A 288,358-nucleotide genomic window follows, 5' to 3' on the forward strand; every position below is an offset into this window, starting at 1 on the left:
AAAATCACAAACATCATAGGAAAGTAGAAGCGTCAGACTACAGGCCGTGGGCACTGCTGCAGGGTGGGACGGCCCCTCCGCTCCTCTGTGGCCCTCTGTCTGTTTGCTCATGAGCAGAGGTGATGAAGAGCACAGTGGGGGAGATGAGTCCAGCGAGGAATAGCTTGCTGATAGGGACCACGCAAGAGTCCAGCTTCTCCATGAAGCCCCCCTGGCTTCTCACACACTAGCCCCACTTACCCGCCCTCTTTCTTCTGCTGCTGGGGGGCTGGCTGCATCCAGACCCAGGCTCACCGTCACCATACCACTCACCTCCTCCTGCTGTCCAGTCCTTCTTGCTGTCCCTACTCCTGGGACATGACCTCCAGAGCACTCCCTGATAAAACTCCTGCATGCTCGATTCCACTCTAGATCTGCTTCCTGCGGGAGCTGCCCTGCAGTCCCCACGTGTCTCTCTGAGATGCTGGATCCTCCTTATGCCCACTGACTGTCGCCCCCTCTGTCCTGCAGCCCCTGGCTGTGGCTCCCCTTCCTTGGGTGGTCCTGTACTCTTCTGACAGCCTCGTTAGCAAGCAGTTACGATTTATCAGAAGCCCTGCTAGTTTCAGTAAAAAAAAAAAGCACAGATGTTGTTCTTGTCACCGTGAAGCTTTCAGATCAGCACAGGAAACAAACATTAATCAAGTACTCACACGTAAAATATCTTAGTTTGAATCATACGCCAATATCAGGTCCACACTTTCATTTTGTTCAAGCTAAAAATCATAAATTATAATAAAGCCCCAATATTGACTTCCCCAGCATAAGCAAAAACCAATACCGAGACTTCACCCCATTCATTATGAACACAGGTGCCCAATGCTCAATCCCAAGTCCTACCCTGTTTTGCTGTTGTTGTTGTTTCACTTTTACCCTTGCCACTTTTTAAAAAATAAAGTCACCTGTCCCCATGAAACCTGAATGGAACATTGACTCTCCCTTTGCCTACCCACATCCCATATATCGCAACCAACACTGAAATTAAAATTTTGAAAAGACAACTTGGAAGTTCAAACCAGAGCTGAGCAAAAGAGGAAATAAATAAATCCCAAACGGTGCCCGGTGGCTCCTGCTGGTGGGACTTTCTCCTGACACTAACAACTAGCTTTTGATGGCTTTCTCTCGGCCTGCCCCCACCCTGCTCCACCGTCAACCAGCTTAAGGATGATGCAGGGAAACCCTTGCTGACACAAGCAGGTGGGACTCTGTGGGGGCCAGTCCAGGGCCAAAGTAGCTTTCTAACCAAGACAAGCGATTGCAAAGTTCTCAGGGGACTACCCATGGCAAGCTTGGGTGGGGAGACATGGGCATTCTCAGGATTTGTACCAAAACAGGCTGAATGAGTGGACTAGATGGCCGCCGATTGGCTGTGGAATTCTTGGGAGAACAGCTTCTTCTCTTCCAGGATGGGCTTGTGCATCCTTGTCTGTGAACACTTTCCAAGTGTTTGCTAAAATTCTGGTACCCTCCAAGACAGAGAGGCCTCAGAATCCAAGGAATTGAGCTCATCTGGGGCCTCAGAGGAGCTGATGATGTGTCCTAGACCTTAAGTTCCTGTGGCACGGGGCAGGTCCTAACATAGATGGAGACAGGGAACACAAGCTGGGCCTCTGCTGTGGTCTTTCCCCATAGCAGACCTGAGAGAGGGCTTCCCTCTTCATGATTCCCCTTGAATGTGACTAAAACATTCATCATGCCTCTGGTGAGATGGATGCCATGGAGCAAGAAGGAGCAAGGAGACTGAATCCCCAATCCTGCCTGTGACCAGAGTGACTGTCACCACACCCCAAGAGAGACCTGCCAGGAGCTATGGAAGCCACAGTTACTTTTACTTTCTTTCTTAAATACATGCATCATGGCTAACTCACCCAATGAAGATTAAAAGATGGTACAGAAGAGACAACAATGGTAGGATAGTGAAACAGGAAAACTCAGGTGAGTCTCAGGAACAAATTGTTGAGCCAAAGAAGCCAGTGAATGAAGGATACATCTAGGATGGTCACATTTATGTAAAGCTTTTAAAAGGCAAAATCAGGCCGTATATTGTTGGGAGATGTATGAACAAGTTATAGAAAGTACAGAGTGAAGGAAGGAGGTGTTTCTTGTAGGCATGTGTGCATATTCACACACTCAGGATCAAAGCCTCCTCTGGGCAGAAGGCATGTGGTGTGAACTGGACAGGCAGGCAAGAGCTTGGTAGCCAGGATCACTCCATCATGAGTCTGGGAAGGAGGAGGAGAATGAGCCACTCAAAACCACCACAAAACTCCTAGTTCCCTTCTGTTCTTCCTAAGCATGTCAGGACTTTCTGGAGCAAAACACACTGATCTTCCTTGGGATTAACTGGGAGTCCTCCTCCCTCTTCCTGTGGCAGTCCGACTTCTAAGATGGCCAAAGTGCCTGCTTCTGTACACACCCTGTGGTTCTCCTGGTACCAAGCAAAGCCGGGCTATTTCCAGTTTGTGACACGCTGTGCAATTGTGGGTATGATTGTCCTGGACTGCTCGTGTTGGCTTTGAAATGCTGTTCACAGGTTGGCATTAACCTGCTGGCCATCATATTTTTAACTTTTTAAAGTAAAACAAGGCCTTTGTGAAGGTCTGACTTAAGTAACTACAGAAATGTCAGAACTCGGTGAGTGCTTGGGCCTGGTAAGTGACGTTATGCACATGCTCAGTCGTGTTTGTCCAGCACCTACCACTTGCTAGACACCATCAGGGGCATGGGGAAATCTCAGTAAACCCAAAAGACAAGGTTCTGCTCCTCTAAGAGCCAACGGGCAATGGGAGAGAGAGAAGTACCTCCAGAGGGAATGCAGGACATTAATACCAGAGAAGGACCAACACAAGGGACCTCAAGGCTTGAAATAGCTGCAGTGGTGTGAAGGGAAAGTTTACAGAGAACTGGGGAAGGCTGTGAGGAACGGCATTTAGAGGGGGCTTAGCTTTGGCAAAGGCCAAGAGGTGCAAAGATTTCAGTGTTCAGGGAACTACATGTATGCAGGTTGGTAGGCCTGAAACTCAAGGTAGAAGATACCAATGAGACCAGCTCAGGAAGAAGAGTCACCTATGAAATGCACTGTGGCTAAGTTAACTATGACTCCTAGAATAAGGGTCAGCAAAATTTTTTCTGTAAAATAGTACACTAGTCCCCTCTTATCCACAGGGGATAACAAAGGCCTGAAACTGCAGTTAGTCCTGAACCCTACATCCACAGCCATGCTCTACATAGCCATGTTTTTGTTCAGCAATGGACCACACACACAATCGTGGTCCTTTAAGATTAGGTCCCCTGAGGAAGTTGTAGCCGTCTTGGTTTATGTCATGTGTCCATGATGTTTTCACAAGGACAGAATCACCTAATAACACTTCTCAGAACATATCCCTGTCATTAAGCAATGTGTGGCTATACTACGTTTTTTCTTATATGTACACACCTATGAAATTATACATTAGCCACAATAAGATATTAGCAATAGCTAGTGATAAAATAGAACAATTACAATGGTATATGTAATAAAATTGCCAGCATCACCTCTCTTAAACTGAGATGTTCACTAAGTGATTACTGGGCAGATAGCAAATACAGAGTGGATGTACTGGAGAAAGGGATGAGCCACATCCTGGGTGGGAGGGAATGGGATAGCAGAAGATTTCATCATGTTACTCAGAAAGGTGCACAATTCAGCACTTAAGAATTTTTTATTTCTGGAATTTTCCAGTTAGTATTTTCAAACTGCTGTTACCACATGTAACTGAAACTGTGAAAGCAAAACTGGATAAAGGTGGATGACTGTAATATTTCAAGATAGTAAGTATTTTAGGTTTTGCAGCCTCCAGGGACTTGGTCTCAGCTACTGAGCTGGCAACAGGAAGGCAGATACTGACAGTAGGGGGACAAACAGCTGTGGCTGTGGGGCCCACACACTCCATCGGGCACAATGTGGACCAGCTCAAGGCAGGCCATTGTTTGCTGACCTCTATTCTAGAAGAGTCAAATTGTTTGAGGGCTATGTATTCTCTAAGTGCCCCCAATTTGTGGCAATAAGAGGCCATTTACCTGAACATTCTGCAAGCAGTTCGAGATTTTACGGTGATTTTCAATTGTGATGACTGCAGTTACCCCAGGGCAACTCCACCTTGCTCGGCTGGCCTTTCGTTGTCACAGGGACGATGGAGTCTCACTGGACAGAGCAGTACAGGCACCGTCCAGTCTCACCTATTTTAAAGATGAGGAAATGGGGATCTACATAGGTGAAAGGACATCCCTTAGGTGAAAGAACCGGCATGGCCCACACAAGGGTGCCATCCAAGCTTGTGCTAGTAGAATGCCCACCTGGTGCCAGGGCCTGGGGTAGGCACTGTAGAAACAGCATTTCAACCCAAATCCAAGGCTTGGCCTCTCACTGAGGCCTTAGAGAGGGGACCTCAAGGGCACTCGGGGTTCTGAGACTGTATTGGTCATGTCATTGATCATCCTAGTTCTGACATTTCCTGGGTGTGTGACCCTCTGTAAGGCACTGAACCTCTTTCAGCCTGATGCCCTTCCTCTGTGACCTGGGGATAATGGTATCTGTCATGCACTCTTGCTCTGATAGTTAAAGAAGGTCATTGCACAGGTCTCTCCTGCTGGGCAAGACACCCTGGAATCAGTCACCCAGAGATGGAGCCTGGCCATGGCCTGGCTGGCTTTCCAGCACCATGATAGTCACAGCACCTTCCATGCAGGATGGATCAACAACTGGAGATCATAGGAATCGTCCACTGTTGATCGAGGCCTTCAGGAGCTCAAAGTCCATCTTAGTCAAGTGATTTAAGAAGACTCTGTTCACCCATGAGATTCTTCAGCACACCCGATGAATGTCAGCCTGGCTCAGGAGTCCCCACACTTGACTGTTCTGTAAGATTGCACCCACAGGGTGTGCCTGTGTGGTGTGGGCCTCGGTGCCTGTCCATTGGTATCAGCTGGAGCTGGAGCTCAGCCTGGAAGGACTTCACTCACCTCTCTTGGGCTAGCTTGGAGCAGCTCCAAGTTGCCTTCCATGTGCTGAGAGTTATCCCCCATGGTCCTCGTCATCTGATGAGGGTCCGTGTGGTGGTTGAGTTTAGATGTCAACTTGGCTGGATTAAGGGACACTTAGATAGCTGGTAAAGCCACACTTGTGAGGGTGTCTGTGCAGCTATTTCAGAGGAGATTGACTGTGAGTTAGTGGTGCCTGGGGAAGACCTGACTCCCACCAGTCAATCTGCTCAGGGCCCAGAAGGAACAAAGACAGAAGGAGGTGAATTCTCGGTCTCTTTCTTCCTAAGTGGTGACTTCTCCTCTCCTGCTGGACTTCAGAACTCCGGCCTCTCCAGAGTTTGAGCTCTGGGATTCAGACCAGTGATGCCCAGCTTCCCAGGCCTCCAGGCTTGAACTGAAGTTACGCCTCCCTGGTTCTGAGGCCTGTGGGCTTGGATGGAGCTGAGCTCCCCGTCCTTGGTTCTCATGCTCTGGATGGCCTCTCACGTGACTTCTCAGCCTCCACATCTCACTAGCAATCCCCCCAATCCCCTCTCACCCAGCTATCAGATCTATCTATAAAACCATCTTTTTCTCTCCCTCTATTCAGTCCGATCCGAGAGGCCCAGCAACTTGCCCTGTGTTATAATGAACACCACCGAGGCCGGCTTTGCAGGCAGGAAGCCGCACCCCAGACCTCTTCCCAGAGGAACTCTCAGCTGATGGGAGAAATAGAAAGCTGAGGGGCTCCTGTCATCACAATGGAGCAAACTGGAACTGAGGGGAGACCCCGCTCCACCTGTGGGTTCAAGAGACCTTCCTGGAGCAGGAGGCCCTGGGCTATACCCTGGAGAGAAAGGGGTTGGTCTGGTGCCTCATATCTGTGCTTCCATTGCCTCGTCCCTGTGATGTGCTGATAATACAACCTGCTTCAGGGGACTGTCACAATGACTAAGTGCTCTGAGACCTCAGAAGGGTCAGCACATGCTCACTGTTCCTGGAGAGTGGTGGCACAGTCAAATGAAGCAGGGCAGAGCCAGGCGCCTGAGTAGGTGGTTCATCCTGCCTGGGAAAAAGGTATGAGGTGGGTTTCCGGCAGGCACTGGAGGAAGGGAGGCCATTCCCACTCACAGGCACATCTATGGCAGTGTCCCCGAGCTCAAGTCTTTCCCCTCCACCAGGGGACCATTGCTGACCAGCATGTCATGGCCATGTTTGTGCTGAACACCACCCTGCCAGAGGCAGGTAGGTGCGTAGCTGCTGGATATGGAGTGACCCAGGGCTCCTCCCCATCACTCAGAGTCGGAATCTTCACCTTAGGCTCTAGAAAGCCTCCCTTGTACAGATGCCCCGTGCGGATGGGTCTCTGTGGTCAGCATTTTCTCACTGAGCCTCAAGAACCTCCAGACCCCACGCCGCCCCCAGCTCGGAGCTGCAGGCCTGGTCATCCTTCATCATTACGGCCTGGTTGTCCTGCCCTCGAGACCCTGCGTGGGAAGCTTCTGAACAGAGCCAGACTCCGACTCCTGGATCGATTCCACAGCCTTGCCTGTACTTTCTAATCAGAGCAACACTGCCTGACACCAAGTCCAACTCTCTTAAAACACCTGGGGCTTTCTGAAAGGTGTGCAGATGATGATGAATCGGGGCTTGGGCCCAGCCTAATCAAGCCCATGCGTCTTCATAACCTAGGAACGGAGCAGTGGCTGCAGAGCGATCGGGGCAGGAGCATGGCTGTTCTGAGAGGCAGGTCCATCTGTTCTGCTCTGTGCTGAGCTCACAGCTTGGACTTTGGTGAGGAGTTTCCTGCACAGGCCCCAGTACATAACCAGCCAGGAGGGCAGGACCGCTGGAGTGTTGCGGGGAGGGGACCTGAGTGTGACTCTGGGCTCCCCTTTGCCAACTTTGAGACCACGGCTATCTTTCACATGAAAAGGGTGATAGAGATTGTGCTTAACCCATAAAAAAATCAGGATCGAATGAGGTAATCAAGGACAGCCCTTAGCTCAGCACCTGGCTGGCAGTCAGGACTGAACTAGTTTAATCTGAGAAAGAAAACACAAGTGTAGTGCCCACACAGCCCTGTGGCACATGCCATCTTGATTCCCATGTCCCCTGTTCAGGTGTCCATTTGAAAATAAACAACAGTAAAAATTGATGGCTGTGGTTATCATAGATCATGTGTTTCCAACAAAATAATTATGATTGCCATGTTACATGTACACAAATGCTCATTGGTAAAGTCAACCTGAAGCCCTGACATGGTTCCTGGGGCACATGTGGGCACCGCCTGCATCTGGGAGCCTCATTCACCTGCCACTGTGTGTGGGAAGAATGTCTGTGAGTTCCACTCCCAAGTTCATGCCAAGTGTCCAGCTGAGCTGCTGTGGAGGGCCCTGGGGTATGTGGCCTTGTTGCACTTCTGTTTGGGGGAGGCTAGAAGCCACTTTGTCACATAAGTACCAGCAGTTTGTCTCAGTGCCAAGCACTGCTGACCTTGTCCACTTCTGAGCTGGTGCCCAGCCCCACCACTCTGCTGCTATTTTGGAGAGGGGGCAGCTCTCCATGGGAACATGCAGAACTTATCTGCAGAAAAACCTGCAGGAATTGTCCGTTATTGGCCAAATTCTCATTTTTCTCTCCTCTCTAAGCTCCTTTTAAAAAATCCCAGGAGCCGACTTCAGTGTGAGGGTGGGAAAGGGAGCTGCCGTGGGTGTCAGTATACTGCTGAGGCAGGTTTTGAGCCCTTTCCTCTTGCAAATGGTCATCCAGTCAGAGCTGGCAGAGCCCTGAGCCTTATTTGAAGTCCAGCCTTACTTTACAGGTAAGGAAACTGAGGCTTGGAAGTGAGGGAACTTCACCAACATCACACTTCTATTTAGCACCTGATATACCAGGCTGCTCCGCCCTTCTTTCTCTCTCCCTATTTTCTCTCCCCTCTGCTTGTGCTTAGTGGGCACAAAGGTAACCCACTGTTTGCCAGTATCCATACCCATCTTCCAATGCTTTCAGAATCTTGATGCTGGATCTGCGGCCTCAGCATCCCCTGGGGTTTATCAGGCATGCGGATGCTCAGCTCCTCCCCTGACCCACTAAATCTGAAGCTCTGGATGGCCCAGAAATCCCTGATACCAAGCTCAGATAATGCTGCCTCAGGGAGGGCTTGAGAACCACTCCTGACAAGGGTTCTTGGGTTTCCACTGCAGCTGTGCCAGATGTGTCCCGGGACCTTCTCGGCATGTCTGCCTGGGGTGTGTTCAAAGTCCGCAGTGTGGAGGGGCCTAGGCTCCTGCAGCCAGGGGTACAGGAGCCCACTGCACACGCCCTCTCCGTGGTGGGGTGCCATCTGCCAGGTTCATAGCAGCAGCTCAGGGACATGTCTGCACTGTTCTTTTTCTGTCCACAACTATTGGGCGGCAGACATGTGATGGCCGACGGTGCTGTGGACTTGTTCTAACCATGGGAATGGGAGCCATCTGCTGAAGTGCCAAGGGCTGCAGAGCAGAAAGGAGAAGATGCTGAGGTCCCTCAAGTGTGGTGGGGCTGCCGCACCACCGAGCACCTTCTGGACACTGGAAACCCACTTCGCCTTGGCTCTGCTGTGAAATGCTGGGAGTTCCCTGAACTCCATGGCTCCATCTCCTCGTCTGCACCCTGGAGCTGTGAGCAGCTCCTTCCTAGACAGTTGTTCTGAGGTTTAAAAGCAGTGATTAGACCTGGGATGCTTCGCCCAGGCTGGGCTTAATTGGTGCCTGCAAGGGCTTGTCATTGAGACTGGCATGCCATCTCGGGACGAGAGACCCCCCAGGTCCAGAACTAGGAGACAATAGAAGACTAGCTTGTCTAACTCGATTGCTCAGGGTTCTGCAAGGCTAAAAGGCACAACATGTGTCCCCAGCTCTTAAAGGATCCTATTCCAACTGTGAAAGGACGAGGGCAGCTCCTTCGAGCGCCTTCTGAGCTGCAGGTTTTGAGGTTACTGTTGTGTGTTCATCTTCCAGGAGGCGGGGCCCTGAGCTGCCTGTTAAACTGGAGCTGACCTGGCCTTCTGAGATTGCAAGGCAGAGTGCAGTCAGCAGGGCAGGCTCCTTGTGGGCAGAAGCATGTCCAGGGGCACAGTGGCCATCCTGCAACTGAGGGGCTGCAGAGAGATGGACGAGACACTAGCCTCACGAGAAGGACTGTGGGATGAGAGCTCCAAGGAGACAGGTTCAGGTTTTCTGCGGGTGACACTCAAAAGGCCTAGTCTAAAATATCGGGGGTGTGGGCAGAGATCTGGGCCCTGTAGAGGAACTGGCACGGGCTGCCAATCTCTGGGCACCAGCAGTGGGGAAGGTGAGGCCAGTCCAGCCTGCGGAGGCTAGTGAGGGGGTCTGCAGACCTGGGAGGGAGCTGCAGCCATGTAGGAGGAGGTGAGCCAGGTAGGAGCAGGTGAAGGTAGAGGACAGTGGCCAGGAGGGAGAGGGGACCTGCATGCCCAGAGGGCCTCCCAATCAATGGACTCAACCAGGAGGCCTAGAGGTCAGCTTTCCAGGGAGCATGCTGAGCCGAGGAGGGTGGGGAGTATCTCCAGGGCAGGAGGAGCATAGCTAACATGCAGGATCAGTGGGCAAGACCCTCAGGGATGGATGGTTCTGTGGTTTGAGAAAAGCAAGTTCCCTGCCACTGGGGGTCTTGGTGCAGACTGGAGGGGCACACCAAAGGGTGCCACTGGGGGATTCCCAGCCCAGTAGGATGGATTCTCAAGTTAATGGAATCATTTGAAGATTCCAGATGGCTGGGCCTTAGCCCAGACCTACTGAATCGGAGCCTTCCAGGCAGAACCCAGGTCTGTGCCAGCTCCTGGGGTGACGGGATGGAACACTGGGCCAGAGACTGGGGTGAGGGCTTTGGTTGAAGCACAAGCCCTGGCCAGGGCCAGGAAGGTGGAGTTCCCAGTCTGCCATGCTGGGGAAAGGTCGTAGGCTTAGACCCCCACCCCTCTCCTTCAGAAAGAGGGTTCCCCACTCACCCCAAGCCGTCAAGTGTGGAAGGAGCCAGCCGAGTGTCTGGCACCAGGAGCAACACCTGCCCACCACTTCCCTAACCCGGCCTCTGGGCTCAAACCGTCTCTGACCCTTACTCGCTGTGGCCAATGTGCTGCCCAGCCTCTCTGCCTCATTTTCTCATCCATTGCTTGGCGGTGTGTAAGGTCACCCAGCCTGCATGCTGGAGCTCCCACGATGTCATTCTGTAGAACGTCAGACCAACACAGGGAGGGGTGTCGGCTAGTGCTGCTGCTGCTGTCCCCACAGCCCCCTGGGCAGAAGGAGCAGAACTCCACACACCAGGACAATCAAGGGCCTGCAGATATCAAAGCTGGAACATATTTTGAGGGTCAGAGGGAGATTGTTGCCTTCAAATCCTGGGATGATTGTCGGGTGGAAGGGATGAGCAAAGGTCAGGGGTCAGAGCAACAGGAAAGCAATTTGGGGGGGCAAAATGAGATGTACTCATTTTCCTCCACCCCTGCTTCTCCTTGTCCCCGCCTTGCTTCCAGCCACACACGTGAGGTGCAGGCCAACACCTGGCCAAATGCACACCCCACACTCCACCTGCCACAGCCCAGCAGAGGAAGGCAGAACCCAGAGATCCCTTGCCCAGGCAGCCTCCGTCTTGACCACTGTTGTTCAACTGTCCTGCCCGAGCTGCACAAGAGGGACCGAGCACCTCGGGGAGATGGTCATCTCCCCATCCACAGACTAGAGAAGGCCTCTGTGGTGCTGGTTTAGAGAGGGAACATGATGGCCACTCTGAGGGAGAGGCTGTGGCTGGAGACGGACAGCGATCCCTGCACCTTTCGGGTCCTCATCCTGTGATGGCAAGCAGCCCTGTGCCACAGGTCCAGAGAGCCCCACTTATTCCTGGCCTTGGGGCCCTTCATCCCATCTTCATGGCTTTCTAGGGTCTATATCTTCCCTTGGCCACAGGCCCAAGACCCACTGAAGGGCCATTGCTCAGGGGGCTTCTCATCACCACTCCCCACCCTTCCTCCCCCATATAACCAGACACCCATGCCCTCCCTCCTGGGCTCAGGATTAAAGCCTACACTTGGGAACAGCTCTCCAGTGGCCAGCAAGCCCAGGGGTGCTGGGAGGAGGAGCATCCACCACCCTCCACTCCCCACGTGGCTCCACCAAACAAAGAGCCACTGGGACAAAAGAGCCATCTGCTCTTGCTCAGAGCCCTGTGGGTGACACTCCTGACACCATTCTCCATCACGGTGACAAGGTCAATCAATCTGCAAACTTCGATATGAAAACTGCTGACAGTCACACACTCTCTGGGACATGTGCTCCCCACAGCCCTTTGTGGCAACAGCTGGGGACCGCTGGACCGAACATTTCCCACGTTCTTCGCGAGCCCACCTTAAGCTGCAGACGAGGACACCCTGCAGAGTGGAGAAGGAGGCGCCAGAGCCTGGGTCCCACCTGTCAGCTGCAGCCCAGGCGCCTGACTGCCTTCCCCTCCGGCTTCAGCTCCAGGCACCTCGCAGCTCAACGAGCAGCTCAGAGGCAGGAACAGCTTCAGACCAAGTGCTGGGTGCATAGATATTTTTTCAGCTTTAAAGTGATTTTTATTTTGTGCAGGTTTTTTCCTGCTTCTTTTATATGTGTTTTAATATTGCAAGATTTCTCAAAGCCTTTCTAAGGGTAGACAGACTATAAATGATAAATGAATAAACACATAAATAAATAAGGATGATGTAAACATCTTTTCCAAAGAGATTTTTCATTCCTTCATGGTGTCAGGCCCTCAAGGCAAATGTTATGCTCATCTTCTGGCCCCAACCATGCCTCCCTCCCAGGTCATTGCTCACCCAGTGTGCAATAAGCACCTACTATGTGCTGGTATGCCAGGCCCTGGGACACACTGGTACCCAGAGACAGCAGGAGACAGGGGAGAGAGATGGGAGGGAGACTCTGCGTCTGTGATGGCCATCAGTGACCCCTGGAGTCAGGCTTTAATGATGTCCCATTTGGCAATAGTGACTTTCCAAGTTCAAAGCAAAGCCTATAGCATCTCCTAATTTCAAGCAGGCAAAGAACCTTCCAGAACAAATCTTCCAGAAAGTTGGTAGAATTGTATCTGAGAGAACATCAGAGAAGGGAGACCCTGTGGTCACAAGCCTGATGTGACCCACAAGCAGGAAGAGACCACAAGTGGGCTTGTCTAGTACTTGGCCGACTGCTCTTTGCAGCCAGGAAGCCCAGCCTTCCCCAGAGTGGCCTGGTTTCACCAGTTTTTCACATTGGTCAGATTTTCTTAGGAGAAAGTGTTAGAAAACTGCTGGCCTTGCACAGCTAGCACGAGAGGCAGGAATCCCTGCCCTGCCAGAGGGCACGTCTGGCTCCTGCTTAACTCTCAGGTGGTCAGGAATTGGTACAAAACCCTCAGCTTACCCCATCCAAGCTCAGAGCTGATGGAGGACTCAGAAGCCAGTTGCATGGAGACCCAGATGGCTCCTTCTTTCACTTGCCTTCCTCCCAATAAAATACTATTTCATGCAGATTACTCCACTGAAAGATTACGTTGTCCAGCCTCCCTTGCAGCCAGGAGTGGTTGTTAAGTATTGGCCAAGAAGATCTAAATGAAAATATTATGCCAGACTTCTAAGGGGGTTGCAAGAGGAGCTGATTTTGCTGGGTGGGTACCACATTTGACCTTCACAATGCCAGCAAGCCATGTGGAAGCAACTTTAGCAGCCATCTGGGCCTGTGAGGGGACTTTGAAGACGAAATCCTGCATTTTAAGTGATACAGGGCGGCTCGGTGACTGAGGCCCTGTGGACTCGTGACACCAGTCCTATGGTATCTGGCATATTTGTGGACATCCTTTATGAGAGAAACAAACTTCTATCAGTTTAGATCATAATTACTTGGGATTTTCTGCCACATGCAACTAAGTCTGTCCTCGTTGGTAGGCATGCTTAAAAGAACACGTGACTTTCTTAGGTATGTGGTTAAAAGAACTTGTTAACACTCTTGCCTTCCCCATGACCCACGTTCAGAGCTTGAGACAGCCACTCCTTGCAAGGACCGCTTGCTCTTCCAGATCTCAGCTTCCCTTGCATCCTGACTAGAAAGGGAAGAAAAGACGGAGGGCTCCAGCTGAGAGTGCAGAAGGGACCCTTCTCCTGGGGTTCCAGGAGGACACTGTGTTCCACTGTGACTTGGGTCTGTCCCTGGTGAGGGACTGACTCATTCAGACCCTGGACAACCCTGACTGCAGTCAGGCTGTTCCTCATCCTGAGCTGGAGAATCTCGGTCCAGGGGGTGATGCCCAGGAGCTCCACCCAGATCTGCACAGAACCGTGCTCTCTCCCGTTAGAGGGTCTGAGGAGGCTTCAGAACCAAGGGAGAGCCTAGATCAAAGGACTGTCCAGTTACACATAGTGCATCCTACTAAATCTGAGTTTTAGATTAAACCGTGAATAATGTTTTTATACAATATGTCCCAAATATTGCAAAGGACATATTTATACTCAAAGACTTATTTGCTGCCTAGCTGAAATTCAAATTAAGCTGGGCATCCTATATTTTTATTTGCTAAATCTGGCAATCCTAGCCTGGAGGCCCTGGATTTCCACTCCCAGATGAGCTGTGCTCATTGTTGAGAAAGAGTGTGAGGCCAAGTGAGGGCAGAAGTGGCTCATCTGGGGCCTCCACCTGGGAGGCCCTCCCCTCCCTGCACTTACCCTCTGGGCTAGTTCTACCTGGGCCTTGCTCAGCAACCTGTGGCCTCCACCAAGCTTTCCCTGTGGACTCAAGCCCACAGCAGTCCCTGATGTGCCCCGTTGTTGCCTCCAGTGCATGAGTGCCCCTGACATCAGCCCTGACCCAGGGTTGGAGGGGAGAACTGGGCTGAGCTCCTCAGTCTCCACTCTCCAGCAACAGTGATTGTCTGGGAACCTGGCATGTGACCCAGAGCTGCCCAATCAGAATGGACCTCAAAGTGGGCTAGAGAAGATGTCCAGGCCGCACCCTGGAAGGACACAGCTGTCTTGAGGCCTTGGGGGGACAGCCATTTCAGGAATGGTGCCTGCCTCCAGGGACCAGATCCAAGACAAAAAGCCAGCTTTATTCTCTGCACTTTTCTGCTTACTTGAATCAATAACTCCCCTCTGGCTGCAAGCCAGCTTGTTCTGGGTTGTTCCAACACTAGCAAACAAAAGACAATTGACCGATACAAATCTAAAAAACTTGGGGCCGAAACTGAAGGAGGTAAGAAAATCTGCCCCTCCCCACCATAGGCACCATGCTGGGTTTGTTGTCAGCCCCTAAAGACTCTGGCTCCCCTGCCTGGTTCAGGGCTGGCTCCTGCCCGGGTGCCTCCACTTCAGCCTCACCGCAGCTCTCACTGGTCCCACAGACCAGGAAACAACAGTGAGCGCACTGCCCAGCCCCAGCCTGTGTGCCAGGACTGAGGCTGAGCATCTGCTGCTTGTGGTCCCCCTTGATCCTCACTCTGACTCTGCATGTGCTGCTGTTCCATCTGCTCTACAGATGAGGACATGGAGGTCCCCAGTCATGACAGCACCGTCCAAGCACCCTGGCTAGCCCGGAGCTGAAGTGGGACTGGAGCCTGAGCAGTCCAGCTCTAGGGCCTGTGCTCATCCCCAGAAGGGGTCCGTGTTCGGGTGCCAGGGCTGGCTAGGACAGTGGCAGAGGCTGTTGGCTGGAAGAGGCAAAGAGAACTCACTAGAAGCTGGGTCAGACCCTGGCCCCGACCCACACTTGCCTGGGAAGGAAGAGGCAGCTCACCCACCTCTCCTCATCCCAGTGTGCTCCTGACCACCGGCTTTCCCTGGGCCAGCAGCACGCTGTATGCGGAAGAGGCCGAGGGCTGTCATGATGCTGCCCATGCTCAGGAGAAGGGAAGGTGGGCAGTGAGTGGGCAGTACTACAGCCAGCCAGCAGTTTGACTGTCCTATAGCAGTGCCTATGGCAGTCCTTCCCAGGGATGAGGAGGCTGTGGTTTCTGGGTCTGGGGTCTCTTCCTGGGCTTTCTGAACTGACTATTGCTGGAAAAAGGGTCCCTCCATATCGTGGGGAACACGCATCTACTGCCTGGGGCTGGGGCTCTGGCAACCAAGGGAGTCGGATAAAATGATAAAAATCCACCAACTTCTACAGGGTTCAGGAGAACCTGAAGCCTCCCTGGCTTCTGTCCTCCAGCTCGCCCAGCAGACAACTTCCACGTGGCCTGGGACAGCGGGACGGCCCTGAGCCGCAGGTTCTGATGAATGCGTCTCTGGCAGGCCTGCGCTAAGGGCCTTCCTGGAGTGCCTCTGAGACCTGGGTCCCGTGCCGTCATGGCCCAGACTGAACCCCAAGGGCCCTTGGCTCCCAGCAGGGTTCAGCTCTAACTCCTGGCAAGGTGGTGAGGTGCTCCTGGACTTCCTCCCGGGGACTCCCCTTACCTTCTTACAACTGTGAGTCTCTGCCTGTGCACACTGCCCCCCATCTCCCTTTCTCCACCTGACATGGCTCCTGCTGTGCCCCTAGCCTCCCTCTTCCTTGCTCACTCTCCTTAGAGAAGCTCAAGCTCAGAACTTGCTTCCAGGAAGCCTCCTAGGCCCTACGCTCCTGCCCTGCCCCAGGCCGGTGGGTCCTCCTGTGGGCTCTTCTCTGCACTTGGAAGGATATAACTTGGGAAGACCAAGCCTTACTGTCAGTCCTTTGTGCCTTGGCTGCTAGAATGCTCCAGGGCCCATTTCAGTGAGGCAAAGCACAAAAAGAAGAAAATTAAAAATGATAAAAATCCACCATCTTCTATGAATTCAATTAAGTAACTAACAGGAACGCTACATTTCTCTGGAGAGGGCCAGAGATGGTGTGTTTTCTTCACTCACAATGTAAAATGTTGTTAGTATTTAAGGGAAATGAAAAATAAATCACTCTGGCTTCTTCCTACCACTCACCTCCTGTTGAATCTTCTCTTAAGCAACTTTAGGAATCACTGTGAAATGCAAGATAGGAAATCAACAGAGAGGCTGTGTAATGAACATCTGCCTTCCAGCTAGTTGGCAAAGCCAGGAAGTTTAAAGCAGGACAGACTAACTCCTGAACTTGAACTCTCCCTCTCACACCAAAGGTCTGCCTATGTGGTCTCAGATGGGTGTATTATCTTCCTATTGCTGCTATAACAAATCACCACATGCCTAGTGACTTAAAGAAAGTGATTGTGTCTTAAAGTTCTGCAGGCTAGACATTCACACGGGTCTCATTATCTAGGATCATGGTGTTGGTGGGTTCCACTGCTTCCTGAGGCTCTGGGGAGGTTCGTTTCCTAGCCTTTGCCAGCTTCCAGAGGCTGTCGCATTTTCTGGCTGTGGGCCCTTCCTTCATCACAGCACACCACTGCTGCCCCGGATCTGCTCTTATGTCTCTGCTCTGCATTGGACTCCATTGCCTTCCTCTTATGGCGACCCCTGTTTATAACCCTGGCTCACAAAGATAATCCCAAATGACTTCTCCATGGAAAAATCCTGAATTCATCTATATCTGCAAAATCCCTTTTGCTGTGAAAGCAAAATATTGCAGCTTCTAGAGATTATGACATGGACAACTTTAGGGGGCATTATTCTGTCTACGATGGCTTGTGTTCACCTGAAAGCAGATCCTAAGACAAGGACTGGGAAACACACAGTCGATGTGGGAGGTGTTGTCTAGATGTCTGGCCAGAGAAGCTGGGGGTGCACGAGGCAGGATCGACGCAGAGACAAGGTGTGTTCACTAGCCGTGTCTGCTGGCGGCGCCTGGGCTCAGCTCTCTGGGGCCTTCTGAGAAACTGGGTAATCGTGCTTCTGAATTTTTGCAGCAAAAGGCAAGGGACATGATGAACTCTCCTAGCAGCTGCCATCCCTAGGAGATGGCTGAGAACTTCTCCTGGGGTATCCACCGAGGGCCTTCTGCTGAGCCTCCAAGCTCATGGTGTAAAGGGGTCATCTAAGGGATCTTCTGGGGACCTCAAGTGACTGGGGGATGTTCTGGTGGGGTCCTTGAAGTGCCTGTTAGGTCGGTGCTGGGGTGACTGAGCCTGAAGAGGTCCAGCGAGTGCTGGGAAAGGTGAGGGAGGGGAGCTGAAACTGCAGAGATGACTTGGAGAGGGGAACGAGCCCTGCCTGTTTCCCTGCCCCCCGCCCCCTCCACGCCCTTCTGCTGAGTGGTCCTGAGACTCCCAGAGTCCACAGGCCATCAATTTGGATGGGTTCACAGCAATCCCTCCAGTTTCCACAAGACGACGGGACTCAGGGTGGACCTGGCTCACCCAGGCCTTTCGTAGAAGCTGTTCAGTGTCCTTAACCACAGACCATGGAGGGTGGGCGCACTGATGAGCCCAGGTGCCGGAAAAGATAAACCAGGCAAGAAATCCTCATGAAGTCCTTTTCGCTCACACTGGTTGAAGTGGGTTGGTGGACATCCTGGCTCCCCCAGGCATGTGGCTTTGTCCTCCTGGCCTCTGCCCACTGGCAGAGGGGAAAGAGAGCTAAGATGGCACGTCTTCCTGAAGTGCCTTGTCATAGGCACCTGTCACTTCCCCTCACTGGCCATGGTGACAAGTTCCAGGGACAGGACACATAATACAGCCCATCAAGAATAAGAGGGTCCAAGGAGGTGAAGCAGCACCCATCCCAGCCTGGGACCACACAGTGGGGCCTCCAGTCTCCATTCCCTCTCCCAGGGATCTTGGACTGGCCATTAACATCTCAGAGGGTTGGGTCTCTCAGGAATCAAACATGACCACATTCAGGCCACTAGGGTTACCGTGGGTCACATCTAAGGCCTATGCCGTGTGTGCAGCAGGTGGCCAGCTCAGCACCTGCCCTCGGCAGGTGTCCAAGGAGACTAGGTCCCTTTCTGCTCCTCATGGATCTGTCCTGGTCTCTGTGTATCCTGCTGGGATGGAAGTGACCAGTTTCTTTCCTCTTTTATGGCTACATTTACTGCAATTTTGACAAAACTTGGCAAATAGCTTTTGTGCAGAGACGTTTTCAAAATGGCCATAGGAAAGGAGACAGACCGGGGCTGCCACCCCACAACACGCCTCCATTAGCTGATTTTCTCCAACTCCACACTCAAGGCCAAGTGCTCCAGAGGCAGGAGGCTGAGGCCTTGCTATCTCCTCTGCCCCGCCTCTCCTCTGGTCCCCCAGGATGGCTCCATCTATTTCTGTGAAGCGTCTATTTACAAAGCAGGTCACAAACAGAGCGCTGCCATCTAAAGATAGAAAGTCATTTCAGAGCAAATGTCCGTCCGCACTTGCCCTGCGGCTGCGAGGCTGCCGTCCCCCCTCCCTTCCTGCTTCTTCTGCCTCCACTGCCTGCAGCTTGAGGGGACCCAGGGCCACTTTTCAGAGACAGGTCTGGACCACAGGTAGTGCCTCCTGCCCTGGCCTGCGCACCTGAGGGCCCGCGCTTGCCCTGCCCAGGTTCCTTTCCTTCCTTCCACACACCCTGCTAGGTCACTGCTAATATTCCAACTTTTCAGTTGAGAAGACTGAGGCTAGAGGGCCATGGGGCTGGCCCCAAATCACAGAGGCAGGATGTTAGAGCCAGTGGGGTGGCAGTGGCAGGCTTAATGCATGATGGCACTCTGTGTCACATCCACCAGAGCATCTCCTCCTGCCGTGTCCTGTACTGCCAGTCCTGAGGTGCTGCCCAATGGTTCCTGTACTGAGATGTGACACCCACGTACTAGCACCTGCAGGGCCCTGCTCTTAGCAGAAGCAGGTCTGAATGCCTCGGAGATGGAAGACAGGCCATCTCGAATGCATGCATGCCACCACACTGTGGCTCCAGGCCTCATCTTGCCTCTCTCTTCACAGTTTCCCGCCCAGTCTCTTCCCCACCAATAACATCTGAGCACCATCTGAGTTCCGGAGTGCCCCACTGCAGGCCCAGCTATTCCCAGGTTCATGGTGAATCCTGGACCCAGGTGGAGGCAGTGCTCTGCGAGTGGTTCAAAGAACCATCCTGCTGTGGTAGTCAAAAGACTCTGGGGTGTGACTTCTTGCGAGTTGTCCCTCCACCTTCGTGCTGCAAGACAGAAAGCCTAGAGCAAGGCCTCACTGCTTGGGCCCAAGCAAATGGAAATACAAATGTGGCCCAAAAGCTCCCAGGAAATTAGTGAAGTAGATTGGGTGGAGGGTAATAAAAAACAGCAGGGCACCTGCAAGATGCCACCAGCAGACCAGCTCATGCAGAAAGCAGCTCGCCGGTGCAAATTATCTGCTTTATCAGGAGAAGACATAAATCCAGTTGTTTGTGTGGGGTTTTGGACAATCAGTGAAAATAAGCTAAAGCACACCGTGGGCCAAAGGAAACAAGTCTTTCACACGTGGAAGGAGAAAAATAGGCACCTTGTTTAATACTGTTTAATGAAAAAGGAAACTTCTTTCTAAAGTAGCCACAATTTGACCTCAATTGTTCGGTATAATAGATTGGTAGGAAAAGGCTCTGAGGGAAACAACTGTCCTGTAATGTGGCTGCACCCCTTGGTTCAGATGGAGGCACTCAGGATGCAAGGAAACAGCTTGTTTCAACCAAGCCTGCGTGGTCCAAGGGGTGAGGCCTGCAGCACGTTTTCCAATTTGAAATAGCTGGTGGTGCCCATTGGGAATGCTGGACCCTCACAATCTAGAGTGTCCCAGTGCAGCGCCCTGCCCAGGTTCAAAGTGGCTTTGCCCTGACCTTCACAGCCAGCACTGCATCCCCAGCATCCCCTGGCCGTGCTGCCCTGCCCCCCTCTCTTTTGAAGGCGTGTGCTCTGTGACTGTCTTTCCATAGCACACACAGGGGTGGCTCCTGTCCAAACAGGGGGTCAGGGGCAGCCCCTTGTCTGCACACTGTTCAGGTACAAAAATGAGTTGACCCTGGGCTTGGACACTGGTCTCCCCTGACCCTGTGGGATGCTTCCTGGTTTTAGAAGTTGGGGTGGAAAGTTAATTAGCAGGTCAGTGTTCGGTTTGAGATGGTCCCGGGTTTTGTTCGGCTGAAACATCCTTTTAGAGTGGAAATCTAAATGCTCTTTCTCTGATTTCTGGTTTTGGGAAAGAGTGTGTGTGTGTGATTTTTCTGCTCCAGCTTCTCCCCTGCTGAGTCTGCCCAGCTCAGAGCAGGTGCTCCAGGAGTAGTTGGTGAACAGAGAAGCACAGTGGTGCCATCCCGTCTGTCCACACTGGCCATCTGAGAGTCTCTCCAGTGTTCTAGAGTCATTAGCCAGGCACGCCCCTTTTATAGATGAAAAAAATGAGCTCAGAGATGGAACTTCCGCATTGCTTAGCTGATGCAGAATGAAAGTTGAAAACAACCTGGCTCTGCAGAACCAGGGGATAGAACACCAGGGGCCAAGACATACTCGGTGTTGGAATCTAAGGCAGAAGAGCTCTTGGGGTGGCCAATGGCTCCTGTTGATTAGAGGAGCCTGGCAAACAGCAGAAGAGGAGGTAGGTATCCTGGGAAAAAGAAAGGCAGAAAGAGGGCCAGGCCCGGGGAGTCAGGGCTCACAGCCAGCAGGAGGAAAGATGGAGAGCAGAAGGACTCCTAGCCAAAGCCCAGCAGAACGTGAGCCTCGGGGAAAGCTGGGAGTCCCATGGTGTGCAGTGGCCAAGGCTGCCCCAGCCATACCAACGAAGGCAGGTGGCCATGGGGCAGACTCTGGGCTACATCTGCTGGAGGGGGGAAAGGCTGCTGAGCAGCCTGATCACAGAGGGAGGGCGGGTTCTGGGGACAGCGTTCAACCCAGGAAGTCACCTTGCTGTGGAGGAGGCAGTACAGGGCGGGGGTGTGTGTGGGGCCTATGGGCTACTTCCATAGGAGAGGAGCATGGGATACGGAAAGCCACCTCTGGGGGATACGGGGGTTTTTCCAAAAGGACAAGAGTCCTGGGCAAGCCAAAGGGATCCATGCACACAGTAGGGTGAGGAGGGAGACAGCTCTTCTGCAGAATGGCAGCCAGAGGCCCTCTGCCCACCCTGCCTCCTGGACAGACAGTGGCTTCCACAGCAGCCACCACAGCGCCAGCGAGCAGAGCTCCCCTTGCAGCCCTGTGTGTTTGTGGGTCTACAAAAACCCTGACCACAAAGACGGAGCTACTAAAATGTACATGGCTCTTAGAAGTGGCTTTGGAGAAACCCCTGGCAGTGTGGCATACAGATGCCCAACGTGTTTTTATCTTATGTATGTACCTATTTTATTTCTCCACTCCTATTTGTCTATTATCCCCATAGAATCCAAACACAAATAATGCCTCCAAACAGATCAGACTTCCACTTCCTATGTCCAACAGCAGATGTCTGGGCTTGGCTGGCAAGCTCACTATTTTGTCCTGGCATCCTAAGCAGCCCCCGTGTTGGCCGTGGGTATGTGGGAGCTTGAAAGGGATTCAGAGCAGTCCAAGCATCACCCATCCCCAAAGCTTCAACGTTTTCTGTTCTAAAATGATCTGAATGATCCAGGGAACATAGGAATCATTTCTGTTATCAAAATAGCTGCTTCTATTAAAAGAGTACTTCTTTGTGCTCTAAAAATGCATCTAGTCTGCATGGCTGTTGACACCCCAAAAGAGTGCACGGTGCTCCTCCTGGTCCCGGCTCCACCTCACCTCCGCAGCCAGCCCCGGGGCCTTTGGGGAGGGAGCTTCGCCTGAGTCTGTTTTGCCTTCTTCAAGTTCAGGCCTACCCAGTGTGGTTCTAGGGAGATGCTCCTGCTTCAGTGGGGTTTGGAGGGAGCTTATCAATACAAATCCTTTCTGCTTACACACCCTGCAGCCAGCTCTCCCTACCTGGGCCAGGGGAGGGACCTGCCGAACAGATGCCAAGGCTCCTATGGGGCATACAGCCGACTCCACATGCTTGGCTGGGGCAGGGTGGACAAGCAAGGCAAGCACCTCAGGGCAGAGGAACAGCCCTCTAGATGGTGGGGAGCAGGGAGGAAGGCGCACCTCTAAGGGTCCAAGGAACTCGGACCGAAGTGGACCGAGCATGTGTTGTGACAGGAGCAGGCTGTTTGCACAGGCGGGTCCAGCAGGACTGGAATGCAGGTGCCCAGGGGAGCAGCAGCAGAAGAGGGAGATGATCCAGAGGGAAGGGCCTGCAGGGCTGACTAGGGGGCTCGAACAGAACCCTGGAGGCAACTAGACAGCAGCAAGGGGGTGCGAGTGGTGAAGGATCTCTCCTCAGGGAGTTCACTCCATCGCAGGGTGAAGGAAAGTGCAGCCTGGTTGAGAGGGGCTGGGAACCGAGGAGCCTCAGCAAGGCTGCTTCTGCCGCAGCCACCCGCAGAAAGGTCTGACCTCCCCCTGAAACACGAGGGGGAGGAGGACATGATGGGAAGACCCAGGGTCAGTGGAGCGGGGGACTGCGCAGGGGTGGAGTGGCTGCACTGAAGATGGGTGGGAGAAGAGGTGCCTCGAGGGTGGCAGAGCAAGAGCACTGAGGTCGCCACATCGGGCCCCATCCGAAGGCCTGGCGTGTGATCCGGGACATTGCAACGTCCCTAGGATGTGGCTCCGCCCCCCACATTTGCAGGTGAGGGCTCTAAGGCACAGAGGCATGGAGGACCCACCTGCCCTCCAGGAAGAGCCCCCAGGGCTGTGCTTCTCCTGCTCCTGGCAGAAGTGAGGGAAGGCACTTCCGCAGCCAGGATGTGAAAGTCTGTGCCTTCTGCCTTGTGTCCCCCACTCGCGGACTCGCTCTTACACCAGTGGCTCTAGGGAGGCCACTGTCCTGCTGTGAGGACAGTCAGGTGGGTTGGATTTGGAGAAGCCCTCGAGGCAAGGTGTGGAGAGCTGTGGCAGCTGCCATGGGGGTGAGCTGTGTCGATGCACCCCGCCCTGGGCCAGCCAGTGACGGCAGCCCCACTGACAGCCCGACTCCGCCCGAGACTGACCAGGCCCAGTCCTTAAGGAAGTGGACGCCGTAACAAACCTTCATTCTCTTAACTGTGGAGGTCTGCCATCACAGTCACATGGCATTGGTGGCTCACACACCAGGCACGAGCCTTCGTGGGACCAGTGACGCCAGAGCTGCCCTGGGAAACACTGTCTCTGTGACCTCCAGGAGCTAAAGTGAGGAGCACATTTTGAGGATGAGCATTTGGGGGCCAGGGAGGACAGTGAGAGTGAGTGGCCGGGGGCTGCAGGGGCACTGACAATACACATTTGTTTAGGTGCTGTCTGTGGGCAGGTGGGCGGGGACAGGTGGGCCTTCAGGGAAGCGCTCAGAAGCCCCAGTGCGGGCTGCCAGAACACTTGCACTGCAATTCACATGGAGCAAGAGCACAGGTTAGGAGCTGCGGGGCCTGCAAAGCACCGCTCTGCCAGAGCCCCTGCGTACTCAGAGCAGCCTGGCCACTCTGCAGAAGACTGGTCACGCTGAGGCCAGAATCCTTAGGTTGCAGTAAGGAGAAGACCTCTTGGTGTGGTAGCAACAATAATTCCACAACTTCACAAAGGCGTCACCTTGAACGTGGCTGTAGAGTCTGATATAGTTAAATAGACACTGAAAAAAGTCTTCAGCTACTATTTTAAAAACTATTTGAGTCTCTCAGATCCTTTAAATCCAAATACTGGAGTGGTTATTTTCAGCCTGTGGAGACTGAAAACTGTTAATAAGAAGGAGAGAGGATGTCAAGGAGGAACCCTGGTGCTCTTGGACCGACCGAAATCAACTAAGCCAGGAAGCCGGGCTGCGACGCGACTCAGAGGCTCTTTCCATAGTTTTCTTCTGGCTGAACAACTCCTCACCCACCTTCAGCTGCAGGTGGTGGACTGTGTGTTCCTGCAGCTATTCAAAGAGCACTTGCCAGGGTGGAGGCCCTGAGCTGAGAGCTGGGGATGCAGTTGCCTAAGGCAGTTTGTCTTGAAGGCTGCTGTGGCCCGGATGTCGATATCCCTTCAAAACTCATTTCCTGGAGCCCAGTACTCAGGGAGACAGCAGCAAGAGGAGGACCCCCTTGGTAGTGGGGTTCCTGTTATAATGAGATGCTAGAGGAGGTTCCCCTTCACCATGTGAGGACACAGAAGGGCTGTTTAGGAAGCACAGAGCCCCCAGACACCAAACCTCAGTTCTCTTATTCTGGACTTCAGTCTCCTGGAAGGTGAACAATGATAAATAAGTTACCAGTTGATGATGATTCTGTTATCTTAGAACCAGAGGACGCACACAGACTGTGAAGGTCAGTGGTGGGACAGAGGAGAAAAACAAGAAAACCAGTGATCAGCAGTGTGTATGACGGTGTGGGCCTGAGGCAGGCACAGGTAAGTGTGTGACTCCAACGCACGGATGTCCTCATGGGCTGGGTGTGGGTCAGAGCTTCTGGGGGTGTCATAAGGGATGGCATGAATTCCCTGGAAATTTGGAGTGTTCCAAGATAGTTATGGGGCTTTGGGTGGGTCACAGATACACAGAGGCTGATTCCTCCAGCTTTGGGTGCATCCCTGTAGGGCTGGAGAGCCTTGGCCCCCTCCATGTAACCGAGCAAGTTGTGAGTGTATCTTCATTCCGTGTGTGGCTTGTCCTGACTGGCTAAAAGGATGCATGTAAGAGGTACCTAGGAAGATTCAGTCTATGTGAAGAGCTATGCAGAGCTCCTGGGCCCTAAGGAATGTTCTGGCTAAGTGGAGAGGCAGGACTTTTATATCCACTTGGTGGCAATGACACCCACTGTGGTGGCAGTGAAGCTAGTGGGGAGCTGGGATGCAGGTGCTCCACTGCTCCCCTCTGGGGCTGGCTCAGGGAGGCTGAGTGGAGACAGGATTTTGATCTACCACTGCTCAGCTATACGCAGGCTACTAGGCCTTCACTGTGCCTGTGGAGTCAGGGCAGTATCAGCAGAGGCTCCTGAAGCCAGAGCGGCCCTGCTCAGCAGTATCGAGGGACCTCCTCACCAGCGACAGTGTCAAAAGAGCCCAGGGTGGAACCAGAACCAGCTTCCCCCTAATCCACACCCCAAATAGCAACAGGCCACACCTCCTTTCCCTTGCTGAAGCAGTGCCTAAGGAGACTAGCTAAAACAGGTTTCCCTTAAGGGCAAGGAGACCTGCTGGTACAGAACATGCCCATCTGCTGGCCTCTGTCCCATGCACCCACCTCTTGCACCTCCCCTTGCTGTGTGGGCCCCACACTCAGTTCTGCAGCCCCCTCTAAAACTTTGCAGAGCAGGACCTTGGGAGAGCTTGCTGAACAGCTCTTCTCAACCCCTTCTCCACTCTGCTCCAATCCTTCACTCTAGAGGTCAGTCAAGGCCACCAGCCATCTCAGTCCTTGCTCACTCGACCCACCTACGGCAGAGGATTACGTCTTCCCCCTAGACACCCTTCTCTCAGGAGCCTCCTCCCAGGGCACTCCCCTTGGTCTTGTCCTCCCCCTGTGGCAGCTCCTACTTGGTGTCCTGTTTCGCTTCCCCTTCATCTCTCTGGCTTGGGAGTGCTGTAACATCCCAGGGGTGTGTTCTCTGATCTCTACACTCACAGTATAACTTCAAAGGACATCAACATTCTAATGGCTCTCGGACTTCTATCTCCCACTGAGAAATAACCCTCCAGATGTGTATCTCCCACTTGACGTATCACCGGCTCCCCATCATCTTTTCTGCTCAGGAAGAGGCAAGTCTATATTTTAAGTGGCTCTGGAATAAAACCTCTGCATCACCCTGGATTCCTACCCCTCTGGGCCTCTTAACAGGTCTCTCCCCCTTGCTCCACTTCAGCCTCTTCTCATGCCACTGCCAGTGATCCTGGGTCATGTTGCTCTTCAGTCTAGCTCCTCCATCCCTCAGCAGCAGCCACAAAAGCTCACAGAACCCCCAGAGCACTGGGCTGCAGCCAGCATGCCCACTCCCTTTTACTCTTCTCGGTCCCTGCTCGTCCACCCCTCCTGCACCGGCTGCTTTGCTGTTTCTCAAGCTCCTGAGCACGCTGCTACCTTAGGACCTCAGCACTTGCCAGGGTCTGGACTCAGCTCACTTCTCCACTCTTTAAGGTTCCTGCTAAAAATGTCACCTTACACCACCTCCGTTAGGTTTGTCCTGATGCTCTCCATGCCTTCGAGGCTATGACCTTTCCTACCACAGGCATGTACGTGTCCCCAGGAGGGACTCCCTCTGGGTGCTCAGTTTCCCTCTCCTATGCAAGACAGCCCCCAACAGAAGAGAGGTTCTTGAAAAATGTGTGTTTCATGAATGAAGTCATGTGGGCAGTAAAATAAGGGGCCAAATCCAGGTATGAAGAGTGAGATGGAGGGGACAGACAGTTGGTGCACTGGCCCTTCAAGTCCAGGGGCTTTCTCATAGGCTGATACCATTTCAGTGACTGGGCAGGTGAAAAGGTGTCATTCACAACAGTCCACCCCTAAAGTTCCTTTTCATTAAAAGTTAATCCAAGCAAAAGGCGCACTGTGTGCTCTCACAGCCCTCCTGAGCCAGCCCTCTCCGTCTGCTCACTGCAGGCAGCGACAGTGTCCCTTCCAACAGGCAGCCTTCCCACGAGAAGAACTGCACCTCCAGCAAATCTCAGGGTGCAGACTGCAGGGGCAGTGAGCTGCTTTCTGGATGCATCATGAGACAATAAGAGAAAGACCATTCCAAGTGGCCCTGTGGTTAACCAACGGTAGCATCGTGGTTCACTGTAAAAGGGAAAGCTTTGAGGAGGCAGGTCTTTGAGGCAAGAAAAGTGACAATGTACCAATGCGCAAGTCTGTTCTCAAAATTCCAAGATCAGGCAGCATGCTGAGTGAGCCTCCAGCAAGAGAACTCAAGCTGATTCTCTGGGGTGCAGTGAATTAAAATCACAACCCACCAGTGAATGCCCAAAGCACGTACAGAGTGACTCCATCCACAGGGAATGCAACCTGTGTGTCCCTAACAAACCACTGAGGCTTGGAAACCAGGCTCCTCTCTGTCCCTGCCACTCTGCTTCCCACAGCAACCTCTGTAATGAACCTTTCACGTGACAGGAGATTTTTGCCAAATGCTTTCATATTTATTGGCTCATAACTGAGATGGACAAATGGTTTTCAAGTCTGGAGTCTGTGTGGCCTCCCGCCTCGGGCAGTGGGTGGCGGCTATTCACAGCTCTCCCGAGCAAGCGCGAGGCTGCACTGTGTTGGAAGGACAAGACGGCTTTCTGCGTTTACATGAAAGCAGGAGAGACTTCCAAGGGCAGCCTTTATTAACTACTATACAAATCATTCTTTTCTTTTGGTTCTGAGGAGACCACAAGATAGGATTTCCTTTCCTTTTTTTTTTAAAAAAACACCCCTTACAAATTAAAAAGCTTACTATTTCATTAAAAACATCTAATAGGACACATATTTGTGCAAAAATCATAATAAATCAGGACGATTTTCAAGTTTCCAAGTGGATTCATTTACTGAGTAGGCACGGTGGTGAGTTGACTATTCTTAAACAGTCCAGAAATAGAAGGAAAGCTCCTGAAAGAGAGAAAACAAAATGTATTTGTATACATCAAAAAACTACTAATAATTATGTGCTGTCTAGAAACTGCAGAATTTGGGCAGAGCAATTAGGTAAGGAGAAATTTAACATTATTTCTGCTAAATTTAGGAAACAGTGCAAAACATTGGAATTAAGGACCCAGAACACGTGTTCACAGTGAGTACCAGTGGGTGACCCACAGCACGGTGATGAGCACACCACTCTCCATGTGACGCATGGGGCCTGACTTGGGACAGCAATGCCTGTCACATGGAAACTCAGATATTAAAGTATGAAATAAATTCTCCCGAGTCCACCTTGCCCTCCTGTCACTGTTATCTGTTAAGAGGCTAAACTTTCAGACATGTATAAAAATCTTTCATTAACTGACACTGGAAGACTTATTTTTATGTACCATACAAAGCAAAATTCCATTATTTTGCAAACCAGGTGGCAATCAGAAGATCAATCCCCCCACATGGAGAAGTGTCCCTGCTAGGCTTGCTTCCAGCCTGTTCCCAGACACGACACTGGGGGCTCACAGAAAGCTCGGCCTGCAGCCACCTGTCGCAGGGTTCACGGCTCCCAGAACCAGCCCCTTCCTGTCTCTCCAGATGCACATCCCTCCCTCAATCTCCTGAACTTGTAGTCCAGCAACTGTTTCCAGGTGCCAAGCACTGCCATTCCATGTCCTGGTCACCACCCCATAGCTCCACAGCCCGTCTGTCATGTCTAGTGTTTTTCTCTTCCCTGGCTGCTGGAAAGATGGTAACTTCCACAACACCATTCCGGTTTCATCTTGCCCTTCCTCCGACCAGGCCCATCCCCTTCCCCTGCACCATCTCTTCTGCATCTAGCCTTCTATTTCTGTAAAGATACCATGAACATCTTGGGTCCACATGCAGAAAGCAGCAGTACTGCTAGAAGAATCAGATGTGAACTGATACTTTAAAGACTAAAATCTTAAAAAGTCAAACCCCTAGTATAGTAAATCTATTGATCCTTAATTAATCAATGGATATTTCTTGAATGGCTTGTGGCTCTGTTCTTTAAGGTTTATAAAATGTAACCGACTCCTCTGTGACCTTACTGAGGGAGGAAGGACAACTCACAGCTAGCAGCTCAAAATCAGGCAGTACCCAATTGAGTGCTATCAGTCAGTAAATGCAGGCAGAGATAGGAGGCTATTTTGACTGAGGAGAGAGGGCAGACCTTTGAGAACTAGCAGGATTTAGATAAGCAGAAATGAAGAAAAGGTGACAAAGATACTGTGGAGGGCAGTGCCAGTGGGGGTCTCCTCCGTCTCCTTCACCTGGTGCATCCAGAGCTCAGCAGGAAGCCGGCCACTACAGAGGCCAGCCTTTCCAACACCCCTGCTGACCCCTGTGTGCTCACCCCTGGTGAACAGGCCCAGGAGAGGCGTGGGCCAGGAAGAGTGGGGGCTTGAGCTCTTCCTGTGAGACACACAGAACAGGGCCTGTGCTGCACCTCACACCCTGCCTCTCCTGCTCAGTCACACAGGCACTGGGCCCGCCCCATGCCAGATGCAGTGGACCCAGTTTTGAGCAGAGGAATTTTCTGATGGCCATAAGTACGGAGCACTGTAACAGACATACATGCTTTGCCTACCCATAGACCATTTCTGAAAAGGAAGGAAAAAAAAAAAAAGACATGAACAGCCAGCTGTGGGTGTCTGGAGGTGAGCGGGGATTAAAAGCAATTTTTCTTGGTTTAAAACCTCTTCTGGAGGTTTTGAATTTCAAACACATGTATTACCTTAAAAAAAGGGCATATTTTGGTTTTCTCCTTTTTCTATTGAGAAAGTCAATGGTTACAGAAGTAAATATGTCATTTCCACTAAGAAAGGAAACTAATCCCAAGAAGTACCCACTATTAGTGTTTTAGGAATTTCAGGTCCACTTTTTCACTCCTTCCCTCCTCCAGGAGCACTTGGTCAGCACTGTGTGTGTGTGTGTGTGTGTGTGTGTGATACAACGATTTGAAGGTCAAATTAAACGAGATGTGGTTGCTTCCTGTAGGAATAAGATAATCAAGTAGAGCGGAGGTCTAGTCCAGCACAATGCTGCCCTGTGTACCTCACAAGGCTCATCTCTCCATCTCCCTGTTTTGAGTGTCAGACACCAGAACTAGTAGGTAGCAGACACACAGATCCTGCCAGTAGTGGTCAAATGTCACATGCATAATAGAACTTAATAACCTGTGACACAGTAAGGCCAAAGACGTCCCAGTCCATTTCTTTGCACCACAGGACACTGTGTCACCTCACAGAGTGACCTTCTTCACCACTTTGATTGCTGTTTCACTCTCTACTTACAGTCACATGACAAGGTATGTTTATATTATATTATATTATATAAAAGTTCTGATGAGGGGAGGAGAGGGAATGGAGCCGGTGACAGAACCCTTGGGGTTGAAGTCATACAGCTCTCTAAGGGTCCTTGATTTGGGACTCCATGTGGAGACAAGGGGCCAGGGAAGGGCTTCTGGGTGAGGGATGTTTCAAGTTTCAATTGCAAGTGTGGATGGGCCAAATGACTAGCCAGACCCAGAGAGGACAGGCAAGGCCCAGGATGCCGGGCACGGAGTGCTGTGCCGAGCCTTCATTGGGGCAGGCCTGGGTCACAGGGAGGAGTCCTGAGAGGCAGGCAGCAAGCGCACACAGGGCCTCCACCCAGAGCCCAGGTCTGTGAGCCACGTCCGGAACACCACTGAGGCTCATCACAGGAAGACCCAATAAAGTGCATGCCAATCACCAAAACGGACAGCTGAGGTTCTCGACACAGGAGCTGGTTCAGAATCAACCTCAACTGGATAGGGGTTGGCATTAGATGAGGGAGGGTGAAATTCAGACTGGAAAATGACCACAGCCTTTTCCAGTCAAAGATAGAAACAGTGAAGAAGGAGACATGTTAATTTACGTAAAATGATAGATTTATTCCTTTTTATTCCCCAAACACTGATCAGCTATATAAACAGTATATAGTATTTGCCTAGAAAGAAAGTAACATTTTATTATTTATATTCATCACATATATTCTATAAAATGGCTTAGAGTGTGGTTAACTTTTAATTCTATGATTTTTCTTTAAATCATCAGTTCTATATGGGACCTGTCTCCATACAGTGACCAGCACATCTAACTTTGAGGTGAAATGAGGGAGCGAGACTTCTGAACTGTAACAATGGCCACAGGCTGCGTCAGTCAACTGCATGCTGCCATCAGGAATCGCACTGGTCACGTGACCACGTCTTCTCCCCGGGAGGGTGGAAGAGTTAGGGCCCCTGCCTGTGTCTCTCAAGTCCCTCACTGACAGGTGGGCTGTAGGTCCACTAACCAAAGTAACTGATGGTTTGCACTCAGTCTAAGGGGGCACTGCCTCTGCCTGCAGGAATAGAGCAGGGCAAGCTTCAAGGCACAGTGAACATTACACAAGGCCACGGCCGCATGTTATTTAAGCTTCTTAGCAGGACCTGTGAGACCCTTCACTATGTGTCCCTTGTCGACCCAGTTCCACCATCTTACTGTCTCTATCTAGTATAACTGAAGTTCCCTAGATGACCATGTTTTAATTCCAAAAATATTTATGGAGAGCAACAAATTAAAGCGAACACCTTTATTTGTGCTGTCAGGCATGCTTCTGATTTTCACAGCAATGCTGAAGTAGGTGCCACCACTGTGCCCATTCTATGGCTGGGAAAATTGCAGTTCAGGGAGGTGGAGTCACCCAGGCTACAACGCTAATGACTGGCAGCTGGAATGTGAATGCTCCATGTGGGCATCTTCTCTCCATGGATTCTAATACTCTGCTTGGCACCTTCCGGACCTCTAACCGCCCTGCCTGGGGTATGCTTCCCTTTTCCATGCACCTACAGAGCACCAAATATGTACCCGTCACAGCTCTCCGACATGTTTCATGGCAGACTGTGGCACCTTCAAGGACAGGAACCAGGACTCACTAACTGCACTCCTCCTACCTGCAGCAGGGCAGAGACTCAGCAAATGTCCTCAATGAGTGCCGACACCCTGCTCTGACTCAGAACTCCTTGGGCACAAACCAAACCTAAGTTAAACCAAGGCTCTCCGTGAAGGGACCTGGGCAGCTGCAGGGCAGGGGCAGAGAGGGGCGGTTGTCAGTCACGATGTCAGCTGATGCAACGTGTGAGGGACTCCCAGGGATGCCAGCTATCTGGAATGAAAACACCTTCTCTTAAGAAGCTTTGACCCCACAGTGGAGTTGGGGGACTCTGGGTCAAGGCAGACAAATCTCAGCTCCCCTAGTCACCAGGTATGAGGGCTGTAAGAGAGATTTCACCTTTGAAGCTTACACCTGGGAAGAGAGGGCACCAGGCTGAGGATCCCTTCAGGTCAGGGTAGTTTCTATGAGCAAAGGAATAGGGTTTGTTAGTCCATCACCTCCAGGAGGTCATGAATAGAGGGTCCCATTTCTTGTATATCCATGTATTCCCAATGCCTCCTTTGCATCTGGTATTGAATTCATATCTAATTTAATAATTGCTGTCATATGATAAAAATGGATTTGGGGTGGGAAGCAATGGCAAGGAGAAGGAGACTTGGGAGGATTGCTATGTTCCCCTAGGGACCCGAGAGGACTGGCTCCCACAGAGGGTCTTCCTGTGGCAGAAATCAGGCAAGGCAAAGTCTTTCCTAAATCAGAGCAGACTGTCACAGGAGAGCAGGAGGGAGGGCTCCTACTCCACAGTGCTTGGGACCTTCCTGGGCTGATGACAGGCTGAGGAAGCTGGGAAGTCTTCTAAAAACCGAGAATAAGCACAGAGATGTATGATAACTCCCCGAATTAGCTCTGAAGACCATCTGGGCACTGGCCCTCTGCCTATCTCTAATTCCTGATTTACGAAACCGACATTTATGGAACAACAGAGTTGGCAATAAGAGAGGATCAGATCAGTCCTGGCTGGCTCAATGGGTGGAGGAAGGGCTCATGAGCCAAGGACTGAAGGTGGCCTCCAGAAGCTAGCACCGGCTGGAGCCTCCAGAGGTAAGAACAGGGCACTGATGCTATTTTGATTGCAGTCAGGATTATATTTCTGACCCACAGATCTCTAAGATGTATTTTCACTGTACAAAACACCCCAAAAGATGCCTCCATTTATTATTTGATAAAAGTCGATTCCTAAAGCAACATGAAGAACAATAAAAACTACCTATCCCGTGCTCAGGAGATGTGGCACAGGCTGCGTTCCCTTTCTGTGCAAGGAGAGAAGTCCAAACCCAACAAGGACAATGACTGACTTCTTGTGGTCTAAGAGAATGATGAAGAGGATTACTTTCATTTGAAAGTCGATCTAATTGTTTCAGTTAAATTTGGCAGATATATTTCTCATTTATATCAAACATGTGAATCCCATCTGGCAAGTGAACTTGAGCTGCATCATTTCAAGTCACACAGCTCTCACATTATCACCTCACTTAGACTTATAAGGATGATGGGAGATGCAAGCACCCTTCCTACTGCGCTGATGCAGAATCTAGCAAGATTTGCCTAGAGTCACGCAGGAATCACAGAGCTCAAAAAGCAACACTTAGAAAGCAAAACTGTCAACAAGATCAGGGGCTGCACAGTGTTTTTGATGGTTCAGAACCAAGCAAGAATATCTGACAAAACCAAATTAATAATCCCTTTCCTTTATCAACCATTCCTTTACTATATCTGGATTCTGATAAAGAATTTTGAAATAATTTTATGAAGCACCTTTTATAACACTCATTCTATGAAAGTGATACATTTTTTTTGCAAAATTCAGAAGCATAAAAAAATCATACTTTCATGAGACTAGGATAATTATTGACCAAAACTTCCTGCAGATCTGATTTTTTTGCATGTGCGTATATATGTACAAAAATAAAATTGGGATCATATTATACACTAGGTTAGAAAAATAGCTTCTGTACAACTTAATAATATGGAAAACCTTTTCATGTTATTGGCCAGTCTGCTATGTTTACTGAAGAAACTGATCTGAATATCTAAATACTGTGAGGGCCTGAGCCTCCAATCTCCTTAGCCTATAACACAGCTTCCTGGGCCTGACTGGTTTAGATGCGGGCAGCTTCTTTTCTGGCCTGCAGAGTCAGTCTGCTAGGTCCCTGGTGTGGGAGTGGGAACCAGCATGGGGAAGACCGCCCTTCCCTGCAGCTCGGGATCACGCTGCAAAGGACTCTTACCTCGGTTTGCTCCAGGCCATGACCGGTTCCTCTGATATTCCAAGGCAGCTGATATTTCCTAACAAAAGAAAAGATCTTTTTACTCAAAATAAAAAGAAAACCTCTTGAAAATAAAAATTAACATTTTATATAATCTACAAACAAAAACTTAAGCCAAATGATTTAAAGAATAACTTTATAAATCTGTCAGTTTTAAGAATGCCCTCGACTACTAATCAAATAATGTATTACAATAACTAGTTATGAGGTTTTACATTTATTTAATAGGGAATAATTGGCCCCAATTAAACTGACTAAACTAAGGCTTTTTAGATTACTAAAACAAATTAAACTTTTTAAAATGAGAATTTAGGTGATCTTAAAGCCTTTCTAAAATGGATACTGAAACTTGCTAAGTTGTATTCTCTCTGGTTTTATTAGTTATATTAAGATAAATTAAGTGAGATTAAAATCTTATTTGATTTATTTACCTTTGAAAATGAAGACCGTTTAAGGGTTACACATCCTCAGCCTTGGCGAGTGGACCTCAATTAGTCCAGTCAGAATGTCTTTAAAAGCTTTGTGCTTATTGCTTCCAGCATGGAGCGAGGTGTTCATTAAGGAACCAAAAGTTTCATAAAAAATCCAAAGTTGCACTAGTGAAAAAACGCTCAACAAGATGAAAACTGATCACATCTTTTCCAGAAAATCCAGTAGTTATTTTAAAACCAGTTTTTAAACAAGATTTGGTTTTGCGTAGTTTTAACGTGCCACTCAAGCAGCTTGATACCATTTGGACTCTTTAAACAGCATTTAGATCTACGGTGAGCATATAATGGTACATTTAATTTTATACCATTTTTAAAGTAAGTTGTACAATATTTAGTGTGACCCTTTTATGACAAGCATTGTTAAAGGAATTCTTTCCCTGTTTACAACTATTTATGAAGGCCTTTTTAAATAAGAAAAACATGAAATTGTTAGCTCACACACACGAAATTTCTTTCAAAAGTTTATTTAGTATCAAGCAAGAGGAGACTTTGCTTAACACTACAGAACATTTCAAGACTTGAGTTACAAAAGAATACCACATTATTTGCACTTATAATTGGCTTCCCTTTTTACGCATGTTGGCAAGAGAAAAAAAAAACTAGCATATGGCTAAAAGATAAAATAACTAAATTCTATGGAAACCTTTAAAATGAAAGGTGAGGCTTATGTTAAAAGAATGGATTAACATATTTAGTAAACCTATTTGTTTTAACACTAGTTAATCAAAGTTATTTTTTTTTCCTTTTGATGACCTATTTTTTCATATACAGACTGGAAATAACAAAATTTTACATGTCTTTTTTTCCTGCCCAAGTTGATGTTTCAACAAAGTAGTTTTAAGTTCCATCCATTCATATTTTAAGCATTTGATTTATTTAAAAAGGGATTGTTCATAGAAAAAAATTACTTTGAACAGTATACAGGACGGGTGGAGATTGGCTATTTCACAACATCAGACAGTACAATCAGTATCTGCCATATGGCTGGTCTCTGTAGATGCCCTTCGCTGTCCTCGATGAAGGTGCCTTGTGTCTTGAGTTAGTCCACTCCTCTTGCCCTGTAATCGGGAAGATGAGTCACAATTAGTCACTGCCATGGACCTAGTGGCCTCATCTGTCAGAATGTGACTTCACCCTAAACCAGTGGCAGATGTCACAATCAAGAGACACACTTCTGAGGCACCCATAGAAGCAGCGCCAGGGTCTCGCCTTAGGAAAACCACACACACTGGAAAACAACCATCTCACTGGAAAGCCAGCACCTGGGGGGGAAAAGGGCTTGCACCTGATCTGCCAACCGCCTCGGCAACCACAACCACAGCTCACAAACCACGCAAGACTCAACTGCCCTTGGCCGAACACGGGGACATCTATGAGCGGGAAACAGAGGGGTGAGGATCACTGGAGCTCCTTCTAACAGTGAAAATGAAGAGAGAGCTCACAGATAATGTGTGAAAACAGAGGAGAAAAACTGGAGAATGAAATGGGAGCAGGAAGATTGAGGGAGAGAAAGGGAGTCTCGCTCCTCTTTGGCCCTTTTATAGAAAGACTGAAGGAAAGCTGCCCTGGTAGGAGGTGGGCCTCCAGAGGACCCCTGGGCCCAGAACAGGCCCGACACCCACAAAACCCCACTCACTCGTGGATAACCAAACACATTCTATGATCTTTTCTCTTGGAAATAAACACCTGTTCCTCCTCGGGATTCTCAGCAAATTATCTGCAGGCCTTTGGCATCAAACAGTTAACTTCCTGCTGCAACACACAGCAATTTAAAAGCCATGTGTCCACAGAGACCAATTTAAAAAGCTGTGAAAGAAAAATGCTTAAAATGACCTCTTCTTTTGATAGGAACATGCAATCAACGTCATTCCCGCAAGCTAACTCGCATCAATTTAGGTAGACAGCAGTCAGCAAGCTAATGTATTTCTCTTAAGTGTTTGTTACAAATAAGAAGGAAAAAAAGGAAAAGAAAGAAAAAGAAAAAAAAAAAGAGGCCCAGATGCGGTGATCACAGCTCTGGGCAGGTGACACAACAAAACCTACTTCAAAAGGAACACTGCAAATGGCTTTTCAGCTACGTTCAGAGAAATGTCATAACATCCATTAGCCAGGATTTTGACTCACCTGCACCGGTACAGCTTCTCAGAGCCCTGCAGCCGAGAAAGCCCGGCTTCTCTGATCTCTTTGCCCTGCTGCAAAGGCGCTTCTTACTATCATTTTGTTGCTGCCACCAATTCTTTTAATTAAACCTGTCATCTTTCTGCATACTGAGTCTTAGGACAAGAATTCCCCAGCAGCTCTACTAGCTCCCACTGAATTAGAAGGACTTGAGTAGTTTCCCTACAAGCTTGATAACTCTCATCTCTCCTTCCTGGACCAGTGCTTTTGTAACCTTTAGGAACAACTCCCAGTGGGATTTTTTGAGGCCTTGAACTAGGAATGAAAGAAAACATACAGATGGGGGTGGGAGAGTTACTTTAGAGATGCAGCCTCAGCGGCTTCATTTCAAGAAGCAAAAGACACTTCCAAAAGACCCACAACACCAAATGTCCACAGTTCAGTTCACTACTCTATTAAACCGGATCAGCACGTGGCTATCGACTCTTCAGACATCTAAGCTCAGAATCTGAATTCATGCAACTTTCTGTAAGTCTTTAGTTCTCTTTAAATATTACATTTAAATGCTAAAGGAGCCTCTGAAAATAGATATGCACAGAGGAACTATGAGGAGGCCGTCGTTCCATAGTCAAGACAAGTACGGATTTATGCCCGAGTTACGATCTCCAGGGTCTTTGATAGCTACCTGCCCTATCTCTATACTGCTACTCTGGCCCTTACTCACCGTAGGAATCATAAGTCTCCTCACTGAGTCCGTGTCCATAATCATAGTAATCAGCACCACTGCACAAACAAAAGAAAACACAGTTAGCACAAAATGGTTTGGCAGCTTTAAGTCATGTCCAATGAAGTACCCTAAAAACTAATAACGACCAGGGCTGAAAAGTAAAAGAAATTCCCCCTGAGATGACAGAGGACAGAGCTTAGGATTATCAAAGGTCCCTCTCTTAATTCCCAAAGTTTAATATCCAATAAAAGTGTTTGGCATTTTAACTATAATATCTGGTCAATCAACGCAGAGTGTATGCGAAACCAGAGGTGGTACTTGCCCTGGAAGTGTTGGGGTCTGCAGCAAATAGGCTGCCTGGGTTGTGTGGACAGCTCTGGTCCCCTGTGCTAGGAGCTGTGGGGGTGGGGCAGGCAGCCAGCACCTCTTATGTCCAACAGATGAAAGCTCCAGTTTTTCTTTGACCCTTAGGTTCCTACTCTACAACTTGGTGCTGTGGGAATTGTGGGCACTTCCCTTTGTAAGATATTACAAACAAGGACCAAGATTAAATGTTTTATTTCATCAGTGCTATTATATTATCACCAGAATGGTGGACAAGAGGTGCCTGGTGTCAATGACTATGTGCAGTAGGACAGCAACATGGTCATGAATCTGCCGTCACACAGGCTGAGGATCTGTTCCAAGTACAGGAAAATCTACGTTCTGATGTATGATGTCCCTGAGCTAGCAAGAGGGAGAGCGCCTGTTACCACTGCCATTCTGTATATGCAAAAACACATACACGAAGCTGAAGTACCACAAGCATCTGGGTATCTGAGGAAGAGCTTCCAATCACATCCCCAGGCTTCACTTTTTTCTACTCAGTTTTGTAGGAAAACAATCATTTCTACCATTTCAGCTTCAAAATAACAAATAAGGAGTATTCAACATGGAAAGTAACCTGGTTGTTTCACACCTGGGACAGCTGGGTTAGGAAGATGCACTCCATGCCGACCTCCTGGGCAGCGTGGGAGCCTCCCAGCCCCAGACGACCTCCATCCATCTCACAGCTAGGATATTCCTCCACTGGAAGGCTGGGCAGCCAGCCCAGGATCTCACTGAGAACAGGACACCAAGTCTACTTGATGACAAACACCCTGACCCTGGGTTGAACCTAACCTGCTGCTGCCTCATGCTTCCTTTCTCTGGTAAATGACTGATTTCCAATTCCAACCACCATGTACGGTATGGGACTCCTACAAGCGAGTGGGGATCAGCCCTCCCACATAATGGTCTTCTGTCAGCAGGACTCTCCTCCTGTCTCCAGGCTGTCTCCTGCTTGGACTTCGGCCTACTGCTACCTGCAGAGAAGCCTCCCGGTCAGGGCTGGCCGGCGCCCATGACAGCAGGCTTTCCCTCTTTCTCAGCCCCCAAGCCTGCCACAGGCCCTTCCAGGCATGTGTGGAGGAATGGTGCACAGAGAAGGGGCTCTTCCTCGGCTCCAATGTGCCCCGGGCAGCGGCTTAGAGAAAGCAGTGCTGGGGCAAGTTCTCAAAGGCCAGGAGGGTTTAGGTGAAGAGAGGCCAAGGCGAAGGAAGGGACAGAGGCAGTGCCGCAAGGGCCGGCTAGGCAGAAGCAATAGTACGCACAGAAAGCAGAGGCTGCAAACAGGCTGAAGTATCTGTGTGTCTGAGTAGTTCTATCAAACAGAGCTAGTAAGTTGACAGAGTGCCTAGTCCTGAATAGTCCTGGTACAGTGTGCTTCCTCCAGGTGCAGAGCACAGGGCACACCTTGTTATCCTGGTTCAACTGCATCCTTACAAGTCAATTAAGTACACACAACGTAACACACTACAAAGTCCTACTTCTCCCTAACCGAAGCTGGCTGGAATGCGCCGTGTTAAGTGCCACTGGCTCTTTAATACTGCCCAGGCATGGAAGAGTCACCGCTACCACTGATTATCATACTAAGTGGCAATGTGCAATTTTTCCACAGAGCCACATGTAGCTACAGATTTTTTTTAAAAAAATGGTTTTGAATTGAGGGTAGCATTCCCAGAAAATTCAGAAGTGAGGAGGGGAGTGTGAGAGGACCTGGCCTGCACCACCACGCTCACCGCCTCTACTGGACAGGCCCTCACTCCATCTACAAGCAGGGATTGGTCTGTGTGTGGAAAAATGACAAAGGTGAACGAGGACATGAACTTGAGAGTTATTTTTGAGGTCAAACTGCCAGGACCTGCTGACCAAATAAATATTAGGATGAAAAAGACTTCAAGGCTTTTTATTGCAACAGATGATCAAATACAACGTCCTTAAGTGAGAAAAGCATGATGGGGGACTGTGGGCCCGTTGCAGAATTCATTCACTAACTTCATAAGAACATCTGTTCTCACACACTCAGCCCTGAGGCTCAGGCACACGGCTCCCAAAGCTCCGGAGGGAGGCCCTGCCTTGTGCTGGACCTGTGCCGGAGGGGCCTGCTGTTCACTGGGGCGGACAACATAGGAGATGTCCTACTGTCCTCTGCTCTGCCCTGTCACTCTTCCAGAAGTTTCTTCTTTGCTCCTCTGGGGCTCAAATGGGGCTTCTCCTCATGCTCAGGGCAGAAGTCGGAGCCCAATAGTGTCGCCTGATTACAGCAACTTGTATCAGTTCTCACTGGCCCCAAATCCCTCCTCTCCCTTTCTGTGGTCCTAATTTTCCTTAGGGATAGGAAACAAGTGAGAAAAAAGGGTCTCACTAAAAAAAGAGCAGATAAATTTTTTTCAGACATCTCTAGCTATTAGAGAAATGCAAATCAAAACTACTCTAAGATTTCACCTCACTCCCATCAGAGTGGAGACCATCAAGAATACAGGCAACAATAAAGTTGGTGAGGATGTGGGGGAAAAGGCACACTCATACATTGCTGGTGGGACTGAAAATTGGTGCAAACATTATGGAAAGCAGTATGGAGATTCCTCAGAAAACTTGGAATGGAACCACCATTTAACCCAGCTATCCCACTCCTTGGGTCTTAAAAACAGCATACTACAAGAACACAGCCACATCAATGTCTATAGCAGCTCAATCCACAATAGCTAGACTATGGAACTAATACTGGCATCCCTCAATAGATGAATGGATACAGAAAATGTAGTATATATACTCAATGGAATATTACTCGGCATTGAAGAAGAGTGAATTTATGGCATTTGTAAATGGTTAAAGTTGGAGAATATCATGCTAAGCGAAATATGCCAATCCCACAAAACCAGAGGCCAAATGTTTTCTCTAATATGCAGATGCTAATTGACAATAGGGTAGGGGGCACCAGGGAAGAATAGCATTACCTTACATTAGGTAGAAGGAAGTGATGTGAGGGGAAGGGAGGAGATGTGGGGATAGGAAAGAGTAGAATGAAACAGACAATATTATTGTATGTATATATGTGACTGCATGACCAACGTGATTCTGCAACATGTACATTCAGAAACATGAGAAATTATATCCCTTCTATGTATGACATATCAAAGTGCATAAATGATTCTACCGTTATGTATAACAAAAAATAAATAAAAAAGATAATCCAACAACAACAATATGGTTTTCCTACATAAGACACCATAGCCTTAAACATGAGGATGCTTTTATAGAGTATTTTTCTTGTCCTGAAAACAGAAATTCAGATTCTGTCCAGTCTTTTGATACAATGTTGATGGTAAACATCATTCAAGACACCCGAGTCAAAGCTCCAGCCTCTGCAGGGCCACCTGGGGAAGGTGGCTCCTGCTCACCAGGGCCTGTGTGTACACATCCAGGTGAGGAGCCATCTAGATGCCCCCACCCTCTAACAGCTCCAGCATCCTGCCTGGCTCACCCATAGCATCTGTTACTAAAGTAGTCAAATAACATCTAGTATTGTTGAAAATAAATTGGCTCATGCTTTTTAGAAACCCAATACTAAATTAAATAAAGCTTGGTTTTATTTCCAAAGGTCAGAATAACATCGTAAATAGCACCTTTGGCAAAGAAAACTGATATTCTTGAGAATTTTATCTCTGTTGCAGATTTGAGAATCAACTCTTGGTAAAGCTGAAAAGAACTTCCTTTACTAAGTTCTCAACTGTTTAACCTGGAACTACAAACGCACGTTATAGAGATCAATAATCAGCAGTGTCTAACAATAACTTGTGGACATAACTAAGCCTCCTTTAATAAATGAAGTAAGCAGTAGTGAACATCTGCATTCACTGGAAATTTGTCTGTGAAATGCTTTACCAGAGCTCAGCATAAAAAAGGGGGGGAGGTGAAGCAGGCTTTCTGATGAACAGGAAGATAAAAGGTGGTGTAATTTGGTCTAGCAATGGTTCGCTGATAAGACAATCTTAGTTTTGACAAGTGAAAACTTGAAACTGACATTTGCTATCATTTCACCCAGTTTCTGATTATTTATTGCAAGACTGTCATCAAGCCAAGAAGCTGGGAGCAGCTGAGCCCCATTCTCCCACCTGTCAGTTCCATCTGAATTGCTTTCACAGCATTTCATTTCCTGCACCTCAAATGTCTATTAACCAAAGATGTGTCCTATTTCCCAAGGATAAGCTAAAAACCCAAGCTATGACAAAGGAGAAAAAACTCTAGAAATCTCTCCATTAAAGGGTATGCTTACAATAGTATTAATAGGTAACAGAAAGTGAGGCTGAATACTCCTCAACTCTATCAAAAGGGACCGAGGGGCAGCCCCTCCCTCAGGAGGTGAAGGGTGGCCTTCTCTAAAATGTGCTATGGCCATACCCCAAGCTTTTCTTCCTCCTTCCACATATCTGACGTGATCAGGGGTCAGGGGAAGCCTGAGGGCTCGGCACGATTGCAGGCTGCAGTGGCTCTTGATTCCATCAACCTGAATTAAGAAACAGCCCTGAGCATTAGGAGATGAAGTGTCCCTCTGATCCTCTCCTGCAAGGAGTCAGGTACAAGCTGTAGCACTGGGAATAAGCCCACGTCTCCCGAGGCCTTGTCCCTCTATCCAGGGAGGAAGCAGGAAGACCACAAACTGAGCACGAATCCCCTTCTCCCAAGATCACCCCTTCAGAAAGTCAACAAGAAACTGCTGACAGTGACCTCCATCTACCCAACCTCTTTGCACCTCCCCAACTTCTACTTGAAAGCCAGCGGAACCAATCTCACCAGGCGCCTCACTCCCATTCGTGTCAGTTCAGGGGCTCCTGACCACAAGGTCACTTCCCTGCAGCATGCCTGCAGTTCTCCACATCCCCCGGCTATCCTTATCCTCTGCCCAACTCTGCAACTTCTTCCTCCATGCCTCTGAAATTTATGGCTCCTTAATGTCCAGTCCTTATATTCTGTCTCTGAAATCTTCTTGGTCAATGGAAACTTGATTTACCTCTAGTGACCACTCTTCCTGGCAGCCCTATCTAGGTTTCCACCTCCCAAACCAGAAGCACCTTGGGGCCTAGAGGAGGGTGAGCAGCCTCCTCACTAAGCCCTCCCCTCCTCCCACCCATGTACACCACCACCACTTCCAGAGCACCAAGACTCGTGCCTCCGGCAATACCTAACTGTCAATCTGCCAACAGCAGCACCATCCTGAGTCTAGAGAGTTTGGCATATGGCAGACAATCCTTCCAGCAGGCAGGCCTCTTAACCCCAGGTACTCTTCTTGTTCACTGATCTTGCTTCCTGTTTCCATCTGTTCCCATAGTATACCCTAGGATCATATCATCAACAAAAACTTGAATTTTCAATTTCATATATGTTACTTCCTGTGATTTTTCTTTTAGTTTCTAATATTATTTTGTTCTTTCAAATCCATTGCAATCATCCTTACTCCTCCCCTTAATCTTCCTATCCCTTGTCAAGGTAACCAATCCCGAGTGCTCAGGGCGCAGGACTACTTGGTAATTTTAAGACAGACAGGATGACTCCTTTTGACATGTGGCCTCCAGGACAGTCCAGCGCGCTTGGCTTCCTTTCCTTGTCACTGGCTTCCTGAATCAGTCAATCTGCTCATTCCTCTTCTCCCTGGAGTCGGAGTGTTCCAGAGTTTAGACCCTGGAGCTTTTTCCTTCGTTATTCACAAAACAAATCCCTTGGTGTTGTAACAAATCTTTTGACTTGAAATAAACCTAAACGGCACAAACTCCAAATGTATGGCTTCTGTATTAGGTATTTCTCCTGAGCTTTACATTCATGTTCTAACTGCCTACTCAATATCTCAACTTCTAAGTCTAACAAACAGCTCAAATTTAACAAGGCCAAAACTATACTGAGCCTCTGACCTTATCCCTAAGTCTGCTCCACTCAAGTCTTCTTACATTTCAGTTGACAACAAATTTATCTTGTGTGCTGAGGGCACCAAGTTTGTAGTCATTCTTATTACCAGCTGTTATCTTTGCCAGGAACACTTTAACCTGCAAATATATGCACGGCTAACTTCACCTTTATCACCTGTGTTCCAAAGATGCTATTTCAGCAAGGTCTGCTTGGATGAAACAGTCCCCTACCCTGGTGATCCTGATCCACTGCATGTGCCTCCTTCCAAACACACCATACATCCGCGTATGATGTGTAGTTCTCTAAGGGAGGGGTTTGTGTCGGTTGTTTTCACAGATACACCTCAACTCCCTCAGAACAGCCTGGAGTACAACAGACACACTCAGTAAACACTTGTTTAGTACACTGACTGGAATACAACTCAATTGCTGAAAAACTATGCACCTGTCTCAATTTAGAAAAGACAAAATATTAGTGGGCCAAGTTGAACAAGGGGCATCTCCTTCTCCTCCAATTCTCAATGGAGTAAGATGGGAGGGCTGAAAGGCAGTTACTTTTGGAATGCTGCATAGACTTAAAATAAAAAAGCATAATGAAGTCCTGAGCTAAAGTTCCATCATGTGTTCAGCAAATATTTCTGGGTTCTTACTATGTGCAAAAAAAATACTGTGTTGGAAAGTGCAGATGCAGAAACAAATATGGTGTTGATCTCTGGTATCAAGAATCCACTGAAGGTGTGCAAACACCCTTCAGTAGGACAGACGAAGGCATCAGCACAGAGGCATGCCCAGCATCCAGGTGTGCCTGGGGTCAGAGTCTGATTCTGCTGGGAGGCAGGAAGAAGGTATGAGGGAGGAAGATTTCTAACCAAGGTGACCAGAGTAGTTGAGCAAATGAAAGAGGACAGCCATTGAGAGGTAAATGGGTCAGACTGCAAAGTATCTTGTGAACTCTTAAAGAAGGCACATTACTAACTCGTCTGACACATAGAAGGCACTAGTATATTACTAACTCGGCTGACACACAGAAGGCACTAATATATAGTTCACAAATATACCTATAGTTCATAACTATAACATCTTAATAATGCAAACATTTCATATGCAAGAATTTCATTTAACCTGAGGACAATTCTATTAAGTGGATACTATTCCAGCTCCTTTACACACAAAAAAACAAAGCCCTCAGAGGTCTGAGGACTCTCCATAGATGAACTCTCCATAGATTAGACCAAGGTTATAAGGACAATCAGGCCTGTTTAACACCCAAACCAGGCTGCCTCCTCACTGGAATGTTAAGGAGTCAGGGGATTATCTTTGTTTGTTTGTTTGATCCTGGGGATTTAACCCAGGAGTCCTCTCCACTGAGCCATTCCCATCCCTTTTTGAGATGGGGTCTTGCTAAGCCTCCTGAATGGCTGGGATCACAGGGGTGTGGCACCATGTCAGGTGTGATTGCTGTGATTGCTGGGCAATCTGTTCCCAGCACTGGTCTCCTCTCACCTCCCCTGTCCTCCCCAGGATATCACTGGGTGGGAGATGCACCCACTGCAGTCCCACCTCTTTTGGCATAAACTAATGCCCTTTCAGTGTGATTGACAAACTCTCTTTCTTTAGTTTATGAATGTCTTTGTAAAAGTCCTCTCTCCTCCCTAAGTTAGCTTTGTGTTCCTGTTCTAGTAATCCAGTGGCTCCTGTCTGGGGTTCCGGCTCCACCTTCCCCATGCTCCTCTGTCCCTCCCTCCCAGCTCTCCATCCACAGCCACGTGTTGACTTCTGAATTCCCAAGTTCCCAACTGGTTGGCCTTTATAGGTGCTGTCTTCCCATCCATCTGGAGGATGGCTTCTTTTGTAGTCTGTCATTTATTTCTGCTTTTAGAATCTTCTGTGAGATCTGTTCACTCGAGGTATCAATTTTTTAAACACTCTGTAAATTCTAGATATATATCCATTCTTGCTCATGAGATTCTCATCTGCTTGTCTGTGGATGCTACCCCTTGTTCTAGATGCTTTTTCTGGTGGCTATGGTAAGGGACAGAGTACACCCCTGGGTGGGAGATGTTAGTAACATGTCTGTATTTGGGGCTCCTGGCTCCCCCTCAAGGCGGTGCCCTGTGAGGTTTGGCCTTGCTGGCCACAGCTCTCTTCTGGGCACACTCTGCCTGCACTGCCCCAGAGGCAGCTCTTCACTGGCCAGGAGCAGGATGCCCCGGGGCCATGACACTGGGGTGTGGCCACCTGTGTGAAGCTGTCTTCCCTCAACTGCACTCTGGCTGTGGCTGCGGCACCCTCCTCCTGAAGAGGCTTCATCTGATTCTGTTTGCTCATAGATCTGGTTTTACCTGCTTCCCTTTTCTCAGGAATCTTTCTCACTTTTCCCTGATACTCCACGAGATTTCAAGGAGGCTGGGTGGAGCACCTCAGCCCTTTCCTGCAGCTCCTCACCCAGGAGTTCCGGCCTGGCAGTCCGCAGAGGCGGCTGCGCTTCCCAGGCACAGGGAGCAGCCCTCTGTCAGGAGATGCACCTGGGACCTCCACAGCTGCAGCAGAGAAGTCAGTGATGGCTTCAGGGCTTCAAAGGACAGGCTGAGCTTTGCCAGGTGCTAAGGCAGTAGGTTGAAGTCAGCGCCCACCGACCATTCCCCAAACCCTGGGGCCCTGAAGATTTCTCTACACCTGCTCTGCCTGTGCTCTGTGGAACGCCACAGCCTAGATGACAGCACATCTGCTACAGCGGGGTGTACTGAGTACCTTAAGCCCATTCCTGAGACTGAGAGATTCCGTTCAAAGTAGGACTGCTCACAGACAATGCACCTGGTCATCTAGGAGCCTGGGATGGAGGGGTACAAGATTAATGGTTTCATGTCTGCTAACACTACTCCATTCTGCACCCAGGGATCAAGGAGTGATTTCAGCTTTCAAGTCTTATTGTTTAAGAAATTCATTTTATAAAGCTACCGTTCTGCCATAGAGATTCCTCTGATGAATTTGGGCAAAGTAAATTGAAAACCTGAAAAGGAGTCACCATTCTAATGCCATTAGGAACACCTGCAAGGAGGAGGTGACAATATCGACATTTTAATAGGGGCGGACGACTTTGAGGGGCTCAAGACTTCAGATGACCACTAACTACAAATGTGAAGAGAACTAGAATGAGAAGAGGGGCCTAGTGAGGCAGCTGAGTTGCTGCCCCCTCATGACAAGACTTAAGGGACCAGGAGTAGCTTCTTATGGATAAAAAAGCAAAGGGAATGGTTTCCCGAATTCAGTCCTGGTGAAGATGCTTTGAACACCGCTGAAATGGCAACAAAGGTCTTAGGATATCACATAAACTTGATTCATAGAGCAGCAGGCGAGTTCAGGAATATTAATTCCAATTTGGGAAGACATTCTACTATGGTCAGGCCATCAGACAGCATCATGTGACACAGAGCACTCTTTCAAGAGTACTTCAAGTCTCATTACTCAAGAAATCCATTTTGTAAGGCTATGGCTGCCACAGATAAGGTGCTGCCTCTTGTGGATGCAAACTGCATGCTGTCTCATTTGAAGAGACTGCCACAGCTACCCCGCCCCTCAGCAACCACCACCCTGGGCAGCCAGCAGCTTCTACCAGCTGAAAGATTCTGACTTACTGACGGTTCAAATGATCGTCAGCATTTTTTAGCAATAAAGTATTTTTAATTAAGGAATGTATGTTGCTTTTTTAGGCACGATGCTACTGCACACTGAATAGAGTACACTATAGTGTAAACATAACTTTTATATGCCCGGGAAACCAAAAGTCTGAATGATCTGCTTTATTGAAGTGTTCATGTTACTGGGATACTATGGAACTAAATCCACAGCATCTCCAAGGTACGCCTATAACTGGAATATTTAAATATTTTTCTATTTAAAAGGTTTGTATTCCAATCTGGAGATCCCTGTCTTTATTAGGCACAGGCAGGGTGGTCTGAAATTCCAGTTATAGAACTTTCAAACTGGCCCTGAGAGCCTGGCTGTAACTGTGAGGTGCCATTTGGTTAGAACACCCATGATAAAGACATCCAGGGGCAGGGTGAGAGAAGAAAACCTGTAAAATAATTATGCCATGTTTCTTAAGCTATAGAATAAGATTTGGTCAAAGGAATATATGAAAAGTAGGGTCTAAAACAATAAGGAATTATATCTACTCTCCACTCAATTAATTAGAAATTAACAGAAATTCTAGTTCACTGCGGAGCAGGACATGTTAAAGGAATTCTCTGTATTTTCCTCTTTATTTTGCTGTGAATTGAAAATTCTACAAATGCAAAGTCTTTAAAAATTATAGCTAAAAATATATCCCTCATTTTTTTCAGAAATAAAATAATTTTAAAATGACAGATGAGAAACACGTCCTTTCCTTTCTCATTTATAAATTAGTAACTGAAAAATGATAATATATTTAAATAATTAATAGCCACCTTGTTTTGTAAAACTAAGGAGTATTAAAATCTGAATTTTATTATAGCATTATTATTAGTTTTCCTGTATAAGTTTCTCTAAGGGAAGAATACTTGCCTCTTAGGTTTTATGATAAGAGAAAGTGTGCACACACAGGGGGTCCCCCCGTACCTGTGGGGTGGGTTTTGAGGCTCCCATCAGATGCTTGGACTGTGGTTAGTTCCAAACCCTGTGCTATACCCTTTCCTGCTTAACTGACCACCATTATCATGACCTGTGGCCGTCTCTCATACAGTTTGGGATGCAGCTGCAAAAGTAACAGGGATCTCTATCTCGGGACAGTTTCATGGTAGGAGGCACAGTCTTGCTGGGGTTCAGCAAGCTCAGCAGGTGCATTTTTTTCCTCATTACTTTTGAACTCTCACCTTTTCACTAAAAGGAGCTGCTTTATGTCTTCTCCAGGGCATATCCGGCCTTCTCTAGGCAAGCATCACTACTCTCACATTTCAGGGTCATTTTCGGGTACCAAAAGCGTCACTGGGACACAAGGAGAGAGGATCTGATAACAGAGACAGCCACAAAGTGACATCAGCATGGACAGTGCGGAGGCACCAGGCAAAGGTGCCGGAGGAGACAGGGCCGCATGGCTGGACCACACACAGCAGTGCACAATTTGAAATGCATAAATTGTTCTTTCATGCAATTTTTCATTCAAAATTTTTCAGACCGTAACTGATAGCAGGTAACTAAAAATGCATAAAGACAAACTGTACACACACAAGCACACACACGTACCTAGGCACACATATGATACCTCATGACTCTGAAGTAGATCTTATAATTCCCATTTCACAAATGAGAAAAGAAACTCCCTGGCAGTGTGAGCTTCCTAACACCCAGGGAAAGGGAAGCACAGTCGGCTCTGCTCCACAAGTCCTGTGGGGCTCTGGTGACAATGGCACATGCTCTGCACCAGATATGCCTCATCCTCTGCAACACAGCACCTTGAGGCTCCCCGTCTCATGGAGGCCACCTCTTAGCAGCCTGAGTCCCAAAACACATGTGCCCCTGCTGCCCAAATCAGTGTCTGCCTGCTGCTACCTGACCACAGCTGCAAGACCTCGCCATGATGCTGCCTTTCCCAGGTCTCATTCGAGACCTTTCCAAAACCTTCCCCAAAGCCGTCATCTGGGTAGGTGTGCTGCAGTGTGACATCAGAAGCCTGACCAGGGTGGGGGGGGGACAGGAGGACACAGTGCTCTATGGGGGATAGCACCTGCTCTCACAGCACTTCCAGGACCCAAGTGCAGATACTGCATGGGCTCATGTGGTCCAGGCATTCCAAAGGGCCTATTTCAGCCAGCCCTCTGCCCCTGGTACTTCAAACAGATGACTCTCCTTTCACATGCCATCTGTTTCAACTGCTATGGGAGGATCAGGTAAGACTATATAGGAATGCATTTTATGAACAGAATCGATTATGATTATAGACACCCAGTAGAGCTAATGATTAAGAGCCTGGAGTTTGGATTAAAGGTCAATTAGTTTGGAGTCCTCTTCTTTCTTTTTAAAGCAGTGTAATTTGGGGAGGCAGTTAAATCTTGAGTTCCATCTTCCAGAAGTGTCTCAGATATAAGTGGTGATCAATAAAAAAAAGTAAAAGAAGGAATAAATAAATGAAGTATGCGGCTTACAGTTACTGCTTGATGAGTAATTCCTGTAGCTATGTCTTATGAGATAGGGTGATGAGGAATGAGTGATAATTCAATGAGTTCACATACACATAACACTTTCATTGGCCTGCCTTTTAATACAAAATAAAAGACGGCTATTATTCTCAACTCTATTGTTAGTATTTTGCAAAACCCAATTTTAGATGTTAACAATCACTTTATCCATAAAGTGTTTTAAATGTGGACACAGGTTGGCCAGAGAGCTGGAGACTCATTGGCCTTTTACAATTTTTCTTTTCCTCTCTACTATAAATCGCTTCTAAATTTTACCTCATTGACAAGGTGTAGAACTTACTGGTCCTTTGCTTCATCAAAGGGAAGAAATTCATCTTGAGAGGTCATGTGGCCCATCTGCTGGCCTTCAGGCTACACTGTCTTGAGTTCAGGGTCATGTGTAACTTGGGAGATTTAATACATCACGTGACAGTTATCCATGTCTCTTATGAGTCATGTATTATGCTAAGTATTCCACACAAATTATCATTCATATTTAAAACAAATGTGCAATGTAGCTATTACATCTATTTATAAACATAGGTCGAAAAACTCCTTTCTACCACATAAGAAGAGAGAAACTCTATCTTCTTACATTATCTTTTGTGAGATGATCATGGCAGGAACTTGCCCACCCCCTCTTCATTCAATACTGTTCAACTGGTATTTGTAAAGTACCTACGAGGTGGCCTTGGGAGTGTGGTCTTTGTGATGAAACATGATGGGTCTTGTGTGCAAGTCAGCCCAGAGGAACCAGCGAATGGAATACGATGATGCTGAGGATCTGGAATTCACGGAACCCAGAAGCGGGCTGCCTGGATCAGTTTTAGGGGACAGGGAGAGGTTTCTTGGAGGAAGAGAAGTCTAAAATAACAACTAAAAGAAAAACCAAGGTGAAAGAGAAAAGCACTCAGTCTGATGTGGCAAAAAGGAACTAGCTAATAAAAGACAGAAAATGATTCTAAAGGCAGCTGTGGAGTGAGGACAAAAGCCGACTCACTCTGACTTCCTACCAGAGATTCTTTCCACCTCCTTTTCACTATCATCTAATTTAACTATCCATAGCTATAATCTCACACTAAGAAGAGAGATGTCCGGGCGCTTTTCAAAAAGCCATATAATTCAGGGAGACAAAAGGAGATCACTGGAACCAATATATCTCATAATCAGGATCTAAGGAAAAAAATAGAGAACCTTCTGAAGTTGGGAATGTTCTCCTGCTTATGTGGGTGTACACATGTGGGTGTATGTGTATGTAAAGATGCTGAACTATTTGTTTCAAAGAGGTGTGAATATCTTTCCTGTATGTACATTGTATTTTAGTAAAATAAAAAAAAAACCCAAAACAACCCTATTTTATATGTAACAGGGGAGAACAAGCAACAGCCATTTGTTGCCTATTTAATAGGCACTTTCTCCTTCTTCCTACCAACAGATCCCTGACAAGATGGGGAGGGTGCCAGTGATAACACATTAATCCAGAACACTCTGTTTCTTAGCCTGTTTTGCAGACTAGATAGTCAATGAGACATAGGAAAATTAAAGAGTGAACTTTCAGGAAATTTCCTAACAGAAGATCAGGCATGGAGGAGGTGCGGCTTTCCACTCTTCCTCTTCCCTCCAACCTGAACTCCAACTCAGCAATGAGAGCACTAGCCAGTGTGACTGAGACGAGCCTAAACAGAGAGGGGCAGGAGAAGCCGGGGCTCTAGGATCCACCCAGAGTCGTCATACTGGCCTAGAGCTGCTTATAAAGTTGCAGGAAAGAAATACAGGCTTCTGACTTGACTGATTTTAGGTTAACTCAGCATTTAACCCAGTCCTAAAAGATAAGATACTGCACTTTGAGCTAAGAGTGCTGGGTATCACTGTATTTTTCTGATGGAGACCTCTAACCATGCTTCCTTATTGGAACAAAAAATAGCTGTCCTGTTACTACTTCCCATCAAAAGGTTGCAATGGTTCTACATAATTAAAAAAAAAAACTATGCATTTTTATTAAATTCCGAGAAAACCCAGAGTAAACAGAAAGGAACGTTGTATTTACAAAAACCTCCCTAGTGCACAATGTGCCTTTCTTCTTCCTCCAGTCACATGATCACCCGTGCAAAGCAATCTTGGGGATGCTCTGCATGTGGGCTTCACAGTGCCTGTCATGATGTGGCCTGTGCTGCACACACCTGCCATGCCTGCCTCCCTCCCTCCCTCGTACACTCACCTTCGCCTAAGCAGGCTTCCCCATCTCACTGTGACCTCTGAGAAGACAGACGGGACAGAATTAGCAGTCACAGGGAGCAGACCTTGGAGCCAAGCACACCTCAGCACATATTCTGGGCTACCTTAGGCAAAGCCGAGTCCATGTTCTCGTCTGCAAAACTGTTTTAAAATAACATCTTTCTTAGGACTGCTGTCAGGCTTCAGTGAAACAGTGTGGGTGTGCTACCTCTGCATATCCAGCTTGTATTCGAGAACAGCTATTGATGATGGCATTAAGAGTAGAAGTCCCCAGCAGGCTCATTGATGCCACCCATTCCATTCTGCCAACATTCAGTATTTGCCTAAAGAGTAAGGGCTCCCATTAGTGGCACTCGCCTAGCAAAATACAGCAAGAGCTTCCTTGTGTTACACAGTACTCTGCAATTTCACAGAATCCCAGGAAGGTGGGCAACACTCTGTCTACTCCATCAATTAATCAAGGTTTCACAGGGGTAACTAGCTTCTCAAGGTCACCGAACAAATAACAGAGCTGGGATTTAAGTCCAGACCTGGCTTTTGGTTCAAGTGTCATTATTTCTTCTGTGATTGTCTGTTATTTTCAACAATAAATCAATTTCTCAGAAACCCTATCCTAAATAAGATTTCTTACATGGAAAGATATCCACTGATTATAACTGATTTTTTTTTTCTGGCAAAGGATGATTTCATTGTCATTGGACACCACAATTAAGTTTACTAAGAATTTCTTGCACAAAGTGTTGACACTGCATATTAGAATTTTCAGGTGGGACAATGAGAAGACATGATGGCACAGACGGGTCTTGTGGAAAGTCCTAAAGTTGGGAAAGGGACGGAGGAGGCTTGGATGTTGTTCTGAATGAGTTTCAGGAGAAATAAATACAACTCAAGTCCAAAAAGTATAAAAACATTTTGGGGGAGAGAAGGTCAAGCTTAACTGAGCCTGTGTACTGTCTGTCTGGTTTGTTTCCCGAGTCCAACTGAGCTGGGTGCCAAGGAACCTAAGCTGACCACGCTGGAGTCTCTGGCTCTTCCAATAGCATCAGAAATGATCTGTTGGTGTTTTATGAGCTGTTTTGCAGCATTTCATTGAATCACTCATTAATCTTGAATTTGGTTTTATAGCTAATCCTTCCATCTGCTATACTAAAGTACCTTTTGGAGATTTATGATAAATACATGCATTTGATATTTGGTTTCAAGGTCATATCTATTATTCTTTAAGAGATCATTGATTGTGATCTATAATATTTACATATGTGAAATAAGTCTGGAAGAAAGCCTCATGAATTTTTTTTTTTTAAAGGGACTGTCAGGATCCTCATTAGAAAATTTTAGGCAAGCAAATACTTTTCAATAATTCTGTGGAATCTTGAGGAAAACTAACTTGTTCCAATTTTCATATCTAATTATTCAGGCCCACTCTTCAAATACACAGAATTAAAATAATTTTAACTTGACTACCCGTAGCATTGTATTTAAATTCCTCAAGAAATCGAGACAAGAATATCTATGATATGAAGTAAAGCTCTGCCTCTCCATACTTACTCCACAAGCATCTTCTGAGCTCTCTATCTGTAGGCACTGGGCCAGGCGTGGTGAACAGATTTGAAGGAGATGGACATCTATCAAAGACTCACTTCAATATAAAAATGCAGTGGTGAAGGGAAATTGTTTGGCATTATGAAACCACGATCACATAGGAAAAATCGTGTTGGCTGCATTATGGAGAAATGATAGGGAAGAGCTCAAGTGGAAGCAGGGTGGGCAGCCAGTGGGCTCCTGGGGCTCCAAGCAGGATGGCGCGAGCTTCGACTGGCATGTGGTCCCAGGTCCGGAGAGCACACTGGTTTATAAGAAGCAGACAATTGTGTGGACCTCTTGGGCATGGTGTTTAGGCCCACCACAGAAATGGCCTCTGCTGATCCTTCTCTAGACACTGCTTGCACCATCTTCTGAAGCATGCCAGGGTGATGCCGTCTGTCACGTCAAGCCCTCCACAGGAACACTGCACACGCTGTCTGTGTTTCTGGTTTGCCTGGTAAAATGGTCACCATCATTTGATACTTTATCTATCTATATTAGAAGTACCTCAGTGTCTGCATCACTGTGTCCTGTTAACTCTGGAAAGCAGCAGAGTATTCCCATTTTGCTCTTCTTTATTAAGATTGTGTTGAATACTCTAGGTCCTCTGAATTTTCAAACATTTTAGAACCAGCTTGTCATTTTCTAATCAATAATAACAGTACCACCACCATCAAAAAGCAGGCTGAAATCTGATTGGAAATATGATTTTACAGATAATTTAGCAGGAGAACTGATGTTTTAACAATATTGAATCTTCTAATCCAAAAACATGGGCTGTCTCCACTTAGTTGCCACACTGTTCTCCATATGCAATGTCTTAACAGTTGTCCGTCCAGAGGAGTTGCACTTCTTTTGTTAAAATTATCCCTAGCAATCTTTATATTTTGTAAAACAGTATATCCACTTTGGAAAAGAGTTGGGCACTTCTTAAAAAGGGAAATTCAAGTTTACCATTTGATCCAGTAATTCAAATTCCTAGTCATCTACAGGCATGTCCACACAGAGGCGTGCACAGACATTCACAGCAGCATTATGCAGTAAGAGCTAAGAAGCAGAGACAAGCCCAGTGCCCACTGTCTGAAAGTGGTACATCCCCAACAGAGTCACGCAGCAGTGAAGGCTCCGTGCTGCCGAGGGAATGAGCCCCAAGGACCAGGCCAAATGTGACGCACCTCAAGCAAAAGACCATGTGGTGTGAGTGCACGCCTATGCCCAAAGGCGTCCAGAAGAGGAGACTTCCAGAAACAAAGGGGGCTAAGCCTTGCTTAGGGCAGTGGCTAGGAAAAGGGAGCCAACAGGAGGGATGAAATGTCCCCAAAGAAAATCATGTATGTTGCACAACTCTGTCATTCACTAAAGGTCTCTAAAGATTTAATTTAAATGAATTTTATGGTATTTTTTTAAAAAAAGCCTTAAGTATTTTATGTCTTTCAATGCTATTTACATGAACTCTTTCAAAGATTTTCTTCCAGGTATTAATTGCTAAAATATAGAAAAAAATGACTTTCATACTGACTGTGTATTAATAACTGTTAACTTGTTGCAGTAATTTTTCAGTAGATCCTTTAGGATTTTTTTTTTTTTTTTTTGAGGTGGGATCTTTTTTTGTTGTTGTTCTTTTCGGGACACATGACATTAGACTGTATTTGACATATCATACATACATGAAGTGTGAGTATTCCATTAGGATCCCATTCTTAGGGTGAATTCTCAGTTCTGGAAACATAAGCACAGGGTCTCCTAGCCCCTTCTCTGCCTGTGCCTCTGGCTTCGTCCTGCTCACCTTGCTGCACTGATTGTGTTTCTCAGAGTGATGCTTAACGTAGGTGGTACGGGCAAAGACTGCCTGCTCCCACTCCTGGCAGAAAGGCGCGTAATGCTTTAGGCAAGTACGAACAAGCTGGACGTTTTTCATAGTTTCTGTATTTTCTTGTAGCTGCCTTTTATCAAGTGGAGAAAAACTGCCCTATTAATCAGTTTGCTCAGATTTCTGATTGTTAATCTACATTGCTTTATCAAATGTTTTTCTCCTTCAAATAAGCATGTGATTACTTAATGTGGTGAACTGCATTAACTTTCTTGTAAAGTAAACCTTTCATTAATGAGGCAAACTGTACCTGATAATGATGACTTATACTTGTCACACGTCACTGCATTGGATCTGATACTTTGGTGGAGTTCTGTGTCTGTGGCTGTCAGAGACACTGCTCTGGAGGTCTATGGCTGTCTCCTGGCCACATCTGGGTCGTGACGGCCCTGTCAAGGAGTCAGGGAGTGTCTCCCTCCTCTATTTCATCAAGGACGGTGTGATGCTGCCGGCAGCCACCAACAAAGACGTCCGATCTGCAGTTTTCTTCAGCCAAAGGAGTCTTCTTTCTACTCCCACTTCATCCTGGATGTTAAATTGCGCAGGTTTTCCATTCCTTCTCATGAAGGTTTTCGTGAACAATTGAACAATGCCTTTAAAGGAACTAGCTGACATCTTCTCAGTTGACAGTTACACAGGCACAGGGATGTTCACAGCATTCTCTGTCACATCTACTTGGAAGAGGTATCTGCAGTGATGCTGATACTGATAATCTGAACGTTTTCTTTTTTGATTAGTCTTATTCAATTTATCAATTATAACTGTGTGTTAAAATGAATCATGTGTTAAAATGAATTTTGCTTTAATGAATTTCTTTCCTGTTACTTTTCTATTTCATTAACTTCTAGTCCTATCTTTATTATCTTGTTTCTGCTACTGACTGGCTTAACTTGATCTGCCATAGAACTTAAGATGGAAAGCAGACTCATGATCGTATGTCTCCCTCTTTCCCACTGAATACTGAAATTTCCCTTCTAAGCACTATGTGGCTGTATCCTACAGAGTCAGACATTCGTTCTTACACCACCACTCAGTAAGCAAAATACTTTCTAACTTTCCTTGAGATTAATTGTTTGACACATGGATCATTTCATAGTGCATTCCTTAAACATGAGACTTTCTACAAGTATCACTAGTTTCAAATTTACTCTGATGTAGTCAAAGATCATAGTCTGTACCATTACTATTATGTGAAGTCTGCTCATTTCTTTAGTTTTTATCTAATAGTTTTTCCCTGTTCTAAGATGTCCAAGGACACCACAGAGCTGATGGGAGCTCTGGAGGAAGGCTTTAGAGAAAGCAGCCTGTCGCTCAGAATACGTCAGCAGAATGTCACCAAGGGGAAGTGCCAGTGCTGAGGTAAGCCTGCCCTGGCTGAGGCTCTGCTTGTCAGCCTTCTCCCCTGTAGAGATGTTTGCTTTTTCCTCTTTAAAATACTATATTCCTTGAAAGGAGAAATGCGCCAATTCCTCAAAGTGAGAAAAATTCAAAATAGTTTCTCCAGCTGGGTGTGGGGCACAGACCTGTGATCTCAGAAAATCAGGAGGCTGAGACAGGAGTATCACAAGTTTGAGGCAAGATTCAGCAACTTAATGAGGCCCTAAGCAACTTAAAAAAAAAAAAAAAAGCTCAGTAGTAAAGTACTCCTGGGTTCAATCCCTAGGAACCCTCCAAAAAAATTTGTGCAGGATACTCCTTGAGGGAATAAGTAAATTATTTGGAATTCTTCTGCATGAGAGATTTGTCAGAACCCCTCTATTTATTTACTGAAGTGTTTATCTTTATCAGAATTTCATGGATATTTATTTTGTAAACTGCATTATAATCAATAGGCCAGAATCTCCAAAAGACAGAAACTCCAAGTGCCATAATCCCAGATGTTGAAATTCTAAAAGATTAAAATCTCTGATGTCTGAATTCTCCCAAAGTCTAAAAAGTCTTTAAGGATGAAAATCCCAAATCTACAATTATGGAAAAAAAATTGAAAGTATTCTTTAAAAGACACTTATTTGCATTTTTATAGGAGGATTTGAGAAACAAATAAAAATTGACAAACACTGGGTTTACAGGAAGACAGGTGATAAGAACACACATATTTTTTGCAACACTCAACTACATTAACACTTGCATGGGTGTAATATGCATTAGCAGGTGAACCATAACCAGAATGAAATATGTAAAAAGCAAAATGTTCGGACACATCTCTCCATGGTTAGTAACACAGTTGGTAACATAGCCTTATAACTGCAGTTACAGGTGGAGCACAATGGGCACCCTAAGTCCTTCAAAAAGATGGAATAAAATGTGTGATAGGCCATCGCTGCAAATGCAGCTGCCCGAAATTCCACAAGTACAAACTACAAAAAGGACACCTCTTCATTTTTGGAGGAGGTTTCCGTGTTTTACGTACGCCCACAGCACTTGCTCATGAAGGCAGCGCTGTGGCAGTGCACTTTCCCAGAGCATGTGTGCAAACAATGCAGAGAGTGAATGAGAACTCTCTGAAGGTCCTTGTGGGATGGAATTGACGTGAAGATGAAGCACAGAGCACAGTGAGTTGCACGATCTATTGCTGACAACTCAAAACAGTGGGAAAAAGTGAAAAACAAAACTCTGTGGAGGAGAAAAAACATATGAAACGGTATCACAGGGATGGAGTGTGGGTGCTGCAGAGTGGGCCCCAGTATGGGTTTCATGGCCAGTAAGTATTTTGGAGGTACTGCATCATGATGAGGATTATTGGTTTTTCTTTTTCTTTGAGTGCACGGCTTTCTTCAGAGAACACATTCATATTCTCTTTCTAGGTGGCATGCTCCTTTTGAAATTCTTCTAAAATTCAAACTGAACTGACACGAGCTCTTCCCATCTTTTGTGCTGAGCTTCTGGCCCAAATGCAGTCCCGTGCAGGCCTCTGCGAGTTTCTCATTCCACTGTGCACATCACTAACTTGTCCACCTAGAAACTGCAAGGGCTTCCTCAGCCAATACAGCTCCTGGACTTCAACAGTTGGAATGTCAGTGCAGACAGATAAAGATTCTCTGCTGAAAGCCCTGGGCTGAATGGACAAAACAGACTTAACTGGTAACAACTTGAAACTCATTTTTAGATTGATCACACCTAATTCTAAATCCATCATTATAGTTTGGGGATTCAATTGAAATCCATTTTTGGGGGGAAAGTCCAGTAAATCTTCAAAAAAACATATACAGGGTATTTTTTCCAGTCATTAATATATAAGTAAGAGAACAAGTTCTAGAATTTTCAGAACCAACAAGTATGCGGTTTATATAATTTGGCAGTTATGAAACTATGGTGAGTGCTGAGAGTGAAGCATGGGAAATAACAGTGAAGCACAGAAGTTTTCCTATGCTGTAGCAAATATGAAAAGTCTGTGCTCTCAGACAGCCAGCTCTCTAGCCAGGATTAGTTCACTACCTAATGAGGAACCTACCTCAGCAAGTGTCTGTTTCAGAAGGTCTCCCAGCTGGGCTGGATTCTTATTATTCTCTCATCAAGGCTGCTTTCTGAAGACAAGCTCAGTGCTACCAACACACAACTGAACCAAATGGCCACTGTCCTCCAAACAGAAAATGCTGGCCATTTCTAGCCCTCTTAGCCAGTCTTTCGGGAACGCAGTTGGTGGAATTCAGTTTCCAGGATTTTATCGTTCAGGACCGTGCTTTTGTTGAGACGGTAGCACTTGGGATCATGGACTCTGGACTGGTACTGATGATCAAGAACTGCTGCTGCTGCTGCTCCAAAGTTCTATTGTGGCCACTGGGAGCCCTTTAGGTTGGCTCGATGCGGAGGTGACATGCCGTCAGCATTTGTTTCTTTCCTTAGCACTGATCTCTGCCACCAGGAGAGGCCTCCGGCTCCCGACTCCCTGGGACCAGCCACCCTTTACTGACAGCAGGGTCAGAGGCCGCAGCCTGGGCTCCGGGTGCTTCCTTGTTATTTTGATCCTCAGATATTTGCTGAGACTCGTTTTCCTGCCGAGCTCCTTACCCACGTGATGAACACTCGACACACGCTCCTCTTTTCTTGAGTGCAGAGGTCTACTGCCATTAGGTCAAGGGACTCCTGGTGCCTTTCAACATCTCTATGCTTATGGTTTGTTATTTTCTTTTCTATGCTCACTTGTTGATCACTTCTATCAACCTCTGACAGAGAGGTCTTCAAATTATTACTGTGAATTTGTCTATAGTGCATCTTTTGCTCTTCCTCTTACTCAATTTTGTGGCTTGTTATAAGTACATACACATTTTATCAATCTGGTTTTAGTTACTAATAACACAATGCCACAGCCTGGGAGAGGGATAAATAAAGTTTATTTTGGCTCACAATTCTGTCCAAAGATGAGGGGATACCACTGGATGGCATACACCACTGCACCCAGCCAAGTATCTATCTTCTAAACAATACGTAGTTAGATGGTTCTTTCCTTTTATTCAGTTTGACAGAATTTGCTTTTCAATTTTGGTTTTTACTCCACTGATTACTGATACATTTTTATCCAAGTCTATTGTCTTAATATTAGATCTCTAATGCTCTAAACTGCTCTGTCTTGTTCTATTTCTCTTTCTGTTCTTATTTTTTTGCTGAGGGTAAGCTGAATAATTTTTTAGAATTTTATTTTTTATTTAATTTTTTTTTCAGTGCTGGGAATCAAACCCAGAGCCTCATGCACATCAAGCAAGGACTCAACAACTGAGCCACATTCCCAGCTAGTATTTTATTTTTGTCTCTTCTATTGACTTTTTTAGTTATTCTCTATTTTTTTTCAGAGTTTACTCTAAAAGTTACAATGTGTACCTTTAACTTATTCTATCTTCAATACATGTTTATTATTATTATTTTTTGCTACTGAGGATTGAAGCCAGGGGCAGTCTTTCACTGGGCTAAATCCCTAACCCTTTTCATTTTTGGTTTTGAGACAGGGTCTCACTAAGTTGCCTAGGTTGGCACTGAACTTGCGATTCCCCTGCCTCTGCCTCCAGGGTTGCCAGGAATTCAGCCATGTGCCCTGCACCCAGCTTGTCTTCAATGCATGTTTAAATGCTAAAAAACAAACACTGTGAGAATTTTCAACAGTATGCTGTCAACTACCCCATCTCTACTGCCTTACCTGGCCTTCCTCTTCTACCTTGATATCAATACTACTCTTTGAATTCCACATAAATCACTATCACTTTTACTTTCCACAGATAATAATCTGTAGAGGTTTAAATATAAAAAAATGCATATGAGCACTTCCTAAAAAGGTCTCGTGTCTTCTGTGCTTACTTCACCAGGTGTTCTTCACCTGGGACGAGCCTCCACCTTGTATCACTCCCTGGCAGAGCAGGGCAGCTGGATGTGCACTTCCTTTCAACCTTTGATTCATTTTCTTCTTTGAAAGATATTTTTTCCACATAAAATTCTAAGATGACAAGTGTTTCCTTCATCACTTTAAAGATAACATTCCAGTGTCTCCTGGCCTCAATGCTCTGAGACAGAAGCCCACTGTCCTCCTTATCACCCTGCTGCATGGAGCACCTCTGCTTCCTTAGGTGCTCTCAGGGTTCTCTTTCTAGGTGTTTGTCTTTTAAAGCAGTTGGCATATGTTGGGCCTCGGTATATATATATATATATATTTGTATTCATTCTATTTAGGAATCTGAGATTTGTGAATTTGTTTTAATTTTGGAAAATGGTCATGTATTTCTTCTATTCCAAGATTTCTCCCTTCTTACCATGGGACTTCAACGACACAAGCTATGACTATTTTATATTGTCTCAAGGTGCTCACACACAGTGTTCCCTTTTCTCTTGTTGTATCTTTTTGGATAATTTCTGTTTGTCTGGTTTTTTTCATTACTTCCTCTACTGCACACAATCTGCTAAGAAGTCCATATGCAATAATTATTCATCTCTGATATTATAATTTGTTCACCTCTAGCACTTGGCTCTTTTAAATTCATTTTTTATTAAACATTACAGTTATACATAGTAGTTGGGTTCATTTGGACAAAACCACACGTGTGGAATTTGAGTCCCATCCCCATTTCTTCTCCTTATTCTGCTTTCTCTATCCATCTTCCTTTCACTCATTTATTTTTGAATGGTAATTTCCACATATACATAAAATTCCCTGCAGTATATTCATATATGCATATTAAATGACTTCGATGAATTCATTCCATATCTCTCCAGTCTCTCTTCCTTTTTCTTGCTCTCCTCCTACTATACTGGATCTTCCCTAACTTTGTGGTATCTGATCCCCCCATTCTTTCCCTTATTTTGCTCTAGCTTCCACATATGAGAAAAAACATTCAGCCCTTGATTTTCTAAGTCTGATTTGTTTTACATAGCATTATGTTCTCCATTTCTATCCATTTACTGACAAATGCCGTAATTTCATTCTTCTTCATGGCTGAATAAAACTCCATTGTGCATACATACCACATTTTCTGAATCTTTTCACCTATTGGTGGCATTGGGGCTGATTCCAGAACTTGGTTATGGTGAATCATGCTGCCATATACTAAAGTGGCTGTATCACTATATAATGCTGATTTTCACTATTTGGATAAATACCAAGGAGCTGGGTCACATGATGGGTGGCTCCATTCCTAGCTTTGTGAGCAATGTCCATACCACTTTCCAAAGTGGTCTTACTAATTTGCAGTTCAATAAATAATGTATGGATCCACCTTGTCACCCACATCCTATTATTAGTAGTGTTCTTAATAACTGCCATTCTAACTGGAATAAAATAAAATCTCAGGGTTGCTTTGATTTGCATTCTTCTGTTGCCAGAGATGTCAACTGTTTTTTCATGAATTTGTTGGCCATTTGTGTTTCTTCTTTTGAGAAATGTCTGTTTAGTTCTTATTGATTGGATTTTCTGGTGTTTTTCGAGAGTTTTATACATTTTGGATATTAATCCCCTGCCAGAGGAGCAGGTGGCAAAGATCTCTCCCTTCTGTAGGCTCTCTTTCATGCTCTTGGTCACTTCCTCTGTGGTGTGGGTTTTAACCTGATGGCATCCACTTCTTGATGCTTGACTTTTCTTGAGCGTCTGAAGTCTTGCTGAGGGAGCTGGTGCCTGCCCCGAGATGACGATGCATTCACCCTACGTTTTCCCCTGGCAACCCCAGGTTTCTGTTCTAATTACTAAGTCTTTGGTCATTTTATGGGTCATTTGTGCAGTGTTGAGAGAGAGGGATACAATTTCTTTCTTTGACTTATGGATTCCCAGTTTTCCCAACACCATCTTTTCTCCAACATATATTTTCGACTTTTGTCACCTATTAGGTTCATTTTTTAGAATTTCCATCTCAGCAATACTCCCATTTTGTTCAGTCTGCCATTGTGTAATATCTTTGAACATATCCATTATATCAGTTTTTAAATTCTTGCTTGGAAATTCCAGTACCTAGGCTACCTCTATCTGGTTCTTTTACTCTTTTTAATTTAAAAAAAATTTTTTTTGGTACCAGGTATTGAGCCCACATCCTCAGTCCTTTTTATTTTTTATTTTGAGATGGGATCTCATTAACTTACTTAGGGCCTCATTAAGTTGCTGGCACTGTCTTTGAACTTGTGATCCTCCTGCCTCAGCCTCCCAAGCTGCAGGGATTATAAGTGGCAGCACCATGCCTAGATGTCTGGTTCTGCTGATTATTTTCTCAGTTGACTATTAAATTTTCTTATCATAATTTTTATTGACTATCAAGTATCTTATGAAAAAGAACAGAGAATTTAAGAAGACATTTACACCTGCGAAAGATGTATCACTTCTTCTGCCTGTTAGCTGTGTTATTCTCTATTTTGCGGGGAGGGGGTACTGGGGATTGAATTCAGGGGCATTCAACCACTGGGCGACATCCTCAGCCCTATTTTCTGTTTTATTTAGAAACAGGGTCTCATTGAGTTGCTTAGTGCCTTGCTTTTGCCGAGGCTGGCTATGAACCTGCGATCCTCCTGCCCCAGCCTCCTGAGCTGCTGGGGTTGCTCAGGTGAGTGCCACTGCACCCCGCTATATTTTCTAGTTTTGCTATAACAAATTATAAAGTTTAGCAATTTAACACACATTACTCATCTTCAGTTCTGTGGGTCAGAAGTCTGGCATGTGCCTTGCTGGATGACAGTGATGTTGTGGGCAGGGTCACATTCCTTTCTGGAGGCTAGAAGGAAGAACCTATTTCTCTGCCCTCCCCAGCACCTCAGCACGGTTCTGTCCAGTCTGTGGCCATTCCCTCCATCTTCAAAGCCAACAGGATTGAATTTCTGTGGGCCTGTTTTCACAGCCACTTATTTTCTGACTCTCCTCTGCTGTCACAAGCCGCCAAGCCAGAGAGCCTGCCTGGACCCCGGCCTGTCACATCTGGACACCCAGCCCCAGAAGACATAAGTAAAGGGTGCCCAAAGGAAAACTGAAGTTCATGTGGTTCATCCGACTGAGGAGAAGAAGCTGGGGTATTTCTCTTTGGGCCCTACAGAAGCAGAGGTTTCAATTCATAGAAAGAGAAGCCAGGTGAAACGTACTTGTAGATCCATTTAGCCAGGGAATGGCTTTTCCCTGACCAGGGCCCAGTTTTGTATCTTCATACTCAGTATGAGGAATTTGGGGAGTTTTTTCTTTTCACTCCCTCTCTCACTTTTATGATTACAAATGGCCTCTCATAAATTCCAGTATAATCTGCCCAATGTATGTCCTTACTTAAACACACCTGTAAAGTACCATCTACAAAGTAAGCTGACATATCCACCGATCTGGGAATCAGGGTGAGGACAACTTTGAGAGCCATTATGTGACCTACCACAATTGGTCACAGGCCTAGAGCAGGTCAGTCGTCTTCAATGCCACAACTTTAAGTTCACACACTCTTCCAATCATGCTAGTATTAATGTCAAGTAGGAAATTATTATAACATATTCTTTAAAAGTTGATTTTTTTACTAAATATTGTTACAAAATTTATTCTAAAGGGAAACAAAAATTTCTACTCAGAAGACCTGAAATGATGAGTTCAAACAGAAGGAAATTGTAAATTTAAGGATGACAGAATACTGCAGACATACTCCCATCAATGGGCTTTACAGGGACCACTGCGCCCCCAGATGTCCCCTTCAGGAAAACTCTGAAACCTTCTTCAAATATTAAATCATCCTGTCCACGAAGCTGAACATGTCCAACATAATTACAACTGTCCGAATCAGAATTAGGACAGGATCGTTTTCCTATTTGTTTATCAATACTTCTTAAGCAACTAGGATAATTTTTGGTACACAGTAGGTATTCTGTAAGTTGCCAACTGAACCAGTGAATGGAAGACACTATAGAAATGCCAATAATGTATATATTGTTTTTTGGAAAACAAATATTTAGCAACTATCTGCTAGGCTTTATATATGTTCCTTCATTTATAAAGTACTTACTAGTCAAGAGGAATGGTTCTCAACCTTCACTGCCTATCAAAATTACTGTGGAGTTTAATAAACTCTACAGATAGCTGATCAAGATACAGCTTGAAAAATAAAAAGTACAGGATGCTTTAAAGGCTGCAAAAGTTTTCATGTAGTCACAAGGAGGACACCTGCTTTTCAACCTGCCACACTTCTCCCTGTAGCTTCCTACAGAGGCTTCAAAGACAAACGTAGATCCAGAAATTATCAATTCAACTGAAACACAATTGCTTTCCTGGTCAGTTCTACACTAGGTGTTGGGGACAGAATTTAGTACAGAAGGCACCCTGTCACTGAGGGAATCTGTACTCAAAGAGGACACATTCTCAGTCATCTAGCAGGTCCTACTGGAGAGTAGCAGCAAGTTCAGAGTAAAGACAGGCTTGTGCAACATGGTGGAGGGGATGTGAGGTGAGCAGAATCAGGAGGGGTTTGGATGATGTAACCACCAACCCTAGGAACTACAGCTCTGCTGCAAGCAATCTGGCAAGGGCTGAAATACACAGGAAAGCATGTCACCTGTGCATACCACTCTGGGAAATTCTAAAAGCCATATTAACTTTTAAAATGGCAAGTAAGCCAAGTGCAATAGCACATGCCTGTCGTCCCAGTGACTTGGAAGGTTGAGGCAGGGAAGTCTCAAGTTCGAGGCTGATTTCAACAACTAAGGGAGAGCCTCAGGAACTTAGTGAACCCTGTCTCCAAATAAAAAATTTAAAAAGCATGTGGCTTAGTAGTAATGCACCCTGGGTTCAGTTTCCAAGCACTTACTAAATAAATAAATAACAAATAAAAAAGGTATGTGAGGAAAATAACAGGAGGGTCCATGAATTTTTTGTATAAGTAATATTGTTACACAGGATAACACCCCAAGACTGCATGCCATTCTCCTTGCCCCCGACCCCCGTTTTTGAAATCACCACACATGGTTTCATCCTTTTACAGTCCAATTTTCCATGATGACATTGCAAATCATCCAAGGGGCAATCACTGTCTTAGAGAAGAGGCTCAAACAGTCTCCACTGGAGTTGTATTACCGTAGATATGTGCCAACTGTCTCCACATTCTGAATCTAAGACTTTTACCTAGGGGGATTTTAGATGAAGATCTCAGAACTTGAATGACAGCTATTAATTACAGCATCTACACTATGTGAGGCCCCATACTGTAATTTTAAGGAGTTCTGTGTATGAACTCCTTAAAATGCATGACAACCTATGATGCAGTCACTATTATCACCATGCCAGTTTACAACCCAGGCGAAGTGAGTTGCCCAGTGACACTGTAGTCAGAAGGCTGACCTGTGATTCTGATCCAGGCAGACCAGCTCAGACAGGCCAAACTCTGCATTTTTATTAACTAAGCCTTGATTCAGCCATAACTCAGAGACTCTTATTTCTAATGCTATGGCTTAGTTTTTCCAATACCTAAAATGCTTTATCAGGCTATATATCTACATGTGTTCTTTGTGATTTTTACATTAAATGTCTCTAAAATTCAGCAATACCTAAGACTACATCCAATTAAAAAGATTGCAACTGGATTTGAGAAACATTCTATTTTGCAAACTTTCTAATCAACAAGGATTCATCTTTATGTTGTATAGCACCCCTTCTAAGTCGTAAGGTTTAAGGAACATGGGGACATTTTGATGACTGACTTTCCCATATATATGTCTACCCTTTGATAGAACATTAAACAAAAGCATTAGAGAAAGAAATGACCAACATAAAAGTAGAAACCATTACTGCTTTTAAATACACAGTGGAGCATGATCAGACAAGGTGGATGCATCCCGCCACCGTCACTACTGCTAAGCACCAAGCAACTGTCCAGCAGTTACAGGTGAGTGACCCAAGACACCACCGATGCTTGTGTGATGTGCCAGCCTCTGTTCTCAGCTGCTCAACTGTATTCTCTCATTTAAGCCTCACACACATCCTATGAGGTAATAGGCATGCTACTGTTCCCATAGTATAGATGGGAAACTGAGGGTTAGTGAAATGGGAAACTGAGGGTTAGTGAAATATCACAAGCACAGCTACTAACTGGAGAGGTCTGGTCTGCCTGACTCCTAAGTGTATGCATTTTCATTCTAACTCTTTATGTATAGCTGGGAGACTGAGCATCTATCCTCATTTCTAGGAGATCAACTGGGTACATTGGGTAAATAAAAACATTGGGTACATATACTTTTGGATACTAACAAGAGAATAGCAAAAAAATAAATGTACAACTTGGTTACATTAAAAAGTTGGAGGTAAAAATTTAACCATGATACTATATTGGTAACTAATGAGAAAAATGGGGATAGAATAACAGCTACTATTTGGATAGCCACTTATTAGTATCAAAAATTTCCACATCAATCATTTAATGTAATTGTTACAATTCCATAGACATCCCCCATTCAACATGCCCGAGAATTACTTTTCCCTAAATCGCATTACCCCTTTTAATTGATTACATCACAATTTACTCAAAGGTAAATAAGAAAATAGTTCCAACATCTATTTCTCTTGCCCTCAAATCTTCAAAAGCTCTTACATGTACTCACTGTAGTACTGTGAGTTCAGGCACTTCCGGTGGAAACACTGAGTCACAGGTTAGAGACAATGTTAAGGCCTCTGAGGTAAACTCACTCATCATCTTCCAAAAGAAATGTCCCTTCACAATGAAAAGTAAGAGGGGGGAAATACAATCTGTACCATGTCAGAGCTATTTCAGTTTCCACAGTTGTGAGTCCAGTACAGGAGGTATGAACAGACTAAAACCTTCAAGCACTGGTGTTCTCCATCACAGACCATCCCTCAAAAGTAACTTCAGGCTTTACATCAAATCTATGCTTCCAACACATCTCGGGACTCTAAATAACTCATAACTACTGGGGACTGGATGCAAGGGTACCTTACCCCTGGGGATGTAGCTTTTTAATTTTTAATTTTGAGATAGGGCCTTGCCAAGCTGCCCGGGCTTTGTGATCTTCCTGCCTCAGTCTCCCTAGTGGCTGGGATCACAAACTCGTGCCATTGTGCCTGGGTGACCAATTTAATCTAAATGAGCCTTTGACCACTTTTTGTTTCACAAATAAGGATCAAAATGACATGTTATAAATACATTTCTTCAGATTATTGGTTGGGATTTTTATGAACTGGAATCTTTCTCAGGAAAGACGAGTAGTTTCTAGGTGCAACAGCTGACCTCTTGCAGCAAGAGTTACTCAGAGGTAGTGTAGCAGAGTGCTGAGGATGCTCCGGGCCTCCATTTCCTCACCAGTAACATGCCATGATAATAGAATCAACCTGAAGGAGGCTGTGAAGGGCTGGGAAGAGCGTGTGCTATTATGTTCATGACATTTGCCACCTCAATCACAATTCTGCATGTCAAATATTATTGTTACCACTCTACAGATGAGGAAAGACTCAAGTGACCTGATTAAAATCATATTGTCATGTATATCTGAAAAGAACACATAAAAAATGTATAACTTGAGTTAAAAAAAATCATCAGCCAATGAACTAATGGGACAAGGCTTCAAATTCAGTTTTGCATGGGTTTATCGTCACTGTTTTCTCTGTCATGCCACCCATGTTGAAGCATCAGAAATTCTTTAAAAAGTTACAAATAAAATAATTATTTCACCAACAAAAAAATTGTTAGGAAAATTGTTTTAGAAAACAATACACATTTTAAGAAGGCTTCAAACATAGAGGAAGAAAACATGGAGAGACGTATTGAGTGAACTTTATCTTAGACCTTAAACCAGGGTTTGGTAACCAACAAATGCACTCTTCTCAGAAACCCTGTCACACAATCTGCACTTGCTAACAAGCCTCTCTTCCTGGTGCTCGCTCTGCACGGCATCTGTCACTGCTGTGAGTGGATGATCACAAGTGCCACTGTAGTCTTCTCCATGCTATTAAGCAGATGGCAGCGCTAAATCCAAGTGATGTAGTACATCCCCCGGTGGACGCTGTTTTCATACACTGCCATTACTCGACAATGCCTCAGTGATAGATCTCATGTATCCTCAGGAACATTGAGGGGTGAGCCGACAGCAGCAGCAGCTGACGTGTTGCCACTAGCCTGCCTCCGCCCGTCGGTGCTCCTGGACACGCCTGGAGATCCAACACAGAATCCGTGTGGCCAGGCCAGCACTTCTGGTGCTCCCTACATTGAGAGCATCCCAATTCTTCATGTTTTACTGCTTGCCTTCAAGTGAAGCAGAAGAACAGGGAGGACAGCTGGTCATGAAGCCCATCTCTTCTCAACTGCGGGGCTTTGGTCAAGTACAAGTTCATCGCCTTCCTTAATCATAACACTAAGGACTGACAGTCCTACCGAGGGACTGGAAATTAAATGAAAGGACAGGCATGAGAGCACCTGGTGAGTACTCACAGATATTTGATTCCATCAACATTTATTAACAAGTCTTGAAAAAAACATCCCTTTCTTTTCCACAAGCCCAATTCTAAGGGATTCCCCGATGAAGCTACAAGGTTTCTTTGATGAATTCCAGGACAATAGAGTATCAAGTGTCATGATGGGGGCACAGGGTGGTCCTCAAATTGATTTAGTAAGCTTTCAGGAGAAGCAGCAGTCCCTCATCTGGGTGTGGTGTTCGACAAACCTCAGCGTTCGTGGACCACTCTTAGGACCTCTACCATCCATGTCTGAATATTACTCTCTATTCTGACTTTCTTTAATTTTAATAAATTTACTATGATTCAGTTATAGCAATAATATTCATAAAATCACATACTTAAAAATGAAATTCACTTTTTCAATAAAAAGTCTGACATTTTAAAAGAAGTGACTGTGTACATCTAAAATCACATTGTGAGACAGCAGTGATGTGCGTACTGCTCTTTGGAACACACTGCCGTAGCAGGTTTGCCTGCAATCCCAGCAACTCAGGAGGCTGACAGGAAGATTGCAAACTCAAGGTTAGCCTCAGCAACTTAGATTCTCAACACCTTCGTGAGACTCTATCTCAAAACAAAAAATAAATGAAAAGAATTGGGGATGAAGTTCAGAGGTAAAGCATACCCGGGTGCATTCCTAGTATCCTCACCTTGCCCCACCCTGAACCCTTGCAAACGGAAGAAAAACACTAGCATAAAGGAAAGAAAGAGAAGCTTGGAGTCCATAGTGTCACTAAGTGTACAACTTGAGCAACTTGTTTACTCCGTATTTTCTCAAGAATAAAATGTGATATTAATATATACCTCTTAGGGTTAAAATTAAAAGCAGAGGAGACACTTCATTCTTAAAGTGACTGATACACTACAGGAGATGGTCAGTGCAGGGTGATAACGACTGTTAACATGGGCTTTGGGCTGCTCCTTCACTTTCCACCGTCAGTCCTCAGCATCTCCTAAGCCCATCTGCAGAGTTCCTCATAACCTCAGTAGCAGCACTCCACACCTCTGACAGTGGTTGGCTCCCTGGACCCACCCTCCCCAGGGACCGCAGGCTGGCCTGGTCTGCCCTCAATACTAGTCCTCCCGAGTCATTAGACTGGATCCTGTGCACTGTGACACTTCCATCCATGGACATCCCCAGGTTCCTGGTTGTGAATTCCCTCGTGCCCATGTTGTACTCGCACTGGAGCCAATCTGTCTCCATTGTCAGGTCCCTACATCCCTCACAAGGGTACCAACAGAGTCTTCTTGCCATGCTTTGACAGCGTTATTGGAAGCTTTCTTCCTTAAAGCAACGAAGCTTCAGGTTTTCACCACTGACCTCTATTTTTACTTTCTATAGCTTTTCTACTGAGAAGGAATTTATAGGTCTATGGTATAATTCGGTGGTATCTCTGCTTTTTGACACTAACTAGTATTGTGTTAGAAATATGTTTGTTGATAGCTTATAAGGCTCAGCTTGTGTCAAGAAGTTCCTTCAGTAGTTGTGCAGCCAGCTGCCAAAGATCCAAATGATCAGATTCTGTATAAGTACGTTTCATGGGCTGGGGATGCCCCTGTGGTACAGTGTGTGGTCAGAATGTGTGAAGCCCTGGGCTGGCTCACTAGAAGGGGGAAAAAAGTTGACTTGACAAAAATTTTACAAGGATGATTGACAAAACTTTGAATCTAGACCAAATCAATATATACTGCTTTTAAAAGTCCTAAACAGCTAATCCCTAATACAAAGAGTATTACTTTCCAAAAGACAGTTTTACTAATGTTTAAACAGTAACATCTTCAGTAACACAATAGGTCATCACTTCCAAAGTAGAAAATCCCAATTATCTTCAGACCTCCATAGGCAAGCTCTTGAGAAGACCTAATTGGATCCATGGTGCTGCAGCTGCCAACAGAAACAGCCAAAAAGGAGAGAGCGGCACGTGGTGACACTGATCTCTGTCTCATTGCTCTCCTGGACCCGTCTGAAAATACACCCAGAGTATTCTCAGCTACTGACAACTTCCATTACTCTATTCTATTTGTATAAAGGAAATTCATCCAAAAAATGGTGTTGCTTTGTCACAAAACAAGTCAATGATTTTAAAATATAAAAATTTTTCTTAAGTGGCTAATCAAAAAACACAGACTCAAGTACTTTTCTGTTGTGTACTCTTGAGAAAGCTGTTAAAACTCTCAATTCTCAGTTTTCTCATAGGAAAAAACCAGCCAGGCAGGGTCATTATGAAAATGCAGATAACACATATAAAGGACATGAGATAGCTGGGCACTAAGTTCAACAAGTTTAATAAATTCTCCTACATAATAGCTATTGTTTTTTCAGGAATTTAAAATATTTTCATGGGGCGAAGGGCTAGGGAGTGATATTGACCAAATTGTATTGTGTGCGTGTATAAATAGGTAATGAAAAATCCCATCAGTACGTACAACTGTAATGGACCAATAAAAAAATGTGGGGCAGGGGAGGAGAGAAAAAAAATAAACAACAAAAAAGCATTTTTCATGAAAACCACAGAGATTTAATTTGGAAGGACAACATCCTTAGAGATCCCCTGGAGCCCCAGAGTAGAAGTAAACCAGTCCAGAAGCTGATGAATCACACCCACATGCCCTCAGGGACGTTGGACACTTGCTTGAGAACCTTTTTTTCTACTTACTTTATGATCATTATACGAGCCAAACGCTGCTTTGGAGACTTTACAATTACTCAAAAACAGACTAAAATATTGTGAGTGTTCCTAGAAATTCAAAGAAAACATCGAATGCAAGCTAATGCCACCGAGTTTGGAATGAAATGATGCATTTATAGGCCCTTTCCAGGTGTCCGAGCCATGCTATCATGAAGGTTCAGTCAGGAAGGAAGGCCAGGGAGGGCCCTGAGGGCTGAGGACATTTATCACCTGCTCCTCCTTATCCACTGAAGCTGTGTATCCATAGGAAGTAGTCAATGACTATGTTTGAACCAGTGTGTATTAGAACAATTCCAATATTGTAAAGACCTTTATATTCCTATCCACAGTAAGTGTGTCAACGTCTTGTTACTCACTAAATGTGTGAACTCAGATAAACAATGTTTTATTTTACACAACAATATCAGCCTTATGAAGGTCATTACAAAAATCAATGGGGAAATGCAGCTGAACTATAGTAGATTTTTTATCATTCTGTTAAGACTGTCATCTGTATTCTAACACATGGCACTTGAAAATTTGGAGAAAAAATATCCAATTTGTAAAACCACCTGCAAGAAACTTTCTACAACATGCAGTGTCATAAGATGATTAGAAAGTAGGAAATTTAAAAGTGATTTCTGGCTGAACATAGTGGCACAAGCCTGTAATCCCAGCAACTCAGAAGGCTGAGGCAGGAGGATCACAAGTTTAAGAATAGACTGAGCAATTTAGTGAAATCCTGCCTCATAATAAAAAAACAAAAAGGGCTGGGGTGTAGCTCATTGGTAAAGCACCCCTGGTTCAATCTCCAGAACCAAAAAAAAAAATATGGAGATGACCACATGTGTGGGGAGCAGTCCCCTTGGTCTCACGCAGCCCTTGCGAGTCACGACATGCATGCTCTGTGTGGCTCTCTGATCTGAAATGAAAGCAGAAGCCAGAGGAGCTGTGGCAGGGGGCAAGGCTGGGTCACACAGCTTCCAGTGTGCTACTGAAATCACCTGACTCATTTAGAGAGAGGACAGCGGCAATGTACCTCCCAGATAACACGCTTTCCTAACTCTTTCAACCTCTGGGTCAACCCTCAAGTAGAAACCAGTAGTCAGGCTGGAGTGTAGCTCACTGGTTCTGTGCTTATGTAGCATGCACAAGACCCAGGTTCAATCCTCAGCACCCCAAATAGCCCCCCAAAATAAAACAAAAAACTAATAGGTAAACATTGTATAAATTGAAGCAAAAAGGTCAGATAGCTTGCCCCAAATTACAGTCAGTAAATGTTAAAGTTGGGGTCTGAAACCATGTCTGTGGAGTCTTAACCATTGTGGCTAAAAATACGTCTCCAGATGCTAATAATATACCTCTATATGGAAGAAAAATATCTTTGAACTTGTAACTGTTCATGTGCACTGCAATGGTACTGTGACACCTTGGAGTATAAAACAGCAAAATGGAAATTTGAAGAATATGAACATGAGTGGAGACTCTCCACTTCTCTGTACCCAGCAGGTCACTTGCCTACTCTGGGTGGATGTGCCCAGCCTAGGGAGCACTCTGCTATGCCGGAGGGCCAGAAGTGGGCTCATTCAACCCAGTCCTATCTAAGAGAAAATAGCAGTCATATCTGTCATTGAAAACTTTCTACTAGCCACATTTTAAAAACAGTAAAAATAAATGGGTAAAATTAATTTTAATGAATACATGTGTTTAATGATACATCTATCTTTTTCTTCACATGAAGTCTCTAGAATCTGGTGTGCTTTATACTTGCTACACATTGTATCTGGGCCATATGCTGGGTGCCCCACATTCATGCTACTGGAACCCATGCAGGGCCAACATCTGCTCAGTGCTGACCTATAGCAGACCATGTCAGGTGACTCCACAACAGCCTTGCCTCTAAAAGGTAGGACCAACTAGGAAGTCCTCAACTACACCCATAACATAGGAGGCACTTTCACATTTTGAACAAGAAGAATTATTAAAGTATGAGACCAATTTTATAGACAATGAGTGTCAAAATCAAGACTACAGATATCAAGTGTTACAGGGTATTACATGGTATTAACTACCACTTAACCCCCAGGACCGCATACTCCTTAGAGCAGGGGCAGGAAATGTTACCTGTTGAAAGGATCTAATATAAAGTGGGAAAAACAAAGCTCTTAGTTTCACTAGTTTAACTTTAACATGCAGTGTGAATGAAATTCTATGTTTGATTAAGACAGTCCACGTCTGATAAGGCCAAACTTCCAGTTTGGGTTAAAGCATAATGCCTAAAAGATTTAAAAGCATCATAAAATACTAGGTTCTTTAGTACCATATGAGGGAAATACAAGTAGGAATTAGCTGCAGCAACTGAAATCAAAACTATGGTGAGGGGGAAAGGAGGCGAAGGAAAAGAGCACTCAGGAGAACGCTGGGGCAGATTTGCACCCCTGCTCGGCCTCATGAGTTTTTATAAGCAACATGACCTCTCTTAACTTAATGACACGGAATGACAAGTTCAGACTGAAGAGAGAGACAATTTACAGAAGTCCATAAATAGTGCCAGTCACAAAGTAAACACCCCATGACTAAAGATGACAGTGGTGCTGAATTCCTTGTTAGTGCCCACTCAAAAATACTAGGGATAATTTGCGAGGCATTTACACAGGTGATGTACATTGAAATGAGGTCCTTAGGGGTGGATTCTAACCCAATTCCACTCTCTCTCTTTTTTTTTTTTTGAGATTAGAGTCTGTCTTGCCCAGGTGGGTCTTAACCCTCTTTCCTGTCTCAGTCTCAGTCTCAGTCTCTCCAGCAGTTGGGACTACAGATGTGAGCCACCACCCCCAGTTTCTGACTGGAGTCCTTGTAGGAGAACATGTGGATAATAGACATAGATGCTAGGAGTGCACACAAAGAGGAACGACAACGTGAGGACACAGGGCAAAGGCAACTGTGCGTAAGCCAAGGAGAAAATCTCCAAAGAAACATACCTACCAACACTTTGGTTTTGGACCTCTCAGCTCAAGAACCATGGGAAAATAAATCTCTGTTATTGAAGCCACCCAGACTTAGCACGGTTTGTTACAGCAACACTAGCAAGCTAATAATACTACAGGAAGCCACTTCTTCACCCAGCTCCATAATGCGGGTACTTGCCTTCAGTTATCACACAGTTGTCTGGATCAAGCCGAGAGCACTACACAGAAGAGTTGTGTGCTGTGTGCTCACGGCCCGACAGACCTACTTCAGAGCTGCTCCTTTGCTTATAAGCAAATGATTTCAAGGAGATTATGCAACTTAAAAAAAGAGCAATGTCTATTGTACACATTACTTGGATTAATGAGCGAACAGAGTGCCCCGCCAACAGTGGTCTCTGTGCTGCTCATGCATGCAATGACCACATGATTTCCTCTCCTTCAGGTAGGACAAGCTGCAGGCCTGAAAAGATCGGTCTAAAACGGCAGATGAGATATCATGCAGGAGACTTCTTCTAGTGAGTCTTTTCTGATACTTAAAGGTCTTATAATTTATAATGCACACGCTTCTTCACTGGTCTTAGCTCCTAGGCTCACATCTGCCAGTCCAAGCTCTACAATGTCAGCTAGTTAATTTATCTTAATTCAAATCTAAGCACATCATTTGCTTGCATGTAACTCTTCAGGGCCTCTTATGACAGCCTTGAGTAGGGCACACTTCCCCTCTGGCCTCCTCTCACTCTCCCCACTCCTCCTGGGCCTCACATGCTCTAGGGAACATGCCCCCTTTTCCTTCCATGCACGCACACTTTGGTCATAATGAAATGACGAGTACTTCCCACAAACGACATTTCATTCCATGTCTCTATGCTGCCTAGACTTGCTCTGTGGAACTCGCTTCTGTGTTTGTCATTTGGGAACTTCTACTTATCCTTCCACCTTCTCAGAGACATGCCCCCAAATTCCAAATCAGAATTCAGCATTGTCTTTTAATGGAAATACTAAATTTCTCCTCAGAACTTAAGTACTGATTACCATACTATATTGCATTTAAATATTTGTACTTGTTTCCTACTAGCCAGTGAGCTTTTCAAGGATAAGGTCTCTGTCTTAATCTTTACACTCCAATCATCAAACACATGCCTAACACAAAATGCACATTCAACAAATACTGACTGACTGAATGACCAAAGGAATGGGAATGGATGCTTATAATTAACCATATTACCATATTATCACAGATTAAGTGAAAAGACCACGAGCTTTATAGGTCCGGTTTCCATTTGAGATTAGTTATTTACTTCCCTGAGCCCCGGTTCCTCATGTGCATTAATTCTTGCTATTGCCATTTGGATTAAGCAAAACACTTCACATTCTATGCTTGAGAACAGGCCCCGAGTAAACATGGCTCTGTCTTGTTCTCTGTTCGCTCACTGTTAACACTGTGGCGTCTCTCCTGGACAGATCACAGCACTCAACAGGGCAAATGCTATAACCCTGGTTCTTTATGTCAAATATCAAAACACAAAAGACCACCGCGAGGAACTATACTCCTGCCCTGCACATGCACTTCATTAAATGCTGCCCCTCAGCTTTCAGCTTCTCAACCACAGCTGACCCTTGTTACTGCACAGGACAGGACTGGAGCTCATGGGGGTCAAACTGAAATCAAATAAAGCACCAACACAGCGTCTGGAATTCAACCAGGTCCTTAAACCACACATACAGTTCAACCAATGACATGCACTTGAACCTGAAAGTCAGTGCACTGAATGCTAGAGGGACATGGGGACAGGCTAATGGAGAGCCTGGCAATATGCAAGGAAGGAGGCACAATTAGGAAGGGGCTCTTGGAAGCCACAGAAAGTTAGTTACCTCTTCTCAGCTTTAGTCACAAGTCCTGGAACCCCTCTGTCATTCAGCTTCCTTGTCTACAGGTGTGAATATGCCTTACAGAACCACGGTCAGGAGTGCCATGTGCATGTGAACTAGACTGCATCCTTTATGAAATTTAACAGTACCAGAAATGCACTATGCACATAGCATAGTTATGAAGGAGAATACTTGTTTTGCCAGGATATTTAGACAAAAATTAAAATACTTGTGAATACTTATTATTAAACAAAATATTATTATTAAACAAAATCTGAGGATGACTTTACAAGAGTACAAATCTCTGAGTTAAAAGATCTGACTTAGAATTTCATCTTTGCACTCACTGTGTGATTTTTAGCAAATGACCTAATTTAGTACTCCTTTCCTCCTCTATACAATGGGAGGGGCACCCCACCCTCTACAAAGGTGTTGGATACTCAGATACAATGCTGTAGGGAGTGTTTCCTCCAGTGCACATGATGTGCCAGCCAAGGGGTTGCCAGGCCCTGGGAGGGCTGCTAACCAGCACACTGCAGGGGGCAAATGTGATGCCAGACTTGCACCAGAAAGAGCAGCTGTTGGCCAAAGCCCGACTCGAGGCTGCAGCATTATCCTAAGTTACAGAGGAAATGCTTTGTTGGGCACAAAAACAAACAAACAAAACCTATAAATATCCCTGTCTGCTTGAGCATTACAGTGAACAAGAAAGAGAACCTGGGTGTTTCCAGCTTGAGTGCCATCATGTAAGTTCAAATGGGAATTTTTCATTCATCAAAATAACCACATGGTCCATGTTATTTATATTTTGTAATAACTGTAAACCAATATTTTGTTTTATGTATGACTATCTTTGCCCTCCTCTCAGAATTGTAAATTTGAAGTAAAAGGTTTCTAGGCATTTAGGAAAATGTTCTGCACAGAATAAACATTGGTTTCGCCTACCAATGAACACCAAGGGATGTCTCCAGGAGCCGCAACTACAAAACCTATTCTAATTCTGATGATACTTATTTCTGGGTAAATACTTCTTTATAAAAGAAATCAAAACATACTCACTTGGCACAAGGGGGAATTTGAAGTTGTTAGGAAACACGAGCATTGCTGCTAAGAAATTAAAAAGTTCTATGACTAGGAAACAAAATGTTAGGCACCTTCATCTTCAGGCACAAAGACAGGACATTTCTACATTTCCCACATTATTTCAGCCTTATGGCTGAAGAGTCACATCCTTTGAGGCTGTTCCTTCTCATCAGAATACACTGAACACTCAAGTCAAATTTTTATAATAAATAAATTTTATTTCCCAAGCAAGAATGCTTTCACAGAAAAGTAAATATGGGTAGGTCAACACATGCTAGTTGGTAAAATAGACAATGATTCTCTGATTATCAGAAATAAAAATAAAACACGGCAAGTCAAACCACCCTTACCAGCTGCCTGTGACACTGGCCCAGAGTACACCCAGATGGAGGGCACGTGTCTGTGGCACTGGTAGTGAGGACTGACTTACCTTTGAGCTGGTGCACTGTAGCTGTTATCATAAGAATCATAACTCTGCTCATCATATGCAGTGCTGTATCCATCATCATAGTCCTAAAACACAACAGAAGCACAAAGACATTCAAAGAACTTTCTGGAAAAAATCATTATGCTTTTAGTTCATTTTAGTTAAATCAGCTAATGCATGTCTAGTTTTACTGTAAAGAATAATATAGGAATGACTTCAGCACAGATGGTAGAGTAAGAAGCTCCAAAGTACCAAAGCAAAGAGTTAAAAAAAAAAGTCAGGATCACCACTTTCAGGATGATGAAAATTAATAATTAGACTGTATAGATTTAGGGAGCATTTCCTTTCTTTCTTTCTTTCTTTTTCTTTTCTTTTTTTTTTTTTTTAACAAACGGCTGAATGTTGTTGACAACAGCAGTGAGCTTTATGATGCTCTAACCTGTGCCCCACTTGGAGGAGCCTTGTATACCCACAGGCCGGAGTGGGAGCAGTATGGAGGCCATTGGAGGGTAAAACATGGAGCATGGCTGGAGCTCCTCCAAAGTGACACCCATAGAACTGTCCTTATGGGACCCAACTCAGAGCTCACGCTGGGCAAAAAAGCCTACCCCCTAGGGGTATCTGAAGCAAACAGTCAGAGGCAATTGTTTTTAGATGTCGGTTGTCTATGGCAGTGAAGAAGAAGTGGAAAAGCAGGCTAATCCAAAAACTTAAAAGGAAAAGAGGGGAATGAAATATCCACACAGACTTCAAAAAGCTCTGCAATAATCCCAAGAATCTAGAAGGCCACATCCACACCCAGGGAAGACCTGACAAAACCCAGAGGTCTCTCTCCTGACTGATGCTGAGATTCAGCACGAGCAGGAAATGAAGGCTGAGCCAGAGCCAGCTGTAGACTGAGTAGGGATAACTGGGTACAAGTGCCAATGGATATCCACAGGCCCTTGGCAAAAAAACAGGAAGTTTTTATGCATTTAATGAAATCTCCCTCCACTCAGCAGTTGTGCACTAAACTTCAGAGGCAATACATGATAAATAAAGATTTTACAAAATTGGTTTGGAGAAGGCATTAATAACAAAAATAATAAGAAACCCTGTAAGAACTTAATTTTAGAATTGATAAATTATATTGAACAGTTTTAAACAACAACAAAAACGAGATGTGAAGAAACATGAAAAAATAGTTTCTACAAAAAATTCAATAAAAATTGTCCCCCAAATGCTTGGACTGAAGTTATGAGAATTTAATGTAGCTATCTTAAATTGAGAAGATTTATCACCTGCAGCTATGCTTTGAAAAAGATACTGAAGGGAGTCCTTTGAGGAAAAGGCAAGGTCAGTCAGCAGCTTGCACTGACATGAAAAAACGAAGAATACTGGAAAGGGTAAATACTTAGGTAAACAGAAAAGAGAATATGAATGAATTTTTTATTATAATTCTTCTACCTTATTTAAAATACACCTGTATGAAGATATAACTGCATGACAGTACTAAAACAATTGTTGGAGAAAATGGAAGTGTACGGAAGCAAGCTTTCATGTAGTGTTAAAAATTAAGTTGGTACAAGCCTAAAATCTCCATCATTCTGTAAGTTCAGATGTAAATTATAATCCCCAATGCATGTTTAGGAAATAATCAGAAAACAAAAATTCAGAAAAGTAACAAGGAAAGTAAAGTGATGCAGTAAAAGAACAAAACAAATAAAAAACAAAACAATAACTAGCATAAAAGAAAGCAACAGGCTACAAAAAGAAGACACAGAACACAAAGAGCAAGATACAGATATAAATCCTATCTTATTGGTAACTGCAGCAAATATATCTATATCTATGTATGTATATATATGGTGTGAGTGTGTGTGTGTATATAAATATATATATATATATATATATATATGTGATTAAATTAGCTAAAAGGCACGTGGAAAAAATTATCCAACTACACATTGCCTACAAAAGGCATGTTTTGAATTCAAAGATAAAAACCGGCTGAAAGAAGGAGAGTGGAAGAAGATATACGATGGAAATATTAACTTCCCAAAAGAGCTTGAAGCTATAATACTAATATAATACTAAACATCAGACAGAACAGATATTAGGATTAAAAATTGTCACTAAATTTTCTAAATGATAGAAAAGTTTACCCATCAAGAAGATAAAACAATTATCACACATATGTAATAACATAAGAGTATTAAAATGCATTAGGTAAAACCTAGCAATTCTGAATAACAGAAACAATTACAGCTGATAGGCACCTACAGAACACTACACTCAATAAAGGCAGAATATGCATTCATCTCAATTGTACATGGAACATTCTTAAAGACAGACTACATTTTTCCCATTTTCAAAATTTATAATAAACTAAATTTGTAAAATACAAGGTAGTATTGGTAGAAACATACAGATAAGTAGAATAAAATTCATAATTTAAAATATATAATATAAAGTATATTTAAGCGTGCATACACTTTCCAGCAAAATGCCTGACATATATGAAGAGTCTGTAAAGGAGAGCTGATTTTATTATTCATTCCAGTGCAGTGTCACCCATGCAGACCTCTCCCCTGGATTTCTCTACAGGTCACAGATGAATATCTGCACCCACTGCTGCAAGGGTATCAGCCAAAAAACTAGATTTGAGGGATTACCTTACTTAGTTTCAAAATTTGAAAAAAAAATTAGCTGAGATACAATAATTGTATAGATTTTAGGATACAATGTAAATATTCAATATATGTTTGAGGAGATAGACATGCTAATTGTCCTGATTTGAACATCACACATATTCTCTTTAAGAAGCATTTATTAAATATTATTTGCTTTAGGAAAACATAAATATCTAAACAGAAAGTTAAACTGTAATCCTTCCAATTTTATAAAACAAATACTAATGCGAAGGGGTAGTGCTATCTTTGTAGGATTAAGACATAATTTATAACTGATGCCCATATGTTAAATATATTTTATAGCAAAATGTAAACATGAATTCTGACAAATTAATAAAATTAAAGAAAGTTGGCATCTCCTAACAAAAGGAACATTACTATTAAAAAAAAAAAAATGAAGTCCTCATGTAGCACCCTCACCAGTTTCTGGCAGTCAGACCCTGGATGGAAAGCGACTACACAGTCAGTGAATTCTCTGGCATGAGATGGGGTGGGACAGAGATAACAGACAACTAAAGAGAAAACTCTAATTCAACATGTCAAAGGTAAGCACTGAGGTGGGACACACCAGCCTGGCTGGGGGAAGAGGAACACGGGAAGAAAATTCCCTAGAAATGTCAATGCTAGAGTTTAATTCAAAGTACAGAAAGCAAAAGCCGCAGGGGAAGTCATTAAAGATTAAAGTTAAGCAGAGGGAACAGCCGGTATGAAACATGGTGGTACAGAGCAAACCCTTCTCAAACATGGAGGTACACAGCTTGTCATAGGTATGTGGTGAGACGCAAGTGGACGAGAGGAGGAGGAAGAGAAACCACAGACGATGCCATGAAGGACCGCTTAAAGAAGGCAGGTCTGGATTCTCAAGGACATAATTCACTTGTGTTTTAGAAATTTCTCTCAATGGTATGTGGGCCTGGAGCAGAAAGGGCATCTAGAAGGCAAACTTCCTCATTAGGTCACTGCATCTAGCATTCAGGCTGGCAAAGTGTGTAGATGATGGCTTCTTCAGTAATTTGTTGGTAGTTTGGAAATATGCTTATTAAAAGAAATAAGACTGTAAATGACTATGATTTCAAAAATTCATTAAAATACTAAGCACTACATGATTTTAACTCTACAGTTAAATCATTTATTATCTGCTCAATGAATCTGCTATAATGCTAATAATTTGTTTAAAATTTTGATTTAAGTCACTGACTTACTAGCTTCAGTATTTTATATTGAAAGTATTTTTTAATTTATTTACTTCAGTTTATTGATTACTTGTGAATTTGCTTTTTTTGTTTGTTTTTTAGTTGTAGTTGGACAAAGTACCCTTTTATTTCATTTTTATGTGGTGCTGAGGATCGAAACCAGCATCCCGGTACGTGCTAGGTGAGTGATCTACTGCTGAGCCACAGCCCTAGTCCCTGAAAGTATTTTTTATTAAAAGATCAATCTGCAGTTTTCACCGGATTTCTTTCATCATGATTTTGCAGTTGGATTGGCCATGGGGGGTGAATATTTTGCAATCCCTTCCATTATAACAAGTATTATTTGTTCAAAGGACAACACAGGAGAAATTTAGGGAAGCATTAAGAAGACTGTGAAAGGAGAAAAGGAACAAAAGCTAGCTGACTGCAAATAAATGTAAGTGTCTAGGCAGGGGATGGAGGAAGTTTTTCTTGACTTTCTACTGTTGTTATTGCAAGGCAGGAGATAGAGTCACTGGCCGAGAACAGGGCAAGACTAAGAGAAGTGTAGGAACCTGGCATTTACCTTATAGGAGCCAGGAGAAAAAGAGCAGATAGTTTGAGCACAGAGCAACAAGTTCAGACTTCACTGTGATAGAAGAGCTGGAGGGATGTTCAGAGGGGGAAGCACCAGATGGCCCATGTGCCCGCTGGGATGCCATGATGGTCCAAGGGAGAAGCTCTCAAGGACACTAATGAGCCTGATCATCCCAAATGAACCCAATGATTCGCCTTGGGCATGAAGAGGAAGGGATGGGTGTGAGAGATTTAGGAGGTAAAAAGTAGACTTTTGGGCTGGTTGGAAGGATAGTGGGGTGGTGAGGCAGCAAGAGCTGGTTCTGTGCTTACAGAAGGGCCTCGGTTGTGCCATGGATCCTGAGCAGTGCCTTGCTCAAGGGTTCAAGACACTGTTCCAGAAGTGCAGGGGACAGGTGGTGGCAAAAAAGGACTGCCTGCATCCTGACAGCAAGGCAGCTCTGTAGGCTTCTTCCAGAGGAACCTGAGTGGGCAGCTTACCATAACTGACATGCCCAGTTTCCTGTTTCCATTACGTGAGGGATGGCTAGAGCTCTGAAGAAGCAAAGAAAAAACAAATCCTCAAGACAGAGGAGGAGGACTGGGTGGAGAGGACACCGTGAAGACAGGCATGCAGTCTCACTATGCATGATCAGACACAACACACTGCCTCCTGGGAGGTGGGCCACAAGCCAGCCAGGTGCATACAGCACGGGAAGGCAAAACGTGTGTCAGGTCCATTGCTGGCATCATGCAGGTGCCACAGCCTGTCTGGGGGCACTAAGAAGCTATGACAGAACTGAAGGTTCTCATTTGCGCTTCATCCCTAAAAATCCACTGGCCAGACAGGGCAAGTACCTCAGGAAGCAGCACGTGAACTGAAGAGGCACAGGCCACTTGGCAAAAAGAAAGCTGAGGTGTATGACAGGTAGATTGGTCACCACATCATAACCAGGAGTTCTCCAAGAGAACATATAGAAATGGGAGAAGTGACTCTAGATTTCCAGTGTAAAGAAAATCTTTTAGCATACTGGAGCAGTGTCCACAGTGAAATGAAGTCAGTTCCCATGCCAGGCTCTGGCAGGCTTCTTGAAGAATAGATTCTAAACTTAGATGAGTTTTTGAACTAAATCTTTAACATCCCCTTCTATACTGTATTTTATTATTTCACTTGGTTATATGTTAAATTATAACAATACTCTATTTTTTAAAATTCCTCCATTAGCCATGGAAGAATCTAAAGAGGAATTTTTAAAATGTTATATAAATAAGAAAAAATCATCTCTTTGTTCCTGACTACCCAGGGCCCATGTCAGCTCTGCTGCCTACATGCCAGGACACACCACTTTGCACAAGCCCTGGACAGCTCTGAGTGCCTCGACCCACCTCTTTTGCACCTCTCTGCCCTCCCTCATAATCTTATTTCAGCCAACCAGAACTCAAGGTTGAATTAGTCCCCTTCTTTGTGCCCACCTAATAACTGGCAATGTGTATTCCATGGCACCTGCAGTTATTTTATGCATCGTTTCCATCTCACTACTCCAGGTCCTTAAGGGGGTAGGGACCAGACTGCGCTCTTCTGTCTGGCACACAGGAAGCACATAGTCATGTCTCTTGAATGAATGAAGAGAAAAACTAATTAACAACCCAATGGCAGGAGATAATTCTTGGAGATGATTGTGAAGTAAGGAACTACTACATAATAGCAGCACTTATTAAAATACTGTACATTTTGGTAAGGAGATCTCTCCTATGAAACATTAAATATCAATCTTACATTCTTTTCCCCGAGGAAAAAATTTTCCCTGCAGAACTCTGTGTTCTCTTTCTGAAAATTAACAACTTATTAAAAGTAGTGAATAACCAGATGTGGTGGAGCACGCCTATAATCCCAGCAGCTCAGGAAGCTGAGGCAGGAGGATCGCAAGTTCAAAGCCAGACTAAGGTAAAAGCAAGGAGCTAAGCAACTCAATGAGACCCTGTCTTTAAATAAAATACAAAATAGGGCTGGGGATGTGGCTCAGTGATTGAGTGCTCCTGAGTTCAGTCCCTGGTAACCCCCGCCCCCCAAAAAACTGAATAGCAAGATGTAGTGGCACACACCTGTAACCCCAGTGACCCAGAAGGCCAAGGTAGGATGATCACAAGTTGCTGACCAGCCTAGGCAAATAAGCAAGACCTGATTTCAAATTAAAAAATAAAAAAAAGAAAACTTTGCTGTAAAGTGCCCTGGGTTCCATCCCTAATACTACTCCTCTATGCTGCCACACACAAAATATAGAATACTCGTGCACCAGGAATTAGTACTATGGGTTCTCGCCTGATTACAAGGACCAAGCTTAAGAGGAAGCTACACATCTAAGTTTTCAGCTTAGAAATGATACTGAACTGGCAGTGGTAACCTGGACAGAGGGTGGATGCCATGCTACAGGAAGGGCAGACATATTCTAACCCACGCAGAGTCTTCAGGTGCCATCCCTGACAGTAAAACTGAAACCAGCCCATGACCAGAGAAATCTTGGATTGAAAAGAAGAGCTCTTCTGGGATGAAGGAAACAGCGTGACCTATTTAATTCTATTTTAGTCATAAGAAAAATCAAGCACAATAACTAAACCAAGGGAAAATCATTTTCATGTATTTTAAAGTCATATATAAAAATGTGATTTCAGTGTTGAATACTTTTAAAAAGAGGTAATCATGCTATGTGATATAAAACTTCACCTTAATTAGGGTAATAAGTGGTTATTTCAAAATGTAATAAGTTTTCATATACATTACACTGTTAAAAGCTTAGTTAAGTCTTATAAGTATTACTTTGAGTTTACAAAAAGCTAAAAAAGTCTTCAAAAATTTATTTTAGCTGGGGTTCTGTGTAATATCATCTTTGTCAATGTAGTATAAATTATGAATATCATTAGTGACTATAAACATATACACTAAGCTATTTTAATAATTAAAAAATCATCCATTAATGATTGATTCTAAGTAAGAACTCTTTCCCATGTCACTGTGATTTCTTACATGCCTATAATTTTGGATTGTTTAAAACTATGCATGAAATTATTTTGAGATCCATGTAGTTGTATTTCACTAGAGTAAATTTACATGTATTTTCTGAGTATCAGATAAATCAACAATTCTAGATTACCCCTCATCCCACACAGAACAGAGAGATGGAGCAGATGAGTGGCTTCCTCTGAGAGTATAGCATTTTGGGTTCCAACCCAAAGCCTAGGGGACATCAGCCACTTATACCAAACTTGCTGGACCTTAAAGGTCATTTTTCTTTTCCACTTTCCTGAGCTCTAAATTTCTTTCAAGACTATCTTCAGCTTCTCTGCTACCTTCTTTAGGAACTGAGAGACCCATAGCCACCTTTCTCAATTAGGGTTCAAAAGAGAAACAAGCCTGATGTCCAAAGGCAGCCCTGTGTATAAAATGAGAGTATCTGGTCTACCAGAATAATTCTTTTACTTACAAAGTGATCATTTTGTCAATCTTCTTATTCAAGCATAAAATAAGTCAGAAACAGGTATGAACGTGAAGCTCATAGCTTTAGAGATTTTCACCAAGTGAGCATGGCTGGTTACCACCAGGTGTGACTAACACCAGGATCAAGAATAGACCATTGACAGTCCCCATAGCACTTCTTGCTTCTTTCCTGTTAATATCTGCTTCCAAAAGTAAGCACTATGCTGCCAATAGCACTGGTGAGTTCTACTTGCCTTTCAGTTTCATGTAAATGGAACCACAGTAACCCACTGTTCTGTGGTCAGCTCTCTCTCATTCAACCTTGTTTGTGGGATCCATACATGCTATTACCTACAGAAACAACTGCTTTTTCCTCACTGCTTTAAAACTTGCTGTCTGTGATGTTTTACATCCCTTCTACCATTGAAAGACATTTTGCCCACCCCACGCTGATACAAGTGCCCCGACACGTGTGCAGCTCTGCGAGGCCCTGGGAAAGGGTGTGCTGGCCTGTAAGAGAGGGCGGCACACACTCACTCTGCCCAAGTGCTGTGTGAACTGTTTCCTTACACAGAGTAGGGAGAGCCTCCTGGGCTTTCCCCCAGCCAAATCCTCTCTTAATACAGATTAAAATCCTCTCTCCAGTACCAGCCCTTCTGTCAGGTGGGGTGTGAATAGTCCCTGATGTCATGCTTTCCACATGCTAACATCTGAGGACCAGTCAGGATTCTCCTTGAAAGACTGAGCTCCACTGGTAAACAAAATTAGATTTCTGGTTTTACTTTTTAAATAGTTTTGTTGCATTAGGAATCGAACCCAGGGTCTCACACATGCTAGGTAAGCAGTCTACCTCTGAGCCACACCCCAGCAAGCAGAATTAGATTGCTGAGCCAATGATAACTAAAATACTCCTTCATTACTTTTATGGGTCAGATACTATTCTAAGTGTTTTCCAAATGCCAATTCATTTAACTTCATAACAACCCCATGAGATAAGCACTGATGTTCCCGTTTGTAGTCTAGAAACTGAGGCACTGAACAGTTATGCAATTTGATTGAGGTTATACAGCAATTAAAGGCAGGGCAAAGACTTGAAAAGAGTCGGTGTGGCTCTCCAATCTGCCCGTTACCACCAGGAACAGCTTGTCTACATGGAGCAGACTTCGGCCTGTGCTGCAGTGACTTCCATGTCGTGCCAAGCCATGAAGACACACTGCTGGCCAGCGGGCCTTCCTCGCTACTGCACAACACAGTTAGGCGCCTGCATCTTACTGCTTCATTTTACTTTGTTCATTTTAAACCACGATAGTCCCTAAGGATCTTTTAGGAGTCCATGTCCTTTTATGTACCTCACACTCCAATCTACCTATAAATAAATAAATGTGTAAGGATAAAGATGATAATGTCTCATCAATAATTTACAACTACCAACAGTCTCCTGGTTGGCTGCAGTGCAGCAGAGCCTTCCATGGGTGTGTACCTGTGAGTGTCCACGGGGGACATCCCACCAGCCCTTTCTGCCTCAGTGCCACAGTCCTCTCACCTGCTGGGTTCAATGGCCCATGTTCTTTGGTCCCTCTAAGTATTCTTTGCAAATAACTCAATCACATGGGTTCTGATCTTGAAGGTTCAGTGGGTTCTGCCTCTGTATTGAGACATCTAACACTTGAGTTCTTCTTATACATTGGGCCCTGCAGATAAAAAGACATACCCTATACCATCAATGACTTAAAATCCAAGGGGAAACAATGAGACGAGGAGTAACTACATTGTCCTAAGACAAGGACTCTGAAGAAGACATGTACACCTGGATCCAGAAAATGGACCACCCACCTAAAATTGACAGGGGGCTCTTCAGAGGATCCAGAGGAAGGGGGAAGACCATGGCAGGAGACCACATATGTCACCACGTTAGCATAAGAATTATTTTGAGCTGAGGGCAAATGAGAACAAAAAGATCTTCCCATCTGGAAGTTAGACATGAGTCTACACGTGTCCCTCCTCATCAGCAGGGACAAAGGTCGACCACTAAAGACAACTCAGAGCCTTCTGAGCCTGAGATGGCACCAGAGGGATTCACATCGCTCTACTCCCACTGATTTGCCTTGCCCCAAGTTGCTGCTCTCAAGACTCAAAGTCCTTCTCTTTTGTCTGGTTGCTTCTTAAAAATGCACTGTTGCTTATTGAAGTGCTATATATAGGCCACCTCTTCGACAGTCGCTCATTCCCTGGGTATTTCCTATGGAGACGAGAAGAAGACATGCTATTGAAGTCGACTGCTCTTCTTTAGTTACATAGGTCCACCCCCTGCTAAGAACGCGGGGCAGGATGCGGGGGACGATTTTTCCTTCCCTGACTCTGTTCCTCTCTAGACTCTGCTTCACTTGAGGACAGAGACTGAGTTCTATGAATACTACTTAAATACAAAAGAAAAAAGATAAAATCAGGATGCCTGGGTCCTGTAGAAAACCAAAAATTATGTCAAAAATTATGCCACTTGAGGTTCTCAAGTGCCCCTGCATGCCCAGGTCTGCTTTACCTGATGGATGTGAGCCACTGTCACATTAGCTTAAATGCACCACTGCCACCTGGCTAGATGGAAACGGGGAACCTGATCGTGAGGGCAGACAGTGTTTCCATGCTGCAGTGACAATGTCATTTTAGAGCCCTGCACTCCCTCCCTGAGACACTTTTTTATGTTGATTTTGCTTAAAATGAAAGGGGTGGAGGTGGGGAAACACCTTTATACTCACATAATTAAAATATGGAATTATTTCCTACAGTTTATTTGAATTATTCCTCAAATAAGTCAACCATTCAAGAAATTTAAGAAAAAGATTGACTCCTGAGGCTCTTGGTAGACATTTCCAGTAAACTACATCCTGCTGCTCTTCCCCTTGCTTTTGGTAAAGTGAAAGTAAAAAATTATAAAACCTTCATCTTTTTATCTAAAATAAAAAGGTGTCTCTAGGCTTTTCAATTCACATTTAAAATGCATTTTCATAAATAACCTTTTCACAATCTGCACTGTTTTAATTAAATTTCTCACTATGGAAAACAAGATAATTGAAGTAGTTTAGAGATTAGTTAACTGTCAAAAATTATGCCAGTAGTCACCGTACTGGGAAAATCAGCTGGCGGTACAGCCCTCATCTTTATAAAAATCCCTGAACTGGTCATATAATTAAAACTTCAGGTGAGCTCTGCCTTTGTAAAAAGAACAAGGAGGATTCTGAACTCACTGAGTCTACACAAAACCCACATGAAAGAATAACACACACATTTGAAAACGACACTTGGTTTTCCCTGAAGGCCACCTCCCATGTCCCTTGTCACCAACATTTCGGAGTCACAATGGAGGCAGTGATGGCCCCTGTGTTCCCACAGGCAAAGCTCCCCTGGTGACTCCTCTCACAGTACCTAGGTATCATGAAGCCAGAAGGCACAGGGAGGTACACCTGCTCCGGGTGCACAAGGCTCGGATCTCTGCTTCTGTCCCCAGTGGTCCGTCACTCTGTGAACCTAGATGAAGTCCATTCTCAGGGGTGTACTGTCCCTTTATGATGAAGCTCTGTCTGCTCCTCATACCAAGGTGTCTTTAAACTCTTTCCTGGGGCCTATCAAGAGCCTAGGAGTCCCAGTGTGGGTTTCTTCTGCCTCCCTGAACCCCTTATCATGACAATAGTCACTCTTACCTGTTTCCATCATTATTAAAATGCTCTCTTTGTTTATTCTATGTTGTTCTTCTCAATAACAAGGTTTCTATTTGATTACAATAGTTTTTAGTATCCTTAGATTCACAGTTTCAACAGAAAACACTCAATCCATTACAGAATTTTAAAGTTGGAAAGAACTTCGTCGAATATAACCTGCAGACCTACTGAGCTCAAAAAAACTAAAGCCCCCAAAGGCTAAATAATTTGTGTTAAGAATGTATGAATCTAGATAATGAACATGTCACCCTGACGAGAACCATCAGAAACCACGCACTGTGCCTCTCAGAAGGACAGCCTCTTTACTAAGTATACCGTCTCTCATTTATCAGCGCACTCTGTGAAGGTGTTTTGGCTGAGAGGCCACAGGAGGACCCAGCAGACCAGTCGCCACACCGAAGGTCTGCCTGACTGGAGAGAAGTGAGCCTCAGAAGCAGCTGAGTACCCCCAACAGGCCGGTTCCTGCAGAACGAACCCATGCCCTGATGGCTGTGAGCCTGAAAGCCTCCCCTGGCTGACCTCGTGACCACCGCAGTGACCCTGCTCTTCTGCCTGCTCTCTGCCTTTGCTCCCAGTGCTGCCTCTTGAAGCCCTCTCCTGGATTCTCTGTAGCGCACACTCCAGCGGGTAAGACACCAGTGCTCATGACTGGAATGAGATAAAAGAACTTGCAGTTGCCCTAGTCATGATGCCAAGGGAACCATTCGTATTTTTAGTGAATTAAAGTGAAGGAAAGGAATGTAGCTTGTGAATTTATTATTATTCAATAAATTCTGACAATGTGGAAAGGCACACCCAGACATGTCTAGTCTATGTTAACAGCATAGCTGGCTCACAATCATGGACAAAGTAAGAGAGGCGATTCAGAGAATTCCAAGAGCACCCGGAGAGAGACAAAGTATGGAAGTAAGTCCCGCTCCTGTGTAGTGCTGAGGGTAGGAGAGGAGGGAGAGAAAACAGGAGTTCTCCTTGTAGTCATTACTAGCATGCATGTTTGGGTTGTAAAAAACAGAAAAATAACATTGAAAATGATATCGAAATCACCTTTCAAAATGGGGTGTGTGTGTGCTAAAAAGGGCTTGTGTGAGATTCTAGATGCTGCCGGAAATGTATACTCTGGGCCCCTTTGCCTGTGACCTCAGACACCTGCAGCAACCTAATCACATATATAAGCACAGGGCACCTAGAGTTTCCACAGGTACCGAGGTCACGGGACACTTCCATTCCTCTCATGCAGTCTTTCTTGACCTTCTTTGGCATCTTGGCCTCTGCTCCTTCTCACCACACAAGCTCCCACACTTTCTGCCCTCCTGTGAATGACAACTAGAGCTATCCCGAAGATCCCACCTCTGCAGTTTGAGAGTTAACTGACTGACAAGGTTCTTCAGAGACGTGAATACAGCTATGAGGAGTGTTGGAGGGACACACATGTACTCTGATTGCACATCTGTTTTGCATGCTGACCCTATACAATGCACCAAAAACTGTTCCGCTTTAGACATCTATACATGTATCTTTCTATATAATTCCACCACTGTTTAACTCTGAAAGTACTCTTAGTGAATGCATCCTGGGCTACACTAATTTTCCAGTTATCTAATTTCCAGTTATCTAATTATCTGTATTTAAGTAATAAATCAATGTCATTTTGGGAAATGGATGCTTCTTGTTCTCAAAGAGAGATGAGTTACTGTAATTATGTCCAATTTTTCTAAGTTAAAAGTAGACCACAGGCCCCAATTTGTACTTGAATGATTAAAAAATACATCCATTGTCTATTTTCTTCTTTTGGGGGGGGGAACTAATCATGCTGAATTACTTCGTTTTCTTACTTTTAGGTGACAAGTGCTCACAAGAGGAGGATTTGGTCTTGCAATGGCTAGCCGGCTCTAGTCAAGTGAGTACTGTGGAAGCCAAACATACTCTTTGGACAAGCATCCCATGGTCAGATACACTCATCTGCCAATTGGTGTTCTTCTCCATGTCCAGCACTCAGGGCGTCTTTTGTGACAGTGACTGATAGAAAATGACTAGTTCAGATGACAATATGAAGGATCACATATCTCTACAACTCACTTTGAGAAAAATCAGTACACCTTCCAAAGGCCCACTGCCTGCGAATGGCCAGACATCTCAGCTGGGCTAAGGAAGCACTTGCTTTCAGTGGGTGTTAACTATTTGCCAAAAAGAAGAAGAACACATCCTGTCAGCTGTGTCTTTCCTGGGCCTAGGCAGGCACAAGAGGGCACTTCAGGAGGCACTTCAGGAGGGCTGATGGGAAGAGCAGGATCTTCAGCCCCGACATGTACACTTTCTCACAAAGTAGCACTTGTTCCACGAGTTCAAAGAACAGAATTCCTTCCCCACTTTTCTGTTTTAAATAAGCAACTATGAGATTTATTTTTCATCTTTTATTTTGGAAATAATGGCTTTGGACAGATGTTATATCAATGTTTAAAAGGACAGCAAATGGAGTTGTTAAATATAATTATACATGTTCTATAGAAGTAAAATTTTTACTACTATGAATGTAGTTCAAGAACCTCTTTTTTGGCAGTGCTGGAGTTAAAATCTAACTCAGAGCCAGCCACAGCTATGCAGAACTAAGCCCCCAGCCTCAAAGACATTGTTAAAATTTGCATTTCTGAGTTACAAAGAAATGACAAGCCCTTCTCAGAGATGAGGATGCGCTGAAATTTATTGGTTTTCTATGTGATCCTGGGATCCAACTCAGGGCCTTGCACATGCTATGCGAGACAAAATAAATGTAGCTCACCAACTGAGCTACATTTCAGTCCTTTTTTCTTCTTAAAAATTTTACTTCTGAGACAGAGTCTTGCTAAGCTGCTCAAGCTGGCCTTGAACTTGTGATCCTCCTGCTACAGCCTCCCAAGTAATTGGGATTATGGGCATGTACTACTGGCTGAAATTCTTAAATAGTGAAAATGTTATTTTTATTTTTGCTGATATGTGTAGTGATAATTCTTTGTTGTTGTTGTTTTTTAGTCCTAATCCCATCCCCTTCTTTCTAAAGTTCTCTCATCTATGTCCTTAATTAAGGTAGTTTAAGCAGAGAATCCTGGTGACGCTCATGAGGAAAATGTACTAAGTCTCTGTGTAAGGCTGCTCACCCTGAGAACATTACTAGTGGCCAGGAACTGCTCAGAGCTGGCGAGCTGGTTGATGAGGGACTTGAACCAACGCTCTAGAGAACGGGCAAGTGCAGTGACTCGCCACCCAGCTGGACTATATACAGAAGACACGAGAGGACAAGGGACTCGCACAGCAGGCACCTGGCCAGCTCTGCAGCAGCCGCGTTAAAGCTCAGAGCTGTGGATGCTCCATCCTTCCTTCCCTCACAAACACCCACTGAAGACCTACATGGTTCAGTGTTCTCTGTGTCCCTTGCAATTCAAGAATTCCTAGCTTAAACAATGTGCTGAACATTGTATTAGCTGCTGTAAATGAAATGGTGATGGGGGGAGAAGGCTCCACCCTAACAGAGTTTAGAATCTAATTTATGATGAGTCTGGTTCAGCGTAATACTTTCCTAAATTCTTTTATTATTGATTAAAAAAATGACAGCAGAATGCATTACAATTCTTATTACACGTATACAGCACAACTTTTCATATCTCTGGTTGTATATAAAGTACGTTGACACCAATTCGTATCTTCAGACATGTTCTTTGGATAATGATGTCCATCACATTCCACCATCCTTGCTAATCCCCTGCAGCCTTTCTCTCCTTAGCTAGAGTTCACCAATTCCTCCCGTGCTCCTCCTCCCTACCCCACTATGAGTCAGCCTCCTTATATCAGAGAAAGCATTCTGCATTTGTTTTGTTTTTTTGGATTGACTAACTTCACTTAGCATTATCTTATCCAGCGCCATCCATTTCCCTGCAAATGCCATGATTTTATTCTCTTTTATTGCCAACCACTTGGTGCAGTCACTTCTTTGTGTCACAGGATCCTTTTGTTTTCTCTTGGTACTGGGGATTGGACCCTGGGGCACTTAACCACTGGGTGCACCCCTATCCCTTTTTTATTTTATATTTTGAGACAGGGTCTCATTAAATTGCTGAGGCTGCCCTCAAATTTGTGATCCTCCTGCCTCAGCCTCCTGACTTGCTGGGATTACAGGTGTGTGCCACCATGCCTTGCTAGGTTCCTTGGCTTTCCAAATTGGTATCTTTTTACATACCCACCCTATCCACAGAAAACATAGCAACAAAATAAATACTTTTCTAAGTCTTATTCCTGCCCCTCGTCCACCTTCCCAGGTGGCAAAGCTAAGTGTGTTGTGTCGGTACCTCCAGGAGTTCAAACAGTTTAGACCAATGTCTGGAGGTATGCCAGAGACTGAGAAGCCGTCTTAGAGGGGCTGGGAGGAAGAAATCCTAACAAAGTTTGGTCAGGAGAGGAAGATGAAGCCAGCAGGGTACAGGGGACAAACGATGTTGCTGAGGGCAGGCAACTGTGAGTGGGGTGAGGGGTCTGTCTACTCCTGACACAAGTTCCTAAGATACAAGTTCCTAAGAAAGCTCTTGAAGCTTTCACAACTGTGCAAGAGGGCTGACAAAACGCTAGACTGAATGGTGAAAACCCTTCTTCTTGGATATTAATCTCAAAAAGCGTTCTCAGGAATACCAGGCACTATCCTGAGTGCATCAGAGATAATGTTCACCATCAGAACCCCCGTGGCAGAGGTTCACCCACCAGTGAGGGCTGTGATAGTGTCTGCCTTCTGTGTCCCATAATGCCACCTAAAGCACGCATGGAAAGTGAACACCATGGTTTAAAGTGCGGCAAACACTGTCAGTCGTGTGAGCTTGTGAAATTGCCCCTGCTGCAGACCAGCCAAATCAAGGTAAGGAGGGGTGACACATATGGCGGCCTATGTCAAGGACACCAAGGTGGGGCAGCAAGAATGCTGGCCCCAGGCTGAAATTGCAGTTGCACTGACAACCAGTGCCTAGAAGGGTCAGACATGAGGATTTCCTGTGCAGAGCTCTTTGTCTGCTCAGCTCAAGTCCTCTTCTCAGGGCAACTCCCTGGCAGCAGATGGGAAGGGGAGCACAGCAACTCAGGAGAATATTTTGCAATTCAATTTTTTCAAGGTCTTTCCTATTATTTATCAAAAATAAATAAATAAATGGACAAAAAAACCATCAGGCATGGTAGTGCAAGCCTGTCATCCTAACTATTCAGGAGGCTGGGGCAGGAGGATACAAGTTCACGGCCAACCTGAGCAACTCATCCAGACCTGTCTTAAAATAAAATGAAAAAACCTGGGGATGTGGCTCAGTGGTAGAGAATTTGCCTAGTATGCCCAATTCCCTGAGTGCAGTCCCTAATACTGCAAATAAAAAACCAAATATTTAAAAATCTGAGATATTTTAAATCAACAGCAAAACCAAATCTTTTGAGTTTCATTTGCTTTTCCTTTCCTGGACAATAAAACTTTGAATTTATTCATTTAATTTATTTATAAACTGAGTGCAGAGGCTAAGACAGGGAATATGAGACATCCAGGAGTCCTCACTGAGTAGGAGGGTCAGTTAATCCATGTAAAGAAGACAACGCTACTCCTTCTGCAATACGTGAAGTACGAAGCCACGTGTTCAATCAAATCGCCTCACACCAAATTCATGGCAAAATGTGGCCCAGTCTGGCTTCCAGACACTTCTACTACCTGCTACACTTCTATCTGCTACCAGGAAGTTGCCCTGTAGGAAGAAACAGCCAAGCCAAGATGACAACGGGTCTGCTTGAGGGGCTCGGAGAGCAGCAGCCCTCTATCAAAAGCACTTACTGCTTTTGGAAACTCACAATCTGGGGGAAAATGTGAAATATGATTACTGTCAGATAAGAATATTAGGAAGAACATGTTCAATTGTAGGATATAAAAAGAGAAGAGTTAGGGACCCCATTCTTCTGCAACTGAATAACAAAATGATGAAACTGTGTATTACAGACTTTGTTAAATATAAGTCACTGAGCTCTCAGTATGATATCTGTTAAGTATAAAGAAATAAAAGCTACCCACCCCTGCACTACCAGAAGTTCAGTCTAGGTATGAGAGAGACATCATGTAATAACCGTCGTAATGCCTAGTAGGCTAGCTACTACCACTTTTGAATTTCTCTAGCAACAGCTGGCCTAAGTCTAGAAGGAGAAAGAGACAGTCAGAATAGAATTTTTTTTTTTTTTTTTTTAGAGAGAGAGAAAGAGAGAGAGAAAATTTTTAAATATTTATTTTTTTAGTTTCTGGTGGACACATCTTTATTTTTTATTTTTATGTGGTGCTGGGGATCGAACCCAGCGCCCCACACATGCCAGGCGAGCGCGCTACTGCTTGAGCCACATCCCCAGTCCTAGGAGAATTTCTTCCAGGCTGAGCAGGCAGCATGAGCCAGTTCTGGAGGCCTAGGAGGACATAGCATGTTTGGGGAATTATAATACCTTCAGTGTGTGCAAGACAGATTGGTTACAGATAAAGCTCAAGAGGTTGTTGGAGGCCAGGGAATTACCAAAACTTTCTGGAAACCATGTAAAAGGTGCTAAGGACCTAGGAAGAGATCTACAAAGAGTCAAAATGGAGAATCTGCCAGATCTTGCCTGTTACTATCACGACTTGGTTCTCAGTGACCCCAGTTCTCAGCGTCTCCCTTCAATAACTTCAATTAACAATACCAGCCATCCATCTAGTTCCTGTTTTCCATGTATGTATGAGAAATTAGGATGCTACAATAAGAATCCCAAGGGGTGTATATTCTTTAAGAATTCCTATTAGGCATGGTGGCTCATGTTTGTAATCCCAGCTCCTGGGGAGGCTGAGGCAAGATTGCAAGTTAGAGGTCAGCCCAGACAACTCAACAAGACCCTGTCTCAAAATAAAAAATAAAAAGGGTGGGGACGTGGCTCCTTGGTTATGTGAACCTGAGTTTCATCTCCAGTACCAAAAAGAGTCTTTCCTGTTTCCTTGCTTTTCGTAGATATATGTTTTCATGGTTATATTTTTTTCTCTTATGTTAAGGCTATGAACTACAATAAAGAATTAACAGATAAATAAGTTAAAAAAATGATTTGCATCAATTTTAAAAATAGGGAATTTTTGTTTTCTTCATGGAAAACAACTGAGTCTCTACCTAGCAGACACCTAAGGGAGACCTGAGGGCAGGACCATTGCAGAGTCTTTGGGCAATATTCTTTCTAATGACTGACCTGTTCAGAGGCACATTCACGTGGAATAGGAAGGCCTTTTACCCTGAACTTAGGTCAGGGCTGAGGACCCCTCTGCTGGACACAAGTGCTGCAGCTCCCACACTCGGTTCCTTCCCAGGCTCAGGCTGAGGCACAGGCCAGGCTGTGTCTGTGTCTCTGGTACCAGGGGCCTACTCAGCCTCCATGCATGTTTGCTGCACTAAAGCACAGTATTCAGGAACTAAATCAGGTGAGGGTCTCCACTTAGCTATGCCATCCAGAGCTATGTCTAGACCGAGTCATCCTGACCAACAAAGTTGTCATTTAACACTGCCACTCACATACTCTCCGTAGGTCTCTTGTGTCGGGGGTGGTGGTGGAGGTCTGTACCCAGTGGGGGGCACCCCTCTTGCTCTGGGAGTGAGAAGGCCTCTTCCGCGATTCACTGGCCCCCGGGTAGACAGCACCCCTCTGGGAGCTGGAGTGCCGCGCGGCACACCAACACCAACTGGCCGGCCGGTGACTCCTCCTCTTCCCCTGCAAATGAGAGGTCAGATTAGCAGCACTTACTACATTTTCTGAGAGTCTATTCTTCACATATGTTCATGGATGAAACAAATTATCGTTCTATATTTCCATAAAAGGTAAAAAGGAAATCATAGAAAAGAACGAACCAAAAGAAATAAGAAGCAAATATCCATCCAAAGGAAATCCAGCTACTTGGGCAATCCAGCACAACATGGTCACATCAAAGAGATGGAGACACAGACTCTGGTTCAAGAAAGAGCAGGCCACTGTGACTTCTAGGGAGGCCATGACTTCAGTTTGATGTCATGCCAAGACCCAAATGTCACTCTAACACGAGGTAAGCCTCACCTTGCTTATCTCTGGACAAGGAAACAGAGATTTTCAAACTGCATGAAAACAGGTAGCAGAGCCAGGGGCCAAGATAAATGCCACAGTTACACCAGGGAGAACACAAAACCAACCAGTGGAGCATCCCTGAGGGTGCAAAATCACCTGGTGCCAATCGCCACACAAGCAGGAGAGCACAGGGCAGCACGGCCTGCGGGGGAAGCCTGTGACACTGCCCAGTGGCTGCACGGAGGGCACTCCATCCCATCTGCGTGCTGGAGCAGGGAAGGAGTCAGGAGGCACTGCCAGGCACGCAGTGGGCAAAGAAGCCTCCTGGTGGCCTATACTGAGGCAGAAGTTCAGTGCTCTTATTTGGAACTCAAGTGAGAAGGTTTCACTAGAGACTTGTGTTACCTTTCACTGTGGGATTTAATTTTCAATTGTTTACACCCTGAATCAGAAACACATCCTAAAATGAACGGTGGGCCCACTCGTGAAGACTGCATGCAGTAAAAACATTCCACCACGAAATTCCCAAGCAGCAACATCTACATGAACACTCCCACAAGGCCCATGCCCAGGCAATCGGTCATAAACAGAACAAGAACTGCACTAACGAAAGGATGTTTAAAATGGCCAACACTTGATCAGAAAGCGTACAGAAAAGTGCTACTGTATTTTCTCATTTACTAAGTGATTATCACATGCCAGGTCTGAGGGACACAGTGGCTTTTGCAGATTAACATTTTAATAAGGAATAACCCAAGTGAACAAAATGCTACAAAGTGACTGAGACAGGGTGCTGAGACGGCTACCGCTACTGCAGACCACCAAAGCCTTCCTTAACAAGGGAACATGGTGCTGAGAAGGGAGCCAGACCACTGGCAAGCAAGCCTGCCAGGGAGAAGGAAGAGAGAGCAAAGACGTGGGAAGAGTGAGCAGGGCCTGTTTACAGAACAGGAGGAGACCAGCGTGGCCGGAGCAAGGAGAGTAAAAAAGTGGAATGAGACATGGGGAGGGAGAAGAGCGGCCTGATCATTCAAGTACATACCAGAAAATGTGAAATTTCTCATAGCTGGAACATGAGGACATTTAAAATTGTCCTCAGATTTTAAGTGAGGACAAGATATAATCAAATTTAATATGAAATGGTCATTATGACTGTAAATAAAAAATAGAGAACTAGTGTAGGTTAGATTAGGAAGGTTGGCAAAGGTGATTACAGAAAAATAAAATCGAGGTTTATTTTACATGTAAAATCAAAATGACTTAATGAGGAAGTGGATATGAAGAACTTTATTGAAAATAATATTTAAAAGTCTGGTGCAGGGGTGCAAACCCATAATCCCAGCAACTTGGCAGGCTGAGACAGGAGGATTGCAAGTTCAAGATCAGCCTCAGCAACTTAGCAAGGCCCTAAGCAACTTGGCAATCCTGTCTCAAAACAAAAAATAAAAACAGCAGGGGATACAGCTCATTGGTAAACTCCAGTACTTCCCCCACCTCCAGCAATTTTAAGTCATAGAAGACTCGTTTATGAGAATCTCCAGAAGATTCTTCATACATCTCAGGATTAGAAAGTGCTAGGCTTTGATGGTGTATGTTTGTTATTTGTTTGCTTCTCTATTGTCAATGTTTTTGACATTTAGGTACCATGAAGTTTGTACCCAGCTTTGGCCACAGGAAATACAAAGTATAAACTAAAGACCAGTCCACAAATTCTACAGAATGTTACAACCCGTACTAACCCGAGGAGTCTGTGAGATTTTCTACCCTGATTTCAACATCAACTTATTTTATTTTCTTATTCTATAGGATGGCCCACATTTTTGCAAGTTACACACGTGATTTCCTCTTCATCACAGTTGGCATTAACATGTGTCATAATGAAAACATAACAACAGTGCCAGAATCAAAGCTCTACAGGAAAAGTGGTGGGAGAATGGAGGGAGGAAAAGTATTTTCCTCCAGGCGAAAAACACAAGGGAAGGATCACACCCAGGGGAGCAGGTTGGATTGTGGAACCAGAGGGCCTCGCTTAGAGGCTGTCTCTGTCAATCACAAGCTGTGTGACCTCTGGCAAACAACTGACCTCTCTGGCCTCCCTTTCCTTGTCTGGTGGTGGCAGCAAACCCATGCCACCTCAAAGATCATCAGGAGGCCTAAGGAGCTAACACCTTTGAAATGCTTAGAAAAAGGCATAACCCATAGCAGGTGCTCTGCGCTTGTAAAGGTAAGTTCCAGGTCGGGAAGAAAAGGTAAGTAGGATTTAAACACTTGAGAGGAGCAGAGGGAAGAAACACAATTGCAGACAAAAGAAATCAGGTAAACAGAGACCTGTGAGGCAGAGCTTGGAGCCCAGAGTGGGTTGGAGGCACAGGAAACAGGGCAAAATAATCAACAAAGAGTGACTTGGAGACAGATTTTGAGCAAAAAGATACACAGGGGCTTTAAATGTCCATTTTAAGAAAATAAACTTTAAAAACAGGGAATGTAAAATGTTTGGAACCAAGGAAGACCAGAATCACATGGAAATGGAAGCACAGAGTGTGTCCTGAGGGTGCCGAGCACACGAGCCACACGGTTTCAAGCAAATGTGGGGTGTCTTAAGTACACGAACCCCTTTAAGGCCAGCTCTACCCACCAGCACCCCATGAACTGAAAACCAGGGTCTGAGACGTGAAGGTGAAACGAGTCTCATCAGGAATTTTAGCAGGAATTTTAAACACAAGCAAGGTAAGGCCACCATCAAGGAAATGGTTTCCCACGTGGCCAGGTGAAAGGCCTTTCCCCAGGCTTGCATTCCAAAATGAAAAAAGCTCTTGTGGCGTCAGCTCTTGATATTTCAACTTGACAGAAAGTGACAACTAACTTAGGACCTGTCTTCAGGCACAGAGGTTGCCTGAGACTGACACACTCCACGGCAACTCTGGTGAGGAGACCACTCTGCACTTGCATTTTGAAAAAGGAATGGACAAAAACAACCCAAGTGAGACAAGTAACACTGGTTGATTTTACTGTATATGTACATAAACACAGAGAGATATAAATATTGAAACAGATTATTTTTTTTTTTTTACTTTATTGTTGGTCGTTCAAAACATTACACAGTTCTTAATACATCATCTTTCACAGTTTGATTCAAGTGGGTTATGAACTCCCAACTTTACCCCGTATACAAATTGCTGTATCACAACAGTTACCCTTCCATTGATTGACATATTGCCTTTCTAGTGTCTGATGTATTCTGCTGTCTGTCCTATTCTCTACTATCCCCCCTCCCCTCCCCTCCCCTCCCCTCCCCTTTTCTCATCCCTGTTTAATGTAAATCTTCTTCTCAAGCTCTTCGTCCTTACCCTGTCCTTGTTTACTCCCCTTATATCAAGGGGGTCATTTGGTATTTGTTTTTTAACGATTGACTAGCTTCACTTAGCATAATCTGCTCTAATGCCATCCATTTCCCTCCAAATTCTATGATTTTGTCGTTCCTTAATGCAGAGTAATACTCCATTGTGTATAAATGCCACATTTTTTTTATCCATTCATCTATTGAAGGGCATCTAGGCTGATTCCATAATCTTGCTATAGTGAATTGTGCTGCTATGAACATCGTTGTAGCAGTGTCTCTGTAACATGCTCTTATTAGGTCTTTAGGGAATAGACCGAGAAGGGGAATAGCTGGGTCGAATGGTGGTTCCATTCCCAGCTTTCCAAGAAATATCCATACTGCTTTCCAAATTGGCTGCACCAATTTGCAGTCCCACCAGCAATGAACAAGAGTGCCCTTTTCCCCGCATCCTCTCCAGCACTTATTATTGTTTGACTTCCTAATGGCTGCCAATCTTACTGGAGTGAGGTGGTATCTTAGGGTAGTTTTGATTTGCATTTCTCTAACTGCTAGCGATGGTGAGCATTTTTTCATGTACTTATTGATTGATTGTATGTCCTCCTCTGAGAACTGTCTGTTCAGGTCCTTGGCCCATTTATTGATTGGGTTATTTGTTATCTTATTGTCTAATTTTTTGAGTTCTTTGTATATTCTGGTTATTAGGGCTCTATCTGAAGTGTGTGGATTAAAGATTTGATCCCAGGATGTAGGCTCCCTGTTTATCTCTCTTATTGTTTCTTTTGCTGAGAAAAAACTTTTTAGTTTGAGTAAGTCCCATTTGTTGATTCTAGTTATTAACTCTTGCGCTATGGGTGTCCAAATTATCACTATAGGAAAAAATAGGAACAGATTATTTTTAATTTTAATTTTTTTGGTACTTGAGCTTGAACTCAGGGACAGTTTACTGCTGCTGAGCTACATCTTCAAGCCTTTTTGTTCCTTTATTTTGAGAGTCTCACCAAGTTGCTGAGGATCTCACTAAGTTGCCCAATCGCACCTCAAACCTGAGATCCTCCTGCCTTAGTCTCCCAAACTGCTGGGTAACAGCTGTGTACCACTGTGCCTGGCCACAGAACATTTTTAACATTTTTACTACTTACTTAAACAAGCTACACAGCATGAAAATGAGAGCTTCTATAGAGACCCTTAGATATAGAAACATCTACCCAACTACATACAGTCACATCACTTAATGACAGATGCATTCTGAGGAATTCATGTGTAGAGGGTTGTGTCAGTGTCTACACACTGAAGAGTGCACTCACACGAACCTAGATGGTAGGGCCTACAACAAGCCTCCGTGGTGTAGAACTGGCAATGCAATAAGGTTGTTTAGATCAGCACTGCCACAGACAGATGAGCAGTGAGTCACATTATCCTGTTACCATGGCTACTACATTGATAGCTCCAGGCTTTTTCCAGCTGCATTACAGTCTAATAGGATCACCACTGTAAATGTGGTCAGTCACGGACTGAGGAGTTCTATGCTAAGAGACTATCTCTGTACCTACCTACCTACCTGCCTACCTTCCTATGTCAATAAAAAGAAAAGAATGCTGGCATGTGTAAGTGTCAAGTCTGGAAGGCTGTCTCTCTTTGTACGCTTCTACATGTATTTTCTGTTCTCTTTTGAGAAGATTTGAATACGATGAATGATGTGAGTCTGACTACCTCACAAGGATGCAGAGACAGCTGCTTGGCAGGGCGTTATGTGTGTGCCACTCCAAAAGGGAAAGCTCCTAGCCCATGAGCACAAACCACATGCTCCGCACCTGGACAAACAAGCAAAGACAGTGGCAGAGGGAAGGCACAAGTCTTCAGACGTTGAGAATGTTTAAATATATTATTTGACACGTTATGTATTTTGGGAAAACGTGCAAGCTTCCATCATAACAAAGTTGAGACTAAGGAGTCAAACCTGTATGCTAAATAATATCAGGCAATTAACCACTATGTGATCCCAATCCTGGTGACCTGCACAGGTTACCTGAATCAGAAAAAGGGCCCTTGCAGCTGAAGAAGGATCTTGAGATGGAGGTCTCCCTGCATTATCCTGCCTGGGACTACCCTATATAACCACATGAATCCTATAAAATCAGCAGAGGGAGGTCAGGAAAGAGAAGGCAGGGTGAAGAAGTGGGAGGGGTCATTGTGATGTGGCCACAGATCCAGGCAGGCTGGGGTCACCAGAAATTGAAGGAGCAAGAAAAGAACTTGCCCTCAGAGCCTCTAGAGGGAACACAGCCCTGCCAACACCCTGCCTTTGAACAAATGATAACTGGTTTTAGCCATGTGGCTTCCATAGCTACAAGAGAATACATTTTTGTATTTTTTATTTTCAGTCAACAAATTTGTGGTAATTTGTCATAGCAGCTAGCAGTAAACTAATATAGTACATAAGTGATTTCTTATGATTTTAGGTAAATTTAATGTTGGAAGAAATAGAAATTAACGAGGCAGTTAGGGTTTGCCGAGTACCTACGTGTACCATTCCATGAAATCATCAATTAAACCTCTTTTTGACACAGAAACCCCACAGGCTCCAGGCCTATTGCTGACTTGATATCATAGCAGCACACACCTGCTCCGACATTGCTACAGCTGGCAACTCTCAATAGAGGAAGGAACTTCTTGTTCTCCCAGAGGAACTTGGAGATTTATAAGAACAATATATTTAATAGTTTTATCCAAACTTCTACCTGAAAAAAAATCTATATAGTCACATGATTAAAAGAAAACTCTATTTCTTTATTCCACTGATTTCTTTTAGAACAAAAATGGGAAAACTAAAAATAATTTCCAAATGAAACTGAGAAAGTCATATCAAATTTTTGATTCTCTTTAAAACATTTCCTCTTAGAAGTAATCATAGCCGGGCATAGTAGCATATATCTGTAATCCTAGCATCTTGGGAGTGAGGCTAGAAGATTACAAATTCAAGGCCACCCTCATCAACCTAGTGGGGCCTTAAACAACTTAACAAGACCCTGTCTCAAAATTTAAAAATAAAAAACAATTTTAAAAAGGAGTAGGGAGGCTGGGGATGTGATTGAGTGGCTAAGTGACCCTGGGTTCAATCCCTGGTACCAAAACAAACCAACAAACAAATGTAATCACAAAACAAAGACAGAAATAACAAACAAACAAGCAATCAATACATGTGTGACTGGTCCAGCCCAAGGATTTCGCACATGCTACAGCACTTGTAAAGAGCAAACTGACAACAGACCTTAGGACACCCACTGGATGCTGGACATGTCTGAGCACTGGAGGTGTGTCCAAGAACTAGGCTCCGGAAGGGGGAGGATCAGGGCAAGGCACAAGGAGCCATGGCTCCAACCTGCATATCGATGATATTACTTACACATCAAAAAACTGTCGTTTTAAAGAATGAACCTTAGAGTGAGTAATAAGGTGATAACAGTTAAGCCTAGGAATATCTCCCTCCAAGGTGAATTCCCTGCTTGTGACTTTCAAAGTCTGAACAGTGGCTTCCTACAGATATACTGATAGAGGTGTTTCTGGCTACTAAGATAAAACACATTGAAACTGTTGCCTTGGCTCGCAAACCTTAAGGAAAAGTACGCCAATTAATAAACACCTACCTGGTAATCGCTGGGGCTGGCACACCTCTTGTCCGTAGGGTGGGTTTCCCCCTAACCACTGGGACATCTGCATTTTCTGAACCACCATTCAAATATGTTAATTCCTGGAGCTGGGCTTGTCTGATTTCATCATTGTAGTCCTACACAGGAAAGAGAAGACAGCATAATCTGTCTCATGTTAAAAATTCTAAAGTGCTTAGTGCAAATAGTGAAAAATATCAAAAAAAAAAAAGATTGGGAAAATAGTTGAATTCACAAAACAAGATATGAATTTCTTAAAATTAAAACATATTAATGAATTTCTCTAAGAAGGGAAAAGAGAAAAACACAGTACTTTTCCCCAAGCTAAAATCTCCTGCAATCAACCGTCTTTCCTTTCCCTCGGTGAAACGCCCAGGATAAGGTGAAAGCACCCAAATCACTGTCTGGTGGCTCTGCTCCTTACAGCTCAACTCCGCTAGTGGTCAGTGAGCATCTGAGGCGCCTCGGGGACAGGAAAAGAAAGAGGAGTCAGCCTGTCCTACAGCCAAGGAACTCACTCCAGCAAAGGAGACAGACACACCCAACATGGCAGCTTCTCTGGTGCACATTCCTTTGTACATTTCCCCTGGGATACTGCAGGAGCTGTGAGAGTCCGCATTTTGAAAATGTGATACATAATCTTATTCCTGAAAACCTGCACTTTGATTTCACCTTACGTGACAATCAAATGCTCAATGGGAGTCAGCCTTGATCCCTCCCTCTTCCTGACCGCCCTCACTCCACACAATAGCCAACAGTAACATGTACAAATATGTCAAATTGTCTCTGTGTTTTACAATAAAGGAAGGTCAGGGCCAAAAGTTGAAAAAGAAAACTCACTGAAGGCAGCTGTTGCTAGAAGAGTGGGCTCTCTACAAGAGGTGTTATCTCAGATGAGTGAGGACTAAGCCAGAAGGGCCACAGCAGAGGACAAAATGATTAAAGGCTCAAGCAACATAAACACAGGGAATCAAGAGTGTTGTGAGTACTATTTGGATGAAATATGAAAACACTCAAGGGAAAGGGAGAGCAGACACAAAATCATATGAAGCTTTAAGTCGATTTGGAGGCAACTCGGAATGTTCAGAAGGGTACTGAGAAGTCCTTAATGATTTTAAGGAGGTAAGTTGCATATTTAGGTTTGTAAACTGTAAAGATTAATCTAGTATTAGTGAGTACAAATAACATAGGTTTGAAAACACAGGGGATAAAACACTGTACCCACAGATGAAGCATGCGCTTAAGTACAAATGGAATAGTTCCAAAAAAAGACTCTAAGCCAGGACATCTCATAGGCCTCAATAATTTTCAAAGGTCTAAAATCATTCAAAGTATATTTTCTGCTGATATGGAATAAATTAGAATCCACTGAAGAAAGAATTTTGGGGAATTCACAAATATGAAGAAATTAAAGAACGTAATTTTTAAAAAGATCCAACAGTATGTTGGCTTCAAGAGATTCATCTCACAGGAAAAGACATCCACAGACTGAAAGTGAAAGGGTGAGAAAAAATCTACCACTAACAACAAGCAAGGATTTCCATCCTTGTAAAGAACTTAATTAAAAGTAACTTAATAATCATTAGATCAAACTAGAAATGAAAAGAAAAATTAGAAAATATTCTGAGACAAATACTAATGAAAACAGAGCATATTAAGACATATAAGGGTATCTAAAGCAGTACTATGAAGGAAATTTATAGCTTTAAATGATTATGTTAAAAATACAAGATTTCAAATCAATAACCTAAGCTTTCACCTTTACTAAATATGAAATAAAAACAAACACAAAATAAGAAAAAATAATAAAAATTAGAGCAGAATAAACAAAAATGAGAGTAAAATAAAAAAACTCAAAAGTTGACTTGTATATAAGATTAATAAAATAATAAACTTTTAGCTATATTAACCAACAATAAAAGATGACTCAGGTTTCTGAAATGAGAAATAAAAATGGGGTATTACCTGAACATCAGGAGTGATAAGGGGAAGCCAGACATGGTGGCAGACACCTGTAACCCCAGCAACTGGGGAGGCTGAGGCAGGAGGATCAAAGTTCAAGGACACCTCAGCAATTCAGAGAGACTCTCAGCAATAAACAAAAACTACAAACGTTTATCAATATAGATGATAAAGTTATCAAAAAATACAAAGCCAAATCCAGTAAAAAAATTATATAAAAGAACCAAATTAATAAGTACAAAGTTCACTGAACATTTGAAAATCAGTTAATGTAAGTTCACAAAAATAAGGACAAAACCACATCATCTCAACAGATAGAGAAGACAACTGTAAGAAAAGTCCATCACTCTTTAATATTAAAAACCCTCAAAAACGAAAACCCACAGTTAAAATCATACTTAAAAGGCAAACGATGAAAAATTTCCTCATAAGGTCAGGAATAAGACCAAGAGGACTTCTCTTACCATTTTACTTGAGGTTCTGGCCAGAACAATTATACAACAAAAACAAACAGCATTCAGACTGGAAAGGAGAAACTAAAAAATACTCTGTTCAAAAATGGCTTAAATCTGTATACAGAAAATACTAAGGAATCACACACATACACACACACACACACACACACACACACACTTAACAGAGCTAGCTAATCAATGAGTTTTAGCAAGGCTACAGAATACAAGATCAATATATGAAAATAACTTCCATGTCTTTAGACCAGCAATGAATAATCAAAAAATAGAAATTAGAAAAACAATTCCATTTACAATAACATCAAAACAATAACACACTTGGGAGTAAACTAATAAAAGATGTGTACATTGAAAACTATAAAACACTATTAAAACAAACTTCAAAGATATAAATAAATGAAATGATATCCAATGCTCCTAGATAGACTCAGGGTTGTTACAATGACCATTTTTTTCTAAACTGATCTTTCCAATCAAGGAAATAATACCAGCTGACTACTTACAAAAATGAAAAAGTTGAGTAAAATTAGGAGAACAGAAATAGCAAGAACAATCTTTAAAATAAAAAGCAAAATTGTATAAATATATGTTTTCCTATTGCAAGACTTAACTACAAAGCTATAAGCAATAAAAACTGTGTGGTGGTGGTACAGACATAAGCATCAATGGAATGGAAATGCAAGTTCATACATAAGTTGCAGTGAACTAATTTTCAAGTAGTCTCTTTTACAAATGATGTTGTAGCAACTTGATATCCAAATCAAAAATACATAAATAAATAAAGTGGGACAGGACCCTTCCTTCAACATCATATGTAAAAATTAGACCAAAATGGGTCAGATACCTAAAGGTGAGGGCTAAAATTATAGAATTGTTAGATGCAAACACAAGAAGTAAGTTTTCTCAGTAGACAGCAAAAGTGTGTTAAGAAACTGAATGACAAGGAGATAATACAAAGTCACAGGAAGTGAGTATAGCATTCACATTCCCTCACTCATCCATGTGTGTAGAATTTACTAATAATAAAGCCACTAGTAACATCAGAAGTTGTAGTTCTGGGGAAAGGTGAAGTTTGAATCCATCTCAGTGGAATAAAGAGTAAGTACAAATCACAGCACAGAGAAGTTCCTCCTAAGTAGCATGGCTATAAAAAGAAGAGTAAGGTTCAGAGCTTGCAGGGAGGAAGGGAGAATTTCAAGACAGAAGAAATATAAAGATATTTGTGCATGAACATAAGGTTCAGAGGAGAGAGTTTCCTGAATTATTTATAATTTTGAATTAAAAATCTGAAAGATATTTAGTAAAATTATAACAAAAACACACTGTCTCTTCATTTCTATTCAAAAATTCAATGCAAAAAAATGTGAAACTTGTAGAAGGCATTATGAAATAAGAAAACTAATATGAGCATCAATCAAAAGGGAGGTTGAAATCTAATACTTGCAAAAACAAATGACAACTAATTCAAGTTATTTTGATTAGCATAAAGAGTTTAGGATTAGGGGCTCTATAATTTACTGTAAATAGAAACTCTTCCCCGGCCTCAGAAGTCCTCTGAATCTTTTGATTGTAATTTCAACTTCTCTATCAGAAGCCCATTAATATGTTCCTAATGATACTAAAATAGCTAAAGATTAATAAATTATTTGCAAATCACATAAATAAAATGTAGATATTTGAGCTAGGTATTTGTGCAGTTAAAAACTGTTGAGAAATTTGATACTTGGTCACATGCAGCTAAAGACAGATAGGAAAAAAGAATATTGCTGATGCCCTGTCCCAAAACACAGTAAAAAATTTAACAGTAAAAGCGAAGCAGTGCTTTAAGTAAGGGTGAGGTCACTATAATGGTGTCATTGTTATTATGATTTTCTTGGTCTTAGAAATAATGCTTTTAAATTAATAGAGAAACCAAATCATGCATGATGGCTTACAGGCTAATTTCCCCATTGAAAAACAAAACCATCAACATTTTCATCAACTGTAAAGAGCAAAGGTACCACAATTCTAATCATTACAGGCATGGACCACCACACCTTGGTCCAACTAAATTATTAAAGAAATGGAACACAAAATAGAAGCAATAACAAGCTCTGGGAAGTAAATAAATCTGAATTCAAATTTGCCACAATATGTTGTATAAAGTCCAGTTTTCAAAATAAATAAATAAATAAATAAGAGACATGGAACATGTGGCTCACTCTGTGGGACCACTAATAAGAAACCATCTTGTAGAAAGCCAGATAGTGGATGTACAAACGAAGAGAAGAAAGCCAAGTGCAGTCAGTGGCAGACTCACAGAGGAGCTCAAGGCAGATGTGAGACAGTTACACTGGTGAACCTGAAGACTGTCAATCAGAATGGTCCTGTCTAGAACACAGAGAAAACAGGGGGAAGAGAAGCCAGCCTGAGACCTAGGAGACAGCAGCAGCTGTGCCAACTGCCACGTCACAGGAAGCCCAGGTGGACAGGAGGGAGAGACTGAAAACTTTAAAGAAATAATGGCTAAAAGATTCCCTCATTTAAAGAAAGTCATGAATCAATAGATCCCAAAACCTAGCCTAAAAGTAGAATAAATGTATATATCAAAATCCAGTTACCGAAAACCAAGACCACAAAATCTTGACAGAAGCAAGAGATACCAAGAGATCATGTGCAGAAACACAATTAAATGGTTAGTGACTCTCTCATCCAAAGTAACAGAGCCAGAAGGCCACAAAGGGGCACATTCCAAGTGCTGGGGAAACTTTCAACTAGAATTACACAACCTGCTCTTGGCAAAATAGGTGGAATAAAACTGTTCTCAGAAAAACAAAACAAACATTTTTGCTAGCAGATCTAGTTTACAAGAAATGCAAAAAGAAGCCCTTCAGGTTCAAAAGAAATAGTACTATTTAAAACCAGAAATTGCAAATGTTTGGGTTAATGTAAGAATATAAAAAAAAAACATAAATAAAAGAAAAACTATTCTAAACCATGTCTTCTTCATGATTATAGATGCAAAAGTCCTTAACAAACTATTGGTCAACTATATCCAGCAACAAATGGAGAATTATACACCATGACCAAGTGAAATGCAAGTTTGGATTTACATATAAAAGTCAACAATGTAATATATAATTAGTGATATAAATGAAAGAGGGAAAAACTTGTGACCATCTCAATGGGAGGAGAAAGCATTTGGCAAAATTCAACACCCCTGTTTACACCATGATTAAAAACTCAAGAACTAGGAATATAAAAGAATTTCTTTAACATGATAAAGAGTAGCAATAAAAATCTGGCAGTTAATGTTGAAAGGCTGAATGCTATCCTTGTGATTTCAGCAATATTATCTCATAGAAGGTTCTAGTCAGTGAAAAGACGAAAGGTTCCAGTTCAGGGGATGAAAAGGGAAGGGAAGGGAACTACTAAAGGCACACATCCTGTATATGCCTTTAGAGGAGAAATAAAACCATCTTCATTATCAGATGCAGGATTCTGTATGTCAAGAAATCCTAATAATTGTGTTAATTAGGATTGCATTTAATCATGCTCATGTTTGTATTATAAAACAATGCACTTGATCTAATAAACATGTTCAGTAAGGTCATAAGATGGAAGATCAAAATGTAAAAATCAACTGCATTTCAGGGCTGTGGCTCATCAGTAGAGCACTCGCCTAGTATGTTAGAGAAGCTGGGTTTGATCCTCAGCATCACATAAAAATAAGTAAAAATAAAATAAAGGTATTGTGTCCAACTACAACTAAAAAATAAAATTAAAAAATTATTTTAAAAATCAACTGCATTTTAACATAAGTGACCATTTGAAAATCAAATCTAGGAACAATTCTACTGCCAGGCATGGTGGCATATGCCTGTAATCCCAGCCACTTGGCAGACTATAAGGCACAGTAGGATCACAAGTTCAAGGTCAGCCTTAGCAACTTATCAAAGACCTAAGCAACTAAATAAGACTCTGTCTGAAACTAAAAAATAAAAAAGAGCTCATGATTTGGCTCAGTGGTTAAGTGACCCTGGGTTCAATCCCTGGTACCCCTCGCCCCGAAAAAAAGGAGGAGGAGAACAGTTCTACTCAAGGAAGCATCAAAAAACACATACCATTTAGAAATTAACTTTACAAAATAAATGCAAGACTGGTACCCTGAAAATCAAAACATTGCTCAGATATTAAATAATACATTTATTATGGTTCAGATTCGGAATGTTATCAACAGGTTCATGTGTTGAAGGTCTGGTCCCCAACCAGCAGTGCTTAGAGTTGGGCTCTTGGGACATGATCAGGTCCCCAAGACTCTGAACAGGAGATTGATCCACTGAGGGTTTCTTAGCTGATGGCATTACTGGGAGGTGGCTGGAACTGCCATTGGGCCTACCAGGAGGAGGAAGGTGGCAGGAGCATGCCCTGGGAGAATGTTTCCCTCGCTGGCCGCTTTCTCTCCCTGGACACTGAGAGGTGAGCAGCTGGCCTCTGCTCCACACCTTCATCATGATATTCTGCCGTGCCTCAGGCACAAAGCACTGGAGGCAGCCAAGAAAGGACTGCAATCCCGAGCCAAAACAAGTCTTTCCTCCTCTGAGTTGTTTTGTCAGGTACTTGTCCCGACAAGGAAAAGCTGATTAACACAATCTTAAAAAAAATGTGGAGAAAAGTTTCATATTCATGAATCTGAAGAATTAAAGATAACTTGATCTACAGTTTGAATACAGCCTCTATTAAAATCACACTACGCCTTTTTATGGAAATTGACAAACTGATCCTAAATTATATATGGAAATACAAAGGAGCCAGAATATCCAAAACAAATTTGATACAGAAGAAAAAAGATGGAGAACAAACTGGATTCCAGATTTACTAAAAGTATAAAGTAAACTATAATGTAAGCTACTGTAGAGCTGGGAATGGTGGTGCACTCCTGTATCCCCAGTGGCTCAGGAGGATGAGGCAGGAAGACCACAAATTTGAGGTCAGCCTGGGCACCTCAGCAAGACCCTGTCTCAAACTAAAATAGGAAAGAATGGACTAGGAACGTAGCTCAGCAGTAGAGCACCTCTAGGTTAAATCCCCAGGCCTGAAAAAGAAAGAATAGGCTGCTGCAGTAAGGATGGGAGGGTAAGTCAAAGGAACAGAAGTGAGTTTCCAGAAATAAACCCTTACTTTATTTTTAGTTTATTTTCAATAATGGTACCAAGGCCATGCAGTGAAGGAAAAGGTAGTCTTTACACTGTCTGGTGCTAGGACAATTGGATATCTATATGGAAAAACACAAATTTAGATCACAACCTCCCACAATATACAAAAAAAAGGTAACTCAAAAGAGACTATAGTTTCAAATGAAACAACACTATAAACACTATAAAACATTTAGAAGAAGCCTGCAGAAAATCTTTGTGATCTTGAGTTAGACAAAGACTTACTTTGGCCAGCCCAGATTCACGGTAGGGAAATCAGACCCCATGTCTTGGTGGAAGACTGCAAGGTCATAGGATGGAAGGTTTATTGTAGACAGCTCTGCCACCTCTTTCCCAGCAAGGTCACAGTCTTTCCATAGTTGTGTTTTACAGTCATTTATATGAACACATGATTCATGCCTCTCTCTCATCACACTATAAACTATCAGGGCAGAGATCACATCATGTCTTTATCAGTTCACATGTGTCTACCACAGAGTAAGCACTGTTCATAAACTAAATGAAGAAATAAGCTGTCATATTTGCTTGTGGGAACTAGGTAGAATGATCATTTTCAGGTTCCAGGTTATTAAATAATGGAACTTCATATCATGGCCTTCTGAAAACAATCAGGACTTAAAACAGTCTTCCTCTATAAATGCAATCCTTTTCCTCACAAATGACATCATCACAATTCATACGCCTCAGTGCATAAGTCAATCTACCAGCTCAGGATCACTGAGGACCCAGTCCAACTCAGTAAACTGTTTAGCAGATGTGTCAAGCTTTTCCAAAATAAATGGTCTGGAGAGACAAAATGCCAAATGCTCTAGTTTTGTGGAGGTTTTTTCTGTTTTGTTCTGTTTTTCAATCATGAGCATGCAAATTACACAAAAGTTCTCTTCCTCACTGAAATACAAATCACATGAAAGACTTACATTAACGTTTGCAACAAAGGCAGAGATGTATTCTCTTTCAAGAATGACTTTACTAGCAATGTGAGAGTGTCTGAGGGTTAAAACAGACTACCAGTTGTTCACAGGAGAGGAAACGCCTGGCCAAAGCCAGCTACACATGTGCACAGTGTGCTTGCCATCTGCTCACTGCGGTCACATCTGTCATCATATTTGCCATGTGCTGGTATTATCTGTGGGTGTTTCTGCCTCCCCTAAAGTACATATTCCTTGAGTGCAGAGGCTACTTTTATTCATGTTTACAGGCCCAACACCAGCACAAGGCTATGTCGTGGAAGGCACCAATGGACCTGGGGAGAACAGTGCCCTTAGGAGGTGGTCTCAGGGTCATATAAAAGCTTACAGCTTGGAGTGGTTACCCCTGAACTAGTGGCTGTGCTCTTCACACTCTCCAGCCATATAAACTTAGCAGTGCTGTTCTCTCAAATGCCCTAGCCCACATATAAAGAAGAGAGAATCCCAAGTAATTCACAAAGGCACCTACTTGACATGACCAGTTTGAAGCTTTTTAATAGATACAAGAGCAATGCAAATAACAACCACTGGCAAGAATTATCAAGGACTATAATAAAGAAACAACTTTAAAGTACCAGTTAATCATCAATAAAATTTGTACTAACAGGAATGAGGAACTTTTTGATTTCTTCCAAGGCATGGCCCATCCGGGCATAGGCTTCTGCTGGTGGGGCGAAGACTTCAATGAGGACGTGGAGATCATCATTGAGGTGGAAGTACTTTGCTTCTCCACTTTTCCTCAATTCTTCTTCCTGAAGAAAGAATATCAGGTTTAAAAATGTGTCATTATAAAAGGAAAAAAAGGTGAAAACTCCCAAAGCTTATCAGCACATGGCTGTCACAGAAGATTCACTTAACAGCAAACACTGTCCCCAAGACAGAACCATTACACTGCAAATCTGATCCTGCCACCCCAGGACCCAGCCCAGGCCTTCTTTGTGTTCCTCAACCTGGCTGGACTCCCACTCCCTTCCACCCTGGCTGTGCTCTGTGCCCCACAGCATCTCAAAGCCTTAATGCTTCTTCATTCCTTTCTTCCTCCCCTCCCTAGAAGGTGATACCTATGGGACGGAAACCATGACTGATTGTCTGATAATGAATTTCTCATGTCTAGAAAAGTGTGTAGAACCGGGAGGTGTTCAACAAGTGTTTGCTGAGTGAATGGCTAAACATTAACATTCATTCTGAATTCATGTGCATATTCATCTCCATGCCAGGCACCATGAGACTAAAATAGTAAAATGTATGAAATGCAATTTTATACTAAGACAAGGTTTGAAAACTTTTAAAATTTTATACAATTATGAGAATATTTGCTTAAATTTTCGTTTACATAATGAAGTGCAAGGAATATTAAGGTGGAGGAACAGCTGTTTAAGGGACTACTGATTTGGTTCTATTACCCACCTTTTCCTAACTGTCTATTACAGTTCCTGATTCTAGAATTACACTTCCAGATTTCTAGAATCTGTGTCTTCCATTAGTCTTTCTTTAGTGTATCCTCTTTTTCAAAAAATCTATCCCATAAGAGAATCCCAGGAGTTTCTGCAATAGTTCCTTTTAATTCCACCAGGAGCTCAGGGCCAATGATGCAAGTGCTAGAGGAACATGATTTTATTCCTTGATTCTGCCCTTTAAGGTTTTAACTTTGCTTAACTAATTTAAATTATTATGAAGAAAACAAGGATTGAAAACTAGAATATGAAAAAAGACATGAGATTTAATCAGATGCTCCTGAATCTTTGCTATCCTAGTCACCAGCTAGGTGAGGTTAGACAGATTATATGTAATCCAACACCTAATTCACAAAATGAGTTTGGTGGTGGTAATACTTGTACATCAATGTAGAGCCATTGAGCACACAAGGGATACCATTATATAAATGCCTGAAGAAAGAAGATAGTATGTATACTGTCTAATACATTGCATTATATACAGTGGGCACTCATTCATTCTAGTTTCCTTCCCATTTTATGGAAAGTGAATTTGAAGTTGAAAAATTGGAGAATAAATATAAGCTACCATAATATTCAAAACACTTCCTTGGAAATCTGTCTTCAGTTTATGAAGACCCTATTCCTTTATATCAACTCTTGGTTGTTTTAATCAGAACATTCCAAACATTTGACCAGAAACTCTTCTGTTTCATAGCTGCAACTTTAAAACTTGGATTCTGTCCACTGCAGTTCATTTCTTCTAGCACAAACTTCTGGGGAAAAAAATTATCTTTTCCTAATATGATAGCAAAAAATGATTTAATTAGAGATTATAACTGTTGGTTTTATATTCTCATTTTTGTCACACACTCAAGCTGTAACAGAAAGGATGTCTTAAAACTATATTCATTCTTCAATCCCACAGTAAAGAGTTCTCACAGACCGTTCTGTGGACAGAAAGCAGGGTATTGTTTGGGGAAGAACACAGACTCTGTAAAGACCTGCATTTAAAGCCCAAATACATCATTTACTGTATGATGCTGGTCAGTCACTTTATCCTCATCTTACAGGAGTGAATTTAAATGGGTGTAAGCATAGTGTAGTATCTATCTCACGGGGTTGTTAAAATAAGGAGCAAACACACACACACACACAAAAAAAAAAAAACAAAAAAAAACAAAAAAAAAAACCTGAGAATCCTGCCTAGCAGATCAGCCTCTAGTAAGTGGACATGGAGAAGTACAGCAGGTGATGTGGGCAGAACATCCAGCAGGATGCTTGGCACAGACAGAATCCCAACAGACCCCAGCACTGCTGTGCTCTCAGGCTACACAGTCAGCTGAAGCCTGTCCATTGAGACTCATACAATTTTTATCAATGTAGCAAATAAAAGAGGGAAATAAATTAAGTTCTGCTTAGACTTTTTAAAATAGTGATCACTCTGAGAATGTAAAGGGATGAGATACTTTAGAATGAGATTTTGATAGTAATGTGATTCTCATTAGAAATAAACATATTATTAAGTGAATTTAATTTCTGCAAATGAAAATTAAACCAGTAAAAAGGATCAACTGAAATCAATATTGAAGAGTCTAAGCAGTAAATATCTCATTATAACACAGCAGACGGAATACTGGTAATATCCATTTAAGTAGTACACCGGTTACTTAAGCTATCACCTGTGGTCCTATTCAGTGAAATGCTTTCAAAGGTTGAAATAACGTGCAACCGTAGAGTGTGACAGGCCAGAGGAAAAAGTGCTGGGGTGGAGTGAAGTGGGATGCTTCTTTCTGTATTCAAGAGTTTAAAGGAGGAAATAAGAGACTTGGGCTTGCTATGATTTGGATCTTAAGTGTCCCCAAAAGCCTGTGCGTCCAAGACTTAGTGTCCAGGGAGAAGCTACTGAGAAGCAGTGGAACCTTCAGGAGGTGGGCCTGGTTGGACACCTTCAGGATACTGTGTGTATGCTTAAAGCACAGAAGAGAACACAGCCCCTACTACTCTGTTTCCCTGGCCACGAGGTGAGTGGTTTTTCTCTGCTACCACCTCTAGTCATGATGTGTGTCTGGTCACAGAGCCCAAATGAACAGGGCCAATCATGGACTGATACCTCCAAAACTGTGAGCCCAAAATAAACTTTTCCTATTTTTAAGGTGATAATTTAAAGTATTTGCAATAGTGATGGAAAACTGACTACCACAGGGCTTTATTTTATCATTCCAAGATCAGGAAAATCTTAGAAGGTCTTAGTACTCATAGCTGAAGGCTGATGGAGCCCTCACTGTAGAGTCCAATCTTGTGTAATGTGAAAGACGACACGAGGACCAGTCTCTTCTCTTCTGTGAGATTAGACCATCCAAAGCCTAAGACCCCACAGAGCTCCACCCAGCAGAAGCGTATCTGGTAAGGCTCTTCCTACACTGCCTGAACAGAGGGGACAGTCCTTGAAGGGAGAGGGCCATTCCCAAGCTTCATTCCCACTACTCCTTACTACCTCCTGGCCTGCAATAAGCTCCTACCTACCATACTCTTGCTCCATGGTTCCAGAAAAGAATAACTGAGTTAAATCCAGAGCCACTAGATGTGGTACTAGTAACTGCCACATCTCCTAGTGAGTGACACTTCTTCCTAGTCTTCCCAACAAGGGTCTGAAACTTTAGAGTAAGTATATAATGAGTATAAATAGACAGTGTGAGTATTAACAGAACTGAGTCTGACCAAATGCTGCTTCACCGAGGGCCACAGGTCAGAGTGGGGAGTGTGAAGTCAAGAGACAGATGGATTTCTGGTCCTGGTCCATTGACAGTGGGCAGAGTGGACTGTAAATCCACAATATATGCTATTCCTCTAGTTGCTGGGTGTCTTGATGGAGTTAAGAATGATCAGCTAATGGAATCCTCCTTTTGATCTGGTGACCCATGTGGTCAAAAACACAGAAATGAAGAGATTAACGAATGAGTGATAGGTGATGTGGAAAAGAGGTCCAATGTGTAAAAACAGGGTGTCCCAAGCAGATGCAGAGCTGGTCCTCAGTGACCACACACTCTAGAGGACTCACTTGGCATATGCTCAAGTGTTTCACTTTCGATCCATCTCAGTACTGTTCAGGGTATTCATAAACAAAGGGACCACAGAGACAGGGATAGTGTTTATATACTATTTCACCACCAACTGTCTTTTTAAGGATGACTGGCTACTGACATTACTGAGTGCTCTATATGCCAACAGCACAGAAGAGCCACAAGCCCTTGATATGACAACATAATTGAAAGGACCGCTAAATCCTGACAGCAAGCTGAAAATGTTTAGGGTCCCAATTGTATGGGAATAGCCAGGTACTAACTGTAAATTGGACCTACAATCTAGATAAAGATTTGCCTCCCTCAACTTCACACAAAATAGTGCTTCTGACACAGATCTCCCTCAACAACAAAAATGTGGAACAATGGACTCCCAGGTCTATGGGCTTCACTGCTCATGTTATATACTCATGACCAGACGGCCTCACTGAGAACTGAATCAGGGTACCAGCAAGTGTGGAGTGTTTTCCTATAAGACATACACATTTTCTCATAAACTGGCCAAAATATGGTTACATTTTCTCCTACTGCAACAAAAGGTGATTTAGGGGAATTGCAGTACCATCATTCAGGACAGCAAGGCCCAGTGAATAGTGAAGAAAGCTTAGGCACGCATTAGGATCATTCCAAACATTTTTTCTTTTTTTAGTTTCTACCCTAAATATGTCTGGGAATCTTTACATTTTTTTCCCCTAAAATCTTGAGAAGTTTAATGAGGTAGAAGTTTAACAATAGTGAAAACACTCTCCTTATGAATCTAAAAAAAAAAAAAAAACGTATCTACAAACTATTGGTCATTTCCTTGAACTGTTAATTTTTTTAAATTTTAATTTGTTATACATGACAACAGAATGCATTACAATTCATGTTACAGATAATGAGCACAATTTTTCATATCTTTGGCTGTACACAAAAGTAGAGTCATATCCTTGGTGTCTTCATACACGTACTTAGGGTAAGATGGCCATCACATTCCAGCATCTTTCCTATTCCTACACCTGCTCCCTTCTCCTCTCTCCCCCTTTCCCCTTTGCTCTATCTAGAGTTCATTAAACTGTTTTCCCATGGGTCTGACACATTTTCCATTACTGTGGTGGAAAAACTGGCATAATGGAGTCAGAAGAACATGGTTTTATTACCTGAGAGGCAAATAATATAATGAATGTCTCTGATTAAGCTAGATAATAACTCGAGTTCTCTTTGTTTTTTTATATGTGAAATAAGAAAAATGTTGTCTTCTTATATTTTTCCCAAAGCAAACAAAGACTGATATATATAAAATGTCTCATGCTGTGCCTGACCCTCAGTGGCTGTTCAAAAAGCACATAGTGGCTGTAGTTATTATAAAAACTATTACTTTAGATGGACTTTTTTTGTGTGTGTGAAGAGACAGGATTTCATCTAAAAACCTTTCACATCTAATTCTCTCATTGCCTGACATTTCATGGTAGGTGATCGTGGAATGTGGATTTGGTTCTTGGTAATATAAATCTTTTAATCAGAAGAAAACAAGTGACAAGAGAGATCAATGTAAGTGGCACAGATTATGGTCTGTGGAAATACCTTTCAAATTTTTAAGAAAGCGATCAATAAAAATAACTCAGTAACTTTTAGGTTGTTGAGAACAATTATGTTTTAGAATAGTAAACAATAATAGAAACATTTCAAATCAATTTTAGTAACTTCAGAAAATACATAGGATATCAATTAAAAGTCAAAAAGAAAAAAAGAAAGCTATATACACTATAGACTCAACTATACTTAACTAAACTCATGCATTACTTAACCCAGGGGTAAATTCTTAGAAATGCATGGTTAGGCTTTTTCCTTATGCAAATGCACAAAGACAATCACAATATCACTAGGGAATATAATCTCATAGGACCACTGTCACATGTTTGGTTCATCATTGACAAAACATCATTATGCAGTACGTGACTGTGAAAAAGTCCTAAAGGAACCAGTCTAAGCTGCAGTGATGGAGAGACCACAGGTAACATTTATTTCTCTTCATGGTAATTCTAGTACTATCATACTACCTTCAAGGTGACATAGTACTCTTGAATAAAAAAAAAAAAGCATTCTCATTGTTACAAATACAGGTTTAAGATTCCACCTATTTTTAGATTGGACAGAGTGACTTCACTTTCTAAAGAGCATCACAAATTACGCCACATAAAATTTTCATATAGTTCCAGCTGGGACACCTGGTTAGCTACTGCAGACCAGGTATTAACACGACGGATGATCTAAAGGCCCGTGACACCTGCCCAGGAAAGTGGCCACTGTGTATGATGCACATTACCTTTGACTTGTCTCTCATGGAGCCTTTTCCCAGGATGGACATTTTTGTCAAAGTTTCTTCTTGTAAACGCTTCAGAGAATTTCCACGAGGACCCAAAAGTTTCCCCACAAAGTTGAACTAGGAAAAACAAATCAACCAACCATATTTGTAACATTCATATCTTAAAGCAATTACCAAACTTGAACATTAGGAAACACTATATAGTATGTGACATATCACTCATTAATAACCAGTACTTACTTCCTGCTATGTGCATCATACTGTGATGTTGTCCACAAACCATATAAAGTGGTACTGAAAAATTATATCTCTTAAAACTTTACAGTTATGTCCATCGATTTAAGTGATGCCTTTATTTCATAAATTGTGAATGGACTTAATTCCCCAGAATTTCTGAATCACTATCCTGACTTTCAGAGATGAACAGTGGTAGGAATGCAGACGAAGAAAATGATATCAGATTCACTGTGATATGCACTAGCCTGGTCACTATATAAATTCAGTTATCCAACCAATGTGTGGATGCATCTAGATGAGTTCTTAGGCATTCAGTGGCAACAGAAGCTTTACAACAAAATCCATTAATCTCTTCCAAAATAGATATGAGAAGGTGGGCAATTTATTCAATGTCGTTGCCTACAGTTTACTTAACAAGCAGAGTAGAAATAAATTAAGAGGATAACCTCTGAGGTTAAAATGTTATGCCTTAAAACTGGCTTTTCCACTTACCAGCTGAGTAACCCTGGGCAAGTAACCTAAACCTGTCTGTGTCAGTTCCCTCATGGGTAATATAGGAATGACAACAAGACTGACTTATCCTCCTAGGGCTGTTCTGAGGATTAAGTGTGCCAATATGAATCAATCAATTTCCCTTAGAACAATACTAGGCAGATAAATACATGCTGAATGATAAATGAACTTACTGTTTTTATTATACCAGGGATTTAACTGAGGGGTGATTTACCACTGAGGCACAGTCCTAGCCCTTTTTATTCTATTATTATTTTTTTTAATTTTGAGGCAGGGTCTTGCTAAGTTTCTTAGGGCCTCACTAAGAGGCTGGCCATGAGCTTGCAATCCTCCTGTCTCAGCCTCTAGAGTTGCTAGGATTATAGGCATGAGTCACCACACCCAGCTTTACTCAATATACCTTGAATAAAATAATTTTTATTAGGAATTACATAAAAATTTTAAATACTTTACTATAATCAAGGTAAATCACAAATGCTTCTGGCTCCCAAATAGAAACTCAATCTGTTTATCAGGAGAAAACTGTTCCTGTTGCAAGATTCTTGATTGTAAACTCAAATACAGTTGCCACTTCTTCAATGACCTATGCCACTGTTGTGTTTTGCTGTTTTTTAAAAATATTTAAAAAATAGTTCCCCAGTTTATCTAATTATGACACTTGAAATAATTTTCTTGAAATTAATTAATACTTTAAAAAATCAAAATGCTATTTTTCCTTACCTACTTTTAGTTTTTTTTTTTATTTTCAACCAAAATTCAAATATATATATTTTAACCTTCACATAAAAAAAAATTTTGCCCCTTTCAATGCTTTATTCACTCAATTACTCAATACAATTTTACTCTATAGGTTCTTTTTATTTATTATTATTAGTTGTTCAAAACATTACATAGCTCTTGACATATATTTCATACATTTGATTAAAAGTGGGTTATGAACTCCCATTTTTACCCCGTATACAGAATGCAGAATCACATCGGTTACACATCCACTTTTTACATACTGCCATACTAGTGTCTGTTGTATCCTGCTGCCCTTCCTATCCTCTACTATCCCCCCTCCCCTTCCCTCCCCTCCCATCTTCTCTTTCTACCCCAATCTACTGTAGTTTATTTCTCTCTCTTGTTTTTTATTCCTTTCCCCTCACTTCCTCACACTTCAGATAGAGGCCTAATATCCAGAGTATACAAAGAACTCAAAAAATTAAACAATAAGAAAACGAATAACCTGGTCAACAAATGGGCCAAGGACCTGAACAGACACTTCTCAGAGGAGGACATACAATCAATCAACAAGTACATTAAAAAATGCTCATCATCTCTAGCAGTCAGAGAAATGCAAATCAAAACCACCCTAAGATACTATCTCACTCCAGTAAGATTGGCAGCCATTCTGAAGTCAAACAACAACAAGTGCTGGCGAGGATGTGGGGAAAAGGGTACACTTGTACATTACTGGTGGGACTGCAAATTGGTGCAGCCAATTTGGAAAGCAGCATGGAGATTCCAGGGAAAGCTGGGAATGGAACCACCATTTGACCCAGCTATTGCCCTTCTCGGACTATTCCCCGAAGACCTTAAAAGAGTGTACTATAGGGATACAGTGACATCGATGTTCATAGAAGCACAATTCACAATAGCTAGACTGTGGAACCAACCCAGATGCCCTTCAATAGATGAATGGATAAAAAATAAAATGTGGCATTTATACACAATGGAGTATTACTCAGCACTAAAAAATGACAAAACCATGGCATTTGCAGGGAAATGGATGGCATTAGAGCAGATTATGCTAAGTGAAGCCAGCCAATCCCTAAAAAACAAATGCCAAATGTCTTCTTTGATATAAGGGGAGTAACTAAGGACAGAGCAGGGAGGAAGAGCATGAGAACTAGATCACCATTAAACAGGGACGAGAGGGGGGAGGGAAAGGGAGAGAGAAGGGAAATTGCATGGTAATAGAAGGAGACCCTCAGGGTTATAAAAATATTTTTTATTTTTCATTATTTAAATATGCTTCTATATAAACGTTAAACTCCACAGAGTTTATAAAGTCAAGAGCTACTAGAAGGTGTGTGTCAGGAGGGCAGTGTCCTCACCCACCCACCCATCTTATTCTTGCTTCCCATCTCCTCTGCCTCACCTCTCTGGCACTTCCATTATGTGGATACTAGACCTCCCGAGTTAGATCTCTAAGTTTCTCTCTTATTTTTCCTGATTCTATTTTATTTTCTGGAAGATTTGACTCCATTTCTTATATATCTACAGATTCTCTCATTTCTGCAATCAAATGTTAAAGCAAGAGTAGGACTTTGCTGGCATTGCTTCCTTTTATGGTATTTTATTTTTATTTTGCAGGAAAAAAAAGAACTTCTTTTCTTTCTGCAGATGTTAATGTCAGGGCCCCTCTGTGCCTTGGAATTTACAGAATGTGCTTCTTCCAAAGGCTTCCTCCCCCGATTGAGAGTTGGCTCCTTGTACCTTCTGGACTGTCCTGGGATGTTGGGTGATCCTCTCCTTCCTTCTCGTGGAACACACTGAGGCTCTAAAATGCCGACTGGGATTCTGCTGTCATCCACAGGGCTGACACCTGGTAGACTACACTGTGAAGGTGAAAGCCCATTTTTTCATCAAGAGCTGCTCAAATTCAGTATCTACACTTCCCTGTCCTGGATAATGCATTTCACTGAAGGGGATCCCCCAGTCTTCTGAGAGGAGGCATTTACCTGGCTGCCAGATCCTGGGAAGCCATCCTTCCGCATGCAAGCTATTAAGGATGCCATCCCCCTGCACTCTATTGACATCTCACCTAAGCCCTCTGTCCTATTAGGGTGGAAGACTTCTCTTCCTCGACCTCTTCAGGAAACCCACTCTGCCCTTTATAGGGTGTGGAAGGGCAGGCTTCAGAGATGGGAAAATGTCCGGCAGCACTCCTTGTTCCAGTGCTGTCCTCTAAATCCACCTTACAGACTCAAATCTAAAGTTCCTGAGTCTCTGCAAGGTTCCCCCAAACAGGGAGCATGCTCTAGGGCTGCACTCCGCAAGCTGAGGGCACCCAGTTCTTTATCATTGTGAGACGTGACCATCTACCACAGATTTGCAGGTACCAAAATTTTACTGACCTTATCTTTTGCTGTCTCACTTGTCCTTTCTATCTTCACAGATTCATCTTTTTTATTCAATTATATTAATTTTAGAAGGTTCAAGAATGGAGTAAAAATAAATTTCTGTGATTATATAGTCCTATTCACATTATGTCCTAAATGGCCAAACTTTATTAACTGATAAAAATTAAGAGGCATTAGAAAACATTCAGTCTACACATCTAAGTTGATAATGAAGAAACTGGTATATACAAAACAGTATGATTTAATCCAGATAACTTGAAAAAACATAGGATTCTGGTTGAACATACAGAAATCAGTAAACACGATACACCACATCAACAGAATGAAGGATAGAGCCTTATGACCATCTCAAAGATGCAGAAAGGCATTCAATGAAATTCAACATTCTTCACGATAAAATCATTGAAGAAACGAGGTGCAGGAAGATTATCTCTCAGCGTAACAGAGGCCATGCATAAGAAGCTAACCTTACACTGGATTGAAAAAAAAGCTAAACACTTTCTCTCTAAGATCTGGAATAAGACAAGGAGGTTCACTTTTGCCACTTTCATTTAACATTGCATGGAAATCCTAGCCAGAGCTACAAGGCACGATAAAGAGTCAAACTGCCACTGTTTGTAAATGACATGATCTTATGGAGCAAATCCCAAAGAAGCCACCAAAAAACTATTAGAATGAAAAGGATTTAGCAAAGTTGTAAGACACAAAACCACTATACAAAATCAGTAGCATTGCCATAAGCCAACAGCCAATTATCTGAGATAGAAATCAAGAAAGCAATCTCATTTATAATAGGTACAATAAATAAATAAAATTCCTAAGAATGAATTTGATCAAAGAAGTAAATGATCTCTATAATGAAACTACAAAACATTGATGAAAGAAACTGTAGAAGGCACATAAAACCAAAAGTTCATCCTGTTTATGGATTGGAAGAAACCATATTGTTAAAATGTCCGTAGCACCAGAGCAATCAACAGATTCAGTGCATTCCTGTTAAAACACCAATGACATTCTACACAGAAAATGGAAAAAAAAAATCCCAAAACTTGTATGAAACTTCAAATATCCCCAAATAGCCAAACAGCCAAAGCCATCTTGAGCAAAAAGAACAAAAGCATGATGTATGACATTACTGTCTTCAAAATTTACTACAAAGCTATAATAATCCAACAGCATGGCTATGGCATAAAGGCAGAAATAGGAACAAAGTGAACAGAATAGTGAGGCTAGCAGTAAACCCACGTCTCCAGCCAGCTGGTCTTCACCAAGGTGCAAACCCCACCCAACAGAGGAAGAACATTCTTTCTAATAATCGGTGCTGGGAAAGTTGGGTATCTAGCTGCAGAAGGAAGAAACTAGACCCCTACCCTTTACAGCTACAAAACCAACTCAGATGGACTAAAGACTGGAGTGGAAGACCTGGAACTTGGACAGCATTACATGAAAACAAGGAAAAGCTTCGGGATGTTAAAATGGGCACAGGAAACAAAGCAAAATACCAAATGGATTATATCAGAAACCTTCTGCAGAGTAAGGAAAATGATGATTGATGATCAGAATGCAGAGATAAACTAAAGAATTGGAGAAAATATTTGCAAACTATACCTCTGATAAGGGTTAATACCCAGAATATATAAGGAACTCAAAAAACTCAATGGCAAAAACACCTGATTAGAAAATATTTCTTAAAAAAACACATAAAAATGGCTAATAAGAAAATGAAAAAAATTTTCAACATCACTAATCAAAGTCAAATTAACCCACTTTGGTAAGAATAACACTGCATACTGTTGGTGAAAATGCAAACTGGTACAGCCATGGGGTACTGAAGGTTCTTAAAATGCTGAAAATAAACCACATAAGATCCGCTACTGGTTCATATCCAAAGGAAATGAAATCAGTATACAGAAAAGACATGTGTGCTTCCATGTTCACTGCAGCACTGTTCACGACAACCCCAATGTGCATCAACTGTCGAGCGGATGAATGCGATGCATTTATACAAAGGAACACCAATGAGTCCTCACAAAGAAGGAAATGCCACTGTTTTGTCAACATGGATGGAAAGAAGTATATTTTGTTAGGTAAAACAAGCCAGGAACAGAAAGACAATGCTTCATGAGGTCACTACTGAGGAACAAAGGCCAAGGGATGGGAAAAGGTTCATTATTTACTGGTACTAAGTTAAGAACAAGACTATGTGATTTTTTTTTTTTGCTACCAGGGATTGAAACCAGTGGCACTTAACCACTGAGCCACATCCCCAGCCCTTTTCTATATTTTATTTAAATATAGGAACTAATTGACCTGCTTAGGGCCTTGCTAAGTTTCTGAAGCTGGCTTTGAACTCACAATCTTCCTGCTTCAGATTCCCGAGCAGCTGGGAGTATAGGTATGTGACACCAACACTGCACCTGGTGTGATGCATGTTCAGAATAAAGGATATTTTCTTTTTAACCATAAACAAACAATAAGTGTTTGAGGAGATACATTTAACCTGACTTGAACATTATACAATGTATATATGTACCAATGTATCACCTGGTACCACCCCATTAATACATACAATTGTTAGGTTTTTACTACGGACAAATAAATTAATTCTTAAAAATACCTTTCAAGAATTGATTGTCCTCCAGTTTGGGCCATTATCAAGATGTCTACAAAAGTTTTGATGAATAAAGTTATATACTGATGGAGCAGAGAGTAGGGATAACATTGGGCTAAGTATAAAATTAATGATGAGTCAACTGTATTTCATTTGTTGCTGTAATAAATTTTTTACATAATAAAAAAGCCATAGGATTCTATGTATTAAAGACATAAAATCATTTTATATGATTTTATAAACCATTAGGATTTCTTTCTTTATTTAACTACTAGCCTTTGTTTACCAAAAAAAAAAAAAAACCTAAATAAGAACTTTCACTATCAGAAACATTAATCCTTTTTTTGTTCTTATCTCTACTCAACCCTACACTGTGTGTCAGCTGGAGCTCTCTAATCAGATTAACCCTCCTAAATCTCAGATCTTCAGTCTCCAGCGCAGAGATCATGTATGTACCATGGATGTTTGTTGTATGAACTAAGTAAGAAAATATATAAAAAATACCTACAAGAATAGCCAGCAGATTATCTAAACTTAAAATGTAACAGACCAATGAATTTAACTACTGTGGACATGTGGAATTTTCTCTGAAGACACCACCTTATACTGAGCTGACTTCCCTCCATCCATAAAGCTACTTTGGGAGCCAGCACACCAACCAAAAGGACCAGGCCCAAGCCACTCAGGTGGGCCAAGGACTTGATGTCTACTTGGACGCTTGGGATTCTGAGACTCAGATTTTTTATGTAAATTTTTTTTATTAATATAAGAAAACAGAATGCATTACAATTCTTATTACACATATAGAGCACAATTTTTCATATCTCTGTATATATAGTATATTCACACTAATTTGTGTCTTCATACATGTACTCTGGATAGTAATGATCATCACTTTCCACCATCATTAATTATCCCATGCCCTCTCTTTTTCCCTCCAACCCCTCTGCCTTATCTAGAATTCATCTAATCCTCCCATGCTCCCCCTCCCTACCACACTATGAATCAGCCTCCTTATATCAAAGAAAACATTTGGCATTTGGTTTTTGGGAATTGGCCAACTACACTTAGCATTATCTTCTCTAACTCCAACCATTTACCTGCAAATGCCTTGATTTTATTCTCTTTTATTGCTGAGTAATATCCATTGTGTATACATGCCACATTTTTTAATCCATTCATCTATTGAAGGGATCTTACTGTGCCCACGTCCTCTGAGCTGGGCCACACTGATGGCAATGTACTCAACTACTCACTCATCCCTCAAGCTACAGGTTGCATCACCTCCCTTGGGCATTTGCGAATAAGTAAGTTTGTTTGGCTAACAACAACTGGGGTCGCTATTGGGATTTAGTGTACACCACGGCAAAGGCCTTGATGTCATGCACCAGAAATGATGAGCTGCCCTGCACAAGGGAGCAGGGCCCTGTATAAAATGCCAGCTGTGCCCATTGAGAAATTCTACTCCACAGAAGACTCACCAATAAGGGTCACCTCCTATTAGATTGGAAGCTCTCACTACTGTCCTCTTGGTTCATAAGTTCAGTTCCTCAGTGGATTCTATAAAATACCCTAATATAGTTAAAAAAAAAAAAAGATTAAACTTGGCTGTGAAGCAAGCCTGTAAACCCAGTGACCTAAGGGGCTAAGGCAGGAGGCTTCCAAGTTTGAAGGCAGCCTAATCCACTTAGCAAGACCCTGGAAATGGAGCTCAGTGACAGAGAGCAGCAGGGTATAATGGCCAATACTGCAAAACAAAGGAACATCTAAAACCAAAAACCAAACTAACAAGAAACCTTGAGAATAAAAACCTTTACAAAATCCCTTGAGGTAGCCACAGTCAGCATTCTCAAGAAAAGCCATAAGCAATAGTTGGACCAAGAGAATATTCTAAACTCTTCAGGTGTCATCTCCCAGCCATGGGTCCTGCAAGCCCTCCTCAGGGCCCGTTGCTCTGGACTTCTGAGCAAGTCGCTGGGATATGTTCTCCCTCTAACCAAGGAGCATATAGCAGTTCCAGGCCTCAGTTTCACCACATTTACTGGTGTGGTGGCTTGTGAAAGCCATTAGACTTCAGGTTGCTGGGGAGATGAAAACATCAGGCAGTGTGCTGAATGTCACCTGCATTCGGTCTGTACTCAGAACAGCAATGATGGTTCAGAGAGCTCTTTGTGTTCCTGGAAACAGCTTACTGCAAAAGACCTCTTCCCCAGATGATGGGACTCACAGCCATGGATTTACTTATGACAAGGTGAGACACAGACCCTGTAAATTCCTATTCTTTGTCCCACAGAAAAGTAGATACAGAAAAGGCTATATTCTGTGGCTTGACTAAACTTTAGTTTGGCTTCTCTGCCCAGTTCCCTGAACTATGATTTACCCACAACTTGAGCCAGCTGAAAAGCCCCTTGGAAAAAGGGCCAAGTTCAGGATAAAAGACTCTGTCTGCTGCCGCATCCTGCCTCAGCTATCCATTCATCCCACCTGCCCACACCTGGCAGCCTCCTTCACTTCTCCCCATAAAAGCCCTGTCTGCTTGCCTCTGAGAGGTGCCCTATAGTCTCACCCTCAGTCAGGTCTCCCACTGTATTAACCTCCTTCGCCGAGTGCAGAGATCCTCTCTATGTTCTAGCAATAATCCTTTCAAATAAAGGCTCTCCTTATTTAATTCCAGATTTATGTATTTGACAACTATATCTGCAAGATAGATTGTAACAAATTAATACATTTCAACATTCATTTTTATAAATAATTTCATGTGTCTAAGTAAATTCATCACTCCATTAGTCAATATGCATTTACTAATAATTTCATTTGTTCATCTGCATTGAAAGTGAAATGTTATCATTTCTAAGACCAATGGTTTTCTCCAGATGCCAATTACTAAACAATATAATCATACACAACAAAGCTAAAATTGTAAATAGAAAAAATTTTAAGTCATTTCAAAAACAGCAAACTAACAACTGTAAGCATATTTGAGTTTCACTACAAAATCAGACTGCCCTGTATATATAAGCCGTGATTGTGATATTTTTCATTGGCAAAGACCAAGTGCCTTTCTGAACTATTCTTAATTGAGCTAAACTCTATTTGTGGCTTGACAATGTTCCCTGGGGAACAATTAAGTTAAGCTGTCATTTCACAAACAATTCAACCCGAAGAACATGGCATGGTCTTCACTAAAAGGTTCCCCTTTCCCTTAACTGGGTGCTCATCAAAAAGCTAATAGTGGAACAAAGGGATGTTTTACTGATCTCTAACTAAACACCCAAGGCAACATGTAACCCTCTCCACCCCAGCTTCAAATCTGTTCTTCCAGAGTTCAGTGGCCAGCAAAGATGCCCTCCACACAGTAACTCATACCCAGACCAACGTCCTCTCGGAGCAATGGCCTGGCCTTCCATGTTCATGGCTCTACTCTAACACCTGGCAGGAAGGCTACTAATTCATGCTCAGTGAACTAACTGGTTTAAATCTTAACAAGTTTACCTATGAATTATCACTAAAAATTATCCATTTTTCTCTTCCCTACACCACCATCCTAGTCCAGGTCACCATCTCCTTTCACTGTAGAGTCCTCTCTGCATCATTGCTGTCTCCTTCTATCAGCAGAGCTCTTTCTGAAACACGAGGCTGACCTTACTCTTGGCTTAGACCATGTCTGTCCTGCCATCTGATGTCCTGTTCTGGCGCTGAAGCCCTCCTGAGCAAGCTTGCTCACCTTCCAGTCACCGCTCCTGCCTCTGACTTAAGCCATTCCAGACTGTTTTCAGGTTTTCAAAACCACCCTGCTCCAGGAACAGACATTCAGTTCAGACGTAAAGGGCTGGAAAGAACGTCAAGTCACTCGCACCTCAAAACAGTAAAACAAACAAACCAAAAAAGGCTGCATAGGATACAAATTAATGCTAAGTCCTAGGGCAAATACTAACCCCACATATCTCCAAAAGATATCTTGCGGGGCTAGCATGAAAGCATGAAGTCCTAAAGGCCCTGAATTAGGAGGGCTGCACCATTTTTAAGGTGTTCTCTGCAGGCCTCCCTTGAGCTGCAGATGCTCCCAGGGAAGATCAGGAAGCATACTGAAACCCCTCCCTGTGAGCTGGTGGGCCAGAGGAAAGCACCACTGCTGATGCTCCCCTGGACCCATCCATTCTGCCTCCCTCCTGAAAAAAATAAAACAAAAAGCCTTAGTCTACAAAAGCAACAACTGTTTCATTTTATTCTTTGTAATATTAACAAATTCAGCAGAACTCTCCTCAGGCCAGTGCACAGCCCTCGGCAAGTGTCATTACAGTCACAGGGGGAATATGCTCTAGGAGCTGAGTAGAAACAAGGCAAGAACTTGTTCCTAGGACCTATGTGAGCTACAGTGAGAGGAGACAGATGATAAGTAAAACGTGCTTTGCAGTAACAATGCCTGCTAACTAGAGAAGGGAAGCAACTAGAGAGTGCAGGCCCCCCCAGACTGCAGGGACAGTTAGAGAAAGCTGGCCTCTGTGAGGCGATCAGGTGTGGTGCCCATGCCAGGATCTGGAAACAGAGTTTCCCTGCAAGGTGAAGGCAAAAGCCCTCCACACAGAGGACCTTCTGAGCAACACAGTGACAAGGCTGGACAGAGTGGAGGAGGAGAACAGAGGAGCAGAGACTGGGAAGAGCAGGAGACACACACCCACGGGGCTGCGTGGCACCAGGGCCAGTCTGGATGAAAACACAGATGCAGTGCAGGTGGCTTCACTCTCTTTGTATTTGGTCACAGCTAATATGTTCCACATTGATATGAATTTTAACAATGGCGGAAATTTACATTAAAAAAAGAACAAAATCAATTGCTTAAGTTCATGTGCAGCTCCTTCCCTGCAGCGCCCTCCCCATCAGGCTGCCCTGAGACCTTCTCCAGACACCTCTGCTCACATTCTGAACCTGCACTCATGCTCCTCCAGGCAACAGCCAGGAGTGGTGCCTAGGACCCACAAGCTGGAGCACTGGGAGTTCCACAAGGCAGACCCGCTGAGGCGCGTTCCCAGTCGCAGTGATCTGGGTGGGAAAGGAAGAATGTTTTGGCACCACACACCACCCACAGACAGTCCACAACCACAGGTCCCACCCTCACAGACAGCCACCAGGCTCTCTGCCACTCTGAAGAGGACCCTGTGGAAGGAGCAAGTATAGTCAGAGTGACAGTCCGGAGTCTACATCCTGTGCTTCTGCACAGCACAGAAACAGCCAACAGACACAGCACATGCCCGACAGTATCCAGCCTCTGGCCCCTGGGCTGACTGACCTAGAACCAGCTGTTGGGAAGTCCACAACAATCAGGGCAGTTGTTGGGGTACCCAAAGGCGAAGAGTGATGGACATCTTCTAAAGGCTTTTGGAGGGACCCAAAGCTGAAGGCTCCAAATCCTGATGAAATCCAAACCGAGACTCAGTAAGAATTTTCTTCGACTTGGCATGGCTTACTCTAAATAGCTCTACTGTCAACTGTGATTATGTGTATATTACTCTCCATTTTTATTCCATAGTTGTTACCCTAGCGTTCAATACTGTGCTCTGAGCCCATTTACTTGTATTTCTTGTAATGTTTTAAAGCATGAAATGAAATCATGCTGTGTCTGTTTTCCGAGCCTGGCTTACACTAGCTCCTCTTTCCTCCTGTCTCCTCTCACATTACCCACTACTGCCTGAACCCCGCCCTCATCCATCTTCTTCATTTTACCCTGGTGTGTATTAGTTTTTCCACCTTTTCATCTCTCTTCTTTTGCCCAAAATTTCTCTTTTCCCCTTTTCAGTTCCTATTTAATGTTATGGCAATTTTTTATATCTAAACTAACTCTTCAACCTATTCCAGAACATTATTCCAAGTTTATACCTAGGCCCAAGGAACTATGGAGAACAGAATCAACAAGTTTTTGGTCTTCCCTAAGACTGAATAGTATGTGGCTTTGCTTTGAAATGATAGTAAAGAGAGTTTAGAGTCTTTTCTCTAAGGGAGACAGATAATGGGAATAGTAGAGGACACAGATTGCCTGGAAAGTATCAATACCTGGATATTCACCCAATCACGGCGCTTAAGAAGTTCAGTACCAAGTCTGCTGCATAAAGAAGAAGTGATAATCATCCCAAGAGATGGATAAACATACAAACAGTATGCAACACCAAGTGAAAAGACCAAAAACAATCCCCAACACAGCAGATATTGACCCCATTGACACCACAGTGGAGGAAGTAAATGTTGGAGAAAAAATTTAGAAAGTTCATAGTTAAAATGTTCAATGAGCTAAAAGAAAATGTCACCAATTATCATATAATATATATAAAGTGAAATACAATTTGAATAAAGAGAGATTTTTTTAAAAAGTACCAAACAGAAGTGCTGAATATGAATTACTCAATAAGTTAAATTAAAATTCAATGAAAAGCATCACCAATAGATTCAACCACTTTAAAGATAGATTCTCAGGCCCTGAAGGCAAATTATATAATCTTGAAAATAAGTTAATCATAAAGAAAAGATTGTAAGAGACTATGACCACAATGTTCAAGAAACCCAGGATAACATTAAGAGACCAAACGTACAAATCATTGGGGGAGTAGATGACTCTGAAATATACACTATGGGAATGCAAAATTTTTATCAATGAAATAATATAATATTTTCCAGATCTTGGAATTAGATGGAAATCCAAACACAAGAGGCATAATGAACACTAAATAGGTAAGATCAAAAAAGATCCTTGGGCTAGGATTGTGGCTCAGTGGTAGAGAGCTCGCCTAGCATGTGCTAGGCCCCGGGTTCGATCCTCAGCACCACATAAAAATAAATCAAATAAAGATATCGTGTCCAACTACAACTAAAAAATAAATATTTTTTTTTAAAAAAGATCCTCTCCAAGACTCACCATAATGAAAATGCCTAATATACATAAAGAGAATAGAATTTTAAAAGGTAAAAGAGAAAACTGGAAGGTCACATTTAGAAGTAAGCCAATTCAAATTTCAAACAATTTCTTAATTCAGACCTTAAAAGTCAGCACTGACAGAAAACGGGTGTCAAAACCAAGATGATGTTGATGATGATGATGGGTGATGATGATGGTGATAATGATAATGATGATAATAATAATTATACCCAGCAAAACTATCCTTCAGAATTACAATGGAAATTAAAACTTACCATGATAAACATAAACTAAGAATTCATAACAACTATGCTTGTACTACAAAACATACTCAAAGAAATATTTCATGTAAAAAAATATTTCAGATAGAAGAAATAAATAAATAAAACGAAAACCAGCACAGGGATGAAGTGAACTGGAACAACAGTGAATTAAAGGAGAATCAAGCCAGAATTAAGCATTAGAAATAAATCCAAATGTCAGAAAATAAAAATCAACTTTCTAAAACTACACTGAATGTAAATGATATAAATGTTAATCAAAAGGCATAGATTGGCATATTAGATTAAAAAACAAGACCCAACTGCATCTCGTTTACCAAAGTCTCACGTTACAGGCAAAAATATCCATAGCCTGAAGGTGAAGGAATGAGAAACAATATATCACGCAAATGGAAACCAAAAGCAAGCAGGGGTAGCTACTCTTACAGCAGAAAAGCAGACTCTGTGCTAAAATTAATCAGAAGAGACAAAAAAGATCAATCATCTAAAAACAAGCTATAATGATTATATATATTTATGCCCTAAAGAACAGTGCATTTACCTACATAAAACAATTTCTTCTCAATATAAAGAATCAAATAGATAACAATACAATAATATTTGCTGATTTCAACACACCTCTCTCATCATTACATAGGTCTTTATTTACTTTATGTCTGTATGACCTAACAGATATCTTTATAATATTTCATTCACTAACAACAGAATTCACTTTATTCTCAGTGACACATGGAACTGTCTGTAAAATAGATCATGTTTTAGAGCACAATCTTAACAAACACAAAATAGAGAGAGGAGAAAGAGAAAGGGAAAGATAATCCCTGTGTCCTATCAAATCATAATGAAATGAAAGTAGAAATTAATGACAAAAAAAGCATTATAGCACCTGGACATTATATAACACACTTTTGAATGAGGAATAGATGACAGAATTAATTAGAAGAGAAATAAAAAAATTCTTAGAAATAAAATCTCAGGGATCAGTATATAGGCATTTCTAAGAGGAAAGTTATAGCACTGAGTCTTTACACTAACAATAGAAAGATACTAAATAAATAAACCTAATGTTACAACTAAAGACCCTAGAAAATGAAGAACTAATACTGATAATTAAAAATGGACTATAATCAATGGAATTGAAAACAAAAAAAAAAGTACAAAGGACCAGTGAAACAGAGTTGGTTCTTTGAAAAAATAAAGAAGACAGATAAAGCCTTATCCAAACTATCTAAAAGAAAAACATAACTAACCTAAATCAACAAAATTAGAAATGAAAAAAGAAGATATCAACACAGCTACTTCTGAAATCCAGAGGATCATTAGAGAAACTTCTTTAAAAATTTATATTCTAATAATCTAGAAAATATTAAATTCCTAGACATATGTCCTACTTGGGATGAACCAGCACAATACAGAAAACTTAAAAAGATCAATGTCAAGTAATGAAATTGAAACAATCATTAAAAGCCTACCCACAAAAAAATCCAAGGACCAGATCAATCCTCACCCAAGTTCTAGTAGATTGTTAAAGAAGAAATAATGTCCATCCTCCTCAAATTATTCCATGATATAGAAAAGGAGGGAACACAAATTCATTTTATGAAGTCAGTCACCCAAATACCAAAACAAGACAAAGACATCAAGGAAAGAAAACTTCAGACCAGTTATCACTGATGAACACAAATGTAAAAATACTTAATAAAAAATTGGCAAATTACATTCAAAAACACATGAAGAAGATAGTACACCATGATCAAGTGGCTTTCATCTCAGAGAAGCCAGGACGATTTAACATAAAGAAATCAATAAACACAATTCATCACATAAGTAGGAAAAAAATCACATGGTCACATAAATAGATGCAGAATATGCATTTGAAAAAGTCCAGCACCCATTGAAAACACTAGAGAAACTACAGATAGAAGGAACTTATCTCCACCATGCAAAGGCAATCTATCTATATTCATGTATGTAATGACAAACCTAAGGCCAACATCATACTTAATGGAGAAAAACTGAAAGCATTTCCTCTAAAATCATGAACAAGATAAGGATGTTGACTCTCACCACTACTATTTAACAGAGTCCATGAAACTCTAGTGAGAACAATCAGGCAAGAGAAGGAAATTAAAGGGATACAAATAGGCAAAGAAGTCAAATTACCTGTTTGCTGATGATATGATCTTTTACTTAGAAGACCCTACAAACTCTACCAGAAGACTTTTAGAAGATAAACAATTTAGCAAAGTAGAAGGATGTATGATCCACATAAATAAATCTATATTTATATATAAATAAATCTTTCCCATACTACCAAAAAAGAATCTACCAAAAAAGAAATTAGGAAAACCATCCCCATCACAATAATCTCAAAAAAATTAAGTAAAATACTAGAAAATAATCTAATGAATCAGGTGAAAAACTGATACAACAAAATACTGAAGAAATAAATTGAAGAAGACTTTAAAAAATGGGAAAAGAAATCCCAAGTATTTTCACAGACAGAATTAATACCATCAAAATGGACATAATATCAAATGCAATACATAGATTCAATGAAATTCCCATTAAAGCCTCAAAGATGTTCCTGACAGAACTAGAGACAAACAAACAAACAAAAAAGTTCTAAAATTCATTTGGAAGAATCAGAGACTCAGAATAGCAAAAACATTTTGGAGCAAAAAGAGTAATGCTGAAAGCATGATGATACTGGACCTCAAATAATGCTGTGGAGCTATACTAACAAAAACAGCATGCCACTGACACCAGAACAGACAGGAAGACACAGAGACACAGCCACAGGGACACAGTCACCTGATACCTGACAAAGATGCCCAAAATAGCCTTTTTAACAAATGGTGGTGGGAAATGGATATACTGATGAGAATGAAAATTGATTCCTCTCTCTCATCCTGAACAAAGTCAAGTCAAAATGGATCAAAACCTAGGAATTATACCAGAAACTATATAACTGCTAGAAGAACATGTAGGCTCAGCAAGCCAATATATTGGCAGAAGCAATGATTTAACAAGACTCCTAATGTGAAAGAAACAAAAACAGAAATCAACAAGTAGGACACCAGCAAATTTAAAATATATACATATATGTACATCAAAGGAAACAAAAATACAGAATAAGTGATCTTTGCTACCTGGTAGTCAGACAGGGGATTAATATCCAGAATATATGAAGAACTCAAAAAGCGCAACACCAAAACCAAAATAACTCAATAAATAAATGAGCAAAAGAATGAGAGACACTTCTCAAAAGAAGAAATACATATGGCTAACAAATATATTAAAAAAACATTGAACATCTCTGGCAATTGGGATATTGCAAATCAAAAACTACATTGAGATTTCATCTCATTCCAGTCAGAATGGCAATTATCAAAAATAAGAAATAATTACAAACGCTGGAGAGGATGTGGAGAAAAGGTATACTTATTATACATTGTTGGTGGAACACTGTGCAAATTAGTATAACCCCTATGGAAAGTATGGGAACTTATCAAAACCTGAGCATGGAACCACCATATGATCCATCTATCTCACCCCTTGGTACATATTCAAAAGATTTAAAATCCTTACACCACAGTCACAGAGCTGCCTCAATGTGTACAGCAGCACAATTCACAACAGCCAAGTTATAGAACCTTCCCAGATGCCTGTCAACAGATGAAAGATTTCAGAAAATTGTGGTATATATATACACAATGGTGTTTTATTCAGCTATAAAATGAATTATGGCATTTGGTGGTAATTGGATGGAACTGGAGAATATTATGCTAAGTGAAATAAGCCAATGCAAGAAGTCAAGGTTTGAATGGTTTCTCATATACAAGGAAGCTAGACCAAATTAGGGTGTAGAGGGGAGACACAGGGGATGGGGTGAATTTCATGAAAATTAGAGATGAGTAGAGCAGAGTATATGAATCAAGGGAGAGGGTTGAGTAAAGGAAGGAATGATAGGATTGTTGGGTCAGATTTGTTCTATGTACAAATATGCATATACCAGAATGAATTTCAACTTTATGTATATCTGTACTGCATTCACAGAAAAATTAAACTAAAGTAAACAGAAGAAGAAACAATGGAGTAGAGGAAAGAGAACAGGGGGAGAGAGGAGGAAAGGGTAAATACTGGGTACTGAATTGGAGCAAATTATATTCCATGCTTGATGAACAGAATGATGAACCTCAACATTATTTATAATTAGAATGCACTAATACAAATTGAAAAAAAAAAACCTATGCAATATTTCCTGACTTAAGGATTTCAACACAGTGTTCATGAAGAGAAATGTTAAAATGCATCCTACAATTAAAAATAAATTAAAGAAATATGTGTGAAAATATGTTTAAAAAGTCATCCAAAAACAACTGTAAAATAATGGAGTAATGTATTAGATAGTATTAAATTTCTCTATAGATGGTCTGAAGTCAGTTGATAAAAACAAAAGAGAGTGTATAAATTTTTTTTTAAAAAAAATGTTTCTAGTATTGTTCATTGAACCCAGGAATGCTTTACCAATGAGCCACATCCCCCACCCTTTTATTTTGAGACAGGGTCTTGCTAAGGTGCTGAGGCTGGCCTCAAATTTGTGATCTTCCAGCCTCAGCCTCCCAAGTCCCTGGGATTACAGGCATATGCCACCATGACTGGCTAAGAATTTAAAAATATACATATTGGTTACAGTATAAAGTATATATTGCAAACTAATTTAAGAACTAAGAACTTGTGAGAAAGGAAGGAGACCAGAGGGAAGCAGGTTCATCAGTGCATTCCACAGCCAGGCCAGGAGTAAATGTCCCCTTCACTAAGTTACAACTTCAAATGTTTCTGGGCCTTACATTAGTCTTCTCACCATACTGGCCTTGCTCCTTCAGTGTGACCCTGTGTATACAAGCACATCTGTCTGTCTGTCTGTCTTCCATCTAAAATCCTATACCCCTTCAATCACAAGTTAATAGAGCACCACCTCCAAGGCAAGAGACTCCCCACTTAACAGATGGGTGTAAAGACTCAGTTCCCAGTGAGAAGAGTGTTCTCAACGTATTTATGATTACACCTAGGATTCTTTCTCTAGAAATAACTCTCCTCACTTCCCTAAATTCTGCCTGCCTACCTCTCTTACTCTAATTCAATCTTTACCTTATATAACTTAGTAACTAACTCATGGTTTCCCGGGTGAGTTGATTAATTCTCTGGAAATAAACAGATACATATGATTCATTATTTTCCCTATATAATGGTTTCTCAGTAAAAGCTTGTGGAATTAAAATCATTTCCCCCAAATAGCACTATTCAATAAAGTTTCCATTTATTTTCTTTGCTGCAGAGATTACTGTATATATTAAAACTATACATACATACTATTATTTATTAAATATATTAATTTTCCCATCACAAATCACTAAGTTTTATCAGTGGCTGAAATTAAGAGTTCCTCCCTTGAGTGTAATTTTAGCATGCTGTGTGTTTCTAAGTGGTGAAGAGGCCAAGTAATATAGACATTATCAATTTTAAAAATCAATGAAGTGGACAAGCACCTTTTTCCCAAGAGAGATTATATGGGCAAAACAGGCAGACAGACACACACTCCAAGTAATACACAATCTTCTTTGTTTTCACCTCCATTTGCTCAAGGATGGATATGCCAGTGGAGGAAGAAGGAAGACAAAAAAATTGAAATTGTTAATCCAGAAAATCCCAGATGACAACAGTCTGAGGAAGAATATGGAGAATGAATTGGATGAGTTAAAACCAAAGGCAAAAAAATTTATATGTGAAAGAGGCTCCTACAATAGACTGGGTGAGGGATCAAAGTGTTCTGGCAATGTGACAAGGGACGCACAGAGCCTGGAGTCCATGTAGGAAGCCCATGCATGTTCTCTGAAGGACAGCAGGGAGCAGCAAGGAGGCAAAACCCTGATGTCCTTGTTTCTGGACAGACACTCGAGTATACTGTGCTGCTCGTCACTTACTGAGGGAAGAAGCACAGGAAAGGATCTCGATGGGCCTAGAAGAGCAGGCGAGAAGTTCAGACACATCCACTCTGCGATGCCTGTGGGCATCCAGACAGAGGTGTCCAGTAGTAGTGTGTGCAGTGGGAAAGGAGACACACACAGTAGGTCCACAGAAGAGCTGAACACCACATTAAGTCAGGCTAGACCTAAACCAACCAGACTTCTGTCCACTCTGCCACCAAGCTGCTGGAGTGCCCTTTACAGGCTGTGGCCCTTGCTTTACATTATTATTTGTTCTGACCAAAGTTCAGTCTAGTCCATGGTATGAATTTCTCTCGTTTTCTTCCAAAAGACTGAGAGGTGTTTTGATACACTTTCTGTTGCTACACCAGCATAACCCGAGCAGGGGTGATTTATAGAGAATGCATGTTGACTGGCTCGTGGTTCTGGAGGTGGGGAAGTCCAAAGTGTAGCATCGGCGTATGTTCGGCATCTGGAGGCAGGCTTCTGCTGGCTGCAGCACGACATGGTACAGAAGTACTTGACATGCGGGACACAATCGGAGCACCCGCTCAGGTCCTGCCTCCTCTTCTCAGGAAGCCCTATGCCACCCGACCTCATCTAATCCAGACCGACTCCCCAGGCCCCAACTCCCATCACCATTAACATGGACTTGGGGGTACACATTCATACCATGACAAGAAGGATTAAGTTCTGTCCATACTTCCTATCTCCAATGCCAGCACAGATATGTAAATTTCAGTAAATCTAAACTCAGGTGGTATTTATGAGGTCAAGAGCCAAAATAAATGTACAGCAACACTTAAAGGTATTTAAGCCAGTAATGTGGGCTTAACAACATACTCTGAGGCAAATTCTCTACTCTTCCCCAACAAGTAAACAAAACATATCTACAGTTTATATACAACAATATTTACCAAAGAAGTTAGTAATTCCTAAAATTAGTTCGTTGTAATCATCTATGGAGAATTTGTGGGTTTTTGAATATAAGAAGTCTCTATGGGACATATAGGAAGATTGTATATCGGCAAATTTTGTAATTTCTCATTTAGTTCAGAAAAATTATTGCAATAATAATAATAAATCTCCAAAAGAATGTGAGTAGATTCTTTCAGGAGTGCCTTGTTAAATGGCTCTTTGGGGATTCCGCTTTACAAATCTGAGTTCTGAAGGTGATTTCTGATGGGGAAAACTCAAAAGTATAAAGTAATATTTGAAATACTACCAAAATATTTCTCAAATGAGATCCAATTTATGGAAAACAACTTTCTCATTATTATGATAGGCATCATATGTACAAGAACCTAGGAGCTGAAAGACTTCTGAGAAGGAAACAAATCAATTTCTGAAGATGCCTCCTCCCATAGCGACTGACATTACCCCCGCCCCAGTTCCTGCTACCCGCTGTAGGCTGTCAAAATAAGTGGAGAGCTAAAGTGGAAGGGGCCATGCATTTTAAAACAGCCTCCATTGTGGGCCAAGAGTGTCCCTGAATTCCTCTAACCCAGGATGGCCTTCCTACTTCACCCCAGGATGCCTAGATTTAGTGAACATGAGGAAAGACACTCCAAATGACTCCATGTGACTGACAAAAATACATTTAAGTATCTTAGGTAATTGCTTTTTGAATTGGGCTTCCCTGACACCACCAAGTTTCCAGGCCCCTAACGGCCAGCTGCTGCGGTTTGAATGTGTGCCTGGCACTGTGGTGTTGGTAAGAGGTGGGGCCCCATAGAGCAAGTGCCAGAGTGTGGTAGTGCCATTTCACAGGGCCGGAGGGAGTGAAGTCAGTGTCCCCTTCTACCTCTGCCAGGAAAATGCAACAGCAGCAGAGTCCTCCCCAGACGCCAGAAGCTGGCTCCTGGACCTTGGGCCTCCCAGCTTCTAGGACTCAAAGAAACAGATTACTGCTCTTTATATCTAAAACAATTCCACCAAAGTGCACATCTGAAGAAAGGAAACGGTGTCTGCCTGCACACACCCACTGCAGCATTGTCCACAGCAACCGAGATATGCAAACAATCAAAACGCCCCTCACCCACCAAAAAAGTTTCAAAAACGTGATATCTGTGCAGAATGAAATACTACACAGCATTAAAGAAGCAGGAAATCCAGCTGCCTGTGACAACATGAATGAGACTGGAGGATATCATTGTAATGAAACACATGGGTATGCAATGCGGACAAATTTGACTCACAACTTGAGTACCATGGTTCTTACAGAGCCTGGCTGGAGTCGGGGGGAGGTAGACAAGGAAGAGAGATGCTGACCAAAAACGGAAAAGCTTTGGTTAGACAGGGGCAATAAGCTTTTGTGATTTATTCCACAGAATGTATCACAGCTAATAATGTGTATTTCAAATTAGCTAAATGGAAGGATTTTAAATGTTCTTACCATAAATAAATGTAAATATTTGAGGTGATGCACTGTTAAGTGGCCTGATTTAATCACTCAGTGTCTGCTATGTCATGCTGTGACCCCACATGGGGGCCTGGGGTACAGCTCAGCAGTAGAGCCACTCTTGTCATGTGTCCCCACATAAACAAATTAGCAAATGAACACTTAAAATAATGATCATTTGCACACAAATCCTTGGGAAAAAAATTTATGAAATCAAGCAGTAGCTATAAAAAAGGCATTTTAACACACCTATATGTCCATGAAATATCTATTATCATAGAGACCCTTTAAGCTCATGATTTCCATGGAATAGGTTTCCACCAAGTAGCAAATTTACGGATTTTAAATTGTCTGTAACATGCTAGAAAAGAAAAAAAAATGCAAGACATCTATTTAAAAAAAAAAAAAAAAAAAGCAATCCTGACACTCCAGGAGCAAATGGGTTCCAAAAGCACTTCTCGTAATCCTTAGCCCAAAAGCCTCTGTGATGACAGCCAACACACCACATTTCAGCACTCACACCGCAGGAAAACTTGATGCAGGGAACCAGGCTAGTCAAGACAAAGCTGCTACACACAGAGGATGCCAGGATACTCAGAAGTTATAAGAACTACCACCAAATCATCAAGAAATGTAATAAACTATATCAAACCTACAACTCTTAACTCAGAATTCTACACTAAACCTTGAAAACCATAACCACACTACAACATCTCAAATTACACATTCAAATAGCTTCTGCCCCCAAAATGAAAATCTTTTTTTAATTCTAAATTTGTACTAATTAACTGTTTAGAAACTGAAGTGCAGAAACATGTAAAGTAGAAAATCCTGCATAAAATAAATCTCCAGAAGATAACTACTCTTAGAGTCTGAAAGGTTTTTCCAGAAATTTTTCTGTGTTTTATGCCTTCTGATATGGTTTAGATAATAAGTTAATGTGTTAAAGACTTAGTCTACAAAGCAGCAATTTCTATAGATGGGCTCTTGGGAAATGCGTGGGTCGGGGGCTCTAATCTCCAGTGGATTAATCTACTGAGTGGATTAATAATGTGCCTGCAATCCTGGGAGGAGGTAGAAACTGTAGTGGATGGGGCATGGCTTCAGGAAGTAGGTCACTGGGGACACTGGACTCTTTCCTCCCCTGGTTCCTTCCTCCCCTCTCCCCAGCCTGCCCCTTCCTGGCTGCCAGGAGCTGAGCAGCTTTCCTCTGCCACCTTCTTCTTGTGATGCTCTCCCTCACCTCAGGCCCACAGCAATGGAGCCAGCCTGCTATGGACTAGAACATCTGTAACCAGAAACAAACATCAATCCTTCCTCCTCCAAGTTGTTTGTGGTAGGCATTTTGGTCACAACAATGAAAGCTGACTAACACGCCTTCCTTTTTCTTTTTTTCCACTTGATAACATAAAATAATACCACCCATTTATCCTCAGTTTCTCTTGCTGAGAGTTCAGTTGCCCATAATCAATCCTGAACCAAAACAGTAACAGAAAAAGTCCAGAAATAAACAATTAGTAAGTCTTAAGTAACTTTTATCACGGTATATTGTATAATTATTCTATTCCACTAGTTATTACAATTATTCTCTGTACTTAATTTGTAAATTAAACTTTATCACAGGTATCTATGAATATGTGTACACACACACACACACACACACACACACGCGCGCGCGCACGCGCGTGGAAAAACATCTTTCTAATGGTGCGCTTTCTACGAAGTTCGGCACTACATGTATTTTTAGGCATCTCCAGAACATCCTGGAACACTTGCTCCAAGCACAAGGCGGCCACTTTGTACATGTCCTTACAGAGCATCATACACAGACACAGCCCGTGACATTTAACGTCACACCTCAGCTTCTACAATGGTCAATATGTCACTTGGGTGCCACTGCTTCTCCTGAAACGGTTCAACTACTGACCTGGAGAACCCACACATCCTCCAAGAGATGTACCACTCTCCACTCTAACCTTGCACCTCCATCGACAGACCCCCTCATACTCTCTTAACACTTTTACGTGTGGCATTTATTAAAACCTGATATTTTACTGAAACTCCTCTGTTTAGCCAAAGGAAATGGTTTTAATGTCTCCAATAGCTCTGGCACACATGCGGTGCTCCTCTGTTGTGAGGAATTCCTCAGCCTCTCCCGTCTTCCTCCTGCCATGACACCCAGCTGGCCTCTTCAGAGACGGCCTCCTCCGAGCAGCACTCTTCCAGAAGGTCAAAACCATCTTCCTCCCTGACCTTCCAGAACACTCTATAATGACTGTTCGCATCCCCCACAAAACTGCGAGTTTCTTGAGACCAAAGACTGAATCTTAATCACACTGGTTTGTCTACGATGACGCCTGGCCAAGCAAGATCCTCAACACCACCAGGTATGTGCTTGGACAGACAGACACACGGATGAATGAAGAGAAAATGAAGCACAAACAAAAACCTGACCGCAGTGCCCCTGAGTTCCTCACAGAGACCTGCACCCAAGGTTGACATGGCATCTACGGGACTCTGTTTCATCTAGGCACTGCTCAGCACAGAGATCAGGGTTTATTATCAGGAAAACTACGAGAAACAATTCCCACGGTTTAGAAACTGGAAAAAATAAAAAGACGCCAGAACAGAGTGCCGTGTGCTCACTTTTGAGTTTCACGCCTTATGTTTCAGATACATAAGAGAGCAAATGCACTCTAAGCTTTGAGCACTGAACAATCCATATGTTAACACTATCCTACGGATGGTTCCTTAAAAGAAATTGTTCCCCAGGAGTGGTGGCATATGCCTGTAATCCCAGCCAGCGGCTCCGGAGGCTGAGGCAGGAGGACTGCAAATTGAAAATCTGCCTCAACAACTTAGTGAGATCCTGTCTCAAAATTTAAAAAATAATAAAAAAAGCAGGGTCTGGGGATGTGGCTCAGTAGGTAAGTGCCCCTGAGTTCAATCCCTGGTACCAAAAAAAAAAAAAAGAGAGAGAGAGAGAGAAATTATTTAATGAATGAAAATCATTATTTAGTGGAATATTACAAGTAGCAGTTCTCTCCTCCCTGGCAGCTGAAAGCATCTGGCCAGCATGGACACCACAGCAAGCTGCATTCCATGAGCCACTGCAGAGGCCGGTGCAGCCTCCACTAGGCCAGCCTGGGAACTAACACAGCAGGAATGCTTCCCCAGGAACTGAGAGCCAGGGAGCTTTCACACAAAGCAGGCTCGAAACGTGCATGTCTTATGCTCCTTCACCAAACTGTCCTTCTTCAGTATTCTGAGAGCAGTGGCTCCGAAGCAACCTGCCCCAGATACCGCCAGTGCTCACAGGGCCTCTGAGATTCCAAACACAGACATGATGATGTGTCGTCCTCTACGACATCAAGGTCAGCACTGGAAAACTGCATTTTTTATTTCACACACTGTATTCATCTACTTTATTTCATATAGTAGCTTAAATACAACAAAGTATTAATTTCAGATTAATCATCATCTAGTAAAATAACCCAATTTAAGAGGGGCTCTATCTGAAGATGTTTCTACCTACTGCACAATGAATATACAGAACCTACTGAGCATAAAGAATCAATTTGCAAAAGTTCCCATGGGCCATACTTTGTTTAATAATGAATCTATAAAATGTTCATCACTAGTTTTCTGTTTACAAAAAAGTACATGCTCAGTTCTGTAGGGGAGAGTGATGACTCACCCTAACCTAGAAGTGTCCACCATAAACTCTTAGGCTCCAAACACAATATTAAAGCCAACAACCGGAAGCCTGGAGTGGTCAGAAATAAGGCAGATTCTGAGACTCAAGACTGAAAACAAACATCCTAGGACAAACTAATTTTTGAGCTTTTTGAAAAAGACTGAGTAGCAGGGTTCAAAGCAACCATAATGTTAAAATTTGAGGAAGAAATTCTAGAAAAGAAACAGAGTTGAGGATTCCCAAATTTGGTGCAGAAAATTTATTAAAATCTCCAGCTGACCCCAGAATTATGTATGTCAAAAATTAAATGCAAAAGTCAGACTAAGGAAAGATTTGAATTCCTACCAAAAAACGAAGTCGAAAGACAGCTTAACAAAGTTAAGTACATGTTAAAACAAAGATACCTACATCCTTCAGAGAAATAAAACAAAATCCAGGGTTCCTACAGTATACATTCATAAAATCCAGTAACGCAATCCAAAATGAGTAGAATGTGAAGAAAAAGAACGGAAAGGCTCCCTGTCAAGGCAAGAGAACGTCAATGCCTCATAAAACCAACACGGCCTGGACTTCAGAACTGAAGGGCAGATATTTAAGCACCTATTTTAACTGTACTCAGTAAAATAAAGGCAAACTTGCAATAAATGAAAAAACAAAATTTCAAACAGAAGGAAAATGTCTCCCTCACTTCTCATACCCCCCCAATAAAATATCAATACTGAAATAGAAAATTATGAAACAATAATTATGACACATGACATAAAAAACTTAACTGATAGAATTAATAACAAAATGAACATAACTTATGAAAAAAAAACAAGCTTAAGATCTAGCAGTAGGAAGTGGGCACATGCCTATAATCCCAGTCGCTTGGGGGCCTTAAGGCACAAGGATCTCAAGTTCAAGGCCCACCTAGCAAACCTAGTGAGACTCTGTCTCAATGTAAAATTTGTAACAATGCTACTGGAGGTAACAGAGCTCTCCCCCAGCGTGTGGGAGGGCCTGGGTTCACTACAGTACAGCAAAACTGAATAAATAAAAGATGAGCAGCAGAGCAGCAATAGAAATCATCCAATCTGAAGAACTAAAATATAAAAATAAAAAACAAAATCAATAAAGAAACAGAGGCACAGAAACCCAAGTGTTCTCATCAAAAGTTCAAATATGTGTATAATTAAAGTTTTCTAGACAGAAGGAGAGAAAAAGGGTCAGAAGACATATTTGAAGAAACAACAGCTGAAATCTTGTGAAGATCTGAGAGATCCATTAAAAAAATAAAATTTGCACAAAAATTGAAAGAGAAAATCTGACTAGTGTTCTATCAATCAAAAAACACTGAATACATCATCAAATTGCAGATGGCTTCACTGGTGAAATCTATCAAATGGTTTGAGGGCAAAAACAACAATATGACATACATTGTCTGAAAAAAAAAGGAAAAGAACACTTCTTCCCTCAGTTTATGTAACCAACCTAACACTAATATCACGGCTGTCACAGAAGGCCTTAGGCCCATGCCAGGCAGAACTCAGACACCAGGGATCATCACCACGTGAGGACAACATGCTGCTGCTGAGCAGTGTCCAAGGAGAGGCACAAAGGCCACCCAGAAGATCATGACCAAGACTCCCTCAGTAAAAGGAAGCTACACCTGTGTGTGTGCCTTTGACAGCGCAGAAAAACAGTCAGGAAACCTCACCATTCAGTCAGACAAAAGGCTCAGAGACGAACAGCAGGGGACTTCCACCCAATGACTGGCAGTGGAAAGCATGCAGCTGGTGTCAATCTGATGACAAAATACTAGGAGCCCCAATGAGGAAGCAAAAGGGCAAAGGGAGAAGAGGGAGGAAGGAGCAGGGAAGAGACATTTTTAAAAAAATAATACTATGAGCCCTCCTCCTCCACTGGGAATGAGGGAAGGGCTCCTTTCTCACCATGTACTCAGCGCCTCACTGGAGATACCAGCCAATACATTGCTGTCAGCAAAATAAATATAAAGGCATAAAAACTGTGATGGAAGAATTAAACTTATAAAGCAGATGATATGATTACGTACACAGAAACCATAAGAAGTCTACAAAAATCTAAAAAGACTAATGATTTCACAAAGCAGCTCATATTGACAATGTGCTAAATTTTATATTAGAAACAAACACTTGGAAAATGAAAGTTTAAAAATATTCATTATTCAATAGTGTCAAAATATAAAATAACTAGGTTAAGTTTAACATAACATGTAAGACCCACACCCTACAAGAACCCATATCCTACAAGTACCCATACTCTACAATGCTGTCAGTAGAAAATAAAGAATATCTAAATAAATAAAGACATATGCCATATTCAGGAAAATGCTCAACAGACTCATTGCAACTGCAATCATAATCCCAGTAAGTCATTTTGTTGAAATTAACAAATGAATTCTTAACTTTGTTTTGAACTATAAAGGACCTACAGTAGCTAAGCAATCATGAAAAAGGAGGACACAATTGGAGGAGCACTATATTATCTAACTTTCAGGCCTCACTATACAAAGCTACAGAAAACAAGACACAGTGGTACTTGTATAAGGGTCCATGAATAGATCAATGAATCAGAATAAAAAGCTCAGAAATACACCTCCATTTACTCAGCCATCTGATTGCCATCAAAGGTGCTAAAAAATTAGAGGCGAGACAACACCTTTCAATAAGTAGTTCTGAGAAAAATAGATGCTCACGTGGGAAAAAATGAACCTGAGCCAGAAGCAGCAGTACACACCTATAATCCCAGTGACTCCAGAGGCTGAAGCAGGAGGATTGCAAGTTCAAAGCCAGCCTCAGCAACTTAGCAAGACCCTGTCTCAAAACTAAAACTAAAATAAAAAGGGCTGAGGATGTGGCGGCTCAGTGGTTAAGCACTCATGGCGTCAATCTCTGGTACCAAAAAAAAAAAAACCTGACCTTTGTCTTAATACATTTTCTGTTGATATAATAAAATAACTGAAACTGGGTAATTCATTAAAAAAAAACAGAAGTTTTTCTTTTGGCTAATAGTTCTGGAGACTGGAAAGTCAAAGAGTATGGTATCAGCATCTGCTTGGAATTCAGTGAGGGCCTTCTTGCTGCCTCATAACATGGAGCAAGACATTTTGGATGTCACTTATTATACAGTTACTCAATGCCATCAAGGTGCCCTACCCTCATACACTAATCTAACCCTGACTACCTCCCAAAGACCTTATCTCCAAACACCATTAATTTATGAATGGAGTGATTAAATTCCCAGCCCATGAATTTTTGGAAGATGCATTCAAACCACAGCAAAACTCTATGTCATATCATATACAAAAATTCATCTGAAATGCATCACAAAACAGTAAGAGCTAAAAGATAAAAAGCTTTCAGAGAAAACACAGAATATATTCATAACTTCCCAAGAACTCTAATATTTCCATAAGGTTTGCAAAGATTTTTCAGTGCACAGAAGGCAATAACCATAAAAGAAAATACTGATGAATCTGGCCCAATCAAAATTGAGAATGTGGGCTTATCACAAAGCCATCAAAGAAACAATACACAAGCCATAGACTGAGGCAAATATGTGCAAAGAGCATATCTAACAAAAGACTTCTCTCTATGTTATGTACAAAACTCCTGCCAAACAGTGATAAAGACACACAACTCATTTACAAACAGGTAAAAGGTATAAACCTCACAAAAGAAGATATGTGAAAGGTCAATTAGTATATGAAAAATCGCACAAAATTATGAGTTGCAAGTTGACATTAAGAAAGGATACTGACATATCATAAAAATAACTAAAATAAATTTTAAAACAACAGCACCAAATATTGATAATATAGGGCAATCACAACTTGCATGCTTTATTTGTAGACATGTGACAAGTTATGGCCACTTAAGGAGGAGAAAAAAAAAGCATGTGTCTTTCAAAAATAAATACACAGAAGTGATGACACCGGTACTTTACCCAGAAGTGAGAAAATGTGTCTCAAAATTATTTATATAGAAATGCCCACAGCAATTCAACTTTTAACAATCCAAAGTGAAAACTATCTAGGCAAACAGACAAGATAAAACTGTGGTAATATTCAGCAACATCAAAAAAAAATAAATTACTGACAAGTGCAACAGCATGCACCAATCATGTATAGAAAAAGACAAAACAGAAGAAATTAAAATAACAGTAGAATACATGACATTTTGAACATATATGCACTAAGCCTTGTTCTAAGCATTTAACAGGGATGATCATTTTAAGTTCTCACTGTCCAACTTCATATTGCCAATGAGAAAACAAGTCTGACCTCACACTGCCCACGCTGACAGCAGGACTCATAGGTAATTTCCTTGGGGGCTCTACAACTCACACAAAAGTCAAACAGAAAGGAGAGAACCACTAAACCCGCTAAGTTTGCTGTTACACTACTTATTAACTTAAAAACAAGTTTCTAATTATATATACATGGGGGATGTTGAGAGAAACATCTCTAGAAAACACCCAACAGCATACAAACCAACCAGCCACTCCCCGGGTTGAGTCAATGCATCTGCAGCGTAGACCTCAGGGTCTTACCTTAGGAAACTGTTTTACAGGAATCAACACCTTCTGTCCCAGCTTCATGTTCTTATTAATCACCACGTCAATGTACTTTTCTTCATCCTTGCCTTCTCCTTTTTGAAACTTTTCTATTTCTGTAGAGGCAAAAAGATAACCATGAAGCACATGACCCAGAATGGCAGAGGACAGAATTTATGGTTCGATACTGTGACATGAAATCAAGTGCAAAAATGTAGGCTCTTAGATCCCCATGATTTTTCAAGTAATGACACATTGCCTATGTTATCAATGAATCCTCACAAATAGAAGACATTCATATACAGAGGTTCTACAAAGTCAATCCCACTGCCCGTGCTAATAGAGGGGAACAGCAGGATAGATAACAAATACAAAACGGTAAAGACACACTGGGGCCTTCTGGAATTCAGAGAGAAGCTGATCAAACAAGGAAAAGGCAGAGGTGATCTCAAGTCAGCACTACAAACTGGCTTTCCCATTTCTGAAGCATGGGCCTTCAAGGGCTGACTCTGTGATGGCACTGAAGGCCCAGCCTTACCTCCTCACAGGGCAAGCGACTGCAGGCAGTGTTCTATGGGACACTCTGAAGACTGCACCTCCATGCTCTTCCAACACTCATCTCAGTAAATCTCACTTTTTCTGAGCAAATGAGTTTTTCCTCAGTGGAGCAGCAAGAATGTAAGAGTGGCTCTTTCTTTCCCAGGTTGAGGCTCACAAAGCACATCACGTTCAACTCTACGCTGCCCTTATGTAAGAGAGAACATCATACCTCTCCCACCAGAACAGACTTCTCAGTGGGATCTTTCTTCCTTCAACAAACATCAACTACCAATGACTTTCTATGTGCAAGTTTCAGAGCCTAAAATATATCAGTACACTCGTCATTCACCTCCCGGCCTGGAGCAGGTGGTTGTGCAAGAGGCACCCATCAGATGCTCCGGCGACTGCTGAAATGAGGGTATGGACTGCCACCTCCAAGCTACAACTGCAAAACACCAGGTGCAAAGAAGGGCCATGGCCTGCTGGAGAAGAACCCAAGGGTGGCCGCCATCAACTGAACAAAGTGGTTCTTAAATTGATCCATTTTGCTTATTAAGCTAGAAGCAGTTCAAAAATCCACACATATCATCCCTGGACCAGGTACCTCAGACTCATGACATTATTCCATCCTCAGGACAAGAGGTTCAGAGAGGTGACTTGACCAAGGCAGCCAGGAGAGGTGGCACACACCTGTAATCCCAGCAGCTCAGGAGGCTGAGGCAGGAGGGTTGTGAGTTCAAAGCCAGCCTTAGCAACTTAGGGAGGCCCTAAACAACTCAATGAGACCCTGTCTCCAAAATAAAATATAAACAAAGTCTGGAGATGTGGCTCCATGGTTAAGTGCCACTGGGTGACTGAAGCAAAGGCAGAACTTACACCTCAGTTCTGTCTGACGCAGAACACAGTGTGTCACCATAGTCTCCCGCACTGCTTTTTAGTGAAACAAACATAAGATTGCCATGGGCAGCCTGGGAGAAGTGGAGGACCCGTTAAAAGCTGGAGGCTCCAGATTTGGGACTTCCATCACCACTAAGAAGCCAAAGCACCTCATAAAACCACTAGGGGAAGGTCGCTACACCCACTGTTGTACCTAGTTGTTGTCTATGATTAAAAAAAAAAAAATTGTTATGATTCAAAAGACATAAACATTTCGGGATCCCAGTCCTAGAATGATTCTATAACAGGACACCTCCTAGGACTCGGGTTCTTAACGTGTAAAACCAGAGTATCTAGGACTTGCTTCTAAAATGCTAGGATCTTTTGTGAATCGGGGAAGCTCAAAGAGACTCTCTGCTTGACAAACTGCAGCCACAGTCACCCAGCAGTCCTCCTGAGTTCTGTGGGTCCTCACAGCACACACCAACCTGAGGCAGTGGAGGGTGCCTGAGGAAGGGGAGGAGGAAAGGGTCGGAAGAAAGGGAAGCCTGCCCAGCAAGGCCACAGCCACCTAATGGGCAGCTCCTGTTTTCTTGACCCTCACTGTGCGTTCGCTGCAGAAAGCACAGCAACAACACGCGCAGAAACAGAAAAGCACACTTAACATACTGACGTTTCCTTCTATGAGAGCACATACCTGCACGTGGTAAGGATCTGAAGCACTATGACGGGAAGTGCTCCTTGTGTTTCAGCCCGTCACCCATACCCACACTCAGGGAATGTATGCACACAGTCACAGATCCAGGCACACACAGGTTGATCCACATACATGATCTCACGAGTGTCTATAAACAAATTCCCAGAGTCTGAAAACTATAGAACTAATGGTATAAATGAGCCAAATTTGTCTTTTTGTTTTTCTCAATAAAGAGCAATAAGTCACACATCAGTTGCTTTAGTAATTATGATAATTCATGACTTCAGCTTTAATTAGTAAAAGAAAGTAAATCCCATCTTTCCTTATCTACTTATTCAATCCTTGGAAATACTTTGGGCACAGCTAAAAGAGTCAATGAAATTAGGAACACCAAAACTACTTCTTCAGGGGAAAAAAAAGATTAATGTGTGTGGACTTCCATCAAAATAGTTTTAACTGCCTACTTTCTTTTCAAATGACAAAGAAATTTTAAAAAATCTAGAAGTCACAATAGATGCTCAATTTAACATTTAATTCCTTAAAATCAGAATTTAAAATACTCCTTTTATACATTAGTGACATTTAACATTTGAAGTAATAAATAGTCACACAGGCAAGTTGTAAAAATTAGAAAAATTATATATTCTACCTTACATTAATGTTTGAGCATACCTATGATTTTAAAGAGGAAAATAAAAGAATATCTAAAACAAATACCTTTTGTCTCTTTATACACACATAGTTATTTTACAAATCACTGTTTTGGCTTAAATAAGCTTTGAATTAATCTGGGGATTAATATTCATTACTTAAGATTTATTTTTTAAAAATGATTTGAGCCTGAGGGTGTGATTTACTGTTCCTAAGGCACCACAAGGCCATGAACCCACGCCCTGCACGGCAGTCAACCAGCCCTGGTCTGAATTAAGGCTGCTCTACTTTCCTCAGGCCTTGGGCCTTTCAGTTATGGAAGCCAAAACTGATCAAAGGTTATTTTAGGGCTGGGCTTGTAGCTCAGTGGCAGAGCACCTGCTTTGACTGGGTCAATCCTCAGTACCACATAAAAGTAAATAAACAAGAAAAAGACATTGTGTCCACCTATAACTAAAAAAAATTTCTTAAAGATTAAAAAAACTTGGTTTATAGATACTATTCAATCAACAATTTCACATTTCTTAAATAACTATTACATTTGTTTTCTGGTATTTTTCATATTTTTAATTGGTTCAGTATAATTGTTCACAATGATGGGATTCACTGTTACACATCTGTAAATGCATGTAATATAACAACAGAATTGGGCCAAAATCATTCCAAGCGTTTCCTCCCTCCCAGGATTCCTTTCCTCTACCCTATGGATCTCCTCTCATTTCCCTGAGATTCCCCACCACATACACATACACATACACACATACCCCTTTCTTTTCCTTTTCCTTTCCAGCTTCCATATTTAAAAGAAAACATATGACCCTTGATCTTCTCAATATGGTTTATTTCAATTAATGTTATATTCTCAAGTTCCATCCATTTTCCTGCAAATTACGGAATTTCATTCTTATTCTGGGCTGAATAAAACTCCATTGCGCACATATACCTCATCTTCTTTATCCATTCATCCAATGACAGACATATAGGCTGGTTCCATTGTGAACTGTGCTGCTTTAACAAGGAGATTCATTTATCTCTACACTAGGTTGAATTTAATTCTGTAGGATAAATACTGAGGAGTGGTATAGCTAGGTCATTTGGTGGTTTTATTCCTGGTCATTTTAAGAACCTCCAAACTGATTTCCAAAGTAGTTGTGCTAATTTACAATCCCATCAACAGGGGTGTTCCTTTTCCTCCACATCCTCTCTAGCATTTATTACTGTTGGTATTCTTGACAGATGCCATTCTGACTGGAATAAGATGAAATTTCAGTGTAGTTTTGATCTGCATTTAAATTAAACTTTTTTAAGTTTTAAAGAATTTTTTAAATACTAAAACTAAATAAAACAAAAATTTATACTAAGCTAGCCAGGCTTATATTTACACATTGTTGGGAGAAAGATCTATAAAAGTTTCACTCTCTTTGGATAATTCATTCAAGTTCTTCATCACCCTTTCATTGAAATTATGATGGAGAATTTACCTGACATTCATGTCTCACTTAAAGAACAAATATGTTTGAAAGTTAGATATAAAACATTTTGATATTTAAATACAATGGGGTTTCCCGTGATGGGGAAATGCTGGTATCTACCCCCGAAAAAAGAGTGAGTTCTGATACATGCAGGAATTATACTAGCTGCTGAAATAGAATACAGAATGTGAACCACATAAACAAATGTACAGAGTGCTGCAGAAAAGGGACTAAGAGGTCTAGAATTTAAAAATTACTTTAAAAGCTGGTAAATCTGAAATATGTGCTAAATTCCTCAAGTATAAGGAATGAAAACTGCCAGGCTTCAGGAACATAAATAGTCCTCTGCAACACTAGTTCACATTTCACTTGTCTGCACAGTTAATAACTAGAGTTTTACTAAGCTATTATAATCTACCTTTTCCCCCCTTTACTCTTGTTATCAAGACAAGATGGAAAAAAATCGGGCAGTAGTAATGATAAAATTTTCACTTACAAAGTCAGTAAATGAACAGGCTTAAACATGAATTGATTTTTTGACCCCAAGTTCCGGGCTCCTGCAGAAAGACTGGACAGACTCAAAGGAGAAGGGGGGTGATTCAGTCAGGCCAACAGGGAGAAAAACTAAGGACAAGTAAATAGAGGTCCTAGCACTGACACAGGAAGGAACCTAGGTTAAGTAAGTCAATAATTATTAAGAATGCTTTAAAATAATTGGAACAACTCCATAGCGTTTATGAAGAGCTGCTCCTCACTGCTGAAAAGTGCTCTTCTAGAAGTCATAAGTTGTTTTCCTAAAGAAACACTGAATAAAATTCATAAAAGGTCCCGAAAGGGATGGTTGACTGATGGAGTCCAGCCTGCACCATGAAGCACCAGTGTGAGGGCCCTCCTGATGCAGAGCCCCTTCACCAGGTACTTTGGCTCTTCTCAGCTTTAAGAAAAGGCAGGGCTTTTCTACAATAAAGTGAATGGTAATACCTCCATGTGGCATGTCATATCAAAATCTGCAACAGTCCAGCTGTGGATTAGAATAGATCCCAAAAGATATATAAACAGCATTCATAGCCTTTATAAATTTATTTGACAGACTCCTAAAATGCTCCTGTAGCTGCTGGTATGAAAGAGATTTTTAAACTTTCAACATGACAAATGCTTTCACTAAGAAATTGTTTCATTTAAGCAATTCAAACCTAACCCTATTACATTCAAACCAGAGACAAATACACTAAAACCTGCCCAAACTAGATTTGAATCATTAAGCTCATAATCTTGCAAACAGTGTACCTAAGCAGAAGTAAATGGCCCAGCAGAGGAGAGAGGCATATCAGTGTCTAATAAGAATAAGCTCATCATAATACAAAAACACACACACATACACAACACACATATACACACACCATCAAAGGAGAAAAAAATAATACTCTAAATATTAAGAATTCTGAAAGTAAACTATTTTCATAAACATGGGGTAGATCATTATATAAGATGCCCTTAACTATGCATACGACATATTGAAACACACATAAGTACATGGCAAATTCCTTCAAGAAAGAGGATAAGGAATAAGCAGAGGAGGATGAAATTAATTAATTAGTTGTACCCATTATGAATAATTAATAAAGATATAGCAATGGTATTTGCAGCTGGAACTTATTCAATGACTATGTTCAGGTATTAATCCCTGCATGGTGCCACCAGGCAGATGAAATCTTCATTGCTCAGGAAGTAAGTGCCCACTTAAAGACACTCAGTAACTCGGCTACATTCCCACACCACCAGGACCCAGGATTCTAACCTGTGTTTATCTGAGTCCTTAAGTCCATGGTACTTCCATTTTCTTGGTATTACTGTATAAGTGGGATCTTAATTTTGAGTGAGGAAAAGAAAAAGTGCTTTGGATTATTATAATATTTGGAAAAAAACTCACAAAGTTATTACAAATACTAAAACAAATATCTGTCAAAATGCTTTGAAAATTGTAACACATAATGAAAATATAGGTTGTTATTACTGTTTACTTATTAAAATATCTTATGTATTCTCTCAAAAAAAAAATTAACTACTCAGCCATTTGCAGAGATGCCTCCAGGGCCTTAGGAACTACAGGAAAAAGCAACCCAGACCAGAGGTCCTCACCCAGGTAGTGGGGATGACGCTCAGCTGGGAGGGACCCTTTCCTGGGTCCACAAGCATCTCTACCATGCTGCCCTCCAGCCACTCAGGATCCTGTCCTCAGGTCTGGGGCCCCATGAGTACACACCACACATTCTCTTCACACACTCATCTGTTGATGGAGGTGTGAGCCCAAATCCTAGTTGCTATTAACAGTCATGCAACAAACAGTAGCCTGCAGCCATCTCTCTCACCTGCTGACCTCACTTCCTTCAGATAAACAGCAAGCAGTGGGGAAGTACTAGGTCACATGGTAGTGCTATTTTTAATTTTCTGCTTTTCATAGTGGCTATACTAATTTCCATTCCCCCACAGAGTGCCAAGTCTTCCATTCCCCACTTCCTTGCTAACACTTAAGTCTTCTTTTTGTACCATCACCTTAATTTCTCCTAAATATATAAAGTTATTCACTGAACAACAGATACCATGGCAGAACATCAAGATATGATGTGGTCATCTGAAGCCTCAGCGAAATATGAATGTGACCCCTGAACAAGGGCAAATACTCTAAGGCCTTGAGCAATGAGCAGGTCACTAAATTCTGGAGCTGAATTCTAACCATTTTAATATAAACAAATTTTAAAAGTTTGTTGGCATTTTAAAACAAAACCAAAAACTAGAAATCAGAGATGAGATGCTCCTTAAAACTGGCAGAAGAAATCTAATAAGTAAGTACAGTATTCTAGAGGTACACTGTAGGCTCTACATATATTCAGTTCTTGTAATTTCTTAGACAGGACAAAAGTATCAGCTCCAATTTTCTTATACCTAATAAGTGACAGGACTCAAAGCTGGACTCAGGATTATCTGACTCAAAGTTTTGCTTGTTTCCAAAGTCATCAGCCATCAAAATGCTGACTCTAAGACAAAATGAAACTTTCCAACCAACAAGTAAACAAAATAGGTTAAGCATCACCTCCAATAAGTATAAGGACATCTATAGGGATGAGCCACTGCATATTCTGTTTGCTGAGAAGTGCAACAGAACCAAAGGAGGAAGTTAAAAACACTGTGAGTACAGAAAAGAGCAGGTTATATGCACATGGTGAGGAGGAGGAATGACTGAACTCAGGTTTACCTACGCTTTATGGGTCCCAGTGGTGAACACTAGCACATTCTTCTTCCATGGGCCCATTTTCACCTGGTAGTAAGAAATGTTCTGAAATTAATATTTACTGAAACACTTGGGAAGACTGGTAAAGTGTCTACTTAAATAACACAAAAGGACAAGCAGGAAGACAGACCTAGACAACAGGAATAAAAAGGACGGAACGTTTGTGTTCCTAAAGAAAACAATCCCTTGGCTATTCCAAATGACTGATGATTGTTCCTTAAAAAATCCAATGCCCTGCTCAAATTAATATCCTGCAAACCCACACATGAAATGAAGTAACCAAGGCACTAAGTTAACTCATGCTAATAAGGACTTAAGTCAGTAACTACTGGGAAGAGAGGATAAGGTAACTATTAGAGACCAAAAAACAGAAAATGCACTTTTTAATTATACCTAAGGGTTAAATCACATTTCTCACTTTTAATTGAAAACACAATTAATATAATGCAAAAGACCAGCTATCTTATACAATTATCAGGCTCCAGAGGTCACCAATTAGAGCCCTGCAAGGATTTGAATTTAAAAAGGTTTTATGATTAGGTGAAGTAATGACCCAAGAAGAGCTGAGCTCTGTTCAGGCTGCACTCATTATCAAGCCCATTTCCTCAGTGTGCCCCTCCTCCATCCCGCGGGCATCACCACACTGTGAGAATCATGGCTGCACTCAGAGTTCTACGGCAGCCAGATGACAGGAGCATTCGACTTGTTATTACTTTCATATCCAATAAGATTGTAAATGAACATTTTCTATTGGTTAGATGTACAATAATACAGTAGCACACTATTTAAAACAATATCCAAGTAGAATTGCCAAACATTTTTAGGTTGGTTTCATAATCAGTCCCTATTTATACAGCAAAGAGAAAGAGTAAATGAGTGGCGGGGGGAAGTTCGAAACACCAAGGCGTATTTCTGTGTGATTATTTAGAAGGGTCACTTAAAATAAGAAAGAAAAACAGCATGATCAAGGACTGCAAGTACATCCCAAGGAACACATCTCTGGTACTGTTTAAAAGACATCAATGCAACCACAGGTCATATGCCAGCACAATAAAAACAGCTAAAAATCTCAACCAGAAACACAGCTTAATGGTAAACATACACAAATGCCTAAAAATACCATATTTCTCTCCTACTCAGTGTTCTTCCTTGTCACCTGAAAACTGTCAAGCAGGCATAAAACATTTGTTAAAGGCAAAATGCAATTGCAGCAGGAATATACATTCTATCACTCAGATTTAATCGTGATGTAAAATTAAGACTTGGATGAAAAATAAATTCATATTTAATAGTCACAGCCTCTGAGGACATGAAATATCTCAGCGCAGACCTATATAATGAAAATTAAGCCTATCTTCCCATGTCAAAGCCAGGAGAGCTATCCTACTAGGTCACCCCAGTCATATTTTATGTCGCTTGGTTTATGCTTTAGAGGCTTGCTCTCACAGTGGACATCCCCATGGGGTGGGGAAGGGGCTCTTTAAGGGATGTTGTCAAGTTAGGTACAGATCTCCACATTCTAAACCAAGTCATACACTGAAATTATTTAGGGGTGCTATAAAAAAATCACACCAAGGCCAGTCAGTGGCACTCAATTGTTTCCACCATGTCCTTCCACAGTGGAATATTTAGTTCAGTGAGTGTACACACTAGGGGTTCCACATGACAGTAGGAGTTCCACTTCTCAGATCTACTGACAATGGACAATAAATACCTTAGGTGGACAGCTGACTGTCTTTTATGTCCTTGTCTTAAACACGGAAGGTGGGGTAACTGGATCTGTGCTCTGAATGAATGGCCAACCAAGATGACTTGATAAGATTAAAAACATGGCCAGGAATCCAGAGAACTCCATGAGATCAGTTTTAAGCATTTACTGATAATTGCAGTGACCATCATTGCCGGCTCTCCAAAAGCTACAGACACACACTGTCTGAGGTATTGCTGTTTTTTCGTAAGGGGAAGAACTAAAGGAATGACTGTGAGGGAATAAAGTCTACAAAGGCTCTGGAGAGGAGGTAATGATAGAAAAAGCTGATCAGCCCTGTCTAGCAAAGCAGCCGAAATCACTGAAAAGGATTATCTTAAAGGAGAAATGATACACACAAATATTTCTGTACATCATGTAACATGGGAATTAAATTTAGACAGTGAAAACCCAGGGCAAAATTAGGACCAAAAGGAAGAAAGCACAGAAAAAGGAGCTCCTACTCAAATTATACAGATGAAGGTTCCCATATGTAAAAGGATTTGCCAAAGCTGGACCTGGTAGAGCCCTGACCAGCACAGTCTGGCAGGAATGGCCAAATCGGAAGGTTCCTTTCAACCCTGAGCTTTACCCACATCTTCATCATCTGTCTCACTGACCTGTTCTTAGACATATAAAGCTGTTTTCATCACCGGAAGTCCAGCACCTGGTTCTGTATCCTGAACATAATATGCATTCAAAAGATACTTGTTGAGTGAATGAGTGAATAAATGGTGATATTCTTCGTGGGAGGCACCATGAGACCTGTTAAACATTTAATAGCCAGGGTTTGAATAAACAAAAATGGAAGTCACCTGTATCTTTCATGGCCACAAATCAATACCTCCACCAGTTATGAAACCACGGTCACTTAGCTCCATACCTACCCTTCTACACTGTGCTCTAGAATGCTGGCGGGATTCTGAACACCTGTTTTCCAGCCCAGTTTCCCTCACGTTCTGACAATGGAAATGCTAGGGCAGGGGAAGACTGATGGACTGGTTCCTTCCTGTTTTGTTTCCAGTTCCTGGCAGCACAGAAAAAAACCATGATTCTAACTTCCGGATTTTGCCCCATATTTCCAGACTACAATCATGGTACCTCCTCAGCAAGGCAGGACCCTTTTGCTCAGAGGTCTTAGTCCTAGCCCTTAAGGTCTCTCTTCAGGTTCCTAAGGTAACAATGCTAAGTGGGTGGTAGAGCATTTCCTGCAAAGTACTAGTTCCCCTAGTCAAGGAGGATGGTTTTCTGCAGTCCTGCGGCACTGTTTTTTTTATATATTTTAAAGACTTAGCATCCCTCAGTCACCCAGCACCTATCTAACCAATCCTTTATGTTAAATCCTCCAAGCTAGTGTGATTTCTGTTTACCTGACTGATCTTCCCTCTTAGTAAATTCCTGAGGAAATCCATAGAAGGAAGGTCTTACGTTTTGTGGCAGGCACAATGCTGCACAATGTCCACAGTCAGAACACTAGAGTGGCAGAGAGGACATAGGCATGGGAAGGGCAGACTGAGTTCAAGCAGGAGAGAACCAAGAGAAAACAGCTGGAAAAGCACTTTGCCTTGATGAGCTTAGTTTCCCCCTGCCTAAAAAGGGGAGGAAGCCCCCAAACTGTGTGACCCTTCCACCCTGCAGGACAGGAGTCAGTCACTAATCTAATAACATCAAGGCCCTTCTGATTTGTTCTTCTAGTCCAGTACTGCTTGGAACACTAAATAACAATGTTTTTAGACCTAGGATTTATTAATGGTAATAAGGCCAGACAGGTGTTCCTGGGCAGACAGCCTGTTTTTGCAGCATCTCTCTGAGCAGCTGAGAGTACTTTCCTACTGAGTCCTCAATCTCAACCACACTTTGGAGGCACAGGAGTAGAGCCAGCTGAAGTGTTGCTGCAGTGGTGCGTCTGCTTATCACCCACTCCACCCCACCATCTATCACAGTGATCACCAGCAGTCTGGGAAAATGGTGACCATGTAATGACACTAGCACAGGTGGCACGGGTGTTCTCTACACAATGGATCCATAATGAATATTCCTGGAGGCTAAATTATCTAAGCTAAATTTCTGATTTCCCCTGTGAAAAGCACAGGAAGACAATATAATCTGGGAATATGCAACTGCAGGTGATGTTTACCTTTAGAAGCTTACCTATCGGCATTCTAATTTGAGAAGCATAGAGTAAATTTCTATAAATATATAACCATTCAACACATTATTCAAAGGAAAAGTGTTTATCATCTTCAAAACATTTGCTATTCCAAGAAGCTAATTAAGTTTACAAACTGTGTTGTGAATACCAGAAGGCAGTAGATGTACAAATCATATTGTTAATTATGCCTCTGACAAAGAAACTGTACTGTAGGTATTACATACAAATGCTCCAACAGCCAAGTCCTTTAAATTCTTCCATCTCAAGCTCAGGAGCAAATGAAGCCAAAACAGAAGCATAAGATGAATGTAAAATTAAGCTGCTAGAGGAAAACGCAAAAATAGCCCTAAGTGAATGTTAAATCTTGTGTTTTGTCACCTGTTTTTGCTCGTGGCATTCCCAGAACAGCATATTAACCTACAGTCTCCAGACAAGCACAACTGTCTGGCTTCTTGACACCTGCAGTAATATAAATTAATGAAAATATGGAAAAGAAGCTTAATTTTACAAGATTTGAAGTTAATAAAAATGTGTGTTCAAATCACAGACCAGAAACTTACAGTATAATACTGAAACAAAAAGAAAAGTCAGAGAGCTCTTGGGCATCTTGACTCTCGTTCAGCATGCTGATACCTACCTCTGAAGCCATGAGGCTTAATGGAGTATACCTCAAGTGCAAAGCCCAGAAACCACACAAACTAACTCTAACTTCCTGTACCCCGTGTTTCTTCATATTAATAAGAAAAGAATATATAAAAAGGTCAATAAAAATTTAATTAAAACTTTAAACACTAGTCTAATTAGAATTGACAATAAAAATCCCAGACATAGGTTAAGGAAGAATCATAGTAAGTCCAAATTTTCTGGAACTCAGAAAACCAACCAACTATATAGTCCTATCACTGATAAGGACATCAGCACGGTAAAATTAGAAATATGTCTTGAAGATGGAAGGTTCTAGATGCTTTTGTTATAACTCACTCCTCTCAAAGGTATGTTTGGTGAGTTATTTAACTTCTGTGAATGTCAGTTTCATTAAGCGTAATATGGCAATCATCTTCTACCTCACTCTAGGTGGAGTGGAAATTAAATGAGACCATGTACAGATAATGTGGAGAACTTCAAAGAAATTCTCGAATGTCTGTGTGGCCCCAGCTCGGGTCTCAGGAAGAGAACCTGAACAACCCCAGGACATTATAGAAAGAACTGTCCTTGCAGGGAAGTTCTGCAACCACAGTCAACTAGGACACAGCGCACAGCCTTGCGCTGGCAGAGACAGCATGGCTAGGTCTCACAAGCTCAGAGCTCTCAGAGAAAGAGGCCTGCTCCCTCCACGACCAGTCAGGGTGGCAAGCTGGACAAGCAAAGCTGTGCTGAAGCAACTGAGAGAATGACATGTGCACACTGTCCACAGAAAATTGCTTCTGGAATCATCTACCAGATTGCAATCAAAGCCATTTGCACCAGCACTGTCCAGAACTATCTGTGGTGACATAAATGTACTCTACAGGGCAGTTCAAAATAGTGGTCACTAGCCACACATGGTCACTGAGCACAAGAAACATGGCTAGTGTGAGCACAGAACAGAAGTTTTAGTTTTACTTCATTATGAGCAATTTAAATTAAAATTACCTCCAATGGCTGGAAGTTTCCTCCACATATATCTAGAATGCAGTTAAAGAACAGAAAGGCATGTGAAAAAGGCATGTGACCAGCAGAAAGAGGTGCCATGAAGCACAGTGCAGACACTGATTCTTTTGTTTAACAAGAATGTACTGAGTCCCCACAACATGCTCTCAACATCAACATTCCTGATCCATACTGATTCCAGGCAGCACCTTGATGAGGTGGAAAATGGACATATAGATGCACAGGAAGGCAGCCTGGGCTCAAAAGAGCAGTTACTATATAACTACTACACTGGCCTACCTCAAAAAATGTGCAAGCAGTCAAGACCACAGGTGCAGACTCACAATGCAAAGTATAAATTGGAACATTAAGTACAAACGAAATATTACAAAACTCACAGGAGACAACAAACAGTCCTAATTCATATATATATATGGAGGCAGAAAAATGCAGGGAGGGTCTTTTCTTGACTATCAAGCTAATAAGTGAAAGAAATAGGTTACAAACCTATATCTGATTAAAGATCCATATTTTTATGGCTATTACGTTCTTGTGTGGGAATATTTAATACAAGATATATAATACATACTTCTACTCATTCCTAGTTAGTCATGTTACTCATTTTTCAAAAGCGTTCACCCCATGCTACTTTGTAGCATTTACCATAAATTATCTAGATTGTCTTACTCTGTTCTCAGGTGAGTGCCTTGAGTGTAGTAAGCATTAAATAAATATTTGAGTACAGAAAAAATATCTTGAAACCATCACAAGAGTTCCTTCTTGTTTCACCATGCACTTGACAAGCAACCTTAACTAAATCACAAGGTTTGTGGCACTTACTAGTTGATATTTACTAGGCTTCCCACCTCATCCCATGCACAGCCAGCCAGGGTGTACAGTGTGGCCAGCCAGCTGCCTTCTAAGGAAAGGGTGGGGTGGACAACTCCTCTTCCAAGTGGCCCTTGTTTCTGCCTATTTCAAACCTCCCTGCTACGATAGCCAAGTTTTATTCCTTTAGCCAAAGTGGTTTCTACTCTTTGGAAACAAAGAACTCACAACAGGAAGTGCAGTTTCTGTCACACAGGAACTGCTCCACTATTATTTCCAACCTCTTTAAAAATAAAAATAAATAAATGAATAATTATAATCAGACTACCATGTCCTGGCTTACAACACCTCATGATGACCCAAGTTTTCTCTCACTGGCTACTCTAGTAAGCATTCATCTCATTCTGAAATCCTCTTGGGGCTAAGACAGTCTGTCAGCAGTGATTTTCTGAGATCAGTAGTGTACTTTCCTCAATTCCAAAATGAGATTAGTATCAGAAAATATAGAAATGATTTTCTTTTTTAAAAACAAGAATGAATCTCGTCTTTATTTGCATGTGTGTATACATACAATATTTGTTTAAAGGCTTGAATATTACATGCTTATATACATGCGTATATACATACATAGACACATACATATCACAGATAATACACATGAAAGTGCATTACAAATACATGCATATGAATTGGGTAAAAACCTCAGAAAACAATTCCAACCAAGACATCATTCAGGAAGTGGCTGGTCTGCTCCTCATGCTCTGTTTCATGTTTTGTCTCAGTTTCCAAAGAGCAGCTGTGCTCATGCAAAACCAATTTGTAGAAGTGGAAGTGCAGAGCATCTTCCGTCTGAAAGACAGGTTATCCTTCTTGGCATTACAAACCCTACCCATGAAAAAGGTGGGAACAGGAGTTGTAAATGTGGGATGCTACCTGCCAAGGTCTGAAGAGCAAGGTGAAACATTTTTGGACGTGTCTCAGGGCTGGGAGAGTTGTGTGAGAGGAGTGCACTGGCCTAGCTGGGCTTCTCTGTGGAAGGAGCAGAACTCATTTGGATACAGTTAGAATTCACAGCATCATACCCATGAGCCATGTTCTCCTCGCTTCTCAGGAGGTTAGAGAGAGGTGCAAATAGACACCATTATAGCTCCTATCAATTGGCTGCCCAGAGCTGGCCATTAGGAGAGCATCAGATGTAAAGTGCACAAACACAGGCACAAAATTCACAGTGGAATGTGGGGTTGCTCGCCTCTCCCTCCCCCGCTTCTCCCCTTCCTTTTCCTTCTCTGCCATTCTAGGGATGGAACCCAGGACTCACATGTGCTAAGCAAGCACTCCACTGCTGAGTAGCACCCAGCCCAGTGCGGGCTTTTCTTTAGCTGGTGAAGAGTGCTCTAAAGGTTGGCAACTGCTGGCCCAGCCACCTGGACACTGACATTCCCAGGGGAAAGGCCAGGGCTCCACTGGAGTGTGGGACCCTTGGCTCCCACAGAAAAGTCTGCTTTCACTGTTCCCTTGTAGTCCTCCTGTTTCCCCTCTTTGCTCAGACTCCTAATTCCCAGTGTGTCCTCTTAACACCGCCTTTCCTCTTTCAGACGTTCTTAGATGGCCAATGCTTACCTGAAGGATTGTTCTCGTGAACAAGAGATTTTAACACAGGATTCAGGGAAATGCAAACATATTTTGCACCCAACAGGCAGAGAGAGCTTAAATGGAATCTACCCGAGACTGGACAAGAGAGAGGTCATGCCAGGTCCTCTATCCTACAGGCCTTCTTCCCATCCATCCTCTCACCCCTTTGGGATACCATTTTTACACCATTCTACAAAGGTCATAACTGAGATACTGAGGATAAGGTGAGTAGCTGACTGTGACACTTATTAAGAGGCGTATCTTGTACTCAGATTAATGCTGCTCTAACTCTCCCTGGAGAATACGATTTCCTACTTAAAAATTGTGAAGGTTTTAATTGTAGCCATTATATAATATTATCTCCATGACAGGACTGATGGTAAATGTTACCCTAAATGTAACAAAGCAAATACTTTTCTGCTTCATTTCAATTTTTTGGTAGAAGGGGTAAGAAACTCCAGCCTAAGGAGGACCACATAAAAGGAAAGTGAAATTGTTAAAAATTAATCTTTCACTGCTACTTAATACAAAGTCTCTTTGATCAAATATACATTCAGAGCAAATCTCTTCCTGACAACGTTTACAATTCAGAATGAGAAAATAAATTTGATAAATGAATATAAAATAAGCTGATGTTTCTAGAGTGAAAATTAATAAATCAAAAATTACAATATGAAGAAACTAAGAAATGAAGATAATATAACAAAAAAAAAAAACCCTGCTGGCTATATTCCATACCTAAGATTTAATATCTTCAAAAAAAAAAAAACTATATCGAGAGATCAAGTTCCAGATGAGAAAAGAGTTGCAATCTATATTTTGTATAAATAAAAGAACACAAATACATATAGCTGGGTCTGAAAGTTACTAGTTTTAATAACAATAAGATGAATCACTAGAAAGATTAAGAATAGGCAGAAGTAAATTTAAATCACCGCCCTGTTACTTAGCAGCTTCATGACTTTAACCAAACTACTCAATCTCTGAAGCTTCTTTTTCTTATTGACAAAATACAGATTATGATGTGTAACATACAGGACTGTTTCAAGGAACTAAAACAGTAGCATATATGCAATACCTGCTAGCTAGTACATATGGGTATTAACTATTAATATTGTCATTACATTTCATGTATGCACTTTGAAGTGGGGGAAAAAAGAGAGAAAGGAGGTACCGTGGAAAGGAAGAGAGAGGAAGATCCTGAAAATAAGTCCCATAAATACCATCTCCTGCATTCTTTTTTTTTTTTTAAGAGAGAGAGAATTTTTTTTTAATATTTATTTCTTAGTTTTCGGCGGACACAACATCTTTGTTTGTATGTGGTGCTGAGGATCGAACCCGGGCCGCACGCATGCCAGGCGAGCGTGTTACTGCTTGAGCCACATCCCCAGCCTCTCTCCTGCGTTCTTAACTATTGTCCACCTGTCCACCTTTCACCTGTATGATCAGATGCTTGCCCACTAGAACGAACACCAAAAGTGCCTGTGATTGTAGGGTAAGAGAAATATGGAGAGCAAATCAATTCTTAGAGTACATATAATGAGAAAAACCACTTAAAATAGACTTAACCCAAATATATAATAATAAATTTTTTTAAAAAATGTAAAAACCATACTACTCAGCTCTGTCCAGGACTGGTACACTACTAGTCCAATGCTTTGATAGCATTCACAACAAGTACTTGAGCCTCAAAAGCAGATCAATCTCTTTACTTCCATATCCTATGTGCTTTGGAGCACAAACTCAACATATTTTAGTTGACTAATCATAATTACTCTGTGTGTGTATTAAAAAAAAAATAACAGCTAACCCTTGACCAATATTTGAAAGCCATTTGCATCTGTCCATTAATCGAATTCCTTTCAATATTGTCAGTGACTGACATGGAACTAGGGTTCATCCAGAAAAAAGAAAGGCACAGTTCTGGTGATCAAGTAGAGCAGGGAGGTTGGACATCAGGGAGCAGACCAAGGGTGGAGAATGCTGACAGGAGGGTGAACTGCGTGTGAAAAGAATAAGCAGGAGGACGCAACTCAAGCACTTCAGGCCAAAACCGACGTGGCAAGGCTTCCTCCATTGGAACCAGGTGGTCAGTGGTACCAGCAAGAACACCCCAGAAGGGTGGTGCACGACTAAGGGGCGACCCCTGAGCAAGGATAACTATGGCCAAGACTCTCCTACCTGCCACCCAACAGTTCCCCACAGAAAGTGTGTCTTCTGCAAGACAGCTTCAATCCTGGGGAGCAGTGCAACACAGGTAGAAATAACTGGTTTCCCCTACTATCCATTCCTTTCATGCAGATCATGAAATATCCTTAAATGAATAATGAGCACAAGAATCAAACTACAAACCACGTTTTTCCAGGCAGTGTAAAGCCAAGGAAGTACAATGTAATCATGCCATGATGATTTGGTGCCAACAGTCAGGACTGCTTGCTGTTTATAACCACATATAAACCCCCTGATAGTGCTCTAGTTATTAGCAGAATAAGGAAACATTCTTGAGAAGTCAGACGGGAAAGTACAAAAACAATGTCCAATTTCTAGCTGTATGATCTCACAAAAGCAACTTGCACATTTGGTTCAAACTTTCCTCATCAGTAAAAGGGGAGAAAATACTATTTATTTCTCACAGTTACTGAAAAAATTAAGTTTGGTGCATAAAGAGTGGCAGTGAAGCATGGTACTGGACACAGAGCAGACACTGATCACTTCCTGCTGCTCTAGATGCATTTATATAAAAGAGAATCTTGATTTATTTTGTTATGGTACTTTATCTGTCCTGATGACCCTACAAGCTAGGCCTGTGAATCCCCTTCCTGCCAAGAAGAAAAGCTTTCAGGTATGTCACTTTCTACTAGTAACAGGCCACAAGAGAGGCTTATGTTAAAAGGTAACAGGTGAATTCATGCAGAAAGTCAACATTTACAAACCCTGGAAGGCTTGAAAATACCCATGAAGATGTAGCAATAAAAAAGAAAAAAGACATGTACAAGGCGGGTGTTGATGTAATACCTCCCTCCTCCCCAGAAATATTCTTCTAAAACTACCTATAGGACCTGTGGAGATTTCTGGTGTATCTACAGTTGACAGATCAGTTGATATTCTGAAGCCCCCAAATGGCACTCAGAGCTAAGCCTAGGAGTAAAGTATGGAATATAGAACCGGAAAACCCACTGTGCTCTAAAGGCCAGGGTGGCTTAGAAAACAGAAAAACCTCATCTGAGTTCATTACAATTCAAATTATAAAGATGGCTGTAATTTCTCTGCTGCTTCTCCCAAGATATGAGGGCTTCTGATTCACTTTCCTTTCAATCTGGTCTCACTTCAGAGCCCAGGGTAGCATAAAGAAAGGGAAGAAGTCACAATCATGTCATGTTGACTTAGTGCAAATGTGCAGGGCTGGTTCCCATTTTATCATCTCAGAATGTGATGACAGTGGCATCGTGGGACTTTCCAGACAAGGTCTTAAGAAGCACTTCATTCCCACCTAGCCTCTTCAAGTGCCCACTCCCAGGCCAATCCCTCTGGAAAGCATCTTCCTGTGGCTCTGAGAAGCCCAAGCCAAGATGAGGCTATAGGCAGGCAGCTGGCCCACAACTCCAGCTTGGCCCTAGCTGAGTTGCCAGCCACTGACAGCCAGCATCGCCTGGCAGCCACGGGCGTGAGCCAGGTGGGCCTCCAGACCCGGACTGTCGCTCATCCAAGACTCCACATGAGAACTTCTGAGTGAGTCCTGCCAGCCACAGAACTGTGCCAATCAACCACACACTGACTCCGGCACTTTGAGTTCAGGTACTTTACCACACGGCAGCAGACAAAATGTGGATTTAAGTACCAAGCCAGTCACTCGCCTGAGCATTCATTATCCATCCTCCCCAGGTTCAGGGTGGATACTTACTTTCTGATCAAACCAGGTGCTTGTTTTAAAAGATGTTTCTAAAGAGCTTTCTTTAATTTATTATCTATCTATTTGCCAGGTTCTAGGTATGTACGCACTTATTTATCTCACGGCCTGCCCATTCCTCTACAGTGTTTCTTCCTATTTCTGCCCTCTACTACCCCCTCTTGTCCATACAGTTCTCTATCTGCAGTTAAATGGGCCCCTTGCTCAAGGTTAAATGCCTTGTGTGGCCCTCAGCCCCTCTGCAAAGACTATTTTTCACTCATTTCACTTTAGCACATACTTACAGGTCACAGGGAATTTTTACTTCGTTAAACTACACTTTGCAAAATGTTAAAAAAAAATGCCACACATCTGCACTTAAAACAGAGTAATATACTTCTGCATCTCAGAGAATCATCTCCACATTCTCTCTAAGCATCTCCTTGGAGGTGGACATTAGCTTCCAAAGCTGCTCTTCTCACCCTTTAGTCATCTATTTACCTAGCTCCAGTGGCTGCACCAGGTGCCCCACCATCTTGCAGCCATGGGAACATGATCAAGACCACTCCTGTCCTTAATAAATTCAGATTTTGGTAGAACAAACAGACTTGTCAAGAAAAAGGTCATGAAATTATATGACCAATGGCATAAGAATCGCAAAAGGCCAACATATCCTACGGCAGACAAGGAGTAAACCTGCTCTTCATTGGCACGAATTCAGACCATCTCACCTGACTCATGTGGTGTGCCAAACTCAAGTCCTCCATGATGTACCTCCACTACTTTAAGTCAGCTAAAGTATTAACTTCTGGTTCTTAAAAGTTTAGTAGACTGAGATTCAACCTCTACTTAGAATCCAGAAAACAACAAGAGAGTATTGCTTGCCCCTTGGCAATAAAAAACATTAGATATCTACAAAATATTTTTTGAGCCCATCCAATTTCTGAGGTCACAAAACAAGGTGAACTGAACTCCTGAGGGCAATATATCTCCCCAAAAGACAGCAGGGATGTAGTTAATACTTCACCTTTAGCCTAGCAGAGATGTGAACAAAACAGCTAAAATTTTAACACATTCTTTGACATTGAATGTGTCCTTGACAAGCTCACCCATCAATTATTTTCCACAATCCCCCACTTGGATGATCACAGTAATATTGGGGAGGGAGCAGGAGAATAAAGAGAGCTCATTGAGGTAGTACATTAGATGCCAATGGGAGACGGAATGAACAAAAATTCTACTTGTATCCCAGACCCTCTCTTATACAAAGCAAAAACCAACTGCCATATGGGCAGAATAATCAGTCCTCACCAATGCCTTCTTCCATCTTCCCTGGTTCCAGCAGAAAGAAGGAAGCAAACTCAAAGTGGAAGGTTACTTAAGGGAGCTCTGGTGGTAGGTATGAGAACACGGCTCCCTGATCCACTGGGGAAGAAAGGAACCTCCAAGCCCATGCACATACTCCACTCACAAAAGAGGAACTCGCTCAGGATCCTTCACCAATACAAATAATGTATTAGAAAGAAGAAAGGTCTCCATACAATAATTAAAGCTTTCAGTTTAAGAAACTAGCAAAGAGCAAACTCAGCACAAGAAAAAAGAGCAGCTATCAATGGAATTATAAACATAAAAAATAGAGAAAAACCAATAAAACCAAAAGCTGGTTAAAGATTAATAAAGCCAGATTTATCAAGAAAACATAGGTCTTTATATCAGAATAAGAGGAAAGTAATACATTTATCTTATGTTCATTATAAGAATAACAGTAAAAAATAAATATTTTTTAAAAAAAGAATAGTACTGACATTTTCACACCAATAAATTAAGGAATTCAGGTGAGACATAATTTTCTTCATTAATTAAAAAAATACCAAAGGCCACAAAAGTAGAAAAAGATGGCATAAACAACCCTCTATTTTTAATTAATAACAGAATTTACAGTTTAAAAACTCTTAAAGAAAATCTTAGGGCAACATGACTTCACTGGTGACTTCCACCAATCATGGAGGGCAGAAGCACACCAGTTCCACACAGTGTCCCAGAAGAGAGAAGGTGAGCAATCCCAGCTTGTTTCGTTAGCCTAACACCAAATCAAAGAGTTTACAAGAAAACTATCCACCAACATTCCTTATGAACATGATGAAAAAGTCCTAAACAAAATTCTAGCAAACGGAATCTTGTAATATCCAAATAGGGTAATGCATGATCACCACGTGTGGATCATTTCTGTAAGCTAAGTTCATTAACATTTGAAAACAATTCAATGCAGTTCACTATATTAACAAACTAAAACAAAATAGTAAGATCATCTGAATAGATACAGAAAAGCATTTTAAAATAGTAAGTGTTCATTATATTTTAAAACTTCCAGCAAAACAGGAGAAAAGGAAACTTCCTCAGCTGATAGAGTAAGTCTATGAAAAATCTATAACAACCTCACAACTAATGGTGGAGCACTGAGTGACCTTAATGGTCAGGAACAGACAGAAACATCCTCTTCCACATCTACTCTATGCAGGTCCTGAGCAGCACTGTAAAAGGTAACAAAGAAACAAAAAAGTTATTCAGATCAGAGAAGAAAAACTGTCCTCAACCACAGATAAATGTAGAAAATCACAACTAATCTGTCACAAAGCCACCAAAAATAGCAAGAGGGGAGAAGGTGCTGGATATAATAAGGGTACTAGACAACAATCATGTAAATTTCTTCGTAGTAACAATAAGAAATTAGAAAGCGAAACTTAAAAAATAACATTTCAACAGTATCAAAAATAAAAAATGATGATAAATTTAACAAAATATGTGCAAAACCTATACACTGAAAACTGCTAAACACTGCTGGCCAAAGCTTCAAAGACCTGAGTAAACAGTGATATATAACACTGTCCATGAATCAGAAAACTCAATAATTTTAAAATAACAATTCTCCAAGAACTGATTCATAAATGTTTTGCAACCCCTAAAGGCCCAGTAGATTTTTATAGAAAGGCATAAGCTGCTTCCAAAATATATATGCATATGCAAAAGAACTTATGTGAAAAAGAACATAGCTGAGTCACACTACCAAATGTCAGGGCCTGACCATGAAGTCAGTGATCAATATGAAGTGGCACACAGGGAAACAGAACAGAAGAGTGACCAGAACTAGACTGCTTCTGGCAAAGATCCAAAGGCAATTCCAGAAGGAAAGGAGGCATTTCAACACCAGCGCCGAGCACTTGGTATGTACATGTGAACCAAGGAATCTGGTCCTTAGCATGGAACACTAGCCCAAAGTGGAAACTGATCTCTACCCTTTCTGCTTCCCATCTTCTTCAACACATCTTAACTTTTTCTCTAGACATAAAGCTCCAAAGTGGACAAATTCCACAAATACACAAGTATTTTAATTACTGTCATGAAGTAAATGTAAAATGCATTTTGCTTTAAGATACACAAAGTTCAGCAAAAAAAAAAAAAAAAAATATATATATATATATATATATATATATATATATATATGAATGAAGTGGAGCCAAGCCCTACAATGCACATTTCTAGTGCCACTAATCCTGGTGTCTGATCACCATCATTTATTACTCAAGCCACTTTCATATCCATTATCTCACAAGTACTGTATCAGAAGATTCCTTAGCTGCTGGCAAATAGTTACCAGCATTGTAGTTGATAGTTTCCTTGAGACAACTAACTATCATGGCATCCAGAATGCATGCTATATATGGACTTCCCTTTCTGCCATGGAAAAAAAATTTAAATGCACTGAAAGAGTTACATGCAATAACATCAATGATTTCAACTGTTCTATCAAGGATTTTCTTAAGTGAAACCGGCTTTGTTTTTCTCTGTTTTTGTGTTTTGGGCACCGGGAATTGAACTCAGGGGCACTCAACCACTAGGCCACATCCCCAGCCCTAATCTAATTTGTATTTTATTTAGAGACAGGATCTCACTGAGTTGCTTAGTGCCTTGTTTTTTTGCTGAGGCTGGCTTTGAACTCATGATCCTCCTGCCTCATCCTCCCCAGCTGTATTTTTTTTTTAAGCTATCAGCACCTGGGAGTGAAAAATATAATTACTTAGTGCCTTGATTTCTGCTAAGGGTCCATAAGTTTTACCTGCCATTGGCTTTTGCATCATCAATAAGAATGACACAGACAAAAATGCAAAAACAATACCTTCTTAGAAAGCATCAGGTTGGTTGTGAGGGTTCATGGCCCACATTGATCCATAGCACTAATCTACTCCTGCAACCCTGTCAGTTCTCCCTGACTTACCAACCAGGGCAACGAGTGCCCCTTATCTGATGGGGCTCTATGGACCTCAGCTTTATAAACTAAAGCAGTTTCCTTCTACCTTAAGTTCAAAATGAAATGGGAGTGGGTGGGCTCCATGCTTCTGTGATCATGTCAAGGTGTAACCTGGTGTTGTATCATAACTAAAAAGAAATAATTAAAAAAAAACTCAACTGAAGTTCTCTCTCACACATACACACACACATAATACAAATGTTTGCCTTTAACAAGTACTACTTATTTAGCCAAATGGAATAAAGCTTATCTAACAGAATGCACAATTTCAGATTATTTTCTTCATCTCTTTTCTTTTTTTGATGAGAAGAGGATGTTTGTTTTCCTTAAAATCTAAAGAGATCTACTCTTGGGCACATTAATTGTGGTCAGAGAATAGGGATCATACACACACAAATAGACATATTTAGAGATATAAAATAAAACTGCAGATATTGCCTATTAATCTTCCTCTAAATAAAGGTAACAGGAAACTAGAGAGACATAGAGATGCACACTCAAAAACCCAGAACTCCAAGAGCTCACAGACTACTGGGGAAAAGCAGCAGAGGGAATCGAAAGCCTTGGTAGTAACCCATCAATGTACCAAAATTAAATGAGCAAGAAGGTAAAATTCTCATTCTCAGCAACACAAAGATACAGACACCTAGATCTCTATTTAACACACACACACACACACACACACACACACACACACACACAAAGACTATGACATATAAGCAGGCAGAGTTGAAGAAAATAATGCCAAATAAGAATTCCTAGTTTCTAAATTAAATGTATTATAAATTTAGAAATGGAGTACCCAATGCAGACTGGAAGTTCTACCCAGAGCAGCTTCAGATCTGGCCAGAAACATTTTACAAGCATGTTGCTCCATAACACCCTATTAAAACTTCTGTCCTCTGTGCTTTGGTCATCTAACCCTTATAGTGTCCCATTAATTACCAAAAAAACCAAAAAATCAGAAACTGGTCTTATGATTCATATCACATATGGAAGCTTCAGAAACTGAAAGAAAATTGTGCTTAAAGTTCAAAGAGAAACTTTTAGTTTCTTTTTTTATAAGTCATATTATTATTCTTTTCATTTATTAGTTTTATCTAAAATAATATTTTATATTAAGTCAGAAAATAGAGCTGTTAATATCGTCCACACTATATCATCCTACTGTTTCCTACTGAATTTTAAACTTGAGGATAAAACCTGGTTCCAAGCTTTAATAGGCACAAGCAGCCTGCAAACACAAAAAAGTGGCTTTGGAACCACAGAGACCCCACTACAAGAACTTCCCTCTGCCAAACAGGGGATGGGTAAGCAGGAAGACAAAGCTAGTAATCACGTGCTGGGTTCTAAACACTGGGTTTGCTGGGCATGAACGCTCAGAGATGTTTATTAAGCGTCAGCTCTGAGCAGGAGCTCCCAGTATGCTGAGTCCACAGTAACAATCAAGACGTGTCCTTTTCCACCTACTTTATACTGATACACTGTGCAAAACGAGACTTTGAGTAGTCTCAAATTGAACATAGGCTCTTTTTGTTTCTGGCAATAGCCAGGCTTCCAATCACATAAAGAAACCCATACTATAAATATTAATTCTGCTTTTTCTTCTTGGTATACTTCTCAACTATACCTGATGTTGAAAATAGCATGACTTCAAAAGGGCACCTGCTAGGAGTCTGATAAGATTTGCTATCCTAAACTTTCATCTCTAGATGCTCAATCCAAATATAAACTTGTACAGCTAAAGGTATAAATTAAGCTTTTGTTAAAAGTGTTTTTCCTAGTCGGGCACAGTGGCGCACACCTGTAATCCCAGTGACTCAGGAGGCTAAGACAGGAGGGTCACAAGTTCAAAGCCAGCCTCAGCAACTTATTGAGGCACTAAGCAACTCGGTGAGACCCTGTCTCTAAATAAAATAGAAAATAGGGCTGGGGATGTGGCTCAGTGGTTGAGTGCCCCTGAGTTTAATTCCCCGTACCCTCCCCCCACCCACCAAAAAAAGAGTGTTTTTCCTAATAAGCTGAATTTGGAGTAGGCCTCCAAATTTCTTATCTCTGCCAGGCTACAGTATCTATCCAAAATAAAAAAGTTCTTTTAACAGCTCATTAATGGAAATAAACTGGGTCCTTCAGAAGCCTGTCATCTATAGCTGATAGAGCTATCTGTTCAATAATTGGGTAAGAACAAATTAAATGATATAAAAACTTTTTATTACCTCTTTAATTCTGTTTCTGAGACCAATATGGTACTAATCTCCCCTTCATCACAGAGCAACATCAGCATGTGAATAGGTTAAAGACAAATATATATATAAGCACATAAATGTAAATAACTTTAAAACCAAATACAAATAACCATGATATAGTCTAGAACCACATACTCAACTTCTATGTAAACATATTCATATGCCACAGAGACATGTCCCTTCTGAAGATTGACAGCCTACACATGTGCATATCTACCTATGCACACACACTAACAATTTCTGAAAACAGTATGATAAATTCAAGATAATATGTGAACACAGAGGTTTTAAAATGAGTTTTGAAGCACTACCATGTACACTAAGGTCCACTAATGTTCAAATCCTTTAACTCTAACTTTTAAAGAGTGAAAGTTGTCATAATTCTGGGATCCACCATGGTCTGACAGGCTCCATGACTTTGCAGGGCTGTGATCTTTCCTCTCTTACGTCCAATCTCACTGAAGTCTAGAACTTGATCTCCATTGTGCCACAGAGAGACCTGCAAGGCACACTTTCAAAGGCTCTTCTAGCACTCAGGCCCATTCCCACCAGGACAGTGTCACATGGATAACACTTTACTTGACTAGTGTCTTTTTCATGTCTAATTGCATCTTGAAAGTGGAGGGTATCGTCTTATTCCTCTCTCCTCTATCTATCATTATGCTTAACACGATGTGCAAGGGATAAATTTATTCCACAGACATCTGAAGCCCACTATGTGTTAGGAAATGGAGAAAGAGAAAGACAACATTGACCCTCTTCGATCTTAAATATTAATAACAAATATGTTAATGACCATTGGCAAATGATGTCAAAGTAAAAAAAGGTGGAAAGGTTCAAAATCAAAGCCCCAACTATTTGGGAGACTAAGGCAGAAAATCTGCAAATTAGAATCCAGTCGCAATACTTAGCAAAAACCTGTCTTAAAAAAAAAAACAAAAACAAAAACAAAAAAAGACTAGGGCTGTAGCCCAATGATAGAGCTCCCTTAGGTTCAGTCTCCAGTATCACAAAAAAAAAGAAAAAAAACAAAACAAAAAACCCAAAACCCAAAAAGTAGAAGAGAAACCACTTTGATTCTTCCTCATCAGAGACACTTCTGAAAATAAGTAATTGTGTTAAGTATGATTCATGTTTGGCCAGATCTGATAATGGTATTTCTGCAAGTCAATTTCTGTCACAATTAAGTACACTAATTTTAGATCAATGCATGCCACATAGATAAACACTACCATTGTTATTCAAACTGTGTTAATGCTTTGAAAGCATCTGGAAGAGGACATACAAGACCTGTATATCTAAACGTGCACAGATTTCATGGAAACAACAACTACTAATAGTCCTTTCTGATGAAGATGAAGAAGCATTCTATAGACCTGGGTTCTGAAAGCATTTCTGCCACTTACCTGCCTCTCTGAACCCTGGTCTTCTCATTTAGAAAATAAAGACAATATCTGCCTCCTAGCAAAGCTCTGATTTTTGGAGATGTCAGTAAACCTCCCTCATCTTCCCTCTATCCACAAACAGGAACTCATTAAGGGTCAAGGAAAATGGACTACTATAAATAAAATCAGACCTATTTAGTTCTTTCACACAAAAGGTTTGTTGAGTATTTGGGGCATGTCCAGCAATGTTTTGGCAGCCTGGTATCAAAAGTAAATAACACAAGGTCTGTGTCCTCATAGAGCTTCCATCTGGAGAAGGGATCGTGCCTGAAGAAAGGAAAACAAAGGTTTGCAGATGGTCCTGGAAAGGGACTTGGGCTCACAGACCGCCACTCCATTGACCTGTTTTCAATTCTGCTTCTCAGTCCTTGAGGGAGTCAGGCTGAGAGCACCCCTGCCCATGAGTACCACCCCTCTCAGAAAGCTAAGAGGGTTCAGGCCCAATACCCAGGGTGCTATTCTGTATCTTCTGGACCCAGGCCTAGCTAAGTCATAACAAAGAGGAGCCAAGGTCTTTAATGAAGTAAGTGCCCTACCTCTGAGCTATACCCTCAGTCCTAAACTATGTGTTTTCAAGGCTTAGGCAAAATGAAAAATATATAGAAACAAGAGATGCCAATCAATCCCAAATACCAAATAGTGCATTAAGAGGGTCAAGTACAATACCATGCGAGAGCACTCTGGTGGAAGCCCTATAAAGTGCCTGTAAATACCATCACCATCATCTGCATTATCTTTATCACTATTTCATCCTATTTATGCTTAAATATAGCTCCAAGCAATACCTGGTATTTTAAAAATCAACTTATACAAAAAGTTGAAGCTATTATATGAAATCTTCCATTTTTAAAAAATAAGTTTCCTGCAAAAAGCAAAGCAAGAGTCTAGATGAAATATAAGATTGATAAAAAGAGACCAAAACAAAGAGTTCCTACAAGCTCTGTGCAAATGAGCCCCCACAGGATCTTTGTGGGCAGGCACGGCCCCTCTCCTCAGGCCTGCCAGACTTGTGTCTCTCCCTCTGCTCTTCTCGCTGCAGACAGTCCAAGGTGAGCAGCCCACTCGCCCTCAGGAGCTCTCCTGTCTTGTCCAGGGAGGTCACGCTTTCTCCTCAGTGACCCAGAGCACTGTCAGCATTGCCTCACGCAGTACTTTTTAAAACACCTCTTACATGTGGGTCACTGTTTCAGTTACTGGGGACACAGCAATAAGAAAGCACTGTTTCCATAGAGTGTATGGTCTCTGGGGATTAATGGATTATATGTCAGGTGACCACAGAGTCCTTCCTGAGGAGAAGTGAGCTGAGCACAGAGGGCAGCCGAGGAGGAGGGCAGGGGTGTGGTGCACAGGGCACTTTCTACCTGCACACGCAAGTCTTGTGCACACTCCCCAGTGACTGGAGTTTCTCCAGTCAGGAACCAACCGCACGTTACCGTCTTCAGGCTCCCAGCCCAGCATCAACAAGTCCCAACCGGAGAACAGTGGTGATGGCTGACTGCACTGCCTGCTGCCTCCTGGTGTCAGGGAGTGCTTCACACACGTCAGCACACTTAACCTTCACAGCAACACTTTGAGGTGATTATTTTTACTACAGGCCACATTTTACCTCAAATGAGGAAATTAAGACAAGGAGGGCTAAAGTTATTTGCATCAGGACACACAGCTAATAAAGTGGGATGATGAGACAGTTTTAAGCCCCATTCTTAATCACCTGCAATACCATCTTCCCCAAACAGTGGACATTCAAAGTCATCTTACATCAACACAAACTGCAGTCCCACATTTATGCCCCAAAATATGTCTACAAGTGTCCAGTACAGGCCCGGAGTCAGAATCCTGGCAGCTCCGGGTATGGAGCGAGTGAGCTTGCCGTGAGGTCTTCACATGGCCACTATTCCGAGGCCTCGGGCATCTGGAAGAACATGCCCAGCTCTGGAGGCAGCATGAGGCAAGTGCAGGAGGGTGGCAGAGGCAGGGCAGGCACAGTCACATCGGAAAAGCCGAGCAGTGCCTGAACTCAGAATGTGGCTCCAACTCAGTGCTCCAGACTACTCACTTCCAAAGACTGACTAGTTTCAAAGGAACCAAAGTACAGATAATCCCTCTACCCAGCAGCCTGGACAGTGCTTTACCACTAACAGCAAGTCAACCTCAGCCAGACAGCAGCTCAGACCCACCAGGAACTGCCTTTCCCGCCACCCTGCCATCCCTCAGGTGCTGCTGGGCTTCCTGCTGCACCGCAAGCCAACCACAACAATCACTGGCTTCAGAAGGTGTTATCAGACAGGTCTGACCATTGTGCCACATACTTACCTGTAAAAGAAGAGCTGGCCCATAAAAACAACATCTTGCAGACCTGGGCCAGGGCTGAGATACTTAACTAGTAAATACAACACTGCAGTACAGAAACCCACCAAGTTTGGTCCTTCTTTTATTTGGGATGGGGGTTACAGACAGGAGGAGAGGAGAGAAGGTCTTGATGTCTAAAAATGCTACGGGAGGGGGAAAATCACCAAAACATGAACAAGCCCAAATCAGAAAATAAGAGACACCCTTCAGGGCTAAAGAACACAAGTCTTGAGGTCAAAACAGCTTGGCTTTAATTTGATCTGCTGCATTAGTAAACCCTAAAGCTTCATTCATAAAATGGGGGTATTGATATCTCTCTGAATAAACCTGTGGCACAGATTAAATAAAATATTGTACTAAAAACAGAAAAACAGATTTTGGAATTGATGTGCAATAAATAGTAGCTACCAATGTCATCACTGTATGTTTTATTTCTTATGGTGGAATATCCCAGGACAAGAGACATGAACATTAGTACACAATGTCTTCTCCTTTGTAAGTCACAGCTTACTGCCACAGCTAACACAATCATCCTCTCCTCAACTTCCACTTTACTGACCACTGGTGTAAGTCACCTGGCAAACAGTCCCTGACTTCCAACACTTGATCTACAGTCATCTTTAAATGCCATCTACCATCTTATTCTTTTTATAGCTTGTTTACCCATTTAATGTAAGAAATTATTAAAGCCACGAACCACACAGCTTTAAAGCAAAATAGATACAAACTGAAGCTCTCACCCATCTTTACACTAGGTAGCCTGAGGAAGTCTTAGCACCTCTGATGCTCAGGGTCCCGTCTACTCAGTGGAGACAGTGATATTACCTAAAGGGGCTGAGAAAGCCAAGTGCCATGCCCCAGCACCACATAGAGAGCAGGGCAGAAACGCAGAGCTGGTTTGTCAGGCAAGCTTTCAACTTGCAGTATTTCATAGATGAGATTCTCCTTGAAGTTAAGGATGCCGATTTACTCTTCATAGACAGCAGCACATTAAGAGTAGACGAGAATATTTGGGGGGGAAACAAGAGCAGTAACTAAGGATAAGCACTATAAATATTCACTAAGGCTGATATGGTCTATCAGCATCTAAAAACTAGAATGGCGGCTGGGGTCACAGCTCAGTAGTAGAGTTCTTGTCTAATATGTGTGAAGCACAGGGTTTGATTCACAGCACCACATATAAATAAATAAAGATCCACTGACAACTAAAAAAAAATTAAAAACAAAAAGGAGAATGATAAAGGGTAGAAAAAAAGGAGAAAAGCAACCCAGTTGGCTGATAAACTACCTGACACTTTAGCCCTTCAACAAATTCTCTGACAGATACTCAGAACATTATCCAGACAAAACCTCACTGTGAAATAGGAGGCATGAGAAATTACCTCTTAATCCCCTGTAATTTAACAGAAAGAATGTGGACCTGGAAATGGGACTGATGGTGTCCACATATTCGGTTACAAGCTAGCCCAGTGACATCAGGCCAGTCACACCTTCCAGGAGAGCCTGTTTTCTCACCTGTAAATGAAGTTTATGTCATTCATCTCAGAGGGCTATACTGAGGATTGGAAAAACACGGTCTATAAACCCCCTGCCACAGTGTATGATGCTCAGCACAAACTCCACAAATCATAGCTCATTATTAGTAATGATTATGTGACAGCGACAAATCATTTAATGTCTCCAAGACCCCTGATGTATAATTTGAAATAACATAGCGCAAGAAAATCTCTAAAACCAGGCTGCAGATACAGCAGACACTGGACAAACACAGGTTCTGCTCTGTGATCAGCAGAACAACGGCTCCCCTCAAAGACACGTGCGCCCTAACCTCCAGAGCCCAGGAATATCAAGTTGCAGGGCAGAAAGGAGCTAAACCTGCTGGCCAGCTGGCCCTGAGATGGAAAGATCATCCAGAATTACCCAGGTGAGCTCGGGGTACTCACAGGACCTCAAAAATGGGAGAGAAAGAGCAGACGGAATAGAGAGGTGAAGCCCAGGAAGGACGCAGCAGTCGGCTTTCAGCTCTGCAGAGAGGAAGGGCCACAGGCCCACTCCTGTGAGCAGCTTCCAGAAGCAGTAAGAGCCCAGGGAAAATGCTCCCCAGAGCCTCCAGAGAGGAACAGAGCTGGGTCTACACCTTGATGCTCCGCAGACTTCTTACGTCCCGGACTATAAGATGATAAAGCTACTAGACTTGAGACAATTTGTGATGGTGTGCAAAGAAACCAATCGCTCTCCCAGCATTTTAGTCTCTTATTTATTTATTTGTATTGGGACTAGGGATTGAACTCAGGAGTGCTCTACTTCTGAGTTTCATCTCCATCCCTTTTTATTTTTTTATTTTGAGACAGGGTCTCACTAAGTTGCCCAGGCTGGCCTCAAACTTGCCATATTCCTGTCTCAGCCTCCTGAGTCACTGGGATTACAAGTATGCACCACACACCTGACTTCAGTTCCATTTATTTTAATGGGTATCAAAGAACATCTGATTATGAAAATTTTTTTAAAAAAGAAATGTTCCCTCTAGATCGATGCTTGATCTTCTTGAGAAGATCACTTCTTACTCAACTGAAATTAAGGTGTGATTTTTTTTTCCTAACGGTGCTTGATTCCAGGTCTTTGCCATAAACAACTTAGAGGATGTAATATGATATATAAACTGAGTCATAAACATTCTGGACCAATAGTGTTAAATAATTACAGCCCAGAATTTCCTGATACTATGGGTTATCAGAAGCTACATGAGTCACCAACATGGACATCCATCAGGCAGCTTGAAGCACACTGCAAGTCAGGTTTATTGCATCGTGGGAATGTTTTTGTCTTCCAAAGGCTCAAGTTCTAGAACTTAGGCCCCAATGTGGGAGTACTGATGTTGTAGAAACCTTTTTCTTTTTTTCTTGGTAGCGGGGTAGTGGAAGATGATTGACTGCGTCATGGGCTCCACTACGAAGGGATTCACGCCACCTCTCTGGAGTGTGCTAGGTGCACTGCGATTTTATTAGTTCTCTTAAGCTAAGCGTGGTCTGTTCTAAAGCAGGGCCACTGCAAGCACTTAGCCCTCGGCCTGTAGTGGATTCCCTCTCTATTTCCCCATGTTGTGTGACATATCGTCAAGAGATCCTCAGCAGGATGCTGGCACCAGGCTGGTTAGGTTCTCCAGCTTCCAGAGTCATGAGCCATATATCTCTTTACTTCATAGGTTATTCAGTCTCAAGTATTTTGATATAGCAGCACAAAATGACCATTAAAGGACTCAAAGCAAAGTCTGAAGTTTGGAATCTATTCTGAATATCATGATTTTGATTAATCAAAAACACACTGTTTTCTTTATATGAATGTGAAAACAGTTAAGACCAGTAATTTCTGAGTAAGGACTCCAAGTCAAGGTAGGTAGAAAAGTTTATTATTGATGTTTCTCAAACAGATGGCAAAAGTAGCCTGAAAAGGCATCTTTTACAACCTTTTCAAGCAGAAACTGTCAACCTGAAACTGCATTAAATGAACTATGAGACTGTGAACTATGAACTAACAATTTACTAACTCCTATGGTCTAAAGGCAAAGGAACTAAAAACTCATCAGTAATTTGGTCAAGTCTATTAAAGACAACAAGAATCCCTGCTGTTCCCCTCCGCCCCCAAACCTAACATCACCACAAATAAGAAGGAACTAAAGACACACTCATGGACGCTTCTAGATCACCACACGCTGGGCCAGGATACTACAGAGTGGCTTCCACATCGGCGTAGACAAGAGGCTAAAAAGCTATCTTCTGAGAAGTGACCTAGAACAGGGAAGCAACCCTAGAGAGCAGCAGCATGAAGCAGACAGTGGGGTCTGCTCCCTCGCTGAGCCCTACCTGAAGGGAGCTGGGGAGTCTTCTGCTGCAATTGAACTTCAAAAGGCTTGCAGCCAAAAGACCTTCGACAATGACAAGTGTCTACCAGCCTAGAATGCTGTCCCTACACTCTATACACACTGCCAGTGTCAATCATGACATGGCCCTTGTTCCAGGACCTGGAGATATGGGGCCAACACAATCAGCTGAGATGCAACCCACCAATCAACAACATTCACAAGGAATGAATCAATTTCCCCAGGGACATGCTAGTGAGGACCAGCAGCCACAGAGCATGTGATTTTAATGTCCAGGAATGTGTGAACCCAACTCCAAGTCAGACTGGAAGGCCTGTGGTCACTGGTGAAGAGAAGCTGTCAGAAGCCGTTAAGCCTAAGAGAACTCTTCCCCATATCCTGAGCTCTTTGTATCAAAGGATGGGGAAGAAATAGAGGGTGGATGCAGTTCGGTGCAGAGTATATATGTGCATGGAAACATCACAGTGAAACCTACTAACTGCACAATTTATGTGACTGGATAATCATGATAAAAAAAGAGCATGCAGAGATCCTACTTTGCCTCAGTATAACTGGAATCATAAAATTCAAGTTTCCTACTTAAAAAGAGAAATATATCAGCAAAAGAGAAAGAAAAAAAACTTTTAAAAACAAACAATTTTTAGTGTAATTTACACTGGCAGGGTCACACACTTTTGTTCAATTGCTTTTTATTTTGCAGTACTAAGGACTGAACCCAGGGCCTTGTGCATTGCTACACAAGCACTTTACCACTGAGCCACATCCCCGCACTTCCTATTTTACTAAATTGAGACAAGGTTTTGCTAAATTGCTGAGGCTGCCTCAAACTTGCAATCCTCTTGCCTCAGTCTCCCAAGTACCTGGGAGTCCAGGTGTGTGCTACCACACACTCTTTATGAAGTCACTTAACTCACTAAAAAAATGACTAAGGATTTCTTTTCCTTTGCCCAACAAACACTTCAACATTCATATGGCTGCAAGGATCCTTTCCCTTGAACTTTTCTCTTTTGACCCCATGTGCTCCCTGGGTAAGCTCATCCTTAACCAGGGCTTCAAATACAGGATGGTGCCTTTCAGTGAAAGTAAATTCTAGAAAGACCACATATGTATCTGAACTCACACATTTTAAAACCTTTTCAACCTGATTGTTCAGCATCCCAAATGATATTTCAAAAACCCAAAGCTGACCATATCAGTCCCCTGCACTGCACTCTTCAACCATGTTTCCAGATCCTAAACTACACTCTCACTCCTTAGCCATCCACAAGGCCCTTCGCATTCTGGCTCCTGCCTACCTCTCTTGCCCATTTCTCAACCTCTTCCTGCTTTCACCTTATACTCCAAACGAAGGTGCCCTCACATACATTGCTCATTCAACACATACTGAGCATCTATCATAAGCCAGATGTAGTTCTGGGCACAGGAGATCTAGCAGCCAGTCCAAGTCCAGCTCTCAGGAACTGAGAATGTGGTTAATGTCTTGAAGCATGTTGCTAAATGCTCACCACAGGTCTGGGAGGTAGTTGGAATCATGCCTGCTTTACGAGCTAGGACGTGGGAGCTCAGAGAGGCAGCAGGGGTGACCACCCACACAGTTCGGGGCTCAGACCCACAGCCCAGCACACTTGTCTGAGAATGGCAGATCTCTCCTCAAAGTCAATAGATTGGAAACCCAAATAAAAAGCAAATATTCTTTTTCAGTTTTGCTTCACCAAACCATCCAAAGAGAATGAATTCATTGCCCTAATCCAAAGGAAGAAACTTGGATTAACTTGCTATTCCTTCCACAAACACTGGGGGAGTGCCCACTAACTCCCAGGCTGACTCTAAGTACTAAGCACTGCAGAGTGAACCAAAGATTACAAGTCAGAGTTCCAGCCTGTCGGGGGCCGCGGTTTCCATGGGAGAAGCAGCTCCCAGCAAAGCACCATGGTGGAGTGGGACAAATGCAAAGATGGAGGCCAAGAGGACGGCACTGCACCAGGCCCTGGGAATGCCGAGAGGGACAAGAGCAGCACGGGCACCACACATTCTGCCCCAGGACCCACAGTCCTGCAGTCTCAGCAATGCTGGGAGAGGGGCTCTGAGAAGGGAACCTCCTCAGATCACAGCTGTGCCCCGCTGGTGCCCAGGGTGTTTCACTGCGACGTCAGGAGTCATTCCTAAGTCCCTCTTCCTCCCCCAACCGGAACGGCGCACAGCTCTTAAGCAGGGCCATAGAACCCTGTGGGCTTGTCTTTGTGACAGCACTTAGCACTCTGCAATACAAATGTCTTTTAATTTGGCTGTTTCATGCTGAGAACACTTTAACCCAGCCCTGTGTCCCAGCACTACCCAGGATAAGCACGTGGTCCTCACCAAGAACCCAACACTGCTCCAGTCTGAGGAGCCTGGAGAAACATCCACCCTAAAGCTTTCCTCCCAGAGGCACCCCAGGAATCTGAAGTCGTAACCACAGATCATGCTCCCCTTCCACCTTAGGGCTCACTCTCGACCGCACAAAACTCCTTTCTGCCACCAGCCCTTTTATTGGGAGTAAAACTGTGCGGACAAGTGGGGAATTCATGTGCACTCTTCCAAGTGCCCCAGAACCTGAGGAGCATCCGCTCTGTGGCCAGTGCTCTGTGCTGGGCTCCAAGAGGAGGGAAGCAAGACATGTGTCCTCTGGCCTAATGCCCTGGGGAAAGGAAGTGACCAACTTTTGAGTACTGAACAGTATGTCAGGCACTTTGCACATATCCCGTGATGTGTGCAGGCAAAGGACCTGAAGCTTGCTGAGCTCATCACCCAAGTCACACACCATTTGAGGATGGGGACCCTGCCCAGGGCAGAAAAGGAAGCTCTGACAGAACCATCCAGAATCCTACAGAGCATTACCAAATTATGTAACTTCTTTCTTCTTGCCCCGTTCTTCTAAATTATTGTAGACTATATAAATACAGGGTGGGGAATTACAAGTCCCTCTTGCCTGAATTAGGGGTATACTAAGTGGTAAGCCTTGTGTTCAAAAGTGGAGAAACTCCTTTCTCCGTGTCTCTCATAGAGAGACAGATGTTGAAGAATAAGTTCCTTAGTACTTTACATAAACACAAGACCCCTGGGGTCCTTGTGTTGCTCCCTCAATCCAGCCACACTTGCTGTGACTTGTGTGGGTGGCATCCAGTGCACCAAGCCACGTGGGGCACCTGTGTGGCCTGCTTGGGTTCTGCTGAGGAAAGGCTGATGTGAAATTTATGGCACATGCCTGTGCTTTGTCTACACAAATCATTATTACCAGCAAGTTTTGTAACTTCCCTGTTTTCAAAATTAAATAGTAAAAATTGAAAAAAAAAAACAGTCAAACTTACCAAACAAGGCAAAATCTCATAAGGCACCTCAAGACCTAGAAGACAAAATCCAAGCAGAAGAAGGAGCCTGCTCTCTCTCCCCCCAGGAACGTGAATTGTCCTGCCACACAGACCTTTGAGACCACTTCTCTGGATTTTAGAGGAAGGGCCAAAGACGCATCCTGCTGTCTCCAGTATGCACCACAGCCCGTGACACACAGAAACACTGCTCACCACAAGTTTCAAACAGCCCCACATTTTTGGAATTAAAGAAAATATATATAAGTGACCATTAAAAGCCTAACTTGCTTTTGAATCACCGGAGACCCCGAGCTGGCACAGCTGCACAACTGCACCTTGACGCGGCACTGCAGCCATCTGCTGCAACGCACCAGGTCTGGTTTCTTTGTCCGTGTCCATCAGCACCTCAAGGGCTGGTAGCAGGCATCACCAAGAGGTGGCCATTCCCAGGGACACTCCTCTCTGAGAACAGGAGTACTTCCTGATGAAATCCATCTGCCACTGCTGCAAAGGAGTCCTTTTCTGAATAAGTTAGAGCAAGAAATTACATGAGAAAATCGTGAAGAAACAAATCTATCCTGTGACAATAAAAGGAGTATGATTTTGACATTTTTCACACAGTCACTTGACTGATGCTGGAGCCTGGTCGTCCAGCTGAGGCTGCAGGAAAGCGCCTGATACCTGACCCCAGGAGGGGCAGGTGCCAGTCTGCACACACAGCTCTTCCTCCAGACAGGCATTCCGAACGAGGGGCAACTTTCTATCGTGGCTACAAAAATGCCTTCGTGAGTTTATGAACTTATTTTTTTCTCATTATTACTTTGCATATTATACTTTTAAAAGACTTTCATCTTATAAATAAGGACAAGTCACAAGAAACTGACGACCAAAACACCTTTAAAAGATAAATGAATGGTCCATACTAGAAAGAGCTCATAATTACCATTATAGTCTTTTTATTATGCCCCTATTGTAGACAGCACTGATAAAACAAAATTTTACCAATTTGGTACTCAAACCTGGTTCTTAGTCTCTGAGAGCAGGGTGGGGTAGGCAGGCTCAGTCAGGGCCAAAGCCAGCATGCTGCTTGTTTAGGTTCAAATTTTGTCAGAACACACACACACTCATTCATTTACATACTCTCTACAGCTCATTTTCCACTATACAGGTAGATACTGAATACGGTGTACACCCCCAGAATATTTACTCCTTAACCTTGACCGAGAAAGCTTTTGGCTCTAGTCTAAGAGCTGAGCACAGAGACAGTGGAGACCTGCCAGTCACACCCCTGCTATCTGACGTCCGAATAAACGGCCTGGAATCAGACACACTCCAGCCGCCCAGACCTTGGTGTATAAACAATATTCCATTCTAAAATAACCTGGCGTCCACCGAGGAAGAAAGAGTTGACTCTAGAGCCTGGGCAGAGCAGAGAGCCCTGGAACAAAATGCTCTTAGAAAGTAAAACAAACTTTGAAAAATTAAAAATACAGAACTCTCTGGTATCCTTAAAAGATGGCTTCCTGAACTGCCCCAAAATACCAGACTCCGCAGATACTCGGTTCTTATATAAGATGGTGTCTATATTTACACATAACCTATGCAACCTCCCACATCCTTTAAATCATCTCTATGTTACTTATAAAACCTCATAAAATGTAAATATTACATAAATATTGTCATACTTTGTTGTTTAGAAAATAAAGTCTGTACATGCTTAATAAAGACCTATTTTTTCCCCAAGTATTTTGGATCTACTGTTGGTTGAATATACAGATGCAGAACCCATTCATCCAGAAGACTAACTGTGCTCAAGTGTGTGAGGTGATCCTGTCAAAGAACCCAGGAGCCGGGGAAAGGCCCCAGTGGACAAATCTGGGACAATCTGAGCATCAACTTATATAGTGATAATAAAGGATTATAACCCATTGAATTAAAAAGAGGATCCATGAATTCCTAATACACACAAGACGGGTGATCCATAAACAGGAGGAAGGGAAGGAAGGAGAGAGAGGAGAGAAAAGAGAAAGAGGTCTCCTGTCAGCAGAAAGCCAACCAGTAAAAATGAAGGGAGGTGAAATGAATGAGTTAGAAACTGCAATGTTTCAGGGAAGCAGCAGTAACTAAGAGCTGATAGAATTTGTGAGAGACTTTAATGAGGAACAGAGTTTTCTCTGTCTCAAGATATCTCTCCAAGAAAGTGCTAATTCATCACAAAAGAAACCAGCTACTTTGGAGTGGAGCTACTCTGGCACCACAGTGACCAACTGACCAAACTGACCACCACTAACAGGAGAAGTGACACTGACGCCATGTGCCCTGGTAGGTGTTCTGAGAAGGACCATCTCCCCTGCAGCATCCCGCCCAGAGTGCAGAACAGGAGGCATCAGACCACCCGACCCGAGAGGCATGCCACAAAACCTGGCCTGGGTTCTTCTGAAGTGCCTGTCATGGAAGGCAAAGGACAGCAGAGGACTCGTTCACGGAAACCCAAGGGGACCTGGCAACTGCACACAACACGTGGCCCTGCACTGGACCTGAAGGGGCAGGGAACAGCAGGTGACCTCAGCATGCGGACAGTACCTAACGGTGCTTTGTTGCTGCTCAACTTCTTAGTTTGATGATCACACTGTGGTTATGGAGAAAAAGGCCCTTATTTTTAGGAAAGAAACACTGTGGTATGTAAGTGCGTAGTGGGTAAAGAAACCTAACACTTGTTCCCTCCTCTCACCCAAGTCATGAGAATACACATACACACCGAGGGATGCCACGTGGCCGTGTAAACTGGCAAATCCAGACAGACGGCTGTGAGGGGTGCTGAGCACTGCTCTTCCGATTCTCCTCTAAGTTTAAAATTATAAAACTTCCAATGCCTCCAAGTGCAGTGGCACACTCCTGTAATCCCAGCAGCTAGGGAGGCTGAGGCAGGAGGATCACAAGTTCAAACCAGCCTCAGCAATTTAGTGAGGCCCTCAGAAACTCAGTGAGACCCTGTCTCAAAATAAAAAATGAAAAGGCTAGGGATGTGGCTCAGTGGTTAAGAGCCCCTTGGTTCAATCCCTGGTACCACTTCCCCCAAAAAAATTAACACCAAGAAGAAATAAAGAATAAAGGCCTTAAAAGTGGGAGGGAAGGAAGGAAACAGATGAATACCTACAATACACCACAAGAAGGAGGACCTTGAAGAGTCATGGAGACAGGAGAGACAAAGCCATTGTTCTGCAGGAGCCAGCGAGTGACCTGCTGCTGCCCAGGTTGGCCGCCTGCCCTGCAGAAGTTCTGCCTCCAGGCAACTCTCACTGAAGAAGAAAGCCATCTTGCTCCTGACACGCCCAGACCCCACTCGGAGCCCCCACTCTCCACGTCTCTTCTAGCTCGGCACTTAACATTCCTAAAACTGTCCTGCAGACATGTTTATGTCCACTGCTGGATCACGATTTTTTTTGATTAAACATGCTGAAGAAAACAGCAGCAGCAGCTCTTCACCACGTAGCTATTACATGCCAGGCATGTCACCAAACTCCCCTTCACACCACTGAATGGCATGAAAATCCAAAGGAATGCACTCTTTGTTAAAACTAACTTTTTATCACTATTTTACAGACATGAAACAGGCTGAAAAGGGTTAATGCAACCAACATCACGATGCCAAGACGTGGCAGAGCTGAAATACAAACTCATGTTTTCTATCATATAACTGTATTACTATTCTTTTTTAGCAAATAGTCTGAATCTGAGTTCAGTATCATTTTCAATTAACCATGGCTTGCACATAGTAGGCAAGCAAATGGTAAAAGGGATGTTTCTAAGTGTTAGATTTGTTTGTATTCTGAGTCACTCGAACTGAAAACAAAGTACAGAGGACAGAGGAGGCATAGATGGTAGAGAAACCAAGCCTAAAGAGAAGAGAAAAACAAAACAGATAATCTATGGCACTGGTAGATAACCATGAGCTGAAGTATGAAATTCAGATGTAAAAGAGGACATGAGGAAGAGAAATGTATGATAATCTCATATCCTCATTAGATATCAGTATCACTTCACCTCAATGGCAAGCCATGAGGTGGGCATCACTGCCATGTGCGGCGGTGGGAAAGCAGCTTAGAGAAGTCACCGATGCAGAGTAAAGTGACAGTTAAAGTTGGAAGTGTTAAATATTCAAGTTCAACAAGTAACGGTTGCATAAATGAATGAAACTTTTAAAGTCCTGTGGATTCTTGATCCAGTTATCCCTTCTTCTTCCCTGGTAAAAAATGAATGAAAACAGAATGATGGCTCTCTCCAAACTTTTTCCTGGTTTAGACACAGACAAGTCCTTTAGCCCACTAGCAATCAAGTCAGCAGACAACAGAAGGCAGGAAGCAGGGCTTTCCACACCAGCTGACAAAACTTTTGTTACTACTGTTGCATCCTTAAACAAACCAAAGATTTTGACATACAGGCCAATGCAAATTAACAGTGAGTATTATAATTTTCCCTCCAAAAATCATATTACAAAGCCGGTAGCCATAAGTTAGACTACCCTAACATCTTTGAGAATGTGTTTTCTTTAGGTAACATGACCCCTCTAAGTTAGCTCTATGACCTTGAACAAGTTATATAACCCTCTAAGCACCATTTCTTTATCAGTAGAGTGAAAACAACAAAAGTAACTTCACATGACTGTCACAAGAAACTTCACATGACTGTCACAAGAATTAAACTGCAGAAATGGGTGAAAAGGAATCTAGCAACAGTGCACAGCACACCTCAGGAACTCAAGTCAGTACTTAAACAAAATAAAAATGTCATGGCTTTCTACAACTAATATGAAAGATGAGTACAATGCATGGAAACCCAACACAAGGCAAGCTGGCTGATCAGGATCAGCTTCTATACAGGAGCAGCTCCGGCAGTGGATGGAGAGGGTCTCCTGGCTATGTGGAGCGCCATCTAGTGGAGGAAAGGCAGAGCACCGGGTGTGAACAGCATGGCAAGCAGAGGAGGAAAGCATGCCAAAGTCCCCTTCTCCTCTCCTTTGGAGGAATTTCTCAGTGGGCACTCAAGCCAACAGTGACCCCAAGTGTAAGACTTATACCAAAAATAAAGTTCAAAAGGTTGCTGTCTCATACTCACCCCCTTTATCAAATTAAGGAAAACCATCAATAATTGCCAGGTACACCTTTAAAATCCCTCAAAGAGTAGCAGAGGCTGATTGGTGAAAAATAAAGAAATATTTTTTTTAAAAAAGTATAGAAATTTACAGCTTAAAAATTCAGAGTAAGACACCCTGTGCTTGTAGAGGCTGCTAAGAGTCCTGACAGGCTTTGAGCTCTGTAGTCACACAACTGCTGATGAAATTCCACTTGCTAATTGAAGCTTCAGGTGCTGTTTCTTTAGTGGGATAATAAAAATCAATCAGAGATGCTGCTCATTTTGATATAAATGAAACAAACTTCCTAAATAAGGGATTTATTCTTCAATATTTCCAGGATAAGAAAATAAAATTACTCTAACATCATAAAATTACTCCAAGAATTACAACTAGATGATTTTGTATTATTAAAATACACTTTATGTCTGGGAAGTGGTGCCAATACTCCTAACACCTGCCTCAGGGCACTCTATAAAATAGCAAGTAATGTTCACTAAATACCTATGATGTGTTGGATGCTGTGCATATGTCAGAAAAGCAGCCTCAGAAATAGACACCAGACCCTCAATCTTACTCATGGTAAAACTAAGGCTCCAAGAAACTAACTTGCACAGACTAGAAAGTTGTCACCTCCTACAATTACGTGGCACTTCTTACAATTTATTCCTTGTTAAGCAAGGCTGTTCCCCCAAGTAAATTCCATTCCCCAGATTCTCCATATGGGCCCTGGTCAAAAAGTTTCTGTCCCTTGCCAGGCCAGGGTCTGTCCCTCTGTACAATATGCAATCTCTACTGCTCACCAGTCCATTACTAAGAAGTTAACCTGAAGAACTGTGTTATCAGAATTCCCCACAAAAACCAAACACATGAAGCCAGAAAGTTTCCACCACTACCTGGTGCTCACAGGTATATTGCATAAAGTTAAACAGGTGAGGATCTGAATCCTGGTTCACCCCTTGCTAGCTGTGTGATGTTGGGTGAATTATTTGATCTTTCTGACCTTAGTTCTCTCATCTGCAAAATTAAGATAAAATGATTTACACTTTTAAGAGTGCTGAAAGAATTAAATGAAAGACTATACATAGAGCATGCAAAGCTCTTGACAAATGGTAGCTAATATTATTAGCAATTACAAAGCAAGTTCATTTAAGCCTAATGTCCCTTCTAGAGAGCCAAAAACCATTATTTGCAGGAATTATTTGTTCTTGTATGTTGACAGTTTTTTGAGTCTATTTTCAGAGGATGGAGAATTTCTAAATATACCATAAACTGACTATAAATCTCTGATATATACTCTCAACCATTTCCGTGATAAGGTATTAAACTACAAAGGGTTCTGTGCCTCTGAGAGATTCCCTCAAGGTAAACAGACCCTTAGCAAGAATTTCACTCACAAACATTCTATACAGGATGTTTTTCTATTTTTCTCTTTGACCACTGAAATACATACATAATTAAAAAACATTACCTGGCATGCCCGCTGAAGACTGAAAAATATTGCTGGAGAGCACAGGAAAAACAGTGAGCTTGCCTTTTTGGTAAAACACATTTTCAGAAACCTTTTTTAAAGATTCATCATGAACTGTGGAAATTCCTAATGGCTTTCTACTACAATGAAACTTTTATTTAAAAACAAACAATGTTGAGTAAAGTCCTTTCATCTCTTTTGTTAAAGTATCCTATCAGAACACTCTAGAATTGATGTAAAATCTCAGCCTGACTACTTACAAGCTGTGCACCTTGACTAAGCAAGTTACCTTACATTTCTGAGCCTTAGATGCCTCGTTTGAAAAAAAAATAAAGGAGGCTGGCGGGAACTGAAGCCACCTACCTTGCAAGACAACACCTAGCACAGGAGAGGCTCTCCCTGGGAGGGCTTTTATCACAATCATTACCCCCAATGCGGAGAAAGACCCTACTTTTACTTTTACTAAAAAATGGAAGCCATTCTCTCTTTACTCAGTGGGGACTGGATAACAGGCAAAGGGGTCTTTTGATATCCAAATTGCCCTTGGCATTAAACTTCCAATTTCCATTGTTTCTCTGGCTTTGGGTTTCTGTTTAGCATCTGACATTGCAGATTAGCTCCTTCAATTCATAAAAAGTCTTACTTAGCATGTGACAAGGGCTTCCAAAATCTGGCTTTACTCTGCCAAATAAATAAATAAATAAATAAATGAAATTTCACTATGGGGTTAAAAGGGAAGAAGAGCTAATTGTACTAGAGGGCAATGGCTTAACAATGGCTTTCCTCAAGAAAGAATAAAAGTATAATTAAAACAATTTTTTAAAAAATTGTTTAAAGAATAAAAGTAAATAAACATCCGATTTAAAGCAGGTCTGACAATATCTTCTCATTATCTTATAGAAAAGGACCCCTATGGTTGTACCACAGTTAAGTGCCTTTCACTCAAATCCTTTCACTGATATATGTGCACAGCTGTTAAATACTACATTCCAGCCCCAGTTCCGGTGCTCTAAAATGTTCTGGCATAAGGCTCTTGACTGATTGCTGAATCCCATATAGACTCTAATTCCCCTATGTTTGTGACAATTAAGAACAACAGAGGAATGAAGACTGGAGTTCCCTTCACAAGACTAGGCTTTCACACAGAGATGTTAGACCAGGCGCTTCCTCCCAGTGCAGACAGAGAGATCCAAACAGTGTGTCAAGAACTGTGCCACAGGAGACTTAAGCCCTGGGTGCCAGGTGACACCAGAAAATAGGCAGTGCAACCCATTAGAGAGAAAAGGAAGTGGTCAGAAGAAAAGCAGCAATGTGAGGAGCTAAGTATAAATATGGATGCTGTATCATTTACCTTGCAATCTGGCAAGACCACGGAGCAAAGAACAAACTACTCATCATAAAGTGCCCAAGGTTTTCATTCTCCTCCTGTGGCTAACTCCATCACCAAGATCTGACTAGTAACTTCACATGTAGACCTCCCTGGGTCGGACGGCACAGGGAAATGACAACAGAGACTGCACCTGGCGCTGACGTTTTATAAGCATGCCACCTTGGGCATGTCACTCTAATGTCAGTCTTGTTTTCTACCACTGAAACGCTGGCCAAACGCCTCTCCATTCTGGGCTGTTACAAGTATTAAGATTTGAAACATGGCAGGGTTAGAAAAGTGCTCAGAAATGTCCATAAACTATCTCAGTTAAATACAAATTATCTGGCCACTAAATATTTCAGAAGGGCAACTTGATGGACATAAAAAAAATTCAACACAGAATTCAACAAGAATTCTCATATCACATATAAACAATTAAAGGATTAATAAGATGTTCCTTAGGAAAGAGAGTACCCATAAATGTGAAGCTCCTCCTCTCTCTCAGAGAGGACAACACTTTCTCAGAAGCAGAGACTGCTTTCCCTCTCTACCTCCAGGACCAGCACAAAAGCCCAGCATGGAAAGCTATCCATAAACACATAATTAATGTCCAAATGCCAAAACATTGTAACTCACAATCACTAACAATACACTATATAAAACTCAGAAATGGACTACCTAAAACTGAGTCATCATATCTATTTTCATACAAAAACATAGCAAAAAATTAAAAATATAAAACTGATAACAGAAGAAAAACAATTAACATCTAACCACATCCCCCTCTGGATGCAGCACAGAATCACACATCATAGCATGAAGGCATCCCACTCAAACACAATTTGGAGATTCTCCTTGCTTTACGAGGCTGACAACATTCAGGCAAATCAAAATGGTTTTCCAAAGGGATCTCCCAAAATAAAATGTTAAGCCACTGTGTCTTATAGCATGTGCATTCCTATGTTTATGCATTTCCCCTTTATACATCTGAATGCCTCACATATATCCTAGGTAATGCTAAGCACCCTAGCACTTGAGATGTAATGTAAAAACAAAACAAAACAAAACAAAACACTTATTTTGAAATACCAACAAAGAACTTTATGAATCTGAACAAAAACAGACCACACTTCCTCCTGTAACCAAAACTAAATGTGACTTGGCAGGGAATGAGCCACCAACCATATATTACATCAGATAATTAAAACAGTGTTATGTCATCTTATTTAATGGTTACTTGGCTTGGATTGAAAACCATCCAAACCAATACTGAAGAGTTGGATTAAATTACAATGCATAGACATTTCTTCAGATGTTTTTTAGTAAGAGTCAGCACAACTCCTACTAGCAGACAATACTCCTACGCAACAATATTCTCATCTCCAATGAACCTCCTTAGCAAGAGACACAATGTCAATTCACCCTACAGGCACCTGGGTCAGGGGTGCCCTGGGAGGCAGGCAGTGGACACAGAATACCAAAACCTATTTGCTTTGATTCCATTTTAGCATCAGGTAAACACTAATTTTTTTTTTTAGAGAAACAAATTCAATATTTAAGGGAGGTAGAAGAGAACCAGTTATCCTGAGAAATAAAAATAAAATCAGTAACTAATGCCCATCATGAAACACGAATCTGGGAAAAGTAAAAAGGTCAACCTGTACTGAATAAGAGCACATCTCTTGATGTCATCCATCATCCAGCTCAAGTCTTACATAAAGATTATTAGGAAAAAATAATTTAGCCACAAAGTTGATCGATGTTTTTGAATACTGAATATCAAAACAGGATAACTCATTTGTTATCTCATTACATCTAATTTATTATTTTCATTACCATAATTTGCTGATTTGTAAACAAAACTACTGGTAACAGGCAGGCTTTAATTTAAAAGTGCCTGTTGACCTGATATTAAAATCCTGTGCTCTAATGAACATTTGTTTTGTCAAAGAAGACAAGTACAGAAAAAAATTTTTAAAACTCAGGATAAGTTTTCCTAAAGACACACATTATTTATCTTATGTTAAGTCTACCAGGAACAATCATATTAATTTCACTGATTTCTACAGGGTTTTTAATTAGCATGTGCAAAGTGCTTCATTCTGTCTTTGGAGGAAGACACAAGGACAATGACCTCAGAGAAAGACAGTTTGAGAACAAATTGGGGGTAGTCTAAAGCCATATAGCTGTCTCCCTGGGAGACACCAATATCTTGACTAACAGAAATGTTAAGTGTGAGATGGAACTAGATGCATGTGTCAAAGTGCCTTGGAAATTTTAAAACACTAAGCGAACATAATGTCGTGTCACCATTTGGAGATGTTAACTGCAAAATATATCTATTACATGTCACAACACAGTAAAATAAAAGTTCAGAAGGCTGACCAATCATCACTTCAAGATTTTTAGTGCCAGCATAGATTTAATGCTGGGATAAGAATAACTTCTGAGAGAAAAAAAGACTTTCCTTAGGGGAAAACACATAAAAACACAGCTAAATGAGAATAAAAGTACTTTCATATAGGCAATAACAGGATGCTCATCAGATATAAAATCAAACTTTCCTAACTAACATTCAAAGTCTGTCTTCAGACACTATGCTTTAGAAAGGCACTTGTAATTTTGGAGTTATGTAACAGCATAATTAATATTTTAAATGACAGAGCTTTGCATTCTGGATAGCGGCCTAGAATTTAAAGGAAAACATTTAGTTCAAAGCCATCTAAATTAACAGCATTAACAGGAACATCTCTCCCTTCAAATGGGAGAGATGCACTTCTTACAAGAATTACACTTGTGATGAAAAGTAAGGTAATCAAGCCTAACACCCCAAAATCACTAAATGACAACATTTCCCCAATATCAGTTTAAAGTAAGTAGAAGCCATTATCACTAGTAAGAAGAGAAACCAAAAGAAGTGTGAACCATATTACCAACAAAATACTGTGGCAACATGGCACAGAAAATAATGCTGACTTTTGCAGTAAGAAAACTCATTACATTTTTAGTTAAACTGGTTCCTTAATTGAGCATACTGTAACTTTGATTCAGCTTCTTTATTAGGAAAACTGCACTTGATGCCACTGTCCAGAATATTTTTAATGCTAATGATCTCACACAATGTACAAAGAAATTTCTTTCACAGGGCTGACAGCCCAGCAGGCAACAAAAGATATATGTAAATCATAAAGAGCAAGGAGTACAAATCTAACTGCAGAACTGCTCAGAAGGGCATGGGATTAAAACTCACATTCTTTTTCTCTTAATTCAGGAACTTGTGCCCATTGCTTTTTCAAAAGCCCTTTTTATTAAAGAAATAAGAATAAACATTCAATGAAAATAAAATGGGAGAGCTCTATGAACCTACAATTTTTGTTCTACAATCCAAATATGCTTAAATTGTTGGAGACGGGCAGAGCCTCTCCATGAGCCCCACCAGTCAACAGCTCAAGCGCTACTTCTACTTCGTAGAACTGGCTTCAATAGGTACCGGAGGTCGTAGTTTCAAAATCTAGTGCCCATACACAAGAATATGTCTGCCTTGTCTTTCACTTCCAACAACAAAAAAGGCAGGGCCAACAATAGGAGCAGAAGCCACGATTTAAACAGGGAACCATAGACTGTCACAGCACAGAGTGATTCATGCATATGGTGACAGATCTGACCAGATAATATTTCTGTCATTTCCCAGAGAAAAGCAGCCCAGTGCCGCCAGCCCATCTTCATCTGAAGGGCAATGCCAGATACAGGAGCAGTGGAGTGCCCCGGGCAAGGAAGGCTAAGTTACCGTCCATCCCTGCAGAGGATTCAGGGCGCCAGAGCAGGAGCACGCCAAAGGAACCCTGTCCCGGTAGGCGTGCCCAGTAAACCCAGGATCCCGTGCTCCGGCGCTTCCCCGAGCCCGTCTCACCGCGCTGTGTGGCGGAGTGTGCGAAAGGCACAGGCGGCACAGGCTTTCTCCGCTTGAACCCCAAGACAGCCGCCAAGGAGGTCGCCCACCCGGCGCTTCCCAAAGACTGGAGGACCAGCCCAGAAAGGCTCCCGCCGCCCGCCGCCCGCTGTCGCTCCGGCGCCGAAGGCCGCCTGCGAGCCGGCTGAGCGCGCGGCCCGGGAGCGCAGCCTGCCCCGCCAGGACAGCCACCTGCGCCGGGCCACCGGAGGGCGGGCCGGGCACTGGGCTTCCCCTGGGACCCGGCCTCTTTCCTCCCCCGCGCGGGAGGTCTGACCCGAAGCCTCTTCCCAGGTCCCCAAACTTCACTAACAACCCAAGCACCTGTTCCCTTCGCTCCTCTGCATCTGATCCCCTCACGTCCTTCCATTTTCCTGAAGCTCTTTCTCCAGCTCCCAGACAAGCCGAGCGCCGGTTCCGAGTCCCCCCTCCCCTCCAATGAGATCATTCAACCTCCTCCCCACTGAGCCCCCACCCAGAAGTTTCCCCTGGGTATCCCCGAGTCCCCAAAGATTCCCCGCAAGTCCTGTCCCGACGCCCCAGCCTCCCGCGTCCTCCCCGAGCCCCAGGTGCGCCGCGGCTCTTCCCCAGGCGTCCCGCCTTCGTCCGGGCCCCGCCCAAACGCCCGGAGACCGGGTCACCGCGGCGCCCCGAGTCCTCGCACGGCAGCCCCGGCCTCTGCCCAGGCGACCCGCAGCCCAGCGGGCAGCTGACAGCCGGCGCCCTCACCTTGGTTCACCAGGCGCAGGGCGTGCGTGAAGGAAGGGTCCAGCGAGTCCTTCTCCGCCATCAGCTCCGGCAGGTACTTCTCCTCCATGCTCGCCGGCCACCCGGGCCCGGGACGCGGCCCCGCAGCCCGACCCGCGCGCGCCCCAGGGGCGCGGACCCGGCCAGACGCCGCGGCGGCGGCCGAGCCCGGCGGGCGGGCGGAGGCACGGGGCGGGCACCGGCCGCTCAGCCCGGTCCCCAGGCGCCCGAGAGCCCGCGCGGGCGGCCGCCGCCTCCGGGACGCGCCCCGCGCTGCGGGCACCGGCGCGGTCAGGCGGGCCTCGGGCCGGGCGCGCGGCGCGCGGAGACCCGGACGCAGGCAGCCCCGCTCGCCCGCCAGCGGCGCCGGCCCCGAGCTCCGCCGCGACCCGCTCCGCGCGCCGCCCCGCGCACTCTGAGCCGCCGCGCGAGCGCCCCGCGCCCGCGCCCCGCCCGCCGCGCCGCGCCTGCGCGCTGTCGCCCAACCGCCTGGCGCGCGCCGCCTCGCGGGCCGCCCGGGCTGCAAGGCGGGCTGGGCCGGCGGGGACCGCAGGCCGCTGCCCGCCCCAGGTCGTGGGCGCGCGGAGCCCCTGGACACTCTCAAGGCCTCGCCGGCTGCGCAGGCTGGGAGAGCGAGGCCCGGAGAGGTCGGGTGGCGCTCCCAAGGTTACCCAGCCAGCGATCCCGGGCGGTGGGACAAGGGCCGAGTCGGGAAGGGAGCCCTGGGTTCGCCGCAGCGGCTTTGGGGAAAGACAGCGGACACCCTGCTCTTTACAGCTCGCTGGACTTCCCCAACTTATGTCGCTTTGCTGTCCACCGATATTTGCCAGAAAATGACGCCCTGTCCTTCCCCCATGCCCGGGCTCTGAGCGCCATCCTCCTGAGACCCGTGGCGCCGAGGTCGGTTACATAAACGCGCTGCCCTTCAGTGCGCCTTTGTCATCCACGACTCGCTCCGCGTGGTCATTCTCTTCCGCCAAAACAGCTGTGCCTGGACTTGGATGGGCGAGCAGCGCCGAACTGTCCCCAAGTGGACACGCCGCACGTGGGTGGTGGAGTCCTCAGTCGCTGTCTGCTTACCCACCCAACAGCCAGCAAATGCTCCCCCAGCCCGCTGCAGTTTTTCCGAGGGGTGTGGAGTAAATGTCTACAGCCTCTCAAGGACTCCACAGTCCCTGTGCAGACTCTTCTTGCCCTTAAATCCCCACCTCAAGTCCACCCCGCCCTCAATGTCATCTCTGGACAGCATTCCAGGATTTCCCAAGTACAGCTGGTCACGTCTCTATCCCTACAGAGGTCATTCCACAGAAAGCTACAAATTCTCTACTTTCATTAAACCAAGAACATCTCAGGGGCAGAGGTAGTTTTAGGGTTTGGGGGGTTGAAGATCCCCAATGCCTGATGCTTGAGACAGGTGTGGGGGACACTAAAAATGTTTGTGGAAAGAGTAAGGTGGGGCGTGCTGCTCTAGCCGGTGGCCTGGGGCCAAACCTCATGGCACTGAGACAGCCCCTGTGCTCTGAATCTCTAAGGAGTCCAAGGTGCTCAATTCCACCACCAGCCCCAGCCAACTGTGGCGTTTCAAGTACCTGATGCCCTGCTCCATCCTTGGTCTGACCTGATTCTAGATGAGGTGCCACTTCAAGGTCCCTAATAAGAATAAGCCTCATGCATCTCTTTGGTCTGAACTTCCAGAGAAAGTCAAAGGAGAAGGTTAAATGCATGGTGGTTGGTGCTGCTCAGCTGATTCATGAGTAAGTTATGTCACCTGTGCCTCAGTTCCCTCATCTGTAAAGTGGAGAGGACAACCTATTTAACAAGAGGGACATGATGATCAAATATGTTAACTCATGATGAAATACCCCAGTATCCAACACATAATGAATGTTTAGCTGTTCTTTTCTTTTTCCTCTTAATGTCTGCTCTCGGGATCTGCACTCATCTTTCCTCCAGCTGTAACTCTCAGAAACAATGGGCAAACATCTCTTGTGGTATCCTTACTGCTGAACTGCTGGATGTGGAGCATGATCCCAGCAGACTAAGGGAGAATTAAGGACACCCGTTTCTGTCCCTGAACCTAGAGGCTGGTAAGGCAGGAAGGTGGGTGACTGCTGCCCAGCTCCACCCTGATGCTGTGCCAGCTTTGTTGATTAGCCTGAGGTCAGAGTGTTAGATGTACACCTCCAATACTCAGGTTGTGCTAGGAGTTCAGGAAGGCAGCTGGAAGATTCACAGGGAAATGTTTTCTCCTTTTACAACTGAGTGGAATGCCATACCTCTGGCTTATATTACTCTCACAGAACTTGCATTCTAGAGTGTGATTCCCTGACAGCTGCTTGGAAAGGGAGGAAGCCGGGGGGTGGAGAGTGTATGGGATGAGCCCCAGGAGAGGAAAATGGGGACCAGATGCTCAGCCTCTCCCCTGTGAACACTGGTCTGAGACTCTCTTTTCATACAGCTCTTCTCCCTCTACATCTTCCAATTAGACCTTCTGCCCCACTGACAGTCCAAACCTTGAGTAATCACTGTTTTTATGAAGCATTTACTAAGTGCCAGGCACTGGGCTAGCAGCTTTGCATACAGTTCTCTTGACATCCTGCAGGAAAGATTCTATTTATCACCCCTTACATATCAAGGAACCAAGGCTGGGAGAAGTTTAATATTTTGCTTAATATCCCACAGCTGTCAACGGGTGATCCCAGGACTGCCTGATGCTAACTCCCTCCTTCTCTCCCTTCCTAGTTCTGCCTTCCCAGGTGGCAATCAGGCACACTTGAGACTGGCTTTCCATCCCACCCCCATGCAAGCAGTTGGCAGAGTTGTCCTGCCAGCAGCTGGGGAGGAGGGCTGTATACCAGGAAGCTGACAGCAAAGGCATTGAATCTTTTGCTCCAGACCCTCCTTCTCACAGAACCTTCCAAAAGGGCAGGTGCCCAGCACTGTGAATGCCCATACTAGGTCCTCCAGGGAGGAAGGAGACGGATGTCTCTGTGAGATGATCAGGAAATTGTCTCCACCTACCAACCTGGCTGAACCATTAGATGCAGGGCACCTGCACGCCTTGCTGCACACTCTGCTGGTGTGAGATTGCCACTCTGCAGGCTCTAGCCCTGTGGTCCTCTTGAAAATGAGAAAATTGAGTCTTGGGGAAAGTGATTTTCTTGTGAGCAGCTGTTGGTAGTCAAATGCAGGTTCTTGGCTTCCAGGCCAGAGATTTGTCCAGAGTATACCAGTGCTCACTGAGCACCTACTGTGTTCAAAGTCTGCTCTGGAAACAGGGGAGGTAGCATGAACATAACAGACTTCTCCAAAGCCAGTTCAGGCCTAGGACACTGGGCCACTGCAGTTTCTGTCTATATACTTGGTATCTGCCCTGAACTCTATAGACCTTAAACTGCCATAAGGAACTCAGGCTGCCTTGTCCCCAGATCCATGTCAGCAGGAGCCTTTCAGTCCCTGCAAGAGAAGGGGCATTTCCCAAAATAAACTCACCCATCATCTCCAGGCTACCTCAGGGACCACAGCAAACCCCCAGCCCTAACCAGCCACCACCACAGCGCTGTCTTCCAGAATTCCCAGCTGCCTCTATCTCCCACACTCTTAGGGAAAGACACCAAGCACAGTAAGTCACCAACTGCAGCAACAACTAGGGGTGGTCAGAGGGTACACCAAATGCCAGGCATGTGCCTATGAGGTGGTTTTCCTCACTGTACAGGTTGCTGCTCACACCACAAGCTTCCCATTCCTCTGGTAAACCTGACTCCAGTACTTCCACACCTGCAGCACCAGGGTGGGGAAGTCCAATTCCAACTGTGCCAAGGACCCAAGAAACTCAATTCATCTTGCTTCCTGGCTGTGCGAGCTTGCATTAGCCATCACATCTCTGGGCACAGGGAGAGGACAAGAAGAGATCTTTCAGGATCACTGAGTTTGAAGCTGAAGCTGAAGCCTATTTGCCATAGGCTCTAAGTCCTTTTTAAAGCTTTTTCACTTTCCTTCCTCTTGGCTCAATAATCTCTGAAAACTTACATTCAAAATACAGAACTATATATGGAAGGAAACTCAGAGATCAGACAGCTCACAACCACCAGTTTTTCCCGCATGTGCACACACAGACACACGCACAGACATACGACTTACATATCACTCTCAATCTAAGGATGGGTGGAACCAGACCTTTGGGCCTAGTCACTCACACACCTGGAGACACCTAGCCTCCTGTCTCTCAGGTGCCCTCCTCTCCTGATTTGATGCATGGCAAGTCCAGCTCCTCTTGTGACTGACCAGAGCCGGAGCCAGCCTTCTGTTCAGCACTAAGAAACCACAGGTATTGCGCATACACCCCCTTGTGGCCAAGTTTGGAAGCGCATGTCCCGGAAAGTGTCAGCAGATAACCTCTGGGTTTGCCCTGTTTGTACTCCAAGGAAAAGGAGCCCCAGTAGGACTGTGATGCACCCTCAGGAGGAAGGATAGTGAAATGTGATCTTAAGTCAAAGAGAGTGAAAAAGGGATATGGTAAAGACAAACAGGAAAACAAAAAACTAGAAGGAAAAAAGAACAAAAGAAGTAAAAGATACAGAGGAGTAGAGAGAATAAGGAAAGCTGAGAGGAGCAGTGTTTCTTAGTGGCAAGCCTTTCTCTGTTTCAAAGATAAACACACAAAAATAATAATGAGAAGCTTCTGACATGTCCAGAGTTAGCTGGCTGCCCCAGCAGCCAGGTGGGCACAGAAGAGCCAGACAGGAGAGGGGAGAGGGACCCCAAATTTGACCCCATCACTGCCTGACCTGGTGATCTTTCCAGATCCAAACCTGTGTCTGTATTTCTGAGCTTGTAAAGGGTAGCTAACAACAGTTACTCTCTGATGAAAACAATGAAGACTTGCAGAGAAATCCTGAAAACTGCTCTGAGCTCTCAGATATAACCACCATAGAAATGTATTTTATTATTTTCCTTGATGCAGCAGCCACCCCGATCCTTTGCTTCCTAGTCTAAAAGTTGGTATGTGCTGCCGGACTGCTGAAGCACTTGCTGTATTTCAACAATGCATCAGGTTATCACCACCTCTGGTGCTGTGATTTGAAAAGCACTGTTGAAATGTAAAACATTATTGCCAGAGTAGTAAAAATACCCATGTCCATCTCCTAACCCACTATTTCTTGTCAGGAAGCACAGAGAGATACACAATACAATTCCATCCACTTTAGTAGATTTTTTTAAACGTAAAACTGCACATATCTGAGTTTGACAAAATAATCAGAAACAAAATATCTCTGGCAGTATCAAGTTACCCTCCATATTTGAACAGCTACCAAGGGGGTGATAAAGTTTTTAAAGTCCATTGCTAAAGTGAACACATCCGGGTCTCATATAAAAATGCTGGCTTGTGCTTGTGTTTTTCTTTAGTTAAAACATGAAGAGATAAACCTAATAAAAATGGTTGTGGAAAAACAACATAAAAAATTGAAGTTGTGTACTCTTGCAAGATCATTGAATTATAAAACAGTATTCCAAAACAAAAGTGAACCTATCAGTGACCATCTGTGGACTCCCTATCACTGTAGATTTCATTCACTTTGTGTTCTCTTTTTTTAATATTTTTTTTTAAACTTTTATTGTTGGTTATTCGTTCTCTAACCTGACACTAGCCTTCTCAGTAATCTCAGCCATTAACCCTACTCTCCCTGTATTTATGCCAGGGCAATATATAACCCCTCTTTTGTTGTCAGTGGGGAGAGAGGGAGGGTACTTTGCATATTTAGGCAACCTTGCCAACTGCTTCCCCTCTCAGATGGAGCAATGCAGGAATATGCAGGCTCACTTGGTAAACCTTATCCTCAGAATCAACCCCTTTAGCTCTCCCTCCCTCCCTATTCTCACTGGAAACTGCTGCCTACTAACAGCAGCAACTTTCATTTATAAAAACCACAGTGGTCTATGCAAAATTCCACATGGTAAGTTACCCCTGAATAATAAGGTAAGTTCTTCTGAACAATGGTACTCAGCAGGTGAAGAGGGAATTCATTTTGCCACCCGAAGTTGGTGAGGCAGAAAGATGGAAGGAGTCTGACATGGTAATGACATCTTGCAGCCACAAACAAGCCCTGGGCACTTACTTTTGGGATAAGACAAGAACACATTCATTCAGTTAAGCACAGACAACTTCTCTTCCCGTGAATCTCTTCATCTCAGTACAGTTCAATACAGTAGCCATCGGCTACATGTGGTTAGTGTGTTTTAAGTGGGGATAACATTAGTGAGGAACTATTTTTAATGTTATTTAATTTTAGTCAATTGAATTTAAATTTTAAAAAAGAAGCAGCATCAGATTTTTTTTTTCATTAAATAAAATATTGTAATTTTGGTCAGACCAAAACTATACTTTTTACTTTAACTATTGAAAACTTTTGCACTGGGTTAAGATGTGCTGTAGGTACAAAATACCAGTTTACAAAGACTTGTTGCAAAAAAAAAAAGTAAGTTCTTATTAATATTTTTAAGTTACTGATTCCCTGGCTCTTTTCAAAGTGTTAACTGGCTTCTTAAAAACTTAGTTTTCCAGGTGGCTCTCATTGTTTGTCTTTGGGACAGTGCCATTTTACTGACACTCTCCCTAGGCTCTGCCCATCCAGGGCTGGCCTCCCACTGTGCTGACATGGAACTCATGGAGATGGGAACGACACCATCAATGCGGAGTGGTGCTACCTTCGCTTTACAAGTGGGGAAACAGAAGCCTGAAAGTGGGGACTTGCCCCACAGCACTCAGCTGGCTAGGGGCAGGATGTGTGGCTCCAATTGGTGGCCTTAGCCCTAGGTGCTCAAAGGATCTCCACTGTGGCACCACATCTTAGCATGTAGCTGACTGTGGTCCATGGAATAGGGCAGATGGGGACAGTGGGAGGGGACTGGACTGCCTTCCCGCACAGGCTGTGGGTGCAGGGAGAAGTCAAGTTTTCTGGCAAGAACAGGGAGTGGTTCTGCCTCCCTCCCATACCTCCTATGTCTCAAGTTAGTGCTGGATGTGGGAGAACAGCCCTACCCCACGGAGGTGGGTCCCCAAACACCCAACCTCACTCTTCTACCATCAGTCCACCTTCAGGTGCCTCCCATTGGCTGAGTCCAAAGGAAGCCTGTGCCCAGGGGAAGCTGACTGATGTGTTCCATCGTGATTAACCTCCCATACCACGGGATTGGGCTGACAGGTGGAGAGAGGACTCAGAGGGGCAAGAGGACGGTGGGCACACCACTGTGCAGTGAGCCACAGAAAACCATGTCCCCTTAAATATCCAGCTCTGACTGCTGGATTGCTGATCGGGTTCTCTTTTCTCCTTTTGATGTTTGATGTCATATACACATGGCTTCTGGCTAAGTGGGCACACACCTGTATTCTCAGCAACTAGGGAGGCTGAGGCAGGAGGATTGCAAGTTTGAGGCTAGCCTGGGCAACTTAGTGAGGCCCTAAGTGATATAGCCATACCCTGTCTCAAAAATAAAAAATTTTAAAAACGCCTAAGGATATAGCTCAATGGTTAAACACCCCTGGATTCAATCCCCAGCACCAAGACAAACAAACAAAAAATCCCCCCCCCCCAAAAAAGGAAAGCATAGAGGTCCTTGAGTCGCCCAGAATTTCACACCATGCCTCTCTGGCTCACTGACCACATGACTTAGGCAAGCTCCAGGCTGCTCTGAACCTGCTCCCTAAGCCCTGTCCTGGGGGAAATGGCTGCCTTGCTGGCTGGTTGTGAACACTGAATGAAGTGGTGTGTTCCCTATGCCTTTACCACCCCCTGGAAGCTGGAGACACCAAGCAGAGACTTCAGGTTTTCCAGGGAGCAGGTATGGGTTCAGATCTCAGCGCTGACTCTTGATTTTTTATGTCTCTGCACTAGTTAATTTTTCAGTTTCTTGGTTTCTTCATCTACAAATGAAAGGAAGTGGTCCCCACCATGTAAGGCAGTTATGAGCACTGAATGAGCTGGGACATGAAGAGCACTCACCGTCCCCCACTGGGGTGAGGGCTGAGTGCACAGGTGAGCTCCGTCCATGCGGGATCTCTTCCTCCTTCCCCCTAGGGAAGGGCAGGAATGGTCAGCACCAAGCCCATGGACAGCGCCCTCCTCACCTCCCCCAAGCCTGGCTAGGGATTTCTTCTTTCCCCTTTATACATGAGAGGCAAGTACTTTGGACGTAGCAGCAGGTACAACGGATACAACAGGGCCCACCCCGGGGGCTCTGTGTCCTCAGAAGGAAATCACAGAAACCACACCCCCATGCTTTACCCAAGAAATAATGGGGCTTAGTCCAAGGATCGTGCCACTTGGTAGTTTAGATCACAGCCTAAAGAGCCTGCTTCTCGGCTGTGTGACCTTGAGCCAGTTACTCAATGTCTCCACACCTCAGTTTCCTCAATTGTACAAAGAGAATTCTGTGCAACCTCCTCACTGGGTTACTATGAGGACGATTTTTAGTTAAAATCCGAAAGTGTTTAGGACAGGATGAGGCACATAGGAAGTGCTTTATAAAGGTTTCTTAAATAAACAAAACAATCTCAATTCAGTAAACAATTTTTCCCAGTTGATTGATTTCCTTAGTGTTGGGTTCTGGTTTAAGAGCCAAGGTCAAATCAGAACTGAATTTGTCCAGGAAAGAGAAAGAGTTTAAGTCAGCAAAATCAAGAGGTCATTTATTGATACAATTCACTCAGATCCACTATTTAGCATTCCGTAGCCAAAGAAGATTTTGTTTTGTTTTGTTTTGTTTAATCTCAGACAAAACAAAGCCCTGCCAAGACTCCCTGATCATGAACAACAGCATCTGTACACTGGAAATGGAATTCTGTGTCTCTTACATGTGACGTCGTCAGGTTATTTCGCCTTTCATGAGCCCCCATTTCTCTCTATGAAGTGGGGTGATTCCTGTATTAGATATCCCTATGGCCACAGCAGCCACTCAGTAAGTGGAGTGGTTTCCTTCTGCCTTTCATCCTGAGACTCCCTGAATGACAAGGACTAGTTTGGGGACTGGTATCGTCAGTTAATGAAGCATCAATGAATGTGAAACCATGTGCCCAGCAGGTCTCTTTTTTCTAGCTAAGCAATGTGCAATGATGCTTCTTGCATGTGTAAGAAAGAAGGCTCTTGTTCTACTTTGAAAGAAGGGCTAATACCTAAGAGCCTGTATAAGCTGTATTAGACCTCTTTCTGTTGCTGGACCTAATACCTGAGGGTTTGTAAAGAAAAGAGGCTTACTCAGTTTATAGTTTGGAAATTAAAAGTCTCTGATCGGGCAGTCCCACCAGTTGAGCGTCTGGTGAGAGCCTGAGCAGATGCCGTCATGTGTGCATGCAAAAGAAATCAAAGCAGACAGAAAGTCAGAGGGTGGGGAGAGGCAGTTTTGTTCCTTCATAGCAACCATCTTGCAAGACATAACCAGGGTTCCTTAAGAACTGCCTCAGTCCCTTCCAAGGGCTGTGCCCACGATGACCTAAAGACCTCCCACTTGGCCCCACTTCCTAAGGGTTCCACCACCCCTTAATACCACTCCACCAGGGACCAAGCTTCCAACACATGGCGTGACACACTCAAGCCATATCCAAATTACAGCAGAGGCGTAGCAGAACAAGCATCGACTTTGGAGCCCAGCTTTCCAGTTCCAAGATGTGTGACAGCCTGTATCATGTGACTTCACTTTACTAAGCCTCAGTTTCCTCAACTGTAAATACTATACCACAAAAATAGGGACGTTAAGTAATATCATATTTTAAAAATCGCTTGCATGCAGTAGGTGCTTAGCACATGATAACTGCTATGGTAAGTTCATGTGCTCCTTGAGAAAAAGTAGGCTTCTCATCAAATCAAATAGCCATGCAGAGTGGGTTTAGAAAATCCATATAAATTGCTCTTGCACTGATGATTTATTTTCTAGATTTCCTGAAACATAAGGAGGAATAAAACATCATACTCCAAAGAAATAATGGCACTTCTGCTGAAGGGCTTTTAAGTTTTAATGACCTGAGGGCAATTTACTTCACGTGAAGTCCACTGCTGAACCCCAGTGCTGTGGAAATTGCTTCTAAACAGTCCTTAAAACGCACTGTGAGGCACAAGGTGAGTGGCTGTTGCTGTCATTGAATAGTTTCTCCAAGGTGTTAAATTCGCCTTTTTTTTTGTTTTTGTTTTTTGGTACCAGAGATTGCACTCAGAGGTGCTTAACCACTGAGCCACATCCTCAGCCCTTTTTCTTTTTCTTTTTTTATTTTGAGACAGAGTCTCACTATGTTGCTTAGGGCCTCACTAAGTTGCTGAGGCTGGCTTTAAACTTTCCACCCTCCTGCCTCAGCCTCCCAAGGTGCTGGGATTACAGGTGCGGGCCATCGCAGCTGTCTCACATTCGCTTTTATAACAGACCTCTCAGTTATTCTGAGTCCTTAAAACTTCCCCTGATAAAACATTCATTGTGTTATGATGAAGTCCTCGTTTCCTGGTCCCTAGCCTAGGGACTGGGGGCTTTGAGTTTGACTCCAGGATCTGGGACAGCCACATTTTTCTGCCCTGGATGAAGTGCCTCTCCAGGGCTCCAAGAGTTTCCTCATGCACATGGCTGTCCACCCTCCCACAGGGCTATGTTTTTCTGGAGCCAGAGCCCATAGGCATGCAGGAAGTGTTATCTGAATACCTAAACAAGTGACTCATCACTGTCACAGCCATGAGTCAGTGCCAGTTCTTTTCATGTCATAGGATAAAAGTGTGCCTTAAACATGAGCTATTTAAACCCTGCATGCTTTCATACCCAACATATTTATACTGGTCTTTTATTTTCTGAGCTCTGGTAGTTTTAAATACCAAGAAAAGGAAAACTAGTTGTAAGTAACTAGTTTCAGCATTTAGAAAAAGTACTTTATAGCTAATAGAGAACTTTTACGGGGGTGGATGTGGGGCAGGCTTTATGACTGGGCATTCTTTCCCTGAACTCAAGAGAAGCATCAAGTCTCGGGGCTTTAACAACTATGAGTGTGAAAACAAGTGTTGAATTACTTAGTAGTGTGTTGTATATGTCAGGTTCAGAAAGGCAATTACCTTATAAAAAACTCCACATCTATTGGAGTAACATTGAAATCCACGGGTAGTGTTTTCTATCCTCCAGCAGCTGATACTTAGGAAGTTCAGGTCGTTGTCTCTTCCTCCACTACGATTAGAATTTGTTCAGTCATTCACAAACTGTTGAGGACCACGTGCTGAGCACCGAGGAGCATGTGGGGTCACCTCCTCTCCTCCCCTGGGGAAGACGTGTTAAATGACTAAGCTCACGGGCCAGTATGGGAGTTACTAATGGTGACAAACGCCCTGAGTGAGGAACAGCAGTGACGCGCTTCCATCAGGTGGTCAGGAGAGTGAGGGGCTAGACGGAGATCACTTGGGCCTGAGTCCTCATTGCATAGGTGGGCAAGTGTGGCCGGTCTTGGAGGGAGGCCGGGAGCAGGCAGCAGGTGCAGTCGCCCCTGCCCCACTACAGGCCGCTCCTCTCACCTGCTGTGTGCGCCACGCACCTGTCCCCCTTGGCCAGCTCATCTTCACAGAGAACGGCTGAGCCAGGGTGCTGCTAAGGTCTTTCTGTCTCAGGCAGTGCATGGACTTATTTTTTAAATCTACTCAAATACATACCCCTCAAATATTTTCCTTTTTTTTTTCTTGATGCAATTATAAATCGTGGTGATTCCTTGGGGAATTACTTTTATCCTTTACATCCATCTACCCATCTGTGTATACACATGCACATACATGTTTTCTTGTAATATTTAAGAAACTCCATTCTTCTTCCACCACATGATTTATCCCTGAAATAGAACACCATGTTCACAGGTGCAGCTGCAAGACAGAACAATTGATTGAAGACCCATGGGGGTGAGATTGTGGAGAAGAAAAATACAGCCAGGTGCGCCATGCTTGTCTTAATATCTATGTAACCCGTATCTATATGCAGAAGAGCTTTCTGAAATAGTCTAAAATCATCTGTATTTCATGAGGTAGCAGGGTCAATAGAATGGTATTGTCAATGGTCTGGTCACAGAGTAAGTTCTCTGCCGTCTGCAAGTAATTAATCAAAATTACACTTGAAGGTCTGTTGGCAGGTCTCAACACCATTATTCTTCTAACATGAAGTGCCTTTCTCATCATGCATCTGATCCTTCGGTGCCCCCGCCCTGTAGTGTGCCTGCAGAGGGACCCCCACACGGTGGGCGGAGTCATTGTGCCACAGCTGTTCCCATCTCTGCCATGAGCCTCAGATCCCCCATACTGTCTTCTTGCCCTGGCTGTCTTCTGAGATGTCCCTGTGGTGGCCCCACCACCTTTCCCTCCCTCCCTCTCTTTTTCTTTCTTTCCGCCCTTCCTTCTGTTCTCCCTCCCTTCCTTCCATTCCTTCTACTTCTTTCTTTTGTTCCTTCCCTCTCTCTCTACACCCGTCCATCCTTGTCTCCTTCCAACCCCAAAGAGCAGAGCACTTCAGCATTTTAGGGGGACGCAGGAGCAGGGAAGTGTTGCCCCTTCTGTCCGTCCCTCTCCTCTCGAGCTGGCAGGGCTACAGAGCTCTGGACAGGATGACTCTCGGGCTCCACTCACCCAGACTGCAGTACCACAGAGGCTGACTCCTCTCCCCGTCGCTCCTGCACGCTGCCTGCATCAGCTCCTGGTGCCATCCAGCCACTCAGGCAACCAAGACGTAGAGCCCGATTGGAGCCAGGCTCGCTGCTGGAATTAGGACTCTGGTCTGCTCCTGCTGCTCTGTCTGGCAGCTGAGGAAATAGTCATTTTGGTGGAGATGAGTCTTCTCCTCTCTTGATGCCATGGGAAGTGTCAGGCAAACACGGCTCAAATCCTGACTTTTCATTCATAGGAACGGAGCAAAGTGGGACAAATCATTCCACGCTCATTCCTCCATGTCTTTACCTTAAAGGCGGGGTGCCAGTACCTCCTTGGGTTGCTGGGGGATGGAGGTGGGCTCACACCCTGGTCTCTCTAGGCTCTGACATGTCAGGTGTTGCCCTTTGCAATTGCTGCATGGCCTCCACCTGGAAGTGGAGGCTGTGGGTGGGACCCAGAGTCTTGCATTGCTCCTGACAGGTTCCTTCCCTGCATTTGTTAAGCACCTGCTCCACCTACAGGCTCCCTGCTCCATGGGATACAAGAACAATCTACAGCAGGGCGGGAGCCCTTAAGGAAGCAACCCTCTACTGTTTGGATAGATCATTTAATCCATCTCATTATTTGGTAACAAACTGGGCCAGCTGCAAGCTCCCCTGGATGCCGATGGAAAGAAGGGTAGAAACAGTTTAGTTCAACAACCTGCCTTCGTTTTCCTGGAACATTGGTTAAGAAATAAAAACATCTGCTGCCTCATCTTCATGGCCCATCACCATACTAGGTAAGATAAGAAGCCCTCCAACTCTTTCCCACTTTCCCACAGAAATCCAGGATCCTAGAATCTGCCATCAAAGCCACACACCCATGTGCAGAATGTTGGCTGAACAGGAATCCCAGCTTCCTGCCAATGTCCTGCTTCTGAACGCACAGAGTGAGTGACCACACAGGTGACCACTCTGGCCTTTCCTACTTCACTGTCATCACTTATTCCTACTTGCTTTGATTGACGCACTCATTCAGCTGACATTAATCAGCTTCTCCCTGGTTCTGGGTGCCATTCAAGATGCTTCGCCAAATTACTGTCAACCCAGACAGCAAACCCGTAAGACAGTTACCTTCACTCCCATAGTGCAGAGGAAGAAATGGAGTCTCAGGTGGTTAGGTGATAGGATCAGATCTACACCATTAGTGAGAAGCAGAGCCCTGCTGCAATTCCCAAGTAATACTCCTGTAAATAATAGATGGCTTCCTCAGGATAACACACCTGTCATCCTGGCTACTCAGGAGGCCCAGGCAGGAGGATCAGAAATTCAAGGCCTGTCTCAGCAATTAGTGAGACTGTCTCAAAATGAACAGTCACAAGGGCTGGGGTTGTAGGTAGCTCAGTGGCAGAGTACCCTGGGTTCGATCCTGAGTACTGCAAACACACACACACACACACAAACATTGGTTTATTTATGGTGAGATGAAGGGCTGCCCTCCAAACCTGCACACCCTGCAGTTTTTCCCATCCCAGTCCACATGAAGTTGTTTTTTTATCATACTGTCCCCGCTGTCCTTCACAAGACCATGTGGCCTTTGCCTTCTAAGTGAAGTCCAGAGTTGAGGCCTCCTCCTCACCCACCGCTGCTGACTCAGCAATCTGCCATTCCCTCACCTCCCTGCTTTGGCCTCTGCTCTGGCCTCTGCCCCCTAGAGCATGTTCTCAACTCTGCAGCCAGGGGGCACTGTGGTAAACAGACACAGGCTGTGTCCATCTCCAAAGTCCCTTACCTCCGTCAGAGTAAAGGTCAGTCCAGTCAAGGCCTGCAAGTCCTCTCTGGTCCCAGCTCCTATCATCAGGCCTGTCCTGCCCCAGCCTTCGCCTTGGCCCTTCCTTCTTTGCTAGAGCCCCCTTGGCCTCCGCCTCTCAAACCCTTGCTTCAGTGCCATTTCCAAGTGCTCTAGAGAAATTGAATGAGGCTGGCAGTTTTCATCTTCTGTACTCTCAGATGTATTCCCAGTGCCTGCTGCATAATAGGTGCTTAATAAACATGTGTTGAATAAAGGAGTAAAGCTGAGATGGGTGCTATTCAGTGTCATCAGCACGATATTGTGCCCAAGAGATGCAGGAACATCTGAATGTCAGATCATGGGCATTCTCCACAGGGGAGATGTGCACACAGGAGCTGTGGAAGGCAAGAGTTAACATGATACGTTATTACCAGCTGATATGGCTCCAAACCCCTCAGCTTGGTCATCACCTGCAAGTCAAGGAGAGGCGCCTATTACTGCTTCTGCTGCAGGCATAAGGGAAGAAAGGGAGAGAGAATTCATTCAGTAAGGAAAAGAGAAAGAAGCAGTAGGGTCAAGTTGGGTCCTGACTTTTAGAGTGCAGCGAATCAGCAACCTGGAATCTGACTGACCCAGTTAGCAGACCTCCTGAAGAGGAGTGGGGCACAGGAGATGCCCGTCCCCATTGGCTTTAGACTTCATACTGAATCTACACGATTTTATTGCTTTTTAATACTTCATTGAAATATAAGCATTATCCTGTGTCACTAAAGATTAATAAACCTCATGTGTAAGAATCACTTAACATTCCATCCTACTGGCTGCTAATACGCATGCCTCTGTTTCAACCCACAACCCTGTGGAAGAATGTAATGGTGATGGTTGGCTGTATTCTTATTCTTTTGGATCTGGTGTGTGTGTGTGTGTGTGTGTGTGTGTGTGTGTGTGTGTGTGTTAAAGGTCAGTATCATATGATCCAGTAATTCTTCTGGGAACATACCCAGAATGGTTGAAAGCAAGGACGTGAACAGATACTGTACCCCCATGCTCACAGCAGCACTATTCACAATAGCCAAAGGTGGAAGCCACCAAACGTCCATTGGCAGATGAATGGATAGACGAAATGCGGTATCTGTAATGAACTGTCCGTGTCTCCAAAAAGAAGGTGATTCTGACACTTGCTATGCCATGGAGGAGCATTGAAGACGCCAGGCTAAGGGAGCTAAGTCAGGCGCAGAAGGGCAAGCGCTGCATGATTCCACACATGAGGTCCATCCTGGAGTACTCAGGCTCACAGAGACAGAGAATAGGGTGGTGGGAAACGAGGGTCAGTGTGTAAAGGGGTCAGAGTTTCAGCTTGGAAGGACGATCGGTGTGTTAGCCAGCTCTCATTGCTGTGATCAAAAGACTGACAAGAGCAAGAGAGAGAAGGGGAAGTTCTTTTTGGCTCATGGCTTCAGAGGTTTACTCCAGGGTGCACAGAGTCCATGACCTTGGGACCAAGATGAGGCAGGACATCGTGCGGGAAGGGCATGGCAGAGGAGTACTGCTCGGCTCAGGGCAGTCAGGTCAAGAAAAGGCATGGAACCACACCTCTGGATGTGAGAGGCGACCTTCATAGACAGGGAGGGACGGGACTGAGGCACACTGCCAGAGAGAGTGCCTCTGGATGATTAAAAGAAAAGTGCAGGCTGGGCTCTGGCTCAGTGGCAGAGGGCCTCCCCGCACGTGTGAGGCACCGGGTTCAATCCTCAGCACCCCATAAAAATAAATAAATAAAATAAAGCTCTTGTGTCCATCTACAGCTAAAAAAAAAAAAAAAAAAAATTTAGTGCAAGATGTCCTTGCATAGACATCTTGAGAGGGCCATAAAGCCCAGGAAGAGGGTGATGTCAAATATTTAAATCTTTGTGTGTCGATATAACTGGGCCTCCACATTAAGGCAGTGATTCCAGGAGAGGAGTAATAGGATCAGGCTGGAGTTGGGGTCACCATGCATATCAGGAGATGGGGATTTGGGGTCCTGGGCCTCCAGTCTCCTTGCCTGGGGCTTTGCTCTCATTAGTGGCTGAAACAGTAGGGGACAGGGTCAAATGAAAACGCAGCTCTGGTGCGGGCTGCTTCTGAAGTGTTTCATCCCACAGTTCATTGAAGTAGCTTCATGCAGGGCTGAAGAATAAAGGACGTCTGTGGGCAGAAGCCTGTTAGAACACACCCCTCAAAATTAAAGAGGTTGATGGCTAGTGTGATCAGTGCGGACAAGCCAAGAGAAAGACATTTATTTCAAAGGTAATCCAGGCACCCTAGGTATCAAGTCCCTCTCGTGGCTGCTGTCCTCTGGGGGAACTCAGCATGTGCAGGGCAGAACACAGGGCATCCTCCCGGGGTGTAGATGTGTTTAATATTAGTGAATTTAGCATAACTGTGAGGCAAACACTGAGATATGCTTGTCTATGGTACAAACTGAATTATTAAGATAAACTTAACAATTCCAAAACGGTTCCCTCTGTGGTGGCTCATTTTGTCTTAAGTGCCCACCCCGGTCAGTCTGACTCCTTGGTTGATGGTTCCCTGGCTGCTACTTGCTTGCTATCCCCGCTCCACCAAGCCAGTTCAGTTCTGCTCATTTTTTGTGACTAGCTGGAGGCAGTACTGAGAGTGGGTAAGAGCACAGGCTCTGGGCTGCTTCCTTTACCAGCCAAGGGACTTTGGAGTGGCCCTACTCCTAGCTGGCTTAATTACCTTCTCTGAACCTCAGCTTCAGGTTTCATCTTTCCTAAAACTAGGGTGAATACTGGCAGCCCTTTCATAGGTTGTGATGAAGACCGAATTGTAAGTGGTTCGTATTTTTATATATAAATTAGCGCCATTATCATCTAGGAATACAGCATTTTGCTCTCATGTCTCTGAGTCTTTGAACATGCTAATTTTCTGTCTAGACTCATTTCCCTACGTTGCCACCAACCTTCCCTAAAAGCTCAATCTCCCTGTCACAACCCTGGGAAACTTGACCTAACCTCCTTCTACAAGACCTGTCTCCCTGGTGACATTGAGGTCAGGGGTTCTCTTGGCAGCCCTCTGCTCCATTCTCTCCTGGCATGTAGCCCACTGAACTCAGAGAAGTGATTGCTTCAAATGCTACACACACACACACACACACACACACACACACACACACACACACACACAATTATCTTGAGCCCTTGAGCTTTGGGAGGCAGGGGACTCAGTCTTGGAGAGTCAGTCCAGTATAAGGATGAAGAGTCTTGGGGAAAAGACCACCTGAGTTTAAATACTATGGGTGCCTTTTCTTTGAGAGCTTGGGAAAGTTACTCAACCTTTCTGTGCCTTGGTTTGCTCATCTGTGAGAAAGGAGGCCATGACAGTGACCTGTACTGACTGAACCCAGGGCAATGTGGGCTCTGTGCTGTAAAGAGCCCTGTGTGACGACAGACTAGGACAGGAAGAGGAGGGGAGGTGTTTCCTTTGAATGTGGGTCTCGGCAGCCTCTTAGGTTACTGTACTAAATGGATTCATGCTCACCATATGCTAATGACCATAAGTGTTCGCTGAATTTGTAAGTGCATGAATCAATGACGATAGCAGGAGAAAAAAATCCTCAGTGTAAAATTACAAGGGCAGTGTTGGAAGGGGAGGGTCAAGTGGGAGGCCCTTGTGCTGCGCTGGATGGGTTTTAGGGTACAGACTGATGAGGACTTGCAGGGATCAGGGCTGAATTGCTCTACGTAACAGCACAGGAGAATTGAGGGTGCCCCGGGGCAATCCTGGGGCGTGTAGTAGGGAGGAGAGAGGGCAGAAAGGAAGAGTGGTGGGGAAGTAAGAGAGCAGAGAGCCACATGTGTGGTGCCACCTCGTGCAGCCACCAAATCTCACCAGACCCATGGACGCTACCTGTGAGCAGAATGGGTGCTTATGTGTGCGTTAGTCTTGGTTCTCAGGGCAACAGAACCTGTAGTATGGATCAGAGGAGATTCAACAGAGTTGGTGCGTGCGACTTTGGAGACCCAGAAGTCTCACCTCCAGCAGCGGCAGGCTGCAGACCCAGGAGAGCTGGGGGTACGATCCTATCTGAGGCCAAAGCCTGAAAAATGTGAAGCCACTCAAATTCTATTTGAGGTTAAAGCCCAGAGACTATGGGCTTTAAGGCTGAGGGCAAGAAAAGGGTGCTTCCTCACCAGAGGCTAAGAGAGAACTTCCCCTTCTTCCTCCTGTGTGCTCTAGCGGGGCCCTCGAGGGACTGAGTGATGGCCCCCAGTGTTGGTGAGGGTGGAACTTCTGCAGTCTACTGATTCAAATGATAACCTCTTCCAACAATGCTCTCATAGACAGGTCAAAAATAATATTTTACCAGCTATTTGGGCACCCTTGAGACCAATCAATTGACCCTTAAAGAAACCACCCTCGTGCCTGCATACCTGACTGAATCTGCTCTCTGTTGCTATGGCAGAAGGCCACAGGCCGGGTAATTTATAAATAATCGAACTTTATTTGGCTCATACTTCTGGAGTCTGGAAAGTCCAAAAGCATGGTGCCAAAAGCACCTGGCGGGGGCCAGCATCCTAAGGTGGCAGAGGGCAAGTGGGCACGTGTGAAAGGGAAAAGAAAACCTCACTTGAAAGGGGGCTCTCCTGTGATAACTGCATTTGTGGGGCAGAGCTCCCATGATCCGATCACCTCCTAAAGGCTCCATGCCTAAACTGCTGCACGGGCAATTCAACTACGTTGAACTTCCACATGAGTCTTGGAGGGAACATTCAAGCCACAGCTGTACCGGTGTGCACACACGAGGTGTGAGGAACAGCTGGCTTTCATGCTGGTCAGCAGGGTGTAGAACAGGTTCCACACAAAAGTGAAGCCGAAGAGGATGAAGCAGCTCAGAAAAGGGGCACCCTGGACTTGGCCAAAGTTGCACAGGTAGGTGCCCAATTTCGAGAAAGTAGCAGGGACGAGTCTGACACCATCTCACCTGGGTCTCCCAGGTGCATGCGACCATAGCTGACACCTGGGTTTCTGGAGTAGAGAATCCAACACTGATGTTCAGGGTCAGTCTGGAGCAGAGGACATGAGAACTGGCCAGGAGCTCACTGAGCCACAATCTCAGGGCAGTGCGGACTGAAGGGACACCACCAGGGAGCCAGAAAGAACTGCTGAGGGCCCTGGGCCTGGAGCCTGGCGAGAAGTGTAGTTGAGGGTGTGCAGAGAATGAGGAGGCGCCTCCTTATTACTTGACTTCCTTGGTTATCATCCCTCGCAAAGATCTCTCTTCTCAAGACAGAGGCCAGATCACATTCATCTCTGTGCTCCTGGGGTCTCTTAGGATGCGGGCTGGCATTGAGACACTAATAAGTGTTTGTGGGATGAACAAATTAATGGAGATGCTTTTGTATATAAAACAAGATACGTTTCTTAAAAATTCGATTTGTGCTCAGGTTCACAGATGCACATCTGTTTCAATCGTTGGCTATTTTAATTACATTCAGCTTTTTCTTGCGGCATTGGTGAAGTGGATGGTGGCAGTAATATAATTAGGCTGATGAGTGTAGAAAGCTAAATAGGATCATCCACGGTAGATTGTGACCCTGAATCATATGACATGACTGTCATCCTTCAAAACACATTAAGAGGCAGTGTGGTCCAATAGGAGAACTGGGTCCTTCAGAACAAACTACCTTGGTTCAAATCCTGGTTCTTCCTTTCCTATCTTCCTGAACTTGCACAAGAATCAAATTCTCCCTTGTAAGATGAGGAAACCTCCTAGGATGTGGGGCAGAAGTGATGATGGGGGAGTATGAATGTGGGACGGTCAGCAGGAATTCTCCATTCAGGTAACTCTGGAATCCAAATCTTTAGTGGTGGTGAACTTGTGTTGGAGACAGGAAGTTGCTTTTGGAATCCGCTCCCACCTCAGATTCCAAGTACCACAAATGACAGGTTGGTGAGGGTGGAGCCTTCAGTCTGCCTGGATTTAATTCAAATCCCATGCCCCAGTGTTCATCTAGATTCAGTATGAAGTTTGATCCCAAGCACTGAAACAATATTTAACATCAGCCCTTTGTGCCATGGGTTCTGCGGTAATCTGCTTTCAGATCTGCTGAAGTTTTCTTTCTGATTTTATCAGCAATTATTTCAGATGAAATCAGCACAAGGCAATTGGATTATTGGATCATTGATGCTCATATCCTGGTAGACGGTGAAGAGTAAATGCAATTTCACAATGGTGTGTCAACTCCTCCACGTCACCTCAGGGAGACACAGCTCTGGCCTAGAGAGGGGCTGTGGGAAAGGATCTCTGGATCCCAGCTCCCGCTTCATGCATTGCTTTATGTTTATAAGACTTAAAAACCAGAGAGTTTTATAAATAAGCTCTTTATTGTTTTTGCAGTGAGTACTCATACAAACTTCCTACCACTAATGAAAATGTGTTCTTACACATGAACATCAGCCCTTTGAGCTGACATTTTATCCTCCCTGTAATTCTCCATTATCAGAAAAGTGGCGATCTGATCACCAGAGAGAACTGGACTTAATATTCACTTTAGCACACACTTACCTCATTTGTAAAGTGAAAACTACCTCCTCCCTGGCAAACTAGCAATGAAGACTAAAAGAGGCAGCCATGGACAGAGCCTGTCCCATCACTCCAACTCTTCCTCCTTGTACAATTGCAGCTCATCTATTCAATAAATAATATTCACGTCAGACATTAGCCTAGGTGACATAGATTGGATTATTCTCAATTATTTGCTTTTTTTTCCTATGGAAGGATTCTATATCATTTTTTCCCATACTGGGGATTGAACCTTGGGGTATTTTACCTCTGAGACACATCCCCAGCCCTATTTATTTATTTATTTATTTTTGAGACAGGGTCTTGCTGTGTTGCTGAGGGCTTCACTAAGTTGCTAAGGCTGACCTCAAATTTGTAATCCTCTTGCCTCGGCCCCCAGAGTTGCTGGACTTCAGGTGTATGCCACTGCACCAGGTTAAAGAATCTATATCTTGCCCTCCTCTGGACCTTTGAATATGAAAACATGTGGAAGAGACCTTAATCCAACCTGCAGCATGCCTTAACGCATTTTAACTCACTGAGGTTTGGGGTTGTTGATACCGTAGCAAATGCAGACTAACACACTTTCTGCTTCATGAAAGCTATAATCACATGAGAAACACAGATATTAGACAATTAATTATTGTTTAATTATTTCTGGTTTGTATGAGACCGAAATCTCTAGAGAAATAAAAGCAATAGGATGGGTGTTTATGCATGTGTGTATGTGAATCAAGAAATTTATTGCAAGGTATTGACTCATGCAGATATGGAGACGTGGTGAGTTCAAAATCCAAAAGGGGAGGAAAGAACTAAATTTCAAGTCTAAAGGCAACCTGCTAGTGAATCAGGAAGAGCTGATGTTGTAGTTTAAGTCAGAGTGCAGTTTGCTGGAGAAGCCCCTGTTGCCTCTCATTCAACTCAAACCTTCAAGTGACCTGATGTGGACAACCTGCTTTAGTCAAAATCCACTGACTCAAATGTGAATCTCATCCAAACACAGCCTCACAGAAACATCTAAGATACTGTTGGGCCACATATCTGGGTCCCTAGGTCCAGCCAAACCAACACACAAACCCTGACCAGTCACAGGGTTCCATGAGGGGCCAGAGAGGGCTGTGGGAGTGCACAGCAGGGGCCCTCCCCCAGCCCAGTGGGCCAGTGGCCACACATGAAGCTGCTGTCGGTCTTGACCTGTCCAACACACAGCCTGAGCTGGGATCTGTAGGGTGGGTAGAACAATGACCCTCCCAGGATGCCCACGTCCTGGTCTCTGAAGTCTGAGGCTACGACGTTATGTTACAGGCCAAGGGAATGGAGTGAGCAAGCAGTTAGCATTGTTAATCAGCTGACCTTAGAGAAATAATCCTGGATTAGCTGGGTGGGCCCCATGTGGTCACAGCATGCTTTAAAGCAAAGAGGAGGGGCCCAGGGTGACCTCAGAGTCCAGAGAGAACCCAGAAGACCCCACACTGCTGGCTTTCAAGATGAGGAAGCAGCAGGGGCCCAGGTATGTAGGAGCCCGGTGGCGAGGCTGGGAGGACAAGGAAACAGTGGCCCCCTGGAGCCTCTGGAAGGAGCCCAGCTCTGCCAACACCTTCACTTCAGCCCCGTGAGACCCTGGAGAATTTCTGACACTTCCAAGTTGTGAAATAATAAATGTTGTTGTTTCAGGCAACTTAGTCTGGGTTGCCTCCTTACAGCAGCAATAGCAAACTAATACAGTCCATCTCTATCTCCACAGCTCCTCACTCAGGTTCTTTGAGAAAATACTTCCTATTTTTGCTACAATGTGCTTTCATTTGCTCTGAGCCCTTCCAGAGTCATGACTTCATGTGAACACCAAGCCTACAGGATCAGAGGAGCCACGCCGCGTAGAACCCACCAGCCCACTGCCCAGTTATTGGTTCTGTGAGCAGCAACAGAGACTCACCCCAATGACGTCCACCAATCAGGATCACCCCAATCAGGATCACCCAGCACCTCACATCTCACAGATGGTCAAGGAGGGTTCAAATAGAGGAGGAGCTTGCCCACAGTGGCAGAGATGGGCAGCTGGGCCGGACCCCAGCTACTGGACACCAGACAGAAGTGCCTTCCTGCAAACTCCACTCGGGCCCTCAAGCAGGTCTTCCTTCCAAGCCAAGTATGGGGCACCAGGACGCTGGTCCTCTGGAGGCCACAGAGTGCTGGGGCAGGCAGCGAGGTGGGGACACTGACTCCATCTGTCTGAAGGGCTGTGCGAGTTCCCGGGGGGCCTTGGAAGCCCCAGAGGCAGCTTTTCCCCTGTAAGGGCCCCCGCAGGGCTGTGGCAGGGTGGGTGAGAGGAGGCCTGCCCAGCAACTCAAGGTCCCTTGCCCTCACCTACAGGTGGATTGGGTGCCGCAAGGTCAGCCTCCCTGATGGGTCTTTAAAGCCCAGAGTTGCCTCTTTCCCCAGACCTCACCAGCCCTCGCCTTGGTCAAACCAGCAGGACAAGCCCTCAACTTTGTGCCCTGTCACTTCAGTCTTTGAACCTTTTCCTCCTTTATTCCAGCTGCTGGGAGATATATTTGTCTCGCTTCAAAAGCCCCGAGCAGTCAGTTGCTTTGGGGTGTCGGGCGCCACACGGGGGCCAACCTCATTTGCTAGCAGCCCTCCCTGGGGTTCAGGTCGGCTCGCTGGCCCCAGCCGGAGCCCCTGTGGCTTCCGCTGTGCTGTCTCCACCCTTCCCTGTCATCACCACCTTTCTCTCCTGCAGAAGAAAGGCTCCGGTGGCCCTGGGAGCGGGGCAAATGGATGAACCCCAGCAATCATCAGACCCTGGCTCCACGGGGTCATCTCCACGCCACTGCAAAAGGCTCAGAGCAACTGGGAGACCCCCTTGATGTTCCGCAGGGCAGGGGGGCCTGGAGGATTAACCCAGAACATCCAATTAACACGAGCCTCCAGCCAAACCTCCCAGGGCCTCAGATACCACTAATGCACTTCACATGTTCTACTTATCAAGGAAAATGACAATTATGGCCACATTGTCTTGTTTTTCGACACGAGAAATTCTTTTGTAGGGTGGTGGGAAGACAGGCAGGAGTTCTCTGTTAACTCCTGGCTCCCAGAGGCCAGCGCATATTTCAGTAGAGCAGCTGCCTTGATTTGCAGCCTCCTTCAAAGACCCAGTTTGCAAAGAAGGCCACGGACCCCGGGTTTGGTTTCATGGGTCTGTTTTCTGTTTTGCATTTGGGGCCTTGCTCCATGTGTAATTTTCTTTCTTCTCTTTTTTGTCGCCTGCACAAGAGGAAAGAAGACAGAGACAGAAGGAGGACACAGCAGGGCCCTCGTTCCCTCTTGTTCCTAAACAAAGTCTCTGGTGGAGAGTCGGGTGGGGCATTTTTCACATTTGTAAATCGCAACTGAAAAAAAAAAAGAAAGGAAGAAAAATCCTGATGGGTAGGGATGTGAATATGGTTCAGAAATAAAAAGAGAAGGAAAGGAGAATTTTTTTTCTCCTAGATGTTTTGAGAAAAAATAAAAAGGAATTAACCTGGGCTTCACAGTTGTTTATGTAAGATGCAAAAATCACCTGAGACCTGCATGTTTTAAATTTTATTTAGAAATTGCTTTTTATTTTAGGACATTGTCCTTTTCAAGGTATTATTTGGACAAGGATAAGGTAAACAGCCATCTTCTCTGCCTCATCTCTCCTCCCGGGAGGAGGGTCTTCCTGTCAGTCTGCGGTGCTGTGGGCTGCGTCCTGGAGGGAGGGGGAAGGAAGCAGGGACCAGGCATTCCCTGGCTAGTGCAGCACTGGATCTCTGTGCACAAGCCCTCTCTGGTATCTAACAGAGGAGAGCGAGGCTCTGAGAGGCTAAATCTCTCACCCCAGCCCACCCTGTGAATGCATGAGCTTGGTGAACCGGACGCCAGGGTCCATCTCCTGTGTGAGCCAGCGGGCTCCCGACTCTCTATTCGCCTGGTCAACATCAATCTCAAGTTTAACTGGTTCACAAGTGACTTGATTTTCTCTCCCCAGTCATCCCGTCTCCAAACATTGAGTTATCTATCCCACTCGAGTTATCTATCCCTGCTGTTTAACAAACCATCCAAAAATTCAGTGACTTAAAATAGCCATCATTTCATTATATCATGCCATTGTGTGGCCCAGGAATCCAGGCAGAACTCAGCTGAGGGATTCTCCTCTCTATGGGGCTTCCACGGCAGTCGTGGGTGGTATTCAGTTGGACGGGCTGTCCTGGAGGGTCCCAGATGGCTGGATGGAATGGGGCGTGGGGTGCTCCTCTGTCTGGTGCTGGGCCGGGGCTAGCTGAAAGCTGGGCTCCTGCACTCCTGACTGGAGTATTAAGGCCTGCCTCTCCAGCAGGGCTCTAGGAAGCTCATCAGGCTTCTTACCTGGCCACAGCTGAGTCCTCCCAACCAGAGGCCTTAAGAGGTCTTCCCAGGCAACTGTATTCAGAGGTGGGGCCTTGGGGAGTGATCAGCCTTAAAGGCTCATCATCCTGGATGGTATTAGCACCTTGTTAAAGAGGCTTGGGAGAACCTAGGGCTCTTCTGCCATGTGAGGATGCAGCAAGGGGCACCATGTTGGAAACAGAGAACAAGCCCTCACCAGACCTGACCCTGCTGGCACCTGGATCTGCCCAACTTCCAGAGCCGTGAGAAATAGTTGTCTATGGCCTATAAATCACCCATGCCAAGGTATTTTGTTATGGCAACACAAATGGACTCAGACAATGCCCACGTGTATGGGCTGGCCTTATGCCTGGCTTCTAATAAATACGGTGAAGCTCTGTGACTTCCAGGGCTTCTTAGAAACAGGGATTCAGTTTAGACCTAATTCACTCTCCCAGAGCACAGCTGGGAGTACTGGACTGACACACACATGTTTGGTGACACTGAGGCTGTCCTGTTACAAAAAAGCCTTGAAGAACTCCATAGAATCAGAGATGCCCAAGGACCCCAGCTGCCTGAGCCCCGGATGTTTCAGTCCTCCCAGCCCAGGCATGAGCCGTGAGTAAAGATGATCAGCCCAGGTCCCAGCTGCTGAGCCATCAGGTTCGCCCAGTGGTGGTGAGGATTCTTCATTGTGTCCTTTATGAATTTCTTCGGAATTCCTAAGCGTCACACACGGCTCCTTGATACCACTGGAATTTTGTGTCATTTTCTTTGTAGCCATGACCAGCAGAACAGTGGCAAGTCAGAAATCCAAGAGTATGCTCTCCTGTGGAGAAGAGGGAGTGTTCCTAGTCTGCTATGACCTGGCCTTGGAAATCTGTCACTTCTGCTGTACTTTATCAGCGACAAGAAACAAGGGCACATGAGACAGAATCCATCTCTTTACGTGGGGGAGGTGAGAGTGTGCAGTGGTTTTAAGATCCTCACCGCCAGCACAGCAGCTCTTCAAGCCGGAAGACTCAGGGACCACCCTTGAGTCCTCCCTCTCCCTCATCCCCACATCCAATCCACCAAAATCGGCACACCTGGGTGAATTTCCTCCGTAGCTTTGGCAGATTCATCCACATTTTCCTGTTTCTTTTCTACTTCCCTGCTCAGAGCCACTGTCACCTCCTGCATGGTGTATGGTCATCGCCTCCTGACAGACCTTCGGCTCCTCTCAATCCCCAACAGTATTCACCACGCAGCACCAGAGGGATATTTTTAAAAATACTAATTGTGTCCTTCAGTGCCTTTCCACTCTAGTGAGAGGTCATCTGAGCTCACTGTGGCTGCAAGGATTTAAGTGATCACTCCTTGTTTACCTCTCTAATCCCATGCCATGTCTCTGTCTTCCTTTCATCTCCTGTCTCTCATGTTAAGCTCTTTCCCACCCCAGGCACGTTTTGCATGTTATTCTTTTTCCCTATAATTTCTCTATATTAGATGTTTTTGTGTGTATCTGGCTAGTATTTTGGCCTTAAGGTCACGGCTTAAATGTTCCCATCTCAGTAAGAACTGTCCTGACCATACTAGCTAATATCTGCTCCTTTTTTCCATTATTCTCTCCCTCAAATCTTGATCTCGCTATTGTTTATACAATGAAATTAAAATTTACACACTATATCTCAGATGTGCAAAATGATCGCTCAATTTTTTATCTGTAGATAGGACCCTCTTGCCCTTAGGACCCTCCTTGTTACAGCTGTTGGAGATCATAATGGGTAGTCAGCAGGGTGGAAAGTATACACTCAGTGTCTTCCAATGTAAAAAAAAAAAGTCCAGTCCTATTTTAGGCAAATTCTTTCCCTTTGGGGAAAATACTCCATTAATTCTAAGTCCAAACTCACCAACGGAACAATTCCTTCCCTCTTTTAGGTGTCTCCTTCCTCCGTTTATTTGGTCGTACACTGTCTAGGTACTCAAGGAAGCTTTCTTCTTCCCCAGTGTCAGGAGAAGGAACCTCTCTGGACTTCCTGCCTTGGTGCGGTCCGTTAGGCCCAGTGCTGGGTCACCAGGCTTGGCCCTTGTGTCCTCTGAGGTCTGGCTATTTCTGCCTGGACCTCACAGTGGAACTGCTCCACAAAGGTCACATTACTAAGACCAAAACGACATCTCCATCCCAGATGTGGATCCTCCAGACCTCTTTCTTGCCTCCTGCCATGGAAAGCAAGTGTCCTGCTTTCCCCATGGGCACATCCCTTGCCTGACAACATCCAGGCTCTTTATATTCTTGGTGCCTTTGGGGAACCATGAGTTCCCTGTAGATTTCCTCCCAGGGTTCCTGTGTTTAGTGTTCTGATCTTCTATAAGACAGTGGGTTTCTCTGGGTGCATGGGGTAAAGATAACTAAAGGAATTATCTTTCAGTTCATATCTGAAGTTCGATGTGAGTTTGAGTTTGTATGTGAGTGTGTGTGTAACTGTGTATGTGCATGGATATGTGTGCACTTGTATGTACTGATGTGTGGAGATGTGTAAAATTGTCCCTGCTGTATCCACTTCAAAACACTTAACATGTTTCTGTCTTGTTTGTTGCTATATTTCTATTGCTGGAGACACTACCCAACCTTTCAGTGGTTCTCAGGAAGTATTTATTTAATGAATGTGAATGAGTCTGGATCCATATGGCTGGAGATAATTTGGAGCATTTCATGTGTGTGTTTTACCCTAGTTGCATGGGTGTTATGGTTTGAATATAAAATGTCTTCCAAATGCTCCTGTTAATATTGGAACATTCAGAGGTGAAACAATTCAATTATAAGATGTGTAACCTAATTTGTGGATTAATCCCTTTGTTGGATTAATAATCTGAATGGACTAATGGTGGTAAGTGTAGGAGGTGGGAAATGGCTGGAGGAAGTATTCAGTAGTAGCATGACTTTGGGGTTTATATTTATCCCTGGTAGCTTGCTCTTTCTCTGCTTCCAGCTATCATGAGCTGAATAGCTTTCCTCTACCACACCCTTCCTCCATGATGTCCTGCCTCACCTTGGGTCCAGAGCAATAAAGCCATCCAAACATGGACTGAATCACTGAAACCATGAGCCAAAGGAAACTTTTCTTCCTCTAAATTCATATTGTCAGGTAATTTGGTCAGAGATGAAAAGCCAACCAACACAGAAATGGGTACTGAGAAGTGGGGTTGTTGCTGTGACTAACCTGACCACGTGGTCCAGAAGCCTTTGGAACTAGTTTGTGGAAGGAGTTTGGAAAAGTCTGGAGATGCAGACTGGAAAAGCCATAGAATGTTGTAAGTAGAGTGTAATGGACAAGTATGGTGGGTATTCAGAAGACTAGAATGCCAATAGGAACGCTGATAGTAAAGATTGTGTTCATGGGGTTCCAGAAGGCAATAGGGACTCTATTGAAAACTGGTCTAGAAACATCTATGCTACATTCTGGCAAAGAAGTTGTCCATATTTGGTCTATGTCCTGAGACTTTGGAAGGCTGAATTTAAAGGTGATGGACTAATCAATAAGGTGGAGGAAATTTCAAGGCAGCACAACATCCGTGTGGCATGGGTGTTGTTGGCAACTTTTAGCAAGGTTAACTGTGAAGTCAGGAACAAAAAATCAGGGAGGAATATTTGAAAAACTTGCAGTTTGGCCAAAGTGGAAGCACATGTAATAATGGGACCAAGGAATTTGTGGCTGCTGAATAGATTACCACCATCAAAGAGAAGCTAAGTACTTTGCACAGAAACAATAAGAAAGATGCCTGAGGACATCTCAGGAATCCGCCAGCCCACAGCCATCACAGGCTCAAGGGTGTAGAAGTGAAAGTCTTTAAGAGATCCTGGGGATGTCCTTCTTGCCCAAGGGTGCTTAGAAAACATTTTCCCCACAATTTTTTCACTCAACTGAGTGCTCAACTCCCCAAGCACTCAGAAACCACTGCAGCCATGATTTAAGAGGGCCTACCTACTGACCAAGCTGGCAGTGGAACTTGGCATTGTCCAAGTGGTTCTGCAGGAATGCAGGATGCTGGAGTTACGGAGTCACAGAGACTTCCATGGAGATCTGGGAAAGGCCTGGGTTAGGGTTAGGGTTAGAGTTAGGGTTAGGGTTAGCACGATTGTAGTTTTCCTTCAGACTGACTCTGAGAGGGTGATGAATAAGGCTGTGAGGATGAAGCTGAAGTCGGACTGGAGACCCCAGGGATTAAGAAATGCCAGGATTGTGGAACTTCTGCCAAGGAAAGCTGCTGACCACAGGCAGAGCCAGCCTAAGAGAAAGGCCATAATGGGGGGCTTCCCAATCCCTTTGGAAATCACATCTCACCACCATGTGCTCTAGATGCTGAACTTTGCCCAGATTAGATTCTGGTTTTGCTTGGTTCCATCCTTTCTTTCTATGCTCCTATTTCTAATGAAAATGTTTACACTGTGTTTTAGATATATCTTGCCTTTGATTTTTTACAGGGGCTCACAGCCTGGAGTTTGCCCTGAGACTCAGATGTGACTTTGGACTTGGACTACTGAGCAGTGTTGAAACTGTTAAGATTTTGGGAACTCTTGGAATTGGAGTAAACGTATTTTTTATTGTGACATATGTACAAGCTTTTGGGGGTCAGGGGCAGAATGCTATGGTTTGGATATGTGGTAATCCCCAAAAAAGCTCCTGTGGGAACAGAATATTTGAAGGAGAAATGATTACATTATGAGAGTTGTAACCTGTCAGGGGTTTGATCCATTTGATGGATTGATCATTACTAGGTGGTAATTATAAGCAGGTTTCAGCTTATGATTATGGTTGGGAGAACTGCATCCCTGGGGGTTGTCTTGGGAATCATGTTTTGCCCTTGGCTCCTCCCCTTCTTGCTCTGCTTCCTGGCAGCCATGACACACCCTTCAGCTATGCTGCTCTGCCTCACCCTGGGCCCAGAGTGATGGAGTCGGCCGACCATGCACTGATCCTCTGAAATCAAAAATGTTTGTTTTCAATTGTTCTTTTCAAATATTCTGGTCACAGCAATGAAAAGTTGACTAACACATTGGTTTTATTAACTTCTGTAGTACTCAGGTATTTAATAAATTTATGAACAAAGGAAATACAAGTGCTTATTTATTATGTCTTACACTGTGCTAAACATTTATATGAAAATCTCCTTTAACCCTTAAAACTATCCTACAAGATTTTTTTTAACACTGATTCCCATTGTACATGTAAGAAAACAGAGGCTTAGGGAAGTGAAGCGACTTATCCAAGATCCAAGGGCCCCAAAACGACAGAGCTGAACTTGAGTCCATGTTGGTCTTACACAAAGAAGGTCCTAATACATGACCTTGAGAAAAGAACGTGTTTGAGATCTTAGCAGCACCTGCCTTGTAGTGAACACATGTGGACAGAACCATCTTGGCACTTTAAAGCAGCCTTTTCCCGTCTCCCCCCGCTGTTCTCCCACGGCTTGCAGACAGAGTCGAGAAGAACCCAGTAAGAGCCTGACCTCAGGAATCACAGTTAGAACTGGAGGTGACCTGACACTTTCAGAAGCTTATTATAGACTAGAGAAGGAGGCTATTGTTCCCTGAAGTCAAGGTCACAGTCACACAGCATCTTCTTGTTCTGTAGGCAGAGCTTCAATAGCCAAGGGAGCTCAGGGCAAGGTATAGGTCAGGGCCAGGGTCAACAGTGCCTGCAAGCAGTAACTGCAACCCGGGTTTACGTGGTGCCAGAGCATGGCTGTCTTGGGAAGAGCAGGGCAAGATCTGGCTCATTCTCTACGAAAGCAACGACTCTCCTCTCTGAAGCAGCTGCCAGAGAGAAGAATCAGGGAAGAGGTAGAGATGCAGGTGGGGTTCAGAGAGGAGGCCGGTGATGTGCCGGGGGAGGGGCCTTGTCAGGCTCAGGAGCCCCAAGTGGTTCTCCCAGGGGCATCTGTGGACCTTCCTACAGGTAAAGAGAGAAGACCACACCTTCCCTCCTCCTTTTCCATATTCTAAACTGTGTCAGGGATTTAAACTTATTTATTTAGCTCCATACAGGGAATCGTCCGTATTATTATCTCCTTCTGCAAGCGGGGAAGAAAGTGGGGTCCATCTGCAGCCACAGGACTGGTCCAGAATCATTAAAATGGTCTGTTTCCAGGCCCTTCAAAGAAAAGGGTCTCATCTTTTGATGTGAGTGAAACCAGAGACAAACTGACCATCGCAGAGCGAGGGCCTCCGGAGCAGGCGGCCCCAGGCTGCCACCAGTGGGAAATGCACATCAAAGAGCCTGTGGATGTCACAGAAGAGCAGCCTTGGGAGGACCTGAGACATCTGCGCCTGAAGATCTGCAAACAAAGCTGCACATCGAGGGCATGTGGCGCTGCCTGGGGGCTGGTGGGGCCTGTTTCAACCTTGTCATTTCTACTTTTTTATTTTATTTTTTTTTAAATTGGTTGTTCAAAACATTACAAAGCTCATGACATATCATCTTTCATACATTTGATTCAAGTGGGTTCTGAACTCCCATTTTTAGACTTTTCAGTTGGATTTCTGCTCAAGAGTTTGCTTGCCAAGTGGATCGTGCCATGGCGGTGGGAAATGTGCAGACACCCTCTGCTTGGCTCTGCCTGTGTGTGAGGGAAAAGTCCTGGACAGCAAGGCGTCCCCAAGACAAGCTGTTCTGAGGTAGAAGAGAACCCAGAGCCAGAGCCTTAGGGTTCAGAAGGGAACAAGGCGGCCGAGTCCCTCCCAGCAATAACCCGGTTCTCCCTGTGGCCCCGAAGTCATTTCCTGAGTCAGGGCCGGTGGCTTGCTAGGACCTCCTGGGCTGTCTCTGCCCCCAGCCACTCCGCCTCTGATGAATGCCCTTTCTGATTTAGGGCCCTGGGGGAGGACCAGGAGGTCTCAGGAGTTGATTATCTCAGAGAGGGACTGAGGAGCATGGAAAAGCAGCTCTCCAAACATTTGCCTCAAAAGGCTCTCCAACCCGTAGGCACAGAGGTGCTCTGACTAGTCCCAGGTCTCTCTGACAGCTGAAATCAAACTCATTACTGACCCCAGGACTGATTCTTTCCTCCTTTCCCTGGTCCTGTGTATAGAGATAGTAATAATTTCCATACTAATCCAACTATTGTCCTATTTCTCAGGAAGTAATAGGGTAGCCTTAGGGGAGTGCAGCCCCTCCCACCCAGCCTCAGGTCATGAAGCACTCTGCACTGTGACAGGAGTCCAAGAACTTCAGGGAGTTCCTTCTTCTTAATCCCCCCCTCTACCCAACCGCAAGAGCAGCTGCTTCGTAAACAGACAACACTCATTTCATTCCCTGCAAACCGGAGAACTAAGAAACAAACACTTGAGACGCCAATTAAGAGGTTTAGAAGGTTTGGTAAAACTTTCATTATTAGCCATAAACAATCAGGTTTAATGAAGCCATGCATCTCCTCATAAAAATTTAAGTGATTATTAGAATTGTAGACAAAACATTCCTACTCACAGAAGGCCCAATGGTATGAAAACAGTAATTACAATGCCAAAAATATTGCTAAGTGTTAAATCTGACACCCGGAAAATGAAACACTTGGCTTAATTTTTGATAACATCACATGTGGAGACAAGACATGCCTGGCATCTCGATTGACACAAAACCTTGTTGTATTTTTTTTCCCCTCAAACACATCTTGTGCTTTCACACTCTGCTTTGCAACAGGATTTCACCAGTTTTGGCCTGGCTCCAGTTGGTCTGCAAAGCTTCACAGGCTGAAGTTATCTTCCCTTTTCCCCTGTGCATTACCTAAACTCCAGAGTTTGGTTTTGCCGTTATGCTTGTTTTCCTTTTAAATGCAAGTCTAATGCTCTGATCCGAAATACTGTTGCTTACTAGTGTCAGCTCCTTGCCCAGGAGAATCACCACGTTAAGGATAGAAGGGGGGATCTGCGACCCGCTGAGATTAGTTGAATCCTGCACCCTATACCCACGTGCATGGACACTAAGCAAAATGCAAAGTGAGAGTGATTTTATCTCTTGTCTGACATTTTTGGACAATCAAAAGATTACCTGGGAATGGTTTACCATTTCTATTTTAATACACCTCCTGTAATATATGCAGGTTTCTACAAACAAAAGGAACCCCACAAATTTCAGCCGGTCGACAGTCTGAAAGGACCATCTCCTTGGAGCGCTGAAATCAGCAGCATTTGAACAAAGCAGCCTGTCCTTTTAAGAAAAACCCCTCTCTAGAAATGCTATAATTTCCCTGTTACAAAGGAGCCTTTTTCCAGGCACGTAAAGTGCCAGTTTGTTCAGTGTGACCTCCGCTTTCATTCTATCAAGGTTGTATCTGATTACAATGTAAGACAGATGAAGGGGATGCCGTTCCAGGCAAAGAAGAAAAAAAAAGTTTCAGTCTTGGGTCACTTGCAAAAGTGGTTCATCACTTTTATTGGCAATGTTTTCAATATCATTCTGGGGTGGGTCTGCTGTGTTAGTCTCAAAAGATCTGTCTGGGGTATACTTTCAGGCACTTTGATGTGCTTATTGAAGGTTCACCTGCACAGGTGAACGCTGGGCTGTGTTGCTGGGTTCCTCCTGGAGAGCAAGGTACAGAACCAGCCAGATTCAGCAGATGTGGGTGTCGGCACTGCCTGCTCCTAGCCACAGGGTGATTGGTTCTTGAGCCTGTGCTGGTCCACAGTCCAAATCCTCCAGGAGTTGCTGTGACTTCTGTAAAAGCTCTATAACTTAATAAAGAGCAATGCACATTTTATTTGTGTTATCACTGGAGACAGAAAACTATGATGGTAAAGAGTTCAACAGAGCTGGGTTTGAAAACCTAGTTCAAATACCTAGTGATTATTGCTCTTCTGTATAATCTGTATTATGCAATGTCACTTGTAAGTGACCTTGGGCAAGTTAATTAGCTCTCTGAGTCTCCGCTTTGGCATCTAGTGCACAGGATAGATGCTAAGGGTTGTCAAAAGTTAAATAACATAATATATATGATTCCCTAGGCACAGTGTCCAGGACTTAGTAGTGTTTAGGAAATAACAGGTATGGTTATTACTTGCAGTTTTAGTAGTTTTAAGAAGGAGGGAAAGACCTGGGAGTTTCTATCTCATTGAGGGTCATGAGAAGGAATGGAGTTTCGAGTTTTGTGCAATCAAGTGGCATGGACATTAGTGTTGGGCTTGTATCCTGTTCTGTGCAGACTTTACCTAAACCCACTTGTGACATGGAGTTTCTCAAGTACCAAAGTGGAGACAATCCTTCCACTTGCCTGACCTGTAGGACGGCGTGTCTGATGAGGACAAGGACGAGGTGACACACACAGAGCCCGTGGCGGGGAGCAGGTGCTCTGCAAGGGGCTCTCGGTGTTCGGGGGCTGGATTACTTCCATCTCAGTGAGAAGCAGCACTTTGGTCAGCTCTACTGGAAAGCACACCCCAGTCCCCCATTGTGCCCTCATCCAACCCTCAGCCCCGCTGGGAGCAGCAAATTCCTCCCTGGGGTCCTGTGGCCGCTCTGAACACCACCAGCCATTCCCCACCCTGCAGTGTGGATCGCCCTAAAAATAGGTCAAATCAGGTGGCTTCCTGCTTGGACCCTCCTGTGGCTTCCTCTGTCCCAGAAAGAACTTGTGGCTCCCGACCTGGTTTGGCCCTGGCCTGTCTAGCCTGGCCCCTGCCCCCGTCCCCAGGCTCCATGGCACTCCATGTTCTTCTAACCTGTTGAGGCCTTGCTGAGCCTCTGCCTGGGCTCCTCCACCCTGCCTTACCTGCTCCCCTTTCCTCTTCATTCAGCTGTCCATTCACATGTCCTCTCAGAGAGGCTCCTAGACCATCTGCTGTCCCCTCCACTCTGTCACCTCTGACCATCACCACGTCCTGGTCTCCATGACCCGTGTCACTCCTGGATGTTCTCCTTTTTAGTTTTCAATGTGTTTCTTATCTATCCCCCTCCCCCAATTAAACCACTCTGAGATCAGGAGCTCTTGGGTACCCTTCAACCTTGTATCACTCGTGCCTACCACAGGCCCTGGCACATGGCAGGTGCTCAGTCAGTGCTAGATTAATGAATATTGATTGCTTGCTATGTGCAGGGCACTGGTTAAGGTGTCTGGGATTCAGAGATGAATGGCTGTTTTGTTCTCAGAGCAGATAAATATTGCAAGAGAGATAAGCTTTGGATATTACAGGAGAACAAAGGAGAGACAAAGACACCTAAATAAAATGGGGAGGATGCTGGGGACAGAAGAACGGCCAGTAAAGACTGGATCTTGCAGACCGCGTACCTCATCACATCGCCACCTCCTCAATCTGTTGTACCAGCTAGAAATGGGTGGTCTATGAAAGTGCTCTGGAACCAATGTCATCATTCTTGCGGTACGACATCTTTTTGTAAGGATATATACGTTTGCTCTTGCTCCTCTGAACCTCAAAGCCTGTGTCAGTCTGGTTCCTTTCTTTTCTCTACTCATGCAAAGAAAGCCCCAGGCCCTCAAACTCCAAATTCAAGCCACGGGTGGTGAGTTTAAAAGAGCAGAGAAGCCGGCTGGGGGTCCTGCTCTGGGAAACAGCTTCAGCTGCTGCAGGAAGGTGATTCCTGCAGCCAGAGCTTGCCCACCCCTCACGGAGTCATCAGGGAGCTGCTGGTGGGAAGCTCCCACAGACACAGACGAGAAGAATTGCCATTAAAAATATTGTGACAAGTTATATGGCACACCAAGGGACACTCCTGAGTTCTCAGGAGTGAGGCAATCGTCCCCACAGCCATAAAAGTGCCTTAGAAGGGAGGACAGCAAGTGTAATAAAAGGGGGCATGTTGTCTGAGCCCATAAAAGAGACGGGTGATTGTGTAGTTACAGTCCTCCATAAAACCCTTCCGCACAGCAGAGGGAGAGAGTGGGCCAGCGGGCGGGACCGCCATGGTGCTTGCTAACCCGGACAAGATCAGCTGGCTGAAAAACAACAGGACCATGTCATTATTCTAGAGAATAAAGGCTGGCCTTGGGGGAGTGACCTGTCATTTTAGATTCAGCACCAGACACAGTTCAAGAGTAGAAAACTTGCTGGACTATCGTCAAGAGACCATGGCCTGTTTTATGGGAGTTGCTGTGTGGCTTGAGATAAGCTGCTCAATGAGTTGGAGTGATTAACTAGTTGCTATAACAGATGGTTCCATAATTTTGGAATCCTAATATATTAAACATTGATTTTTCTCTCACATCCCCATTCAGCATGGGTCAACGGAGGACTCTCCCCATGGTCATCAGGAACTGGACAATGGGTGCTGCCTTCGTTGGTGCATCAAGGTCATCTTGGGTATCACCCTCCAATCTGCAGGTGGGAAAGAGGGAGAGGACATGGAGGATCACAGGGATATCTTAGGTATCCAGGACTTAGAAACTAGAATTATCAATCCTTCTTTCCTTCTGAGTACAAATGTGGAGAAGGGGCAGAAATCCCACAGTAAGATCTCTCATGACGAGAAGGAGAGAAAACCCATGCAGCAGCTGTGGATGCATGGGGACAGGGACTCTGCAGGGCTGACACTGTGGGGCTTCCTCCCCTGGAAGAGCAGAGGGTCCCCAGACTTCCTTCTCTTCAGACTGAAGTACTGCTCCCATTCTCCTCGATGGCCCAGGCTCCAACCTCTTGGGAGAGGGTTTTTCTTGATCTGCAGTCAGCACTGGGGAGAAGGTCTTCTTGGGACCTGTGCACTGTCTGGAGCCTGCCCTTTGCCCTTGGACCATAGGAAGACCCATGGTTCTTCTCAAATCTTCAAGGATCTCTCAGTCGGAGCTTATGGGTTTTGCGGGGTAATAAAATGCTCTGCAAACCTCAGGGGACTTCTGATCTTTTTTGCTTTCAGTCAGTTCCATGTACCAATAACCATAACCAAAGCTGTTTCTGGGACATGCTTTCAATCTATTATATTTCTTTCCTTCCTCACCCCACTTCCTTTGTCTCTCAACATCAGGGCACATTCAGGCTGCTGCCAGAATTAAATGAAGTGGCCACAATATTAATCTGATCTTTGTGGCAGGGTTTGCTCTGACGGCTTATTTAGATCAAAGATATTCTCGGTTTTATTTCTGCCATTTGGAGTGTCTAGAATCAGCTCTTCTGATCCTCTGAAGTCCCACATTTCTATAGTCTCTCTACTTTCTTTCATTTTTGCTCATAAAACCAGCTAATGGTCTCCTGAGTACATCTTGTTTTTGCAATGCCTCGTCAAACAGCTGGTATGAGCCAAGCACTCCCAACATTTGATTTTCTACCAAAGATGCGGCCTTTGTAATTTCCAATCTAGTCCACACAAGGTGCTCCGTTTCTTGGATCTATTTCTGAACCAAATAATAAAACAAGGGTTTCAGGAGAGGATAAATCCCTCTGGGTATTTTGAGGCAGTAAGGGACTCAATAAAAGCAATTGGGATCTTGCTCAGTCTTTGGAAGGTCAGGGAATCCGCTGTGCCCTCTGTTGAACCCTCAGAGATGGAGATGGACACATCAGCTGCTACGCATGTCCCATCAGGAGTGGTTCTGAGTACAATGAGTACACAGCTGCATAGCTTGGCATGGCCCAGGGAATGAGAATACAGGCTGCCTAGTGTCATAGCAGGAGTGCTACACAGTTCCAGGCACCTGGGTGTGGCGATGGTTGGCATCTGCAGGCCACGCTATTAGATGGTTGTCAGCACAACTTACAGATAACAACAGTGCTCTGATTGAAGGACAGCTCTGGATTCAAAGCTAGTAAGCAGAATGTCTCCTTTTCCATTACTTCCAAATGAAGCCTGGACGCCTTGTCATGGCACAGGTTCTTCATGATCTGTCGTTTACCTTTCAGCCTCTCTCATTGGATACTCCTCCCATGTTTTGCTGCTGTCAGACAAAATTAATCTGTTTTTTCAGATATGGTACACACTCTCCTTGCCTGGTTGTTGGAGGCCCACCATGCCCTTGCCTCGAGAGCTCTCCTCATCTGAACCAAATGTAAAACATGTTTTGAACTAAAATAGAAATGAAAATCCAATTTATCAAAAATGTTTTAATGCCCTGAAAGCAGTGTTATGAGAGATCTATTGGATTGTGTTCTTAAATCAATAATCTAAGTCTACACCAGAAGAAACGGGAGAAAGGAAAGCCACTTAAGCTTAAAGCAGAAGAAGAAAAGAGATAATGAAAATTAGAACAAAAATCAAGGAAATTGAAGGCAGGAAACCAATTGGAGAAAAAATATAGTTTGTTGGAAAGATCAATAAGATTAATGAATTTCTCTATTTATCCTAACCAAAGGGAAAAGAGAGGGAGTAAGATAGAGAGAGAGAGATACATAGATAAAGAGAGTCAGAGAATACACATTACCAGTATCAGACATGAGAGGTCATCACTACTGATCCGATGAATGTCAAAGGATAGAAATAAATACTGTGAATATGTTAATTTGACGATTTAGACCAAATAGACCAACTTTTAAAAAATACATAAATTACCAAAATTCACACAAAGAGAAATAGATAATCTGAATTTGAATCAATAACTAATAACCTTCAAAAGGGAAAAGAATGCACCACTGCCAGACTTTACTGGTGAATTGTACAAATGTTGAAGGAAGAATTGACACCAATTCTCCATAGTCTCCTCCAGAAAATAGAAGTAGAATAACCACTGTCTAGCTCATTCCACGAGGCAAGCATGACCCCAAACCAAAACTAGATTAAGAAGTTACAACAAATGTCCAGACCATTCACACAGGCAAAAATCCTCAACGAAAAAATTAGCAAATAGAGTTCAACAATGTAGAAGCAGAATCATCCAGAGTTATATAGCTTGAGCAAGTGAGATTTATTCTAGTTGTTAAAGGATAGTTCCACATTCGAAAAAGCATCATTATAAACTACCATGTCAACAGGTTAAAGAAGAAAAAAAAATCATACAATCTCATCAATTGATGCAAGAAAAGCTTTTGACAATACCTATTCATGATAAAACTCTCAGCAAGCCAGGAATCTAAAGAAATTTCTGGACTTCGGAAAAAACAGCTGCAAAAGAAATGCAGCCAATGTGGTACTTAATGGAGGGACAGTTGGTGCTTTTCTGCTAAGGTGAGGACGTAGGCAAGGATATTCTCTGTCAACACTATTCAGCTTCACACCGGAAGTCTGAGGTAGTGCAACAAGACACTGACAAATAATCATAATAACAAATGTTATTGTGGAAGAGAGAGAAAAGAAAGGGAATAAAAGGGGTACAGATTGAGAAAGGAGGAAAAATGTTCACAGATAAAGAATAGCCAAACAATTCCTGGAATCATAAATGATTATAGAAAGAATGCAATAGATTAATATAAAAAGTTAATTGCTTTCCTACATAGCAATAATGAACAATTGGACTTTGAAATTTAAAAATTATTGCCACTTGTAGTAGCACCCCCAAAAAGAATTATTTAGGTATAAAACTGACAAAATACCCACAGGACCACAAACAGGATACAATGGAGAATGACAAAACTTTAATGAAAGGAATAAGAATATAAATTAAATGAAGAGACTGGGTTGCTCAGCTTTTTGTTGGTGGGACCAAAATACCCAACAAGAACAGCCTATTGGAGGGAAGTTTCTTTTGGTTCATGGTTCAGAGGTGAGTCCGTCGCTGAGCGACTGCATTACTCTGAGCCCAAAGTGAAGCAGAACATCATGCTGAAGGGTATGTTGGAGCAGTACTGCTCCATTCATGGCAGCCAGGAAGCAGAGACAGGGAAAAGGCCACAAGAAATAGGCCCACATACAATGTAGCTCTCAATGACCCATCTCCTCCAGCCATTCCCCACCGGCCTACACTTACCACCCAGTCCATTCAAACTAGGGTGGACTGATTAGGTTACAGTCTCACAGTCCAATCATTTTACTTTTGAACTTACTTGTCTTAATACAATAACCTTTGGGGTTCACCTCATATCCAAACCCAAACAGAAATATTCAGTTCCCTAGTTGGAGAAATCAATATTGTTAATATGTCAGTCCTTCCCAACCTGATCTATAGATTTAATGCAACCTGATAAAAATCCCAAAAGGGCATTTTGTACCTGTCTACAAAATGACTCTGAAGTTCATATGAAAAGGCAAAAAACTAGTAAGAGTCAACATAATACTAAAGAAGAAAGATAAGAAAGTTGGAGGGCATATAGTACCCAATTTCAAGATGTACTTTCTTGTGGATAACTTTTTAGATATAATACGAAAAAATGATCCATGAAAGGAATGATGGATAAGTTGGATTTATCAAAATTAAACACTCCCACTCATGTATAATACTTCTAGGAAATTCTAAACCCATACAATGAAGGAAAATACTTACAAAACACATATTTAATTAAAAAACTTGTATCCAAGATAGGCAAAGACCTCTTTTAACTCAACAAACAAAATCAAACAACTCAACTTTTAAAAATGGGCCAATAACCCAGCAATGAACAACTCAATTAAAAATGTAAAGTATTTGAATAGATGTCTCCAAAGAAGGTATATAAGTGCCAAGAAACTCATTAAAAGATGTCTCAAATCACTAATCATCAGGGAAATAGCAATGAGATATTGCCTCTCACCCACCTGGTCATTTACTCTCACACACACACACACACACACACACACACACACACACACACGACAAGGGTTAGTGAAGGTGTGATGGAGGGAAAACTTCTTTAGTGTTTATGTGAACTTAATAGCACAAGTCACTATGGAAAACAGTATGGTGGATTCTCAAAAAGTTAAACATGGAATTACCTTAGTATCTAGCAATTCCACTCATGGGTGTATACCCAAGGCAACTGAAAACAGAGCCCGGAAGAGATCTCTATGCACCCATGCACACAGCAGTATGATTTGCAATAACCAAAATGGGAAATCAACCGGAGTGTTCCTCAGCACTGATTGGATAAACAAACTGCGGCACATGTACACAATGAAATAACATCCAGCCTTCAACATGAAGAAAATTCCGAAACCTGCCACAACACGACGAACTGGGAAGGCATCACGTTAGTGAGATAAGCCAGGCGCTCCAGGCCAAATAGCGTGTGGCTCTGCTCATGGAGTTTCCTGCATAGTCAGATTCACAGAGAAAGTAGACTGGTGCTCATCAGAAACCAGGAGCGGGAGGGAAAGGGAAGTCATTGTTAAATGTTGTTAAGGTTTGGATGTGAGGTGGCCTCCAAAGGGTCATGTGAGACAATGCAGGAAGATTTAGAGGAGAAACTATGGGTTATGAAAGCCTTCACCCAGACAGTGAATGAGTCCCCTGGTGAGATTGATTGAGTGGTAACTGAAGGTGGGTAAGGTGTCACGGAGGAGGTGGGCTTTGGGCGTGTGCCTTTGGGGTATATATGTGGTACTTGGCAAGTGGAGTCTCTCTCTCTGCTTCCTGATCATCATGTGAGCCACGTCCCTCCACCACACTCTTCCGCCATGATATTCTGCCTCATCGGGAGCCTCAGGGAATGGAGCTGGCTGTCTATGGACAGAGACCCCTGAAACTGTGAGCCCCCAAACAAAGTTTTTTTTCCTCTAAAATTGTTCTTTTCTGGACAGCAGCGAAAAATCTGACTACAACAAATGGGTACAGAGTTTTAATTTGGCAATACTAAAAACGTACTGGAGTTAGATGTTGGTTAAATGTGATGTAATCAGTGCCACTGAACATATGCTTAAAATAGTTAAAATGGTGAATTTTATGCCATGTATTTTCTTCCTATAATAACAATGGACAAACACTTCACAAAAGAAAATATCCAAATGGGAATTAATCTTATGAAAAAAATGTTCAACATCATTTGTTTTTTTTTTTGGAAATTACAAATTCAAGTAACCAATTATCATTATATATCTAGTACAGTGGTTTTTAAAAAGAACTGATAGTACCAATTGTTGCAGACCTGTGAAGCCACAGGAACTCTTCTTCATTATTAATTAGAATACAAAACAATACAGCTACTTCTGCAGTTTCTTACAAAGTGAAAGTCAGTCTTACCATATGACCTAGCAATTGTGCACATAGATAAGTAACAAAACTTATCTGAAAATGTATGTGCACATAGCAACCTACACATGGAGGTTCACAGCAGCTATATTCTTACTCACTACAAGCTGAATGCAGCCATGATGTTCTTCAGTAGGTAGATGAATAATCAAACTGGGATACAACAATGATGTGGAATATTATTTAGCAATGAACAGAAATGGAGCAGAAATGAACCATCAAGGCATGGAAAGAAATGGAGGAACCTTAAATGTATTTTGATAAGTGAAAGAAGTCAGTCTGGAAAGGCTAAATATTATGTGGCTCTGTGTAGAGAGAAGATTAAATGATCAATAGTTGCCAGGAATTTCAGGAGGCACAGAAAAGTGATGGTTTACATAAGGAAAACACAAATTTGGGGGAGCTACTCTGTGGTGTTATAATGGTGGGTACATGAAATTATGCATTTTTCAAAACTCACAGAACTTTACAGCACAAAAAGGAAACCCTAATATATGCAACTAGAAGTCATTTAGAAGGACAGCGGAAGACAGGGTGGAATGTGAAGGCAGTGTTCCCCAAAGACTGTGTGTGGAAGGCTGGTCCCCGACACAGCAGCGTTCAAAGGCGAGGCTTTGGGGAGATAAGTGGCTCAGGAGGGCTCTAACCTTATCACTGGATTAATAATTGGAATGGATTATTGAGAGGTGGAGGAAACTGCAGGAGGGGGTCCTGGTTCAGGAAGTGGGTCTCTAGGGACACACTCTAGAAGGTATTTCTTGTCCCCGGCCCCTTCCTCCTGCCCTCTTTCCCATCGGCCACGGGCTGAGCAGCTTCCTCCACCAGGCCCTTCTGCCCTGAAGCTCCCGCCTGCAGTCAGCGGATCATGGACTACAGCTCTGAAATCATGAGCCAAAATAAATCTTCCCTCCTCTAAGTTATTTTTCTCAGGTATTTGACGGAATGCCAAAAAGCCAGCCAGCACAGAAAAACTGTCTTACAAATATATGAGACACCCTCCCTGAAGGGGCAGGGGAAAAGTTGCTGACTTGGGGCTTTAGAAACACTGGAGTCTGTAAGGCTGAGGTTTAGTAGATGGCGCTGTTTTCTATGGGGACACAGGCTAAAACCCCCAATGCCACCATCATGAAGACCAGGATTTAACAATTAGGGAAGACATGGAGTTATGAACCTAGATTTAAATCTCCATGAGCTGATACTGATATAAATAAGGGATTAGGTAAACAAGGTGGGGGGGATATAACACTGTGCACTTCTGTAGATGAACTTCCCTTGAGGAAGCAGAGCATGTCCCCCTTCCGCAGGCGTGGACGGCCATAGTGACTTCCTTCCAGAGGAGATGCATGGAAGGGGAAGCGACAACATTACAATGCAGAGCCTCCTAACGCCCCCTCAGCCAGTGACCCAGGTCAGCCCCAGGTGTGGTGTCCTGTTGGTAATGCACGCTCTGGCAGGTGATGGCCTTCTGTCTCTGCAGTCTCCAAACCACAGCCCTGGTCTAATCGTGAAACAAATACCAAAGAAATTCAAGTTAAAGGAAACTCTTGTGGGGTGTGGTGGCACACCCCTGTAATCCCAGCATCTTGGGAGGCTGAGACAGGAGAATCGCAGGTTCAGCGTGAGCCTGGACAATGTGGCAAGATATTGTCTCAAAATTTAAAAGAAAATGAAAAGGGTGGGGTGTATCTCAGTGGCAGAGCACCAGTCTAGCAGGCAGGAGTTGCTGGCTTCCGTCCCTAGAACTGCACACTTACACACACACAAAAGAAGTTCTACCAAACACCTGAGCAGTCCTCTTCAAAACTGTCAAAGTCATCAAACACCAGGCCAATGGAAGGACCCCTCCCAGCTGAGAGGAGCCTGAGGAGGCATCCTGGGGCGAGTCCTGGGAGGGACGAGGGTGCTGGGTGAAAACAAAGAAATCTGGGGAGCAGGTGGACCTCAGCTGGCACTGAGGTGTCCCTGCACACACTTTCTCCCACAGGCAACGGCTCAGAAGGATGCCACATTAGAAGGAGCTAAGGCAATGCTCTGTTTAGGTCACATGGCCCTTGAGAAGACTCGTGGATTCCTTGGGATCCTCAAAGAGAACTTGAAGGTACTGGTCCAGATGGTTCAGATGATAGGACGGACAGGTTAGAAGAACTTCAGTCTGCCAGCCAATCTCCTAAACACATCTTCTCTGGTTTCTATGGAAAGGAGAAGGTAAGGGAAAGGTGAGTGTGGTCCCTGGGAACCACACCCCAACACTGGCATTGTGCAGTGTACAACCTGAAGAGTCATGCACAACAGCCCTGAATGAGATATGCATCCAATTTAAGTCCTCACCTTGCTTTTCTTACAAAGAATGTTCTTTATCTCAAATTGAGTCTTTCTACTTTTGGGGATTGTGGGGGGAAATTCTGAAAAATCCTCTTTGTAGTATTACCTAGCAGAGGTCTTCTTCATTGTTTGTTTTTTATGTTCTCACTTTGCCAAAGCACAACGCTGGCATTCCTATGTTTGTTTTGAAAATATTCTTTGAAATGTTGCAGATCCATCAAATACCAGAGTCCCTGGGCCCCTGCTTTAGTGGAGCCTATGTGTGGCCTCCATCTACTTCAGTGGCACAGATGGGGTGTTCTCCTTTTCAAGTCAGACCTGAACTTGCCTGGCCACTGTCTGTAGTTCAGGAACAATTGGAGGAGGGGGAGGTAGGTTTATAGTGGAAGATCTTTGGCTTGAGCAGAAGAGAGTCTTGATTATGATTCTACATTTGACACTAAGAAGGTCAATAAGACAGGAAAAACCACAACAGCTTCCACAAGGGCTTGGTGAGGTTCAAATAAACTAACAGATATAAGTGCCACCAGCTGTAAAGCAACTTAGAAATGCAAGGATTCCCCCCCCCCTCAAATTGTCCAAAGTAGCAATGACGATATTGTGCTCATCTCTACGGGGGCTTTCCTGTGGATTTCAAGGACACCTGCCAATCTTTACCCACCGTGATCCCACCAGGGTTCCCTGAGGCTGAATCTGACTCTGAAACCCACTCCACGTCCTTGTCTCTCCTTCCACAAAGTCAAATGTTAATATGCTGAGCTCCTTTGTGCTCCTTGTTAATAGAAGTCCTTGTCTTTCAGCAGTGGCCTTGCTGTCATCGGAAGGGACAAGTGGGGACATTTTGCATTACTCCAAGTGACAGACTGGAAGCACGTCCCTCCCTTCACTAGCCTTGGGTTCACTTTCTGGCAAGAATATCTCAGAAGGAGAGCTTTGGGGCTCACCTCTCAGCTCCGTCCTTGAGCGATGGAGCACACTGAGCCTGCTAAGCAAATGCATGGACCAGTGGTGGTGGTGAGGGGTGACGAGCACCTCCCGCGTCCCAGCACCGTTCCCAAATCTCCACACATGCCAACGCGGCCAATGAGGCTGGCGCATCATCAGCCCCGCTGTGCTGATGTGATCCAGGTTCACAGCTAAGAAGCTTCGGGGCGGAAATTTGAGCCCATAGTCCGTGGTCCAGAACCCAGGCAAGGAGCCTCTGTGTTATGCTGCCTCATAAAGAAAGGATTTTGAAGTGGCTTGATCCCACGTAGGATGTCTGCTTGGTCGTCCCAACTTTCCTCCTTCAGTCCTTCTGTTCTGGCCTCAAGGCACAGGGCACAGCTCACAGCGATCTGAAGGTGCCCCCGCCCCTACCCAGAGTCTTTGCACATGCTCTTCCTTTAGTCTGGGGGACGACTGTCCAGATCGCCTGGCTGAGGTTTAACAGCCTCAGGACAGCCCACAGTTTCTTCCTCCAGACCGCCTTCCCTGGGTGTTCTCCATCGGCCTCTCGCAGATCTTTGTGTATGTTCTGGGGATATGAGCCATGGGTAGGCTCTGGAACCTGCTCCCTGAGTTCAGATCCTGACTCTGGCCCTCGCTGGCCGGCTGATCTTGGAAGTGTCTCTACATCCCTTTGCCTCGTTTTGTTGTGGTTGTTGTTTTAATCTGTAAAGTAGAACTGATGAGGCTGAGGGAACAGTGCTGGGAACCCAGTAAGAGCTTTAGGGTACTCACCACTCCACCCAAACACCCTGAGGGTGGGGACCACGCATCTCTCCCCGTCCTGGCGCAGTGCCTGGAATGCAGGGGACACGCCACAAACATTCGTGGGCTAAATGAGAGTATGTGCCAGCAGCTCTTGGGAGAAGGCAAGAATACTCACAGGCTCCCCAGGAGACTGAATGGAGCTCTGACTGCAGCATCCCGGGGCTTTCGGAAAAGCTGTGCGTTGGCTGACTGCTGCTTACCAGACAGAGCCCAGGAAGGACGCTGCTTGGGAAGGACAGTCATGGCTAATGCAAAGGCCTGTGCCTCCAGCTCTCCTTACTGCCATGCTTCAAGCCGTCCTCGCCTCTCGGTGCCTGGGAGGTCTTTGTTTTAATGGAGCCGTGGTGCTGTGTGCAGTGGAAGGGGCAGCTCGTCAGCTGAACACAAGCACCAGGGGAATCACAGATGGCGCCCTTCTCTGGGTCTCTTCCCAGGTCTCCTGCTAGGATTCATAGATGAGCTAGAAGTGTGGAGTGGAGGTTGCCGACCTGAGAGTGGCTCCTCAAAGAAGCCGCCAGAACCGCGGGCTCTTCTGCCTCTCCATCCATCCCACCATCAGTCTCTCCACTCCATGCTGGTCTATTCGTGGTTGCAATGTGGTTGCAAGGACTTGCAGCCTTGTTTAAGGCAATAAGGAGGAAGTAGGATCAGTTCCAAATGGCGAGGTCCCTTTCATCTAGAAAGCATAAGCTTTTCCAGCCCCCCTTCCCTGCTGTCTTCTCTTTATACCCCACTAACCAACACCTCATCTCGAGTCGCTCCTCCATGCAAGAGAGGCTGAGCAAGTGTTGGGCTTCCCAGTCTCCAGATTGGGATCCACTGTGGGCCAGCCAGGTCACAGTGCCAGTCCTGTGTGTTCTAACGGCTTCCAAACTATTCCTCCGCACACCTGCTACAAAAGAATTTAGAAATGATTTGCGTTAATATTTCAAATGGTGGTTTTACATTTTTAAATGCTCCATGAGGGCAGAATTGCTCCACACATGCACACTTCCCAGCACAGTGCATGGTCAACTCATCCAGTTAATGAACTTCTTCTCAGACTAATAGTACGCTTCCCAAGTTTGCTCATTTTCAGATTCCACAATCCGCTTATTCCCTGCTTAGTTAGGTCATTCTCACTAGTGCCCACTTGAGCTCCCTCCAAGGTCCACTGCTCTTCTCCCCTCTCCCACTGTCCCTCCACCCAAGGTTATGTGGTCATAGCCTCCTGTGACCCCATTATGGAACAGAATTGCAAATGGGCTGGTCTAGCAGGACATGGGCTGAGGAGCTGGACGTGGGTTTGTTTTCCCTGCACTTGGCTGAGTCAGAGGGCGAGCTGGGAGCTGCAAGGTGCAGGGGGAGGCGAGGTCTGGAGTTGGAATGTGCAGGCTCCAACTGTTTTGTCAGGATGGGAAGAGGGGATCTAGGTTATGGTCAGAAGTTTAATTCTATCAAGGGACCAGGGTAAATACAAGCCTTAGGTTTAGGCTGGAGGTTTGGGGCAGGTTGTATGGAATACAACCCTTGTGGACCAGTGAGTATTTGGAACAAGTGGGGATCAATCTGGTTAGAGAGAGCCAGAAACCATCCAGAGGATACTTGGCATGGCCTCTGCCCTCATGGGCTATGGTAAATGAGGAAAAGATTAACCAAGGATAATAGTACAGGGAGGGACATGACAGGCAACCACAGTGTGCTCTGGGGACCCAAGGTAGTCACTGGCATCTCTCCTTGGACATAGATTCAGGAAGGGTAGAAACCTTGGAAACTCTGGAAACAGAAGCCCTTAATGTGGAACTAAGGGCAAGGAGCTCTGCATGAACAATGTGGGTTCCTGTGCCCCCAGCTTATTCCAGCTTTTCTGAAGTTTTTTTTAGAGAAAGAATTGGTTTTGAACAAACTCAGGGTTCTGATAGGGCTCCCTACCACTCTGTTATACTTTACGACTTGAATCAATTCCTATTCAGAAACATCCACACCTATAGCAAAGCTTCAGCAAGATAGTGCCAGGCAGAAATAATGAGCCAAATCTAAAATTTACAGGGAAAAACAAAGTCTGTCCAGAACATTCATAAGGAATTATAAAGACTATCCAGAGCAATCTCCAAGAGAAACAAAGTTGAAGAACTCCACTTTCTGATCTCAAAACCTACTAGAAATGTAAGGTAGTTAAGACCAGGTGGCATTAACAATAAAGATAAAATATAGATCAATAGAATAGAATTGAGAGTACAGAAATAAGCCAATACATTTATGCTCCATTGATTATTGACAAGAACGCCAAAACAATTTAATGAGGGAAAGAATAGTCATTTGAAAACAATGATGCTGGGACAACCTTACATTACTATGTAAAAATAAGTCCTTTACTTCACATAGAAAATTAACTCATAATGGGTCATAGACAAAAATGAATCAAAGATCAAAGTGTAAGAGTTAAGGCTATACAAATTTTAGGAGAAAACATGGGTATAAATCTTTGTGATGTTGAATTAGGCAATGATTTCTTAAATATGCACAAAAAGCATAGTAAGAAAATAAGAGAGATAAATTAAACTCCATCAAACTTAAAGACTTGTATATATCAAGGGGCCATTGTCAATAAAATTAGAAAGTAACCCAAAGAAAGAGAGAACAATTTTCAAATATTATATATGATGAGGAATTAGTATCAAGAATACATAAAGAACTCTTATAAGTGAACAAAAAGAAGGGAAACAAAAATTGGTAAAGTCTTTAAATAGGCATTTCCCTAAAAAAGACATAGAAATGTCAAAAAGCACATAAATCCTGGAGTGGTGGTATACATCTGTAATCCCAGCGACTGGGAGACTGAGGCAGGAGGATTGCAAGTTTGAGGTGGGCCTAAGCAACTTAGCAAGATGCTGCCTCAAACTAGAAAGTAAAAAAGATTGAGGATGAAGCTCAATGGTAAAGTGCCCCTGGGTTCAATCGCGAGCGCGCGCGCGCGCGCACACACACACACACACACACATATACACACACACACGCATATAAAAGATGCTTAACATAATTAGCCATTAGGGAAATGTACATCAAAATTATAATGAAATACTGCATAGCCACTAGGATGGTTGTAAGATAATATAAAACATTGGTGAGGATGTGTAGAAATTGGGACATCATACATTGCTGGTAGAATGTAAAAGTGTGCCTCTGTTTTGGAAGCAAATTTGGCAGTTCTCCAAATAATTAAACATAGATTGTTTAAAATCACCCAACAATTCTACTCCTAGGTACATACCCAAAAGGATTTAAAAGAGGCCATCCAACAAAAACTTACCCATGAATGTTCATAGGAGCATTATGTATGATAGCCAAAAGGTGAAAACAAAGCAATTTGTAAGTAGATAAATAAATGTAATATATTTACACAATGAAATATTCAACAACAGAAAATTGAACTTCGGTACATGGTACAACATAGATGAACTTTGATGACATTATAGTAAAGAGAGAAGCCAGAAAAAAAAAAGACTAGATAGTCCATGATTTAATTTATCTAAAATACCCATAGTAATCAAATTTGGAGAGATAGAATGAGATTGGTGGTTGCCAGGGGGTGAGGGGAGAGGGAGAAACTGGGTCTACTAAGAGGCTCCAAGATTCATGGGGGGTGGGGGGTGGAAATGTTCTGGAATTAGGAAGTAGTGATGGTTGCACAACTCCTGGAATACATTAAAACCCAGTAAACTCTGCATTAAAGGGTAAACTTTGTGTTATGTGAATTATATTTTAATAATAATGATAGTGAACGATATTGTAGGACAGAGCCTCTCTGAATTTTGGATTTGATGAACTTTCAATGTTTCAAGATTATTTTGATAGTGTCATCATTTCTTTTATAAATAAGATGTTAAAGGGGGAAAAAAATCCTACTATCTATTGCCACACCATTTTTTGAGTGTTTTGGCATCATAGAGTGGGAAAGGCACTTTCAGAATAAAGTTTTTAAATCGACTGAACTTAAAAAGTAAAAAAATAAAAAAGATTGGGGATGAAGCTCAATGGTAAAGTGCCCCTGGGTTTTAGAAAAACTCTCTGCGTTGATTCATTCATTCCAAACAAACTTGCTCAGGTGGTTAGCACGTATCAGGCAGAGTGCTTGGCTTTGGGCAAGGCTGGTGCAGAGCTGCTCTCCGTGGGCACCACGTGCTGGCCAGAACATGGGACACCCATCAGGACATTCATGCCATGCCAGCTGTGAAGTATTTTGAAACTTGCCTTTCACACTGGACTCACAGAAACGCACAAACTGAATGTAGGCCTTTCCCTGTGGAAAGGACAGTCTCCGAGGGCAGGAAGATTAGGAAATGGGGGAACTTACACATAAATCTATAACCAAAGATTTTGACGAGGGCCCCGAGGCCCAAGAATGGGGATGACTGGAGACGCTTAAGTGGCAGAAACAGGAAACTGCTGTCGGAGACTTCCTCTCATTTCACCTTGGACTGGGAAAACGGCACAGGTCCTCTCTGCTCCAGACCTGGGTAACTCTGCGGTGGGCATAAGGACTTCAGGACAAAGGCACCACGTGCCACGTGTTAGATGAGTGTAGGTGTGTGGCTGAAGCTGCTTGCACTCAAGGTGGACTGTCCCTTTGTCCTGCACTGCCTGCCTGCGGACTCTTCCAGAGTGAGAAGCTGGTCTGGTGGCAGCAGCTGGACAAGAGAGAGCCATCTGTGGCTTGTCACCATTCTTGTCACCCTTTCCCTCACTCTCCCAGGGAAGCCAAGAGACCTGGCCTAGCACCTCCCTGTCCTCCACCCAGCAGGAGCAGGGATCCTGCAGCTGAGGATGGGAGGAGGAGGCGGGAAGGAGGACAGCACCCCTGCCAGGCGCCTGTGCCCTCTGTGTGCAATCTGTCCTCGACTCGGTGACTCTCCTAGACGGCAAGGCAGGGACTGGGCTGGGCTGAGGATCCTCAGGGGGATTTGGCTTCTCTGAGATGAAGGCTCATCTGGAGTTGGAGGAAGGCTGAGAGTGGCAACGTAAACCAAGGCCACATCTGCAGGGAAAGCCAAGGTCTCGGCTTGGTTACATGCAGAGGAACTCCACTCTCTTAGAGGTATGTGTGTGTGTGAGGCTGAATTAGGAGGCTTGAAGTAGACAGCCTCACCCCAATCACAGAGGATCAAGTAAATTACACTCCCGTCCAGGAACCACGCAGGCCTGACATGATTCAGCAAAATAACTGGTTGACACTTAAATGTGAATGACAAATACCCAAGTCCATCCACATTAACAAGATAACCTGTTAGGCTGGTGTGGCCCTCGGATCTGATGCAACCTGTGGATGGCTTTGTGAACAGTGTGATGGGAAACCAGCCACACCACTCACATAGGGACTGTCTGACTGCCTGTGTCACCCTGGCTGATGAGCAGTTGTGGCAGAGATCATGTGGTTACAAGGCCTCAAAATGTGCCACCTGAGCTTTCACGGTACAAGTGTGCAGACTGATGCTCTCGGCATTTGATGCACCCAGTTTCACCACTTGCACAGGCATGGAAACGGGGGGACACAGAATTCACCAGGGACCCTCTGTGGAGACCTGCTGTTTCCCAGGGCAATGACCTGGGCTGGGAGGAGGAAGTCGTGAGGATCTTCACGTGGGACATTCACATGGCAGTCAAGAATGGGGTCCTGGATCCTGTGGGCATTGAGGTGGGTTCCATTTGGCCATGCCTCCCGGAGGGAGGGCTGTATATATTTCTTATCCTTATTTCCTTCTCTCTGCTTGGCATACAATGAAAACAAATTCAACACATCGTTAGATTCCACACATCATTGAACTCCATACATCATTGTTGCATGAGCGACTGAATGCACCATCTCTAACTCATCAAACTGGCTTTCAAGTTTTTTCATGAACGCTCTTCCAGACTGAATGAAAACCAAGTCTTCCAAAAAGTGTATTTTTAAGAGAATATATATGGTTCCCACTCTTCCCCAGAGACAGATCTCTACTCGTCTAAATAAAGTTTCCATCTAGCTTTACACCCTGCATGGAAATGAATCCAAATGCTAATTTTGGTACTGGCCTATGTGCTTCTACCTGTAAAAAGAAATTAGTGCATCCTACTAAGAAATAAGTCTGTGGCCCAACTGGAATAATCACGCAGGCTTCACAGCATGCTGGTCTGCTTGATGACTTTTTTATTTTGTTTTCATCTTGTTATTCCAGTTTATTTTCTCCTTGCCCCAGTTTTCTAATTTATTTTTATTTTTTATCTTGCTGTGCTACGTGTAAGAACTTCCTCAAATTATTTTCAGAACGAGGTTGAGTTTAAACAAACACACAATAAACAAATGTGTCCTCTTGGATTCACAGTGGCATGCACTGAGGGCCACTGTGTTCCTCAGCTTTTCTAGCCATGGTCCTCTCTCCACCCCTACAAAGACATTAATTACCTGCCCTTGGAGCTCCTGGTGAGTTCTTCACACCAGTGACTGTCATTGTAAAGTACAAGGTCCTGTGACTTTACACGAGCCATGAACTGGCTTTGCACCATGCCAGAAAGTGTCAACTGGGCATCTGTGTCCCTGACTTCCAAGCTTCTAGTCCCAGAAACCTGAACTCTGGGGCTCTGATTTATCGGTAATTCTTTCACTGAGTTAAGATGATGAACCTTTATTCAATGATAATTCCATAATTTATTGGTATTTTCTGCAAAACAAATATATCATTTTTATCTCTTTTTGAAAATTTCTTTGGAACTGAGGTAATAAGTGTTATTTATAAAAGTTGAAGTTTTTTAAGATTAGTTTTTCTATTTCTTTGGCAACTGCAGTCTCCTATCCTATCCCCTCTCCTGGAAGAAAAGGTAGTGTGTCCCGTGGTGATGAGTGTTCCCGTGGGGCACTAGAGGGAGGACAGTTCTTTCCTGGTCTGGAGAGCTCTCTTCCTGATCTTTCTCCCTCTCTTTAGTCCATTTCCCTCCTTGTCATCTCCAACCTTCCAGGCACTCAACTGGTCATTTAGCAAGTGAAAGTGGGTCAGGTATCCACAGCCCCAGGGTATTGGAGGGTGTGCCCAGCCTGGGTTGGTTCTGGATTGACCTGTGAATAAGCAAGGGGACTTCCACAGCACCCCAATAACCTCCTGCAGCAATAGCCTTTATACACGGAAAGATTTCCGTCTCATTTGCTGTAATGAACTTCATACCTGGCAAACAACAGCAAGCAAGGAGAGGGAGAAAAAGGGAAAAATGCATATTTAAAATGTTAATTTCCTTACCTTCTGGATTTTGTGTATTACGAAAATTTTAATTAAAAGCTCATCTCAGATTCAACTTCTCTGTGACATGGGACAGGGAGATGAGAAGGGTGAAGCACCTGCCTTCCACGGATGGAGAAGTGGTTCTCATGATACTGCACCTTCAGCTACAGTGGTAACCCCGTAGTCAGCTAGCTCTGAGGATATCTTCTTCAGGTGACTTACAGGAGAATCAGCTTGGTAACAGGGTGAGTTGGACTGTGAATACTTTGAAAGGAAAAGAAGAAAATCCAAGTTGCGCCAGCTCCCAGAATTCCTCATCACAGTGTGGCAGGAATTTGCTCCTGCCCACCCTCCTGCCCTCCTGTTCATCGGGGTGCCTGATGCATCCTGCTGCAGCATGGGTTCTCTCATTCCCACGGGGATGGGCACCTCCGTGCACCTGGGTTTTCCTGAAGACATCTTTGCAGCTCTGGAAGCACCAACCTTCTTGACTCAGAGCTTCTCGGTGAGAAGGAAGGATAGATACTGTTATCTTTAACCCAGCCACCGTCCCAAGATGTGTGGCTCTGTGTGGTTTGGCAGACCTGCCTGCAGGCTCCAGCATGACAGAAACTGCAACTCCGAGGCACTTATGCCCCAAGAAGCCGCTCTCCCGTTGCGCTCACAGAGCCTCTCCCCAGGTCCCATTGATACTGGTCTGGTGCAGGTTGGGAGCAGCTCTTCTTCCCTGAGAAATGCCAAGGCAAGCGTAGCAAGCACGTTTCATTTAAGAAAGTGATAGAGAGCAGACTCCCCTGGAGAGGAGGGGGCCTCGGAGCCTAAAGCCCATGGGAGGGGTGCCACTTGCTGTCCTATAGACCCCAGAACCTCCTGTTTAATCACTGTCTTCTCTTACTTTCCTATATATGTGACTAGGAGCAGGAGTGTGGAGGTTAATTCTTAGCAACCCAGAGTGCCCAGGAGCACAGTCTCAGAAGTTTGCCATAGCAGCCCCCGGCTCTCCCTCTGATAACCAGCTGACCCCCATCATTCATTACCTACACTGACTGCCTGGCCTTTGCCTCTGCCTCACCATCCTGTCCTAAGTGCCTTGTGACCACTCTGGTCCCTCTCAGGAGCTGAAGCCCACTATCCTCTCCACGCCACCTGAGAGAGATATTGAGATCACCTCTGACCCTTCTCGGGACCAAGTTCCTCTTCTTCCCCGTCTCAGGTCTGCCGGCTGATGCCTCCCCTCTGACTTCAGACCTGATCCTGGCAGTCCTGACCCGTTCCTCGTGGGTTGGACCTGTATTGTTGTCTTCCAGGTAGAAGGATACCACAGAATTCACTCCGCCCAAAGCAGTTCAGGCCTCTTGTCGGCCATTCTCCGGGAGCTGGCTGACCCTGGCACTAAGGTGAGCCCTCAGCTACAGAAGCCTGGTGCACTGTGGGTTCTCTGCCAGATGGAGACGGTGGTGAGGCCCCAGGGCACCTGTCCCTCCTGGATCTTCAGGTTCTCAATTCCTCACCTACAAGAACACGCACACACCTAGGAGCGGATCAACAGGTCCATGGAAAGACACTAAAAGGGATTCAAATAGGAAAAGAAGAGCTAAAACTAGCTCTGTTTGCCAACGACATAATTCTATATTTAGAAGACCCCAAAACTCCCCTAGAAAACTTCTAGAACTTACAAATGAATTCAACAAAGTAGAAGGACGCAAAATTAACACTCATAAATCGCACTTTTATTCTCCAATGTCAAGTCAGCAGAAAGAGAAATTAAGAAAACCATTTCAAAAAAAAAAAACAAACCTTAGGAATCAATCTAAAACATAGAGGTGAAAGACATCTACAATGAAAATTACAGAAGATGTAAGAAAGAAATTGAGGAAGACCTTAGAAGATAGAAAGATCTTTCATGTTCTTGTGTAAACAGAATTAATATTGTCAAAATGGCCATACTACCAAAAGCATTATACAGATTCAATGCAATTCCCATCAAAATTCCAAAAGCATTCTTCATGGAAATAGAAAAAGCACAGTCATGAAATTAATATGGAAAAACAAGAGTCCCAGAATAGCCAAAAGAATCCTTAGAATCCTTAGCAAAAAAAGTGAAGCAGGAGGCATCAATAACAGATCTAAAATTATACTTATTATCTATAGGCATAGAAACAGAAGACTAATGGAACAGAAGAGAAGATACAGAGACACCCCCCCAAATATCCAGTTACCTTATATTAGAAAAAGAGCCATAAACATACATTGGAAAAAAGACAGCCTCTTCAACAAATGCTACTAGGAAAACTGGAAATCCGTAGATAACAAAATGAAATTAGATCCCTCTCTCTTATCCTGCACAAAACTCAGCCCAAAGTGGATCAAGAATGTAGGTATTAGACCAGAACCCTGTACCTGTTAGAATAAAAGATAGGCCCAACACTCCAACATATCGGCTTAGAAACTGACTTCCTTAATAAGACCCCTAAAGCACAAAAACTCACATATATAAAACAACACACACACACAAACAACTAAAAAACTTAACACCTAAAAAAAAAGCAAATAACCCAATCAATAAATGGGCAAAAGAACTGAACAGGCACTTAGGTACTTTACAGAAGAAGAAATATGAATGGTCAACAAATATATGAAAAAATGTTCAACATCTCTAGCAATTACAGAAAAGCAAATTAAAACTATACCAAGATTCCATCTCACTCCAGTTAGAATGGCAATTATCAAGAATACAAATATCAATAAATGTTGGTGAGGATGTAGGGGAAAAGGTATGCTTATACATTGCTGGTAGGACTGCAAATTGGTGCAACCACTCTGGAAGGAAGTATGCAGATTCCTCAAGAAACTTGGAATGGAACCACCATTTGACCTAGTCATCCCACTCCTTGGCATATGTCTTAAGAGTTAAAGTCAGTATACTATGGTGATGCAACCACATCAATGTTTATAGCAGCTCACTTCACAATAGCTAAGCTATGAAACCAACCTAAGCACCCTTCAGTGGATGAAAGGATAAAGAAAATGTGGTATAAATACAAAGTGGAGTGTTACTGAGCCATAAATCATGCTAAGTGAAGTAAAGAAAGTTTGAATGTTTTCTCTGATAGGTGGAAGCTAACCCATAATAAGTGGAGGTGGGGAGGCAAAGAATAGAGAAGTCCATTGGATTAGACAATGGGGGATGGAGACAAGGAGTGGAGGATGAGCAAAGGAAAGACAGTGGAATGAGTCTGACATAGAAACAACACAACAAATCCTACCACCATGTACATACATAAGAATGAGATCCTAACTAGAATAAGGTACATTCCACGCTTGTGTAATTATATGAAATGGATTCTACTGTCATTTACAACTAAAAAGAACCAATAAAAGAAAAACACATTTTTCTGGAAAACACAGGTTATATGCACTTGTTTCTTCCCAGGATAGGTTCGTTGAGCTGCCAGGATGCAGAGCACTGTAAAACTCTCCACTGAGAAGAGGGTCTTAGCTGCACATGCACAGCTGTGGGCGGCAGGGAAGGGAGGGTGGGAAGGCTGCTGCTCCTCTCTTCCACCTGCAAGTCAGTTTCCCAGCGTCAAGGGCCGTCTGCAAAGGTGAACTCGGTTTTTCCTCTCTTATGACAAAGACGTTCTCAAAGTTTGAATCAGCGGCTTCAAAGACACAGGACAATGAATTCGTTAAAGTCAATGCATAGATGCCCGTCCGCTCTGTCCCAGTGCCAGAGATACTCAAGAGCACTGGCCTGGGAGTGGGAGTGGACAGGAGCAGATGGGGTGGTGGAGGAGAAACTTCCCCTTCCCTAGTGTAGTTCCCTGCTCGCTCTCCTTGGCCCCCTTACTCCCTCAGGGTGCACGTGTGTGAGCGCACAGGCAAATGAATCTGAGTCTCATCCAGCACCAGATGTTTTCAGAGACCTGTCAGCGCATACTTTATTGAAAGGCACTTTCCCTCAGCACCTGGGTTTTGCTCTGCATCCACTCGGGGTAAGACCAAGGACTGGAAGGGAGCCTGTGGCTCCAAACACTCCAACCCAGTCCAAGAGGATTCCTGATGTAATGGTCAGACTCGCCCTCACCTGGCTCGAGTCCCCTCTGCCCTGGCTGTGGTGGGTGGGCGTGCTGTGAAGGACTCAATGTCCCTCGTGCTTGTGCTTCTCCTGAGCTCAGGTGTCCCAGGCTCTGGTTAGGGGACATGGGGGTTAAACTGAAAGAGTGGGTCCTGGAGGTGGCCTTAGAAGCAGACTCTCAGGATGAGACCCTTGAACTGGGTAGCTCTCTGGCTAGAAGGAAATACAGTGGGAGGGCCGTGTGGCCGCGATGACCACTGGTCTGCAGTAGCATCCTGATCCTGGAGACTCGCTCTGGTGGTGGACGGAAATGAGGGACAGGTGGAAGCTGAGTTGCGGCCTGTGTGTGGCAGTGAAGCAATGGTGATCTAATTTAAGAGCTGGGAATTGGCTGCTTTTTTTTTTTTAAATGGCTTTGTGACCTGGGAAAAAAATGAAATGACAGGCTTTGGACCATCACCTGTTACCCGGGGCTCCCTGTGAAAACGAGAGTCTCTACTTCCATTGAAAGACGCCCTTATATCTGCATCTATAAGGGACATTGAAACAACAACAAAAAAATAGACTCAGGATTGAATTCTAAGGTTGAAAGTCTCCAGGTTGATCCCCACTCAGTCTTAACGGGTCTCCTGTGCTGATTTAATAACCTTGAGACCTCAGTCAGGTGGATGAATCCGGGAACTTCATTTGGATTTCTATGAAGGTTCTGAGCTGGTAGAAGCAGCCCCCTCTCCCTGTTAAAAGAGAAAGAATTTTCTTTTTGTCTAGAAACCCTGGAAACATTACCTTCGAGACAGGTGTCTCACAAAATGACTGCTGCTCTCTTCAAGACCCATGAGGCTCTCATTGTTGCCCCCAAGCTAATAACTGAAAGAATTTAGTCTAATATCAGGGAAAGTGGAAATTTCACACATATAAAAAGAAGGGGAAGAGCTAGCCAATACATACCAGTTGACAGAAACTGGGAAGGCCTGTGGGATGGGCTTGGGGTGGGTGCAGAAGGTAAAGAGCTGGACAAGGAAAGTTCATTGAAATGGGAGAACTCTTAGGACTCAGGGGTCAGCATCCCAGAAGATACTTGGAGCTGGTCCTCCTAACCCATTGCTGGAAAGGTCTGTCAAGTTCGGACACCGCAATGAGCTCTAGTAAACAGGTAGGGAATATTGAGGAAGGAGGTAGACAGCAGCTCTCAGAGTGGGAGTATTGGAAAGGACCATTTCGTAGGAATATGGAACCCACCATCTGACTATATTCCTTTAGAGAACCTAGGGGACATCTGTTATTTAGGCAAGAATTGGGACAGTGGTTTTATTGAGAATCTCCGTGGTGGCTACGCTCCATGCTGGGGTTCACCACAAAGATGTTATTATACAACTAAGTGCCCTTATGTCAATGGGAAAGGTCAAATTCTGAAACAGCAGAAATCAAACAGCAGCACCTAGACATCAGAGGCAAAGCAGTCCTAACCCCCACCCCGGCAGAGTGCACCAGGGAGGGCTGGCTCCTGGGGACGTGGGGGAATGGTTATCCCATCGAGGTATTCCTGGTGGCCAGAGAGATGGATGCTTGTTCCCGGGGCTAGAAGAAACTGAATGTTGGCAAATACAATGGGGAAAGCACGATCCCCCACCTGATCCAGAGCTAAGTCAGTGCATAGCTCCAGGCCCTCTCTCCCTCTCTCATTCTGGGATGTCATCACAAGTAAACAGAACCAACTCTGCCTGAGCCTTCCTCAGAAGGACTTGTACCAGAGTACTGCCCAGGGGACAGGAAAGGAGTTTTGAGGCCTGTTGGTGTGAGCGGGCACTCATTTCAGAACAAAAAGCCCATCATATCCACTCCCTAGTTAAGTTGGAGGCTCTTGGAGGTCAAGTACTAAAGGTTTGAAGTCATAACCTCTTTCTCTGTACAAGAGCCAGTCAGAAGCAATGTCACACTCCGGGTGAATTGCAACATTTGTGCCACCACCAGAAGCATCAAGGATGCGGAGGTAGCCCTCTGTCCCTGGTGTCCTACATTCCACTGACTAGCAAGATCTCTGTGGGGAAACACACGGATTGCATGACAAAGCACACTAAATTTAAGCAAGGACAGCCCCAGGTACAGCTTCCAAACCAGACATGGTGTCCTTTCCAGAACCGGGCAGCCCTGGCACTTGGTGTGAGCACGTAAGGAGGATCCAGAGCACTTTGTCAGGGTATATTCTGAGTGAACTTCTGTCACCTTGGTGGTCCTTAGGCCAACCCATCAAACTCGGGATTCCTCTTCCAGTGCAGTGCTTTTCCTACAGTACCTTTGGCAGAAACCAAGAAGGATTGATGTTCATGATCTTAACTCCTCTGACCATACACCTGGCTCTATGCTTGACACTTTCTATATATTATTACTTTAATTATCATAAGACCCCCATGAAGAGGATTTTAATGAACCTGTTTAAAGCCCTGAGTATAAAGATGGGACAGTTTTCAAAATTGAAACATAAACATATGTGGCTCAAACCCAGGTGTGTATATCTGCAGAATCCTGAGTTTTCTTTTTTTCAGCCAGAAAGTCAATTTTTTGATCTTACTAAGTGTTAGTTTGAGCACTACTAAGAACCAAAATATGGTCCTGTTGTTTCTCTTGCTATAAACTATGGTCTCATTATATACTCCTTATTTCATGCTTGTATATTGTAATAACAGCATATTTTACTACGGTACAAGATATTTTTCTTAGTGTTTTTCCTGAAATTTTTGAGCCCCGTGGCAATTTTAAGTGATCAGTGCTATTATTAGATTAGCAGCTGAGAGGACAAGTTCAGACTGTTCCAGTCCCGTGCCTCCTTGGTGAGTCTAAACCATATCTTCTTACCCACTGGGCTACCCTGTGCTATTTAGAAGGTGTTTACATTGAAAGGAGCCCCAGGAGCAGAGTCTCTGGGAGTCAGTGTGGACTAGGAGCACGTAATCTCGCTGAGCACAGAGCCGTGTAGCTATGACTTATCCACCACCATAGGATAAATCGTGCTTTCTATGTCACCCTGGTGGCCTTCTCGGTTCCACCAGGGGCTCTGCTTTCAGTTCCCTCTTTCCATTTTCCTAAGTCCCAGTGTTTGAGTCTGAACAGATCTGAGCAGGGGGAGAGTTATAGAGGACACACAGTGCATTCCATTATGTAGACAGTGATAGTTGAAAGTGACATCTATTAGAAGAGAAAAATATTTTCTGGATGGAGTATTTTTGTTATTGTTGTTCAAAGAGAATTACCAAATTGTGAAAATAAGACATCTGCCTATTTCACTGTGTTGACAGGTGTTCCGGCATGATTGATGGCTCTAGCTCAGTCCCCAGCACGCACATGTGCCAATACTGTGAATTCTTTTGTTGTTGTTGTTGTTGTTCATACACCTCAATTAATTCCCCACATTGTTGATACACTTGGGGAACAATATCTCAGCGGGGGGTGGGGCAAGCCTAGGGAAGTAAACTGAGCTGACATACTTGAATTAGGCAAATACTTCAAGAAAGGGACTGTGATGGGTTCATCTCAACTGGAAGATGAAACGTGGATCGGGGTACCCAGGGCCTCCGAAGACTTAGGAGGTGAGTAAAGCTGCGCACTTCAAGGAGTGCATGCTAAGTGGGGGTGTTTGTTCCAACAAGTCTCACCTTAGCACTGGTTGTCATTCTTCTCTGCCCCAACCAACCCCTGAGCACCCACCCTGATGTCATGCAAGGCCTGGGAGAGCAGGTATGGATGAGTCACTCTCTCTGTCCCTAAGCAGGGAAAGATCCAGAAACAAAGACCATTCCAAGATTCTCTCACAGGGGCACAATTGAGGTGCTTGTGGGAAAACTAAGGCAGCTTCTCTCAGGTAGTGAGGTTTATGTCTTGAAAACCAAACACGATTGTCCACATCAGAGAGTAGGAAGGGAGTTCTGGGCAGAGGAGACCACACAAAATGACCAGGGACACATGTGTCCAGAGCTTTGGGACTCCTCCAGAAATGGGCAGATGAGGCTGAGAGATGGAAAGGCAACTCCCAGGTCATGCTCATGAGACATCCTGAGGAAGGTGGACTTTATCCAACAGAACTGTAAAAAAAAAAAAAAAAACAAAAAAACTCTTTTATATTCACAGACATTAAAATAACATGCCTTCTTTCAACATTGCAAGATGAATTATGAATTGTTTCTAAAATAAAATGGAAATAATGGTGCAAAACACTTTTTTTTCCTCCCGGGCATTCTTTTGGAAAGCACTGTGCGAGACCACAGGGAGCTCTCTGAACAGCACTGCAGGAAGACTTACCTTCAGGGTCCAGCCAACAAATGTGGTGATAATTGTGGAAACCAAATAAATTGAAAAGGTTGAGTCCAGCTTGGTGCACCCTGGTGGGGAGAGAGGAACTGAGCAGAGGTCCTCTGCCACACACCAAAGGCTGATCTCAGGCCAGCTCCATTCTTAAACTTACCAGGAACTCTATCCTGCATGTTTACAGAGCTCATCCATCCTTAGGGTCTAGTGCACAGTGAATAAATCATAGTCACAGACAAATAAACCCCACCCATGAAGTTGTAATAAGAAGGCTCATTTCCCATTCAGAAGCCCAAGTTGCAGGTGAATTTTTAAGTCCTGGTCTTTGTTTTCTTTCTCCATAAGGAAGATGATCATGGAAAAATGAATTGATCCCAAGAATTTGGTTAATGGACATTCAGGATATTTCATCCATTCAGCCAAAGTTCATTGAATTGAACTAGGAAGTCTGGACTCTGTGTGTGTGTGTGTGTGTGTGTGTGTGTGAGAGAGAGAGAGAGAGAGAGAGAGAGAGAGAGAGAGAGAGAGAGAAGCACAGCACACTCAATGGCTACAAGGACACTTGCATTGAAATGCTCATGAGCTACTGGGAATATGAACAAATGCATCGATATAAATTCAAGGAGTTATGGGCCCAGTAGAATATGAGCAGATCAAAGATCCCTCCTTCCATTTCTGTAAGCCCTATGTCTTCCAGGAATTGGTCCCATCTGATTCCTGGGACAGCCCTTAGCAGGAAGTGGTAGTGTTTTCCAATGAAGTCAGTAATAAAAACCTAGAACTGGGGATTTCCCGTGAAGGTGGTAAAGGAGAGGTCCTTTGGCCAGATGACTAAGCACTTTGCACAGTACTGCAGCTTGCATTTGTTCCATAACAAAATGCCACAGCTGGGCAGCTTAAACAATGGAGACTTGTTTTCTCACAGTTCTGGAGGCTAGAATTCTAACATTAGTGTATTGTATTTGCTGATTCAATTTCTTCTGAGGCATCTCTCTTGTGCTTGGAGATGACTATCTTCTCCCTATATCCTTTCATGGGCTTTCAGAGAGAGTCCTCTGTATCCAAATTTACTCTTAGTATGAGGATGTTGGTTATATTGATTAGGGCTCATTCCATAACCACCTCATTGAATCTTAATTTCCTTTTTAAAGACTTCAAATACGTCAACATTCTGAGTTACTGGGGGTCAGGCCTTCAGCGTGTGAGTTGAGAGGACACGGGTCAGCTCATGGTAGAGCTCCGTGGCATTCATGCTGAGGTTGAGACTGGTGAAATGTGAAAGAGCATCACTGTTCCAACTCAACTAGGTCAGGGTGTTTGTGACAGGACAAGTGGACATGGAGATCCAGGGGAAAGCAGGGTGATGGTGGGCCTGCTGAAGCTCCCGTAGCCTGGACCCAGGGCAGTGACTTGGAGGTTAGCTCTGGAGCATCCAGCTCCCAACCTTGCTCACAGACAACCTTGCCCACAGCCAGCTGTTGCGGTTTCGAGACCTGAGATCTCGCAGTAGTTGGCCATGTCATAGTCCTGGACATCAGAGTGAAAACCTATCAAGTGCACACAAATGCCTTACCAGCAAAGCTGTCTTCCCTGCTTCCTGAATGGGGAGTAAATTAAATCAGAGAGTTGCTTTCCCTGCGTATATCTGCTAAGTCATACCTCTCCTAGGCTTTACAATCATATTCAGAATTCCAAATGAAGATCTTATATTTGTCCCAGATCAATTTATCTATATTGTTATATTTAGCCCACAATCTGAGAATGCTATTTTCCATCAACCCCAAGCTGTGTGTCCTTGGCCAAGTCATTTAAATATTCTTATATTTGGCTTTCTCATGTGAAAAATTAAGGTTAAAATGTTTTTTACATAAGGTTGCAGAGGGGAATAAATGAAATGTCACAGATGACTGTGACTCTTCTCATTGCACACTTTCAAGGTCATAATGAAATAATACCCAATCACTTAGGATCCCAAATTCAGGGGAATACTTGGGGAGGAAGAGACCTCTAGAGATGAGAACAGATCTTCAAAGACCTCTGTCCTGTTACTAGACATTCAACCTTTGGAGACTTACTGTGTGTCCAGCCTGGATTTAGAGTGGTCCATCATCTGGATTACACCCTACTCCAGCCACCTGGGCTTGGTATCCCTTGGCCTTGTTCAAATTGAATCTCCATGCACTCTTTCATTCATAATATGCGGTGTCTTGATTGTATCTCAGGCAACCTAGTCTTTTTGCCTATCTAGCTGATCCTGCACAGTGAATGGGTGTTTGAAAAGTGCTCTGTGTTTCTCCACTGGCAGGACAAGAGCTGAGACTGGAGCCACCTGGAGGAGGCCAGGCCGAAGCTTACTGCTGCAGGAGCCCAGGAGATGGTAGAGAATGTTGCCGTACTGTCTCAGGAAGCACCTACCCTGTGCCTTATGATGTACCTAACAGAACACGAGTGAAACAGGCTTAGAGAAGATCATACCCAGAGGGATTCAAGGCAGAAAAACAAAGGGAGTGCCACTCACCTTCCATTTGAGTCTGGTAGCTCATATGACCAGCTGAACAGGCTTGGGAAACTGAACAGGCAGGCGTGAATACAATCAGGGACTAAGCCTTGGTATTATGGTTTAGGTATTAGGTGTCTCCCAAAAGCTCATATGTGAGACAATGCAGGAAGACTTAGAGGTGAAATGATTGGGTTATGAGAGCCTAAACTCCATCAGTGAATGAATCCCTGATAGGAATTAACTGAGTGGTAACTGAAGGCAGGTAAGTGCGGCTCGGGGAGGCAGGTCATTGGGGGGCGTGCCTTTGGGGAATATATTTTGTATCTGGCAAGTTGAGTGTCTCTCTCCCTTTCTGCTTCTTGGTACGATGCCTTAAGCCACTTTCCTCTACCACACACTTCCCCATGATGTCCTGCCTCACCTCAAGCCCCAAGGAATGGAGTCAGCCATCTATGAACTAAGACCTCTCAAACTATGAGCCCCCCACCTCACCCCCAAATAAACTTTTCCTCCTTTAAAATTTATCAGTTTTTTTTTTGTTGTTGTTGTTAACAGCAGTAAAAAAGCTGACTTAAACACTGGAAAGCCATATTCATAGGCAGCAGACTGTGTGGAGGGTTGGCTCCCCCAGCCCTTGAATAGAATTCTTGAGAGAATCCTGAGATCCAGAGATTCAACAGAGATGAGCATCTGCCTGGCCCTAGGGGGGTGGTGATGTAATTGCTTAAGAACAGATTCCACCCACCAAAGCCCACGGGCCTGATTAGAGACAGACCCCCGCCTCTGGAACTCCCCTCATAGAACTCTGCACAATTCCTCCCTGGGAGCATGTTGACTGACCTGCGCAGACAAAACCCCTATCCACAGTGCTTCCTCTCTCATCCTAACTTATAATGGTGAGAAGGAAAGCTGAGAGGTATTGCAACCAGCTTTAGTTTTAGGTTACTCCAGCTGGTAGTTTGGTGAGCAACACAAAAATATTGGAATGGTTTAAGAATCCCCAGTCCTTACTTTCTCTTTTTTTGGACATAATCCAAGAAAAAAACGGAAAGAAGAACAGTTGAGCATAGACAGTGACCACACTAATTGACTGTTTCCACCACTCCATTGGGGAAAATTCTTCCATTTTTCATTAAGAATCTTTTCTAATTTATTTCTTTGGTTATTTTGGTGTCCTTCCTACATTGATTAGTTTGCTGATATATACACATTTATATATTTTTTTCACATTTTAAGCATTTTTTAATGATAACTATTTTTCCTTTTATTTTGAAGGTTAGAGTTTTTGGTTTGTTTATTTTTTTAATTTATTTTTCTTGTTTCTCTTTCTTTCCTTGCATCTCCCACTAACAGTCAAATTCTCTTATTCTTTCTTTCTCTCTCTCTCTGTCTTTACTTTGTTCTTCCTGTTTTTCTCCTCCTTCAAATAATAATGATCACTTATTATGCTTCTTCTGCATTCTTTTTCTCCTATTTTTGAACATTATACACTTTCTTCCACGTTCCTATCACAGTTTTTCACTTAATGAATTGTATTTTTGCCATCATTTGGGATGATTTTGTCTAACTTCTGCCCCCCCCATGCATGTTGTTACAATTATCAGTGCTTTTGATAACACTGCTGTTTCCTTTAGTGTCAGATCTAGTTCACAGTTGTTTATTGTTTTTGCTTTGGACAATTGCTGACCCCACCATTCCTGTGTTGGTGGCAGTTTTTTAGATGTCCTAGTAGCACCAGGTATTTATTATAATGCTCTATATTGTTTGTTTCAATTGTTGCTGTTGTTTGTTTCTCCTTTTCCTGTGAGTTTCTGGGTACTATAGGGAAACTAAAAGTTCAGGGTAAAGACCCTTTTGCTGCACTAAACCCAGGCGAAAGAGAGCGTACCTTGCTCAACACACCATCACATTCAAACTTCAGCTATATTTTAATACAAAGAATAGAAGAGACAAAAACTCCAAACCAACAACCAGGCTCCAAGTGGGAATGGGCAGGGGTAGGCCCTCGTTCCCTCTCATGGACATCCACTCTGTGGATACCACCCATATGAAGATTCTCAATTGATATCACTCTTGGACACATAGACAAGAGAAAGCTCTGCCCCAAAAAGGTTCACATGGAAGAGTGGAAGAGAAAGCCATCATAATAGATGTATAAAAGAAAACGGGAATATAAGAAATAAAAGGTAACGTGACACCTCCTGAATTTCATAATTCACCGACTGACTCCAAACATAGTAAAGTGGATGGAATATCAGGTAAATAATTTAAAAGCATAATTATAAAGAATTAATCTTATTCCAAGAGAATACATTAAAAAGTGAAAGAATTAAGGAAGATAGTATAGGACATGGATGAGAAATTCAATAAGGAACTATCTTTTTGGTTCTATTGAAAGGGAACCAAATAGAAATTTTGGAAATTAAAGACACAAAAAAAATCAAATAAAATATTTAGTTGAAAATCTCTTTAGTAGAGTAGATCATGCCAAAGACAGAACCTTAGAGCTGCAAGACAAAGGGCCTAGCCTTGAACATTTAGATGGCTTTAAAGAAAATAACTAACAGTGACCAGAATGTACAAAAACTCTTGGATAACATTAAGAGATCATATTTAAGAATCACTAGAATTGAACAAGGTTGTTAAATATAGGCTAATGGAATGGATAACTCTAAAGAGAAATAATACCAGAAAAATTTCCAAACCTTGAGAAATGGAAATCCAGATAAAGAGACATTCAGAACCCCCCCCAAAAAATAACTTCTCCATGCCACATTTTAAGTAAAATGCCTAACATTATAGAACAAGTAGAGAATTTTAAAAGTCTTAAGGCAGAATTGTGAAGTCATATTTAAGGCAAGCCAATTGGAATTACTTTTGATTTTTAAGCACAAATTCTAAAATCCAGGAGTGTTTGGAATGATGTGTTTCAAATCCTGAAAGAAAATGACTGTCAACCAATATTACTAAATCCAGCAAGACTGTTCTCCAGAATCATAGCAGAAATAAAATATTACAAGATAAGCAGAAACTAAAAGAATTTGTGACTTCTAATCCATCACTTCAGAAAGCACTTGAAGAAATACTTCACGTTGAATAAATAAAAAACAAACCCCAGAGCTCTCATTTGAAGAGTAACTAAGCAAATGAGAAACAGGACCAAATCAAACATTAGAAATAAATAAAATGACAGGAATTAATAAGCATCTCTCCATAATAACACTGACTATAGATGATCTCAACTCTCTAATTAAAAGACATAGACAGGAAGAATAGATTAAAAAATAAGACCCAAATATATATTGTTTGAAAGAGGCTCACCCCATGGGCAAAATCAGACATAGACCAAAAGTTAAAGAATGGAACTTGATATACCATGTGAATGGAGCCACAAAACAATATATGATAAACCCCAAATTAACATCGGAGTGAATGAGAAAAAAACTGAATGCATTTCTTTTGAAATCTGAAACAAGACAAGGGTGCCCACTGTTGTTACTCCTGTTCAATATAGTACTAGATATTCTAGCCAAAGCAATTAGGCAAAGAAAAGGAACAAAATGAATTAAAAACAGGAAAGGAAAAATGTCAAATTATTACTGTTTGCAGATGATATGACTTTATACTTAGAAGATCCAAAAACTTCCACCAGAAGACTATTAGAACTAATAAACAAATTTAGCAAATTAGAAGGTTACAGAATCAACACACAAAAATCAATGGTTTTCCTACACCAATAATGAATCTGTTGAGAAAGACTTCAGGAAATCAATCCCAGTTGCAAAGTTTAAGAAACAAACAAAACCCAACCAAATAAACAAAATCTTAAAAATAAATCTAAGGCGGTAAAAGACCTCTACAATGAAACTGTAGAATATTGAGGAAAAATATTGAAGAAAACACAGGAAGATGGATAGTTCTCCCGTGGTCGTGGTTAGGCAGAATTAAAATTGTTCAAGTCTCCATACTACCACAAGCAATATGCAGGTTCCTGAAATCCCCACCAAACTACCAACAATATTCTTCACAGAATCAGAAAAAAAAAATAGTTCTAAGTTTCATTTGGAAGAATAAAAGATCCAGAATAGCCAAAATAATTCTAAGCCAAAAAGTCAATGCTGAGAGCATCATAATATATGACTTCAAATTATACTACAGAGCTGTGGTATTAAAAACTGTACGGTACTGGCATAAAAACAGATCCATAGGCCAATGTTACAGAATAAAAGACAGAAAAAACCCCACACATCTGCAGTCATCTGATCCTTGACAAAAATGTCAAAAACACTGGATAAAAGACAGCCTTTAAAAAAAAAAAACTGTACCGGGAAAACGGGTTGTCCATAAGTAGAAGAATTTGACTAGAGTGTTATCTCTCACCCTACACAAAAGTCAACTCAAAATGGATCAAATACCTAGGAATTAGATCAGAAACTATGCAACTCCTAGAAGAAAACAGGATTATTACTCCAGTACATAGGCAGACGAAATGACTTTCTCATTAGGACCCCCAAGGTGCAGGAAAATATGCCAAGAGTTAAAAAACAGGGTGGCATCAAATTAAAAATCTCCTGTACATCAAAGTAAATAATAAAGAACATTAAGAAAGAACCTACAGAATGGGAGCAAATCTTTGCAACCTACTCTTCTGACAAGGACTAATACCCAGAATACATACAGAACTCAAAAATCTTAACACCAAAAAACAAAAGCTCAATTAATAAATGGGCAAATGAACTAAAATCATAATTCTCAAAAGAAGAGCTAAGGTGGCCAACAAATATGTGAACAAATGTCCAACATTGTTACCCATTAGAGAAAAACAAATCAAAACTACACAAATTTTATCTTATTCCTATTATACTGGCAGATATCAAGAATAAAAACAGTGATAAATGCCCGAGAGGATTTGGAGAGAAAGAAACACTTTCACACTGTTGGTGGCATTGTAAATTAGTACGATGACTAGGAAAATTAGTATGGAGGCTCCCTCAAAGACTAGATATGGGCCCATCATATGACCCAGCTACACCACTCCTCAGTATTTATCCTAAATAATTAAAGTCATCATACTATAGTGACACATGCATTCCTGTGTTTATGGCAGCACAGTTCCCAGTAGCCAAACTATGGGACCACTCTAGGCTTCCAACAATGAATACAGAAAATGTGATGTATATCCACAATAGAGTATTTTTGGGTCATAAAAATGAAATTATGTCATTTTCAGGAAAATCAGTGGAACTTGAGAGCATTATGTTAAGCAAAATAAGCCAAACTCAGAAAGTCAAGGGTTATATGTTTTCTCTCATATGTGGAAGCTATGGAGAAAAAATGGAAAGGAAAAGTGAGGTTGAGGGAAGATCACATGAAAATCAAAAGGAGATAAGTAGGAATGGGACCAGAAGGAGGGAGGATAAGGGGGAATTGGGAAATACAAGGAGAGTGATATTGGCCAAATTATATTTTTATATTGTATGCATGTACTAATATGTAACAACCGATCCCACCATTATGTAAACTGTAATGCCCCAATAAAAGGTATGGAAAAACTGCATTATTGGTCATCATTAAATGAGGTTAAGGGAACACAATTAAGGGGATCATTTTGGCCTGGGGCGTTAGTGTGAGCTTCTCAGAGGTGGTTGACAAATGTCTTCAAGGCTACATCTCAATGTCAAGGTCTCTATGCACCCATCCATTTGCCCTTTCATCCATTCAATGTGGCCGAATGACCAAGATGGGGATCCATTTATTTCATCCCATCATCTAAAATGGTCCTGTGCAGTGGCACAGCCTTGCCAGAAGACACCTACCTCCCTCAGATAGCTCTGTGAGTGTAGGAGTATCTATAACAAAGGATCAAAGTGACTTTGGTGACCAGCCTGGGTCCGTGAGCAGAGATCACTTGTGCTTATCCTAGTGGGACGTCATTCCAGTTACCCCTGGGCAGTTTTACGAGTGGCTCATTTTAGGTAAAACACCTATTCTTTTCCTTCCTGTAATTTTCCTTTCTTCCAGAACTTGCTAGCCTAGGCAGGCATTGGGCTATTCTCGTATTCACAGCATTCCTGCCTACACACTGCATAGCTTCCTCTTTCTACATCCCTTGATAAGTGACAGGGACTTCTCGTTTTCCCAAAACTCCCAGCCATGCCCCTCGTTCTTCCGTCTGGAAGTTGGAGGCCAGATGATGTTCTATGTGACCCTACTGCTTCAGCATGTGAAGTCAGGTTTCAGACTGACTGACGTTACTCTGAAAATCCTTTCAGGTTTTCCCCATCTTCTCACCACCTGGACCTCCCCTTTTTTCTTTCTGACATTCCTCAAACATTTGTTAGGAAGGTTTTGTGTCGGGCACTCAGACTATGAAACCAAGTGAAAGTCTTTGACACCACAAGTTCCCTGGGGGCAGGAGCCACAGCTGGCTTGTTTTCTACTGTCCTCAGCGGCTAGCACGGGGTCATACAGGGCTTCCTGGATCTGTGTTAATGGGTGTCAGGCCAGAAGGCAAGTAGGCAGATCATCTCTGCCCCCAAGGCACTTGCTATACAACAAAGGAACAATACGGAAATAATTTTATTCAGTGTAGTAGGTCTGAGATGGAGGTGTGCATACGGAACAGTGATGTACCAAAAGAAAATAAAGACCTACCCTTGGAAGTCAGAAAGGGCTTGGCAGAGGAAATTATCATTGGACCAATTTGGTGGAAAGCCAGTGGTTTGCCAGAGAGAAAAAATGATATTTCAGCTACAGAAGCAGCATGTGCAAAGGCACAGAGACCAGAGAGAACATAAGAAACCACCAGCATGTCAGCATTCACTGACCCCCGGCATGTGCCTGGAACGCTCCAGGGCCTGTGCTCCAAGATGTTGCAGAATGCCTATCACTGCCTGAGTTTTTCAACTCAGAAATCAAGAAAAGCTCAAGGAAATCCAGGTTGTATTCCCGCACAGACTTTGATCTGTTAATGGCTTGTTATTCATCATTATTCCTCTTTGCAAGGCACAGTCAACCACACGGTGCCGAGTAATGCATCATAAAATAGCGAGTGAAAAAATAATTACATGTTCCTGAAATTGCTTGGTGGTTATCCTTGAAATATCAAATCATTCTGATGAATTACTTGGTAATGTAACTTTTCTTTTTTAATTTCATGATAATGTTCCAATTTACTAGTCACAAAACTCCCTGACATCCCTGCAGTCCTAGCAGGGTGGATATTTTAAGCAGTTTTGACAGTATAATTATGGTTATTAGGTGGATATTTGTTTCCCATCTACTAAATAATAACACCTTGTCCCATGAATCTAGGTTTCTTGGAAGAATCTCAGAGTGCTTTACCAATAAGCATTATTTGGGGAGCTGATAAGCCCCCAGGTTACTGTCTCAGATATGCACAAGGGTTAAAAGAGATCCCAACCTGAGCTGGGGCTCAGGAGGAGCACCTGGTAAGACCACTCAGTTTTGCCTCACGGTGGGCCTAGTGCCTGGGTATGGGAGCCTGGTCAGAGGATCTCAGAGTGCCTTATTCCCACTTCAGGGGGACCAGGGGTTTAGGTCCCTGTCTCTGGGAGGTCATTTTTTCAACCCTGGGCTCCGCTGCAACAGCCAAGTGAGTCCCCAAAAGTCTGCTGCCTCCCCAGAGCTGAGGTTGAGGCAGGAGATGCTCAACGTACTCCTTTGAAGTAAAACAACAGCCAAACTCTTAATTTAAAATGTGTAGCTTCATTAGCAATCAGGGTAACATTAAATAAAACAACTTCTAATTTAACAGTGAACATCTATTAAATAAACAATGGCAGGGAGAGAAACAAGCCTGAGTCTACATTGCTTGATCTTCCAGGAAAGCAACCAAAACTGCATCTGTAAGACTGTTTTTCTTGACTTACAAATTACTTCAAAAAGATGGCTCAAGTGTATTTCTTGGCACTTAGTAGGCTGGCAAGGAAGCTATGTCTTTCTTTTTTTTACTTTAGATAATGCTTAGTCCAGTCTTCCCAGAAAAATAGCCTGAAGCATATCACATGTGATAATGCTTTTTTCCAATAATGTGATTCAATCTATAATATTATGAATTATGATATTATATATTTTGTGTAATATAGTATTGCATGCTTATCATTTATTTTATTAATTATTAAATTTGAATTGTATGCTATAATAGTCACATTTGGGATGGCAATTGGAATTTCATTTTAATTGTGTCTTTTGTTATTAGTGCATTATAGTTATACATAACAGTGGGATTCATTTTGACGTAATTATATATGCATGGAACAGAATCTATCCACTTCAGTCCCCAGTACTTCCTCTTTCCTTCCTTTCCTCCCTCCCCTGTTCCCATTCTTCTACTCTATGGGTCTTCCTTCTTTTGGAGTCTAAGATACCAGGATGGCAAGAGTAAGGTGCTCTAAAATACAGGCTTCATTAGCATTTCAGTGCAGTGAGGTCAACAGATCAGGAAACAGGATGGCGGCTGTTGACAAGTCTCAAAAGAAAGGGATGTGCCTTGGCATGTGGGATCAGCAGGGAAGTTCCAGGTTTGGTGGAGAGGCAGAGAGAGGAAAGGGAATTGGGAGCAAAAGGCTTTATTGAGATTCCTGCAGGAAACAATAGGCTGGGCAGGATAAACAGGTTTAGGATTAGCTAGCAGGTGTAACTTCAGCAGGCTCTGGAGGAGAGACTATCCCCACTTGTAGGACCTCTGGCCCTAGGGTAGTCAGGGCAAACAAATAGCAGTCGTGAGTGTTCAGAGCTCATGAAAGGTGTTATGGTTTGGATGTGAGGTGGCCCCCAAAAGCTCATGTCTGAGACAATGCAAGGAGGTTTAGAGGAGAAATTATTAGGTTACGAGAGTCTTAATGCCATAGTGAATTAATTCCCTGATAGGATTAACTGAGTGGTGACTGAAGGCAGGAAGGGTATGGCTGGAGCAGGTGGATCATTCGGGGTGTGCCTTTGGGGTGCATATTCTGTATCTGGCAGGTGGACTCTCTCTCTCTCTCTCTCTCTCTCTCTCCTTCCTGATCATCACATGAACAGCCTCCCTCCACCACACTCTCCCACCATGTTGTTCTGCCTCACCTCAAGCCGTGAAGAGTGGAGTCAGCTGTCTATGAAACCATAAGCCCCCAGTAAGCTCTTCCTCCTTCACCATGCTCTGGTCGGGTGTTTTAGTCACAGCAGTGGAAAGGCCGACTAAAACAGAAGAGGCGGTGAGCACCCGTCGGTTTGTCCACGAGAGGCACATTCATAAGTGAGTCCCTTGTGAATCTAGATTCCCTGGGAAAGGTCGTCTCTCTTGGGTCACAAGTGCTCCAGGTGTCAAAGCATCAGAAACATGTGGTTCATATAGCAAGGGAGAGGCAGAGAGGAAGGGGAAAGAAAGGAAAAAATTAGGTGGCAAATTACTGAGAAAGTTATAGTTTCCTAAGAAAATGCAGCTGGACGCGGTTGTGGGGGATGTCCATAGACACGGAGTCAGAACACAGTTTTGTGAGGTGGGAAAGGATAGGATTTGTCTGTCGTCACCCTCCTGTCTCCTACAGCTCTCTGGGCAAGGGTGACCCTTTAGATATCTGTACTTCCAGGTCACATTGCAGAGGTACCAACAGGCAGAGAGCCAGGGAGGAACAGCCAGGGACCATCTAAGGTCTGCTATAGGGAGAAACTCAAAGACAGACCCAGATGAGAAAGCAGTGGTGGTGGGACCCACGAAGAATGTGGCCTTCTTTGGAGACAGTCTTCAAGAAGGTGACTAAGCTAAAGAGAGGTCGTCTGGATGGCCCTCGTCTGACCTGGCTGGGTGCTTAATAAGAAGAGGAAACCCTGACACAGACGGGCACAGAGGGGAACAGGTGGAGACACAGGGAATGACAGCCAGTGGCAAGCCCAGGAGAGAAGCTTCAGCGGACACCAGCGCCCTGCTAAGCCTTGCCCTGGGATGTCTGACCTCCAGGACTGTGAGACTGTTTGCCTGAGTCACTCGGTCTATGGCACTTTGCCAGGACAGCCTATGCAGACTACCATGCAGGCCACTGTAGAACGTTCTTCACAGACTGTGCCACTGAACTGCAGACTTGGGAAAGGCCAATCATGGAGCAACTTCTGGCTCAGCAAGGTAAGGAACTAGCACACGGCTGCTGAAAATGGAAATTCTCCAGAGGAAGCACACGGTTGCATGCACAGAGCCGTGGTGGGCAGAGAAGGCAGAAGGGGAAACCAAATGTGCACCCTGATTAGAAGTAGATGAAGTACATGTGAACTTGTGTGTGAGCAAGATCAAGGCAGGATAACAGAATTGTGTTAATTAGCCTAACTATACCATAGTTACATAAATCTATATTTTGTTCATTTTATTTTTTTATCTTTTTGTTCAAATAGATTTTATAGGAGAAAAGAAAATGCTCAATTAAGTCCTATGGTCTTATGGGTCTGTTTGCTCCTGTAAAAAAAAAAAAAAAAGTGTGTGTGTGTGTGTGTGTTTATATGTACATATATTTGACTGTCTACCTACCTATTTATTCATTGCCATATCTAGACCTGTATCTAGATAGATGGATAGATGAGAGGTGAGAGATAGAAAGAGGAAAAGAAGGAGAGAAAGGGTATATGTGATGTAGAAATAGCTATGACTTTGGCTCTAGGTGCAGACATAGACTGGTATGCCCAGTGGGGTATGACACTGGCCGATTCTAAACTCCAAACACATGGAGAAGGTATCGAGGAGGATTCGGAGGGTCTGTGTAGACCAGGCAGGCCAGCAGTGTTGTGTAAATGGCCTAGGGAGTGCACACTCCTGCCCTTTAAGATCTTTATGGGCCAGTTCAGATTTTATTTTATGATTCCAAGGTAATACCAGACAGTCTTTGCAGCTTAGAGTAAAATTAATTTCTGTGCTACTTGTTGGCTATATAAATAAATGGAAAGGGTGTTTTTGAGTGTGTTTCACAGAAATGCACACATCCTAGTTCAGAGGCATATCTGGTCCTGGTTTTTAGATAAGCCATATTGACAGCCTGAGTTAAGAACCTGCTTCTATTAATTAACTGCACTTTGTTCCCCATTTGATTTTGGATTTCTCCTCTCTCAAGGATTAGGATCTCGTCACCAGGAGTCTATTGTTTCCTGATTGATCTTACCCAGCTTAGTTTATGTCTTCTAAACTAAAGTCAATAGTGAATCAAACAAACCTGAAACCTCTCCCCTAACTTTCACTTAATCCTATTTATCTAGTGATCTAAAATATAAGTTAGTGCTTTCACTTCTGTAGCCCTTTGCAGCCTGCAAAACATCTTCTCGTGGTCACTGACCACCCAGCTGATTCAAGTTTGGAGAAATTCTCTTTGAAAATCTTCCCACATTATAGTTTGGTAGAAATTTGGTGAAAAGATCCTCACAATTGACTTGTCAGCCTTAACAGATGAATTAGTGTGTTCTACAGTCCCAGCTGAAAGCAAGAAAAATAAAATAAAATAATAAAAAATCATCAAGGTTTTAAGTACCGACAAAAATCTCAAATCCAGAGATCTAATTAGAGCAGGTTAACAGCACCACTCTGACTTAGGAACACAGTATGAAAAGTGTGTTTACCTGAGGGAATAAAGATTTATTGCAGGGAGAGAGAAACAGAATAGTTCAAATAGTTATTTGAAGCCATGGGTATCTATACAGCAGATTTTTATTAAAAGGTTTTGAGGCCAGGGCTGTGTCTCAGTGGCAGAACACTAGCCTTCCATACATAAGGCACTGGGTTTGATCCTCAGCACCACATAAAATAAAATAAAAAAAATAAAGGGATTGTGTCCACCTACAACTACATATATAGATAGATAGAGATGGTTTTGAGTAAAAACAAAAAATGCCCAATTTCTCCCTAAGGGTCGAAAGAGCAACAAGAAACAAAAGCCATTTCTCAATTTCTATCTGGTGATCTGAAACTGCAAGATCCATTCCACATCTGACTCCGGGAAGGCAGTCCCACTGGGTGTGTGCTGGAAATTGGATGCTCTTCTGCACCCCAGAGCATGGCTCGCTGGCTGGAGCAGGTGGAGCTGGATGCCAGTGAAGGAGCAGCATTGCAGAGGGTTCACCACGGAGCCGTGTCCCCGCAGCTGACCTATGGGCTATGGGGGAAGATGCCCCCAGTCCATCCAGTCTTCACTGCTCAGCTTCTGCTTTCTAGACCCTGGGCCAGATGCTGTCAAAGACAAGGTTTAATGTGATCTCATCAGCAGTCCCATCAGGTAAGCATCATTATCCCCGTTCTAAGGACACTGAGGCTCAGAGAAGTGTCAATGCTGTCATAGACTCTGCTAGGGTTTAGATCTGAGGTATCCCCCAAAAGCTTATGTGTAAGACCATGAAAGAAAATTTAGAGGTGAAATGACTGGGTCATGAGAGCCTGAACCTAATCAGCGCATTCACCCCCTGATATGGATTAACTGGGTGGTAGGCAGGTGAAGGCAGATGGGCTGTGACCGGAGGAGGTGGCCACTGCGGCCTGTCTTTGGGGTATCCATTTTGGTCCTGGTGAGCAGCACTCTGTCTCTTTCTGGATAACCCTGTCCTGAGCTGTTCTCCTCCTCCACACCTTTGTGCCATGATCTTCTGCCTCACTGTAGGTCCAGAGCAGGGGAGCTGGCCACCTGTGCACTGAAACCCGTGAAACCATGAGCCCCAGATGAACTTTCACTCCTCTAAAATTGTCCTTGTCACATCTTTTGGTAACAGTGGTGAAAAAGCTGACTAAAACAAGTCCCGAAGACATCCAGGTACAGTCCCCAGAGTCAGTGAGTGCTGCCTTCCGTGGCCATGGGGCATTGCATACATGGTGAAGTTAAGGGCTTCAAGACGAAAAAATTATCCTGGATTACTGGGGTGGGACCCTTAAATGAGTGTCCTTAGAGGGTCTCGGGAGACTTGACCACAGAAGCAGCACCTAGTGTGAGAGCAAAGCAAGATGCTCTGCTGCCACTGAGGATCCAAGGGGGTCAGGAGCCAAGGAACGTGTGGCATGTGGCTCCACAGGCTGGAGAAAACAAGGAACTGGCCCTTCCTCAGCCTCCAGAGGAGCATGCCCTTCTAGCACTTGACTTAATCCCAGGAAAACTGATATCCGACTTCCAACCTCTACAACATAAGAACACAAATGTGTGCTTCTTTAAGAACCAAGTTTCATTTCAGAAATCCTTGAAAATGAATACGACGTCTTAGCCAGGAAGTAGAAGCGCTGAACTTGAACCCAGGTCTTTGAAATCTACACCTGGTCTTCTCACAACCATGTGGTCCACACTATCCTTGTTGGCACTGCTCAGATTTCTACATAGCCTCCACTTCCTCCAGGAATTCCCAAACTTGACTCTGCATCAGCTTTTCCTGACCTCTTGTGATAAGAAGAAAAGCCCTGGAGCCCATGGACAAGAGAGACTCATAAAATTTTCTACTCTAAATTTGTGGATTTGATGCAAGTTCTAAGATCCAATTTGGGAATCATCACTAGCAGTCTCTATTTTTAAATTGCACCTTATACACAGGTGAAGAGAGAGAAAACACAAAGTTAGCTTTCTCTCTTCCTCGGAACACATGGCCCCTTGAAGGGGACAGAGATTTCCAGAGGGGCTTCAATGTGGGCACCTGCTACCATGCAGAGCGCCTACCTTGGCACCACTCCTGGGAGGCAGGGAGGGCTTCCTGTCCATTACTGATGAGGAAAGTGATCCCAATTCAACTTCCTTGCCAGGAGAGCTTCCTAGTTCTGCTGTCACAAAGCAGCACAAACTGGGTGGCTTGAAACCTCAGGAACTTATGGACTCACGGCTCTCGAGACAAGAAATCCAAAGTCGAGGATCTGCCTCGCTCTGAACCTGTAGGGGAGAGCCCATCCTGGCCTTTCCAACCACTAGAGTTTCCCAGCGATGCTCAGCATTCCCCAGCTTGTAGATGGGACACCCCAGTCTCTGCCTCTGTCATCACAGGGCCATTCGTCCTATGTGTCTCTGTGTTCTTCGTTTCTTATAAGGACACTACTCAGATTGGATAAAAGGCTCTCTCTTTCTCAGTTTTACCCCATTTAAATTTAACTAATTATATCTGCAACAAGAACTCTATTTCCAAATAAGGCGATACCCTGAAGTATCGGAGTGAAGACGTCAATGTCTCTTTTGTGGGGACACAATTCAATCCGTACACTTGCCAAAACCATTTAGATCCTAAATGGCAGTGATGGGCTTGAATATAGCTCGGGCCCTTTTCCACTCTCCAGACTTGATGGAGTCTGCCTGTGAATAAGTGGGTGCTTACCAAAAAGGGAATGAGGCTCTAGACTTCCCTAGGCCTTCCTAGGTCCTTCCAACAAGTTCTTGGCGCCAGGAAGTCTCCCAGGTACGCTCACTTGAGAGCTCTGCTTTGCTCCACTGAGCTCAAGCAGGCAAGGAGCTCATGTTTGCCAGCCTCTTGTCTCTATTCCAAAAGGCTTAGCCACTTTATTTCCATTCTATTCAGCATGAAATTGCTCTCCAATGTGCAGAAGAGGAGGCTTTTTATTGAAATGGATCGGTTTCTACCTGGGAACAGTTATATCTCTTGGCCTTTTGGAGAATCTTTGCTGAAAATTAACCATTCCTATTCTTGGCCCATTTCTAAAAGTTTGGGCTATTGGTATTTTTTTTAAATTAATTTGTAAGAGCCTTTTCTAGGTTAACCTTTAGCTATCAAGACAATTGCAACATTTTCCTCAATCTATCGTTTGTCTTTGGACATTGCTTCATATTCTCTTCTCATGAAAAAACATCATGATTCTTCTGTGGTCTAGGGACATTCTTTTTCTCCTTTTATAGCTTCTGGGATTTCTGAATTGCTCAGGAAGTTATTCCTGATCCCTGAATGTCTTTCTTAATTCCTGTTTTGTTGTTGTTGCCTTGAATTTTATTACTCTTGTGCTTAAATGGAATATGCAAATGTTTGGGTGTTGGTGATTCTACTAACTGGACTAATTGTGCTGAAGTTTGTTTATTTAACACAGATATAACATAATTAGTTTGTATTAATAACAGTCCTGTGTAATTCTGGATTTCAGTGAGTGGGTTCTTGGTTCACTGAATCAACAATGTTGAACACACATGTGTTTCTATGACTCTGGGTAAATTGAAGCGAAATGTGCTTGGACAGAAGAGAAGGACAATCCTCATTGTTCCCTTTGTGGCTTATGCTTCCCTTTGGCAAGGTTTGTTTGACAAGTTACACAATCATATATACATTCCCATGTATGTATGCCTGTGCATGTCAGAAACCATACCAAGTGCATGTGCCTGTGCAGGGAACCAAAGGTCACTAGAGTCAGGACCAACACTCCCATAACAAGAAGGGAAAGAAAAAGAAAGACTAACAAATCCATTTAACAAAGATTTTTGTGACATAGGAGACTTCAGAAATGAAGGCTTAGGAGAAATCATGTTTTTTTAATGCTAAGTCTGATGGAGGATGTGGACAGCCACACAGAAACATGACTGGACATGATGGGCACCTTGCTAATGGTGATAAATGAGGGGTGTGCCACAAGGTCTGTGCATGCAGATCCTTCTTGGCCTCTCTGGGTCTGGGGCAGGATTCCATGTGGCAAGGTCTCATAACCTACTCTCAGGGAAAGTAGGTCAGAGAGTGGCCTTTCTAGGTTTTATGGCCTGCTTTGGAAAAGAGGATTCTGGTTTCTGTGATCCACCTCAGAGGAAAAGTATTCTGGCTTCTATGGCTTTCCTGGGAAGAGAAAGGGAACAGGAGACAGGAGGACAGAAGGTCAGAGAGACTCTGCGTTTGAGGCCTTCAGGTTTCCTTCAGTTCAAAGGACTCAACATGACAAGGTGCCACACTTTGGGGTATTTCTTGAACCTCAAGTTGCCAGAGGGTAGGAGATAAACCTATGAAGAATCTGATGACTGTCACCATGTGGAAATTGCTATCAGGTATCTCATCATCTGGGCTGTGTTGGGACATGTCCTCCATACTCTAGATTCAGTTAATGCACTTTAGGTTTCTTGCAGTTCAAAGCTGGGCAGGGTAGCTGATGGCCCTCTCTGGATTTTGAAGGCAGCAGGCACCTGCTCTAACATTTGATTGGATGCCTCTGTAAACCACTAGTTTTGATTTGGGCCAAAAGAAAGAGAGGCTCTGCCACAGATTTGAGCTACATTAGAAGTTGCTCTTCCACGGAGACAGGTAATATGGCAGAGCTGAGGCATCAGACCCAGCCAGAAGGATAACAACACCTTGAAGAGAGACTGGCACGTGCATTCAAGAATCAGAGCAGTTCCCTAGAAGTGGATCTCTAGAGCTTTGATCTTCTGGATCAAAGATGTGCTTCTATCAGAGAGAATTGCATACTTCAAAAAGCAGTTTCTGCTCTGCCACTGGGTCTCAATACATGTCTAACCACAGGATTTCTCGTGACCATGCAGATGAAGCTGCCCATCAAGATCTAGCTATTGCCAGCTCTAGTAGGGCATGGCATTGGCAGGTGCCACCGTAATCGTCATATGATGAAATGGTCCATGCTAGACCAAGCCCAGGCAGGTCTAGAAGGCACAGGTCAATTACAAGGAGAGGTGACCCAGGTCTTTGTCACCCACGTCTTTCTCATCAGCTTCCTCTGCACTCACACCTGTGGTATTTTCACAGGCTCCACGTGACCAGTGGTAGAGAAGGGAAATCCCGGTCCTGGTTCTTGGATGGGCCAGCTCAGTTTGAGAGGGGTTCTGGCCATTACCTGCTGCCACTCCCCAGCCCCACTCAGGGGTGTCCACAAGGGGACATCTCTCACAGGCCTGTAAGCAGGCTTGATCCTTAGCCCGTATGGAGGTAGAAGTCTGACCAAAGATACTTTGAAGAATGGCTAATCTGGCTGAATTAAGATCTAAAGGAACATGACTGGAGGCTGGGGTCAAGAAGGCCAGGAAACAGGCATGTGCATGGACCTGCAGGAATGGCCACAGAGAGTGCCGGAGCTGTTGGCTGTCGCCACCATTCCCAGTCAAGTTCTTGGGCAATGTTTTACCTTTAGAACTACAACTCTTGATCCTGCTGGACCAAAGGTCTTAGTCACCAGGATAAGGCTGCTCCTCCAGGTCACACAGAAAGCGTTCTTCTAAGCCTGAAGAATGGCTGCTGTCTGGTTATGTTGGACGCCTCATGCTGGTAGACCAGAAGGCAGGAGGGAGAAAGAAGTTATTTTATTTGTAGGATAAATAACTGATTTAACATGAAGAGCTGGGGCTGCCAGTTATCATGGGAGCAGAGAGGAGTCAAGTGTGAACTCAGCAGATTCACTGAGGTGTTTCTTGGGGCTTCCATGACCACTCACAGCTTTAATGGAGCAATTCAGAGGCTTATGTCCTCCATGAAGAAGCTGAGTTCCCCCACTGGAAAAGCAATTTGCACGGGCAGAGGTACGATCCAAGGCAAAGGACCACTGTGAATAGAGGACGAAAGCAGGGAATGTCCAGGAAACCTCCCTGTAGAAGATCCTGCCGATTGAACAAAATGAACTTAATGGCCAGGGTGGCCCTGAGTGGTACATAGGGTGGTACATTGTGTGCCCCATGCTCCCAACATACCTTGCATGTGCACAGTCTCCTTCCTCCAGCATCCTCACCTCTGCCTTTGGCTGGAGGAGATTGCCAGACTCAAACTCAGTTTTGAAGTGCCAGGGAGCTAATTCTCATGCCATCTTACCACCCCTAGGAGTAACCCTCAAACAGCAATGAATGGGACTCAATGAGGCTTGCTCTATGACGTTTCTCAGGAGGTCTTGAGAGGGGCAAGAGCCAGAAAGAAGCCAGAATAAGAAGACACCCCACTGTCTTTCTGATTCCTTCTGCCATGCATGCCCCCCTTCTGTGCTTCCATATAAATGACAGACACCAAATGCTCCTCTTAGAGGGCAATAAATGGGGGCTTTTCCCCTGTACATGAGAGAGGCATCCATCCAGGCTCATCTCTGGTTTAGAAAGACAAGTTGATTGTACTTCAGATGCCACTAAATTCCTAATAACAATGAGTATTGGAGAAACTAAAAGAACAGAAGAATGCAAGTTTTTGGAAGCAAATGAGATGAGATTTAATATAGATAAATGTAAGATAATGCACCTTGGGAAGTCATCATCGGCACTCATTTAAAGTGGGAGCCTGTAATTCGTGAAAAATCATGCCAACAAAGAGCTGGGACTAATAATGTATAATAAACTATGAATCAAGAAATGTGTTGCTACTCAGAAAAACAAAGTCTACCATCTTCTAGAGCATGGATGAAAGAGAATCAGAAACGTCTTTCCAGAATCTTTCCTGAGGCGGAGCTGGGCACTAGGCTGGTTCCGTCAGGCTGAAGTGGGGAAACAAAGTCAGGATGAGATATGGGGTTCACCAAGTCTGTGGGGGCTTCTGGACTTATGGGGTTGAGATGAACAGCTGGGAAGCAGTCAGTATCTGTGGGTACATTGTGATCAAGATCCGAGTCAGCAGCAGGCTCTCAGCCTGCCAGGAGCACGTAGCTGGCTCATGGCATCAGTCACAGAGATCTCGGATCTGAGGTGGTCTGACTCCACCTTGGACATGTTACTCTCCAAGTAACAGAGCAGGAATGAATTCCAGGAATATGCTGAACTTCCTTCCTCAAGTATGACCAAGCTACTGTACTTTGGGGTATTGTTTTCTGAATCCTGACTCTGCCAGAGGGTGGGAGATTAAACCCTGCAGATTCTGGTGACTGTTACCTTGGTGAGCTTAGGTGTCCCCTTATCTGGACTGTGTTGGGATATGCCCTCCACACTCTAGAGCTGTTAGCACACCACTAGCTGGATGCTGATCTATGATGGCACGTGGGGGACATGGGAAGAATGGAGGAACTTTGGATGGGGCAAAGGGCAGGGTGGGGAGGGGTTGTGGGGTTAGGAAACATGGTGAATGAGATGGACATTATTACCCTAGGTACATGTATCATTGCATGAATGGTGCGTCTCTACACCATGTACAATCAGAGAATTGAAATGTCGCGCTCCATTTGTGTATGGTGAATTGAAATGCATCCTGCTGTCATGTGCAACTAAGTAGAACAAATAACACTAATAAAAATTTAAAAATAAAGTAAAGTAAAAATGGCTGGGGCTATAGCTTTGTAATATCAGTACCCCTGGATTCTGATAAGATAAATGTTACATGATTCCATTTTCATGGGTAGAGTTTTGCTCAACTGTATACTTAAAAATGGTTAAGATAAAAGATTGTGTTACATGTATCTTACCACAGTAAAAAATAATTGAAGGAGGAGAAAATAAAAGATGGGCAGAGTGCCTGAGGTACCTGAGGGGGCCTCTTTGGATTTAGAAGGCTGCATGCACCCTGCTCGGGTCTGCAGGTCAGAAGAGAACCAGTGTGTTGCTCCCCTGGGTAGTGTGGGAAGCTGGTCATTCCCTGTACTTCCTACGTCCCTTGGGATCCTATTTGACTGCCAGTGGGAGTAAGCTGGGCGCAGTGGCTTAGCTAAGTACATACCTTCTTTCTCTCATGAAACAAGCCAGCTAGAAGTTGCCTGTTGCTGGCATTGGCTCAGCTGCTTGTCAACATCAGGGTCAAGTCTCTGAGCTTGTCCTGGTCTTTCCTTCATGATCACAGGGTGGCTTCCATAATGTTGGGGGGCTCCATGACCTGTTTAAGGGACAAAAGACAAGGGAGGGAAAACGGGGATGCCGAGTGCCTATCTCAGCTTCATTAGATGGCAAAGCTTCTGCCGAGTACAAGGCTTTGCAGGGTCAAATGCGCAGAGTGTGTAGAGGGTGAGGTGACAGCCATCACCGTCAGCCACCTGTCCAACGTACATCGTCCCTTTCTTCTTTGACATCAAAGCCTAGTTTTGTTTGGGAGCAAAATGAGAAGCTCAAATGAGTGCTTGCTTTCCCGGTGTCCTCGCAGCTAGGCTCCGCCAGGTCGCGGGTTTTGAGCTATGGAAAGCATTTAGAAGACTCCCTCTGGTGGCCCTCTTCCTTTCCCCCAAAGGAAAGATAACTAGCACACAGCACCTCAGTTTTCCCTCTCCTTGCCCCTCTCCTGGCTTGATCAAGAACACGCTGCCTGACCGTGAAGGACGGACCCAGACAGCCCAGAAGGCTCCATTCTGCAGGTTTCAATTTCAGAGATGCCATTTGACTCGGACTTCCCTGTAGGCCCACGCCATCTTCCTCAGCTCCTTCATTAAGTCCGTTCACCAGCAATCGATTCACTCATTCTCCAATGCACCGTGTTCATGTTTTTCCTTCCTTAATATGTAAGTGGCTGCTTGAAGCCAGACACGCCTCAGGTGCAGAGTAGCTGCTCAGGAAACACTGGGTAAATGCTGGGTGACTTTCCCAGCAGGCAGAGCTCTCATTTGTAAGCCTCCCTTCCTGGTTTAGCCACACGAGGATTGAATGTCTTCCTGGGCCAGTTTTCAGGTCCTGCTTTTTCCCTTGCTTAGAGGGACTTTGGTCAAATCACTCCATTGCTCTCCTGGGTTTTAGATTTCTGTTCAGTTGATGAGTCCTGGGCTCTGGTATCTCTAGGTTTTTCTTTTGATCATAGGGTGTTTGGGGCGCTTTTCCGATCACGGCTCTCCTGTTATAATAAATTTATGTCATAATCCATGGTGCTCTTGGTCAGGGATATATTGTCTGACATTTTTTTAAATGTTAATTTATTTTCAGGACCTATTAATGGCTGGTGACTTGAACTTTGAAGAACTCTGAATAAGGTGGGTTTATTTTTTCCATGCAATACTCTATTTAATACTCTATTTAAATATATTGCACTTGGAAGAATGCTTCTACACTAATGGTAATATTGATTATAGTATGATATATTATTAACACAGTGTTACATAATATATACAATGATGTAATGTGCAACTAAATATAATAATAATAATAATGATATAATAATAAAATAAAAGCATTGTATGTATGGCTCTTCAGAGCTCCCAGAGCATCTCGTTTATTTATTGGGCCAACTCTTTAATGGAATTAAATCCATTTTTCCTATAAGAAAACAAGCTCAGAGAGCAATTAGTATGTTGAAGACCATTTTGCAAGTCAGCGCCAGAGCCAGTGCTTGAACCAGGACTCTAAACTCCCCGTTCAGACCTCTTTCTCCTCATTAAATGCCAATTAAAGGTACAGAAATTTAGATGAATCATTTTCTCTGTTCTGGCTCGCATGTATGTCTGCTGTAGCGTCCCCCTGACTCAGCAGAACAGAGATTTAGGAGGTGAGGCGGCACGCACAGACCCGCGACAGATGGTTGGAAAGACCCGAAGGAACTCAAGCAATCTCTCTGACTTTTTTGAGTCTGCTTCCTTGTTTGTTCACTGGGGACAGTTGTAATTGTTCTAGCAGGACGTGGGGCTTGCAGCGATGGGGCTGATGAAGGGCCTCGAGCAGCCTGAGCCTGCATTTGCACAGACCTGTCTCCACCAGGGCGCTGTCCTTCTGCTTGGCACAGACTAGAAATCCCTCAGATCCCATTCTCCTGTCGACAAGAACTCATCAGACCTTTCCTTCCACTTCTGCTAGAAGTGCTCACAGCCCTTCCTGGTCCCATTAATGCTTCCCATATGCAACAGCGCCTGGCACACAGCGGGTGGCCATTAATCAATTAAAAAAGCAAACATTTCCTGTATGTTCCGGGCCTTGGCTGTGCTCTGGTAGGTACTCAATAGCAGTGAATTGTCAGGGACAAGATCAACAAGATCCTCACCAGCCACCAAGTTTGCAGAAGGAATCAGAATACACATCTCATGGGGAGAATGTCACATGATGAGAGTCTCCTAAGTGACTTTGGAGGGATGCCTATGGATCCAGGATTCGGTGGAGAATGCCACTCATCCCTGCACATCATCACCTATGGAGTGAGCCACGCCTAGAGGAGTGGCTGAGTAGCTTTTCATAGTCAGTGGACTAGATCCTGAGCAAGGTCATCATCCAGGAGAGAAAGGACAGTGTTTTGTCCATCATCATAGGGAGAGGCCAAGTGACACAGGGGCACAGCAAGGACCCTAGGGCAGAATGGTCTGGGTTACGGCTGGTCCTTCCTCTTCCCTCCTCCCTCCCACCTCCAGTGTTCACCGGGTGCCTCTGTAGTGTTGGTTTAAAACAGTGCTTCTAACATGAAGCTTGATTTCTATTAGGAAAACAGAGCAAGTGAGCAGAACAAGAATTCCAGATCAGCTCATTGTTTGGATACGGTTTGTTCAAGTGCTGGGGGCTTGGTCCCCAGTGTGACACTATGGAGAGGGGAAGAACCTTTAAGAGGCAGGCCCTAGTGGGAAGTGATAAGGTCACTTGGGTACCACAACTGGAAGGGATTAAAGGTTGTCTCTTGGCAGAGGGCAAGGTCTGGAGGGACCAGTTTGGGTACCTCAGGAGTGGATGGTTCTAAAGTGAGTTTAGGCCTCTCAGCTGCTCTCTTGCTTTCTCTTTCACCATGTGACCTCTCTTTCTGAGAGCCATAGCCAAGTAGGAATGACGCATGGCCATTTCCTTGTCAGCCTACCCCATGTTGCTTAGAGGGAGGACTCTCCATTGTGGAAATGGGCTTGCCTTGGACCCAGGTCATTTGCAGTGACATTGCATGAATGTTTGAGAGTTTTGGTTTGAAAGGTGACCTTGCTCAGGGATTAGGGCGGCTCTGGGTTTAGGGTGGATCCTGCTGGATTAGGGTGGCTCCAGGTTTAGGGTGGATCCTGCTGGAAATAGGGTGCATCCTGCTGCCTCAGGCACCTGCTCCTTGAGTTCCCGTGGAGTTCTCGTGGGGTTCTGAGAGTATTTGGTACGCAGAGCCCGGTGGAGGGTGTGTATTTTCCCAAAACATGCGTGTAGAGTGCCCGTGAGAGTTCGGGAATAATAAAGAGTTGCTGTTGGAATCTACAAGGCTTGTGTGGTGGCTCAGTTATTTTGTGCCCAGCCAGACTGCGGCACTCTCTCTTCTATGTGCTCCTGCCACGTGATGCTTTCAGCCATATTATGATGCAGTATATTACACAATATATTATTATAAGGCCCACACCCATGCAAGTACCCAAGCTTGGATTCTTCAACCTCAAAAGCTATGAACTAAATAAACTTTTTTTTTCTATAATGTTCCTAGTCTCAGGCATTTTGTTATAGCAACACAAAACAGACCAAGACAGATAATTACCACTAACAAAGCAGAAGAGTGAAATAAGATAGAGAATAACTGAGTATTAAGAAGAGTCTGGATTGGCTGGAATGGTCAGAAAAGGCCTTTCTGAGGTAGTGGCATTTGGACTTAGACTAGAATGATGGGAAAAGGGGAGCCAGACACACAGTTCCAGGAAGACCATTTTGGGCTGAAGCAACAGCAAAGGAAAAAGGCCCTGATATGTGTACAAGCCTCGTGTGTGTAGGATTGTGTAGAACAATACAGAGCTCAGAGACTTTGGAGCATATGGAGGAGAGGGAAAGTGATAGGAGATAAGATCAAAGAAAGACCCAGAAGCTAGGCTGTATGAGCAGGACAGACTAGCAGTGCCTTGGAGAAAATGCCAAAAATTATTTAAAATATCAAGA

At 43.5% G+C, this 288,358-nt stretch overlaps 1 protein-coding gene across 8 annotated transcripts; it reads right to left on the reverse strand.

The window, feature by feature from the left end:
* Positions 1-19,426: 19,426 nt before the first annotated feature.
* On the reverse strand, positions 19,427-200,346 carry Khdrbs3 (KH RNA binding domain containing, signal transduction associated 3). 8 transcript variants are annotated; one of them, XR_002483555.3, is made up of 11 exons: positions 199,772-199,847; positions 150,556-150,674; positions 120,219-120,335; positions 114,003-114,149; positions 104,779-104,918; positions 97,272-97,467; positions 78,119-78,201; positions 37,116-37,174; positions 35,182-35,331; positions 33,744-33,801; positions 19,427-27,513 (listed from the first exon to the last, which is right to left on the reverse strand). XR_002483555.3 is itself a non-coding variant. In XM_005316132.4 (9 exons), the coding sequence occupies exons 1-9, from the start codon at positions 200,262-200,264 to the stop codon at positions 35,240-35,242; spliced, it is 1,041 nt and encodes a 346-aa protein (XP_005316189.1). In that variant the 5' UTR covers positions 200,265-200,344; the 3' UTR covers positions 34,722-35,239. The 8 variants fall into 8 exon arrangements, 6 of the variants coding, with proteins under 6 accessions (XP_005316189.1, XP_021579672.1, XP_040149548.1 ...); XR_013423765.1 differs by having other exon boundaries at positions 27,425-31,916; XM_005316132.4 differs by lacking the exons at positions 19,427-27,513; positions 33,744-33,801; positions 199,772-199,847 and adding an exon at positions 200,177-200,344 and having other exon boundaries at positions 34,722-35,331.
* Between the last annotated feature and the right edge of the window lie 88,012 nt (positions 200,347-288,358).

The sequence above is a fragment of the Ictidomys tridecemlineatus genome, chromosome 7, assembly GCF_052094955.1.
Source record: "Ictidomys tridecemlineatus isolate mIctTri1 chromosome 7, mIctTri1.hap1, whole genome shotgun sequence".
Classification (NCBI taxonomy): Eukaryota; Metazoa; Chordata; class Mammalia; order Rodentia; family Sciuridae; genus Ictidomys; species Ictidomys tridecemlineatus.

What these genes read in the sequence shown, in the direction of transcription:
- Khdrbs3 (XM_005316132.4), bottom strand. Translation starts at nt 200,264, where the DNA reads ATGGAGGAGAAGTACCTGCCGGAGCTGATGGCGGAGAAGGACTCGCTG. An exon ending in CCTGCGCCTGGTGAACCAAG is followed by an intron (nt 150,675 to 200,176) that starts GTGAGGGCGCCG and finishes TTGCCTCTACAG; the next exon opens with AAATAGAAAAGTTTCAAAAA. An exon ending in GGAGACTTATGATTCCTACG is followed by an intron (nt 35,332 to 37,115) that starts GTGAGTAAGGGC and finishes TCCCGATTACAG; the next exon opens with GGCAAGAGGAGTGGACTAAC.